At 42.5% G+C, this 254,275-nt stretch overlaps 3 protein-coding genes across 7 annotated transcripts in view; all 3 read left to right on the top strand.

The window, feature by feature from the left end:
- Positions 1-63,282, top strand: part of KLHL14 (kelch like family member 14) — a 64,951-nt gene extending 1,669 nt beyond the window's left edge. Inside the window, exons 2-9 of the mRNA XM_074576919.1 lie at positions 244-1,226; positions 16,928-17,049; positions 45,725-45,814; positions 50,315-50,393; positions 56,624-56,814; positions 56,981-57,139; positions 59,894-60,051; positions 60,547-63,282. Of these exons, the coding sequence (XP_074433020.1) occupies positions 289-1,226; positions 16,928-17,049; positions 45,725-45,814; positions 50,315-50,393; positions 56,624-56,814; positions 56,981-57,139; positions 59,894-60,051; positions 60,547-60,687 (1,878 nt within the window). The 5' untranslated portion in view covers positions 244-288 and the 3' untranslated portion in view covers positions 60,688-63,282. The remainder of the gene's footprint in view (positions 1-243; positions 1,227-16,927; positions 17,050-45,724; positions 45,815-50,314; positions 50,394-56,623; positions 56,815-56,980; positions 57,140-59,893; positions 60,052-60,546) is intronic.
- Positions 63,283-94,156: 30,874 nt separating this feature from the next.
- On the top strand, positions 94,157-125,586 carry LOC141739515 (ras-related protein Rab-10-like). Of its 2 annotated transcripts, XM_074576917.1 has the most exons (6): positions 94,157-94,510; positions 100,792-100,852; positions 101,918-102,056; positions 110,614-110,703; positions 115,194-115,295; positions 124,376-125,586. In XM_074576917.1, the coding sequence occupies exons 1-6, from the start codon at positions 94,342-94,344 to the stop codon at positions 124,448-124,450; spliced, it is 636 nt and encodes a 211-aa protein (XP_074433018.1). In that variant the 5' UTR covers positions 94,157-94,341; the 3' UTR covers positions 124,451-125,586. The 2 variants fall into 2 exon arrangements, with proteins under 2 accessions (XP_074433018.1, XP_074433019.1); XM_074576918.1 differs by lacking the exon at positions 110,614-110,703 and having other exon boundaries at positions 94,225-94,510; positions 124,376-125,580.
- Positions 125,587-130,990: 5,404 nt separating this feature from the next.
- On the top strand, positions 130,991-238,213 carry GAREM1 (GRB2 associated regulator of MAPK1 subtype 1). Of its 4 annotated transcripts, XM_074576927.1 has the most exons (8): positions 135,601-135,676; positions 136,050-136,411; positions 139,471-139,666; positions 156,033-156,173; positions 210,657-210,787; positions 221,485-222,663; positions 227,996-228,162; positions 231,840-238,213. In XM_074576927.1, exons 5-8 carry the CDS (start codon positions 210,761-210,763, stop codon positions 232,750-232,752), a joined length of 2,286 nt encoding a protein of 761 aa, XP_074433028.1. In that variant the 5' UTR covers positions 135,601-135,676; positions 136,050-136,411; positions 139,471-139,666; positions 156,033-156,173; positions 210,657-210,760; the 3' UTR covers positions 232,753-238,213. The 4 variants fall into 4 exon arrangements, with proteins under 4 accessions (XP_074433027.1, XP_074433030.1, XP_074433028.1 ...); XM_074576926.1 differs by lacking the exons at positions 135,601-135,676; positions 136,050-136,411; positions 139,471-139,666 and adding an exon at positions 130,991-131,425; XM_074576928.1 differs by lacking the exons at positions 135,601-135,676; positions 136,050-136,411; positions 139,471-139,666 and adding an exon at positions 155,519-155,591.
- Positions 238,214-254,275: the final 16,062 nt, after the last annotated feature.

Genomic DNA, 254,275 nt, shown 5'->3' with positions numbered 1-254,275 from the left:
ATATCTCTTCCATCCCTCCCAAGTTGCGGCCCCTCCGAGCGAGCCCGCCCGGGGGGGAACGGGGGCGGGGCGGCTCGGCGGGCAAGGGGGAGACGGTCCCCCGGCTGCCCCCCACCCCCGGCCCGCCACACGGCCGGGATGCGCCCTCCGGGGCCTCTAAAAGCTCTGTGTTTATTGTTGTGTCGTCCCGTGTGTGTGTGTCCCCCCACCCCACCCCGCTCTCCTCCCCACCCCTCTGCCCAGGTTGGAGGAGGGTTTAAAAGGCAGGTGTGTCGGCGGCCGCTCGCCATGTCCAGATCCGGGGACAGGACCTCCACCTTCGACCCCAGCCACAGCGACAACCTGCTGCACGGCCTCAACCTGCTGTGGAGGAAGCAGCTCTTCTGCGACGTGACCCTGACGGCCCAGGGCCAGCAGTTCCACTGCCACAAGGCCGTGCTGGCCTCCTGCTCCCAGTACTTCCGATCCCTCTTCTCCAGCGGCGGCGGGAGCGGCGGGCACCCCCACGCTCTGGGGCTGGGGCCCGGCGCCCAGGACGGGCTGGGGGGCCCGCCCAAGGAGCCGCCGCCGCCGCAGCCGCAGGAGGAGCCCGGCACCCCGTCCTCCTCCCCGGAGGACAAGCTGCTGGCCAGCCCGCGGGCCATCAACAACCTGGTGCTGCAGGGCTGCTCGTCCATCGGGCTGCGACTGGTGCTGGAGTACCTGTACACGGCCAACGTGACCCTCTCGCTGGACACGGTGGAGGAGGTGCTGTCGGTCAGCAAGATCCTGCACATCCCGCAGGTCACCAAGCTGTGCGTGCAGTTCCTCAACGACCAGATCTCGGTGCAGAACTACAAGCAGGTGTGCAAGATCGCCGCCCTGCACGGCCTGGAGGAGACCAAGAAGCTGGCCAACAAGTACCTGGTGGAGGACGTGCTGCTGCTCAACTTCGAGGAGATGCGCGCCCTGCTCGACTCGCTGCCCCCCCCCGTCGAGTCGGAGCTGGCCCTCTTCCAGATGTCCGTCCTCTGGCTGGAGCACGACCGGGAGACCCGCATGCAGTACGCCCCAGACCTGATGAAGCGCCTCCGCTTCGCCCTCATCCCGGCGCCGGAGCTGGTGGAGCGGGTGCAGTCGGTGGATTTCATGCGCACCGACCCCGTCTGCCAGAAGCTGCTGCTGGACGCCATGAACTACCACCTGATGCCCTTCAGGCAGCACTGCCGGCAGAGCCTGGCCAGCAGGTGAGGGGGGCGGCGAGGAGCTGGGGGGGCGGGGGGGGGACGACGGCACCTTCCCTCACAGGCGGCTCCTGGCCGCGGGAGGTTAGGGGGGGTCCCCGCGGGGCGCGGGGCCGAGCCGGCGGGGGCCGGGCAGGGAGCCGGCGGGGGCCGGGCCGGGCGCCTTCCGGCGGGGCAGGGGGTGGTGGCGGCGGCCGGGCCGGGCGGCGGGAGCCCGCCCGCCGCGGCGGCTGAAGGGCGGCGGCGGGGTCGGGTCGAGCTGCCCGCCCCCGGCACAGCCAAACTTTTCGTCCCCTCCCCTCGGCCCGGCGGGGCCGCGGCGTGGTGGGGGGGGGGGGGGGCGTGCGTGTGTGGCGGAGGCCGCGTCCGGGGGCGGGAGGCCTTCTCGGAGGCGGCCGGCGGGGCGAGCGGCCGCGGGGCCCTCGGCTGCCCCGGCCTGGTGGTGGCGGCGGCGGCAGCTCCCTCAGCCGTCGTGGCTGATCCGTCGGGCTGGCGAGTGAATGTGGGGCTTCAGCGTGCCTGCGGGGAGCCCGCGGCTTGGGAACCTGTTGTAATTCATTTATTACAGGCCATATTTATTTATTACACACACCCCACCCCCCAGTGTTACTCCTTAAGAAGGAGTTGTGTCTTCGGGGCGTTTTAAGCTGTGATACCCAAGTCCTAAATCTAATTAATTATCTTCATAAATAACCGCGTTACTGGTGCGCACCCTGGTATTTGCTGGTGTTCGGGCGATGTCCGTATTGTGCGTGGAAACTTGTGACTTCATAGTCCTTACATCCATGACATGTCAGTTATTTTCATTTAATAAGGTAATGAATCATGATGTCAAAGACTGACAATATGAGGTTGGTGTTAGGGACTGAAAGCACAGGATGTAGTTTAATGAGCAGTAAATATACCTGAAATGAAGGGGATATTTATTTTTCTCCTTTTATATACTTCATTTTGTTCAAAAATGGAAAGATAATACCGTCTTCCAAGTATAGTGGCACGGTAGCGCAGAAATCAAAGCACACTTTGTATTATTCAGCTTTTTAACTAATAGGTGGATATTATTAATGACTTAACAGCAGCAAGGAAAACTAGTACATTATTAAATATTTTAGATAATATGCTCTCTTAGCATTAATACAGAGGATTCTTTATATCTTCATGTAATGGGTACCCTGATGATTTAACTTTGGAAATGCTGTGCCTTCTTTTATTATCTTTGGTTAGCTTGCTCTGTTAGTGTTTTGTCGTGCTTATCACCTTGCTGTCTAACCTATTCTCACTCCAAAAATCCTACAGTAAAAAACGAACACCAGCATTTTGCAGTGTAAAGTATTTTTTGAGCTGCCGCCGTTGTAGCTGGCGCGTACCCTTTGCATTTCAATATTCAAAACTGTTGACTTTTTCAAAAATGCAAAAACCCACCACCACCTCCTCCGTTGAGATTCTGCACACCGCCGGGGGCATGCCGGGGCTCGTGTCCTGGTGGATTGCTGAGATACCAGCCGGCTTGGTTCAGTGAAGATACCTTCCAGCTTCACTGGTCCATGTCATTTGAAGGATATGTAGTGGTGTTCTGACCACTGAATGCTTACAAGTGTCATGGATGCTGCAAGAATCTGATACCCCTGGTGCTGGGAGCTGGCTTTGCCTGTAAGCGGGAACATACACAAAAGGATCGCACTTTAAGTAGACCTAGACTAGGCTCTGAGTCACGCTTACTTAATGATTTACAGGGGACTCCAAATAGCACAAATAGCATGTTTTTTATTTGTAATAGGTCTGCAGGTCTGTACAGACAGTGGTATTTCAGAGACCCTTAACCGTAGCGGGTGAAAACCTAGCATCACCTTCTCAACTTTAACGTGGGTTTAATGACAGCGTCGTAACTAGCTTCTCTTGGTTGAGTTCTTTGGGGGTGGTGAAATCAGAGCAAAAACATTTAGATTTATTTATAAGCTGACGCTAGAACTTACTCAAAATGTTAAAATGTTGGAGATGTTGAAATGCTCTGTGATACAGAATGCAATTGCTATATTTTCATTTTTGGTCTTGGATAATGTTCCTGGGAATTCACAAAGGTCACAAAGGCCCATCTTTGGATCTTAATCACTTTCAGATTTCATCAGGCTGTGTAAGTGTACAAATGCCTTCTTAAACATGAACGAAGAAACAAGAGAAACATACCCAAGCCTAGAGAGATTTCCAGACTTGTCCTTCCTGTTACTCATAGTTTCTCTAAAGTTGCAATTCTAACAGGTGAACACTCATTCAGTACAATTTTTTTTTTAAGGAAGAAAATCTACAAAGACTTCCTTAAGTTACTAATTTGCAGAAGGAAATCTTAAAAGTAACAAACAGTGAAGTACCTTGTGCAAATAGATAAATATTATTACACAGAGAAGGACTTTAAAACTTTGATTACCTTTTCTGTGAGCAGTGGTGACCTTGGTAGTTTGGAATTTGAAGTTTAATGAAAGGTCATTCACAAAAGATTCACAGGTCTTTAGAAAGAGATTAACTGTTCTTCTTGTGCACTGTAATATCTACTACACGGTACAGTATGGCTTGGTGAGAAATAAAAGCAGCAGAGTGCCATAGCCGCCTACTAACAGCCTGTTGAAGAAATTAGGAGAATCACACTCACAATTAGAACTTGCAAATAACTTTTCTGTGTTTTTGCAAAGAATAATTATTTTTTTTTTGTAACATGCTACTTTAAAAAAGTGTGTACGTACATATCCATATGCACAATACCACTTTGGAGTGCTTTGGAAATGGGGCTACTTAACGTTTCTTAAGCAAAACAAGTATAATAGGAAGCTCAAAATATGGTGATTCTCCTCTGAAATGTAACTGTAAAAAAAGCACTGGTTGTTTCTTTAAGCTTGTTCTTTATGTGGTAAATCACATGTGCTCACTTTTTGGCCAAACACAAGTTTTTGTTGTTGTCAGGGCTGGAGGAAGGCGGTTTTGGATCATAGTAGTCAGTCTGTGCACTGTGAGCAGGATCATTTATAAAGTTTGTGCTACAGGTACAGATCCTGCAGCCCAAGTGATGCTGGGGCTGGTAGGTACCTGGGTTGTGTTTTGTGCCGCAGTGAAAAAACTCTGTTTACCTGCAGGTAGAGCAAATTTTTATTTTTTTTTTCATGAAATTTCCTGAGGAAACACTTGAACACCCTGATGCATTTTTTGTAAAATAATTTTTCAAAGTCCGTCGACTAAACAATCATCGTTTAAAAAATTGAGGAATGATGTTCCTGATTTATGAACCTTGACGTGTACTCTGAGGCTTAGGACTTTCCCACGGTGGGGAGGGTGTTTTGGCTCTGATCTGGCGTTTAATCAGGTGCTCAACTCTAAGCAAAGTTAGTAATTCTGTTGACTTTGACTTCCCTTTTCCAGGTTCATGCTGGAGCTTTCTGGCCTCTGTGGTCCTCACCTACCATAGGGCCTCAGCACACAAGCCGTTATTAAAGGTTCTTGAGGCACAGTCTGTTTTGACATCAGTAGGAAAAATCCCAGTTGGTTTGAGCATGGAGTGGATTTGGCCCATCATGGTGACCGTGAACATTAGACTTAAATTGTGTTTGTCTGTCCCTGAGAGACACAGGTAGCTCTCTGCTGTGTCATGTTCTCTGTAGTTTTGTGAAGGAAATGCATTTAGATAGAGGAATGTTCATCTTCCTGTTATTTATCTGACTCTTGGGACTTCACTGGAGTATTGAGTTGATTAAAATGTCTCTGTGCTTTATTGTGTAACATAATATATTTTATATAACACATGGCATGTGTTTTCAATTTTTAAAAAGTTCTGGGTTAGAGCATTACCATGTTGCTGGAAAGAATTTCACTTTTAAAGATGAGTGAGCTAGTGAGAATTATTATTGCTTCCATGTTTACTTGCAACAATGAAAATGGTTAAAAACACATCACTGCTATGAAATGCCTGGCTTTTAACTTTAGTTTTGCTTGTGCTAATGCACAGTATAGCTGTAGACAGAGAACAGAGCAATACAGAAAAAGATATTTAAATTGTGGGGCTTATTATTAAATGTTTTACATAAATTTTTTTGCCTTTTTATAGACATTGCCATGATTTTATGGTTTCGCTCGCCTGTAACAATTTACGATGACTTCTGTCCCAGATAGGCATGAGAAGATATGCTGGGTGGGAAGAGGCAGCCCCTTACAGCCTGGGAGTTGTTTTGTCGGCTGCAGGACACACGTAGCTCCTTTCCACATCCATGGGCGTTTGGGCTGGCCTGCTCCTTCCAAGATTTGCAGGCAGAGCAGCAGTTAGATGTCTGTACAGCTGCATCCAGTACCTGAAGGCAGAGGGGAGTTGAGGAAAGTAAAGCTGTGAGAGAGGGGAAAATGCAGAAAAAGAAAGGAAAGGAATTGAGATACCCCAGGGGAGAAGCAGGACGTAAATAGCAGAAGCAAGGAAGTACAAATGAGGGAAAAGGGGAGAGAAGAACAGTTTTGAAGGGAGAAAAGTGAAAGAATAGGATTCCAAACAGGAAGGGAGACAAGCAAAACAAAAAAGACCCAGGCAGATAAAAAGAAAAGAGGGAATGAAACAAAAGGGGGGAAAAAAACCCCCACTAATTCTTGGCAGAAACAGCATCAGTTGTCGATAAGAACTGAGTATTTCAGTTTCTGGAAAAGCTATTTCAGATGTGGGGGAGGAAAAATGGCCAGGGATCAGGCAAGTGACCTGAGATGGGAAAAGTCGTAGGCAGGAAATATGGAATTAAAGAGTAAAAGAGAAAGGAGGGAAATAAAAAGACAAAGAGATAAGAAGGCTAAGCCTGACCGTGCTTTTTTCTGGGTTCAGCGATGTCCCAGCACGTTACAGACCCAGCTGTTTTTTCTGTACTTTTATTCCCTGGACTGCTAGACCTTGGGGAGATGAGAAGTGCAAATTCTGGTCCTGCTGAAGCTAACTGTATAGATTTTTATTTTTCTTTCATTTCAGTGGGGAGAGGGTGTCATCCAGACTGTTTGGTGTTAGGCAATATTAGTGAAAGTGACAGTAAATGAAACAGTGACAGGTGATGAAGATGATAAGACCAGTTTTCACTCAGTAGAAAGGTGGTAACTGTTGATGAAGAAGGAAAATGTAAAGCAATGAGCAGCATGAGACACTAGCATTTATGTGGAAGACACACATACCCAGTATGTTTTACTATCTACAGAGGAGATTAAAAATGTGAAGAAACTGGTTACATCCCTTGGCGATTAAATAATTTCCTTCGTGAATATACCACTTGTCTACAAATCTCACTGACTGTAGTTCAGTTTGACCTCTCTTTCTGCTAAGATTTTTTGTAGGATCCCAGTAGGGCGTTTGGTGGTTGATAAAAAAAAAATGTGCTTATTTTTTCACGGAAATACATTGTTGTGTGTTCTAGTAACAGCCACCTGCCTGTCTCTTTGTGATCCTGACACCAATATTTGAATTTTTAGCTAATATTCTTACTCATGGTTAATTGCAAGTGAGAAATATTTCAGACCCCAAATTAACATCCAGATAAAAAACATACCTTAAAATGCATGTGAATTATTAACATTTGCATTACGGTGTGGGTGAAGTGAATGTGAAGCTCCGGTTTATTTTACTGGGCTTTGGATCAGGTCCTACGTGCCTGAACTAATATCAGTAAATTGTGCCTGTGCCAGGACTCTCTCGGCTGAGCTGCGGAAGGGAGACTGACACATTAGAGGCTGCGGGGAAGTGAACCACAGACCTATAGTCAGTTTAATCCTAGTTAGTCTCACCTACTTGCCTTACTTGCCTTACGTGCATTCATTTGCCTTAGGAGCCAGGCTAGTGCTGAGGTGTGAGTGGAGAGATGTCGAGCATCCAAGAGGGAGGGAGGCAGGCCCGGAGCTCAGATTACTGTCAGGGGCAGCACCATTGTCCAAAAAGGAGTGCTGTGGGTCAGGGCAGTCCTTTGAAGACTACTTAAAATGTGTATGTCCTGGCTGGTAAAATCCTTGAAACCTGTGGTGGCATTGGTGATAGCCAGTTATAGTACTCATTAGGAGAAACATAATTTATAGAGAGTATTTAATGGTCTTTCTTATGGGCAACCGTCTTCCAACAGCTGTAGATGGAGAAAGGGTGCCAGGTGTCACATGTGGGTACTTTCCTTCCCCTGCCAGCAGGTGTCTTGGTCAGAGGTACTAGCTGGGGTAGTCTCCTTTGTGAACTGCCAGCCTCTCCTGATTTATGTCCTTAGGTGACATATAGTCCAAATACCTCCAGCTCCCTCTCTACCTCCTTCCCTCTTTTGCTCCAGAACATCAAAATCCCCCACTTCAAAGCCTTCAAAACCTTTTGAATGTCCAAACTATTTGTTTTCCCTTATCAGTCTGCCTCATAGGCTCCTCCTTGCTCCCAGGCCACTCTGACAGATAGGGCTCTTCCCCACATCTGTCCCACCCAAGCTTCACCTCCGCCTGCTCCTTCTTCGATCCTCTGCTGCCATGGCCCCTCGCTCCTCAGTGCCCCTTCCACCAGGCTCCCTACCTCACATGTACTGATGCTGACTGCTCCAGACCTCTCAGCTTGGATTTCCAGAGGCCGCTGCAGCTGGTTGGGCTGTGCTGCTCCTCGACTTTCCTGCCCTTTTTAGTACTTGAAGCAGCTTCCTCCCTCTCCAAGGCTGCTACAGCCAGCTAAGCTGGTCCTTCTCCGGCAGGAGTGACGCCTGCTTTTGCTTCTTGCAAAAGGATTGGGAATGCAGGCGCAGGCTGCATTTATTAAAATTCACCTGGCAGAATACTGATGGCGGAGTAATGCAAGATGTAAAACCTGGTATAGCTGGTGCTGGTGCACAGGGTGCCAGTGGGGTTGCTGTTTGCACCTTTCTCCCCTTCTATATTGCAGGCACACAGAGATGTATCTGCATCTCTGCTCTTTTTTGGAGAGGGGAAGTCTCACTGGATCTCAAGTCGCCTTGTTCTAGAGGGAAAATGAAGATAACAGAAAAAGTAATCTTGCTAAGCCACTCAAACCGAGGGCAAAGTGCCTGGGAAAATAGTAACTTCCTTCTCAAATGCTGTACTTCAGCAAAGGTGCCCCTTTCCACCACCTGCAACAGCCTGTGCAGCTCAGTTACAAATCTTGTGGGTTCCTAAAAGAGTGGATCTGTCTCGCATGAGGTCCTGTGCTGTTCTTACCTGTGCTTTGGCAGCACTGTCTGGGACTGTCCTGTCAGGGAGAACGTGAGTCACAGCTGGTGCAGAGCCTCCTGGAAAAGGAAATTCCCTCTGAAACAAAGTCCTGGTATGAATTACACTTAGGGTGTACCGTTTACAAATGGGGTGCTGTAGGATCATGGTGAACATCACACAGACCTGTCTGCCTACATGTCCTACATGAGGCTTTTGTGGTTCGCTCTTTGCCTGATGCTCATCCCCTTCGCATGGAGAGAGAAGATAGAGGAGAGGGTCTTTGAAGGCAAATGATGGCCTGGGGTCACTGTAGTTTTTTCCTTACAGCAGAAGAATACGGAGTCTGTAACTGCTGAGCAGTAAATGGAACAGAGCTGCGATGCTGTAATTGTTTGGATTTATACTCAAAGAAAAAGTACAGTGAGCCCTGGGGGCAAGGGGAGTGAGGAGAACAAACCTGGAACACAAAATCAACAGAAAATAATTTGCCAGGAAAAAAGCTTTGGTTCTGTTAAACTCACGTTATGGAAAAAATCCTCATAATCTGTAAAAACACCATTTTATCTTTTCAAACAACTCTGCTCTGAGTGTTTTGCAAAAAATCAGAGCAGTTTTGTAACTATCAGTTTGTTGTCATCCTTTGCAAAGAATGGCCAAAAAAGATTGAGCATGGAAGTTAATAGGAATCGTGGATGAAAGTTTTGAGCTGGACTCCACCACTCTGTAAACATCTCTCTGTTGTTGGTTTTGTTGAAGCAGATCATGATAAACCAGTATTACTGGTTTGCCAAAGGACCATCTAAAGAAATTACAGCATATGGGAAGTTGAAATCCATTAGTAGATACTTCCTGGCATCATTTTTCATATTTGATGCGTTCCTGAAATTTTCTTTTAAAGACTGTCATGCCGAGTACTTAGTAGTCAACACTTCTTGCTGTATTCTTGGAAAGCAGACAATAAACTTTGAGCAAATATTATCAGCTGCCAAGTTCAGTGGAAACAGGCGGTTTGCACTGGAGCTGGAAGTAAATAGAAGTTGGTGCCACAGCTGGTTCTTCCTGTCTTCCCTGACAGCCACCTCCTTTCAGAAAAAAAGAAGCAACACTGGAAAAGGTAACCAGTTTTAGCTTGGGTGAGGCAGCAGCAAGTTGTGTTTCTTCTCCTTGGCTTCCCAATGACAAGGAAGCTTAGCTGAGGAGAACACAGCCTTTGATGCCGAGACCTCCTGTCGTCATGGATGTCTGATACAGAATCAAATAAAAAAAGGAACTTTCTGACTTTTCACAGTCTGAAAGTCAAAAAGAAGCGTTGACTGAAATTTCCGAGGGAAAAAATGAGGGTTTGACCAACCTGAAGCATTCTATAAACATTTCCATTCTACCACCTCTGTCTAAAACTAGAAAAAAAAAAAAAAAAAAAAGGAGGAGGTGGGGAAAGGGAAAGCAAATTGAGAAGGCATCTAGCTTTGACATTTTATTCAGTTTTATTTTTAAAGATATTCAGGTTCAAGGGAATTTCTTTAAGATTTTTCAGAATTGCCAACAATATGGAAAATCAGGTTTTTTGCATAATTTTGCCAATAAGATTCATGACATGGGAGGTTTTGTGACTCATTTACCAATATAAACTTTGGTAGTAAAATGCCTTTGATTCAAATCCCTTGCAGTGGTTCAGATATATATGGCTAGTAAGGATGTCTTTAGCATTCAGATCTCCGTGGATTTAAAGACTTGTGTTCAAATGCTCTATTTGTGTAGGTATCATCTCTATAGAAGTACTATTCATGATCTCCCTAGGCAATGCATCTGTAAAACCTGTCTCAAGGTGTAAGAAACAATGGTGTTGTGTATGGATACAGCATCCTTGGCAGGACTCTGTATGGGAAAGCTACTGAACATCTTTCTGGGGAACTGTACCAGTCTCCTGTTAACACGAAGAATAAGCTGGTAATACAGGGAGACAAAAGATAAGAAGGATGTTCCTGTGTGCTCCTCCCAAAGGTGTGCTGATTATAGATGCCACGCTTCCAGGTTAGCTGTTTAACCCTAAGCTATCTTAGTTCAGGGGATCTTACCCCAAAAGGAAGGGGCATTCACTGTAAAAATCCTTCAGCTAGAAAAATACGCTAACTCTTCAAGATTTAGTTAGAGAACATTCTAAATAAGTAACAGCAGTGGGATTGGATTCATAAAGAAAATTTAGAGCTCCGAACACATTGTAAGTTATTTTAACACAGGGAATGGAAAATTACTTGGCACCTGTAGAAACAAAAGCATATAAAGGAAATTTTAACTTGTCAGATAACTTTGCAACAGTTAAGCGTGGCCTGTCAGACAAAAGATTCACTTACCCTTAGGCTTTGGCTTATTAGATAGAGGCAAAAAGGAAAGACTGTAGTTGGAGCAAACAGGGACTCTCCTTTTTTTTGCCTATGAATTTAAAAAAAAATAAAAATAAGGCATTGGACAAAAATAAACTTTTGAGTAGGTTCCTAAGACAAAAATGGCAATCAATGTCTGCAGCAAATAATTCCCAACTTAGTATTCATGTTATTAAACTTCAGTCTTTCGGTGGTCAGCAACATGTATTAAATGGGCAGGAGAGTGGATGTCTTTTAGGCATTGACAAACCTCTTCAGTGAACGTTGTGGTGAGCTCTGGTGCAATGAAAACTCATACTTGAGGCCGCCTGCTAAGCGTGCCCCCACTGAGAATGAAAAGAAGAAAACCAGAATCTTCATGTCACAAAAATGAACAATAAGACTGGTTTTCAGTTCCAGTATTAATAGGAGGGTTTTTTGCATTATTTCGGGTGTGCCTTGGGCAATAGGTGTGCTTTAGGAGAGTCAGAAAAATCCATTCATAAAGCAACATTCATATGTTTGGCATATTTTTGAACATATTTTGAACCTCAGAACTAAATCATTTCTTGGTCATAACTTACAAGTGACCTAGATAAGCCTCAGCATGCTTTAGGTTTTGACGGAACTGAAGTGGTGTTTTGGGTCTCTGCCCAGAAGGAGAAAGAGGTTCCTGTTTCCTTCAGAGTTCCAGCAGAAGTCTGGATCTGCAGGACTTGGTCTGGCGGCTGTGAGAGCTCAGGTCCTTCCCCTGGCAGTGCTAAAGGGTTTGGAAGGGATTCTGTATGCGTATTTACCTATAGGCTGTGATGATCAGTAATTTATTTTATGTGATAACAAAGGCTTGCAGAATTTCTCTGTCCAAAATAAATTTTACATTGCATCTTATGGCTTTCATCAAGTTCATAGTTAAACTCCTGGATAATGATATTTTCTCTCTATTAAACGTGTGTTGCTAATCACAGCTATCATTGCAGTCAACTGCAGAAGCCAAAATCCATTGAAATAAGCAGTTTTCTTATGCTGCTTTTGTTGTACTGAAGTGCCTATCCAGGAGCGTGGGAGGTAGTTGCCAAAGATCTCATCACACGTTTTGTGATGGCAGAACAGTTTCTTCAGTCATGGACAAATGGATGCCTGAGGCATCAGTTCAGATTTGCAGACCACAACTGGAGTCCCCGTTACATTTTTGTTGAACACAGCACTCCTTCAGATGCCTTTTTTGAAGAAAAAGGTTGCTAAGGACCATCCTGGTTTCTGAAGATTAAATTAAGTCTTTAATGTTAACAAACAAAAGGTCTGCAACTAAAGTGCTGATTGGGACAGTGTATTTGTCTCTTTGTCTGTTACCTTGAGGCTGGTATCTAAACCACGGGGCACTGTTTTGTTTCTGCCGCAGGTTAATACAGCTACTTTTTCTGAGATTCTTGCTACTTCTTGTTTTGATAGTATCACTGTGTGTCAACCTCCAGTTTCTCAAATCCTTTGATGTAATGAGGTTTGTGGATGTAAGTGAAATTCACCACCCATTCACCTGCTCTTGCTGGATTTGTGTTGGTCTTCTGGCAGTTTTTGTTTGTGCCTGCATTCAGTGAGCAAATACCTAAGGACTGATTTGGCTCTGCTGCGTTTAAGGTCAGCCCTCAAGCAGGAGCAAGGCATCCCGTGTGTGTGAGGTTCCTGGTCCAAAGAGCCACCTGGCTCGCTCCATGCTGAAAGCCTATATTAAAATAGCCTATATTAAAAGAGAACTAATGATCCAGGTTTTTGGTTTTTTTACAGCCCTGAGTTAAGGTGAAAGTATAGTTGAATAGTCTTCTTTTTTCCCATTTATTACCGTGATCATCTGTATGTCTAAGATGTAGTTTCCTTTCTGATGTGTAACACTACACCAAATGCATTAAGAACCACAGGATTGCCACTTCATCATTGTATTCTTTCTGTTTCTTTGCGTTTGCTAATGCAGAGAGGGGAGCCTGATTGCATTGTTTAGAAACTGGAAGAGGCTGGAGCAAACCTGTTGTTTGGTGGGGCTTGTTTTCTTGCCAGCCTTGGTAGAATGAACTTCTACTAACTGCCCAGATAAGGAAAACCCATCAGTGAAAGATTGATGGATATGCTAATAAAGAAAAACAATGTACAAGCAGAGTATTTCCCATCCATGCATTTTCCATTCGCATGAGGTTGCAAAAGAGCTTTGGGTGGGAGTGGTTGTCAGGAGTATTGAGGTCTGTTACTGTCTTTTCTACTGATTCCTTGTGAGTTGATAAACTCTCTTGGGCTCAGCATTTTGCCCTGTGTATTCATGGTTAGTTTAGACTATGGACTAGTGACCTGAGTTTTAGAGCTGGTGCGCATCCTGCTACCTTTGAAGTGAGCAGGATTTAGGTATGCTGATGGGTATTCAACGTCTCGGAGAACAAAGCCACTTATATGAGTTCTCAAATGCCTAGGTTGGTGAGCCTGAAGGAAACGATACAAATTTGAAAATGTTAACTTTAAAATATACTTTGGTTTCCACTCTTGTAAGAAGACAAAATAAATTTCACACCACATGGGATACCCAGGAACTTAATTAAGGTGAATTAAGGGGTTTAGAATCTTTGCAGAAGAGAAATTGCGAAGTATGTGCATGGTAACAATACTATTCATCAATGAGAACTAGAGTTTTTGATTCTAGGTATCAGAAATGCTTTCAGGATAAGATACGTGTAAGTTTATTTCAGCTTTTTGCCATGACATCAGCCTCCCTGGTCACGGTTAACATTATTTTAGCCTTCCCTGACCAGGACCCACTACTATTAATTGAACACAAGATGATCGTAATAGCCTTGCTAGGGACACTGTGAACCACAGTATGTAACTGAGTAGTATATTACACTGTGAAATAAGGACTATGAAAAGAGAGCGTTTCAGATATAATGCATAATGTTTCACATGGTAATATTGAGTTATCCAAATAGCAAACATGTAATAATGCAAGAAAAGGAGAAACTTTATCTTGCCAAGGTATTACATATATTTTTAAATCCTGCCTTCATTGTAGTGTTTCACTGAATTACATTTTTATTAATATTTGGAAGAGTCTTCTGCGTATAAGCGGTGATCATTTCCATGTCTTTCCTATTTTAGAATGTATTTCAAGATTTTAACAATACTGCTCAGTGCAATATGAAACACAAATATAATGTAATAAAGAAAAAAAAAAATTCAAAACCTAAAATGTAGCGATTCACACCAAAACTTAAAAAGCAGAATTGGCTGCAAGAAAACACATCTGTTTAAAACATGCATATCTTTAGTTATTGTATTATCTTTACTTGATTCACTGGAAGAGTTCTCAATACAGATGAATTAGATACTTTCGAGTAAAAGGACCCATCTCTTTTTTTGCCACGTGAGAGTTCCCTGATCTTTTGGTAGAGCCTGTGCTGGCTATTAAGTTCTTACTAAACTTTTGTTAAAGGGCTTCTGTTCATGCTACTTCCCATTTTAAACATGTGAAAATACTAAATCTTTCTTAAACATTCCCATATAGCCGTGCTACTCCATCTCAAGAAACAGTGGCTTCTCAGATTGTTTAGCTGAAAAAGTAATGTTAAGGATAGTTGCAGCTGCCAAAGTCTGGAAACTCAGAGTTACATCTGACATTTCATTCTTCACCTTAACTATCGAGCCTTGGCCATTCATTGGTTTTTCACAGTGCTTTGGAGTTAGAAGGGAGTTTTACAGATGAAAGATGAAAATCAAAATAAACTCCTTTATCAAGTAAACCTTGCAAGGGCATTGTGAATTTCACAATACACAGGGAGTTGATTGTGATATAACATACAACACAAGAGGGTTGGAATAAACTATTTATTCTCTATCGTTAGGGATGGCCATGCATAACTGACTTATGGCTCTGGTTTGCTCTGCCACTTGTTACATGTGCAGGCATCCCTAACTCATACCAAAACCAGTTTATCATACTCCTGCGTTGAATAGTTTTTATCAAATGTTCTCTCATTAAAAACTTTACTGGGGAGATCGAACATTTGAAGACACTACCAATGCTTAGGAAAGCTTTCCACAGAGGTTGATCTCACTGAGTGGAGTCAGTGCCGACAGCGACAATGAGACAGTTCCTGATACTCTACACAGATACAGCCTGGCGGGCAGGTAGCAGTCATCGTTTGGCAGTACGTAGCAGTATGGTGTAGAGGTTAAAGGCTGGCTTGTCAGAAAGCCTGAAGGATTGCAGGGGCTCCTCCCACATCAGGAGCAAAGCAGGGGGGATAGGACAGCATTGGACAGTGTCCCTGCCCCCATGATGTAGCTCCTTCCCCTGCAGCGAGGGTTTCGTTTCCTCTGGGTTTCGTTTCCTCTGCTGTCAATTCAGGACCTTCCCTGAGCCCTAAATCCATTTAAAAACAAACAAGGCCATCTGCCAGATAATTCCCTGGCCATCCTCGTGATAGATGTATCTGCAGTCTGTGGTTGTCTTTTGGTCAGCCATTTGAAAGGTTTTATTCATAAGCATGGTTTGGATCGAGCGTTCAGCTGGGTGCTCCCTCCCTGAAGAAGGTTCCTTTCGGGTAGTGCGAGTAGCACGACCTGGTTCATTTTACCCAGTTTTCTCAAGAGAGGATGCAGTCCTGCTACAAATGCAAATAGGTGGGTGCTCAAGATTCATTCTAGGTGGTAGTGGGAGCTAATCCAGTGATGTGTCTCAGTGGTGAAGCACCCGCTGCTGGAGTGCGCTGCTGAGATTGGAGCTCCTGGGTGGAGGTTTGACCCTGCCGTGTGCAGCCCTGTAGTGGTGGGCTTTGGTTCATGGCATTCTGTACTTTTCTTGGCCAGGAATGTTTGCTGCAGACTGACACACATATTGCTACAGTGATGTTGTCGTGCTTGGAAAAGTGTTGGTGTTTGGCAAGCGTGCTTTCCATCAAATGCATGGTCCCTCTGCACATGCATTTCTATCGATGCATTTTTTTCCAGGCTATGTCACCTTCCTACTTCGCAGGAACATTTTGAGCGTAGACTTTATTTCAGCGTTATCACACCCAAGCTTAGTATAACTGATGAAAGTTCAATTATATGCGAAGTGACTATTAAAGCATCAGGGCTCATCTGGGGGTCTGGGCCTCCCCTCCCCTTTTCACTTACAATTGTGCTAAATCCCTTAATGTTGCAAAGAAATTGTACATTCATCAGGTGGAGCGTTGGAGGCCAGGGTGCAGATAACCGCTTTTACTGCATATGAGACATTGCAGTCCTGTTCTTAAGAACTGCCAGGCAGATTGGGAATCACGGTCACGGTTAATAGCAGCGAATTGCCAGCTCTTGATGGGTGGGTAGTCACTCCTTTCAGTGGTTGCCCCCTGGGGGAGAAGGTAGAAAAACAGAGGGAGGGAATTAGAGTGACTTTGCACAGTTGAGCAGGTTCATGCCGCTGGATCAGTGGCAAGCATTGGCAGGGCTCCACTCTGGGGAGGCTCACAACAACATCACAGTCTCATTTTTACCAATTGGTGTTGCTATAGCCAGTGGTGCACAGGGGGAGAGCAAAGAGAAGGGGGGGAGCCGGGGGGGAGAGTGAAAGCAAGAGTCTGGACTAAATTAAACAAACAAAAGTGCTTGTAAGTAGCATTTAACCCATAACCATTAGCCCAGTGCTGCTAATTGTACTAAACTATATATCTGAAGTTCAGTGTGTGATTAAAGAGTTGGCTCACAAACTCTCTGCATAACCTTAATTTTTTCAAGGTTCTTTGAGTGTAGAATGGCTTATAATAATGATTTTGACTAATACGATTTTTGACATGCAACTTTAATGCTTAACCTTAGTACAACTCCAGAGCATTTCATGTGTATTCAGCTGTAAAGAGTGATGATTTAAAGGGATAATATAAGAAAAAGGTCGTTCTAGAATGAACCTCTAACAAATTGCATAAAGGAAGCTTATTATTCCGTGAGTAGAGAGATATGCAGCTTTTCTGATCATTTTTCTGCTTGGCTCAAAAAATTGTTGAGACATGATTGGGGAAAGAAACACAAAAAATGAAATAGAAAACTGCAAGCAGTGAACATTCTTTTGATGGTTATGATTTTGTTGCCACTAAAAATACTCCTCAGTAATGTGGTTGTTCATCTTTCCTCTTGTTTTGGGTGAAGAATTCGTTCCAATAAGAAAATGCTGTTATTGGTTGGAGGATTGCCTCCCGGACCTGACCGGCTACCCAGCAATTTGGTTCAGTATTATGATGATGAAAAGAAGACGTGGAAAATACTGACAAGTAAGTGGTTTATTTTTGTACAGTTGTCTTGATGAATTTAAAAACATGGTTAATCAAATTAGACACTTTATTGATTTGTTTCTCTTCAGAGATTTGTTTATGTATCACAAGGGGCTTCACAATGGAGCAATAAATTGAGATTGCAGAAGATGCTAATTTTATAATAGGATAGGCCTAAATTAACATTGGCTTAAAATCATTCCAGTAAGTTTTTTAAGTAAACTTGTAAGTCTTTCATACTGCGACATGAATACATGCATATTTATGTACATAGGAATAAAATGTGGTTTAGAAAAAAAAAAAAGGCAACGTTCAAGACAGTTTTCTCAGAGTCAGATCCCTGGTAAGGCATAGTACTAGAGCACACCTTTGATTCTCTTTTGCATTTTCATTTCTTTCTTCCAGCTTTATCTGTTGTCCACAATCATTAAAGAAAGGTTTCCTCTATACTGCTCTGTGTCCACTGCTCACAGAAGCATTGGTGGAATATATCAGCTACAATAAACAGTGCATGGAGGCTCCTATCACAAAATTCCTTCCCACCTTCTTTTAAAGGTTGATTGTGTTTTAGAGGAAGCATTTTGCCTCGAGCATCAAGATTTGGAACTTATTGTTATGTTGGTTGTGATTCCCAGTCTGACTTGGTCATGGAATCAAATCATAGCTTCTTGAGTGCAGCAGGCTGTGTGTGCATTAGTCCCCTTGTGGCTAAACTGGCTGCATTGGTCAATAAAACTAAATTTTAACTGTCAAAATTGCCCAAAGCAGTATAGATAAAATAATAAATGAGCAATTTTGATCCATAAATCAAAGCCATACTTCTAAAACTGGACAACTGGTAAAACCTGGATTTCCTAATAGAGCTGCTTTTTTTCCCCAGTAAATACCTTTTACAGAATTCTCTTCTTCCTCCCTTGTCCAAAGCCCTTTAATGGGGCACATCCACGTTAATATTTATATACACAGGTTAGGATGAAAAAGAATTAAAAAGACTGCTATGATGCAGGACTTGAAATTATGCTTTTGCAAATTGCTTTCTCCCATGGAAAATCAGGAGCCTTTCTCAGAGTGGTGCAACATAAAGACTGCCTAGGTATAGATGCCCTGGACTAATAGTTGAGGGTATTGTGTAAGGATGGCAATTAAAAAAGGTCATATGAACTGTACATTAGAAAATTTTGCTGCATCTGTACTAGGGAACATACTATGCTTCACATTTTTCAAAATAATGAGATTTGATACTTACCTCTGTATGCTACTTCTAAGAAAATTCTGAAGATGGTAAGTCGGTGAAAAATCAATGATATTGTGTAAGGTAGAAGCGTTCAGGTTTTTTGAATTCGTTGTGTCTAACCCAGTGGCTCACCAGGATAGGCAGGAGAAATGGATCTATTACTTCAAGGTCTGAACTCTCCACTAAATTAAAGTGAAAAAAAAACTTTATTCCCAATCTTACCTGTCTGTAGATGTGTCAGATTTTGTAAGCATGAAATTTATTCAGTTCTTGGTTACTTACGTTGTGATGCTGTCTCCAAGACTGTGGGAAACTGGAGCCAGAGGTTTGATACCTAAATGTTCTGGTTAAAAATCCGTCGCTAGTATCTGAATAGCACCACTGTCTACGATGGTATTGAGAGGTGTTTCTGAATAATTTTATGTAATTTTATCGAAAGAACATAGTCTTTTCTGTGTTACCTCTAACAAATAGTAGCAAATAGAAAACAAAAATTCTCTTTCCATTCTGGTTAATGCATGGAACCTTCTGTGCTGTGATTAAAAGATAATGCTTCTGTTACAATCCTAGCTACCTCATGTTGAAGCACTTGGTCCTCAGCACTGGAAGTCCTGAAGGTCCCAGAATCTGTCTCAGTGTTGGCTGAGCCAGTGGCTGTCAAATACGCAGCCCTCTCATGACATGAGTAATCCTTGTTCTTACCAAAACTGCTAGAAAAGGATGCCCACTTGGCCTGGACTACTGTTCGAGGATGTCTTTTCACGCTGAAAAAGGTTGTTAACAAGCATGATTTCTTAGAAAATATTATTACCACTCACCAAATGGTAGCAATTATTATTTTTTTTTAAAGTTTAAATAAGAGTTTCAAGTATCCCTTGCTTTATTTTCTAACTTAATGTAAGAGAGGATGGTAAGTGGAGACAAGTTGGAATAGAAGTTTTGTCCTGTCCTTGACACAAAACATTGAAGGACTCCACAGCATAGGAGTGCAGGGACTTGAAGAACTGTGACTGAGCAGTTTTAGGGAAGACCACAAACTAATCACATTATAACATGGCAATAGTTCAGTGCAGTCATGGTGTTGTATCAACATACTATGATATTTACAGTGTGTGGGTATTTAAGGACATTGTTCTATCTTTATTTTTCATGTACTTTTTGCAGTTTAGGAAGAAGTATTTTTATTTCCTTCCTTTACGCTTTTACCTCTCCGAGAGTCCTCAGTTTTGGAAAATAATTGGTCTGTTTATTTTTATCAGAGATGTACAATCAGCGCGAAGGAGGAAGGTTGGGTTTTTTTTCAGTTTCTTTTTCACTTGTTTAGACAGTGCTGTCAGTCCTGAGGTTGCAGTTCACCCTCAGCTCATCAGTGCAAATGAGGAGTTTGCTCCCTTGTGAACAGGGACAGAGTAAAAGCTGTGTCCTGCTCGCAAGGTTCTGTGATGGGAAGAATCTCAGACCTTGTAGTCCGGTATTTCGGGGTGTTCTGTCTTATTATTGCCTTAGGTGTACTTGGTTTCCTTCTGTACTAGCAAACATTTATGAAGTCTTTTCTTTAACCTTCTACCCTCCAATAGATTCCCCCATGCACCAACAAAACGCCAGGTTTCGCACTTAGGGCCTTACTGATCCAATGTAAATGTGCACAGAAATTCCCCTTTCCCTCCTCCAAACCTATCTACATTGCTCATTTTCTACACTCTGTGCCAGTGGCACTTGGGAGTAAGAAGGGTGTAAAAGAAGCTTGCAAACACTTAGTCCTGGGTGCAACGCTGGGCCATGGAGCAGGAGATGGGTGAGAGGAGACTGAATCTCCTCTTGTCACCCTCCACTGAGAGAAGCCCCAGAAGTTATTCAGCATGGCCTACAAACCCATTTCAGGGGGAACTGCTTGCGTGTTGCCTTTTTCCTTCTCCGTGTGGAGAGCAGCTGTTGAAAATGCTCAGTTGCTTAGGGCTCTGTGTCCTGCCTTGTGTGATGCGTAAGGAACAGGAGAAGATCAGCCATCAGAAACTACTGACTCCCTGTAAGCCGCGGTGCTGCAGTTGGAGCTGTGAAGACAGTTGCAGGTGGAACAGCACAAGCTCTCGAGTATGACAGCTCAGCAGAGTAGCAATCTCATTTTGTTCCCGCGACAAGACTAGATCTATTGGCAGGGGATACTGCCCACCTCTCTCTGCCTGGCTACCCAAAGCACCAAATGCATCAGTACTAATGGGAGTAATTCTAAAGGTATCAGGAAAACAACTTGCCTTGTTCATATATCCAGAAGAGGAGGGGAAGCATGCACCCATTTCCAATTTTTTAATGTCATCATCTATAGGCAAGAATGCTATGGCTCAAGGGATTGGTAGATTTTTCACAGCCTAGTATTACTGTGTATTTTTCCTGTCTGGTATTTCTCAGAGAATTATTTTTTCTGTGTTGCCAACAAAGAATAGAGACAGAATAAAGACAAAACCGGAGAAAGTAAGTGGCATTTTACAAACATTTTCTGCTACCTAATTTTACTTGATGTGGGCATAATCCTAATCTGAGATTGCGCGCGTTGCTGTATAATTTGGAACGTTTCCTACTGCCCAGTCATGCCTGAGCAAAGTAGAGGCTTTTATAGACTGTATGGCAAAATGCAGCGAACGGATCTTCACTGAGTGATTTCTTTTCAGGCTTACTTACACCTGCACCAGCATCACTTCATTTTTTAACTGGGTGCTACCTGTGTCACGTAGCAGCAGCAACAGGCTACCACTGCCAGTGGCACAAACTGAGCGGCCGATGGGTGTTGGACAGCCCTTGGCAACAGCAAAAGTTCTGCTCTATTAATGGGGTTTCATTATTCCGTAATGTTTCGCAGTTCTCATAGCTGCTTACTGGATGTGGGGCAGTGGGGGGGGTCGCCGCCGTGTCACCACCTCATGCCTCACTGCTCACAACCAGCCACTGCTGCTTCGGTTTTAATTACCAGCTATGGTCCTGCCAGGAGTCCTTGTTTAATCCTAGAACTCCTTTGGTTGTTTGTTTTAACTGCAACGTTTAACATTAATTAAACTTTAAGGAAGTGAAACAATGTTTTGTTTGTTAGAATTATTCCATAATAATTGCAAGTTTCAAAATCCGGAGCCTATAAAGATTTTTTGTGTTCAGAATTGCATAGCTCTCCCAAAAACCCTACTGCTAAGGCAATGATGTATTACTTTCACTTTCATTATATGTTTTTAATCAGAGCGTGACTTCACACTAGACAAAGCGATGCTTTATGCATGGTCTCCCTTGTTTTTTGCTAAAATCTTTTGACATGATTAATTTTACTTTAATGCTTTTGTCTTGTTGTAATGGTAAAGATGATGGGTATAAACCAGGGCAAAAAATACATGCTTTTCTGTCATAATGCCTCTAAGCATTTAAAAAATATATTAAATGAAAGAAAAAAATATCACAGGAGACTGATCCAACTGGAATTAAATTTCTTACTACGTGAACAGAGAATGCAAGAAATAAATAAAAATGATGCAGTCATTGTTTTAGTTTTATTTTTTTTTGGTATTTTTTCCATAGCAATGTATCCATCTGTCTGATTAGAAGCGATGAATAGGAGAGAAATTGTGTCTTACAGATTTCTAGGTGTACAATGAATCCTCCTTTCAATGCAAAATTCCTTTTTCTCTAAAGCACAAAAGGGTAAAATATTGGAAACGTTACTGAACTCTTAGACGGCAGGTTCCATCCATGTGAAGCTGCAGCTGCAGCAGATCTTTCTTTCATATCGGTACTTTGTTTTTCAGAAAGATGCTAATTGTAACATTCCTTAACCTCCCTAGCTAACCACATCATCTGCGTAAAGCACGGAAGGGATTCAATGACCATCAAAATAGTGGCAAATGCATGTATGGGCAGTAGTGCATTTATGCTTCATTATTGCACTAGGTTTGGATTTTAATCCAATGTGAAAGCCAATGTCATTGTCCAGTGAAAAATATAATACAGGTGATATATTTGGATAGGAAATACAGGGCAATGTCCAGAAGGTCACCAGACTGGAGACTTTAGTCAAGATGACCAGTGCCCCATTTCTGGTTACTTCTTTTCCTAGTTATTCCTTAGTCTTAGTTTAGTTATCTTTACCTTCCTACCCTTTGCTAGGTATATTTGCCTCTGCTGTGTTTGTTCCATGTGTAAGGACAAACAATGAATCAGGCACTTCGATTTCCTTCTCCATCTTTCTCCTTCATGCCAGCAGCAATTGCACAATATCAAGGAGTTGTCATTTATTTGTATTCCTCTGACTGGCTGATCATAACAAGCAGCTGGTAACCTTTTCATCCTCAGTGCTCTGACAAAGGTGGTCTGCTGCCTCCTTCCTTCCCCAGGTTGTCTGTGCTTTCTTTTTCACCGGAGGCAATCTCCACTGCCGGTAGGCTGGTCTGAGTACAACATCTTTTGATTTCTGTCACTCTGACTTTTTGAATTTCCCTTTAACACGTTCTGTGACAGTACAGGCTCCTCTACAGCAGTCCTCCATCTTCGGTAACAACAGTTTGAATGTCAGCCAGCACTGAGGCATACTGGTGGTTCTAGAAACCCTTCCAGCATCATTATTTATGCATTTAATCCACAGGGAAGTCAAGTAAGAGGAAGGTAGAATGGTTTGCTTCATGTCACAGTCGGCATCAGAGAACCTGGGTCACTCCACTCCCCAGCCTACGTTGTTTCTGCTGGAATAGGTTATATTTGTTTCTGTTTTCTTTGGCAATTCTGTGGTGCTCAGTTGTATCAGCCTTTCCTGTACAGAATGATACTTTGTCCTTCCTGGGCAAATTAATAACAAAAGTCCTCTGTTTTTTCTGAAGTGGCTTTGGAGTCACTGAGAGTTTCTTGGTCCTTCATATCTTGGAGAGCCTTATCCAGTTCTGTCTTTGGTTACTTAGAAGACAGACAATATGAATTACGTGCTCACATCAGAGATTCTGGGAGAAAATTTCAAAGACATGTGTAAGACATAATGTTTAAGTACTACTAGATGCCTATCATATATTGTGGCTTTGGAAATGTTACATCTTTTAAGTAAATAAATTCATCCACTGTAGAGCTTTTACTTTTTAGAAGAGTGATAGCATGTTAGAAGGAAAGCTTTCCTCCTTCAATTTACCCCTCACTAATTGGTAGCTGAATAAAAGAAGTGATGTTCGCAAAAAGTGAGTCGGGTCAGGTGGACAGGTTAAATCTCTTGACATGTGCCAGTTATAATTTCTTCCCTCTTTTTTGTCACTTGTGAGAATAGCACACACTTACGTTAATCAAAAATGTGTCCTGATGAACACTTCTTGGCAGCCCTGATAAATTTCATCTCTCTTACTCCATTTATCCAGCAGTCAGGGATGCTGCAGCTACTGCTTCAGTGCTGTGTCGAGGATGCTTTCAGCACTGCATTGAAAAGCTTGAGCAAGCATTAGCTTATTGCTAAGGCAGAAGTCTTGATATTATCCATAGACAGATTTAATAAATGTGGTAGACGTATGTAGAAGTTGTACATGTACACGTGTACATGCTCATATATATCCTTCTTAAATAGACACACTGATTGCATTAAAAGGTAATTTTAAACACAAATTCCACCTGTATTTTTCATTCTTATATTTAGCCCCTTTTAAAAGGTTCAAAACCAGGAAAACAGGCACAAAAGAAGAGAGATTCATATACAGAAAAGTTGACTGATCAGTACGACTATCCAACTTTAAGCCTGGATTTAGGAGATTTATTCAACGTGGTCAGACACATTGCCAATAAACCACACACTTTACAGATACCGGGAAGTGAGAGTATAGAAGTGAGAAACAGAAATATAGTGACAAGTATTTTTTTACGTGTGACGTACTAGAGGTTAGCCACAACTCCCATTCTGAGGATGATGCATGGGAATTCAACCATGCAAGTGCCATTAATGGTGCACGCCTGTGTATCTAAGAGCAAGGCAGAGCTCTAAGAACGAGTGAAAATGTAGCATGTTCTCACAATGAATGCTGGATTTGCGCCTTAAATACTGTTTTCTGCTGCACTACCATTCAAGATAACTTTCAAGGAATGTCAGCTCTCTTTCTGTGCATTTTTCTTTTTGATTACAATGTTGTGAGCTTCTGCTTTTACCTAGGTGTTATTTCACTGTGTGTGTCTTTTGTGATAACCTCTGCACTCTGTGCCTGGCTTGACCAAGCAACCTGTTCACTTCACCTCAGAGAATGAAGGGCTAGTGTAACTAAATTAACTTTTATTATTTATTAAAAAAATTAACTGTTTTTTTTATCATTTCAGTTGAGACTTTCTGCTTATTTATCGAGCAGATTGCTCTGCATATTCCCCTCTTATTTGTAAGTGTGGTGTATTGTAGATTCTGGGTAGCTTTCTCTTTCTGTATTCCCAGTCCCTTTATATCTTGCTATGCTGTGTCTTTGAAACAGCCAGTCTTATCATTGCATTCAGTCTGTTTGTGCTAAAGCCCTCAGTAGTCTTTCAGCTTCTCTTTCTGCCCTTTGTTATGGATCTGTGAACGCCCATCTCTCTGGAAACCAGGCTGTTCATTTTCTTCTGCATACACAAAGATGCCTGAATCTACTCACCTTCATCCTCAGAATCTCCACCAGCAAACAGTTACTTTCCAGTGGAGTCCAGAAGTGTTACCCGAATGTCCTGTTCTCTGCCTCTGGTCAGCCAGGAACGTTTGTGGTTAAAAACCTGAGTGAGACAAGGGAACAAGGCACAGCCTTGTTCCAAGACAGTGCAGAGCCGTGGGTGGCCCCAAGTAAGAAGGCAGCAGGTGTAAGACAGGTGAGTTACCAGATGATCTGTGCCATTTCCACAACAGATGCTGGTGTCAGGCTTCTGTAGAGACGTCTTACAAAAAAAGCTGCCGGTTCCTGGAGATGCCACTCCCTGCCATATCCTTGCAAGTACATCAGAACCTTTGACTCAAAACTTCCCTCCTGGATCACAGAGCTTACCTTTTCCTACCTCATCTTTCAGTTTGAGTTACGCATCTTTACAGATGGCTTGAGGATGACAGTTCCATTTTGCAGCAACTTCTACAGCTTTGTTCCAAGGCAAAATGAAAACAAATTCCGTCAAATGTTTTTGCAAAACCAGTGTTGTATCAGAATGTCCCTTCTCATCTCAACATCTCTCGTGGGTTGGTGAAAAGGCAGACAGTTGAGGTTCAAGTCCCAGCTTTGCAGTTTTTAACTTATGAATCTCTCCTGTGTCCCCAAGGGTATTTCACAGCCTCACCAAAAAAAGTTTTGTCCAGCTTTGCAAGGCTAACTGCAAACCAGCAAGTGCGTAGCTACAAATAACAAGTTGCCGCGACTTTACCGCTAAATCCAGGTGAGCAACAGAGCATAGGTGCTTGGACTTAACGCAGTCTTAAAGGATCTGCAACATTCCGAGTCATCTCAGTCTATGGGAATCATGTATCTGCTGTGAACACACGTATCCTGGTCCAGTAGGAACTGGGAGCTGCATTGTCCTGTCTTCTCTCCAAAGCAAGTGTCCCTACCTGGCTAGGTACAGATTTCAGTAAAGTCACTTAATTTCTAATGAAAGGAAGTATTGTCAAAACGGTTCTCACCAGATGTGTTTCTGTAGGTCCCTTAATACTATTTTGCCACTGTCTCTAAAAAATCAGCCATCTGGAATGAGTTCTGCGCAAAATTACATGGCATTGTGTGAATTTAGTGCTCACCGCAAACACGGCTTTCTGTTTCTTAGCTGATTTCGGGTAAAATTTATGTGTTTATTCTTATCTAGTTGCTCTGGGATTTATGTAGCATTAATAGGAGCTAGGCATGTATGGAGATGAAAATGAACTCTGGTGAGTTTCTAGTTGCTTACTTTAGAAAGCATTCCTTTTTTTCAGTATCTAATGTGACATATTATTTATGTACAGATGGGTTGCATACAGTATGGCAAAGCGCCGCTAGCTGGGCAAAATGTAATCATAAAACATTCTCATAGAAATCCTGACTTTTTTGAGAAATTGATACATGGTTTATAAATTTCCTCCTCTCAAATGTTCTTAAAACAAAGGGCAGTTTCCTTCCAAGAACACAATTATTTGTAACAGAGATTTCAGAAGCCTGCCTTAGCTTTCTCAGTTTTGTAAGTGCTATTAATGGCAAGAGGTACACATTTTGCATCCTCAACTTCATTTGCTGTTGCATGTCCTTATTGTGTTGTGGTGGCTCGTTGTTAGTAGGAAGTTGTTCTCTTTTCAATTTTCCTCTATTTTCTCACAGCTTGATTAAGTTCCTTTCTCCCTTTCCTTCCCCATCTTTTCACCCTTCCCTACCCGCCCCCTTACTCCTGTACCTTCCCTCTGTTTAAGGCAGAAATAAAATTTATTATGGACTTAAGAGGGTTTTTTTTCTAAGCTTTCTGTCTCATACCAGGTGTTGTATGAGCTACTGCTTTCTTTTAACTGAATGCTGGAGTAAGTATCTGCAGGAGCAGAATAATATGTCTTTATGGGGATGGGTTTTGGTATGTTGTTTTGTCATATTTATATATTGTGATTCTACTCCCAAATGGGGATTGCGCTACTATAGGGTATGCAACTGCAGAATGACTGTTCACACCGAGAAAAAAAGTGTTAACAAATTGAATAGTAATGAATTAACCTGCAGAAAAAGCATTTTGCCCTAGTACACAGAAACCCTGCATAACTAGAGCATATAATTTTAAATGAAGCAGGCTCTAGGAATGCCTCAATGGGTGTGATGTCGACAGTAGCTCATAATTCATGGATATGAATTATGGCTGAATATCAGGAAAAAACTTCCTGACATTGAGATCTATTAGGTTGTGGAATAATCTCCCATGGGAAATGGTGGAAATCCCATTGCTTAAGATCAGACTGAGCACTAGGAAAGGTACAAATTCTTGCCTGGCCTCAGTCTTTTAGGGCAAATGAATTAATTGCTTTAACATATGCCTTCCCGTCAAGCTAGACAAGTGATGTCCTCTAGTATTTGCCGGGCAGGAGCAACAAAGGCAGCTGTAGTACGAGCTACCCTGCCTTGCCCCGTGACCATGCCGCCTCTGCTTGTGAATAGATCACCCCCAGGGGTAAAAAAAAAGAAGGGGTGACTTCGAGCCCCCCAAGAGCTGCCCTGGAGAATCGCTGTGCTGGCTTTTTGGGGGCCATGGCTTGTTAGCTGGGGCTCCCTGCCCAGCCTGTGGCTCTGCTGCTGAGGGCTCACATCCACCCTCCCACCGAGGTGCAGGATGCCTCCAGTCCTCCGCCTGCGTCTCCTCCAGTGCTTCCCTAAGACTCCTTCTGCTCTTGTGAGATACCTGCAGGTAATGCACATGAAGGGGTGGGAGGTGCTGTCGCAGTCTCCCAAAGCAGTCTCTTCATAACAGGGTGTTGAATGCATTAAGTCATGTCACAAGAGTGTTTGAGGGTGCAAGGCCTAATTAGGTGCTATTGGTGGACTGGGGTGAGTGGCAGAAACTGATGTGGAGTGGTCTTGTCCGTAGCGTCTGTGGGGAGAGGTGTGTGAAATACACCGGGCTGTATTTTTGGCCTGGAGAGGGTGGCTGGTTTCCCGCTGAGGTGCCTCAAGCTAACCTCCATCCGTATGAACTGCCTGTGAGGGCTGAGGCATGGGAGCAAGCCCAGCACCCCGGCCGTTTGGCATGAGAGACCAGGATCCTTGAGAGTAGTGAGAGGGACCACGAAAGGGAATCGAGGTCTTTTCCACTGTGTAAACATATGTTTTCCATGATGTTTACCTGGGCGGGTAAACCTGCCCAGGCGCTCACTGAGCTCAGCAAACACCCAGCGCTTCCAGTGGCCGATGCAAGCCTGTCGTTTTCAGTAACAAATTATCTGTGACTGAACAATTTTTAAATTTCCCATTTTGTTACAAGTAGATAATGTATTTAATGCACACAATTTAGCTTTAATTTGGCGGGGGGAGGGGGAAGTCTTCAACTCTGGGATTAAATCATGCTTGTTTTGTTGTGAGTAAAAACAAAATAGATGTGAGTGGAATGACTGTTTTGAAGTGATGACAATAACCAGCACCTTAATGTATATGGGTAGGTCAATGCTTTGAGTTCTGATTATTGAAAAAGAAAAAGAGGAAAAAACAAAAAAGGGTTGACTCCAAAACTTGAAACTAGGAGATGGTAAATGCTCCCCCTGGGTTAAGTAGGAAAGAAAAAGAGAGAGAGGAGCACTTGCATTACTTTCAGGTGGGGGGAGGCTTGGCAAATTATGTTATTAGAAATCATGGAAATAGATTTAAATAGAATTAACATGATAAGTGATGTAAGAGCCGCATTTCTTCTCTTCCCTTCCCTCCCCCCAGTTTTACATGCAGAACAGACTGTATGGCTCCAATCTGTACTCACCAGCAGCTGCTTGCTTGCTGGTCAAGAATTACAGCTGCTGTATGCGCACAGCCTTAACAAACATATACACCGTATGTAAAAGATACTTTTTGGATTGAAATGACATGAAAGGAATGTCAAAGACCTGCCAGATCAGAAAGAACCAGATTTTCTTTTTTCCTAGATGAATCATTACAGACTAACAAAAAAGACGTTCAATTAAAGGTCATAGAGCAGTCTTCTGCCCTCATGCATGTGAAAGGCATTGTGCAGGCATAACTAAGGCAGAATTTGACTCCCAAATTAACTCATTTGCTGGATGCAAAACTGAAAGAAAATCCCTATGACCAGCTTATAAGTGTGTATAATGAAAAATTACAACAGCAGAAAAATGTATTCGTATCATATCTCTAATTCAGCAAAGTATTAATTACACTGATGTTCAGCAGTGTGTTTAAATACATGCTTAAGTACTTTATTAAGTACTTTACTAAGTACTGCCTGTAAACAACTCTGTATGACGGTGCATTAACATAGGACAGAGTTTATCTGTATAGTCTCTCCAGAGAACTACAATTATTTTAAGCACTGTGGCAGCCAGCAGCACAGAGCTGGGTCATCTGTGGTGTCCAAATCCCAGCCTTCTGGCTAGTCCCCATGCAGTCCTTGTCTCCCAGCTGCATTACCACTAATGTCTGCACAAGCTCGTTCAAACTTTGTTTTATTCAGCAGAATCACAACGGCTGGAATCAGCTGGGCGTTTACTGGCTCCCATTAACTTCAGCCCCAGGAAAGAAAGATACGTCCAGGGCAGAGGTGGCCGATGTAGGGGTTTATACAGGGCTCAAGCCTCCAACTTCAGTCTTGTTAATGTGCAGGGTGTGTCAGGGCCTTTCTGCACGGGGGCAGAAGGTTGGACCCACTGTCCTCCTGTCAGCTCTTGGGCGTTCTCCAGTGCAGCTCCAAGAAATGATCATTTCAGCGCTCAGAAGTTTTTTTTTTCTTAACAACAAAGATTTACTACAACAATAAAGCCCTGACACAGCAGCCCTTTTCCTAAAGTCATGATTTGGCTTCACCCCAGCTGCTCGATTTTAACAGCCTAACCTCCTCTCAAAAGAGGCAGGGCTGCCCTGGAAAGGGCTTTCCCTCCAGGTAAAACAGCACTGAAGCAGTTGCAGTCACTTGAGGGCTTTCACTTGAACCTTTCAATATTGGAAAAGAATTAATTGTCCTCAGAGAAAATAAGTGGTTCCTTAGAGGAGAAAGTCCTCTGGCTTTACACGGCACGAAACAGTAGTGTTCAACGGGAATGAAGATACATCTTTAAATAATAGAAGAATTTGTTTGAATAATGCTAAACTCCCTGTTTCAGGAGAAAATGTTTTTCATAGAGAAAACTTCTATCAATCTATCACCTTCTATTGATTTTGACCACAAAAAAATTCTTCCAGGGCTGGCCATTTAACCATACGATACCACAGTTATTTGCCTCTGCTTCTGAAGTCGCTAATTACCTTTTTGCAGTATGCAAAATGCATTCCTGAGAGGTCTGCGTTTCCCCTGACACTCTGAGGCTTTGTGGGGTGCTGGACCTGCCCTCGGGTGCACGGCCGGGGATGGACAGTCTCCTCCTCTTTGCAGAAGCAAGGCTGTAGAGGTAGCACCAAAGTACTGGAAGACTTAAAGATTGTGCACCAATTCTGTGTGTAAGGAACGCCATGGAGGGTGCAGGCATGGTGAAGTTCTGGTTTTTGGTTGGGTTCACTGGGCGTTGAGTAGTTGGGCAAGGAGGACAGATGCCAGAGCTCCCCGGTAGGTCTGCAACTGGAATTTGCCCTGGGTGGGCTCCAGACACTGGTGCAAAAATGTCACGTAAGCGTCACAGGAAAAAAAAAAACAAAACCATGAGCAAGGGAGAATCTGGGCTATTAGACATAAGAAAAGTGAACCGTGTGGACCAAATTCATACCACTCCATACAATCTATGCATGAAGTCTATTATGAACTTAATGTCTGTTCTACTTTAAAATGATTTGTGGCTGTCCACTGGAGCAACCCACAGACAGATACTAAAAATTTGGAAAGAAGTATTTGATTTATCCACTTGTTGATTCTTTTACATGCCTTTGTAACATGTTGTTTCTTGTCATCTTTGACCTTTAAAACAAAAGAGAACCTGAGAGTACACCAGTTGGGGCTAAGTCAGTAGCATGAAGTTAGTTCAGGTATCACTACAGCATACCATAACAATTCCAGTACTCGCAGTTTTACCGTGGGACTGTCCCTCAGAGCCCAACAATAATACCACCCTTGGTTGTGCCTCTAAATAAAGCCTGAGTACCTAATTCTGATTATTTCAAGGAAGTTGCTGCAGAGTTACATTAGCAGCATTGCCAACAATTTTATCTCTGATCTTGCACATTTAGTATATTAAGACAAAGTTTTGTGATTCGGCTGATTATTTTTTAAATGGGAGGTTTTGATCTTACGGTTGAAAATTAAAAGTAAATGGAAAGTAAATTGAAGAACGTAAATTGAAGGGACATCAAGCATATGTAGTGTCTTGGATTTAGTGGTCTGGATTGTAATTTTTGAAAATGTTTTGGGTTATCAGCACTTGTACTGTAGAATAGAGAGCAAATAACTACAGCCTAAATGACTAAATAAATAAGTAATGTGATTTGAAGACAAGATTTTTGCAAAAATGATTAGTATTCATGTTTATCAAAACTATGTTTATGTACCCTGGTACTGCAATAAGAATTAATGTATTTGTGAACCTCCAGTGACATTGATCTCAGCAAGTGTCCCAAAAAGGTTTTTGTAATTACTCAGAGGTTCTACCTAATGCAGAACGCCAAAAATTACTACTTTATGTCAGAAAACAAAATAAATCAAAGGGCTCATCATTTGAAAGTCTACATACAGCTGATCATATGGAGCCGTCTTGGCAGATTCAATGTCTAAAGCTCAGCTTTAAGGACTCTATGGCATTTTAACAAAGGTATTTCTCTAATACAAACGCCACACTACTTCTTGGGATATGTACAGTCAGTGTAAAACTTCAGGTTTTGAACTGTATAAATAACATACACTGGCACAAGGAGTAGGCTGATTTCACCAGCTCATTTTGCAGATAGTTGCTATTAGTGTTTGTTTGTTATCTGTGGAATTTGTTCTGAGCCTAAATCCTTTGCAATTTTGTTATGGTGAAAGGATTGCAAGAGATGCAGTTCATCTGCTTTTCTCCAAGTTAGGGCCCACTAGTTGAGCCACAATGCCTGCTAATGTTCATGTTCCTAGGTGCTTACAAATGTAAGGTAAAATGCGCTCTTTTAAACAATCTAATCAGTGGCATAAGCTAGTTTAAGCTAGTGGCTTCTTCTAATTGTAAGAAACTAGAAGTAATTACTGCAGCCCAGCTGACAAGTGGTGACTTCCACAAGCATGGTGCTAAACCAAAGCAATTGCGCTGATCATCTGTTCGTGCTCTGTAGTATGAATCAAAACTGTTTGTATCAGTAATAACCTAATTTGTGTAAAAACACATCTGTTTTAGCCAAATGTGGATCAGCAGTGTCCGTATGAATAGATATGAGCAAATGCACTGCATTTGGAATAATATTCTGTCTTTTTTAATATATAGGAAGACTGCAAACTCCTCAGACAGGATTGGTCTGTATTAATGTCCGCTAATGATGTACTGTGTATTTTGACAGTGTTTTTACGATGAATTAAAAAAATAGCTCCTCAAGTGCACTTTTTGGTTTTATTTCCTTTGTGTTTCTGTTTCTGCCACATGTTTTTCATCTGTTTCTCTTTGTGAAAATCCAGATTCATCAGGAGTGAAGGTCAAGTTGAGTTTTCACCTGCAGGGTACGTGACAGAACATACTGTTGGGCAGCACAAATCTGGCTGCCCATGCTCATCTCCCAGTTCAGAGCTGAGGTGTAACCCTGCCTAACCCCGTGCTGCATTGCCATTTGGGTGTATGCCCGTGTGCGGCTCTTTCACGACGGCTTTTGAGACACCAGCAGGGATACAGGCCTGTGCAGCACCAGCTGTGACAGGCTGCAAAATGCAATTTATCCCATTGCTGGGGTAAAGAGGAGAACTGAGGGTGTTCTTACCCTGTCAGTAGTGCTGCCATGTGTTAGGAGCATTCCCAACAGCTGCCCTCAGGTGGTCTTCCTCTGCTGAATGGAAGGAAGACTTTCTCTACCCATGCCAGACAAGGAAAAGACTGACTTCAAAATGATCTTGCCTTTTTGCTATCTTTCTCTTGGCCATGGAGAAGAAAAATAAGAGTCTGCAGGAGCTTGCAGGGCTGGGCCAGGTCATGAAAAGGTGCTGTATAGGGCATCTAGGATATCTGTGTTTTTGTGGAAGGCTGGAAGAGGCTGGAAGAGGACTGCTCGGTTGTATTTAATATACAGGTTTAATAATAAGTAGTGTTACTGGGATGGATGATGCCTTGAGAGGGACAGTTCTTCTTGTAAGCAGTTGGGAAAGAGTGAGAGAAAGTGTAATTTGGCAGCGGTGCGTACGCAGGTAAATACCAGTCCCTTCCCACATTCCTGATGGAATAGGCATGCTTCAGCTCCTCCGTGCCTTCCTCAAATAATCGTTCTTTAGGGAGACGAGAAGGGAGCTGTAATATGGCCACCTTTACGCCGACCAGTTTGGGATTAACCTTGAGTAAAGCACTGTCTTTCCATTGGAAGGGAGCGACTATTTTAGAAAGGAGTCTTTTCTTTTTTTTTCCCTGTAATTCTTTAGGTTATTCTTTTGTATCACAGTTTCCTCACGTCTTCTTTCCCCTTCCTTACCCCCGTAATGAGGAAGCACGCTCTTTGTCAAAAGCGAGCATGTTGTTTTAGCCAGCTTCCAGATCGTTATTAAGAGAGAGAGGGGGAGAGATTTGGCGGCGTATTGGTGGGGAAGGGAACTGTGCCTGCTCTATATTTCACTGGGACTGGCGCGCGGAGTCGGAAAGCAGATGTGTGTGGACTGCCAGCGAAACCGCTGACTGCTCCTCACGCAGTCTGGCTTCGGGGAGCTGAGACAAGAGAAGGCAGAGCAGGTATGACTGATAACCCTGCCAGAGCCTGAGCACCCGCCATGCCCATGGCAGGCAGCGGGAGCCGGCGGGGGCTCAGCATCCTCCAGGATTGATGCTCCGAGCGTTCGCTGGGGTTTGTGTACTCTGTTTGGTTTCATCCCTTTCACGCCGAACAGGAGGAACAAGCAGAAGTTAACTGCTTGGGAGGAAGCTGGCTATGGCTTTTTTTTTTTTTTTTATGCCGCGTTTCACCTCTTTTGTTTTTTTGGTTGGCTGCAAAACCTGAAGCCAAAAGATGATGGAAATGCCTCTCCCGGGGGAGGGGGGAGCCGAGCACTCCGCACCCCATCTAGTGGCTTAGCCTCAAACTGCCGGCGGGAAGGGAATGCGGCAGGAGGAGGAGGAGGAGGAGGAGGTGGAGAAAGAAGAGGAGTATAAGGAAGGCTCCTGCACCTCTGGCTGTGGGCTGGGTAGGCTTGGGACTCTGGGTGATCCAGAGATGCTGGAGCAGCTGCGGGGTGAGGAAGGCGTTAGCTGCCTCTCAGACACAGGGTGGATCACACACAAGGGACTTCCGCCAAGCTCGAAAAGAGCGTTAGACAGTGATATAGCAAGCCCTCCGGAGTTACGAAACGTGAGAATTGAGCTGCTTCTGCAGCCTTAATTTGGCCTCTGTTTGCATAAGCCTAAAGATGCGATCTGTAATGGTATCACATACTACTCTTTGTCACATGTCAGTGCACAGAAGGGACTGTGCTGAATTTCTCCTCACAGTATTTTATTTTCTCTGTTGTTCGGCAAGTAGGTCCCATCTGTCACAGGCTACTAAAATCTTGTGAAGAAATGATTTTTTCACAAGGTTTCCTTTGTAGTTTTCACAACAACAGGGGCCAGCTGCTTCATTGTCACATTACGGTATTTTTGCACCATCCTCATTGTGAGGAGCGTGGTCTGTCATTGTTCCCATTTCGCAGACAAGGAACAGAGATGCAAGGAGGTTCAAGGCAAAGGTATCCTTTATTTTGGGGTGTCCATTTCAAGACCCCTCAGACCTTGGCTTCCAGACTGTTTCTCCCACCTACCTCAGGTGCAGCAGTGAGCACAGAGAGCTCCTGCATATCAGACACAAGGATCAGAGCAGGCTCTCCAAAAATGAAGCACACGTAATTAGTGTTCTCAGAACAGGGGAAATGGGTCACTGTGGAAAAAATTAGCTTAAGGGACTTGACTAGCACCACAGTAAAATCATGTGACAAAGGCAGGAACAGGATCCCATCCTCCAGCTCACAGCACCTTAACTGTGAGAAATACTGTCTGCTCCTGCAGCCCCCAACATCTCCCTGCACACCTTCCAGAAGTGAAGCAACTTCTTGCAGTCAGAGGTCTTGTTCACTTTTACCAGCTTCATTCATAGGGAGCCTTCATCCCCTGCACTGAGGCTGTGGCCATGTGGTAGGTGAAGCTGTTGCTGTTGTTTCAAGTTCCTTTCCACCCAAACCCCATCCCATGGTCCTTTCTCCTTCTTTATTTCAGCACTGGAAGTCAACTTGACTCCTGGATGAGCCTGCTCAGGGCATTAAACCAAATTATTCTCTTGCTTTCTGGGTTATTTTTCCACCAGATTATTGCTTTGAAAGGGTTCACAGAGGGGTGCCGAGGAGAGACTGTTCAGGCACGAAGTGGGGCCTGGATTGCCTGGGCTGTGAGAGGGACAGGACCACAGCAACGCTGGGTTAGACCCATTTAAATGGTTTGGTATCGTGTGCTGAGGTTGTAGTTTCACAACTGCAATAAGCTGATGCAAGCTGGTGCTGCTGCTGGTACATCAGTCCTTCCCTTCTTCTCACGGCCTCACAGATTTGGGTTAAATTCAATGTACCTTAAAAAAAAATAATGTGCCTTCTTGCTTGTTTATTGCTTGACTGCATGCATGCATCAGCCATCACAAGGAGTGATAGGACCTGGGACAAGAAAGGGCAGAAATGTTTCTTGCAGGGGCAGCTTCTGCAGGTCTCTGGTGTTCATGGGGCTGAACCTTCAGCAAGATGGGCAGTTGGGAAGTATCATGGTTAGCTGTTTAAGGACCATGCCAGCATAAACACAGAGGTGCCAGAGGAGATGTGCACTGCAGCCTTTCAAAATGGCAGTCCATAACTTCTGAGTGCCCCACATCTCAGTATTTACATAGACTTGGAGGTGAAAATGCCTTGTCAAGGTATGCTGAGAAACAGTGCGTCATGTAGGCTGGCTTTGTAGATCTGGTGTACGCTTCTCTGCCTTTTGAATTTAGGCAGTTGCGGGTGTCAGCAGAGGCTATGTGTCCTGGGAACCAGGAGGTGCAAACAGCCCAAGTTTCCACCCAGATGTGTTGATAGCGGAGTGTGAAGTGTGCAGGACTTGGGGCTCTGGATCAGTATGTGCTGCTGTATTTGTGGATTTTGTCATCTTTTGCTCCAGTCCCAGTCCCTTCTGCCATGTCACCTCCAACCTGACCCGACCCATCCCTGTCTGTTCATTTCAGTTTCATTCCCATCTCTACCAGAACCTGGTCCAAGCCACAGTTGCCGGCACAGTGAGTCCCAGTTTCAGTCATGCAGACTCTGTGTCTCAGTCCTCACTTCCCTTCACCTAGCTAACTGAAAATGATACTTTCATGAACAGTACTGTTTGCAAAATTAACTTCTTCAACCAAAAATGCAAGCCAGTTGAGGATACTTAGTAATGTATATTTTAAGTATTTGGGATTGATCACAACGACTTTAATTTACTCTATTGTACATGTTGAATACTGCAGTCCCAGAATGGCCTGTGTTTTAAATTAACCTGACCTTTTATCCTGTTTGTCAGCAGTCCATGAGCATGCGCTAGTGTGTGATTTGTGAATTATTTGTGATTCTGTGTGAACGTGGTTCAGCCCATGAATTTTGACACCTCTTGATTTAAATAGCAGCTACTTGTGCTATGATATTCAGCTTGGTATTTAGTTTTAAGAAACATGGTTTTGCTTCTGTTGCTTGACTGGATGCTTTCTAAATCCACAAAAAGTTTTTTGAGGACACAGAACAAAATTTCTGGTATGAGTGCTCATATGGAGTGAATTTTTCTGATTGTTATGATTAGGCATCACAACACGTTTTTCATAGCAGTTTTCCTGAAAATATTAAATGGTACTATTATTATAGAAAGCAAAATAAAATTAACATAAATTTAGTTCAAATCAATTAATGGATATTTTTTTTTCAGATATACATTCCAATTTCATCTTCTGTGTGTAGATTTACAAAGTCAGTGATCTGTGCCAATTTTACATAAGTATGTAGTTTTGCTGCCCAGGTCAAATTTCCTTTCCTGAATTTGAAAACTGTCTGTGGGTCTTCCGTTTCCCTTCCTTGGGAGCTCATCTGTGGGGAATGGTTTAGAAGAGCAACATTTCTGCCCAGTTCCTGTTGGAGAAACCAGTCTTTGGTATTACCTAAGTTGTGTCGATTAACTCCTGTGTTTCTTTCTGTATTTGCTTGCCTAGTCATTAGTGCATTTTGGAGTGGGCTCTTACTGTCCATCCTAAGCAAAAGGAATATTATAAGTTATATTTAATTCTGTCCATCATGGAAAAAGTGTCAACAGTAAGACACTTGTTTTCTGGTACTCGAACAACTATTTTGATGGTGATGAGAACGTTAAGTTCTGGCAGGGCATCTCCAAGTGCCTGTTTTCTCAGGGTACTAGTAGGGACATGCAGAATCGAGGTAAAGTCTGGGCTGCAGTCCTTGCTCAGGCAGCAACATTCCCACCGATGGGTATGTGTCAGGGCATGGTGGGGCTGGTGGCTCCATGAGGACAGGCCTCAACATAGGTCCAAAGTCCATCCAGGAGACAAGGCCAAAGACTGGGATGGAGATGTGCTACAGCATACCTACATGGGGTCCATCCAGGCCTAAGCTGAAACGGGGCTCCTACACCCATGGGCAAGTGATGTTGGGGGAGACCCCAGGCTGGGCAGGGCCAGTCCTGTTGGTGCCCTCAGCACCCTGAGAGTATGTTGTTTGAGTGGCCTGTCCATTAAAGATGAACTCGGCCTTTTTGTGGTCCCTGGCAGGGACTCTTGAGCTTTCTTAGGCAGCCTAGGTATGTTAACGTAATGCTACATGGACATGTCTACTTCTGCATGCTGTGCTTGGGCATGCTGGAAGTTAGGCATGTTGGTGTTTCAGACTTTTCTTAAGATACCTTCAGGTACCCAGATGTCTTCTGGGAAAGAAGGCATTTTTTAAGCTTTTTTCCTGGTGGTAAGCATTGGACAGATCCTTCCACCCTCCACTGCTTTATGTCTGGTGCTGTAGGTATATGCTGGACTCTCTTGTAAACAAGCCCTTTTGTTTGTATTTAAAAAGAAAAGTCCAAAAATCCATAGCAGTGCAATTCTGAAGGTTTCAATTAATGTGTTATGACTGAGCTTAAGTGTATCAAAACCGCTGTTTTAATATGGTAAAATATGGGCACATCCTTCCTCCATGTAGAGTTTTCCAAATGGAAGATCACATTTTTCTTCTTCTCCTGGAATGACTTCAAGACTTAGTGGGAAGAAGAAAAACTTTTGGTTGCTCGAAAGTAGTATGTTAGTCAAGAGTGGAGAGCAGCATAGAAACTACTAAGACTGAGAGAGAAAATAGTGAAAGATTTGACTTTTGGGGCAGTGGAGTACGATCTTGCTGCATGTGATGAATTCTTTTAAAGACATAGGTCCCTGAGCAGCACCAACAGGATCTAGCCAGGAAAACACAAGGAGTGGTTGTGGTTGTCCTGAGCTTGGAGGATTACCTTCAGAGGAGACCAGGAGAACATGTGCATCTCAAGGTCAGGTAGAAATAGAGCCACGAATGGATGCAAATGGTTGCAAGCAGTTGGGCATTAACACACCACTCCTGGCTGGGGTCTTCCATCCTGTGGCACTGTTAGAAAAGGGAATGCATGTCCTTGAACTGATGTCTTGGAGGATCTGAAAGCCTCCAGTGGGACAAAATAGTATTTCTTGCTGGAGCTTTTTGGCAACTCTGCAGTGGCTTTCTCCCATCAGGGACTATTCATCATTTCCTCCATGAGGAGATTTTGTTGTGTGAAGTGTCACACATGAATGTTTCATCATGAGACTGTTACGATGTGACAAGATGTTGTTCCCCAGTAATGTACGTTGGGCTCTACTTTAGAGACCATAAATTCAGGCCTGAGTAGGTACACGGGCGTATTCTACTGGGGAGCAACCATCACTGAGGTAACATTGCGTAACTCACAGTGGTGGACAACAAGTGTCTCCTGATAAATGATCTGTAGGAATTGTTGGGGCATCTGGGTGGCCGGGGACAGCCGTCAGCAGGTTGGTGGGTGAGTAGGGGATAACAAAACAAGAGGAACTGTCGCTTTGAACCTCCCCACAGGACCAGGCATTGCATCCCCCTGCTCTGTGTCATGACAAGGAGTTTGGTGTATTCACTTCCATGGGCTTCTCAGGTGCCATATCAGCAGTTCGGCTGCACGAAGTCATTTCCATGGAGAAGGTGGCAGGGGGGCCCAGCAGAGAGTGCATAGGTCTTGCTATACACTGTGTGGGGAGGATTGGGTCAGGATTTTGGTACAGGAACATCAGTTTTTAAGGTGGAAATGCAGTATTTTCCTACTTTATCCAGTCACACTTGATCCAAGTAGGCAGCTTTATTTTATTCTTCAGATGAAATCCAAATGTGTGCTTGCAGCTTTGAAAATATATGGGTAAAATTTGTTCTTGCAAACAGCCAAATGTATGTGTTGCTGAAACGCCAGTAAAACTTTCTGTCATGGTGTGAGTTTCACCCATGGAAGTAGACATGTCTGTACTCGGAATTTGCATCCAAGTAGCTTGAAAAAAATTTATTTCAGGGGGAAGCTGATCACTCCAGCTATTCCTGATGTTATGTTTGCCTGATCTGATGCTTCAGCATGAATTTAAGTGTCTTATTTTAGATGCTCACAAATGAAAAATTTATCCCATTAAAACAATTAAACTGGGAACCCTGATGAACAGGCCTGGCTGGTGTTATTCCAGAGAATGTATCAAAATAATAACTCCTGACATTTAAATGAAAAACGTGATACTTTGATTAGTAAGAAATATCTTCATAATGTGAAATACCTTAATTAATATGAAATACCAGTCACCATGTTGTGAATGATTCCAAGGAGTTTCGTCTGCTCAGATAACTTTTTCGTAGTGCTTATGTTGTCTTGAATTGAGGGTAGGTTTGGGCTGGCATTTTACCTTTGCTTACTTGCAGCCTCAGGTAAGTAGGGGCTATGTCCTAGATGAACTCTGCTGGCCTGTGTCCGTCTTACCCGTGAGGGCTTGAATGGAGTTGCCACAAAACTGTCACGGCGATGAAGAGGTTGTGAAGTTTCTAGCTGAGCTGATGGAGTTCTCTGTGGTGCAGCTGGACCAGAGCTATACCAGTTAGTTATTCTCAAAGATGACTTTGAGGCACAGTGCTTCATCCTGATCATTTTAGGATTTTCTGCTTATGGTGACTGCTGTCCCAGGCTTCCCCCACTGCATTGAGCTCACACTCAGATTGGCCTTGGTGTGTTACTAGAAAACATACTTCCCACGTATTTGCTTGAATTTGAGGTGAGAGGGTGCAGTTAGTCCATAGGAATGTTGACAGAGGTATTTGCCATCTACTGTTGATTATTCTCCTTCTTTTACTTTGTTTCGTTATCTTTTGAGCAGAAAATACCAGTGGGTGAAAACCTGATGCCTTTAAAGTCAATGGCCAAACTCCCACCATGTTCACCGAGGCTAGAATTTCATACTTATTGTGGTCAGCTTTTCCCCACAGTTATTAAATAACAAACAATTGAAGTGAACAATACACAGAGGAATCCTAGCATTTATTTATATAACCTCCTTGGTGAGAAATAACAAGTAACATTCAGTAACAAATACATAAATTATGTATGAACCAAAGAAAGGTGGACGGTATCTGATATTCTGTTCTCAAGAAATATTTGGACCGCCTGTGGTCTGGCCAGCATTTTGGGGAGAGGGTTGGGAATGAAATTAATATCGTGCCTCTGCCACGAGCAATTCAGTCTCCTAAAGTGAGTTCATAGGTACCTTCTGTACTGGAAAGAGAACATCATCTCATGTTACTCTGCCCTCCAAAGAGCCATGGAAATAACCGGTTTTCAAGTAGCAGTAGTTGAATATTACGTAGCCAACAGGTTAGGCTGTTAATATTGTGGAAGGTCATTATTGACTCCATACATACTCTGGTAATGGCATCCTGGTTCTGGCAACACGCTCTTCTCTTGCGTCATCTTCACAGGTCATTAGAGATGATGAGTGTGACTTCTTAGTGTGTACTGAGTCTTCAAGGGACTATGCTCAAGCTGTGCAGTAGCTGAGAAAGAGATTTCTTGGATTTACTCACAGTACGGCCTGTATCCCAAGCAGCTGAACAGTTCAGGGCAGTGAAACATCTACAGATTTTTTTTTTTAAACTTTCAGTAGAAGAATCGAGTGCAGTTTCTGAAAGGAGTTTTTAGCAGAACAGGGGAATGGCTATGGGCTGTATCACAGCTTTCAGATCTCCTGGGACCAGAGCTCATCCCTCCATCTGTCTTGAGAAATGCCATTCCTGTTCCCTCTTCTTCCCTGCTAGTTAGTCTTGAAGTGACAATAGACAGGGGAAGGTGGGTTGTAAGGAGAAGGAGGAACTGATGACGCCTTGATTAATGTATGGAGAACAACCACATGCTGCTTCCTAAATGTGCAATTGTTGTGCAATTGTGAAACTAAGCAAAACTGGGTGAGACGAACAGCACACATTATTGTTTGTTAGGTGAGTGAAGTGTGCCACTGTCACCTCTGAACAAAAGTTGGAGGTGCCTTTGCAGCATCATTACATCTGGGTGACCTCGTAGGCATTATGGTTGAGAGCATTTGGTTTCATGAGCGTTTGGCTATAAGCTGTAGACTCTGTTTTTGAAAGTAGATCCCAGAACATTATATGGTGCATTTCATTAACTAGGGTTTGGCATATGTGAGGTGTTTTTGCCTGGGACAGCTATCCTGATGTGCAGAGTGCTGCTGTGTCTTTTCCATCTGCATCTGAAGAACGTCCATGAGTGTCACCTCCTGCACAACGTCCTTCATTTTTGTGTAGTGAAGTATTTCTTAGCAAACACCACTGCAGCCTTGGACTCCACTGCCTTCCAGATCATTCTCAAGTATAAATCACCCATTTGGTTTTGACCTTGAAAGCTCTGCATGTTACGTATCTGTACGTGAGCAATTGCCTCCCACCTTCCTGAGGGTCTGCTGCCCATCATACATAAATTGCACGGGAAGGGTGTTGTCTTCGGTAGGGCTGCTTGGACTCATTTGTGCTCTTGGTCCAGGAAAGCACAAATTTGCTAACCATGGGCTTCCCGAGCTTTAGGAAGTGTGTGTGAGGGGCAGGGGCTTGGAAGAGCTGGTTTCTGACCGCTCCGACTAATCTGTTTGTATCTGTCCGTCTCGTAATTCTCTGGCACCTATCGCCTCAGTAGCTAAGAGTGTTTCTCAGGTGACCATGGCTTTTTTTCTTCCTCTCCTCTTTTTAATAGTCTTTTCCCCTTCCTTTTAAATGGGTCTTTAATAAAGTTGAGAATTCTTGCACAGGGTTTTATAAACATGTGTTATTAAATTTTAAATCTGTTTTGAAAGTGCCTCTATCCTACTCCCTCCTAGTAAAGTGACCTTTTTAAATGGAGGGAAGTGGGTTTAGATGACAGTCATGATAAATGCGGTCATGTTCACTCAATAAAATAAGGCCCAGTGCATTTGAGGATAAATCAGTGAAATGTACAGCCCCACCTGTCTGTCTCCATCATTCATTTCCACTGTCACTTTCACAGTGGCTGATGGATCACAGTTGCTGTAAAATTAGACAGCCTTTAATCTCATTTCATCCTGATTAGCTTCTCCTTACCCTTTCCCTCTAACTCACTGACTGACACGCTAAAAACTCACACCGGGCTGTGTTTGAGCGTGGCGTACAAACTTCTCTTCAAATACCCTTTTTGCGGGGCAGGCAGGTGTTCCACTGAGTTGAAATCGAAAAAGGAGAAGATGGGATTTTTACATTATTAAAGCAAAACAGCAGACAAAGGCTTGTATAAAATTAATGAAAGCAGCACCCTGGCCAGACTATGTGGTGGGCCAAATTCTTCCTGTTACACCCTGGCAAGCCCAGTGAGTTTGAGAAGATTGTTCCTACAAGAGGCTGAATGTAGCATGCTCACTGCCATGTAATTTTGACTGTATCTATGAAAAGTTGTGTTCTATATGGGTGTGCGTTCACAAGGAATTACAGTTTACAGCACAAGTTTTCTGGTGCTTTCAAGGGGTGTTTTATAGTGGTAAAAAAAAAAATCATTCCCATAGTTTTGATTTCTGTGTATAACTCATGATTCTGAGGGACCTTGAAAATAGTCAGGGAGAAAGACTGCAGCGTTGGCGATTTCAAAATTTCAGTGCCAAAACTCCTTCCGTCTTGGATACCCACAGTATTCCTCCATCCTCCTTGTTTTCTCCAGCTCCGTGGGCAGATTCATGAGACTGAGAGCAGTTTTCCCCAAAGGTCTGTGAGAAACAAAGGTCATACTAAAGGTCTTCAGTGTTTTATTGCAGTCACCTTTCCTTTGCAGGCCCAAATTCTACAATTCTACCCTCCTTTCTAAGGCAAGCTTCCCTTTAGCTTTCCCATGAGTTACGGTTGGTAGTTTGGGTCATTTGGGCCCAATCCCTATCAGTGGGAATGTTGCCATCAAGTTAAGTAGGAGTCAGGATTAAGCCCTTAGTTTTCAAGGTTTAATTATCATCGTAAGTGTGGGAGTTTTACTGCATAGTTTATATGCATGGGAACAGCAGAAAAGCTTAAAATATAATTTTTTCCTCTACTGGCCCTGTTTTTGTCAATATGGAGGATAAATAAATGAAAGTGTTTGCAAAAATGGAAACATAACACAATGTGAAAAATATGCATGTATGCTGCCTGCAGGCAGTTCTTTTGATAAACGCTAGATCTCTCCAGTCTGACCAATGGAAGAGCCTGGTTGAGGGCACAACCACTGGCTTGGACCTGATTGGAAACCGTAACAGAGCATTGGATTAGGTAAGAACTGAAGCCCCTGCAGGCTGATCCTGGGGAGTCTCTTCCTGAGAGGAGGGGTCCCCAAAAGCCTTTAAGGAAGACAGCAAATTTCCCATGGGAGACCCAAATTCCTTCTGTAGCAGAAGCATCCACAACATCAAGGGAAGTACTGGGTTTTTGAGAGAGAACGTTTTAAAATGAGAAAATATCTGAGATTATAGAACGAGATAAATACGACATGGGGGGTAAAGGGATAGCAAAAATCTTTTTCATTCTTTCATCTCACTGTAGGAATCTATAGGTGGTATAAAATCTCATGCAGTGCCTAATATAGGATTACTTCCCAGTTACGTAAAGTATACTAGTAACAAATAACCTTAATTAATGAACTTACACTGTACCTGGCTGCCCAATTTAAGAATCGCTTCACTTACATGACTTGTAAGAGCACAGACTATGAAAATGATATTCGACCTTTACTAGAAACAAAAAATGTACCTTACTTATTCATCATTGCCTTGGCAAAAACTTCAGTAAGAAGCTTAAATGAGCCCACTTGATCTTTAAGAAAATGTGTCCTAAATAACAAAGCTGTGCGTATTTCTTCTTATTATTATTTGCATATGCTATACTGCACAACTGCATTCTGAGAAAAATAAAAGATAATAAAACAAATGAAATGAGAGATATATCACCCAAAATAATCCAAGTGTGAGATAGGCTGCCTCTTTTTTTTTTTTTTTTTTGGCATTGGCAAAAGAGCACAAAGTAAGAGCTGGCCCTGAGTCATATTGATTTCCCACTGCACTGGTTTCCTAAGTGCTCTGTTGATCCGTGTCAAGCAATAAGTTCCCTGCCTGTACATGCACATCACCTCCCCATTTGTCCTCACCTAGATTTAAGGTGCCCATATGATGAGCTGAACAAGGACATCATTTTTCCTACTGGTGTCACTGGGCCAAAACTACTCTATGTGGTATGATAACTAATGCTGTGTAAGTTTACATTTACTATATAATATCACAATAGTGCTGTATGGCACTCCACAATAATATGTACGTATTGTGTATATATATATAAGCCCTTATTTCTGTGTCCTAGTACTTGCAGTGGAAAATGTAAATTTAAAAAAATTGGTTATTGCGACTGTAGTTGGTCCACAGTAATTCCGACACCTCCAAAGAAAAGGGATATTGCAAACCTAATGCCACAGTTTTGATCTTTGTTAACAAAGGGCTTCCTGATTAGATGAATAGAAAATGCGTGGTTGTGCTGCTAATGACATTGTACAGGAAATTAAGCGTATACATTTGGAAAAGGCATTAAATCAGCAGGACCTTAATTTAAAAACTTAAAACTGTATGGAAATGCAGCTTGTTCATTGCTGTGTAATAGAAAGCTACTGAACACACTGACTCTTCTTGTGGAAACATTACCAGCAGAACAAAGCTGGGCTGAGGTTTTTTTAATGTTTCCTAGTGTACTAGGTTTCCTAGCATCTGCTTATTTTCAGGCAAATATCGAGCAACTTCATCCTTTTTTACAAGTTGTTTTTAGAGCAGCACATACAGCAGTTGGGCAGGTTGGGGGTGGGGGCACCAAGGGACAAGAATTACAGCTTTTTTTCTCAATTATTTTTGAGATTGAATAACATAAGATTGGTAATAAGTGGCTTTGTCTGCGGCTCGTTCAGTGGACATGCATGCTTGGGGTGATGCATTCCCCTATTATTTCATACAGATTTAATCCCAGTGTTACATTTTGTACCTTCGAAAATACTTGATGGAATCGGTGCCCTGAGCTGACAAAGAATTCTTGCTTTACTTCTAGTTATGCCATATAACAGCGCCCATCACTGTGTCGTGGAAGTGGAAAACTTCTTGTTTGTGCTGGGAGGAGAAGACCAATGGAACCCTAATGGTATGTATAGAATATTAAAAAGCACAGGCAGCATTTGCCTTCCTGTGTCTGTCCATCAGGTCAGCTGATGTAGTCAATAGCAAGGGATTTTGAGAACCCTCAGCCTAATTGTTGAACCTAGTAAAGGCTACTTTTAAATATTGATGTAATAAATATCTGTTACTTTAGCATTAGCATCTCTGTCATTCATCAGCTCCCACATCCCTTGAGAAATGCCACAGGCAGCAGAACAGACTCTTTCGAGTGCATGCACCAGGCAGCAGCTGTTAAGAATTTTAACCTTCATTTCCAGTCTCCTTCCAGTCATAATATAATAATGCAGTTGCAGTAGATGAATGCTTCTTTTCTATTGTCAAACCAGATACTCGCAGCTAAAGTTGTTAATGTGTTAATTATCTAGACTCTGAGATTCTTAAACTGGTCCTTTTTTTAGTCTTGTGCAAGAGCTTCTCATATAGATTATCTGCTGCTACCTTTTTGATTTGATTACTTCATAAATTTACCGCAAAGAGAAATTAAACAATTTAACAGGCTTCTGAGCAAAGCAAAAGGAGAATACCATGCCTTGCAAAATTCACAAAATTGTCAAGACATTGTTAAAAAGCTTGCACACGAAGAAAGGGTTGTAGTTGTAGCAGTCTGTGTAACAGAGATAATTATGACTGAGAAACCATAAAACAGCTTGCAGGTACACATTTTTACTTTAAAACACCAGAGGATCCAGCTGAAATTACATATACTGCATATATTTTATTGTGAATGCCCCATTTCAGCATCTGCACTAAACCAAATTATAGAAAATTGTTACATCTGTTCACTTCCTAAAACCTGAGACAAACAATCCAGTCCACCCTATAAGCGTATTTCCGGTGTAGTTAAAAATATCACTGAACGTCTTAGGAGAAGAACCCTTCAGTTCTATTGTCGAATCTCCTTTATATTAACCAGGAGATAGCGTCGTATCATTAATGACAGTTATGGTTAGGAACACCAGCCACATCCAACAACTGAGGGCCCCTGTTGTGCTTGGTGGTAGGCATATGGATAATAAGGGACAGACCTTGTTCCAGACAGTTGATAATTAAGTGGCCATGTCACATGAAGGATAAAGGAAAAGAAGTATAAATACCCACAATTTAAAGATGTGGAAACTGAGTCGCAAGGTGATGGAAAGATGTTAGAAGGGGTACATAGCCTGCATCTTTGGTAGGAGTCGGGCACAACTGTTCATGAGATGGGTAGTACCTTAGGTCTAAGGTCGCCTGGACCAACTGCCGAGCTGAAGATGTTGCTGAAGATGTCTAACAGCTTCCTTGTTCTGTGAATACCAGTGCTGTGATTTTTCTGTAGAGAAGATAGGAATAAAAGAGGTAGGAGTGTTGCTGATACTGATCTCTTTACGAAATTACCCTGAGAGAAATGGATCTTACTTCTCACAAAAAGTGGACCTGAAAATCATAAACTACATCCTGTGCTGTTGCTGGGCTAGTTCTTTCTTGGAATAGGTTCGCTCTAAATGTGCAGCTACATGGGAACTGCTTGCACGTACCTGCTTGAATTTATGTGAAGGCCTTTGTCTGCTATCCTCATAGCACAGAAGGGGCTTCAGATGGACGTAGCAGGAACTGTCTTGCCAGAGCATTACAAGGCTTCCAATTGGAATGAGAATGTGCCAGGTGTTTTTCCAGTGGACAGAATTATCCTTGAGATGGGGGCAATGGAAGGAGCACCATACATTTCTTTAGCCATTGGACTGGCAGATTCTTGAGAAGCTGGGTGGACCCGGAGGAGTGCCCATGCCTCCTCCGTGCTGCTCCTTGACTTCCTGACAACCTAGAGAGCATGGGAGACATTTTTTCTCACTTCTTCACATCCTCCTATGGCTGTGCCTTTCCAGTCACAAGGGATCCCTGCATGAGTAAACGCTGATGAGAGCACGTTGCAGAACACAGACATGGATTTAAGACCAGCCTTCATAAACTTCAGAGCCCTTCACCTTTTTGGCACGGCTGCAAAGACCTTCCTGTAGAGCGGAAATGCCCATTGTCCTGATTTGCTAAACCTGATTTCTGATGACTTGTCACATTTTCTGTGTTCTGACAGGTGCTTCCTAACATGTATAACCTCCTGACTGGAGGCAAAGGCAAAATAGTAGATAGAGTTCTCTTTGAAACTGAAGTCCAAAATTAAACTGGATTCAAACCAGTTACAGCAGGTAGCATAAGTGGGTCATCAAGTCCTTTTCCTACTGTCACAGGCACCATATCGTCCCATTTTGTAAATTTTCTAAGCTCCATTCGAAAAGCAGTTGGATTTTTAGCCCCTGCTATTCCTGTTGGAAAGCTGTTACAGAATCCAATTGCTCTAAATGACTAGGAGCCTTATTCTAATTTCCAGTAAAATGTATTCTTTGACTGTCTGAATCACCTTGTTCTCATGCCAAAGTTGGCCTTTAGCTTAATAGTTTTTCCCCTCCTGGAGATTTGTTCCTTTGATGTATTACAGATAGTGGTCCTATCCCTTTTCAGCTTTTGTTTTCCTAGGTGCAACAAGCCAAGTTCTTTGTCTCCTGCCATCAGGTAAACTTTCTGTTCCTCCATTCACCGTAGTAGCTCTTATTTGTGCCTGTTCTAGTTTGATTTCATCTCCCTTCCCATGAAGTGGCTACATTTGTAATCTGTATTCCCACTCTAGGCTCACTATACCCTTCTCTTTCTACCCTGCGCTACAGAATCTTCTACATACATGGTATTGGTAGTGAGTATGTGTATGACGTTATGTTAGGAGGCCAAGGTCCCTAAATCATAGCTTTGTGTGACAACAGTTAAAAAGCTGCTCTATAACCAGTGACCACTTAAGTCCCCAGTAACTCTGAAAGAGGTAGTGAACGCAGCAGCATTAAAACCTCCTGTTAGAAGTCCAAACTTATGATCAGTACTTCTATTGTTTCGAAATCCTGCTTTTTGAATTAGCAATATATTAATAAATGTCTTAAATAGTGAGACCTAGAGCTAGTCAGGTGCCTGCTGTTACTTGTTTACTGTTTATTGAATCTATAGTTCTCATGCCTCTTTTTCTAAACTGTCTGTATAGACTAAAGAAATTCAGATAGGGACCAAGAGCAAAGCCTCACTTCACTAAACCCAGTGGCAAAATGCCCAGTTGCCCTTCGTGTATGGGGATCTCACCCTAGGCCTTGAGATGTGTTTGAGTGGTGCTCAGCATAAAGGACTATGGTCCTCATTAGGCGCCACGCTGGAATTGAAGGGAAATGCTGCATTATTCATCAGCCTTCTGCTTTACCTTCTCATATAGAACAGGCTTATACATAGCGAGGGAATGAATTTGCTTCCAGTCAAAGTGGTCAACATGGTTTCTTTCTCTGTTTCCTTGTAGAACATGATCTTAGATTATTGCGAATATAAATTCTAGCTGTGTCATTATTCTTCTCTACAATCTTGATGGTTTATTTACACATGCTGAAGTAAGTGTGGAATGAAACAAGCAAAGCGAGCCAATCCTACAGAGGCTTTTCCGATGCAAAAATATGCACCTTGTAGAATACCCAGTGACCATTTATAGAACTGTGACCTACGCAGTTGGGTTATTCTGCTGGCCTGTGAAGCCTCTAATTCAATTTTTTAGTCACACATACATAAACAAAGGTTTCTGTTTCTGAGATCCTCATCTGTTGAAGTCTCAGGTGTTACAGGAAATTGCCATACAGTCTCTTGCTTCAGTTTTCTTGCTTTGATGTCAATCTGCATGTAAAATAAGGTGAAATCTTAATATCGTGAAGACATGAATACAGTTCTTGGGTTCAACAGCAGGGATAAGCTAGTTAGCTGGTGTATGTTGCTCATGTTTCATATTTTAGCTAACACACTTGGAATAAAACTCAAAGAGTGTATTCGCCCTTCGATGCACATGTGTAATTCCTTCTAACTTAACACTGAAAGTACATGGTAGAATAAACCATCTAGTGCAAACACTGCATACCCCATGCTGATGGCTTATGCAGCTCCTGGTTATTTGCACAAGGTTTTTTAACCGTGTTCCACATAGAGATGATATGAGGAAAAAGAAAAGCGTATGTTCTCCCTTTGATTTTTTTAGCTGACACAAAATATCTGTTCATAAAAATACCGTGGGGATGCCCTCTTTTAGGCAGTAGTTTTGTTTAGTGCTGTGATTTATTGTGGCTGTGAAAGTACCACAGCATCTATAAGTAAATTTAAATACACATTTTCAAGATCTTATTAGAGAGAGCAAGAATAATCTCTTACCTGCTTTTACTGCTAACAATTGCTAATTCAAACCTTGCAGTGCCCCATTTGTTGAATTATTACTGTACACATAGTGTAATCATACATTGCTGTAAAAGGGGGAACCCTTCATAAAAGCTGTCAATTTGTGAAGTATATGTAATATATATATTACAATCATGATGTTAAATACATGAAACAAACAGCTGAGTGTCAAAATAATCTATCTTTACAGGGAAACACAGTACAAACTTTGTTAGCCGATACGATCCCAGGTTTAACAGCTGGATACAACTTCCACCCATGCAAGAGAGGTAAAAACCTACTACTACATGTTGTTCAATATATGTTTTATCATCCTAGGAGCAGCTAAATTTTGTCGTAGTTCTGGGAGTAAGGAGGCCTACAGAAGCATTGAAAATACCGAGATAAAACTGCAGCATGCAGTTGCGTCCCATTTGTCTCCTGATTTTTTTAAATTTCCCAAATTCACAACTCCAGATGCCAAATCCCGCAGTGCTAACTCATGCAAAATAACCATGAATTTAGTGCAATTACTGGTTGCCTGAGTACAGTCTGAAGGATTTTTCTGAAGTCTTTGCAGTGTCCCGTCATGTTCCCTGACTGAAGCGTCATGATGAGTTTGCAGTAAATAAGCAGTATAGTCAGGTCTCTGATAGGGAACTGAAACCTTCACATGTTGGTCCCATCCTGTTTCACCACACCAGCCATGAAGACCTCTCCTCAACATGACTCACTTCGTCAGAGGACTCTTAATCCTAGGTGGTCTTTGAGTGAAGCTACTGTCAGCTAATGCGTATTAGAATAGCTTACATTTTAATCTTCACTGTGTACCGAAGAGCAGAGGTGCATGGAGACTTGAGCGATGACCGGTAAAGATGGTGTAAACTTCACTCTGTATCCCAGATTCTACCTTGGCAGGTAAAAAGTCCCCCAAACCTGAACTGAATGATGCATGTTTCCTAAGAAAAATCTCAAAGGCAGAAGATCTAACGTTATTATGTTGTTTTGTGAAAGAGCATTCAATGTCCATCCTTCAGTTCAACACGCAACTTCTCATAGATGTACAAGAGATCTCACACCACCTTCCTAAGATGCTTTCCTTATTCCATGTGCTGTTGGTATTACACCTCTTTTTCTGTTGGCTGCCCCCAGTGGTCGGGTGTCTGGCAGTCATAAACATATCGTACTCAGTGCAAACGTGCGATTCAAGGTGTGTATTATGAGATGCATGGAAATATGGCTGTCCTTTCAAATTTTCGGAGGTAAAATGTCAATCTGTAGAGTTTTTCAGTGGTCTTTGTTCAAGGTTCAGTGTGATTGACGCAAGTCCATACACAGACCCATGTGCGATGCTTGTCACCAAACAATACTGCATTGTACCACTGCATGAAAAGCACAAGTGGAACAGATCTGAGGAGGTTTGATGTTGGAGCTGAGTGAACTGATAAAATTAGCCATATAACTAGAGATAAGAAGAGATCACAATTCATCATAGTCTCTGGCTTCTCCCTTCTTCCTGCCAGCACTGTGGGGCAACCCCACAATTGGGTTATTTACCTTAAAACAGAGGGATGCCTTCCCCTCTGGTTCAGGTCCCCAGACTGAGTCACCACCAGCTCAGGTGTTGGTGTGGGGGCGACAGGAGGTGTGCATGAGATTGCCATGTAGGTAATCCTTAGTGAACCGGCAGGCCGACTAGTGTTTGTATGGAGCCTGAAGCTCTTCTGTAGAGCCCAATCTGTGTCCTCGTTAGGCCAGCAAAACTCTTGAGGGGTGTGTGTGGCAGCTTGAATGGTTGGGTTTATTTGGCTGAAAAACCTCAGAAGGCAGAAGTAGGTAGTTGGGGGTTGGAGAAAGCAGACAGTAGGAGTTTTTCCACCTCCACAGTGGCCAGTTGCGTTTCACTAGAAAATCAGTTCATAATCACAGGTGCCAAATATGACTTGCCTTGTGCTCTGGTGGAAGCTGCCGTCTTCAGCCAGGAGTTAGAAACTGCTGCGCATTGTGATTGCTTAGCAGCTGCCCAGTAATAAACTCTAATGCATTAGCATCTCAGCGCTTCACAGTGTTATTTAAATGTAATGGTCCACTCATACATAGTTCCTTCTGCAAGGGGCTGTACTATGACAGCGTTAATTGTCACCTCTTTTGTTCAGGATACAACCCGAACCATTCTGTGATTCTATGATAACTCAGAGGCTTGCCCATTATTTTTCTATCAAGGCTCCTAAGCATTGGGGCTGTTGTTGGAAAACAGGGATTTTCAAATGACTTTCTAAAATGTTTTTAATGGTTTATTTGCTCATTCCTAATGACTTCCTCAGAGTTGTTGCAGCCTTTAGAGGTAGGGTCTGGCCACGTTTTTAGAAGATCATACAAACAAGAGAGAGCTTTTATGCAGTCTCCTTTCCCAGCTCCTTTAGTCAGATAAAGTTCCCATTAAAGTCAACGGGCTGTTTTTTCCCCCCTAGGAGCACAGGGTCACGCCCTGTCTCTGCTGGCATAATGCAGGCACCATTGACAAGACAGACTGTTTAATGGGTTTTTCTGAGTCATTATGGTCCATCAAGTCAAAACCTACTTAGGAATTTTAGTCTGAGAATAATTGGCTGGATAGACTATAATAGCTCCTTTGAAATGACTGCCAGGTAAACGTGGGTCTCATTCACAGGCAGTATATTCTCAAGTTGAAAATCTGTATGAAATATTTGATGAGTAAACTTTTATCTCATATGCTAAAATCCATATCTGATTGATTTTACTGTGTGAGCTATAAAGAAAAGTCTAATCCCGTTATGGATTCAGAGCCGTCAGTGTATTTTCTTTAAAACCAAGTTTGGTTTCTTTTCATTTGAAGAACATCTCAAAAATACATGCTTTTGAAAAGTATGTACTATTTTCAGGCGTGCATTGTTTAGAGAAGCAGCAAATGACTCACCAGCTTTTGAAATACACGTCTGCCTGATGATGCAATGAGCATGGGATGCTTTTTGGAGAGCAGTTCAGTTAGACTAACGTGCCTACTGAAGGAGTGGTCTTTGTAGCAGATGTATCTGAACGTGTGGTCTGAGCCTCAGCTGGACACCTCAGTCAGTACTGTTGCATTTTGCCAGCTCAGCCCAGAGCTGGACAAGGTGTGTGGAACATAATAACATTTAAAAGATCTTTTGTTTAAAGACCAGCAAAACCCACAGCATTGTAGCAGGGCCTGAAGAAGCATAAGTGGAAGTGAGCAGCTTAGCATCCTCACTGGGTGAACTGAGAAAAGAAGCTGCAGAAAAAGAGATAAAATAATTTCACATTTTATTTGAGTCTTTGCCTTCAGTAATAGTAATGTTAACACTTATTAAGATGACTTCAGTTTTTAAAAAGCAAAGCATACACTCTAAAAGTGACTCTGAAATCAGGTCCAGATATTGTGATGATCAGTAGTAGCATTGGTAGTCTTAAAACTCAGACTGGTAGTTGTATTTCTGGTTTTGGGGCATAAATTCATCATCTGTGGAAATCAGGAAGAAACTCCTCACTTTTATGCATGTGTACTTACGAGAAAAAGTTAGTTGGGTTGATTATTAAGTGAAGGCACGTGAAGGAAAAGCATTTCAGAGACCAGTCATTGACTACTTGCGAGCCCTGAAGAAAAGCACAAAATAATTGTCTTATTGTCCATATTCAGATCCTGAGGTGCATTCCAGTTATCTGATTAGAATGGATAGCGTCTTCCCAGTTTTGTGGGGAAAGTTGTTGTTCAAAGATTGCTGTAGTACATTTTAATCTGAATCATGTTTTACAGCAGTTTAAAAAATCACTCAACAGCATGCCCCTTACTCACTGTGTCGTTGAAAAGTAAAAAAAAAAGCCAAAAAGCTTAAAATATTAATGACAGGAGCTACTGAGTGAATATTCACATCCAAGCAGAAGAGCGAAGCATGCTGATGCTTTCATTTTTGCTCCTTATAGTGACACTGTGTGGATGAAACCAGGAGTACACGTACAGAACAGTGTCAGTGCAAACCCAGTTAAAACAGTAATGCCTGCAAGTTGTAGCTACCTCTTTTTATTAAACCTGAGCTAAGAAAGCCACGGTGAGAGCAGTTCGTTAATGGGTTTGTCAGAGGAGGTGTGCGAGGACAGACGAGCTGATGCATGAGCACCCCAAGCACTGATGACAGGCGTCTTGTGGGTTTATGCCTTGCAGCTGCCAGAGACAAGAGGTTCGTAGAACATGTGCCCACCCGTGCAGGCTCTCTGATGTCTAAAAGGATGTCACCCTTGCAGCTTTTCCTACTTTTGGGGATGCTATGGGCTGTCTTGCCTCCGGCTTGTCACATACTCATAAGAAGCATGTAGGCACTTGATTGCCTCCAACACCTATACCCTCTGTCAAATCAGAGTGAAGTCAGCCAGCAGGTTTTTGTTGAGGAGACAACAGTCAGGCAGACATGGGTACACGTACAGTGTAATCAAATAAGCTTCGTTTCCGTAGAAAATCAGGCTAAAAACATAGATGCACAATTTGCTGCCCGACCATGCAGAGCAATATATGCCATCAGCTTCTATCTGCCCATTGACAGATAAATTAAATGGTCTTATTTAATTCGTCGGTTTGAGCTGGAGGCACTTAGCAGTATTCCTGTCCTCCTGTTTGCATCTGTGTTTTTTCAGTAGCCTCATCCCTGTGGTGGTGTTCCCACTCAACAAGGGGTGCTGTCCTGTACCTTCCCAAGTTGCCCATGTGCAGGCAAGGTGAAAGCAAAGAGGTAGACAGGAGGTGCTCAGTGCCCCTGGCTGGTGAGGAGTCCTCTCAGGTGGCACCAAGTCCAAAAAGTAAGGCCAGAAACAGGCAACATTGCCTCAGGTCTGCTCCCTGAATGCCCAGCCAGCCCTGCTGTTTCCATGGCTGTATCTTCGTGTCTGCCTGACCTCTCCTCCTGACTTATAAACCACCAGCCAGTCTCAGCCACATTTAACAGAGGGAAATGTCTTCAAAAAGTTAAAGCGTATTAAAAAAGTTGTGAAAATAGGCAGCTGGGTAAAGGAAAGAAACCATATTGGTGCCTTCACTGAAGGAGATGCTCCTGAACGCGTGCCGGGTTAGATGGCAGGTTAGAGACTTGGCGCACCAGGCTTTGCTAGCGCACCTGGTCATGGGATGACTATAGGGAAGCCTGGGGAGGAGTTGGGACATACCAGAGCTGTTAATTGCGGGGTGATTTGCTCTTTACATGGACCACCACTCATCCTGAACGCCTTGCAGTGGTCTGCAGGACCAGGCACTTCACGGTGCCGAGTGACCATCAAGCCCCCAGGATTCACCATGTGATTCAGGAGTGCAGTATGCGGCCGCTCCTGGATTCAAATTCAGGTGCCTGGGCAGGAACCGGAGTGCATTGTGTCAGCCACGGAGCGGGGTTTGGCAACCTGCAGCCGCACTCCAGCCTGCCTGCTTGGCCGGAGCTGTCGGAGCTAGACCTTTCCTTCTTGTCTCTGGGCTCACCTGCCACTCCGGTTTCTCCCAGGAGAAAATTTGAGGTTTGGGACTGCCAATTCTCGCCATTCAACGTTTTGTACAGGTCTTCATCCTGGCCTGGCTGTGCTCTTTTGCAGTTTTCTTTCTCATATCATTGCAGCTTAAAATTAAAAGCCTCTACCCTAGTAAACCTTCCTGCTGCTGAATAATCCAGCGAGCTTTCCCTGAAAATGGATTACACCAAACAGGGTCTCCCAAAATCGTCTGCTGCTCTATTTTTACTTCAGCAACAGACACTCGCCATTAATTTTGGAGGCACGAGGAAGGCGAACTACTATATGCCTAGCATCCCGACCAGAAAAAGTAATTATTTTCCTGCCTACCTGAGTTGCATGTGAAAGCGGACAAGGTGGCTCAAACTTTTCTCAGGGTTAGTTGGATGGAGACAGACATCTTTTGAGTTAAAGGGTGGAAACGTAATATTGTGCCTAGCGTAAGGAAAGTTGTTCTATTTGCAGTACTGCAGAAAGAAGAAAAAAATGATAATTGAAGAAAAATTTTGATGATGTGGTTCTCTTAGTAAATTGGGAACAATGACCCTTGAAGGACCATAAAGAAAGTGAATGTCAAGATAATTTATTATTGTTACATTATCTACCTCATTTTTCACTTTGTCTTACTGAGTTGTTACATCCCTTACAAGGTAATGCCCCAAACATTAATGAGCACCTTTTTATCTTTCACGGGTGTGAAAAAGCAACAAACAGCTTTGAAAAGGGGTATTTTCTGCCAGGTTTATGTGTGCTTAATTGTTTTGACACCAAAAATGAAGTGTTTATTTGACGTGGAGCACGTATTTGATTAGCGAAGCAGCCACAGTCTCTAGGATAGCTGTAAGCACGTGAAGCTCTGGGCACTTCTCTCTGAAGTAGCGTTTGAAGGAGCAGCTATCTTAGTTCAGGGAGTCAGCTGGAGAGGGAAAAAACATGGTTGACGTGGCTAATTGGTTTGTTGTTGGCTTGTTTTGTTTTGCTCTGCCCTGTCCTCCAGGAGAGCCAGTTTCTACGCCTGTCGCCTTGACAAGAACTTGTATGTAATCGGTGGAAGAAATGAAACTGGCTACTTGTCCAGCGTGGAGTGCTACAATCTGGAGACAAACGAGTGGCGTTACGTGTCTTCGTTACCGCAACCGTTGGCAGCCCACGCGGGAGCTGTTCACAACGGCAAGATATATATTTCAGGCCAGTGTCTTTTATAATTACTGCTATATAGAACAAAAAAAAACCAAAAAAACCCAAACAAAACAACAACAACAAAAACCCCAGAACCCAAAATCATAGAGCTAAATTCCTGCTGCAGCGCAGTGTCTTTATTGACATTAATTAACCGAGGTATATTTACTTGCAGGAGGTGTTCACAACGGAGAGTATGTCCCCTGGCTGTACTGCTATGACCCTGTGATGGACGTCTGGGCCCGAAAACAGGACATGAACACAAAGCGAGCAATCCACACTTTGGCTGTAATGAATGATCGACTGTACGCAATTGGAGGAAACCATTTGAAAGGTCACATTTTTAATAGCGAAAAAGCATTTCAGTGTCCCCTGCCTCCTGATAAAGAATATTTTTGTTAGACAGTCATTGTTAAATACATTAAAAACCAGGCAACACAATTTAACAGGACACTTGAGCCAGCAATTTTAAAAACATTTTATGCAAATTATTTTAAAATTATAACAGTACATTAAATATATGAGTAATGAATGCTTTAGATAATAAAAATGGGAGCTTCCATTACTCAAAGGCATGGACAATTTGTCATTACCAAGAATTCAATGAAACAAACATTATTCTTTGACCCGAAAGTACCAGCAATATTTTCCTCTGTAAATCATTTAACAAAATGTGGAGTTAGAGAGAGCCTTATTCAGAGCAACACACAAAAACAAGCTCCTGATTTAATGAAGAGAAAAAAAAACAACAGCCAACTCAAGCCATTAAATATTAGGACTAGGCTCTTTAGATCCCTTTTTAATATTAAATGTAGCTTGTTAATTATAATTCTTTTTAGAGGTCTCTTGTTTTCATCTTTTGAAAAGGTCTCATATTAAAATAACTACCGCTTAGGCATCTGGTATTTTTGTCTTAATACCTACATGCCGTTGTTATTACTGCTAAAGAGATTTTGCTTAATCCAGCCACTTAGAAAAAAAGCACAGCTCCTGCTCCTTTGTCCCTGACAATATTTGACAGTTTGTATTCCCTTTTTTTTTCTTTCTCCTTTCTCGCTTAAAAAAAAAACCCAAAAACAAGCCTCACAACAACAAAAGAGAAAATTGTAAAGAAAAAGAGAAAGTGACGTTAACTGCCAGTAACACCAGGCCAGGTGCCTGGATGACTCTGGCACCCGAGTCCCTGAGGCTCTGAAGCCACATGCTGAAGATCCGGGTGCCTGTGGAGCACATAGGGGACGAAGTCGCAGAAGTGAATTTTCGGGGGCAAATAGTACTGGGGCATAAACTCCTGGAGCCGGGTGCAGGGCTGCTGTGCCTCCACTCCCCAGCCCCAGTTGTGGTGGGTGTTCCTGGACTGGATTTTACCCCCTGGGGAAAAGGGGTCAAAGCTGCCCACGCATGTGCACCTGCAACTGTTGTAGAGGTTGCAGAGCTCCACAGCGTTGGCTCTTTCTCCTACTAAAGTAGAAGTCAACATGTCCCACCCCTCCTATAGCTAAAGCACGTGCTTTGGTTTGCGTAGGCTTGAATTGCTTCCATCCCGCCTTCTCCTTCTTTTTTTTCACACAGTTTCACCTACCATCCTCTGGGAAAGACGCAACTTCTAATAAACATTGCATTTTTGCCGCTACACCTGTTGCCCTAGGTGCCTTTGTTATCTATGAATTGGTTGACGTTGTGAGAGGTATTTAACACCCAGGCTTCTGGGAAGCTGCCGGCTCTCTGGTAGCAGGGCTTTTTGGAAAACTGCTTTATTCTGTACAGTGAAACAAAAGGAGGAACTGCAAGGAAAGGGAGAGGACTGGAGTGTGGATGAAATACTACAAATTCTCCAGCTGGGTGGGAATAGCAGGGCTCCATGGCAAAGCCCTCCGTTGTGAAGCTGGATCTGTATACTGCTGTCAGCAGTGCATTTACCGCATCGCAGCGAGCCGTGTGCTTACTGCAGTTCATTACGGAGCTTTTGACAGATTCTGGGCGTGCTGCGGTGGCCTTCCTATGGCCTCTTGAAAACTTTACAGCAACAAAAAATAATTTCATCGTAACGATTCGTTCCTTACATAAATAATACTCTTAAAAGCAGCATCATTGTGAAATACCAATATCACCAAGTGCCCTTTTCCAGAAAATTTAACTTCTGTTTTCTGTCATACCTTGATGGAGAAGACAGGATTGTCAAGTAAAGCATCCCAGCGTATTAAGAAAGCCATAATTGTACTGCAGTGCTCTGTTAGGGAAAGTAGTTTGAGATAGGGAAATGTCTAAATATTGGAGCAGGAACCAGGAGTCCTGGGTTCGATGCCTGTGTTCAGCTCCCTTGATTGGTACTAATTGATACAGCCTGAGAGTCTTGAGCTGAGACCCATCTGCCCTTTGGTGATTACAAAGCAGTAGCCGCATGGAGTCTTTTTTGGTCTGTCAGGGAAGGATGGGACCACCATTGTGGGGTTTTTTTATTACATTTTCTCTCACCTTAAAGACTTTGTCACATCACAGCTACTTGCTTAGAGTACATCTTAAATCAGCTTGAAAATTGAAGCTGGTCCCTAACATCACATCCGTCATGCTAAGCACCTTGTCCCGCTGAAACCAAGTGGTGTCAGTTGTCTAAGGTCTACCTTCACTTGTTAGGCATGGATTTCTGCATGAGATTTATCTGTTGACTTTTGAATAGATTAGATCTGCTGACCTTTGAGAAAGACTGCCAGGACACTCTTTTCGTACATGTTCAAACTTGCATTAGCACCGATGGATGAGGAGGAATGTTGCTTGAATCTGCTTTCATCATCGATAGGTTATTAATGAGTGTTAATTTCTGATCTGTTCAGATTTCATTCGTACTTGTAATTTGTAGAAGACTGTAGAACTAATGGTGAAAGCTTTCGGCAGATTTATTTGGACTGAAATAATAGGACATTAACATTACAGAAGATGGCTTAAATGTATATGACAATATTTTCTAGAAGAAAGTTTAACAGTGACACTATAATTGTAATAATTATAATTGTAGTAAATTTAACAATAAAACAAATAATAAAACAGTATGTCATAATGCACATTTTCCATTCTCAATGCCCTTATCCAGGTTTCTCCCATCTGGACGTAATGCTTGTGGAATGCTACGATCCAAAAGGCGACCAGTGGAATATTCTCCAGACTCCTATTTTGGAGGGTCGCAGTGGCCCTGGCTGCGCAGTCCTTGACGACAGTATTTACCTTGTCGGAGGCTACAGCTGGAGTATGGTGTGTACCTGCTTTCTACAGTGACCCTTCCGTTCCGTCTGAGCCCTTGCGGCCCGTCTGTATTTCACTCAAATGGGATTGAGAGGAGACAAGGGATGAAGTAGCTGCAGGGGCTGGTTTTGGTTTGGTTTTCAACTTGTGCAGAACATGGAGTATTTTTTCAGCTTTGTGCTTTTCTATTTAGATGAGTTATTATCAGATTGTGTTCATTGATATGGAGTAATACAAAAATCAGGTGTAATTTGGCAAAAGTGATTGATAGGATTGCCTGCCTATAGCTCTGCTTATAAGGTGCTTGTAAAGGAGCCTGATTTGCAGAGGCTGGGCGCTCAGCCCATATGAAAACCAAACCTCTTGAAGGGCTCCTAAATTAGGGCCCAAAATCATGAGTCACTTTTGAACTCCTGAAACGAAGTGGCTTTTGGTCTTTAAAGCTGATGTGTGACTTGGATTTAATTTAGGCCACATTTAATATGACTTTTTGTTTTATTACAGGGAGCTTACAAATCTTCTACTATTTGCTATAGCCCTGAGAAAGGGACTTGGACAGAACTAGAAGGAGATGTTGCTGAGCCACTTGCAGGACCTGCTTGTTCGACTGTCATATTGCCAGCCTGCGTACCATACAACAAATGATAGTCAAGGAGCACTGACACGAACACTGATTGCATTTGGGAAAATAATGACGGGTGACGTAAATATTTTATTAGGACAGGATTCCTGTTAAAGCAAAGCTACCATAATTGACCCCTTATTCCATATTTATGCTTTAGGAGCAAACTAAAAGAAAACAAAAACCAAGTGTTGTCCCATCTCAGATAGATGCCGGTGTCTTACGAAGCAAGCAGCTAAAACGCACCGAACGTTACATGCTGACAGACTGCCATTTCAGACTGATTTTAACTTTTTCCTGCTGCAGAGATATTCCTCACGTCAAATTTAACTTTAAAAAAAAATGAAGGCTAAATGTTCAAATACAGCCTGAAGAGGCAAGATCAGTATTGTGCATTGTATCTACCTGCATGTGATCCGTGTTGAAGTCATGAGGATGTTGTTTTCATGAATGCTTCAGAATTCAGATAGTGAAAAGCTCACACTGCATTGCAGAATTGTCTCCTCCTCTGTAATCCTAACCTACAGCTACTTCACATGCTCTGCAAGCAACACAGCATCAGAAGATTATAGAAGGTAAAGAAATATCATTCAGTTTTTGCACAGCTTGGCATCTAATACGCTCTGCCTTCAAAGTCCCCACGTGTAAGTGCAGCGGAAAGCAGACTACAATGAAAGCCATGCTTTACAGAGCACTTCTTGCAATAGCAGCTTAGGGATTAGGATCAAATTCTTCTAATCACGCTCGTGTAAAGTCAGAGTCATTTCACTGAAATCACATGGAATGACTGTTCTTACATGAGTATAACAGAAATTTGGTCCTACACCTTAAATTCTGGGTTCATAAAGTAAGTTATTTCGGCAGCCACTTCACGAAGCACCAGAACCCTTACTTACTTTTCACTAACCCGTTAGATAGGAGCATCCATGCTAGTTGCTTCCAAAGACAAGAAGTCTGCATTTAACTATAAATGTATTACTTTGGACTCTTAATATGCACAATTTTGGAGAGATGCTGGTTAGTAGTTAAAGTACTCCTATGCGGTTGATCTTAAAATGTAGTCTGAGAGGTGTTTACTATTGATCCAAAGTAATATGAGGCTAGACTTTCCACTGCCTTATAGCCTGTGTAATTATTTACACATTGCGAAGCGAGTTCAGAACGTTACCACATGGGACCAGCAGCATTTCGGACTCGCTTCATGAACTCATAGTTGCTTGCACAAATCAGGCTCTCCGTGTTTTAAGCTTACGTCTTTCTGTCCTGGCTTTGCAAAAGCAGTGACAAAATCTGAGCCTGGTTCCTCACCACCTTGCAGTTAACCTAATCATCTACACCTCAGACGAGTATATGCGTCGTTCTTCCATTGTGGTTTACTGGTGCTGCATCCATTACCCTCAGGACCGTCCTCTTCGCTGGTATAAACTGACGTCGCTCCATTCAAGCCAATGGATGCACTTTGGTTTATGTCAGCTAAGAATCTGGCCTTTAATTTGCCTAGTTGTAACTGGCTGCACCAGATCAAAGGCAAAGGAGACTCAGATCCTGCATTTTCAAGCCTGCCCATATCTTTTGCGATAGGACTTAATGTCAGTGCATTAAGCAAGGAGCAGGCAACTGCTGGAGGTTGGTTTCTGCTGCAGAGGCAATAGACGGGAGGAAGAATTCATTATTTGCTTTGCGAAATAGAAAGAGGGCGAATGTACACAGAAATTACACTGTATATTGAAGCTTGAGAGCAATATAAATAATGGAGAGCAAATACCATGGGACTGTTTCTCTCTGGCATCAGTCCAGTTTTATTGCAGTGCAACTCCCTTGCTTGCAGCAGAATTACACAGTTGTAAAATTGGAGTAATGCAGTAAAGACTGATACCATACAAATGCAATAACCCAATTGATGAGGTAGCTGCACGCCCGGAAAAGAATTGTTTAAGCAAAATAATTATCTGAAGATGCTAATATTTGAATGTGCCGTTGGGGAGTTTTCCAGTGAGCATCACTAAGGAACTCATAAAGGTGGAGTGTATATCCTGAAATCTCAATCCATTTCTACTATATAGTGCAATCTTAGTTGGTTTTGTATTTATTTATATTGTTCAGATCCAAGGGATCCCTTGTAAAATATATTTGGTGCAATCATGACTTTTTTTTTTCCTTTCCTGTTGAAAGTATATAAATATAAATATATATAAAAAGGAAACTGTTAAGATACTAAATGAGGAAGTCGTGAATGACATTTAAGATCAGGATAAGGTCTGCCATTAAACACCGACTGTCACCTGTCTCTACTAAAACGTACCATTTTTAAAGGATATTTGTTGTCCTTTTAAGTGGTTCTTTTTTTTTACCAAGATAATTTAAAGATTTATGAGGACTGTATGTAAATCTTTCTATCTTTCAGGAAGGCATGACCAAGGAAAGTGCTAACTGAATAAGACACACAAAGGATGTAAATTTTGTACAGTACTAGACTGTGTAAATGAAGCTTGCTTGTAGGGGGGAAACTTTAAATAAAACTTTATGTACTAATTCAACTGTCTGCCATATTCCTACTTATAAAATGTATGTATAAATAATATCTACATTAAATTCTTTGGAACTTTTTTTATCATGTAGATGCGTAAACTTCTTTTATTTTCTGGCTGTACATAACAGATTTATTGTTCTCCGAGTGTCATTACTCAGTGCTTGTAAACGGAGCGACGCAGTAAAATGCAGTGAGTCTTCCCCTGAGCTCACGTGCCTGGCCTGGGCTTCCAGCAGGGAAAATCCCCTCCTCTGCCTGCCTGCGGGCAGGGTCGGAGCTCAGAAGCCTACCGGAGCGATCCTACGCCTGTGAAATGCCTCTGCCTTGCCCCGCTCGGCCCGTCCCTCCCTCCTGTGGTAAGGTGAGCGAAAGGGACGCCGCCCAGCTAAATGCCATCTTTGGGGAATTTAATGCTAGTTGTGGCAATTTCTTCCCTCTTCAAAGTGTCCCTCCTGTGGTGACTGACCCTTCTAACTATTGGTATTTCTGTTCTTGGAGGGGAAGCCCGGACACAATGTTGTGGTTTTGGCTGAATTGGCCAGTGGCCGGCGACAGATGCTCTCCCCAAACCTCTCGCACAGGGAGAGGAGGAGGAGAAATACAGAGATTTACGAGTTTAGAAGAAACTAAACTACTTTAATGAAATATTAATAATAAAATAAAAAGGAAATAATAAAATAGATACAGTATATACAACACTGTATTAAGCTCCCAGGATGACGTCACCGGCAGGCACTGCGAAGTCCCAGACTGGATTCCACAGCTGGAGTCAGGAACCCATGGATCGTGATCAAAGGCAGATGAACAGACATGGTCCTCCTCAGACGTCGTCCATTGAAGAAAATGACTGACCCTTTGATCCCTCAGCTTTTATACTGAGCGTGATGCAGATGGGATGGAATACCCTGTTGGTCAGTTTTGGGTCACCTGTCCTGTCCGCTCCTCCCTGCAGGTGGGACCCCTCTGCGCTTTTCTGTTTCTGACCCTTCAATGGGGCAAATAATGAAATTAGCTGACCTTGGTTGTTATAGCAGTAAGTATAAGCAAGAGCCTCTCTGCGTACCACTCCTTGGCACTAATTGTAAACATTGGTTTTATCACTCTGAGAACAAACTGTTTTCGGCACAACATGCTGTTAATTTCAGAGAGTTAGAAGAGGCCTAGCTAAGAAGTAAAATTACTGAACAGAAAGTTGGTTCTGTTTTACCTCAAACCAGGACACACGGGTGAGCAGTGGAGGAGCTGGGACAAGACGTATTGCCAGGCTAAGAAGACAAGGTAAAGGCAGGGGTTTTACCGGGAAGCAGAATCGTTATCGACAGCAGTTACTGTACTACATCTATGATTTATTCATGCCTACCAACCTTTGTCATGGACCAGAACCTTCCTATGCAGACCAAGTGGGTGCACTGAGCAAGCAAAAAGGCACTCGTGGACCCCCGTGCTTCTAGCAAGCGTGAGCTGTGCTGAGAGCTCAACGAAAGAGCCTGGTCTAACGAGGGGGGATCAGTCCTCTTCAAATCTTTTAGGAGGAAGGGAAAAGCGAGCCAGCAGCAACTACAGTAAGACAGCACAATGACTAGGACTGTTTCATTAATGACTTTATTTCAGAAGAGAAAAGAAGGAAGAGAGATTTATGCATATTTTTTAAAGTAATGTGGGAGAAGAAGGAAGAGGAGAAGCTGTAAGCAGTGGGCAAAGAGACAATTTAGAAAGAAAGGGAATGAAGTGAGAAGGAAGAGGTAAGAACGAAAGGAAAAAAATAGAAAACTAGAGCCTTCAAGAGGAGAAAGTGGGAAGTTCTTGTGGATCGAGGGCACAGAGAAAGTAAGGTCTGGAGTAATGAGGAAGGCAAAGACAGTTTCTGAGAAGCACACATCAGACCAAGCCTGGAGAAAAATGGCAGGAGATGCAATACAAAAAGTGGAAGAGAAACATGAGAAAATGCAATAAAAGAGGACATGAAATAAACATGAAACTATATAAGCACTTGGTGATGGTACTGTTCCTATTTTCTTCATCATTTCCAGCGGTCTACCTGTCAAGCAGAAGGGTCAGATCAGCAGAGTACTTCGGTGTTGCAGTGTTCAAGCTTTCAATGCGCAGACTTCAGCACAACAGAAATCATGAGAAACCTCTCTGCGGTGCCTGGGCTGTGGCAAGCACCCAACTACAGCCAGCACCTGTGGCAAGAGAGGAGAGCTGCCGCCGGTGGTGAGGAGCAGAGGAAGAGCAGATGTGTAGATGTGCCGCAAGTCCCAGTCCCCACTGGACTTTTCCAATTCCAATTCACAGATGTCTTTGGGAGCCGGATGCCTGGACTGTTCCTCCCTTCTCCTTCTCTGCTGTCTTTCCTGCTAAATATTAATCTCTTTCTCCTTCTTCTCAGCATGACAAACTTGCCTAGGTACTTCTGTGGAGCTGGGCCTGGAAAACAACAGACGGGTGAATGGAGCTCTTCCCCTGTTCCTGAGCTGTGGTCCCATCCGCTGCCCGAGAAGCGTGAGCAGGCTGGGTTGCTGCTGACTTGCAACCCATATGCATGCCCTTAAGGAGGGCAAAGATGGCATTTCAGAAACAGGCTTGTCATTGATCTTAGCACTGTCTTGAAAGGTACTGGGCACCTACCTCCCAAAAGCTGGCATTGCTTTCCTTCACGTGTTTGTCCCCCTTCCCGCTTTTAGTACAATGATTTACTCTGCTAGCTGCATCTGTGAGGCAATTCCTGGGAAAAATCCATGCCAAACCTCATTATATGTAGTGGTTTGTATTGTATTATAATCACTCACCAATATACTACTGTAGTTCTCTTGCTTTTAAGGGACAGACCATGTTTCAATTTAAATGGAGCTTTCCGGGTACAGACAAAGGAGACAGAAATCCCAAACAGCGCTAAAGGGGCCAAGACAGTAATTGCCAACATACACACTCCCGAGCAATTTAAGATATACATTCTCATTTCTTTTGTTAGTGTGGCAGCGGAAAAGAGTCAGTGTTTCAGCCTCTCAGGTCCGGACCAAGAAAGCGGCGGCGGCAGCGCTGGAGGTCAGGGTGGTTGGCGGGAAGGGAAAGTACGCTAATGAATTCTGGAGGGCTTGTAATGCCATAAAGGATTCAGTTAATCTGCGGCATAGATGTTGATCAGCGAAACTGAACCTAACTCTCTGGACCTTGTCAGATGTATTCTGTGCATGTCAGTGTTCCACACCAATTACAGATTTTAGAAGATGCTCTCATGCAAAACTATGTGCCCTAATATATAAGCCAGCTCAGATGTAACTAAAATTAAAATCTGACTGTGGCAAATCTCTGTGATCCTGATATATGAAAATCCAAATAAATGATTTGTTCCCAGAAATGAAAAATAACTTCAGCAGGAAATTTCAAAATTACTTATGCAGGATTAATCCAGTTCAATGAATGCATCTTGTGTTGATTAATAAAGCATTCCTGAATTGCAAAGTAAAACGAGAGGAGACTTCTGGTGCTGATATATTTGTGTATTTCTGAAGCCAGAGAGAAATGTGCGCTTGCAAGAGATGTGGTCAACCAGTGTAAACAGAAATTGAATACAAATAGTGATTTTCTAATTGTCTATTTTCTCCGTTCAGCAGAAAACTACCTTTGTGTCATTGATCCTTTCTGGAAGAACACAGGTACTATGTTACCTGCCACAATATTGAATGAGAACAGGGCATCTAACACGATTGTACAATGACTCCAATTAGCATCCAGAGGACATCTGCAGCCTTATCTAGCAAAGAAATGCAAAACTTGAGCTACTTTCTGCTGATTTTCTTGCCACACAGAGTAGAAATTTGGGTCAAGTAGCATTAGCTTTTGTGATCTGCTGACCTTGAATTTAATTGGGCTTAGAGGTGAACAGATAGGGAACCTATTTAGAAAGAGAAAACTAGGGAAGGAGATTTAAACAAATGTAGCATTTTCCCAAATGTTTTTTCAGCATCCCCACATAAAAAAAAATCAATTGAATTTATTTAAAGTGGTCGCGTCACTTAATCTAAAAACCTGTTCTTCAGTTTGGAGAACGACCTGCAATCACGGCAGTGTTTTCAAAAGGAATATTTACTAACGGCTGAGGTATGGTTAAACCTTATGGTTTTACCTTTAAGAAATGGTTCCTCCTATCACCCTTAAACATCTTCCAGAAAACTACAATGGAATGATCGTATTTGTAAAGCTGGCTTAGCGTCTCGGTATCTTGCGTGGTATTCAGTTACTGATTCTTTGCAAACTCGCTTCCAGTTTTGTTTGCATTTGTGCGAAACAATTCCGTTTTCAAAAAGCTTTGGCTGATCAAGAATATTTTGTATGAATGGAGTAAGTGGACTTTAGACATTTCCCTGTGAATAGTGAATATCAAGACTGATGATCGGTTGCATAAACAGTAAAAGAAAAAATTGTTGCTTCCTTTCTATTTAGGGTTTTTGAGAAAGGTGTTTAAATATACACGTACACATTTGCACCTGAAAAATGCCAAGTTCATAGGCCATAGCAAGGACTGCCGTGACGTTGTTTTTGCTAAAACTGTAAACTCAGTAACAGCACAGAAACTTGGATGTTTTTCTTTAAAAACCACCTCTTTAGCTGCAAAGATGCCATTAGTCACAGCAGGGAACATAACCAGAAGGAGGATGTCTGTAACTATAGCAAGAGAGCACATTAAACCGTAGGTCAAAATCACGACTGACTGATTACCTTCAGGGTGAAAGTAAATCTTCAGACTTGCCGGAATGGTAGGGAACGGGACTGACTGGGGCTTGCCGAGGTCACCCCCTGCCTCCCCCATGCCACGGCGGGGCGGGCGATGCCCAGCGCCCTCCCAGCAGACGTTTGCTGACTCGCCTAACCTTCGTAGCAATGTGTGACGGGATGTAGTCACCGTCATCATTAGAAAATGCCTCCTAATGTCTAGCTTAAATGTCTCATTAGTTTAAAGAGACGATTCCAGGAAGAACCTAAAAGAGAAAACAAATATTTTCCAAAAATGTAAGTCCACAATTAAATAATCTAAAACTTTCACAAATGACAGAACCTTCGAAGCTGCTTTTCCTTCTCCTGCTCTCAGTGGATAAGGAGAACTGTTTATTCCCATTCTCTTTCCAGCAGCTTTTTTTTGCAGACCCAAAGACTACCAGTCTTCACTTTTCTCTAGGCTTGTGACTCAGTCTCTCCTCCCTGACTGTGGATTTCACATCTACCAGCAGCCTAATTTTTCCCTTTTTAGCTGATCTCTAGCTGGCTCGCATCTTCAGCTGCGCACTGACCAGTGCAGAGGAGACCAGAAGATTTCTGTCTGATTTGCAGGAATGCAGCCCAGGGTTGCAATGGACGGGAGCTTTGCAAGGAAAAAGCCTCATTAGTAAGCCTCCCTGTAACTTGCCCGGGCCAGAGATGGTCAGACGGATATTTTGGCACTATTCAAGATGAAACATCCTCTTTTTAACAGCACTTCCACTGAAGATGAGGGTGAAAGCCATAATCTGGCTGGGCAGGATTCAGGTACAGAGTCCAATGCAATAAGCTCTAGTGAATGGCGTTTACATACAGGACTGCATAAAGACTAATTAACCTGCTGTAGGAAAGTGTGGCACTTCTATCAGTGGCTGGGCACTCAGAAAAAAATACTGTTTTCTTTTAAGCTCTTTTGCTTAAAAGAGTACAATAAAATGAAAGACATTTGTGAAGAATTACGTCTGGCAGACCACCACCTCTTGCGAATTATTCTCCAAGCATTCACTTTTGCCATGATATATTCCACTGGTTTCAAGAGCTACTGAGCACTGCCAGTACATGAAATGAAAAGATACAAAATTTCTCCAACAGCGGTCTATTTTGAGTAGAACAAGGGTGTCGTGCTCTGGATTCCCTCCTCTTGCTTTTAGACGGTGGCTCGAGCGAGAACAATCTTCCTAGCTGTATGTATTCATGCTTCCGATCATAAAACCACCAGCTCTCCTGTTTGTCCTGTGAAAAAATGTTGTTAGACATCAACTTCAGTTGACTCCAGTGTGGTTGTTTATTCTGAGCGCATTTACCATCTCTGTGTCCACCCCTGGCCCTGTAGTTCAGAGTTTAACCAGAAAACCTTTTGTTGCAATCCTTAGCGACGCCGGATGTGGTTACTGGGTCTGTGCATTCAGGGTTGTAGTAACACTGGCCATTCCTCTTACAGTGGGAAAAAACAAAAATAAAATGGGTTGTAGCCTTGGCCTGCAAAGTGAATTGTGTATTAGACTCCACATCTAGTGCAGCCGAAGTGTCAGTGAGTGAAGGCTCAGACTAGCCTGCACCCTGGTCACTATAAACCTCGCATTTCTACGCTAGCCCATGGGGCAGGCCACGGGCTGTGTGGCTTCAGTCCCTCCTCTCTCCTTCATTCCCTGGAAATATGTGACAACTCGTCCAAATGTCCCTCCGGGTGCCCTCCCCCAGCAGGAGGTATTCCATGGGCTGTGCCCAGCCCTCGTCTTCCCAAAGGACCATCGCTCAGGGCTGGGCAGCAGCGCTGGCATGGGCCACGCGGCAGGGACTGTCACTGTGCCCCGGCCCTGACCCTGAGTCAAATGAAGCAATTAAACTATACTGTTTTAGGGAATGAACCGTGCAAACATTTTAGGACCCAGCTGCAGAACAGAATCGGCGCCCTTGTACTTCACCAGAGGACACTTATTGATAGCTATGGAGAGGACTCACAAAATCATTTTTCAGACCTGGAACAAAACTTAATAGATGAGAAAAAGAGTCTTCATTCTGTACTCATTGGTTCCAATTAGAGGATGAACTGTCCTCTATTTTCCAAAGCGTCTTTAATTTTGAATGGGTTTCTCATGGACGGTGGGCTACCATAGGCAAATCTCATTTTGACAAGTACTAATTATGGACAAGGCAGTGGCAGACTGTAATCTCTGTCATGAGAGCTATCAACAGGGATGCAGCGAAGGCTTTAACAGTGGGTGGCAGTACTCTGGGTCAAATTAATCACCACCATAATGACAATGAAATCAGTAGAGCTTTGGGATGTTAAGTTTGATAAAAGAAGCCATTCTGTTCTCTGTCTGGCTATTTACATTGCAGCCCGGCCTCAGCTTCAGCTAATCCTTTGTCACGGTGTTCAGGGCTGGCTTTTCTTGGCGCGGGGGACAGAGAACAAAGAGCAGCCCCCCTTGCAGAAGCGATGTTTTCATGTCCAGATCTGAGTTGCTGCAAGTGGGTTACCTAAGTGTGAAGCAGACAGCCCCAGATTTGCACAGGCTGCTCTTCTGAGGCACGTGAAAGGACTCAAAAATCTAAGTGGAATTTGGGGGGGATGCAACCTTGGAAGTGCTGATGTGCATGAAGTCAGCTCCGTTTGGCTTTGGCTTTTGTGAAAGAGCTTTAGGAAGGTCTGTTCTGCCTCCTTTCGCCTCCTTTCACCACGGCCACAGGGCTTGAGGTCTGAACAAGCACTCTGTTAGAGCCCGATACAGGCCAGATGAAGAGACATGCAGCGCGTGCAGACACAGCTAAAAAAAAAGAAGTTTCCAGCACTAACCAGGTGAGCCAATTCTGCATGTAATGATGCTACACTAAACATTTTAGCCCAAGTCAGCCTTGCCCTACAGCTATGTATGGGCTTGCTCACCAAGAGCGCTTCATACTGCTTTATTCTGCTTTAGATACATGTTTCATGCTCTGCTGCTAATGGCTGTTTCTGTAATACCGAGCCTTGGAACATTTCTCAGCACCCGCACCAACGCGCAAGCTTCCCTCTGGACCCCCTGAAAGGACACGGGCAGGGGACAGACAGAAGCTGCCGCCCTCACCCACAGCTCTTCAGGCTGCACAACCAGAGCAGGGGGGCCCGAGGCATCACCCAGTGCATCCCAACAGGCTCACGTGGACACAGACCCAGCGACAGGCCGGGCAGCTTGTGTACCGGTGTGGCACAACCATGAAACACCTCCTCGCTTTGCCATGCAGGCCTCCCCCATGCCCTGTCCTACCCCACTCAGGTTTATCTCCCCACGTCCTCTGCGTCTTCTGACAATTTATCAAATATTGCTTTGATGAGGGTGATGTAGCCCAGCTTTTTGACCAGGGCTACAATGCAGAATTCTCATTCTTACATCCACAGCCCCATATAATAGGCAGAATCAAATGTAAAACATTGTCTTTCCGTTCACCGGTTTAGTACCAGACTGGTCACAAAAATATGTAACTACCCTAAAATCCGAACAAACTGCCAATCACCCGTTTTGGATCCATTTTGTAACTATGCAGAATAATCTATTATTTTATTAGAGCGGTTAAAGGAGATTTAGAGGGAGGAAAGAGCATGGTGACTTCCAAGGGAAGAGTGAGTGATTCAGTGCAAAAAGGGTAAATTTCATCTGCACATTCTTAACTGCGAGGACATTCTGCACATCTCAGGAGTGCACTAAGTGGTGCAGTAAACCAGTAAATTAGAAGAATGTAAATTCTTTAGTAGGAATTGCACGCAAGGGAAAAATGCTTCCTCATGCTCATATTTGTTTTCATGAAAATAATGTACGCTCTTCCTAAAATCATACTGGTACAGAGCTGAGTAAGACATCAAAACCAGTAATAGATATTACACTGGACTAAGAAATGGCAATGACACAATTATCTTCCGTGTTTCTGATGATCGCTGCGATAAAGCGAGGAGCTGGCGTATTTAGAGCCTGGCACTGAGTAGGGAGCCCTGTAGCTCCCTTCCCCTCTCACTCTGTCTGTCTTATTTATCTCTCATTAAACTAAATTGTGTTCTTATTGGCTGACTGACCTCTGATATTGTTATTAATTGATTTATATAGTGCCTTTTGCAAGCCTCAAGGCGCTTCAGAGAATTGCAAATATATATAGGGATCACTTCACCAATCATCTAAGTGCAGCCACCTTTGGGGTGGAAACCGGTGGCCATTGCAGTGGCACTGGAAAGACTTGGGGTTAGAAAAGAAGGCAGACTAGAAGCAAAGCCAGCACTTCTAGCAGTCCTATGGCCAAGCAGCTGCCTTGAAATCACAGAATCACAGAATGGCAGGCGTTGGAAGGGACCTCTGGAGATCATCTAGTCCAACCCCCCTGCCAGAGCAGGGTCACCTAGAGCAGGTTGCACCAGAACGCGTCCAGGCTGGTTTTGAACATCTCCAGAGAAGGAGACTCCACAGCCTGTCTGGGCGGCCTGTTCCAGTGCTCTGCCACCTCAAAGCAATGAAGTTTTTACTCATGTTGAGAAGGAATTTCCTGTGTTCCAGTTTGTGCCCATTGCCCCTTGTCCTGTCACTGGGCACCACTGAAAAGAGCCTGGCCCCATCCTCCTGCCACCCACCCTTTTGATATTTATAAGCACTGATGAGATCCCCTCTCAGTCTTCTCTCCTCCAGGCTAAACAGATCCAGGTCTTTCAGCCTTTCCTCGTAAGAGAGGTGCTCCATTCCTTTGATCATCTTTGTAGCCCTCTGCTGGACTCTCTCCAGAGTCGGACTGGAAGGGTCAGAAATCTTTAAGAAAAAATACTAGTTCTGGCAAATGATGAGTTGACAGAGCATGTTCAAAAACAAGCGTGAAGCAGAATATTTTCATGGTGAATTCAGTGCCCAACAGTAGTTATGGTACGGTCTGTATTTTTTCATGAGGTCCTGATGACCACAGGGCATTGTTCCCCCAGAGCTTCTGCCCAGCGCTAGCCCTCCTGGCAGCACTGCCTGACCTCCCCACTGGCTTGCACGCCCACAGAGATGTGGCCTTTGTCCCCAGCAGCGTGTGTCTGCAAGTCCCATGGTGGCCAAAGGACCGCTGGAGGTGCTGACACAAGCAAACACCACGTACAGGCGTGATCATTGAACGGCTACAGGGAGCCAGGCTCCGTGCTTCCTCCTCTCGCCACATCAGACGCTTGGAAAGCTGACACGGATTTCAGGCCGGAGCCTGGGGCCGCCTGGCTGTCTGAGCTGTGTTTAGCTCAGGAGCCAAAGCATCCCGGCCAGGGTGCAATGGCTGCTAGCACCACTTCTGCTCTTCCTTGATGCCTACACCGTTATGTGTGACAAAGAGAAAAGGTTAAGATAGGCTAACATGCTCTTGGTGGCCACCAAGAAAGGAAAGGATTGCTCACAACAAAAACTGGTGCAGATCTTCTCCACAGAAGGGCACCTAGCCCTCCTTTCCTTACCCTTGGTGGTGACTCCCAGCACCACAGCAGGACCACATCTGTGGTCCCTGTGAGCATCAACGACAACTTCTCAAATGCGAGGAGACTGTAGTTTTTCAGTATGAGAGCTTGAGCATTCACAATAAACATTTTTAATACTTTCCCATCAATTATAGATGAGAGGGCTTTGTGTTTTTCCAGAATATTATAGTTTTGTCTTCATTTGAAACATCTGAATGCCTCTAATTAAAAAAAAAAAAAAAGTCTTTCCAAAGGTGCAAACCTAACAGAGAATATCAGAAATATCTTTGTTATGTTAGGTCATTAAAACTACTTAGACCTGAGTGAAATGCATTGTATAGATCTGAAGGTTTTGATCCCTTCCCCATTAAAACGAACCCGGAATATGAAAAAGTGCACCCCTTTCCAAAGCAGAATTAATTTCACTGGCTCCATTAACAAGCAGGTCTGCTCTCGTCTTATCTTTCAAGAATTCTATGCCTGATTGCATTTATGTTCTCATTTAGCATCTCAAAATGGGCACTTTCTTTCACGAAGGGTTAGTGCATGACTCACCCGCTTAGTTAATCTGACTAATTAGCATACTGTCACCCATTAACAGCATTAGAACAACAACTGTAGCTCTCACTACCTTGCTGTCTGCAAAACAGACCTCTTCTAGTTTGCAAGGACATCAGTTGCTCCCCATCTTTTGGTAACCGTGGGGTTATTTATCACACTAGCGCAGGATTTGCAGATAGCTCTGGAAGGGGTGATATAATTCTTAATATCCTGCAAAAACCCTCAGCCCGTAATCTTCCCTGGTGACTTATTGGAAATTATTCTAAAATTAAGTCCTTAACTCTGCAAGAAACCTCTCTGGCATCTGAGCTGCTCCCGTGCACCTCTTCCAACTTGACTGAAAGAAACTGATGGTGGAAATTAAAGAAGTTTCTCTTACGTATGATAAGTCACAAAAAGGGTATCGATTTTAAATTTTTCGTACTTCAAACAGCCACAGCAGTCTTGGAATTATTTCCCACAGCTATTCTAGGTGTATCAAGCCATGCTTAGACAGAAGTAAGATTTGTGGGTCCTTAGAAGCGTAATTTTCCGGGAAGCATGCCTTGCTAACCAGGAACATTTTTATTCATGGAGGTGACGCTGGGAACAGCAGGTTAAAACACAGAACTAGGGAGGCCAAGCCAGCGACTGCCAGAGCTCCTTAAGACAACTGCAAAGTGCCCAAGGTGCTCAAGGAGATTTACACACCTAATTTCAGCCTGCCCCAAATCGGCTGAAAAGCTGTAGGACCCAGATAGGTGTGAATTTCTATTATTTATCTCAAAGAGCTGTTCACGGGAAGCCTAATTATGGTCACTTAAATGCCAGGACAGTTAATCTTTTCTCTTCTGCTCACCGTACCAGAAATCCCTATCATCTAACAGGCTTCCTCTGTGTTACCAGCATGCCGGTGAAGCCCACCTGTATCACACGCCTTCACTCCACACTCCCAAGGAATGAACCTGCGGCCTGCGGAGGCCACCGCTGCCTGCACAGCCCTCGGATGGTCCTCAAAGCATGACAGGAAGAATTTCATCTCCCTTGCTGTTAGCATGGAGCTGTTGGGTGCTGGTGTTTGGCTGGGTTATTCAAGTGATGCTGGCTTTGTTGGGTGCCTCGGAGCCAGCGCTAGCACCTGCAGGGTGTGCAGGTAGGTACTGGAAGGCTGCTATAAGGTCTCCCCAGAGTCTTCTCTTCTCCAGGCTGAACAGCCCCAACTGTCTCAGCCTGTCCTCATAGCAGAGGTGCTCCAGCCCTCTGATCATCTTCGTGGCCCTCCGCTGGACCCATTCCAACAGGTCCATGTCCCTCTTGTGCTGAGGACTCCAGAGCTGGACACAGTACTCCAGGTGGGGTCTCACCAGAACGGAGTAGAGGGGCAAAATCATCTCCCTCGACCTGCTGGCCAAGCTTCTTTTGATGCAGCCCAGGATGCGGTTGGCTTTCTGGGCTGCAAGCGCACATTGCTGGCTCATGTTGAGCTTCTTGTCCACCAGCACCCCCAAGCCCTTCTCCTCAGAGCTGCTCTCAAGCCATTCTCCACCCAACCTGACAATATCACAATATTTTATTGTGATATTTTAGATATATTCACAATATTTTAGAACAATATCACAAGCTTTAGAAATCTGACATGTTTAGTGGACCTGCAGGTTTCACCTTTGAGGACAGAAAATCCATTCTCTAGGGAGGCTGACGGACAATGCCAGAGCTCATGCTGAGTGAAGTTTCCATCTGCTTTGAGCAAAAACTGAGCAACAGATCCCCTGACCGAAAATCCCTCACAGATCGCTGGTCCCTGCAGGAGGTGACGCTGCTCGCACACCCCTCCCGCTGCACAGTTGTGCCACCGCCACTCGTAATGACCATCCCTGCTACAGCTGAGGCTGAAAAGCAAGAGCGCCTAGCACAGATGGAACACCACCAACACGTCTCAGGAATCTGCGTCTTGGTTTCAAAATGCCCCTGATGGTACTGACAACAATTTTGTCCAACTCACATTAGCAGCTAAACTAGTTTCAGGACCAGTGGAGGGCAATATTGCTTTGGCTTCCTAGAATAAAGCGACCTAGGCACCAGCTAGGGCACTGAGCTGGTGTGTGCGAGGCAAAGCCCTTACTCTGGGCACAGGATGACTCTTTTTTGCTCCACAAAAAACACTCCCCAGGGTGTACAGCTACTGGTGCACCAGCACCACCTTGTGAAATGCCTCGCCCCCTCCCAAACACCAGCTTGCTGTAGAAATCAATGCTGTTGTACAGGCACCATGACCCCAGACCAGTGCACAGGGAAGGACAGAGGTGGAAGCAGCTCCGGGGTGAAACAGATTCTCTGTATGTGCCAGTCCTCTTACGACTTTTGTTATTTTCCTCATTATGAGCTTGACTCAGCACCTAAAAATTTCGCAGTTCTGCATTTAGCACAAGTTCAAGTCTAAGTAAATATATAAAGGTCAAAAAAGGGGTACTTAGTGGAAATGCAGTCTAGTTAATGCAGGACCTGAAGTACTTCTGGTCTTGAGCAAACTGTTCAGAAGTTGAAGTCCCAAGCCCGCGAAAGTAGCAGGTGACTTAAAACCTTTGCCCTTTTTTAAAATAGTTCCTTAGACTCCTTTTGTAATATTTAATCCCTTATTTTAACATTAAGAAGGAATGCTCATATTTTGTGTTTCCTCTCTGAGCAGTTTTGAACCGATCTTGCAGTGACGTGATTTATTCTCATATATATATATATATATAAAAAAAAAAATATATATATATATATTCCTCTCTCCTGTTTGAGACTTTGATTCATTAAGCTTTTCCCTGGAAAGAAGAGCTTTGAACTTGTGCTCAGTGAAGAGCCGTGGCGTTTCTCCTTTTTCATCTTTGGCATCTGTGGCCAGTGATGGCTGTTAATGGGTACCCCTGGAGCAGGGGGCTGCTGGGTGACCGCTGCTGCTGGGGTGGCGAGTGGGCTTGCTGGAAAGACAGAAGAGCAATGGGGCTGAAGGCTGGTCACATAGAGATGGCAGGGATGTTGTTCGAACTAAGGGCAAAGCTGGGGTGCCTGAGGGCTGAGGGGAAATTAAAGCCTAGTGGGGGTTGCAGCGTAGAGGTGGGCTTTGTGAGGAAAAAGGTGAGGTTTTTCCCTTCCTCACCCACTCACCTCCTGCTGCCACATTCCTGCCTTGTCCCGCTTCTGCTGTGTCTGGGGGACCACAGCCCCCATGGCGGCTCCCACAGCAGGTGCTGGCGCAGCCCCGGCACGCACCACCAGCAAGCACTGACAAGTCCTGCCATCCAGGCTGCCATGGGGCAAATCTGTCAGGAGAGGTGGTATCTTTGGTTAGACCTGCTGATTTGGCTGTAAAGACAAGCTTTCTAGCTTTTTCAATCTATTTGCAGAGAAATTTTGCCTCAAAACTTGGCTATTTTTCCAGCTATATCAGTTGCTCCAAGAAGAAAAAATAGGTATAATTTCCTCCTGCAGCCAGACATGTCATATCTGTAGACCATCACAGCTACAACATGATTAGGAATTTAGAACATGCCATTCAGTGTGGGCTGCAGATCTGTGCCCGCTGAAATGCTGTCCAAGAGCCAGAAGTGTGCACCTCAGACCATTTTTGAATTGCGATCTTTGTGTGTTCAACCTTGCCTTTACAGGGAGCAGAATTTATTTACACAGCACAGAAAGTGATAGAAGATTGGAATTGAAGCCTGGAGAGCCTTAACTTGCTATTGGGGTTCCTTTTTTGCATGAGAGAAGCATCTATATTATTTATATATAATTATTAATGATAGGATAGCAGCAAAGATAAGTGACTCAGTGGAGGCCAAGTAATTTCTCAAAAGCCACGGATTGACAGAAAATATCTCCACTTCATCTTGAACATGTGACTGCAAAGAACAGGTTGGCAATGCAAAAATCATTCCTCTTATTGATCCATTATACATCCATCTTTCTGAGAGAGTCTTGATGTTAGAAATGTTATTGAAAGCTTTAGTGAAGACCTGAAATCTTTAATCACCATATATGTCCTTCAAAAACCTGAAATCAATTGGGCTTTGAACTTTTTGTCTTGTGATACAAGCAGGGGCCTGGTGGAACCACCAAGGTTTGGTTGCTTTTTTATCCCATGCTGCGATACTTCTGTCCCAAGGAGTCCCATATTATTGCATTACATGTACCACATTTCTGGTTCCAGAAGACAGGAGGGAACTCCTGTTGAAAAATTTCCACTTTTTATGATAAGAGGTGCTCGATGCTCAGTGACCCTAGACTTCAAGAAAGAAGTTTACTGTATTTACGAAGACTTGCACCCCTGCATATCCGCAACTCCAATCAAAATGAGGGAACAGAAAGAGACTGTAGGGTTATGTGACTGTTGGCACACCACACAGCATGAGAATGTGTTGGTCTTACTGTAATGAAACCAGTTAGTGCCTCTTGTAAATCCATGCCTGTCCATCTGCTTAAATTCACACACTTGCCAATAGCCCCGCTGAAGTCAGGCTCAGCATGCATTGCAGGGTTAGTCTAACTCGCCTGTGAAGAGCTGAGAAAGAAGACATTCTTCTCTTCTATTACATTTAGAGTTACATTACAAAAATATTGAATTAGAACTTTATTTGGATAGAATTATTAATTGTCACATGGATCTTTAGCTCATTATATCAGTGCATCCAATTATCTTCAATTCACAATCCAGCTGGCTTATAACACGTATCACAGGGAAGGACTTCATATATCCTCAAATTCTATTCAGAGATGTCTGTATTCCCCAGACAAAGGTGACTTTAGTGAAAGAATTGCTAAAATTTTGGCTGTTGAGACAGTCACAGAGTGAAAGTTTATTGGGAATGGTATCTCCGTCTTCTGCAAAGCTGCCACAGGCTTCTCATCAGGGAGAGCAACATACAAGCATATTTCTACTCCTGCCTGGGGAAAAACAAAAGGGAAGAAAAGGACAGTGCTGGATTGGAGCCAAGGTGTTGATACACGGAGGATAGAGGTGATGCTCCTGGGAAAGGCCCTTCACCCCAGCATGATCTCAGTCTGTCTACCTTGCCCTCCCCAGCCTGGCTTCCCGGGCTCTGGATTAAGCAGCACAGAGAGCAGGACCGTGCTGCTTTCTGGGCTCAGTAATCTGGTGGTTTAGCCAGATGCCTAGGCTGTCTGTGCAAAGGGTCGGTTCCCGCACCATTTTGCCCAGGACAGGAAATTACAACATTGATGTTCTGATACTGAAGTCCTAGTATCACATCCAGTGGCTGAAGACTGCTTTGAGTTTCTTTTATTATGCTGATATTTAATCCAACAGACACAGACAGACATCATAAACAGGAAGGGACTTGGAAAGACCATCTATCCACTCATCAGCTATGCCTAATCTTCCCTGAGCGATGTTTGCTAACTAGATCTTAACCCTAACAATGAAGATGCCAGCATCTGCCTAGATGACCCACAATAGTTCCCTCTTGTTGCTCTCAGACATTTCCTAATACCTAAACTAAATCTCTCCTGATGAAATGTAGACTCCTTACTGCTTGTTGACAGGTTATTGTTGCCCTCTTTGCGATTATTCCTGCCCTCTTCGCGATTTATGTTTTTGAAGATGGTTAATGTCTGCTTTAATTTCTCCCTTCTTCACATCAAACAAGCCCAGTTCCTTTAATCTTGCCAAAGAGTTCAGAGGACAATAAAGAAAATGGCTGGATCCACCTTTTACTTCACCTGCATCTTTCTGAAAGTGCTCAAAGTGTTCAAAACTGGACACCGTTCTCCAGCTGAACACCACACCTGCACCAAGGAGAGAAAGAAAACTTCACGTACGTTGCAAAGTGCCTTTTTTTAATATAGTCCAGTACAACATTTACCTTTTTTCCTATCATTAACTCATATTCACTACAACTTCCAGATCTTCTCCATGACTTTTATGCTGTTTCAGCTATTCCCAGTTTTGTGGCTTTTGGAGTGCAGATTTTCCTTGCTGACTATAGGGCTTTTCCTTATGAACTTGCACAATAGTTTGTTCTCATCGTCTTCTCCAAGATACTGGGTATAGTCTGGATCCTAATTCTGCCTTTCAACCTCTTTGCAGCTCTCTCAGCTTGGTGTCTTCTGCAAATTTAACAAATACACTCTATTTCATCAACAATGAAATTCACTCTGAATGAATATTCAACAGTCAGTATTACCAGGTCCATGACAGACCTCTGGGACATTCCCCCTCGAAACGTGCTCCAGTGTGACAGAGATCTACTAATTATTCCCTCTAGGTTTTGAAGTGGTTTTGGACTGACATATCAAGACTGTATTTCCCTTACTTGCTCAGGGGGATTCCACATTTAATCATGACAAAAGTCTCCCCAAAGTCATGATTTGCGGACTCTTATTCCTTCTTCCCTAATCCACAAGGCCTGTTACCCTGTCATAGAAGGAAATTAGACTGGTTTAATACAATTTGTACTTGACAAATCCAATTTGTCCTTGCAGCTAGTTTATTTTTTCCATGGGTCTCTGGCTCTTCCTTTCCCTGCTTTCTAAAGATAAGCATTAGGTTTATGATTTTCCAGGCTTATCCCATGTAACATATCTGCCACACACTTTCATTACTTCTTTTCATTTCTAGCTTCTTCTGAAGGTGAGATCTGGTCAACTTCACTGGTCATCAAGCAGCACCCTTTTAAGCTGACACACATCTATGCGCTTTGTAATGTGTGAGATCAGTGTCTCCAGAAGAGCTTTGGAGCACTCCCTCAATGCTAACTATTCTTATTTCAGAGAAAATATTGATGCCTACACTTGTGCATACACTACAGCCACAGTTGCCTCAGTTTCCACAACCACAGCACCACTGTCGACTTGTCAGCTCTGCTATGGTTAGCCACGGCCTGCAGCAGTCCAAGGTAATTCTATTCCTCAACTTGAACAACCACAAACTACAAATTTCAAAGAAAGTCATCTCTGAAGCAGGTCACTTCTCAGATTTTGATTTAATTTAAGAAAAGTCATGGTCGCAGCATAGCACAAATAACTGCAGTCTGTAAAGTTCAGAAAAGTCACGTTTCATAGTCTGCTTCAATTTTGTCTCCAACAACTCACTAGCCCCTTTGTGCCCCATCCTGGCTTCTCTCCTCCTATTACACCCATTATACCAGGTCCTACCAATGCCTCGTGAGGCACAATGTTGGAAAGATAAGCAAGGTGGAAATGCCAGGGTGTTGGAGATGATGGATGACGCATCTGTGAAAACAAGGTAAGCGGAGTTGTAGAGTAGCAGATGGGGAAGATGGGAGTTGTGCATGTGACCAGGCAGCACAACATCAGCTCCCTCAGCCATACTCCTTTAAAAAGTCCTAGCAGTGACTTCAAAATTTCTGGTGTACAAATAACCAGAGAAGGTTAACAAAAATAATATCGAGCAGAATAGCATTCCCTGAGAAATTGCCAGTTTCATACTGTTGGACTGTTCTGTGTCAATATGAAGCTTCCAGGCAAATTGGGAACAGACACATTTTAGAAATGCAAAATTAATTATTTGATTTCTGTTGGAAGAGGAAGCGAGTTTGTCATGCAGGTGTACAACCTGTGTGTCCCACTGCAGGAGTCTGTTTTGCTAAACAAGGCACGTGGGTCTTTCTCAACATTTTTTTACTGTCTCTCCAAATGACATTCAATTGCTTGATCAATATTTCAAATGATGTGCCCAATCGCTCTTTCACCTTTGTGTGTGTGCATGGACCTGGATGGAAGTTTGATTTGTTTTAACCGTAAATCAAAGAAAATGTTCTTGATTTAAAACAGAGCTGGTACTTAAGAGAGGCATGTCTTCAAGAGGATTAGGCTGAGTTAGAACTGAGCACTGATCATTTCATACGTCTGTGGCACAACTGCATCTTCTGCTACATCTCTCTTCAATAGGTACTAAACACTTATGTTCATATAGCTTCCCTCCCTTCCACATCTCCCCCTAGATTTCTTTATTATTTTTTTTTTAGCGGGGTAGGGAAAGACATCATCCGTGTTGCTTAGGAAGCTGTAGAGGCCAAAAGACAATTTATTTATTTATTCCTGCTTGTTCTGCAGCTACTGCTCTAATAGCTCATCAGAGGGTGTGAGCTACTTAATTACATTTCACCTTCACGAAGTGTTTTATTTCAAAGAACAGCATGAGAATACTAATCCCCAAAGTAAGGCTAACCATCTCGTGAATCAATGATGTCACCAAAAAATAAAACATGGGATAAATCATCAAATTTCCTCAGGTATATTCTACCCTAAAGGCACATTTCAGGCACTCTTGCTCCAGATTCCCATGGAGCTGTGACCACAGTGATGGCGGGTGTAAGACACTTTGTTATCAGTGGGCAGCCTGCTGGTGCTGGGCTCAGCCAGAGCTCGGCTGTGCTCCCCCTCCCCATCGTCCAAACCACTTGTTCAAACTCCCCTAGCTCATCTTAAACATCTTAACCTGCATCCAAATTATCTTGGAAAAACAATCAAAATGAAAATGTTTTCCGTGTATGCTCATGGGCAAAAATATTTTCTTTCACTGGGCCAAGATGGAAGCCATATACCGTCCCAGACTCCAGCACCAACGAACCTACAGCTGCTAAGTGGCAGCCAGCAGAAAAGATGCTGTGACCACAGTGACCCTCTCAGCCCTTACAGGAGCACCATATGGGCTCAGCAGCCTGTGACCGGACATGGGCCCCAAAGCCTTTGATCCTGACAGAAAGAAGTACTGATCCCAGAAACTACAAGCCTGTCAGCCTGACCTCGGTACCGGGAAAGATCATGGAGAGGATCATCCTGAGTGAGCTCTCAAGGCAAGTGCAGGGCAGCCAAGGGATCAGGGCCAGCCAGCATGGGTTTAGGAAAGGGAGGTCCTGCCTGACCAACTTGATCTCTTTCTATGACCATGTGACCCGCTTTCTTGATGAGGGGAAGGCTGTGGATGTTGTCTACCTGGACTTTGGTAAGGCCTTCGACACCGTCCCCCACGGCATTCTCCTCGAGAGACTGGAGAATCATGGCATAGACAAATGTACCCTCCGCTGGATAAAAAACTGGCTGGATGGCCGTGCCCAGCGAGTTGTGATTAATGGAGCAAAATCTGGTTGGCAGCCAGTCATCAGTGGTGTCCCTCAGGGCTCAGTTTTGGGGCCAGTCGTGTTCAATATCTTTATTGATGATCTAGACAAGGGGATTGAATGCACCCTCAGTAAGTTTGCGGATGACACCAAACCAGGGGGGAGTGTTGATCTGCTTGAGGGTAGGAAAGCTCTACAGAGGGATCTAGACAGGTTGGATTGATGGGCCAAGGCCAATGGGATGAGGTTTAATAAGGCCAAGTGCCGGGTCCTGCATTTTGGTCACAACAACCCCAGGCAACGCTACAGGCTTGGGGCTGAGTGGCTGGAAAGCTGCCCGGCAGAAAAGGACCTGGGAGTGTTAGTGGACAGCCGGCTTAACATGAGCCAGCAGTGTGCCCAGGTGGCCAAGAAGGCCAACAGCATCCTGGCTTGTATCAGGAATAGCATGGCCAGCAGGAGCAGGGAAGTCATCGTGCCTCTGTACTCGGCACTGGTGAGGCCTCACCTCGAGTACTGTGTTCAGTTCTGGGCCCCTCACTACAGGAAAGACATTGAAGTGCTGGAGCGTGTCCAGAGGAGAGCTACCAGGCTGGTGAGGGGTCTGGAGAACAAGTCCTATGAGGAGAGGCTGAGGGAACTGGGCATGTTTAGTTTGGAGAAGAGGAGGCTGAGGGGTGACCTCATTGCCCTCTACAACTACCTGAAAGGAAACTGTAGAGAGGCAGGGGTTGGCCTCTTCTCCCAAGGGAATAACGCCAGGACCAGAGGAAATGGTATAAAGCTGCGGCAAGGGAGATTTAGATTAGCTATTAGGAAGAATTACTTTACTGAAAGAGTGGTCAGGCACTGGAGCAGCCTGCCCAGGGAGGTGGTGGAGTCACCATCCCTGGAGGTATTTAAGAAACGTGTAGACATGGCTCTTCAGGGCATGCTCTAGTGCCCAAGATTATTGATTTGTGGTGGGGGGTTGTGTGTGGGGTTGTGGGTGTGGAGTTTAGTAGGTGGGTGCTTTTTTTTTTTTGTGTGTGGTTTTTTTTTTTTTTTTTATGTGGTTGGACTCGATGATCTCAGAGGTCCCTTCCAACCACTAAGATTCTGTGATTCTGTGATTCTGTAATCCCAATATGTCTTCTTTCCAGGGCTGCCTTCTGTAGCCAGTGCTTTTATGGGACTTAGATGAGTTTTTGGTGATTCATAGTACTTAAACTACCCAAGAGCACTTTTTCAATTGGAAAATTCACTTGAAGTAAATGCATCATCAGCATGATTGTCCATGCATGAAAGAACTACAAGCAAAACAATGAGCACCATTTTTTAAAACCTACACTTAAGCCAAGAAAAACTGTTATCATGAACTATTAAAAGACCTTATTTTTCAGTTTCCATGAATCTCTCATGGAAAACATGGGTTATCCTTGTCTCTGCATCTTTTATTCTGAGAATCCCAAATTGGAAATGAAAAAAAAAAATAATGTGCACATTGTTTTAGAGTCATTAACATGATACATAACAACATAAATTATATTATCTACACCAGATTAAGCTACTACTGATTTAGCTTTATTCTTGTATCAGTCTTTTCTAGGAAGAAGCCTATAAAATCTAGGCATTGAATATTCTTATTATTCTCTTTTGTGCTTTCAGAATGCTAAATATAAATAAAATGCTATTTAAATCTCCTAAGGATTAATGGAAGATGCTCTGGTATCTGCCAAGTGCACTGTGGATTTGAAGAATATGTCAGGTACTTAAATGAAAATGGACGTCTGCATTTTTGACATTTATCTGAAGGAAAAAAAAAAATCTTTCTGCGGGTTATGTGTGTGCATGTGCCTATATGGCATTTTCACAGATGATTTGATAGTGGTACTTCCAAAATATTTCTACTCCTAATAGCATCAATGCAATCTTTCACTCTTACTCCGTTGTGGCACTGTTTATTTATTTATTCACTTAAATAGATTTATATGATACATAAAAAAGGTCTATCCACAACTCTGCATGCTTTTGATATATAGGAAAATACAGTCAGACTGGTGAAAACAAGTATAAAACCTGCAACCTCCATTAAATCAGAAGACAGTCACTGAAAAATAAATTACAAACTATTCCCTGCTCCAGACAGTCAGACAACCTGCACTAACCAAGACCATGAGGGCAATTTGAGAAGGTGACTTCAAATTGTGAGAGCCTTTAAAAAGGGGCGCACCAAGCCCCCAGCTCTGAGTGCCCTGACCCAGCTTTGTGCCCCACGACTAATGGGGATGGGAGATGGGTCCAGCAGATCTGAAGGCCAGAGGAACCAGGTGATTTCACAGCTGAGTGGTACAGTCCAATGTGAGAGCTCCTCACCAGGAGCTCGCTGCTGGCATCACGAAAAACAAGAGGACGCATGCTCATGTTGCCCCTTGGGTAGGGTTTGGGGGGTGGCTGGGTGTTCTTGGGCATGGAAGAAGAGTCCTGCCCCGGAAAGCTGATTCTGGGGAGTTTGCTAATCAAGGCTCAGAGGATTAAACGCCACCACCAGCGAATACTGGAGTCTCTCCTCCCAAAATGATGCTCCACAGCAGGGAGCAGGGCTGTGGCTTTGACTCTGCCTGTTACAGCATGACAGCCACCTTGGGGCTGGAGTGGCAATTACAGATGTGGAAGAGGAGCATCTGGCGCAGGAGCTAGCAGGACAGGCCATGGCAGGACACATGGAGATGGGAGCAACCCAGTGAGTGACAGCCAGGGGAGGTGAGCTAATGCCTACAAGGTAGATGGAGCATCTTTGCCGGTTTACTCCTGCAGCAGCTTTGCCTGGTGAACTTGAATTGAAATATGGATATTTCTACTGAAGATGATTCAGATGTAGACTATGTGTTCTCAGGCTTATCTATAAGCAGACTGCTTGCATGGTTTCTTCTTTGTTTCCATTACTAGATAAAAAAGTAGTGTGAAGAGTACATAAAAGCTTTCTATCAAAACTGTCTGTCGTGGCCGCTTGGCCTTTGGTACGGGACCTCTCTAAGTCACATACTCCATTTTGATCTTCTAAAAGTGCTGTAGGAAATCATTCCCATAAACTGTGCCTACAGGCCCCTGTGACGATGAATTCAGTCCTTCACCTCTACATGTGCTCTAATTTTCTACTACCCATCCACCTGATTTGGAGATCAAACAGCCATCTCAGCTCCCGACACTACAGGTGCTAAGAAAAATCAGAATAAGCACGTGTACTTAGTCCTTACATCTTGATAATAACATATCTTTCCACCTTCTCTTCCTATTCCAGGGTTCTGTTTGTGATACTGTTTCTCAATTCTTTTTTTTTCCCAAATAATACAGATTCCTGTGGCAAAGTCTCATGTAGACCTGTTTTCCACAAGGAAAGAATAGCGTAGGCAATTAGATGGCTGCTGTTTCCAGGTGGATAAGTAAGGGCACTTTCAGATTTTGCTTCCCAGACATATCAGACATATGACATTTGGCTAAGAAAATGGGGAGCAGACTGGAAGGTAGGCAGGGATGCTGTTTACCAGGATGCCTGCGCTTCAGGAGATACGGAAGGTAAACGTGGGAGGTAACTTGCAACGTGCAAACCAAAAAAAAAGCATAATTTTAGCCCAAAATTCTCTTTTATCATACACACACATAAACTCTATTGGAAAATAAACTGAATTCTGCCATAGTTGTCCGAGTCCAAGGGCTTCCCATGGCTACAGATGACTCATACTATACCTTAAGCTAACTTTGCATTTTGAAATGTCCAAGAAGCCTAACTAGAGCCATCCGAGGCCATAAAAATCTCACTACAGAGATGAACATCATGATGAGTATAAAAAAAGTATGAAACTTCGACTTTTTTTCCTTTTTTTTTTTTCCTGTGTCTGCCAATGCTACAAATATACCTTTTTAACTCCTACGATGTAGCACCTTTACCTGGGCAGGAGAATCCAAGACAGGCAAAGAAGGAAAGATGAGAGGTAGGGAGGGAGGAGTGAAGACGACCAGAAAGTCACTGAAAAGGTGGGGTTGTGTGAATATTGTGTGCCTCTCCCTCTTGGGCATCAGCCTTCTCATACCCTCCGTATACCTGAGAAATAAGCAGATGTTATTTATTTCTCTGTAATGTATCAGAATCAATTCTTCCTAGTTGTCTTTGCAACTGAAATATTTCTCTCTGCCTCAATCGTCTTTCACTCTGGATACAGAAATCTTCCCATCTTTCACTTACCCATCTTGCTTCTCTTCAATCAGCTGAAACTGTGGTTCTGGTTACTGTGACCATCTTGCTGCCTCTTTTGAACATACTGAGAACTTGTTTTCCCTAGTTTATCAGCCTTGATTTCTTCACTTTGCCATGGAGAACTTGTTGGCTTCTCTCACCTGCCCTATTCTTGCAACCTTTCCCACTCCACCACTAAGCACTACTTTCTGCATAAAATATTCTCCCTTCTCCAGTTCGTTAAGCCACTGACCTACCAAATCTCTCCTAAATCTTTCCTGACCTGCACCGCTCTTCCGCATGTGCAGGGCACGTACTTGCAGCGGGATTGTCCCTCCTATATACCGTAGCCACACGTCTCTGGCTCTCAGCCCATCAGATATCTCAATCCCGAGAGGGGTTTACTTATTTTTTCTTCTCTAGCAGAGCACGTTCTCAACGCCAAGGAAATAATATCAATGTGCACTGCATGCCTTTTGCAAGGCCAGCCTGAATTCCCTGCATTGAACTGCTTTACCTACTCAGATTCATTTGCCTTCGAAATAAATTCTATTTTGTAAATTTTTGCAGCAGTGCTTTTGCTAGGAATATAGTGCCTCACCTTTCCCTAGCTTTAAGCCAATATAATTTATTTAACCATTTAATAAAATCAGTATAATAAAGCATCAGGACTACTCCCACACTTCTTCTGCTAAAACCTTAATCCCTTTTTTATCAATTTATCATGGTAACACAGTTTTATCAATATTAGTTAAATAATTTTCTTTCAGTTTTCTCCTATAGTAGGTTCCTCATTTGAATAATAATTTTCAAGATGAATATAATCCTGGAAATACACAAAAAAAACCCCTGCATCAAAAAAATCCTTTTAGCATTTTCCTCCGAAAAGATGTTTTCTCCCACCAAACACCCATGTAATTTTTAAGGTCTGGTTGTTTCAAATGAATCCTATTCTTATTTAAAAATGTTTCAAGTTTTGTTGCAGAGTGACAAAATGCTTATTTGGTAGTTCCTAACAAAACGCTTAATTTTTATTAAATTTAGAGAAGAGACTGCAGGCCATAGGAAGGACAACCTGACAAAGTTCCTGGAAACTCAGAAAAACCAGAAGCTGCTAACTTGCATCCTGCAGATGGGCAAAGCATATAGCTAAAAAAAGAGTGAAATTGCGAAATTATAGACAAGTGGCCCCATGTCAACGCCCAAAGACTGGGATTTATCAGTAAACACACAGAGGTGAAAACCTAGTCTTGATGACTCATATCAAACTTAATTTCCTTTTCTCACAAAGTAACTGTCTGCTTAGATGGGAGGCACCTTAGACTATGCTCTTGTCATTCTTTTTTTTTGTTTTATGTGCATTCTGATGGCTTTTGAAAGGCAAAAAATGCAAATGTAATATAAATAAGAGGTACAGGAGACACCTGAAACACTTCTGAGCGGTGCGGAAACTCCCAGGCGCGCAGCTGGAGGTGTTCACCCAGGCTGCGCAGCCTCTGCTGCAAGAGTTCACTCCCCATGGTCAGCAACCGCCTGCCCAGGGACATCACCTCATTGCTCCCCTCTGCAACCTAGCACATAGAATATCTCAAAAGTTTCTGTCTTATCAGACAAAATAGAGTAATCTTTATGAAATGTCTGGAGGGTAAATGCATCTTTTAAAGAATTAAGCTTCTAATATCTTATTTTCTAAAGCTATGTGTAAGCAACAAAATTAATTACTAAATTTCTGAGGGTCCATCAGTTTCCATTTAGCATTCGTGCAGCTAGATAACTTTTTTAAGTTCCTGTATATTAATTTAGAAAAGTAATACTGAATAACAATTTTTAAAATCTTGACCAGATAATTAAGCAGCGACCCAAAGAAAGCACAGTTCTGAGTAACGGGTAAGTCAAAGTGGCTCTGGGAGGAGTGTATGTATTTAAAGCTCATATTTCTCAGGCTGTTCAGTGAGCAAGGCTGACGGTGAGTGACTGACAGCAGTAGATCACTCAGATACTCGAACTGGTCAAAAGTCTGGTTTTCCAGAAATTTCAGGTTTAATTTGCAGAGTACTGGTATTTCAGTAATAGAGATGAGGCAAGCTCAAGCTAAGGGAAAAAGTAACATTTGTGATCCTGCCATAAATGTTGTGAATTTTTCTGAGTGAACTTCAGGTATGATCCGGATTTTATTAACTATAGAGATGGCAGTCAGTATGGTCTCTTAAAACAGCTATTTCTCCTGCTGCTCCAGATTCAGGAAAAAAATCATACTTTGCAAAAGGAGCTGCAGAAGAAAGACTACCTTTACTGATATGGGAACTCTAGTATTTTTGATTGTAAAAAAGTATTCTTAAAGTTGCTGAGTGACAATTTTACTCGCAAATTACTAAGTATTCGCAGCTAAAAACTTATGTGGCTCCAAGAGCAAAGATGTTGAAACAGGGCTGAGGGCAACACTTCCTTGGTCTCCCTGTTGGTCTCAATTTTAAGTTTTTGAAGAGGTCAGGACCCCTGACTAAAGGCTTGGATTACTTCAGTTTGTTCTGCTAATATTTGTCTTCCTTATCAGTAGGTCAGAAATGTGACTTTGAATCTGGCGGTATCAAAGGATACTCTAACTGAAGATAATAAGCTAACCCAGTAAGCAATGATGAGCTCTATTATTAAGGAAAATAAAATTAAAAGCCCCTACAACTCTGAACCAAGTCACGAGCAGCTATAAACAATGGGTACCTCATGACAATCACTCTTCAACAGAGCTTGCATCAGTAACGCCACATTTGAGTCATTCTGACTTGGAGAGGTGCCCTGTTCTCTGATGAAATCTTAAAAATTATATTCCAGTTTAACAGTGAATCCTGTCTCTTAAATAACTAAAATACTTTACAGTTGGCCCAGAAATTTCATTTAAAGATTAGTGAACCCTGATTTGCCTATCATGAGTGATTTACCTCACTTTTGGCCACTCAGAAGTGGTTTTATCTTAACACTAATGAAAGCAAAGAGTTTCACTTCGGTCACTTAACAGAATCTATTCAATGAGTAATCTTGACACGAGTAGTGACTTAGTACTGAGGATTTTAAATCCAAATTAAACCTCTCTCTTTCTTCTCATTACCATTTTTAGCTTATACCTTCAGCTCAGGAAAACTTGCATGAATTTGCCGCTAATATTTGTAATTGCATTAGTATTCTAATATTCCATCAAAATAATTTCAGATGGAAATACATTGAAGCTCTTTGTGATATTTTGTAAGCTTTATTTCATTAAGGAGGCTGTGGCATCTGTGACAGTACCGCTATGTTTCAGAAACAGGGCTGTACTTGAACGCTGCTGTTTCTTCATCCTTGGTTTATAGTTACGTTCGTCTCCTTAACTGTTGTTTTTTTTTATAATGGTTGCTTGCAAGAATGTTCGAAGCAGACTTAGTGACAAGATTATGCTGGATGTTTTGCATGAAATACACTGCTGAAGAATCTCTCTGCCTCCTTCCTACATTCAGAGCACTTTCTGTAACTGTAGTGAAACTGTAGATGAACTGTTAGCCCATCTTTTGCAGGGGTTTGGCTATATGAAAAATCAGATGCTGTAAAAATTCATTGACTCATCAGGAGACACAGGGGTAATATGCCACACTAAAGCAACCTAAGACACAAATCCCCAAACTTATGTAAGCATTTTGAGAATTAAAAAATACAGCATTATCTTGTTTGCTCAAAGTCCTCCAGTAGTCTGAGAGTAAACTGAGCAGTTGTTCCTAAACCGAACATTTCCACTAAGAAGCAAAAATGTATCATATCTGTAAAAGTAACACTAATAATTTACAAGTATTCATTAAATTCTAATAATTCTAGTCATTTTTCTGTGTGAAAATGAAAACGTCTCCCATCAAAATGCTATTAAAAATTATGCCGTTATTATTATTACTATTTATCACATTACTGGAAAGACAGAATCAAAGAAATGAAAGTGAGCAATCAAAAAAGCTGAATGAGAGGCAAAGACACCCTGTTCCAAAGACATCTCAGGGAACATCATGGAAACTTTGTTTTGTGCTTTGCACTGATTGTCTTGTAGCCACACTGTCATTATTTTCAAGTGATTAGCTTCATTAAACTAACTTTACTTATGATTAGCTCTATAAATACAGTAACAACGTACAGTTTACAAAGATCCAGAACTTTTCTATAAAGCACGAAACATGTATTTTATAGAACAATTAAATTTCAGTCATCGAATGGTAGCTTTTCAAGGAGCTACCTTTTAAATGGTTTTAGTCGGTGGTAAGAGATGGAAAGACTGTCCCCTTGTGGATAGGAATACAAGGAAAGTGATACTGTAACTCCCTGATAGCAGCGGTAGCCCTGGGCATTTGGACTTTGGTTAAGAAATTACCTAGAATCCTGCCTTGCACATTGCTCATAAATCAACACTTGAATGTAAAAAATACTACGCAGAGCCTTTCAGTTTAAATTGGTTGGCCTGACAGACAACAGAGGGTAAAGACAGATGATGTAGCATCATTGCTAACACCATCTAACCGCTGTCGGCCCTGGCAGTGTTGCCCTCATTTGAAGAAAGCTGTTCTGTGAAGAACAGCTTCAGAGCAGAGAACGGGAGAAGGCTCCACAATAAGGACAAAGCCTTATGGTATATCTATAAACCATCCATGCGCTGCCCACATGCATGCTTCTGCCAAACCCATGCTAAAGCATCCATACAAGGTGGAGCGCCAGCCTTGCCCTCGCTCCTGCAGCCGCAATGACGGAAGGACCGGAGCAGGATTGATTCGCAGCTGGCTGGAGACACCCGTCCATTGCTGTAGATGTTAGATTAGCTGTAGTTGTTACAGATTCCCCATACACATTGTCAACTCTGATCCATAAGAACTACCAGAAGGTGCTGGCACCCCACCATCACTCAGATCTGCGATAATCAACAGTAGCTTCAAATTTCTGCAGGAGGAAGCAGAACTTCATGGTGCTGCTGAGATAGCAGGGGATGTTTCTCATAGGAAGTGTTCTGGTTTATGAAGTCCTTCCCTATTCGTCCTTCCCTATTGCAGGTGGTTACAGCCTCCCTAACAAATTAATCTTGCTCTGCCTTTATTAAGACTTTTTCTCCCGATTATCTCAATTGCAAGAACTTTCTGAAATATGATTAGAAACCTCACAATTTTACCTCAGCCATATTCGTGGTCAGTGCATATCTATTCACCCTATTATCCTTTTCTTTAAGCAGCTTTTTTCACCTCCTTATTGTTTAATCCTTGATAATCATATTCCCTCCTAGACTTTGTCAAACTAAGCAAGCCACACACTTGCAGCTTTACTGTACAGGAAGGGCTCCACAAATGCTTTCATAATGGCATTGTGTCAGCTGAAAGTGTCCCGAAGGGTCAACTTTTTCCACCAACCGTTGTTCAAGAATGCATTCAGTCTCATCAATACACAGCCCTTCTCTGTCCCTAATGGAAACACTTTGACTGATGCCTTCTTTGGTAGTATTTGCTTTTTTACAGCCACATATCACAGACGACTCCCAAAACAACCAGCTAACTCAGCTGATTTTATCAGTCATTTTCCACTGATTATTTCCCAACTTGTAGCAGAAATTCTCATTCTTCCAGGAACTGAGGAAACCACACTGATCAAGAAACAAGCTGTTGCCACCCTTTGAAGATCTCCTACCACAAAGCCCTACAGGTTTGTGGCTAACCAGTTCAATACTGGGAAGCTGCAGTGCAGGTTAGTGTGTGGTTCAGAGTGGGGAGATAGGGAAATAAGCCTGAAATACTACTTGGCCTTTGGCAAGAGGATGTCCCGAATTCTGCTAAGCGGAACTCACTGAGTTCTGTAAGTTTCAGTAAGTTTCATAAATTGTCCTTCACAAAAAGTGAGTTTCTTACATCTACTGCACTGTGATACACGAATCGATTGAGGAGTTGCTTGAAGATAAAAATGTCAAAAGCTGTGGGGAGTCATCACAGACTGAAATAGACACAAGTGCTTGTAAATATCTATCAGCATTTCTAATTCAAAGTGTATCCCATTCCTAAATTTCTGCCACAAGATGAATTCAGCGTGCACATCGGCAAATGGCCAAGGGCCTTGTAACTCGGACAATGTGAGATTCTGGTAAAAACATCCAGACACACATGCAGCAAGTCTACGCTGTAGATACACCTTTTTTTGTACACTACAGGTCTCTTTGACTGTCAGACGACAGCAAATCAAAAGTGAAAAAGAGGAAATTCTTAAAACCTATTTCCTCTGTCTCTGTCTTAAACGCTAGGAAGTAACGAGAAACCAGACTGTTTATTTCTGTACTTCACGGGGGAAGCGTTATGGGGGGTTGTGAAAGTTCCCTCTTTACTCCCCAGTGATGAAACTTCATGAAAGAAAAAAAAAAAGCATACCTTTGCATTATTTCACAGCCCTGATTCAGGGCAGTGGATGAAGCGCACAGACCTGTAGCAGGCCTAATGCGGACCCTGCTGCGGCGGCGATGGACGCTGCGCGCAAGCGGCTGTCACCTGAAGTGGCTGTCACCTGAAGTGGCTGTCACCTGAAGCAGCAGCTGTCACCTGAAGCCGCTGTCAAGTCACCCAAAGGCACCCGGTGGCACCTAAGGGAGAGGGACGGCAAATCTCTGAGCCGGGGGGGGCGACCTCGGCCCGGCCGCCTTAGCCCAGCGGGCGCCGCCGGGGTGGCAGCTCTGGCCCACAGCATGGCCTCACAGCACGGCATTACCTCACGCCAACCCTTTTGGTCTCAGTTTCTACCTTTTCAGCAATCGCAGTGTTTAAATAATTTAGGGCTCGACCTTGCTTTCTTCTTCAAAACCGCTATAGAAACAGCCGACTCACGCTCGGCTACCCCGCCCCACCAGCGCTCCGGGACAGCATCCGGGGCTTCCCGCGGCCCGCCCCACCTGTGCGGGGCGGGGGGGTGGCAGGCCCCGCAGTCGCCGGCGGAGATGGCGCTCGGCCCCGCCGCCGCCGGTCCCCCTCAGACACCGGGGGCGGGGGCGGTGCCCGCTCCCTCTCAGCGGGGCGGCCCGAGGCGCTGCGGCCCCCGCCTCCTACCCGCCCCATCCCGGCCCGGTCCGGCCGGCACTCGGCGCCCGCCATGGCGGGGCTGAGGCTGGGGCAGGGCGGTGTGGGGAAACCGCCGCTGCTGGTGAAAATCGTGATGGCCGGGGAGACCTGCGTGGGGAAGACCTCTATCGTGCGGAGGTACACGGAGCCCGGCTCGCCGCCCGGCGGGGCTCCCACCTCCTCCTACCTGGCCACCATCGGTGAGTGACCGCGGGCCGGGGGCTGCCCCCGCCGGCCCGCCGCCCCTCATCGCCCGCCCCCCGCAACCCCCGGTGGGTTCCCAGCCGCCCGCCGCCCAGCGGGGCCCGGCGGTGTGGGCAGGGCAAGGCCGCCCTCGCCGCCCGCACTAAGGGACTGGCCTGTGTCCCGGTGGGCGCCTGGGAGCCCCCTTGGCTCCCTCTCCTCGTCCTCCCCTCCCCGGGCGCGCCTCAGGGACAGGCCGCCGGTGCCCTTTTCAGGCACGGCCTTCCCGGCGGCGCTGGCAGCTCGGCACCGGCTGGCTTGGAGATGTCCAGTCTCCCTCCGTGTGTCCAGCCGCCTCTGGCAACTAAAACCTTTCGCAGAGGTTTGCCAGGGTGTCGGGAAACATGTCACCCTGGCTCCATGACCTCTCTGTGCCAGCTGTTGCACTGTCCCTGCTGTTTGTCATTTGGAACCTACTTTTTTTTTAAAACTTATAAAGACAACCTCTTTCTTACAGCCCACAACTCTAGATGGGGCCTCATTGCTCTACACCCCTGTGGGTGCAGAAAACATGGTGTCTACCTCAAAGAGTTGTCAGACATCAACAAAATGCCCAGTTCCTCCATCTTTCATACTAGAAAGGGGTTTGACTTCACGCTTTCACTTTTAACGGTATAAAGTCAAGATGATCTTCTACTGAAGGAGGGTAGATTTAGTTTGGATATTAGGAAGAAATTCTTTACTGTGGGGGTGGTGAGGCACTGGAACAGGTTGCCCAGGGAGGCTGTGGATGCCCCATCCCTGAAAGTGTTCAAGGCCAGGCTGGATGGGGCTTTGAGCAGCCTGGTCTAGTGGGAGGTGTCCCTGCCCATGGCAGGGGGGTTGGAACTGTATGATCTTTAAGGTCCCTTCCAACCCGAACCCTTCTGTGATTCATTCTACTGTAGGTAGCCCCATGTGTGATTATTAAAGCAGAGCCATTGCTGCGATGGAAGTAATTAGCCCTGCTGGACTGAGGCGGTTTTATGCTGCCCTGCCGTGCTGCCTTCCCCGGCACCTCTGCAGATGGTGGGGGACTGATGGGGAGCTCCCCACCACCATGGTATGCTGTCCCCACGGCGCTGTCAGGGAGAGCATGTTGACCATCCACATGCAGAAAACCCAGGTCATCTGCATGAAAACGTGTAATGTGCATGGGTGGGGTGGTTCAATTTGCTGTGGAGATTTTTTTTGCCAATTTCTGATTGGGAAATTCTCATTTTTAAAAGTTTGTGTGTGTGTAGGAATTACCTTTTTTTTTTTTTTCAGTACTCTTGAAGGTAAAGTATGCACAAGAAATTTTTGGAATATGCGTGGCTCTTCTATATATTTTTCTGTGTGGGAGGAGGTGGCTTAACTGAATAAATAACAGATAGTAGCTGTGGTCCAGGGTGAGATGTATGTGAGTTGGGTTGACCTGCCCACGTGGGAATGGCTGAACTTAAAACACTTTTTATTTTCTTGCTCATTCTTGCAAAGCAGCTTCTGAAACCAACATGAACAAAAAGGGATGGACGCAACTAGTGGTAGAGTTGTGAAATTGATCCTTGTAACAGGGAACTTGTTAGCAAGAAGTCCCAAAGAATGGCTGCGAAAATAAACATCAGTTTTATTGATGAACTTTATATTGGAATATAGATTCCTGACCATGAGGTTATTATTTTGAGATGCAATTTCTTCTACTCTTAAAGCATTCCACTGCAGAGTCAAAAAATCTTGTATGGTGATGATATTAAGAACATATTTTCCAAGTTGTGAGTCAAAAGAGTTTAACGAATAGTTAAGATATGAGTTTATGAGTTTTCTGACAGTTATGGACTGAGATTAACTTCATTAGTTTTATTACTGTTCCTGAAACCTATTTTTGAGAGATGTAAAAACTTTTTAAACAGATGCTTATGTGAAATGTAAATGAATCATCCAGATGTGGTATTTGTTACCTGAATGTGATTTTTGAAGTTATTTCTGAAATACCATCTTCTGTTTAATTCCATTTTAGGAGGTGTATTAGAGTTTAGACTTTTAAAACAAGTGGGATTGTGAGTGATGGCTTCCAAAAGAGTAATGTTGGAAGTTTCTTTTTCATGAAGACAACCGAGAGCATGGCCTATAGGTCGTGGCCTCTAACGATGTAAAGGAAGAAGACAATGCAATGTTTTTTTCTGTTCATGATGTCTTCTTCCTCTTTGTTGTCACCATCAAAACAAATAACTGTTTTCATCCAGATGCCTGTTTCATACAAGCTCAGTTGAATGATCCCTCTCTGTCATGCAGCCTATTGAATGTTCATCTGAAGTTAATTGATTTTTCACCCTACCTGTCCAGCTGGAACTGTGACTTGAGTAGAGGGAAGATTGTGCAGGCTGTGCATTCTCTCAGCCATCCGAGTTCCCAGACAAAATCACGTGCCACCACCTTTGTCAGTGGCAAAGGGTCGTAGGCACAGAATTCAAAACATTGTTGAAAGTCTCATTTCTGTGTCATCATGAATCACAGGTTTGTGTTACTAGGAAAAATCCTAGTGTTACTGCAGGGGGGAGAAAAAAACCGAAACATTTTGTAATAGGCTCCAGTAGTAGTGAACTTTTCTAGAATTATGTATTTTATGGAGAAAAAAAATGCATACACAGTAAATTCTCATTGAAAGCTTTTTATGCAGCACTTAAACACTCAAGGCTGGGTGCCCTTCCTCCTCTTCAGTTACACAGTTTGGGTAAATTATAAGCGGTTATATTTTTCTAATTAAACTTATATGCATCATAAGGCAGATGCATTGTATTATGAATAGACTACAAAGAATAAATGTTTTTGTTTAAACAATGGCATTGCATATAAAGCCATAGAGAAAGTTTATGAACAAAAAAGCCCCTTGTATACAAGTGAACAGGATTGTGATCTAGCAGGCTGTGAGGTTGTTATTTTGCTGTAGTAGTGGCTGTGCTCCTACAGCACGCATTTGCTGTAAGAAACATTTCTGTAGAAGTGTGAGTCCTCCCAAATCTGGCATAGTTGAAAGTGGTGCGACTCCCACTTTAGAATTAAAAAAAAAAAAAGATAATTTTATTTTGACTTTTCCTCAAAAGGAAATTTTTTCTTTTTAATGTGTCATGTATTTTATAAAGAAAGAAGGTTTATTAAGAGTGAAGTTGCAAATTCAAGTGATTTATGCATTTGTTTCTAATGGACGATGAATAAGAGAGCCAGCTCTGCTGAAGTCTGTGTAGATTCCCTGATACTTACTTTAGAAGGAAATAGAGTTAATCGACAAAAATGAACTATATTGAAGAGAAACATGTCCTGTGTTAACAACACTAGTAGTAATCTGCATCTTAATTCTTTTTTTTTTTTTTTTGTCACTCTTACTTTCCTAACAAACCATCTTATCCCATGAGTTATTTTTCTTACCAAAACAGTAATTATCAGTACTTGGGACCCCTCAGATACCACTGCACTTCAGATACTCCTTGACATCTGCAGGAAAAGAGTCTGATTCAAGTTATGCACCAGCAGGTAGTAAGGGTAGGAGTAACACAGTGGAAATTCAATGCACAACATCTCACTGGGCGCTTGCCCAGCTTGGGCACAGGAGGTGATACCAACTGCTTCCCTGCTTCCAGAGTTGAAGACACTGTATGACGGCAAGTGGGCTAGGTAGAACCTGCACCTGGGCATGTACCACGTTCTCTCCCTGCTATCACTGGTGCATCCTGCTAAGCTGCTCAAACTCGCATTTTCTCTGCATAGACATTTTTTTTTTTTGAGCCTTTTATATCAGGAAATTCCCAGCTGTATTGAGGTGAAAAGCGTGGTGTAATTTTCTAGGCCATCTGCAAAAGACCTCTTTGAAGAGGACTTTTGCAGGTGGCAAAAGACTATTTTATAGATATTGAGGGAAGAAAGGGACAATTCACAGCTGAATTCCCCTGTGGCTGACAATTTTGATGCTTTTTAGACTTAGTTGTCATTAAGGTTCCTCAGTCCTAATTTGGGCATATTTATTATTTGGAACATAAAGAAATTAATCTCATGGCTATAAAACTTGGAAATAACAACTGGAATTTGAACTTGCACCCAGCATACCCCTTCTTGGTTTTATTTGACAGCTTAAGAGAAGCAAGTACAAGCTGTTGCATTCAAATAACATTTATCTTAAGAGTGGTAATCAATGATTGCTTTGTTATGTTGATCATGTTGTATAATACATGGGCCTAAAAGCATCTGAAATCTGTGAGCTGTCTTTGGCATTGTATTTCTCATTTTTCTTTTCGGTCTTTCCAATTTGCTAAGTTTGCTCAAAATTTCATATAAGGACATGAACAATTCATGCATGCAGAACATATTGACTTCTGTTTTTCACTAACATTCATTGACCTTTTAGGTCAATAAATTTCGAAGTTGACTTAAGAAGTCAATAAGCCTTATTTTAATTTAGATTAAGTTTTAGTCTGATTCAGCACTCTGCTTCCCTTTTTATAAATAAAAAGAAGCTTATAGCAATTTATTATTAAAATGTATGTCAACTAAGAATTGTTTCCTATAGGTCTGGGAGTCCCTGGCTGGATTATAATTTTTTGCTGTATTCCCAGTGCACCATATGAAAGTGATATTCCAGCCTCCCAGTGCGTACTCAGTCCCTCTCAACTGCTCTAACATCAATCGTAGAAAGTGATACAGATAATTAAACAAAAGCACGTGAATTTCAAGAGCAAATGTTTTCCATCACATTGGAATTTCACCTTACATGAGCAAATTTGACTTAAATTACATTTCCATCTGACATTATTAATTCCATCAAGGAAGCTTTGTGTAATATTAATTACAGATACCAATTATACTATTTCATCTTTCCTTTCCATTGGAGCTTCAATAAAAATTCATCAAGTGAAGGACATGATTATCATAAGAATTTTAAAAATCCGCCTAAACTGTTTTACCACATACACACAAAAATGTTAATAGCATTGGAATCACGCATGTGAGAGTACACTTGTCAAAGTTTTGTGCACAATACATCCATCAGTAAAAAGGAAGGGAGCATTTCCTCTGCTGCATTTTTGGTTTAGTGCCATGGATGCTTTCCTTTGATAAAGTAATTTGGCAGACAGGTTCTTACAGAAATCAGTGCAAAGGTATTAACTTAAATTTTTTGTGCTTTTTCAATCTTTTAGTTCTTTCAAATGACATTACCACTAGTGAAAAGCCACTCTGAAATCATATTGAGTAGCCATATTTTGACCTTACAGGATTTTGACCTTAATAGCTGTATTGTTTTTCAGTGGAAAAAAAAAAAAAATGAGCAGAGAAATTATCAAACAGTATTTCAAATTTCAGCAATAAAGTAAGTGGAAATAAAATTGTTAACTGTGAGGAAATGCGTTACTAAGATAGTAGCTGATAGCTGGCAGATTCTAATATTAAGATTGGAGCTTCAACAACACGTAAATCCAGGTATCATCTACCACATTTGGACTACTAACTTGGTAATATAATAAAGGAAAACACTATAAATTATAAGGAAATTATCTTTGAGGAAAGATCTGTAGTCTATGTAGAGACAACATTCTGCACTGATTTCAAGTGCTAATGCTTGATTTTGGCTTTAGCACTTTGGATCTAGGATACACAGTGATTAAAGCTGTAGAAACAATCCTCCTGTTCATTTTGAATGAAATCCAGTGTATGTTTGTCTTTGCATTTAACTAGTACAACTAATTCCTGTTCCTGTTCATGTAACCCTAGATTATTTTTTTTTTTTAGGGATGTGGAAGTAAGGACAGAAAAATGGTGTTGTGCATGTAACAGCTTTGTAAGCATTTCTACCTCCCCATTCATAGCTGCCACGCAGTTGGGATGAAACTGGGAACAACTGAAATCACCAGCATACTTGCCAAGTCTTGTTGTTCACAGGCCGTGAAACTGCGGTCATGTGGCTGTCATGTCACTTGCCTTTTTATGGAAATACCTACATGTAGTTTCAGAGTATCTGCACCTGCGCTTTGACCTGCCCCCCCATTGCTTTGTATTGGCATTGCCTTGCATCGTGTTTGTGGCACATTGGCACATAGTTGTTTTCACCATTCAGTAATTTCCTTTTACAACTTCCATTTTGAATGTATATGGTTGGCAAGTTATTCTTTGTTTGATATAGTTGCTTTTCACTTTCCTTTCAAAATTGCATGATAACTAAAGCTAAGAAACAATCTTCAAAGGGAATCCACGTTATTATGAGAAATGTTACAGATTTTCTTCTTTCTTCTAGGCATTGATTTTAAAGTAAAGCCAGTAACGTTTAATGATACAAGAGTGAAACTTCAAATATGGTAAGTTTTAATTTATGTCACAAATCAACTAAATTACATTACAGGATGAAAATCTCATTTGCTTTTAATTGTGTGTCTTCCTAAAGTGCAGTTGTTCCTCCTAGGTCATTTTAAAATTTGAATTTGGCCTAGGGGAGCGTATGTTTTGCAGCAACTAATGTAGGTTGCTGCTAGGTTGCTTTAACATAAAACTTGCAACTTACAAACAAAGCAGATCTACTATCTATATTGAGTATACATAATTGTATAGGAACATTGAGAGAAGTGACAAAGCAAGAAAATTTTACATTTTGTTACCGATCAAATGCACGTTCGAAAGGGTCACTGAGAGAAAGATAGTTGGGAACCTACACTCTGTATGTTGTTTTTGAAGTTTTTCTAAAGGTTATATAGGGCTACTGACGGCCATCTGTCCAGGCATCCAATACTGAAGGTTATCTATATTTACCAGTATTTAAATTTCTCAAGAAGTAACTCTGTATATGAATTATCTGACCAGTATTAGATCTGCAGTTATTCCATCACAGGTTTTAAAACAAAAGTCTTGGAGGCTTGTTTACAGCTTTCTTAAGGCATAATTATGTGTAGGAATCTCTGCATCCCTGTGTTTTATGGCTTTTTCCCAAAACCTACCTTCCATCTAAAAATCTTACTGTCTGTATCACGGTTTACAAAGGGCTTGTCAGGTTGTCATCTGACTCCTGCAGTGCTTGTACTCCAGATTTTTTTTTATCACCCAAATTGTACTGATCTTAATGATTATGCATATAAAGAAGCAGTGGTGGGCTTGAAGTTACACTCAGACTTCAGGCACTGGTTTAATTTCCCTAGTAGGGTTGTATCATTCAGAATAAATATCTGGTGTATTTCTTTCACTGCTGTATCTGGCACCCAGATTTCCTCTCATCCTTAACTTTTCTTGTTCCTTTCCTGTTAGTGTACACCATTCAAAATTTGGACAATACTGCTTAAAATAAAGTGATTTTTCTTGGGCGTTCTGCAGTTTGATCATAGGGTTTTTTTGTTTATGTGTGTGTGTGTGTGACTTCTTATAATTTCTTTCAGGGATACTGCTGGCCAGGAACGATTCCATACACTTAGCACTAGCTATTTTCGTGGCGCACAAGGCTTTGTTCTTGTATATGACATCACAAATCTGGACAGTTTTCAAAATATAACAAGCTGGATGAAAGACATACATGAGGTAAATATATCTAACAGTGGTTGATCTCTTAATGGAGGTAGTTAACGAGTTACTGCAGTTAATGTTTTAAATGACTGCGTGAGATTTGTTCTTGTTCCTCGAGCTGTTCGTTTCTAACCAGAATGTCTTACATTTAACTCAGCACACAGTAGAGTAGTAGGATTACTGCTGTCTGAATCTGGAATACATTGTAGATTATCCAGGACAAGCCCATGGTGATGCAGGAGTGTTCTCTGAGGTACTTTTAAAACAGAGCTTCCAGTCCAGTTTTGCCCAACATGCTGAGTTATGGAACTTTATTCACTGGTATGGCTATGCACAAACCAATCTCTGTGAGCTCATCCTGGGATTTTAATTGGCTTCCACATCAAAATTCCATATCACAGCCAGTGATTTCCCTTTCCTAATTTCATTGCTTTACTGTAGTTACCTCATCCCAAGAATCAAAAGAAACAAATCAAATTAAACATCCTCTTTGTCTTTACTGGGTATTCCTTTTGAGAGGATGGTTTCAAGAGGGAGGAACCCGGGGAGGAAAAGGAGAATCCCTTTTTGCTGGCAGTGAGCTGTTTGGTTAGCTCAGCTGCTTGTGGTATTACAGCCAGAAACACGTGCTTTCATGTGACATAGGAAGTGATTCAACAGCACATGGCTGCCAGACAGGGAGTGTGTTCCTACCTCCCTTCCTGCTCCTGAAAGTTGGCTCCGCTGTGCTGCTTCTGGAGCTTGTCAGAGCCTTCTGAGGTTCACTCTGACTTTCTAACATGATAGAAAACTAACACAGCAACACCAGTTGGATGGTTTTCTGCTCCATCAGTTTGTTTAAGAGGTTCATAGAAAGGTCTGACAGTTATTGGAGTTGGCGCAAGGTAAACAGGTAAGAGTAGGAAGGACAGGAGAAGAACCTGTGAGAACAGTGTGAGGGAGGAGTGGGCAAACCCTTAGACATCAGATCATTCAGCTGCCCATAACCCTGTGCCCTGAGTCTTTGTTGCTAGGTCTCTCTTAATGCATTCTGTATTAGGTAGAGGCAGGTCAGTTTTAGAATAGAATAGTTCAGTTGGAAGGGACCTACAACGATCATCTAGTCCAACTGCCTGACCACTTCAGGGCTGACCAAAAGCTAAGGCATGTTGTTAAGGGCATTGTCCAAATGCCTCTTAAACACTGACAGGCTTGGGGCGTCGACCACCTCTCCAGGAAGCCCATTCCAGTGTTTGACTACCCTCTCGGTAAAGAAATGCTTCTTAATGTCCAGTCTAAACCTCCCCTGGCACAGTTTTGAACCATTCCCACAAGTCAGATCGCTGGACATCAGGGAGAAAAGCTCAGCACCTCCCTTTCTACTTCCCCTCCTCAGGAAGCAGTAGAGAGCAATGAGATTGTCCTAAGCAATAGCATGGAAGTATGTAGTTAGAATGCTTGTTTAAGTTAGTATGCTTGTGTAAGAATCCAAGCAAGCTCATGCTCTTTGTTGATTGAAGTCAAGTAAACATTCAGGCAATTTTTGTAATACTCTGTGAATTGATAGGAATATGACAGGATGGATGGGAGAGTTCATCTTGGGAAAGCGGGCTCAAAATAAAACTATCAAGTGCATTTGTTTCGCTCCTCGCAGCTTCAGTATATGGATGACTTAATGAACTGCACATGGTCATATATCCAATAATATATAAATAGGATATTTTATACTCCTAGTAAAACATTACATTTAAATTACCTCCATATTAAGAACATTACTATGGTGACCTAGAATGTCATTATCCTTGACCTTAGAGCCATCTTAAAAGTCTTAGTGGCAACAGAGCCTAACTTCAGTAATGTATTACAAGGGAGATTTGATGATACAATATTCTCACTGCCTTGTCTGCACACACTTCAAACTAACACGTGTGTTATCACTTCATTAAGAAAAGCGTGTGCCCTTCTGTGAGGCAAACCAACAAAAGTCACAGCTAGATAGGCCACTGGTTGTGCAGTTTCATGATTGGCTAAGATTTAACCCAGCACACAGTATAATAGTAGGTTTACTGTTATCTGAAGCTGAAAATGTAGATTATCCATATATATACATTTATATATATATCTCTGTATATGCATATATCTCTCTGATTGTGTGGATAAATTTATAAAACACTGATCTGTCTTGACACTGCCTGTTCATGACACTTAAAAACTTTTGTGTAAACATACTCAAGCTATTAGTATGTAGATTGTTTAATCTTAACCCCTGGAGGTACTTTGTTAGTTTAAAATTTAAAAAAATGGAAAAATACTCCATTTAAAACAATTTCTGGGAATGTAAATGGCATGATTGATTGTACCAATCTCAAAACTAGCAATTAGTGAGTATTGTAATAGAGCTAGATAATAATAAAAAATTTAATTTAGTCCTAGTGGGATATCAATTTCTGAAGTGTCTTGGTGAAAATATATGGGGCCATTCATTGCAAAAGAAGTGTTTTTAAGCAATAACTGTTAAAACACAGGGCATTTCATGAAAATTAATTACTTACTGGAGGTTGGTGACATTTCCTGAATTTGCTTTGGTCTGTGAATGCAAACCAGTATTTAATTCCCGACAAATGCCCAACATCAAAATGACTGTTACTACAGCACCCTTTAAAATATGCAAGCATAGAAAAAATAAATAGAATTTAAAACGGGAAACAGATACAGGTTTCATTAAACACCAGACTAATAGGTAATGGAAAGCTTGCACCTGAACAAAACAGGATTTTTTGAGATAATTCAGTTATTACATTATGCACTCATTTTTTGATTCTTTGTACATAGAGATTTTAAACAGAAAGTTTTTTAAAAATCTGTTCAGTGTGGTAAGCCATTTTTACAACAGTTGAAAATAACAATCTAAGCGATTTAGCATTCCTAAAAACTCCATTGATTTTATAAAAACTGGACAGTCAGTGCTATTACAATCAGATTACCAGTAATGTTCTCATTGTATTTCAATTATTTTAAGTGTGGTATACAGCAACTTTCCTATCAAAAATGAGTTACTGTTCAAGGAAGTTCAATACGCAAATATGCTGCCATATTTGTCTTGTAAAATTTGTATTCAGAGCTAGAGGAAACTAAGTAACATGACTGTACTTAAAAAGCTTGCTAGGAAAATATACTCACAGATTAATATCTTGGGACATTATTGGCAAATCCAATACAGGTATATCGGATTTGTAACGCACTCATTAGGAGCATGGTAATTGCAGGAAAATTACTTCAGAACCTGAAACGATTCTTGATTTGTAGGATTGGGGGCCATGTCCAATTTATTAAGGTGTTCCTCTTGTCTGCTGACATGGCTTTTAGCTATTGTATGTAGCTGTTCTGAAAGGCTGATTCTGTTTGGCCTTTAAAAATTAAATACACGTAACCGTGTACCAAATCCATTTGCAGAAAACAGTTCTTTCCAGGATGTTTTGAACAAGTTTCCAACTAAAATATTGGCAAAAAGGTCCTCACAATGAAGTGATCAAATGCTCAAACAGGTGCCCAGAGAGAATCTGGGGATACTTAAAACTCAATTCAACAGGACCTTGCGCAACCTGACCTGACTTTGAAGTTGGCTCATCTTCAAGCAGGGGGTTAGACCAGGTGGCTTCCAGACTTCCTTGCCTACCGAAACCAGTCCATGATTCACGCGGGGCATCTGGGTCTCCAAAACCTTTTGACATAGATGGTAGGTCCTAGTTTTCTTTTAAATACATTGGACTGGTTTTCATTGTGTTGATCTCCTGGTGTGGCCGTGAAGGTGGCATTACCAGTTCCTAAAGTTATCTCCGTGTTAGAAATTCTCTGCTAGCACAGAATTTTCTGCACTGGGAAGATAAATTCATTTTCTCATGCAGTAGCAAATCTTGGTGACATAGTGTTCTTTGAATACGTTAGCTTTCTATTCGTACTACCTGAAGAAGTGACCCCTCAACCAGGATATGAAATGTATGAGTGTGTTGGGTTACTGCCATTTTTGCATTGTGCCCTTTTCCGGTTCTGTTCATTTGGTGCATCTCAGAGTTGGGATACTGGACTCTTCCAGTGTTTCTGCATCATACTTAAATAAAAGCAGCTCAGCAAGCTGCTTTACAAATGTTAATTATTTCGTCTTCAAACTCTTTTCAGTTTTTCTTCCTCATATGGGAAAGCTTGATGTCAAAAGGATTGAATGGGTTTGTTGTTATGGCTCTGATTAGAACTGAAAATTCTTGTTCTTGTCGCTTTACTAAATTGTTTTATCTCTAATCCCAGATTGGTTTCAGGGTAAAATTGGTTTATATCTAGTCGTGTCTATCATTCTAGCCTTTGTTTATTTCCATCGAAGTCCTGGAAAGTAGGCATTTGTAACTGAGGTCGTAAGGTGGCCCTTAGGAAAATATATGGAAAGAGACATGTATGGGAATCATAATATGAACACTGCCCATGTGATGCTGTCAGGGAGACAATGAGGACAATGTGTTCCTAACAAATTAATCTTCATTAATACATTGGGTATGTTTCTAGTGAGTAGGAAGAAGAAACTTACCAGCTTTATAGCCTTCCCCAGCTCTGCCTTCGTCTTGCTCCATTACCATGTGTATCCTCTTCAGATCTGAAAAATTATATTAATGCTACATTTCTTCCTCAAATACAAACTAATTAAGTATTAACATAGTGTATTTATCAGGTATGGGTTCTCGATTTCATTGTTTGGACCTGCAAAGAAACTTCTGTTCCATTTTCAAACTGTAATCAATGAGTATCAAAATCATGAGGCCCTGCACAGCTACGCCCTGGAAATGTGAAGGGATGAGGTGCTGATTCTGTAGGATCTATAACTGGATTTATACAATAAGGAGTCTGGATGAGCTGGTAATCACGGTCAGTTTGCTGCAGGGGAGGCTGAGGCTGGGCATGCATGGTAGGGTCTGTGCTCACCATTTAAAAAGTGAAGGGATAGTGTCTTCCAGTAACCTGTAAGTACAAATGTGACGTAGTTCTCTTTCAATAAAGGTGTCTGTGCTACTTTTGGTACTCGCATGAATTCACAGCACTTCTGTGAAACAGTTTCCTGGCAAAATGAGAACAACTGCAGAAAAAAAGACCTAGCATTTGAAAAAAAAAAAAAGAAAACAAATTACATACAAAAGGGATGAGCAAGATATTTTCCCTTTTGTATTTTTGATTTCTGTTTATAGTCAAGCAGTGAGTTGGATGTTTATTTACCTGGTTGGGTGCACAGGCTAGGTGAAAGTTGAGCAGTACGGTAATTAGTGAAGGGCACTAATTAGCGAAGGGCACTGGCTCCTATCAGAGCAGGCTGCTGAAACGCACCATGGTACTATGGTGCAAGAGTCTAGTGTTCCTAGTCCGGTCCGTGGCACCGCTGCCTTTGAGGTTCTAGCACTGCTCCCTCCTGTGGCCACTGGTCACAGCAGCCTGGCTCCCGCTGCCGCTGGATCCAGCTGCTGGGGCTTCCAGCAGGGGAAAAACCCTTTTGCCAAAACCTGATGACTCCAAGCTCTGCCAAATGCTTCAAAAACTTGGTCAGTCTCAATATATCTCTCGGCTGTAGTGCTTGGAGAGAAATACAGCGCTGATATTTCCTTTTTGGAGGTTTTAAAAAATAATAAAAAAAAAGGCTAGGTTTTCTCCAAGTTCAGATTATTTTTATTTTAAGTTTCAGTAAAATGTGAACTTTGAAATGTTAAAACCAGAATAAAAACTGAAGAGAGTGAACGAAAAATCTGGACGTGTTTTTGAGATATCAAAGCAAAACACTTTTTTATACTTCTCAAAAAAATGTTTCTTTTTGCCTTGCTGAAATTAATGAAATTTTTAATAGTATTTTTCCATGACATGGGGAAAAAAATGTTTCCTGACTCTATTAGCTTAGTCAGTGCTGACTTGCATAATAGCATCTTAACAACTGTAAAATAACCATCCTCTTTTTAGCTCTAGATTTTGCATTTGTAATGCTTATTCCCGAGCTATAAATAAAAGAGGATGGAAGCACTGAAGAGCCATATTTTTGGCCGACTCAAATCAGTGTAGCGCTGCAGTTTTTATGCCAACTGAGCACATGGTCAAACTTCTGCCTAGTCATATTGACTTAATTTTTTAAGACTTCACCTACTTAGTCAGTTTTCAGGATTTGATATGGACATAATTTTGGTGTATGGTCTTTAGTTTTTTAAAAGCAAGAAACTGCAAGATACCATCTTTAATAAAGAAGTACTTTCAGTGGAGTCGAGGATCCAGTCAAAGTGAAAAATTCATTATATTGATGTAGAAATAAGTTATTTGCTGAAATAAATACTTAGTGATTGGTAATACTGATAAATATTTACTGAAAGGCCTGGTACCTCTAACCTCCTTTAAATTTTGTTACTATTTGAAGCTGTTTAGAAGGAACATTTCTATGCAAAAATTTGTGCTGTTTGTGCAGAAATACAGGATTAATTTCATGGTTTTGTACATACTAGGCCAATAGACCAGGCTGCTCAGAGCCCCATCCAGCCTGGCCTTGAACACTTCCAGGGATGGGGCATCCACAGCTTCCCTGGGCAACCTGTTCCAGTGCCTCACCACCCTCACAGTAAAGAATTTCTTCCTAATATCTAATCTAAATTTACTTTCTTCCAGTTTAAATCTGTTAACCCTTGTCCTATTGCTATGCTCCCTGATAAAGAGTCCCTCCCCATCTTTTCTTTAGGCCCCCTTTAGGTACTGGAAGGCCGCTATGAGGTCTCCCTGAAGCCTTCTCTTCTCCAGGCTGAACAACCCCAACTCTCTCAGCCTGTCCTCATAGGAGAGGTGCTCCAGCCCTCCAATCATCTTTGTGTCCCTCCTCTGGACTCTGCTTCAACATGTTCTTCTTATGTTGGGGACTCCAGAGCTGGACTTCTTCTGATGCAGCCCAGGATGCAGTTGGCTTTCTGCCTGCAAATGCACACTGCCAGCTCATGTTGAGCTTCTCATCAAACAACACCCCCAGTTCCTTCTCCTCAGGGCTGCTCTCAGTCCATTCTCCGCCCAGCCTGTATTTGTGCGTGGGATTTCCCCGACCCACATGCAGCACCTTGCACTTGGCCTGGTTGAACTTCATGAGGTTTGCACAGGCCCACCTCTCAAGCCTGTCCAGGTCCCTCTGGCTGGCATCCCTTTTCTCCAGCGTGTCGACTGCACCACACAGCTTGGTGTCATGGGCAAACTTGCTGGGGGTGCACTCAGTCCCGCTGTCCGTGTTGCCAACAAAGACGTTAAACAGCACCGGTCCCAGCACCGACCCCTGAGGAACACCACTTGTCATTGGAACATAGTGTTCCTTAACAATTGTGCCTACTGCTATACTCTTCTAATGAGACAACTTGTTTGTGAAAGTGCAAATTGACTAAAATTAATGATTCTATCATCCTTTAACAAATAGAGGTTTTTCCTTGGCATTTCTCTGAAGGGAGGGACATGTGTCCATGTGCGTGTGTGTGAGCTCTGAGGAAGAGCATTGTGCCTGATTTTGTCTTATGGCAAAGTTATAACAATTAAGAGTTAGACGGAGGTCAGAGATTTCATCAGCATCCTTGTAGAGAATTCTGCAGCCTGAGACCAGGCTTTTAGAGTCATCAGAGAAGCTGTGTGAGCATTTACTTTCAGAATGTAAGCCATGGGATCAGACCATGTTAGCTTTAATTGTCTCTAGATTGAGATCCTTAGCTTCCTCCATTTAAGCCACCAAAAGTGTTTTTAAATATTATGATTTTCACAACAAATGTCAGTTTTCAAATTCCACGTGCTGTTGCAGAACTGTTCCGTTTCCTTGTCATTATTCCGGTCATGTATAGTTACAATGGCTTATCTTAAAATAACACTGATGTAAAGCACCCAGTGCATTTCACAGTCATCATGTACGTAACTGGATTAGTGGAACGAAGGATGGAGACAAGGTCAAAAAGCTAGATATTTCTTCTTTTTGAAATCAATGAGGTTTTTAAATTTTACTTCATTAAAAATCTATTGCCTTCTTTGGAGTGTCTTGGAATAATCAAACTTTTATGTTGAGTTTGAACACTTTGAATGTAATTTTACTGTCTGTGTGCTAAAGTGAAGCACAGAGAGGTGCTCTTTCAGGTGCAGCAAATTCCTTCCTTTTGAGGTGTGAGTGCTGTACGTAGACCTGACTCATATGCTAATCCATGAACCCATTACTTTAGGGAGGGCAGTGTCTGTGAATTCAGGGCATTTCCAGTCACTTTAAAGCCTCAAGATGGAGCATTCATCAGAAGATGGTGCCCATGCATCATATATTTTATACTGTGTGAAACGGGTTGGAAATTATGCCCTGTACTTGTAACTGGCTTTTTTCTGCTCTTTGCAATCTTGCTGTTTTCCTCCAAATCCCAGTAACTGATGGAAAATATTTCCACATATGAGAAGGTCAGGACAGAATTTCGCCTTTACTTTCAAGGAAATAAAGTGTTGAAGGTTAGTGTGTGCTGAAGGTGAAGGGCTTTTGTTGTGTGCTTTTTTTCTTACTTGACACTTATTAATGCTGGTTCTCTTTTAGAAAGCAGGTGATGAAGTGGACGTAATACTGCTGGGCAACAAGTGTGATAAGGAGTCAGAACGTGTAGTTCCTAAACAGAAAGGAGAAAAGGTATCATTGGTACTTTCTTTGGCTTCTCCTGAGTATCTTTGTATGTGACTGTGAGCTGTTACATTGAAAATTATAAAAAGCTCCTGAATTCCAAAAATTCTATTAGGAATTGCTCCAGAAGAGTAATTGTGGAGTTCTGGAGTGTTGGGGGTTTTTTTTAACATATGAGCAGAAGTACATTAAGTAACTCCTAGATGATTTCTTTAGAATACTGATTTTTATTTTGAAAGTTAAAATGTACTTTAGAAGTTTTAGGCATTACGATAGAAATCTTTCTTTTGAATTAAACTAAAAATATTTTAGAGTCCCCATTTTCAGAGTACCGTTTTAATGTGGAATACTAAAATACCACGCACAATACATTCTGCATAATTTTTCTGGTACTACCCATCAATGATTTTTTTGCAACAGCCTGACTATGAAGAACTTATTCTGGCAGCCTGTGCACGGTGATCTGCAGTGTCTATGAATAGTCCTAAATAATACTGGGCAGATAGATTTAAGGAACATCCAGCTCCTCTAGATCTAGATCTAGATGTGGTGTACAACTGAGACTACAGTATAGTTTATACTTGCTGACCATGTGTAGAGGAAGAACTGCTGTGAAGTGGGGGAGTGCTGTTTTAGAGGCGGTGGCAAATTACTTTCACTGAGAGGAAGCGAGACAAGCCAGAAGCCGTGCTATGGCAGAAGAAATTGTGATAATGACTTAAATGTTTCCGGAGAGCTTGTCCTGTAAAACAGTAAATTTTGCAACTGCAAACTGTATGCATCTGTTGTCTGGAACTTGGAATGAGCCTTTCTATTATGCTTTTGGGCATGGTGAGTCAGGCAGGATGTCTTGTGTTTGAAGAAAAGAAACGCTGATAATTTCTTGCCAATTGTATAATCCCAGATTAGGGAGCTTTAAAAAAATAGCATCACCTTTTCAACAGCATTATGAATAGAAACTTTTGAAAGTCCATTGTTTGTATGCAAGACACTTTCAATGTTAATTACTATATCTGTGTCCAAGGAATAAGGTTGCTGAAAAATACATGTATACTCTCACTCAAAGAGTGCACTGTTAGAAATGTAAAGAGTCAGTGGATGCATGTGCACAAGAGGGCAGTAGTAGGGTTTTGCATATGGTATTAACCGTGACATTTTCTGACTTCTGTGTACTTAACCATGCAATCAAAATTTCTCTTAATGTAGTATTTTTTTCAGAAACAAAACATCACCTCCTCAGCAATGCGTCTGCTTTCTAGATTTCTGCTGTGTTTTGAGGCCAGGCAAATCTTCCATTTTACTGGTTATTTTTTTAATGTGATTTTTCAAATGCTAAAGAATCTGACTGAGACAGCTGGAGTAAGATTCGATAGATTTGATACTAACTCTGCCACATAATAATTTGTACTTACGTATTTCATATTACCCTGTGTGTATGAGCTGTAAGTGTCATTCTGTTCAGAGTCTTGCAGAGAAGACCCCTAGATTCCCTGGGAATCTTACCATGTACGTTGGCATTTCTATAACAATCTGGCATAAGTGAGTGGCCGTCGTGTGCCACTTTATAGACTAATCTAATGCTGAGAAATATTTTTTTTGTTCTCTGTTTTAGTTTATGATTTTAATTGCTCAGAAATTGATATATTTAATTTTAACACTACGAAGTGTTTTCTTGTATTAATAGCTTTTTATTCACTTTAAGAAAAGTTTGAACTCAACCTTCTTGGGCTCATCTATTCTCCTTCCCTCTCCCCCCCAACATTATCTTTTCCTCTGAAAAATAAATAAAGATATTGAAGGTTATATGACTTGGTAGAATGTGGACAGTTTTCTATCATATCTTTCTAACAGAAAGAGCAAGTAAGTAGTCTTCCTTTTTTGCTTTTGCTGTCTTCATGTGCCTGACTTCAAAGCTGATTTTACAGGTACAATACAAACAAAAAAAAAATGTGCAGAGTTCTAGGAATATTTCAGACACATCTCTCTGATTCAATGCTAAGAAATCATAGCAATGCTTTTCTAGGAAATAGTACATTTTGAGTTAAAAGAAATAAACAATTGGAATTAAATTTCACCTTGGAAGAGATTACTTATTTTGTTATTGTAGGTAAGATATGAGCTTATTTCACTTAAGCTCTCCAAACTGTTCTCAAGGATAATATAAAATAACATTTCCCAGTAGCATCATTCCCATAGGTTCATTAATGTATTTAGGTATTTTGTTTATGGATCTATTCAAGATGCTCCCAAAGGCAAAAAAAAAAAGTAATTCTTTGAATGTGCCTTTCCAGTTTCTGTATGAGAGGGAGTGGCCAAAGCTGTGTTCATACTTTCAGCTGCTTTAACACAGGACTGTTGGGTTGTTTTCCATCTAGCTACATTTTTACAGTACTTGCGTGCCACAATACTTACCAGTATGGAAGGTGAATTGGAATAATATGTACATTAATCTTCTTTGACCAATATTGTGCACATACAGAGAAAATGTATGTGTCCAGCTTTGTATGTGTCCATACAAAGTGTCCAGTACACAAATGTATGTGTCCAGAAAAGTGTCCAGCTTTGGCTCCTCCATTTCAAGAAGGATGTTGAGAAACTGCGGGGGATCCAGCAGACAGCTACAAAGATGACTGGGGTCTAGTACCAGTAATCCATGAGGAGAACGGAGGGAGCTGGGTAAGGATGAGGCTAAGGAGCAGTTATTGGTCTACAGCAATTGAAGAGTAATTAGAGGAATGACAGAAATACTCTCCTCAGTAAGGGCAGACAATAAAGCAAGGGGCAGCAGACACAAGTCCTGGCTTTGGAGGTTCAGGTTGGAGATAAGGATAACCAATTGCGCTATAAGGGTGATGGAGGGGGCATCCCATAAAGATTATAGAATCTCCGTCATTGGCAGATTTCAAGACTCAGGTAGACAAAGCCATGGCTGACCCCACATTGTATGGGCAGTAGTCCCATTTCAAGTGTGGTTATATTTCCAAATTATTTCTGTGATTCCATGATTAAAATGGTTTGTGTTCATCAGAGTTTGTACATAGGTAGCCTCTAGGAATCTGTTACATGACACAAGAAAGAAAAAAGGAATATTTAATAGTAGATTCTGTGTACTTTATAAGCTGCAAACAAGCCTTCTCCACTTTATTAGCCCAGTATTTTTAATTGCCTGTATTTTTCTTTGTGCACCATTATGCATCATTACTTTGCATTGACACTTGACAATAATCAAATGATTTTATCTTTCCATAACAAGTTCCTGCAGTACCGAAAACAGTTCATAGCAGTCAGCTGGAGTTTTAGAATCCCTTATGAAGCAGTCTGTCTTAAGAAACAGATCTCGTCTTTATTTTCAAAATTACACTTTCTTATAGCATTTTGGAAAAGAAACCGTTTGGCTTATTTTCTTTTCTACCTTTAACATAATCTTTATTATTATATTTTGACTGAAACTAATAGAAGTCCAATTCTTGTACCTTCATGCCTGATTTTGGAATTTTTGTAAAGCATTGATTTGTTAGTGCTAGGTCTCATTGAAAGCAAACATAACTTCCAAAATTAAACTTTGTATCCTAATGGAGAGCCTTCCAAATAAATCATTAAGTGGTCAGTAATTATAGGTTTTTCTATACATTATAAGCAGTAGGGTTTTTTCTTTCCCTGGGATCGTCTTGTCCAGATGTGTACTGAGAAAGGATCCATTGCAGAGGGAGTAAATATGCTCTCCCACTGTGTTTTTCTGGCAGATATTATTCCTACCTTGGCCTCCTCTCTTGGGAGGCAACAATGCAACTGTTTTTCTCCATGTATTTAACTGTATAAATTAGAAAAAGTTTAGGACCTTAAAAAGGCATGAATTTGGTTGTTTTGTTTTTTTTTTTTCCTCATGCCAACATGTCTTAAAGCTATCTGTAAGGGAAGTACACTGGAAATAAGAGAACATGAGTAAATTAAATAAAATCAACCGATGTAAAGTCTATGCTGCCCTTTTCTTCTAAGTATTTTCTCTCTTTTACTGTTACCATAATATATTTTTGCAAACATATATGTTCTTTGCTTGCCTCTTATCTCTGTGCTTCTGCCTCTCTGGTAAAAAAGGAGCATTTCTTTTTATATTTCATCACGCCTCTTTTTCTAGAGTTTTTGTCACATTTTTATCTATATTTTGCTCTAAATAATTGCCTAGGAGACAGTTCATTTTCTAAATAAATCAAAACATTGAGAACAGACCCACTGGAGTTTATTCTTCTTACTTACAAGTAAAGACAAGTTAAAAAGCTGTTTTGAAAATGTAAAAATTTAAGAAGAATGTTTTAAGGGTTACTTGAAATTTATAAACTGAGGATAAATATAGAGTACTTTACTGAGCTGACATTTACTTAATCAGTGTTTAAATAGCGTGTTAGAAGCTGTCAGAACACCTCCATATCTCTCGCTACTAGTATTAGGAAGTGTTTCTTTCCTAAAGCCTGTTCATCCCATTGCCTACATTTGTTTTACAGCTTGCTTGGGAACATGGAATACCCTTTTTTGAAACCAGTGCTAAAGATAACGTGAACATTGAGGATGCGTTCTCAATCTTGACTAAGGAAATACTGGAGAAGGTAGGCTCCTTTTCTGAGTAGAAAGAAAATGAGAACTTTTTCTTGACAGGTTGGATAAACAAGGCTGTAAATACAGAAGAGGTTTGGCAAAGCACAGCCAGTGCTGGTTTTGCATTACGGAGTTAATATTTTTAGGGGGATCCTGTAGCTGTAGACATACAGAGGAGGAACGTGGAGGGGAAGAATTATTGGAGAAGAGAACAACGGAAGAGGGGAGCAGATAAAATACAGTTCAGAGAGAGGGTGAAAATTCAGGAAAACGGCATCTGTGGCTTTCCTTACCATGCTTTTCTTCAAGTGAGAGGTTAACAGCTCTAGAGTAGCTCCAGTTCTGTGCCAGGAAGATTCCTTTTTCCTGTAGGTTTCTGCAGAATATGCACACTGTGAAGATGCTGCGTGCTGATGGAATGAGCGGACCTTTTATGTTCAGCAATCAAATGTTTTATCCAAAGTTCATAGCTGTTTATTTGGATGATTTATGCTAGTACTTTTGAAGTTATCAGGACCTAAAGATTTGAGTTAATTAGTGGTAGAATCAATATTGTAGCTGTCAGAGTCAGCATCTCTAACTACCTAGAGTGTGTTGGTCCTTACTCCTCAGAGTTGCAATACTTTTGTAGGACTGAATTATTGTTAATTAGCTCTGAAAATGTTTTGCATCGTAATTTATTTTTAGACAGTAGAATATTATTTTAGACGTTAATGGATGTTCTTCATGCAATGCATTATCATTGCCATTCATCACCAATATTAGTTATACAAAACTAGCCTTCCATTCCGAATACTCTTGAAGTCATAATAAAGATAAATGAGCAAAATTACTGACAAAGTCACAAGTTGCAGTGTTTTGATTAAGTAGCCATAGGGGATGGTCAGAATAATAGCTCAGGCTTGGACTGCTTCTAAATCGAGGTCTTGTCATATTATACAATAACACAAGTTGGTTATTTTGAGGGAGAAAAAGAAAGAAAAGAAAAAAAAAAGCTTTTGATTCCTTTAGCCTGAATATGAAGCTTATCAACTCAACAGTCAAATATTGTTTAGAACATGAGGATAATGTCTGGTCCTTGAAGAGCTGGCAAAAAGCCTCAAGTAAGATAACTCTGATTTTCTTGTAAATGAAAAAGACATTGGCTACTGTAAATAGAGAATATATTTGTTAGTATGAAGCATGAAAACTACAAAACAATAGCTATGATCATAACTGCTACAATGACAAATATCTGTGACTCGAGCATTTCTGCACAGTGCATTTGGGTAAAAGCCAAGAGAATTGTTTGCAGCATGCAGAAATGATGTTTGGGTATTTCTTACTTTACGATTGCCTATACTTACTTTACTTTAAGTAATACTTTAGTATTCCTGCTCATCTTCATGAAAATTCATGGGTTTTTTAATGTGGACACACAAGCGAATTCAGGCCTTGTTGAAAATGCTACAATAGCATTGCAGGGCTGTAACTAGTACTGCTTGAGAATACAGTTGTACATTCTGCATCCATATATGTGTATTTGGAAAATATGTCCATGAGAATCTGTCAAGTTTGTCTGTAGTAACATTTCACCTTATCTAGAAATGCTCGCAAATCCCTGATGGGTGCCATTACTTTGGTGTATAATTTGCCATTTTTAGTGAAATTCATTTGTTGATTTAAACAAGCACTCCTATAGCCCAAGTGTTTTTGCCACTGGCCAGGTAAGAAAGAGTTCACAGTAAAAAAAAATATATCTATCATACAGTTTCACCATGGTTTTCAGGTTCGGCAAAATAATTTGCTTGTTCACAAAACTGTGAAATCTGAATGTAGTACTTGAATTTTAACTTCCTCTAACTGATGAAATTTTGGAGAAGGGAGAATGCAGTAGGAAGTGTGACTAGTAGCTGTGAAAAATGACATGGTAGATGCCAGTCTGAGATCATTTCAGTCCTACATCCACTCTGTGGTGCTAAAATACGTACTTGCTGATTGTGAAAAGGAGATACAGCTTTGCACGAGTGTTTTGGCCCAAGACACCTATGTCTGAGGTAGCAGGATATAGGGCCTCGCTTACTTCTGCAGTAGGAGCACCTCTGCCAGACTGATGACATGCTTCAGTGGAAGCATGTCATTGCTTCACCGCTCCCATACAGGAAACTCGTTTTGAGAAACTCCCTAGAAAAGTCTATTACGGCCATGCATTTTGGAAGTATGTGGAGGTCATTCAGAAGTAAGATAGATAGGCAGGCGGTAGACCATTTTCACATGCATTGCAGTATCTGAGGAAATCTAGGATTTTTTATATACACTCTCGTTCTCAATCTACTATGGGCATTTTATTAACTACATCTACATAAAACACTCCTGTAGATGGGGAAGATCAATGTCCAGAGTTACAGAGCTCATACAGAAGTAATGAGCTTCTTGATTCTCTTGAAATTTAGAACAAGTCGTGGTTCAGTGGAGGATTGGAAAAAAAGCACATGAAAATGTCAGACAAAAAAAAAAAAGGCAAGTTTGTATTGTCATTATTTTGTGCTGCATTTCCTGTCTCTTCTTTTGTGGCTTTACTTGTGGGCTTAGGGGAGAGAGAAGATTGCTGTATCCCAGCGATTCAGATAACTAAAGCGCTGCTTGACCTTTCAGGTATTTATCGTCTCAGCCATTCTATGTTCGGTCTCAATCCTACAGCTGTAATTTACATGAGTAGCCTCATTAAAACAATCAGGTGTTATTTGACAGCTTACATTGGTAACAGCTAAGGAGTCATGCTATATTTTTGAGAACTTGCGATTTTCAAACAAATCAGTTATTATTAACTGATTTGATTGTATTCGAAAGGCTGCAGTGGAAATGAAGGTTAATGACACGGCTTATTCCACAGGTTTGCTTAGACATGTTGACAAATAACAACAGTATTTTATTTATTCACAGTTCTTATGAGTCTCAGATATGCCTAAACCTGTTCATTAATAGATGGCAGCTGTTCTTTAACAATGCTTCTGGTTGCCAGTGAACTATTTGTACTTGTGAGTCAGCCCCCCAAAACCAACCAAAACCAAAAAAATACCACCCAGAATGCAGTTAGTATTTGCACTTTTGTGGTGTTTGGTTTCATGGCTGACAAGTAGTGCTCTTCTCAACTAGCTTTTTAAAAACGTATTACAAGCCTTTGTATTTCTGTCTTTGTGGGTGTGGTGGTTGGTATTTTTTAAACTAGGAGCAGAATGAGGGAAACTGTATTCAATAAAAAAGAAAATTATTTTCCTCTTTCTGAAGACTGCTATAAAACTAACCAAAACTTATGTTCTGCCTACCTCTCAAGAGTGATTGACCACTAAGATTGTTTTAAGATAATATTAAATAAATATGTATCTGCTGAGCAGAGAACAGTGAAAATCCATTTAAGAGCTTTCCCTGTGCTGTTGAGAGTAACATTTAATGTCTAACAGCTGGATATCCTTTGAAATGAACATTCATAAATAGCAGGCGTCAATTCCGTCCTTTCTTGATCTCTTTACCTTCCTCTCCTCTGGCAACAAGATTTTTGAGATTACACTGTGTGTCCAATTCCTTTGCCCCTAAAGTACCTTTGGAACTTGCTAGCTGATTTTAAACAAATTTGGCAGGTCAAACTAAAAGGTCATTAAGCTCCCGAGGAGTTCCTTGAAAAGAAGGTGCTGGGTGGAGGAGAGGCAAAGTACTCTGCAGAAGGAAAGTCTCCAGCATTAGTTCGTACAATATTAGACAGAGATGAGTACACAGAGGGACTGAAAAATGCCTCGACCAGCCACTCCAGCTGGAGCTTGCATTGGGGATATCCAGTTTAATTCACTGCAAGACCCAAATCCATAGAAAATCGGATTTCATTATTGCCAAGGTTCGTGGAATTGTTAGTTTGTCCAAAAGATCCCTGTCTCCAGCAGTGCACACTCAGTGTTTCTTTATTATCCTCAATCACACATGGAGCCGCAGGCTTTATTTGGCCTTTATTTATCTTGTACTGACCACAGAATATTAATTTCTCTGTAAGGTTTTTCATAATGCTTGGAATGCTGTATTTTAGATCTATTTTAGATTTTTATCTTTATAACCTTCTTAGTAACGTTAGGTAGTATATTCAGCATCGTACACATGAGAACCAAGGTACAGAAATTAAAACAGGATAAATGGTACCAGTTCAGTGCTTGTGCAATGTAGGGCATAATTTTACTACACTATCTTGTTTAATTAAAAAAAAAAAGTCTGTTCTGGACATGGAATGAGCCAGATATTCTTCTGGAAACGGTAGCATATAATTAGGTCATGTAAATCAAAACTTAATCATAACACTTGAGTATAGGGGATGAGATTAATCTTAGCGTGCATGCTAAGCCAGCACCGTAGCCAGCTAGAATTTACATGACTGGTCTGGTGTGGTTGGAGTCATCTCTATTCAATGAAGAGAGATGCATCTTTTTAGAATGAAATTGTGTTCTGGAGGTGCCTTTCTCTCTCCATTGATTATAGAGGACTCCGTATCTCAGCCTGTATGGTTTCATATGATTAAAGTTAGATAAATTTAACTCCAGGAGACCAAAAGAATGTTACACACTTGACTTACTTCTGGCATTTGCTGCTTCTGCAAGATCTTGACTTTGAAGCTGGATTGCTCTCTTAAATAGGATTTTTGAGGTGCAACTGTATTAATCCTTACATAGATGATCTGTAGGGTTGCGGAACCTTAGAGTAACAGCACAGCTGTCTTCCCAGGTTTGTGAAATAACTAATTGCAGTACAACATTGTTATAGTCTACGCAGTGTTAACAGAAGAGGGAGATAGAGACCCACACTTTGCCAGTGGGTTAGATGTTTTAGACATTGTGGAATAGCAGGCTTTGGGAGCAAGGACTTCATCCCCCTTTCTTGAGGAAAGTGTTCTGCAGCAGTTAGATCCTGCTCTGCCTGACTCCATATTCTCTCCTGGTCCTCTCGCTGCCCCCTGCAGTGATTGCTTTCCCTGCTAATATATCCATAGTTTTGTTTGGTATGGATTGTGTCCTGTCGTGCCCATTCCTGTTGCAAGAGGACTGTCTTGCATTTCAAACAAGTAATTTGAATTACACAATACAAGGAAAATACACGTCAAGAAAATGGCAGGACTGACCTTAATAACCGAGCTCTCTCTACTGGCAGTTCAGGCACAGAAGTCACGTCAACTTGGTTGCATGAAGCTCTCCGCCATGCCTTGCCAGTCTTTGTCAGCTATCACTGTTAAATATAAACAAAGTGATTGCTGTGATTAAGTGTCATCATGTTGTCATTAGAGAGAATATAAATCCCTGAAATTTAAAGAAGTTATAAATAATGGTAGCTTTAGTTACAGTCCCTTCTGCTTGTTTCTCTAAAGCTGTCAGTTTTCCAGCAAGCACGCCAGGTCTGACTTTGACTGTGGATGTTGAAATGGATAGCATAAAATCCTGTCATTCTTCCAAACCCATAGTGAACCCCACCTCCAAAATAACTAAAACACTATCAAAATACCTAGAACTGGTTCTAGAGTGAGTGAATCTGACTTGGTATAGCACTGCTAATCCAAGTGGTTTTTCGGCAAGGAATGGGCAGCTGATCTTAATGAAGATTTATAAATTCACTCCATTAGAAGCCTTCAAAGACTTTATTTTATTTTTTGGTGGTGCTTCCCTTTGTATACCAGCTTAGCTTTCTTTCCCTGATTAAAAAAAAAAAGAAAAAAGCCAAAACCGTTTGGGATCTGAGCCATCTCATCACAATTCCTGTGTCTAGAAGCCTGGAAGTTAGGTATCTATTGCTCTCCAGTGATACAAACTCTGCTTAGAGCTGGGGAGGAGAGACAGCCAGAAGCTTAAAACTGGCTTGAACAGATGCCTGCCTGTTAGGTAAGATGTGCCTGCTGTGCTATTTAACAGGAAAAACTAGTATTTGATAGCAGGAAGTTTCAACATCTTAATAAATCACTGCAGGGTAGAGCAGCATCTGTGTCTGCGGCGGTATTTTCAAAACCCCACTTTGCCTAGGATGGGTGCTGAAGTGGAAACACGAGCTTCTCGGTACCGTTTTGGTTCTTCTCACCTTTTCACAGTTTTCTGCTGTGTGTTGTCTGGCTTGTCAAGGCTGAGCTGAAATGTGAGCTGGAAGTGTTAGTGTTGAGGGAGCCCTGAAGAAGGAATGCTGCCTGCTTTGTTCTCGCAGGTGGGAGAGATTTGCATACCTCCCTGCTGGAATTCCAGGAGAGGAGGGTGCCCCACCTCTTCTGAGGCTCTGCTGAGGTTGAGCTCTACGTGGGATTGCCTGATTGTTGCTTCAGTGCTTCATGCAGGACTCATTGTATCTCTTCAGGTTATGAATGTGCACTTTTTAAATGTGCGTATAGCTCATTTGCTTAAATGAATCCTGGGCCCTTATTTGTTTGATGAAGATCCTGTGTGGAATAGTCTTATCAAACTGAAGTGATTCTTAAAGTCCTCAACTTTTAAATGGCTTTTAAATTAAACTATTACCTTTTTATTTGTGTAGAGGTGGTTCTTGTCTTTCTGTCCTGGCTGATTTGTTGATGAACTACTTTCAGATAATGATTTTACAGATTACATGAACAATTTCATTGTCAAATACTAAGGATCCTTGCTGTACTTATACAGGAACAGCTTTCTCGCCACCTAAAAGTACTATTAAATTGTAAAATATTTGCAAATAAGCATCTTCAGCTTATTTGCTAAGGAACATGCAAGTTTCTCCCCTCCAACTGAAAGCATGGAGTTAGATGGAACCTGCAACAATTACAAATTAGCTGTTTCCTCTAAAGTTAAATAAGTGAAACCTGAATTCTGAAATTGTTCAAAGAGGGATTTTTCTAGAACTCTTCTACTACTTAAACTGAATATTTTTCTCATGAAGAAAAAGCAGGGGTGAAACAAAACCTACTTAGTTTATGTTCACAATTATCAATGCTCAGTGTTATTTCTTGATCTCAGTAGAGTGAATTTAAATTTCTTACTGTACCATTATTTTCCAAAGCTTCTTTCCCTCACCTCAGAATCTTATCCCTAAACCAGAGTGCGGTGTCTTGGTCCTTGAGATGACAAGGTTATGCTTGTGTACTTTTGATTCTGCTTTGCTCCCTCTTTTAAAAAGGTGTTTGTACTTTACATTTACTGTCTACGCTTGAAGACTATCAAATACTGTCTCCACCTAGCACAAATCATAATGGCTAATGCCTGTACTCAAGCACCTTACACAGCTGTGTAAAAAAATTAAATCAGAAGTTATGAAGCTGCATGGTGGAATTTATGTGAACTCTCAAGGGTAATAAAAGTGTTAATGTCTGTTGGTACTTGTCAGTCAAACAAAAAACCAAGTAAAAGTGCACATGCTGTATTTCTTCACACATGATTTATATGTGACTAATGACAAGTAATTCCTCAAATCAGTAAGTCACAGTCTTCCTGTGCACTAGAGTCAAAACAATAAGTGTTAATAATGTTATTGATGGCAGCTTCTGCATCCATCCTGAGGTTTAGATGCTACGATACCTTTCCTGCCCTCTACTCCTGCCAATCACTTCTGAGCCCTTTCCAGGTGTTTCACCTTCTACCTCAGCAGCGTGCACTGTGGAAGCCTCCCTGGGTCCCTGCAGCTCGCGGGAGGAATGGGCTAAGCCACCCTCCTCTTGGGGATGTCCCTGGTGCAGGGCAGCCAGCACGCTGGAAGAGCTAAAACTATGGCTACAGAAGGGAAAAGGAAATAAATTTCATGTGTCTTCTCCAGAATTTTAGGTAGTGTTAAATATCCTCAGCCAAAGAGGCGTAAGGCTTGTTGTAACATGGAAGAACCTTTTGTTTTCCCCTCGTTTTGATTCATGTGAGTAATTTTAGGTGAACCTTTCTGCATGTAGTCAAAGTTCAACTACCCGTTGACATTGTATATCTTAAGTTCTTGATTCTGAATCATGATTGGCATTGTACTACATGATGCCTTTTTTTCCCTCTATTTTTTTTTCCTGTGCTTTGAATTTCATGAATTCCAGCTTAGATAGCTGTCCTCTCCGGAAGCTTCTCTTTATTGTCAGAAATGATTGTTTATGGCTTTTGGGTTTGGTTTGAGAGAGGAATGTGGTGAATCCAGTGGTTGTGCTTACTTCTCTGTGTATCATTACGTATTTAGTAAACCTGCCAAGAAGCAGGCGGGAAAATGGCAAGTAGGTAAGTTAGGGCATTTTTTTTCCTAGGCTTGTGACAATGTTCTCTACGTCTTTGTGCCTGAGTTCAGGGTTCAGTGTTCATAGTTCTGGAGTACAAGATTGCAACATGTACTGTATTGCACAACTGGGTTTGATTGTTTCTCTGGTCAGCGCTAATTATCTAGTTGAGTTTATTGCTGAAAGGAAGAGTCCTGGTTTTGCTGATTTTTTTTTTTTTTTTTAATCTACTTTTGCAATCAGTACATAAATGTTTTACAAGGGTGGAGTGCTATTTTGATAATTTATCTTGATAAAACCTGAGTTGTTTCCCTTTAGGGGTATTCATGGTTATTAAATAAAGGCAAGAAAATAGATAATTCTAGTGAATTTCACAAAACAAGTTAACGTCTTTTACAACAATTAATAGCCTGTGCATTTTTTAATGGGTACTGATGTTCTGTATTTCCTTATTCCTTTCAACTGGATTTTTGCACCCCATGCTCAATGCTTCAAAGATTAGTATACTTAACTGCAAATTAGTGAAAATTGATGAAGTCAGCAGAAGAACCTGTACATCTAGAACAATTCATGTGAGTAAAGATTTACAGGATCGGTTCATATGGTCTGTAGTGTCTCCTCAAAAGACACTTTCTATCATCTGTCACCTTCAGTTAGGAGAGGTGTTTGAGGCAGCTAAAGAATGTGAATCAACCAAGCTGGGACTTGCATGGGCATCAGTCTCCATGTAATTTATTAGAAACCTTCAATCTTTTAATTAAATATTCAAAGGAAAAATATATCCAGTGACCCCACCAAATCTTTACATATTAAAATATGTGAAAATTCAAGCTTTTTGACTGTTGTGTTCTAGTTATCTTAATTAAGTGTTTGCTTTTGTTTGCTTTACAGAAATCCTGTGTATTATATGACTTAGATGTTGTGGCTCTAAATGAAAGTAAGAAGAGAACCTGCTGTGCGTTCTGAAATACTGTTTCTTATTCTGTTTTCTCTTCAGAAAATATTAACTATTGCAAAGGAATATACAGGATTTTTAAAGTGAGCCTGTAATCCCAAAACACAGAATTTAGGCATCCTTTGTATTACACCAACTTTGTTGCCAAATGTTTTGATATGTTTATATTATATTTTCATAGTTTTAATGTGAAGTTAAAACAATTATCTGACTTTGGAATTATTAGATGCATCACAGGATGACTGCATTTGCATACAAATGTTTGCAGAAATGAAATCTAAGCGTACTAATTTTCTCTTATTAAAAAAAAAAAAAGTAATTTACCTTGACTTTTTTTTCTGTGTTATTTATACCAGATTTGTAATGCAATGAACATTGACATCATCACACAGGCAACCAACCTTCTGATATACGAAATCATTTATGGTGTCCCCCACATAACATCCCTTTAAGTAGCTGGTATTTACTGCAGTCCCCTAAGATAATTTCCTGGGAATTTTTGGCTTTGATTCTTTTATATCCATTTCTGAAAAATGTGTGTTACTTGAATACCCTTGAACAGGGAGACTGCAAAGGTGAGGGCTGAGAGAAAAGAATAAGCCATATACAAGATGATGAGTATGTTGCTGAACCTTCCTTGGAAGGAAGAAAACACGGAACAACAGAATGCACCCAGTAATAATTATCTTGCTCATATAAACTTTTATCGTTCTATAAAATAATTCATGCAGGTGTTAGCAGCATACCTGCATTTTCAAATGTTTCTTTTGTTGTAAATGATCACAATATTAAAAGGGTATGCGGTGCTTGTTTGATGTTATGAGGTATTTATATTATTTTCTTAAAAGTATAAATACATCAGGTATCTGATTCTGCTCATTTAGGTCTCTTTTATACTGGCATGTAAAATCTTTAATTTCAGTGGAGGATATCAGATTTTATTTAAATTTAAATGGGGGCAGAATCAGGATGCCAGTTTCTTTAATCAAAAGCAAAGGGAACAGAAATCAAACCTGCAGGACACGCACAAAGCAAACACAAGTTGTGAAGGTTGAAGAGTTGTGGTGATTATGTCTTTTTATTATTATTTTTTTTTGCCTGGGAGATGTGGTTCTTGCTGATTATTAAATTTAATTGTTTTATCACCATTTGTGAATGAATAATACTACTGTGCAAAATTGTGTTGTGAGCTATCCCAGCCCGTCCAGAATAACTACTAACTCCACTGGCTTATTGTTCTGGGATGTCACTACTCTCCTGAAATATGGCTGCTTCCTTTTTGAGGGCTGTTTACAGATTTTCGTAATATCAAATTATTATTAAATTGGGTACTGAGACAATGGGCTCCACTGGAAAATGCTTTCTGAAGCACATGGGACCTAATGTGCCTAAGCATCCTGCCAGGTTACTGTGCCACCAGGCCATTTAGTTGGCTAGCAGAAGGGGTGCCAAAGGATGGGAAGGGACACATGTTTACAGCTGCTCCTGAGAGTACTTGTCATGGCCAGTCACTTAAGCTGGCATTGAGAGCAAAATCTCAAAACAAGGAACAAAGGATAATCCCTGCCTTAATTACAACCACAGCAGAGGAAGAAGGAAAGGATTTGGAGAGGCTGGCTAGGTCCTCGTCGTATCTCAGCCTCAGATTGGCTGTCCCTGCTGTACTGCAGGAAGGTGTTTAGACACTTGCAATGATGGAGATTTCACGGCACTTTGGAGTGGCTGTACACTCCTTACTTGCCTGTTTGGCAAGCAGGAAGTTTCCTAATACCTAACCTAACTGCTACACATGGAAAGCAGGTTTTCCCTTTCCTCTTGACGTAAGTGAATGCCTCTGCCTGCCCTCTCTCTTCTCTTCAGGCCAGAAAACTCCTGTGCCTTCTACCTTCCCTTGTAGTTTGGGTTTTCAGAATCCTTTGCCATTTTTGTCTCTCTCCTCTTGATATTTTTGAGTTGGTTCTCAGCTATTCTGGAGTGTAGACCTGAAAACTGAGCAGACAATTCCAGTTTAAATAATAACAGCTGGATAGATTAAAAGGATTTCTTCATTGTCATATTTGTGATACTCCTATTTATGCATTCCAGTATCAGCACAATGCAAGATAGCCTAGCACTGCTCGTGATCCGTAATCTCTTTTCTGAAGAACTGCTTTTTTATCCTGGTACGTACTTGTGCAGTTGACTGTTCCTTTGTATGTGTAGAACCTTCTGTTTCTCCTTACTCGGTGGCATTTCAGTTTCTCCGATCTGCCAAGATCCTTCTGAATCGTAATGCTGTGCTCCAGCATAGTTGGAGCCTCTCCCTGTAGATATGGTCCCCAAATGAGAATAAGTGTACTCTGTTCAGTCATCAAAGATGTTGAAACTACTGAACAGTTCTGGATCCAAGACAGATCTCAGTGAAATCCTGGTCAATGTATCCTTTCAGCTTGGGGGTAATAATTATTTCCAAATAATTTTGCACTTATATACTTTATGTACTTGTCTAGACCATATTTTTTTTCAGTTAAGAGCCCATTACATGAAACCCTGTGATCCTCGTTCTTTCTACCCTGTCCTCAAAGCCTGTTTACCATCTGATAGAAGTAGATTAGATTGATCCAGTATTATTTGTTACTGGCAAACCCATGCTGTTACTTCTTGTATCTTTACTTTCTAGATTCTTGCAAATGGTTGGATTACCTGTTGAAATCTTTTTCTTTTTGAGTAGAAATTCAGCTAGCCGGTTTGTAGAGCTCTTTCCTTCCACCTTTTGAGAAAGATGCAATCTATTTTGAGTTTTCTGGAACCACACTTGTTCTCTGTTGATTCTTGGAGATGATCAGTTGCAGCTCTAGCATCGCTTGAACCCTAAGGGAGTTTCATCAGGTCCAGTCTATCCAAAAATCTTTAACTTATCTAAGTATTTTGGAGTCTTAATTCTTCATTTTTCTAGTCTAAGCTCTTAGACTTTTGTCAGTGGTGCTAGTAGTGAAATCACATCTGCCTTCTTAAATTGAAGACTGAAGTTAAAAAAGACATTAAGGATACTGGCGTCTCAGCATCACCAGTCTTTAGGTGAGGATTAAATAGATTCCCCCCTCTGTGGAATAACAGACTATTTTTTTCCTTGGTCTTCTCACTATGCACCTTTTGTGACATCCTTGCTATCATTTAAATCCAGTTTTCTAACATTTTGGGACCTTATTTTTCTGGTTTTGTCCATACATACTCCATGGTATTGCATGAATTCCCACAGATGGCATTTTTAGATATAAATAAAGGTTAAATAAGGGATTTCTGGAAAAAGCAGGACACCTCTTACCGTGAAATAGAAGACAAAAGGTGAACGTTCACACCAGACACTCAGATCTCTTTAGAATACCCTGCATGAGCAAAGGTTGCTTGGGTTTTGGCAGTAAGACAGGAATAGAGTTCTCTTTCAAAACGTGAGATGCACAGACGCCAACTCTACCAGATGCATCGTTCTCTTTCCCCTCTCCCCCTCGCCCCAGAGAAAGGTGGGTGTTCAGGATCCGGTTCTGGAACGATCACTGCATCTCCTGTTGTTTCCCATTGGACTTGTAAATATTTATTATGAAAATCAGGCCTTCGATATAAAGGCAAATCACATGGAGGAAGAAGGAATGCAAATCCATGGGGGTTTTTAAAGAAATGCTGATTATGATGGCTTCACATGAAACCTAACTGTGTAAGTTTCAGAGTTTTATTTGGTATATGTATACTACAGTGTAAAGCACATTACCAGATTCATACTACAACCAGTTTCTTCTGAACGGCTCTATTTCAAATGTTAGCATAGATATGAACTGATGATGATCTGAAATGCTTTAAAATATCATTTTATTGGCAATGGAATAAACATATACTAGAGATTTTACGGCCTGCTGCATAAATGTGTTGTGAAATCAACATGAAAGTCAATTCAAAATGCATTTAAGAATAATTTCAGGAATTACTCCGAGTCCTCCTCCTGCCACTGCTTACGGTTTTATGGCGACAATTTGCTGCTGATACATAAAGACTGTCTCTCAACGCCGCCTGAAAGGCACATACACAAAAACTGAGAAGATGTGTGACCGCGGCCTTGGTCCTGAGGTGGATCTGCTCACAGGGCTCCTCTCCAGGCCTGATGGCTTCCGTAGCATTTTGCCCCGGTTGGAGAGAGATCACACTAAAGGACTAAGGCGTTGCTAGACATCAGAGAAATTATTGTATCTAAAGTGTTAATTATACCTAAGGTGCTGTTAAAACAAGAAATCGCATGAGATTCGTATGTGCTGGTGATTTGAATACCGTGTAGGTAATATTAGAGTATATTTCAAGGATGTTGAGCTATAGTATGGTTAGGACAAGTAACAAAGTCACTCTAAGAGCTCCAGCGAGACATTTAAATACTAGTGAGCTTTATGATGTCTCTTTGCCTGGAAATAAGTGAATGAAATTTAGATAGTATCTCAAAGTTACATTGTTAAAAAATGCATCTTGTTCCAGTAGGACGGGTAAGAGCGGGCTGGGGTTGCGCTGGTTGGAGAGAACACAAAGTTATGTGAAGACAGACTTAAAAGCCGTAGGAGATCTAAAACCATCTGAAGAATGAAAAAGATCTTTAAAGAAAAATCAGCAGTAACTATTTCTGTGTGAAAGACGCATTTCTTCCCAGACAGCAGAAGTGCATGATGTCTGAGAGAAGCATACTCGGTGAGACAGCATCTATCCTGGAATTAATAGTGCCCAAGACAGTGTTTAAATACAATTCTTGACAGACTAGTGCTTCAAGTCCTGCTGAATCCCAGTCTGACCTGATCTGCTTTGCCTTATGCACTGCACCCAATAACCTCATCAAACCTGAATGAGTTAAAACTGTGCTTTTGCTTTCCCTATTTCAACAATAACGCTGCTCTTCGCTATTACATCACTTTGCACTTCAATAGCTTAATTCACTTACGTCCTTCAAAGCATGTGGTGAACTTTGTAGAAGGGAAGCTACTTTGAAAAAAATCCAGCGTCATATTTTTAAAGCTAACCGTTCCGGTAGGTGGGATGTAACAGGAGTGAGTGTAGAGGACGAAGGTTTTTCATAGCGCTGGGAAATCACAGTGCCAAACTGCGTAGCTAAAGCACGGACCCATGTCGGGATGAGGTTCAAACCGACCCAGACCCATTTAAAGCGAGACAACGTGGGTTTTTTGTAATCCTCTGTGCCGACTGGCTTCCACGGTCTTTGTTTCCTCTTGGAGGGGAGGGATCAAGTCCCGGCCTCTGTTTGCAGCAGAGCAGAACAAGAGGGTGTCTGTCTCAGCCCTCCTCGTGCCCGCGGTGCTGCTGGCACCAGCAGTTAGGGAGGCACGCAGCGAGGGAGGGCGAGCGGCAGGAGAGCTTTTGCCCGAACTCAGACCTCCCCAGCAGCCTCAGACGCCGCCGAAGATGGAGGAGAGCTCTTCGTGCGACAGCAGCTCTTCCCCGAGCTCGGCCATCCCCAGCAGCCTCAGATGCTGCCGAAGATACGGCGCCTGGAGAGACGCGTTAGCTGTGGATGTTTCCAGGCATTTTACACATCACTGCGAGGCAACTTTGTATGTTTCCAGTCGACAGTACAGCCTTAAATGTAGCCAAGTTGACAGCGATAAAATAAACAGTTTTGACACAGAAGTGAGTAAAATAAACTTAGGCACAGAACAGCGCAACCACCCAGGAGTTCGTTTTTCTGGTTTAATTTCCCAGAGTTTCTGCAGTCTAGCAGTCTGGAGATAAAAAATGGATAAAAAATGATAACAAAATATCTCACGAAGATCATAGAATAATTGCCTAGGTTGGAAGGGTCCTTTCAGATCATCTAGGCCAGCCATCAACCTAATCACATAAGCCACTTTGAAAAGAGAACTAGCAGTTGATTTTAAATTCTTCCCGTGGTCTGAAGACCCTCGAATACGCAATATATGTAATACTGGTATGTGAAGTAACAATGGTAGAAATAATATTTTTCCCTCCAACTTCTATGCACTACTCTTCATACTTTAAATAGCCATCCGTGGTTCACAGGTGAAAACTACAATAAAAGATATATAATCAAAGTTGCCGTCTAATTGAGGGGTTGTGGTTTGTTGTTTCTTTTTGAGGTAGGATGAATTTCCCAAAGTTCCTATGCTAAATTAAATAGCGAGAAGACGCGCCGCATCCTGCTCCCTCAAACATCGCTGCGAGAAACGATGTTAACGGCTGCAAACGCGAAGGCGGGGGGCAGGTGGGTCCCCGCCGCCTCTTTGCGGGGCGCCAGCACCTGTAAACCCCGCTCCTCCCTCCCCGCCCCGGGCAGAGACCCCAGAACCTCTCCCGTCCCCTCATCCCACCTCACCCCACCCGCGGCGGATCGCGGAGGGACACACCCCGGCGGGGCCGCCCGACGGCTCCCCCCGGCGGGGCCCTGCGCGGCGAGCGGGCGGGCGAGCTGCAGGGCGGGCGAGCGGTCGGAGGGTGGAGTGAGAGGGACGGGCTCGGCGGCGGCGGTCCCCGGCGGGCGGGCGGGCAGGGAGCCCGGCACTTTCCTTTTCGGCGCGGGGAGGAGCGGCAGCTGCGCAGGCGTTGCTCGCACCCTGTTGATTAGTCAGTGCTGGGATGGCGCTTCCTGGGCCAGGCGCGGCGGCGGGCGGCCCCAGCCGGTCCCGGGGGGCGGCGGGAGCAGCAGCAGCAGCAGCAGCCGCAGCAGCCCGGCGGGCCTCCCCTTCTGCCTAGCCCGGCATGTCCCGGGGCGGCCGGCGCTGAGCTGAGCCGGGCTCCTTCCCTCCGCCCCCCGCCCCCCACCTCCTCGCCGGCGCTGCCCGTCTGGCTCCCCTCCCTTCCCCTCTCCTTTCCCCGGGCCGGGAAGATGGACCCCGGCCCGCCGCTGGGCTGCAGCCTCAAGGACGTGAAGTGGAGCGCGGTGGCCGTTCCCTTGGACCTGCTCGTCAGCACCTACCGGCTCCCCCAGATCGCCCGGCTGGACAGCGGTGCGTGGGGCGGCGGGGGGCGGGCGGGGGGTGGCGGCTCGGAGCGGGGGGTGGCGGCTCCCGGACCCCCGCGGGGCACCCCCCTTTCCTCCGGCGCCTGGAGGGAGCCGCAGAGCCCCGCCGCCGCCCGCGGCACTTTGCGTGCGGTCCTTAACACCGGCATCTGCCCTTACCGGGTGTCGGTGCGAGGCTTCGGCTCTCATCGGGGTCCGTGCCTCGCTTGGCATCAAAATATCTGCTGTCCAGGGGGGGCTCGGTGAAGCCTGTTGGCCACCAGCCCCTGAGAAAGGTCCTCGCAGTCTCCAGTTAAATGCTGGAAGGGCATTTTCGGCGCTGGAGACCCGGCGCTGTGTGGTGTGGTGAGGTGATGCCGCACCAAGGGCCGAATAAGAAGGGATATTAAATAGCCAAGTGGGCTAAACCCCAAATGTTGCGCCGGGCTAAAAAAGCCACTGACCGTAAAAGGAGGAGGAAAGTAAGAAGCCTTTACAGCCTCCAGATAACTTTTTATTGCTGTTCGCTTGGGTGCTCACCTGCAGTTTCCAAGTTGGCAGCTTTCTGTTTACTCCAGGAAATAGGAAACGAGTCTATGGCTATGGCAGCAGCATTTTACCTTTCCTAGGTACGTGTCTTAGAAAGTAATGTGTCGGCACAGAGAACTGGGGAAATATGGGAAATTTTTTATAAAGGCTCAGACAGCTGCTTTATAATAGTGTGTGTGTGCATTGCGTGGTCGCTCCGTGAAAACTGTCCAAGTCCCCTGTCTCTAAGGGAATGCAGAGGGTTGAATCAGGAAACATCCTGAATCAGGAACATCCTGATTCGAGAGTCTCGAATCAGGAAAATTTTCTGGGCTTTTTAATTCCTTATTTTATGGAGTCAACTTGTACTTACAGGATGTAATAGAACAGTTCTCTTAGAAAGTTTTGTATTGATTTGAAAAGTTAAAAATGAGCATGGGCATCGCCCTCTGCTACTCCCCGGTGTGCAGGTCAAGACCAGGATTGGTTTATTACTTAACTGCAGTTCCCATAACCCAGTGATGATTCAAGCCGGGGCTTTTTTGACTTTGTCCCTTGATTATGCAGTATTTTTCCTATCCCTTTTAGGGCTTCCTTGGAGCTGGTGCTCGGGAGCAGGTTAAAGAAAAGCTTCTTTGCCTTTTTAACTGCAGCTGGCTGGTTTTCATAATGTCGAATGTATCTTGTCCTGTGAGAACGGCAAGGCTGGTACGTTAAAGAGTTCCTCATGGTAATACCTTCTGTCACTAGAACCAGCTAAGATGGCCTCCAGTCACTGCACTTAAGGCTGTCAATTTACTTGAGCTTCCTGGCAGTGATTCAGGCTTTAGCAGGATGTATGTATTGATGACTTTCTAATTTCCCTCTCTGCGTGTTATACTTCCCAATCTCCCTGCTCTTCTTCTCTAGCTTCATTGGAAGGGACCTGAAAGAGCTTTGTGGGTAGAGAAAGTTTATGGGGTTTGAGGCAAGCAATTTTTTTTATTTTTTTATTTTTTTTTGTGACAGACCTGGTGATGGGAATATCCTGTAATTGTTGGGGAGACGAAGATGTTGCCGATCTTGTGCAAAGGCTTTTTTGTTCCATGTTCCCCACTTAAAGCATTTGCTCAGGCAAGTGGATGTAAACAGACCCGAGTGCTTTTGCCTGTGCCCTGAGGTGGCCAGACAGGAGGCAGCTGTTGGTGTAGGTGTCCTGGGAGTAACGGTTCAACCCCATGCTGGACCCTGCTGGGAGGCAGGCTCACGTATAGCACTGTCCTGAGGGTTTTGGGCTGGAGCTGGGTGAGGTCTGGCCAGTTCAGTGTATGGGCAAAAGCTCCTTGGTCTGCTTTTACCTACTCTTATGGACATACCTTTTAACTTCTGGGACTACAGATGGCAGACAAATCAATATTTTATAAAGAACACAGATGCCATGTTCTTGGTGGTACAAAGAGAACACTTTTTCTATTTCCAAAGGAGTTTGTCTTGCAATAAGAGAAGGCAACGATGAATCAGCCTGTAGCGTCCTGAAGGAGGAAAGTGGGGAACATGCGATATTTGTGGAAGTTGGTGAGAGGTCTGGAGAGTAAGTCTTATGAGGAGCAGCTGAGGGACCTGGAGTTGTTTAGCCTTGAGAAGAGAAGGCTGAGGGGAGACCTTATCGCTCTCTACAACTACCTGAAAGGAGGTTGTAGAGAGATGGGGGTCGGTCTCTTCTCCCAAGTAACAGGCGATAGGACAAAAGGAAATGGCCTCAAGTTGTGCTGGGGGAGGTTTAGACTGGATATTAGGAAAAAAAATTTTACACTGAAAGGGTTATTAAGCATTGGAACAGGCTGCCCAGGGAAGTGGTTGAGGCACCATCCCTGGAGGTATTTAAAAGACGGGTAGACATAGTGCTTAGAGATATGGTTTAGTGATGGCTTTTGTCAGAGTTAGGTTGATGGTTGGACTAGATGATCTAAAAGGTCCCTTCCAACTTAGGCCATTCTATGATTCTGTGAAATGACAGGAGCACCTGCTGTCCCGGGGTGGTTGCTCTGCATCCCTGTCCTTCTCTTGCAAAGCTGACAAGTGGAGCCCTGTCAGAATTTCTTGATGCAGTACTAGAGAAAATAAATGCAGAGTCCAATCCAAATGTATGTCATCCAATGCTCAGGAAGTTTAAGGCTACCTCTGCTAACAAAGTTGTGTCAGTTCTATCAGGATGCAGATACTCATTGGTGGGTTGGGGTTCAGTTGCGCAGAAATGGCCTCGTCTCTTTTTCAGGTGCTGAATTCCTCTCCAGATCAGTGGAATCTGCATGTGTTTCGTGCTGTCGGAAATCAAACCACCTGTAGATGTCTGTCTTCAGTCACCTTTTGATTTCATGGTTGGCTTCTCTGTCTGTAGCAGTGAGTTGTTTCTAGGCTTGTTGTTTCCGTCATCGTGAGGTTTTTGTGAAAGCCAGAATTTCTTTCTTCTGGAGGACCAGGATGTAGAGAGGACTGAAAAGCTGGAGATGTATTTTCTTCAGCAGATGCCAGCCTTACTGTATTGTTTCTAGATTTCTTAATGGCATCTAGCACTCGGTGGATAATGTTCATATAATGTTCATAGATGATACGCACACAAGATCTCCAGGTTTTCACTGTTGCTTCACCTTCAGGCCTTTCAGTTTGAAGGGGGAGAATGGCTATGATGAATGCAGTTTTATTCTTCGAGTTTGGATGTGCAGCTCCTGGAAGAATGCCCTTAAGTAGTTCAGTTTGATTTCTTGACAAGATGAAGTTATGAAATATTTATGCACACCAAATTTGGTCCTCTGCTAAGCAGGGAGGGGTTTTCTTGATGGTATGAGATAAAGGAGGAATGGGAGGAAGTCATCTGTCGTTACATCAAGATATAGTTGGAAGTATTTAGGCAACTGTGCCTACCTTATCCATCTAGAAATGATAAATAAGTAATCTTCTGTTTTTTCAGATGAAATTTTAAGACTGTCTAGTTGTGTTCCAGGTTATGCTTTTGGACGCTGTTAAGTCATAAGTCAAGTTTTGTTTGTTGTAATCTGTTCACGTGTTTTAATATTTTGCTGGTGAATATTGTTATATTAATTGAACAAATAGACTGGAAAAAAAAAAACTCCCTCTTGAGAGAAATCGACTGGTTTTTTTCTATGTTTTTTTTTCCCAACATACGTAACAGCTTAAGTATTTCTAGAGGATAACTCAAATACAAAACTGCTAAAAGAGTGCTAAACATTATACCAAAGAAAATGAATGGACTGTATCTCACGCTGTGGAATTCACTGAGTGGGCTGTTTCAGATGAAAAGAAGCAAGACTCAAAGAGCAAGAGAGGAGTGAGCTTTGTGTGGTGTTTTTCTTGTCCTCTCCCCTTGCTGTCCTGATCTGCCTTGTCACAGCTGCATCCCACCCCAGTGATACCCAGAGGCTTGTGGGTGGTGTCCTGGTTTGAGGTGTATTTTAGTGGCCAGCCCAGCCCAAACCATGAGAGTTGGGTACAGTGGGGAAAAGGTTTGGCTCTGGGAACCCCGAGCAGAAAGAGATCTTATCAGAATGTGGTTGTTGCAACAGGGCAAAAGGTGAGCGTTGCCGGTCTCTGAGAAAACATGGATGCGCGTGAGGCTTGGGTTGCCTGTCTTCAGGTCATCACTAGAAAAGGCTAAAAGCGAAGCTGCGACTGTATTTTGTGGCTAATGCTGAAATGATGTTGTGCGTCACTATCTCAGGACTTGAAATTTCTGGTAATTACTTTTCTAAGGAAAATTTTGGAGAGTAAAGGAGAAATGATATCAAGATTGAGATCTAGAAAATACTATTTTGCATAGAGCTGACCTTCAGGCCGAGCTTTTCTTCATAAGCTTACTGCTCCCTTTGAACTCCAAGAGTCTGTTGTTCTTTTTCTTAGCAGGACTCCCTTTCCCCTAGCCGCTCTTGCTGTGTTTCCACAAGTAAAGAGCAGCCTTTGCTAGTATGTAATTTTCACCCACAGACTGGGTGTGAACAGGAAGAGTTCACAGAAATTCATAGCTTAGGTATAAAGGCTAAAGTTTCTGGGATTAAGAGGGCATGTAGTCCTCTGATTTTATTTCTTTTCTTTTTTTTTTTTTTTACAAGGGATAAACATATTTATACATGCTCCAAAAAAAAAAAGATAAAAAATATGTCATGGAAACTGGTGCTCTTGGAATCAAACATAGTGGCGCTTGTCCTCGACTCACAGAGAAGTGATTCCCGACTGTGCATGGTGAAGAAACCGTGCTGAACTTTTCTGGAAGGGAGACCATGGATTGCAATGAGCCACTTGGACTCCAAAGGAAATTCATCTCTATCCACTGTAAATGTGTGGTTGCTGTTAAGATGAAATGACACATTTAGTGGCTATAAAGGAAGGAAAAATCTATAAAATAGGTAGAAAATTTAAAGAGTGATTTCCTCTTTCTTACCCATGAGTGAACTCCTGTGAATATCAGCAGTGGGTGAGTATTGAGTTTGTGCTGCTGTTGCTCCTGGGGATGATGAGATTTTATTTACTTAAGTATTTTATTTCAGGTTCTCTTTCCTCTCCTATTTCAAAACTTTTCACGGTGACGTCTGTCTACCCTGGTCATGTTCGGGGGACTATTGTTCTCTGCAGCACATTACTGTAGGGCTTATTCTGGTTCCATATATCTGGAAACTGAGCACCCTCGCAGCTTGTCAAAGAACATCGTACTCAATAGAAGTGTGACTGTGTACATAATGAAAATTTCGTATTGCATCGCTCCACAAATGTAGGTTATCTGTGCAGCTGAACAGTACTTTGAAACTACAAAGACACTTATTCTTTTAAGGGCTGAATGCTGCTATCCGCTTTAATTGTCTTGAATGACCTCCTTCTTTCGAGAAGCTAGTGCAGCGTGTCTCAGTAGTCTGCTATTGAATAAATCTTTAAAAGGAATCATGTGGGGGTAGGGCAAAGCTTTCGAGCGGACCAAGAAAGAGGTTTCAGAAATGCTCAGACCCTGGGCAGTGGCCGTGATCTGATTCCCCGCTCTAGGTGCGGCCGGCTGTGTGCTGCGGTGTGGTAGGTGACAATTCTCATCTATTGGGCAGAAAGGCAAGTGTCTCTGATTCAAAGTCAAAAATCCTCAAGATACGCTGTATCCACGTGTCTTGGTTTCTTCCTTACATGCTGAACGGCTTTGAAACCCGAACTGTTTATACCGTGTGTTCTGCCATTAAAGTATAATCTCAGCAGCATCTCCTCCTTGCTTCCTCTTCTTTCCTCCTTTACCTTGTGGTCTGCTGTTTCCATCAAGACAATTGAATGAAAAAAAACAATTGACAGGTTGCCACTAACCACTGCTCCTGGGTTTTTGTTTTGGTTGGTTGTTTTTTTCTTTCTTTTCCCTTGGTGGCAGAGATGTGTTCCAGAGACATTTTAGTAAAAAAGCTTTTAATTCATTTAAAATCTGCAGCTGCTGAACGGTGTCTGTGAAGATTATAGTGCCCTCCTGGAGATGGAGGCCAGTAACTTGGCAACACCTATTCCCAGGAGTAGCACAGGCTTACAGTGAGGCAGAAGAAGAGTTCGGCAGCATACCTGTTTTACACCTAAAAATCCGTGATTACTATGAGGTGCTTTCATGTTTGGCAGTGATTTAATGTACAACAGTGTCTACTGCGTGTTCTTTAACCAGTATAACAGTTGCACTCCTCTGGACCCTTGGTAGTGTGGTAGGGCTGCTAAGACGCAGAATAGTTGTCTTGCTCTTATTTCCTACATACTTAATAAATGCTCATATTCTTTTCTGCCATGCAAGGTGTAAAACTTGTAGCTCTTTGTTTCGGTTTCTAAAGTTTTGACTCCGTTAGGTGAAACCTTTGTGTAGATACCTGGACACACTCCTCCTGGATAATTCTGTAGTTCGGGTATTGGAAGGTGAAACACCATTAGTCTTTTCTTAACTGGAATTCAAGTGTTCTAACTTTAAATACATGGATAAAGTCCTGGAGAAAACTTAGTGGCTTGGCTTTTTTCTTTTTTTTTTTTCTTTCCTCCATTTAAATTGCACCTAGCTTTCAGATAAGGCACAAGATATACATAAAATCAAAGGAATTAAGGTGTCCTGAACAGTTAGTAAAACCCTTAATCTTGAAACAAATGTGATGTGATGAATCACGTGCTGCTGTTGCAAGGTACGGTAGTAAGGAATGGTACAAGTCTAGCATAGGAAAGAAGGGTTTTGTTGTTTTATGCTTTGTCTGTAAGTACTGTTCTGGGACTAGGTGTTCCTGGCTTCGGTGATTACGTGAATTGGCGCTCCCTGTAATAGCCCTGCAAAGGAACTCCAGGGAGCATGCCAAGACAAAGTGCTGGAGGGTATTGGACAGCAGGGTCTGGTGCTCCAGCATTCGATGGAAGTTGTGGGAAGAACTACAGCATGTTCCAGTCATTCCAGTGGTGGTTTGTCAGCAGTGAAGGGCATGGGTGTTGCTGTATTTCCTTTTGGCATTAGGAGTAACAAGTTGGTTGGATTAGGGAAGCTTAAGTCTCTCCCCTATAGGAAAATATTCATCATCTTAATGTGGATTGCATATGACTCAAAACCAACCTTCATAAAACCCAGTGAGCCAATATTTCAAGTCTGAAATTTTTGCTTCCCTTTGGAACGAGTTTTACAAAGTAGCGTTTGCGGTCTGCGATTTTCATACCACTTACAGTATGAAAAGCTTGTGGCGCTAACTTCAGTGCACCTCCACCGGTAAGACAGATCTGCTGATCTGAGGCCCTAGCACAGAAATGTAAAATGGTGGTGTGTGAGCAGATTGAAGAGTGTGTCTTTGCTGAGGATCGGGGCCACGTCTGCTTTGCAGTCCCTGTGGCAGTGTGCATTTTGCCATAAAACTGCTAATATCGCAGCTTTGCTGGGCACCTGCACGCTTGGCTGGGGCATCAGCAACAATAGCTGTTCCGTCTCCATCTCCTCTGCTGCTGCTGCGTGGGGTATGGCCCTGTCAAGCTTGTTGCTGCATGCCGGGGGGGTAGAAACATCTTCCTGGCGGTGGGGAGGGTATGGAGTCCAGCATCCTTGTCCTAGTTTGCTTTGGCTTCCAGTTTGTGCAAAGGAATCATCAGAAACTTGGCCTTAAGAAAGAAGTCGGTGGAGTGTCTGTCAGGGAGGGAAGGGGGGAAAGAGGTAACTGCATTTAGCTCATACAAGCCATTAACACCAACAGCTGCCGCAGTGGCTGGCTATATGTGGGAGAAACGAGCATAGAGATGTTATAGAGGTTACAGATGAGCCTCTGGAGCTGTGGGTTCAGGGGGGCTTGGGGAGCCCCGTGCTGGGGGCCGCAGCGTGCCTGTGCCAGGGCAGGAGCTGGTGTGCTCTCAGCAGAGGAGGGGGTGGTGATTTTACCGTGAAAAGTAGCAAATCTGGTGGCAGGGAAGGTCTCTTCGAGCTTTCTGGAGGTGCAAACCTTTGGGAAATGCAAAATTGTTTGAAAGTACCCTTTTTGTTTGTTGGCTTTTTCTTTCCTGATGTTATAACAGATGCAGGTTGTAATCACAGACAACTCGGACTCGTGCGTGTTTCCTTGGCCTGTGAGGATGTTGCTGGGCTCCTGAGGAGAACCAAGGATAAAGATTTAAATACGGTCTCAGAGGCTAGAAGACGCCAGAGAACTCAACCTGATGAAGCAGATACTGGAATTGCCTCATGCCAGGGCTTAACCTTAGTGACTGAAATGTAAATATTATGTAAAACACAACACAGAATCATAGAATGGTTCAAGGTAGAAGGGACCTTGAAGATCATCTAGTTCAAACCCCCCTGCCATTGGCAGGGACACCTCCCACTAGACCAGGCTGCTCAAAGCCCCATCCAGCCTGGCCTTGAACACTTTCAGGGATGGGGCATAACATGCTGCAATCCTATTTGTGAAATGAGCAGGGGAACCTTTCGGCAAAGTGGTGGTGATGAGGAAGCTGGGGAGTTTCTCCTTACAGTCGGAGGAAGGTCCCTATGTGTACCCTAAGCAGTCATTTAAAAATTGTGCCCACTGTCCTTATCCTAGTGTCCCCCCCTTGTTGTGCTGCTGTGGCTGAAGCCAGCTGAGCTGCTGGACTGAAACAGCATGGTCGCAGCTGGGTTTGTAAGAGTCATACAGTCTAAATACTTATTTACCGAATTATTTCCAGGACCTATTTCAAAGTAATCCACAAATGCTCAGATACCCCCTCCCATGGGTTTGTTTTTCTGTTTGCAGTTTTTTTTGTTGGTGGTGTTGTTCCAACTGGCAATTTTACTTATTTGCCCCACTAAAAGCAAGCACTGACTATGCTTGTTCCTTCCTGGCACCTCACCATTTTGGACATGAAAGAGGGAAGACTGGGGTGGGAAGATGAAGGGAACTTTTTATCCTGGGGTGGGAGGGAAGGCACACGTGCATAGATCTTTTCTTCTTGCCCAGCTTTCCTGTTACATCTTTCAGTGGGTCCCTTCGGGGCATGGTTGGATTCAAGGGGCCCTTGGCTCCAGTCTGTGTCATTCAGTCCATCCCCCCAGCCTACTGCCCTGCACCTGTGGGCTTCCGGTAGGTGTTGCAAGTTATCTGCAATCATTTCCAAGGTCGCTGTAAGGTAAAAATACCCAGTACTGCCTAGCAGCAGCAGGACGGAACAGTGCAAGGAGCTTCTTTCTGTTACCCTTTCTTGCTTTCAGATAGGATAGTCATAGAATCATAGAATTGCTGAGGTTGGACGGGACCTTCAAGATCATCAAGTCCAACCTTTAACCTACCCTGACAAAAGCCACTTCTAAACCACGTCCCTAAGTACCATGTCTACCCTTTTTTTAAACACCTCCAGGGATGGTGAATCCACCACCTCCCTGGGCAGCCTATTCCAATGTTTAATAACCCTTTCAGTGAAAAAATGTTTCCTAATATCTAATCTAAACCTCCCCTGACGTAACTTGAACCTGTTTCCTCTCGTCCTATCACTTGTCACCAGGGAGAAGAGGTCAGCCCCCATCTCCCTACAACCTCCTTTCAGGTAGTTGTAGAGGGTGATAAGGTCTCCCCTCAGCCTTCTCTTCTCCAGGCTAAACAACCCCAGCTCCCTCAGTCGTTCTTCATAAGGTTTGTCCTCCAGACCCCTCACCAGCTTTGTAGCCCTTCTCTGGACACGCTTCAACACCTCAATGTCCCTCTTGAAGTGAGGGGCCCAAAACTGAACGCAGTACTCGAGGTGGGGCCTCACCAGTGCCGAGTACAGGGGGACGATCACTTCCCTAGTCCGGCTCACCACACTATTCCTGATACAGGACAGGATGCTGTTGGCCTTCTTGGCCACCTGGGCACACTGCTGGCTCATATTCAGCTGGCTGTCAACCAACACCCCCAGGTCCTTTTCTGCCGTGCTGCTTTCAAGCCACTCTGCCCCAATCCTGTAGCGCTGCATGGGGTTGTTGTGACCCAAGTGCAGGACCCGGCATTTGGCCTTGTTGAACCTCATACCATTGGTCTCAGCCCATCGGTCCAGCCTGTCCAGATTCCTCTGCAGAGCCAACCTACCCTCAAGCAGATCAACACGCCCGCCCAGTTTAGTGTCATCTGCGAACTTACTGAGGGTGCATTCGATCCCTTCATCCAGATCATTGATAAAGATATTAAAGAGAACTGGCCCCAGCACCGAGCCCTGGGGGACACCACTTGTGACTGGACACCAACTGGATTTAACTCCATTTACCACCACTCTCTGGGCACGGCCATCCAGCCAGTTTTTTACCCAGCGAAGAGTACACCTGTCCAGGCCATGAGCAGCCAGTTTCTCCAGGAGAATGCTGTGGGAAACAGTGTCAAAAGCTTTGCAAAAATCCAAGTAGATAACATCCACAGCTTTTCCCTCATCCACTAAGTGGGTCACCTTATCATAGAAGGATATAGGATACATATAGGATAGTCCTTCCTTTCACCTCTTCCAGCATTGCTGCTGCTCTGTTCTCATCCTGTCCTCCAGCTTCTTACAGCTCCTGTGCAAACTCTGACGAAATGTCCTCGTCTTTTCCCTCAACTTGAAAGAAATGGGTGTGTTTCTTGGGCCAGACAGCAGCATGGTGTTTGGCTGTGCGTGTACCAGGAGTGACAGCTTGTGTATGTGCTACCAGAGGTGAGCAAGCAAGTGGGGAAAGTTGTTCCAGACACTTCCCAGAGACTTTAAAGTTTCTGGTCACGGAGACCAGGAATTGGACCTGCAACTCCTTGCTGTTGGAAGGAGACAGGTGTTCTGAGGTTCGCCGCAGAGAGGTGGTTTATATCAGCGCAGATAACGTGGGATCTTCCTCTGTGGAGTCCTGCACTTCGCTGTTGACATGGTGTTTGGTTTAACTTCAGTACAAAGGGAGTTTTGCTGGCAGGACTCAAAGGTGAATTGGTAGGCTTTGCATGTAGTGCTTCCGTTTGTCAGCCAGCTCTGGCTGCTTGCTTGAGTTACAGAAAGTGGGTGGAGATGCTGTGTGTTTGTAAGAATAATAGCAATCCTTGTCCATTTGTTACACGACGTGACTAGCCAGCAGGAGAATCTTATGTGTGTATTCTTGTTGGAAGACTGGTTTTCAAAACCATTAAATTATTCCTGCTTCTTTCTTAACAGTTTTGTTCAGGCTTCTGTTTAGTGAAAGGTCAAAATGCCCCTTTCCCTCTTTGAAGGGGGCCATAACCACGCATATTGGGCAATATCTAAGATCTTATCTGAGTTGTATTTATGTAATTTCACTATGGTAGTAATTTTTTTCTGTCTTCACCTCCGAATGTGAAGCTACGTTATACTCGTAGCGGGAAAATATAGAAAGCATCAGTTCGTATGTGACTCAGAGAGGTGATGCAAATACAAAATGTGACTAGTTACACATGTGTGTTCCTGCAGTCAGCAAGCCCAGGATGTGGCTGTAGACAAAAACACAGCAGAGCTGCGACAGCACCGCAGCTGCGTATAGGGCAAGCTGGAGGAAAAGATCATTTCTTTTTGCCTGTTCTATGGGTTGCGTTGTCAAATATCATTTGGCTTCCTGTCAATATGTAACAAAATATCTGAAGGCCAAATGGCCTGTGGGCGAAGATAAATGTGCCCTCAAAGGGAGAGTGAGGCATGATGGGCTTTTCTTCACTCTGTGTTCTGCATGCTGCTCACCAAGAGTAGAAGCTTTCCTCTTCGCAGGAGGGGTTTTGTTTTCTTCCTTTTGTGCCTTGTTAAGATGATAAAAATATTATCAAAGGGATGTTATTCACTTATCCCTTATGTTTTATTAAAAACAAAGCCATTCTTCTTATACCTTGCAGTTTAAGTGTGGATTTCTCTGAAACAACGGAAATAAATTGCATTCAGGATTAGGACTGTTCTTGATTAGAAAATAATTAGGTGCAGGTTTGATTGCATTCCTCTTGTTAGTATTCCCATATTGCTCAGATACTCTCACTGTACCAGGAGGTAACCAAACCGGTGCCTAATTACAGTTGAACATCCAAAATTTCTGTGCGTGTATGCGGTCAGCCCGTGTTTGAAGAGGCATTACCCTCTTTTTAGTGATATTTGAATTTTTCCAGGTTGAGCAGGAGGGGTAGGATGGACATAGCTAAAATGCAAAGGCAATGGCAGCCCCAACAAGTGGGTGCTGTGTGTGCACGATTAATTAGTGCCTGCACGGTCTCCGGGAGCAGGGGGAAATGGGCCAGGCCACTGGGCAAGCAGCCAGGTGGCAACCCGACTTCAGAGCAGAGCTGAACTTTTGCTCGCTTCCAGCTGTTTTTATTCCATCCTTAACCCAGACTGCAAAAAAAAAAAAAAAAAAAAAAAAAGAAAAAAAAATCAGAGGCAAATTAAAGTGTAATGATGAGTTCTTTCAAAGCCAAAGAAAACTATGCTTGAGCATTTGGGCTCCTGCATTTGGGCTGCTTTATTTTTAATTGGGAGCTTGTCTGAGATGCCCCAAGTTCAACCAGGGATCACTGCTGTGCAACACAAAGCAGCATAGTCTCTCTTTAGGACTTGAGATATATAATGAGAGAACTGAGCATGTTTATTTGGATACTATTTCAAAATATCATCTAATTATAAATAACTATCAATGAGAGCTCCCCGGCTCTCATGCTGTGCCCAGGAAATGTCTGAATGAATAGGCTGCTTTTCTGTCTGCCAGGGCAATCTAGAATCAAATTCTATGTCTTAAATCCACAAGGTTGGTAGGGTTCAAGTTTTCTTCATTGGCATCCTGAATCTGGGGAGCTTTAGACAGACTTCCCTGACCAGACTCCCAACCATCGCACGTGGTGGGAGATGCCTTCTGCAGCAGCTAAGGTGTGCAGCTGCCTTCAGTTTTATCAATTAAAGCAACTGTTCTGTAGCTGTGCTTGGAAATAAATAGGAAGCTGGTAAAAGCATGAAGTGCAATGCTGAATGCTGATCTCCCACCTCTAAGTATTAAGCTTCTCCAATTAGGCACCTGATGTTAAACAGGCACTTGGAAGTGTATCCTCCAGTGGACCTCACAATGTTTATAGATGCATCTGAGCAGGAGCTTTCTAGCACGAGGAATGCTTGCCTCTAATGAAAGAAAACCTCATCTCTCTTAATGAAGTATTTAAAAGAGCTGATTTAGATGGCAGCAGGCTGCTGAGAAGTCTCATTACAGCTGTGCTTTTCTTTTGGTCAGGTAGTGCTGTCATTCTCCTTATTCATACCTATCAGACTGCTTATGAAAGCTATACTTTGGATTCCTCATTTCCAAACCCGGTGCCTTTATTGCAAAGGGCAAATAAATATTTTAAATATTCCCCACACACACACACTTTGGCCATGAGAATTCAAAATGGAAAATAAACTAAACGTGAGACTGACATTAAAAATTCCTTTCTTTCCCTATCTGTGGTAACACTAGCTAGGCTGGAACCTCTCTTGCATGCAATGAAAAGTTACGCAGCTTTCTCCTTCTCAGTATTTTTAACCTGCGATCACTTTTAGTGTAGTTAAACTTGGCATTCTTTACTCTTATTAATGCTTCAGATTTGTGATCTTATGTGACTTCAAAACTAGAAATCTTTCTTCCATAAGAATTTCAGTTAAATGAATGATTCTAAAATTATTTTTTTTTACTTTTTTTTTTCTTCAAATATAAGATACTATGATAAATAATTGGCACCATTCAACATGTTTCAGGGTATGGGAGTAGTTTAAAGAATTGCTGAGACTTTCTAGGGTGGTTTGTGAGTAACCATGGTGATTGACTGTTCTGTTGGATCAATCTTACAGCTAAATCCACCGTGAGGATACAGCAAATCTGCAGTTACATCTGCATTAATAAGAAGAGTAATTATGATAGCAGCAGAAAGTTACTGTGTTTTGGAATGCAAATGTTAAGATGTTGTTGTACTGAGTGGTTTTTTTCCCCCTTTGTGGGGGTGGAGAGCAGTCTGTGTTGAAAGATGTGTTTTGCCTTGTTTGGCTTGAGTTCATAAAAAGTAAGGTTTCTCATTCTGGGATGTTTGTTCTGAAGGCTTGAAACAAACACAAACAAAGCTCAATGAAATCTGTGTTGTTACTCTTCTTTCTTTTTTTTTTTTTAACTAGTTTTCTTATGAATGTAAAGAAAGCAAGATGCCAAGGTTCAAACTGTGAGATTGCTAAAGTCAGCAGAGCATTTACCATCAGTGGCAGTGGCACCAGAATTCCACTTAGTGTTTATTTAAAATATTTGTGCTCCTCTTCCCTGCAGTAGGTCAAACAGGTTTTTTTGAAGACTGGCTGAGATGCTGTCTCTGTGTATGTGCAGCTAGAGAAAAGCTTGTCTTGGAACAAACTGGATTTTTCAGTGGCTTAATCTGTCCCATAGCCTTGTAACAAGATTATGGTTTATGCTGATTTGTTGCAACAGTACTGGTATATCCAGTCATTCCAATAGCAAAATTCTAATCCTAAAGAAATAAATCTGTCTTCTTGCTGGCAGGCATAAAAAGAATAGGGGGATGGGAGTCTCTGCTCTCTTGTTAGGTATTGGTGGGTGATAGCTTGAGTTCAGCATCAGTTGGATTAAAGCAATTTGATTGTATCAGGCTTTTGCAGGGGGATTGGAAATGGCAGAAATAAAGCCTTATCTCCTTTCGCTTGGTTGTGAAATATGTAGTGGTCACCCAGAGCAAAGTTTGGTCACAGTGCTGTGAGGCTGCGGGATTACATCAATGCACAAAGTACCGCAAGTAGTGATGGTAGGGTTAGGGTCTGAGGGTGATGCCATCCCTGCCCCTTCCTCGCTAAGCAGGTAGGGTCAGTGAAGCAAACTGGATGTCCTGTTGTTCAGACAAGACTGAAAATTGCTGCAGTGTGGCCAACAACAGCTGTGTTTGATCCAAGGAGAAAGGGGTACAGTGGGGAGAGGCTTAATCCTGGTCAAATTATTTCTTGGGTAGCTGCATCTTGCTCAGCTCTTCCTGAAGCTGCAACAAGAATCAGTCCCTCTCCCTCTGCCATGCAAGACTGAGAAAAGTGTAATTGCTGGTAACGGATCTTGTTGCAGATGAGCAGTTTTGGGCAGCTGAGTGTCTCAGTCTGGGCTGGATGGGGTTGGGTCATTCTTCTGGGCATGTCCTGCATGGTCTCTGCAGCAAAGTACCAAAGAAGCCATCTGAAATTCTTGATAAGTTTGTGAGGCACAGCCTGAGCTGGCTTCGATGCCTGGGCTCTCCTGTGGCTCAAATAAAAATATACTTTTTTAAGAAAAAAAAAAAAGGCACTTTTTTTTTTTAAACTCTTTTGTAATGTAAAAAGCAACTCTGAAGACCAACTGGTTGAATCTTAATTTGAGAGGCAGCATACGAGATTTTCAACCACTTTTGCCTGATATTCCCTCCTTTAGATGCAATTCCTTCGCCTTTCCTTGCTTTTGGCAAAGGAAGGAAGCATGTAAGTCATCTGGAAAACAAAATGAGTATGAATCCTTATGCTGTCAGGGGAAGCCTTTCATCCACTGAAAGATGCGGAGTCTGTGCAGTTGATGGAAGGTCAAGTCAATATTACTTTGGATTTCTTTGGAGAGAGGGGTGTTCGATTGCAGTTTGAATCATGAAAGAAATACTGGCTGATCCGAATAATAGGAACCAGCACAAACAAATGTGCTGCAGGAATGGAACAATTAAATGGAAGTACGTATTTAAAACTACTCGGGAAATTGTTTGAGAAGGAAGAAGGGAAACTGAAAAGTGAGGTTGATTGTCAACAGTCCTAGATATAACTGCAATTTTCATTCCAGATCTTTGTGTTGCAAGCTCAAAAGGTTGTGTAGCTGGGGACAGAGCCCTCTGCTTTCATCTTTTCCACTATGTTCAGACACATAGACAGTCAGATGAGACCACTGTCAGGCTTTCCTAATGAATCTGCCCACTTTAAATTAAAAATTTAGTACGCTACATCTTACAGCCCTGAGATGTTTAAATTTTAACATGGGTTGGGTTTGTTTTGGTTGGGTTTTTTTTCCATCTCACTCCCAGAAACTACAATATTTGCTCCTAGAAATTGCAATATTTACCCTTTTAACTCACTGGCAGTCTGTATTTAGACTTTGCATGATACAGCCCCATGCAAATTGTTTTGCTTTTCTTTAAACAAATAAGTTTGTCTGATCAGCTAGATAATTTCTTTTAATCTACCTTTTTTGTGTCTGGAATGTGTATGGAATGACAAAGTGATAACATGGAGAGGCTTTCAAAGCAGGTTTTTCTTTGGTAGTAGTAGTATTTTCTACAACTACATGCTCTTTTTACATATCTCCCATTAGGCATTTTATGCAAGAGTAACTCTTCCAAACATCTGTTCAGTCATACTGATGAAAAAAAGATAAAATTTTCAATCCTTGTATATCCAATGTTCCTTATTGTTGCTACAAGTAGGGTTCTTCATGTAGCAAAATGTTTCTGGGGTTTTCTTTCCTTCCTTTTTTAAGAAACATTACAAGGATGTGATTTTTTTTTTCCATACAAATTCCTGTTGATACTTCAAACTGGAAAATTCAGATGTTGTTTTCCTCCTAATGAATTTTTTCCTCTGACCTACATCGTAGACTAGTGCAAATTTTATTTTTGCGCAAGAAATAGGATTGGCAGGCTGAACGGCTCATTGAGATTTGACTCGGTAACCAAGTGCCAAAGCTTAAGCAAGCACACCACCCTAATATTTATTAGTCCTTGACATTCATTGAGGTATGTCTCCATAGATAAATACCCAACAGATACTCTGGAGTATGATGCAGCATGCAGAAGACAAAAGGTTTGACTTCCTCCCTCCACCCTCCTTCGGAGTTCAGATAGAAGTTATTTGTCGTGAGGAGAGGTTGCATAACCTGCTAAATAACAATAAAAGAAACTTAATTGTCCTAATTTGAATGTTTGGACTTTAACGAGAACTTTGTGTTTCATCCCCCAAAACATAAATTCCAAGCTCAGCAGTATAAAACAAGAAAGGTATTAATGATCTGTAGGAGAAGAGGCACCTGTTCTGCCTGCGAGATGTTGCTGTGGTAATAAGGCTGAGCGTTGGAGGTGAAGGATCGCATGTTGTCATGTATGACAGCACTGCAGGTATTTCATTAACAAACAGAATATAGTAGATTCATCTTCTGCTGAGTTGTCACATACCCATGTCTTTTGTTTCTCCTCTGTTGCGTGTATTAAAACCAGAGAGTGTTATTTAGGAGCTCAGTCTGGTCCCCTAAGTGAAAGAATTCACACTGCTCTCTGAATTCAGACTCCAATAAAAGTAGATGCTAAGCCTCAGAGACAGTGGGAAATTGACTACTTGGAGTTCTCTTCCAGTAGCCTAATCACCATGCGGACTGTTTGGCTCTTTTGTGTATGTTTTTCAAAGAACTCATACTCTTACTAACATAAGAGCAACATACTCAGTGCAGTGCTTCATGAGTGTTAGTGATGCTTCCGTGTGTCCCTGCATCAAATGAGACCAAATTGAAATTAACAGGGAAGAATCTTTGTGATGCAGCCTGATGTATGCCTTGATCTTTTTTGGCTTACTTGTTTTGTATGGAACAAGGAGGTGCTGTCTGCTGTTTCTTGTGGGCGGTTACGCCTTGGTTTTTGTTGTCTTGTATTTCAAGAGATCAGAAGCCCAAACAACCAACTGGCTGAACCAAAACCAAAGTATCAGGAGCTGTTTGAAGACTGTGTAAAGGATGAGCCCACCAGTGAAAGGAAACACAGATTCCCAGATGAGAATAGCTCCAAGTTATGATTGATTTTAAAATTTACAGGTTTTTTTTTTCTAAAGGCAAAAGGGTGCTGTGGTGCCCAGCCTGGTTTTAACACCTAGCGAGACACCAAAGCCTGCCTTGGGAAGGCTGCAGGTGCCTGTGATGCTCTCGCAGACCCTCATTGCCAAGGAGGCTGAAGTTAGCGTGGGCACTGCCCGCAGTTCGTAGGCTGGGTGTGCACAGCTGGGTGTTTCTGACCTGTGTGTGGTCTCTTCAGGTGGGCCATCTCGCCAGTGCGAGGCCCTGGGCTCCCTGCTTTTAGATGGGGGGGACCCCTGAGCTTTTTGTGCCGAGAGGAGGCCTTGGCTTCGGCTTTTACCTGCTGTGAATCTTCCAATACGATGAAAAGAAATCAAATTCGTCTTAAGCTGTTACCTGTGTGGGAGCTATGTGACTAGCAAATGTTTGCAGAAACACAAGTTGGCCTTTCCAAAAACAAGGCAGCTTTTATTAGTTGACTAGTGTACGGTGTTGTAGAGTCCTTCTTTTGGAGTGGAACAGCAGTGCTGGCATTTGTATTTGTGCTAGCAGTGTGACCTCCCTCTGACCCGAAACATCTCTTTGCTCAGAGCCATGAAGTCCATAATACTGTCTTCTTTTTTTTTTGTCTTTTTTTTTTTTTAACAATAAATTATAACTTCATTTCATACTGGCTGGGGCTGTACTTTGTTTTTCATGATGCGGTAGGATAATGTTAAGGTGTATCTTAATGCATGGCTTGTTCGGCCCTCGGCCAGGGAAAGTCCAGTGGAGCTGCACGTCCAGTGAAGCAGACACCGTGTAAGTAAGGCTCCTCAGTGCGATGATAGCGCCATAAATAAGAGAGAACCTCACTTCTTTCTTCTTCCTGGCTTCTAATCATTCTGCTTTCTCTTAGCTTCCAGTTGTTGCAAAATAAACTTTGGTTGCTAGTCTTCCCTTGTAATACTAGCCACATGCTGACAGTATGTTGCTGTTCCACAAATTAACCCTTTATTCCCAGCAAGTGTTAGTGCAAGCTCAAGTGGGGATAAAGTTGAAGATATTAATTTGTGTGTTTTGTAGTACCTGGCTGAGCACCCACTGAAATGATTTTTTTTTTTTTAATGTTGCTGAGGTTTTCCTATGTAATGATATGTTATGTGATTGTGGAACATCAGGTGGAATAATTAAACTCACCGCCTACTTAACTGACCAAGGCAGGCTGGGTGATGCACTTGCTTGTACAGCAGCTGTTACCTGCATGCAGATGGTGTTCAGGCTTAATGAAACCACATGGCCCAAAGCCTTCATGAGTTTTCCCTGGAGTTTTGCAGGCATCTTCTTCACCAGCTATTTCACAAAATCCATCTTAAGTTTCTGGTGAGCTCCTAGCTCTTTTCTGTAAGCCTTTTTGTTCCAGGAAGAGCAAATTCTGCATGCTTGAACTGATGTGCAAGGGGCAGTGTTAAGCTCACTTTACAGTCTTCAGTGATGAATGAGATGGGAGGAATGTCTCCGTAACCATCTTCCTGGCAGGAGGAGATGGTATCTAGTTCATCTGGGTGTGTAAATGGTATCTGTTACGTTGCTGGAACCTTGCATGCGACTTCTTCTCTTTCTCTGAATTGCTTGTTACCTACTATTTTAATGTCTCCAGATGCAAAGCTTATGCTTTAAGGCAGTGATGCAAACTCTTAGCCAAGATGACAAAGTGTGTGGCATTATAAAGTGTTTATATTCCTGTAGATCGCTGCTTATTTTTAGCAGTGTAGTTTCTGTGAGTGAATGAGTCACGTTGGCCTGCACATTTTGCAGTGACTTGAATGTTAGTTTCTCTAAACTAGGAGGAGAACCTTAAAAGTTGGTGGTTTTGTTTTGTTTTTTTTTTTTCCATTTGTTTCATGATTTTTCTTTAGTGGCTGGTGTTGAAAAGTCATTGCTGTCTTTGGCTAACCAAAATACGTAGAACCTGCGTGAATTTTCTTTTACGGACTGTAATGGGCCAAGCTGTAATCGCTGATCTGGAAGGAAGCAAAGAGGAGGTGGGAGCGCTCAGACCCTTCAAAACTGGAGTGGTCTTCAGTTCTACTCCTGAGGCTTTACCCCGGACATTTGCAAATTGTGAAATGCTAAACTAAATAAAAGTGCGCGCCTTTAGAAAGTAAGTGGTGGTAACAACCTGCAGGGAGGTCAGTGCTTGCTTCAAAAGAAATGGGCTTCCTTTCTGTGCCGCGGCATTGCCGTATATAAACTTGGTCCCTGCGTGTAGCCAACCTCCGTTTTCTCACCTGGTTTTTAAAAACTGCAAGTGAGAACAGAAATTCGTCTCCGAACTTGTAGATCAAGGTATCCTGCTCCCAGTCTTGCTACAGTTGTTAACTGTTAATTGGAGATTGGAGTGTTTACAATGACAGAGCCAAGATTTGCCAAATGTGGATGATCCAGTTTTGGAACTGGAAAGAATTATTAAAGAAGTATTGGCATTTAATGTAGGTGGTATTTAATAAGCATGGGAATCTTGATTAAGCAATTACCTGTTTTTTTGACTATATCAACATGTGAACAATTTTCCTTTCAGGGTCAGAGCTCCCTCTGCAATTGGCTTTCAATAGGGGTGGGCTCTGCAATATTTGTAGTTTTTAGGAATTGTATGGAAATGGAATGTGTAATTAAAAATGGTAATACATCTTATTTGCGATGAACACATGAATAGCTGTTGCAGGGCTGCTTCGGTGATTCACGATGAAGCAGCCCAAGTACTGGTTGTGGTCAGAGCGCTTATAGGAGGACAGCTTGTGTATGAACATAACAGCTAACTTTTCGATTTGGAGGTGTGAGGCTTTTATTGTGAGGCAAGGATGGGCGTTAACTCTTTATTTAGGGTTTAGGCACTGTAAGCGAATCATGGGTTTCTTAGTCTTGGGCTTTATTATGAATAAACTTGACTCATAGTTTGGAAAGAGGTTGGTAACTTGGGGAGGGGTAGGGAATTGCATGTGATAATCCATTGCTTCTATGTTTTTTGTTTGGGGGAAAAAAACAACTCAAGTATTTGCCTGTAGATTCTTTGTAGTGGTTTAATTATGTTGCAGGCAGGTGGGGCGGGGAGGAGAGGGCGAGAAGATAGAGCTAATCCATATTTGATCATAAGAGACAGAACTGTTACTAAAGATGAGTGGCCTGTGTTCTCTGTTTTCTCATGGAGTCTGATTTTTGTGTAAGCAGCAGTGTGGGAGTATGTTGAATAGGTGAGAACCGAGTTGCGTAGCAGGTGGATGTGAGGACTGCCGAGTTCTCTCCCACATAGTTAAAATGTGATTAATGAAAGGCTTGCATAACTTCTGTTACTGAGGGGGGGCGGTAAAAATGAGATTGGGTATGTGTGGCTGTTTTGCAAGGTACAGTTGGCTGAGAAAAGCATAAAGGGCTAAGTCTGGTCGGTGCTTGGGCCAGGAGTTGAGCCGTGTAGCTAGGGTCAGAGGTGTCTCCTGCCTGAAAGGTCCTCCATCCCGGGAGTCAGTGAGCGAGTGTTATGGGAGGAGACAGACTAGAAAAGAATGGAAGAAGGAAGAGAGTACATATGGCCATGTCTTCTTGTCCTCAGTCACGTTTGACCCTTCCTTGTATTTTTCCCCCCATGGCATGGAGGCCATCGTCAGCCAGGTGATTTTGCAAGTCAATTAATCCCTTTGGTGACAAGGAGACTCTTCCTACAGAGCAGCCTCAGGAATTTGGTTTTACCATGGTTGGGAAAGGTCAGGATTTGGTGTGGATAGACCTGCCTGTTGTGAGGGAGCCGGGGAACTGTGACCTCCTCTTTGGATCCGCTCTACCTCCTCTCCTGGGCTCAAACTCCTGTGGCAAAGCACGACATTTGTTTCCAATGTGATTGGTTGGAGCAAATAATTAATGTAACAAGAATGGTTTCCAGGGTTCTGTTTAAAAAATACAGCTACTTCCAGCTGCAGACATAATTACATAGTCACTTTTGGGCCTGCCTTAGTAATCTCTTTTCACACTCGCCTGTCCCACCCAGTTTTAGTGGAGTAACCATTTAAACAGATCGTGGCATGTGAGCCATGACTGGAAGCACCTTTTCATCATGGGTGTCGTTATTTTCCTGAGAATATCTTTGTGAGAGTCTTCAAGGATGACCCATATTGTAATTATTTCCTTGCAATCCTGGATGTAGAATCCAGCCTTCCTTTAGGTAACATTCTGAAATCATAGTTACAAGCCATAAGGCAGAGAAAAAGCCTACCAGAGATGCCTTGTATTTTCTTCAACATTTGTTTACTACTGTCAGTGAAACTAGTAGAATACTAGTTCTTCCCTTAGGTGTCATTGGTTTTATTTTGTTGTGGGATGGAATAATTACTTGTTGCCATGGATTACAGAAAGCATGAGTGTAACTCTCTGAACTGAAACATGAGTTTCAAATAACACCATATATTATTATTATGGTGTTTTTTCCCAAAATTGTAACGCTCTGTTGACACAAGCTGAAGATATTTTTTTATACGTATTAGGAGTCGCTCTCTGAGTAGAAAGGAGGAGATGCTCAAGGTCAGATGACTTGGTAACATTTAGTGGGTGCATGACCCCTCTATCAAATGCATCTGAATTTCCTTCAAGATATGGTAGGGACTGAAGAGTTCTCCGGTGCTGCATGGCAGTTTTGCCTCTCTCCCCTAGGCTTTCTGAAGTCTCTTCTCCCAGCACGCTGTGGGTGGTGGGGGTGGTGCTTTCCAGGGGACAGGAGCTGGTGTCAAGCAGTCTGTCTGCCTGGCTGGGCTGCCAAGGACTATGCTCCAAGGAGCGCTTGGAATCACTTCTTGAAACATCCTGCTTACCTGGAAGCTACTTTCTGTGCTGTGAAAAAGAAGGAAACCTGGAGATGATACCTGCATAGGAGCAAGAATAACCAGTACTAAGGAGCTCTGTATACGTTTTGGTGTTGGGTTGGTTTTGGTTTTTTTTCTCCGTGTACATCCCCATAACAGCAGTTTATCCACAATTATAAGCTAAAGCCCCGAATGAGCAAAACAGGAACTTTTTTTTTAAGGTTTAACAGGCTGTGGGACAGCAGACCCAGGGAAGTCTACCTCTTGGACTCTGCAGGCAGGTTGGGAGGGGTCTCTCCCTTCTTTAGCCAAACCCAAGCTTCTGGAGGAAACGAGCAGAATCCTGTGGCCAGAGAGTGTCAGAGCAGGTGGCCGTAACGGTCTCTTCTGATTTTAAATCTAAGAATTCTCACACACACCAGTTGCCGCGTTTTGAATCGTGTAGGAGGGCGCTTTCTGATAGAATGGGAGCATGAAATCAGGCAGGAATGGGGTGTGTAGTAGCCACTGCCTATGCTGGAAAAGATTGCCTGGTGTGGGCAAAAAAATAAATGCTCAATGGGAAGTATCTCTCCTCTGCAGAGACTGAACAGGGGAAATGTCTGCTGCCCCAGGCTGAGGAAAGTCTCATTCTTCCACTGACTTTTAAGGATATTAGAGGACAGTGAAGGGAAAGTGCAGTTTGTTGTAGTAGCTGAAGGGGATGGGTTTTGTCCAAACTTGATTCCAGGGCTAAACTACTTGCTTTATTTTTGGCTGTAACTGCAGAGAGCTGGTGGGAGAGAAGGAAAATGGAATTTAAAGCTTCGTTATTCTTGGCCCATGTTTAGTGTCTGCTAAGTGTTCCTGGAAGTTCATGTGGCTGCATTAAAGACACCTTGAGAAAGGCTGTTTTCTGTGTGTTTAATGCAGAAGTGTACTGAGCAGGACTGCAGGTATGTAAGAGCGGTCTGCCGTGATACGCCCTGCTCTATGAAATTTTGTTCATATATCATGCTTGAGATGTATAGCCAGCACTTTGAGTAGTCTATACAATGTGGCTCTTGCAATTGCCAGAAAGCCAAGCAAAGCACTCTAGTCCTGATCGGGCACTGCAGCCGGTGGAGCAGGGGAGGGTACATGGTGGAAATGCAGAGGACTTGGTAGGGACAGGGGAAGAAAGGAGAGCTGGATCGCTGGCTGTGTTTTGGGATGGGTTGGGCAGACAGCACAGTACAACAAAGGGCACTGCAAAGATGAGCTGGGTATTGGGACACCTAAACATGAGGAGGAACCTCTTTACTTTGAGGGTGGCAGAGCACTGGCACAAGCTGCCCAGAGAGGTGGTGGAGTCTCCAACTCTGGAGACATTCAAAACCCGCCTGGACACGTTCCTGTGCAACGTGCTCTAGGTGACCCTGCTCTGGCAGGGGGGTTGGACTAGATGATCTCCAGAGGTCCCTTCCTATACCTTCACAGGTATATAAAGCAGTAACTGGCAAAGGGGTAGAGTGACAAAGCTGAAATCTGCAAGTGTGATACCCAGTTACTTCATAGCGATGAACAAGATTTGGCTTCAGGTACCTGTAGGGTAGTGTGATGCTTATCTTTCAAAATATGAAAAGGTACTTTTTTTTTCCTTTATTTAAAAATTAAAAGAGCTCTCAAGAATTCATATCAAGTGAGATAAGCGGACATAAACAGCGATACGAAAAGTCTGTTTATGCAGAAAGCTGAAAAAGGAGCCCCAGAGCCACTGCTGAGTAATCTGCATTACACCTCTGTGGTATTATATTCATACACTGAGTTGTTTTGCTTTATGTTGGTTTACTGTAAGATAAAGTGCTTGTGTTGCAAAAATGAATACCGTGTAGAATTGAAATTTAGTTAATTGGATTTTTAAATATAATAATGTCTGAAAAAATAAATAGCAATATGTATAAAATGCTTGTTGTGAAGTTTTCATAATTCTTCATGTGTGATTTTTTGGGTTTTTTTAATAAATTACATCTGTTTTGCAGGAGAAACTGTAGAAGGCCTTCGAGAGAGCGATTATCTTCTGATTCATTCATGTCGGCAGTGGACGACAATTACAGCTCACAGTCTGGAGGAGGGTCACTACGTCATAGGGCCAAAGATAGAAATCCCCGTACATTATGCAGGTAAAGCTATTGTTGAACTGAAATGCAAATTGAAAGAGTATGAATTGCCTACCACTTAAGCTGATCACTTTGGCAGAGAGAAGCTAAGCCTCTGATGCCGGTGCCTGTGACTTAACTTTTTAATAACGTTACAGGGTGCAAGAGATACTATTTTACACCCAGGGATACTAAATAGATGTATTTCATTGGGCAGCAGGTTGACAGAACAGGTAGCTACATAGATCTGTTTTCAATTTGAGTACAATGAATGGCTTCTCATCTGTGAACATGGTGACAAAAGTGTGAAAGTTTGAAAATGCCTTGAAATGCTGGGTCAAAGATGGAGTGGGTTTTACACTTCATTGCATACTCAAGCTGGAGGGGACTTTTTTTATTATTTCCATGTTAAAAGCCAGGGACCCTTTGTAATAATACTGCAGTTTTACACTAATGCTCCTTGGTAGCTCCTTGTCACTCTGCCTTTTTGGACGATGCGGTAATAATGTTCTTCCAAGTAGATATGGTGCAACTAATCCATATTTATTTTATGATTTCAAATTATTTTTAATTTCCTCAGAAATGATTTTTAATACTGTTTCCCACTGCTTAATGTCCTTATTTACAAGCGGAGTAGGGCAACACTGTATGAGTGGGAAGTGCTTATCTTACTGCAGTAAATACCAAAATTTAAAAAGCTGGAAAGTGTGACCTGAAAGATCCATGGCTACGAAGCAGAGATGTGGGATGAGTGTTTTACTTGGTCTTCTGTATAGACAGCTGTCAATTGAGTAATCTGCTCAAATCTCTTACGGTCTCCTTTAAAATGTTGGTGTGATGAGGCTGTGCTGAGTTGTACAAGAGCTGACTGAAATGTTTTGTTTCAGTCACACCAGTGCTGCGACTGCAGCGATGCAGCCTATTTCAGTGACGAACTTAACACCAGTTACCTCCTTACGTACTGTTTCTCCTTGGAGTTCACTTCTGGAAGGTTAATGTTTTTAAGACGTGTTTAAAAGCTTTGGTGTGATGGCATATAGTGCCGTAATATACGTGGCTTTAAAACTCTCTGAATTCAAACTTTCTTAGTATAAACAACTTCTAGTGCCTGTGCTTAGTAACATCGATTTATTTATTTATTTCACCTCCTGGCTGCTTAAGCTTCAGTGCCGTGGCCAGATAAACACTTCACTTCCTTCAAACTGAATGGTGCGTTTTAGAATCCTCACTGTGATTCCTGGAAGCAGGAGAACAGAAAATAAACTGGCTATTGGCATGAAAGAAGATTGGATTTTAAGGGTTTTACGAAAGCTTGAGTCTTAATTTTTAAAGAAATTGACAAAGATCTGCTAAGCAGGGTTTCCTGACTCTTCATACTTCCATTCATCCATAGCTTATATTTATATAGATACCAGCAAAATCGAAACCTGTCCCCTAAGGTATTGCAAAAGTATCCATGTGTTTTTCTTCCCAGCTTGTGTTAATGCAGGAAAAGAGTGTGTGTTTAGTTGGCAGAATATGTTTTGCTGTCAAACAATCTCCAGAAAGTTCCCTGCCACAAACCCCTCATTAATGAAATGAAAATACGGGAAAGTTCAGAAACTGACACGTAGCGAGGGCACTTACTGAATGTGTGATGGGCTGCAATGCTGCCAAAGGAACTTCACAAAAGTGATCAGTGCTCGCTTGCAGTACCAGAGCACGTCTGATGGACTTGCCTATAAGAAATGTGTCTAAGCGTGTGAAGGTTTAGTTGGCAAAGCACTGCGATCTGGTGCATCTAAATGGATATAGAAACGTCTTCCATACCCGAAAGATAAGCGTATGCAGCTGTGGATTACCATTCAGAAACCTATAAGCTAACCCTGCGTGTGCTTTCAGCGCTGCATTATGCCATGCCTCATGGCATCACTGCTTTTGGGATCCAAACCCTGCACTTGAAGAAATGAAGTTTAACGTAGTTGCCTAAGAAGACTTTTCTGGGCTGGGTACTGGCCTGACACAGCAATACTGCCAGCTCTGGAGATAGCTGGGGCATTGGCCTGCGAGAAACTTCCATCTTTGTGGAAAACACAACTAGAACTCAGGGGCTCAGACATCATGTTTTGTTTTCCGAGGAGGAGTTTTATGTCCTCATAGGCAAATGCTTGTAAACTGTATTGCTGTATAAATTTTGGATTACAGGACTGACCTTTTGCATGCTTTTAAATTTCTGTCAAGTAGGACATGTATTATGAACACACAACCGACATTACTGCTATACTGCCTACCGGCATGACCCTTAGACATTGAACAAAAGAGTTCATTAAAATGACTTTCCAGGTTTGTTTCTGCTTTCATGGAATAACTTCTTTCCTTTTTTCTCCTCCCTAGCGCAATTTTAATGTAGCGAATTGCAGCACTATTTTGGTTGCAACAGCTGAGCAGGAAGGGAAGTTGAAACTGATGTTATTCCCCTAAGATTATGGGCTTAAGTACCACGAAGTCATCATTCACCTACATAAATACAAGTATAAAGTAAATCTTATTTTGCTACTTGCTAAATCGGCTCTTGATACACTTATTAAACCTAAATACAATAAAGCCTTATTAAAGAAGGAAAATGTTGTATTTTACATTTAAGTGAAATCTCGTTAACAGAACCTGAGTTCTGCAGACCTCAGGATGCTCCTTTCCCTACTTGGGAAACTGCTACCCTGGTTGTTTCTGTTGGGGATGGCTGACATAGCTAATTTTTGCTGTTTCTGTCAGAACTGTCATATATGACAGCTGTTAGTCTAACCATTCCCTGTTGAATACTCTTTCCAGTCTGCTTCTCTTTAAAGTTAATGTAGCATCAAGTTCAATTTTCATGTAACTAAAACCAAATGGCTAATGTGTTTCTGGCTCCTAAAACAAAAGAAGTCTTTACGTGCATATAGAATAGAGAGCAGATTAAAATTACTGTCCTGATAGCGCCCTGTCTTGCTGTGAGAGAGTGGACTTCGCAAGATTCCAAGGTAAACCGTCACAACAGATGGACCTTGCTTTGGTGTCCTTTGGTTTCCTCAGGTACCTGTAATTCACACTTGATGCTTAGAGCAAGGTCCTACCAGCTTTCTGTCTGAACTAGTTTTATGTGTTCCTGGTACTATGATATCCTTACTACTAAATTTTTGCTCTAAAAGTGAGTGTGTATCATTCATACCCGCCAGCTGATGACAAATATTACCGCTAGTTTTGGCTTAGGCAGCACTGTAACCTTTACCTTGATAAATGTCTCTGTTAGTAGCCTCCAGGCAACAGTGTTTTATGATCTGAATTTGGAAGGTACAGAGCATGTTGGTATCTTGCAGAAGTAGCCTTCACTGTGCTGCTGCTTGTCAAGAGGTACGGCTATTGCTTCTCTGTGCAGAGGTAGCTGCATGGGACGATTTGTCCCAGGGGTGTTGATGACCACATCTCAAACGTATTCTGTGATAACTGAAAGCGATTGAAGCCGCCGTCTGGGGGTTTGAATGCTGTGGCCCTCGGGTGTGGTCTGACTCTTCTTGTGTTACCTTCCAGGTGTATATATAGGCCAAAACTATCAAAAGCATTTTTGAGGATCCATCAACTCAAGCTGCACCAATCTTCTACTCTGACTCTAAAGAGCCCAAGTTCAGTCTGTTGTAAGCACCTTTGCTACGTGGCTACAGTTCCTTATGTGTGGAGGTGACTGATGTGAAAGTTTTGTGGAGCTGGATGTGGTTGCTTAAAACTTCCCATATAAAAAAAGCAGCACAGAGGGCTGTGGAGTGACCCATGTGTGCATGCGTACCCTCACCTACGCAATGTAGTCTTTTCTTTCAAAGGCTGTGCTAGTATTGGTGGGGGTATGTAATGAACGAAAAATTGCTTTGGGGTGGGTTGGCAGCGTCTAGGTTATTTTGCCCCAAATACTCCCACATTTAATCAAATCATAACAGGACTCTCAGTGGTGGTTTAGGGCCTTATCTCTGTTGTTGCAACTGGTGGTTCGTTTGCTCTCCTGTTTTGCCCATTAAGAGTTTTTTTTCATTAGAGAGCAAAGATGTTGCCTTGAGATGATGTTTAAAAAAAAAAAGAAAGGAAAAAAAAAAAAGAAAAAATCCAAACTCCTGCCACTTATTTTTGTTTAAGCTTCTACTCTGCTTTGTCCAAGGTTTGGAGGGAATACTTCTTGCATCAGTGCTGCCATCTGTGTGCTCATAGGAGGCAACTGATGAAGAAAATACTTTTTTTAAGACGTTAGAAAGTAACACCCTATTGCAGGGTGTGCCTCACTGTAACACATCCGGGGTGTTGGAAATACTCTTCCTGTGAACCCACACCTCCCCACCACATAGTGAAGGTGTGCAGTTGCCAATACCGAGTAATCGCTGGTGCCCTGTCCTGTTGCTTACCTAAGTGTGCTGATAGCTTTCTTAATGTCTTTTAAATGAGGAAATATAAAACCATGTCATGTGAACCTTCCCCAGGTGGGGCAATGGGTGGGAATGAGTCAGAAGTCCCTTCTCTAGCGTTAGAACATGTGAACAGTGTTCAGTGTACAACAAATGTCCTACTGAAACCTGTTTCTACTGGTTTGATTTGTTAATCATGGAGCAGTGCCTGATGGGCCTGTTCCCCATTGTGTCCTGCTAACACGGAGGAAGATGCTCTCTGCAGGTCTTCTCAAGAGTGAACTTGCCTCTGCAGCAGTGGAGCAGGAGAGCTCCCTGAGATTTTGCAATGTGCAGCTGCCAAAGTTTCTCTCTAATGTCCAAAGGCGTGTCTGCCTCTAAGGCACAATTTTACAGTCCCACCAGGCCTGCTGCTGCCCACTCTGGGATAGTCAGACCTCGGACACTTGAGGGAGGAGACTGCTGAAGTATGGTGTGAGTTAGGCATCCCCTAGCTGTCTTGAGATGGTGACCGCAGCTGCTCGTGCTCAGTGCCTACCCTGAACCTGTTTCATCCAAGATCTGGAAGAGCTTGGATTTTTACTTTGGTGATACTGAGCCCTCTTAGATGTTAGGTCTCTGTAAGTGTGCTGTATGGCTCTCTTTGTGGCCCTAGAGAGAAAGAGCAAACATTATACTGCCAAACGTCCTTTGCTTGATGACTTTATGGTATCTGCTGCCAACTTGGATTACTTCGAGGACAGAGGGGTGCTTCCCTGTCTTACATTCAATTTAGTCTCTTCACTCCGTCAATCTGCTGGTCGGCAGATTGGTAGGAAGGCGGCATTGGACAAAGAGCCCTTTGTCCTGGGCTTTGCCTCCCTGGGAACAGTGTGTGGTGCCAGAGAGAGCTACGCCTGTTCTGTGTGAGTGGAGCAGTACAGCTCTGACGGGGTAATTTTTGAGTTCAAAGAGGTGGGTGAGATCTAAGACAGGGAGGGACACTGCTCTGGAGTAGGGAACTTACTTAGGTGAGTCCTTTCCAGCCAACAGGTACACCACTCCCTGATATGAAACGTGTTTTGCGTTTTAATTTGTGTTTTGCTTTGAACTTAACCTGGCACCCAACTATCACGTAGTTCTCCTGGGGCTTTTGTGCTGTATGACTGAGTGTAACTTCTAGAGAACAGGTCTCGAATGCATTGCTTCTGAGAGAGGTAGGCTGCCGTGTGTCTGAGGGCTGGTAAACGATTAATGAATGTATGTTCTGAGAAGAAAACCAAGAAAAAAAAACAACCCACATGCTTAACCCCCTGGTACCTGAGTATCGTTTTTTTTGTGTTGTTTTTTTTTTCTTGAACAAGGTTGCATGATCTGAAAAGCAGTTGGAGGTTTGAAAGCTTTTCTTCACAGGTACTGCTAATAAAAGCATTGCCACCAGCATCTAGTCTTCATGCCTCTAAAAGAGAAATAGAACTTCTGTAGCTCTGAATACTTGACTTTTCTCTCCATAAACAAATAGGAGAAAGTCTATTCGGTATTCATTTAAAAGTCTGATTGTAGAGTAGCGCCTGGATATCGCAGAGGGCACTCGTTTTTGTGAGCAGTGCATGTCTCTTCAGCTGTAAGTCTGAGATCAGTCATGTACAAAACACTTGTAATTGCCCATATAGCATCATTCCATGCTTTTCTATCAGGGAAATGATTATGCCTTAACATATATTTATCTACTTGTTTTTAGTTTAATTGTTACCTCTTCTTTCTATTCTACGCAATCATGGCTTTGTAGTCTGGAAACTGTCTCTTCCTATTCCTGGATTTTTCAAACCTGTCACCTTGAAATAATGGGTGTTCTTCCATACATGAGCAAATATCTTTTTTTGTTTCCCCACCCACCCCCAGAGTGTTACCTTCAACAAGTTTAGTTGCTGTCAGACTTCCCCATGGTCCTATATGTTTGTTGTTCCACTTTTCTGTGCCTATTTAAATTTTGGCAAATGCCTCTCTGTTGATCTACCATGCCGTATCAAATCACAGGATCAAAATGCAGCCACTGAAATTGCTGCCAAAAAACTGCTTATTTCTTTTGCACCTGTGGGTGCATGTGTTCTTCTGGTTCCTTTATTTCCCCCCGTTAGCCAGTCTGGCAAAGTAGCAGCTTTTTACCTAAGTTTAATGAAATATTCCCCTTTTGTCTGACCTGCAGTACAGGTGTACTGCAGAATCTCTTATACCTTGCATTTTGTTTTATACCTACTGAGGAATATATGCATATGTCTTCCAATTATTATTTTTTTCTGTTTGCTTGCTTGCTTATTTGATTTTTGATTGAGCCGTGTGTCCTGAGCCCAAGGAATTTGTTCTGAGCATATACGGTACTTGCTTTCTAGTATTGTGTGCTGGCAGCTTCCCAGAATGCAAGCTATGGATCAGAAATACCTTTTCAGTGTAGGGAGATGGTTCAAATTTAACTTCTAGTGAAACAGCGGTGTGCAATTCTTCATCAGGTTGCACTGCTGAGAATCTTTCACTCTCAACTTCATCTCTCTGGAGTCAGACAGACTCTTTTGCAGTGTCTAGTTTCCTTAACGTTCTCTTCCTCATAAATTAAAAGGAGTGGATCATGAGTCTGCTTCTCACTTCGTATGTATACGATCTCATGTCTGTGAGAGATTTCTGGAGCCACCTACAGAATTCATAGAATTTGCTTGACGTTCAGGTTGGCGTCTGGATATATCAAAGTTTGTGTTCAGCCTTCTGCTGAAACCCCATTCAACTCTGTTTTAGTTCCCATCCACCTTCCAGTTTAGCTGCCTGGCCCAGCTGAAAAGTCTGAAACGGATGTAGCTCTCAAAGCAGCAAGCTCTCGAACAGATGCTCTCAAAGGCTGCTGCTCTTTGATGTAATGAGAACAGTAGGGTTAGTTCGCAGGGTAGTATTATTCCAAGTAAGGGAGGAAGAGTCCGATTATGTCCCAGAAGTTCATGGAAAGAAAATACCTGCGTTTTCCCTCTTGCTGGAATAAGAGTTTGTTGCTTGTAGACACCAGTTTGTACTATAAAACTTGTTTGGTTTCATGAGGTTTGCTTGGTGCCTTAAAAGAAACAAAAGCTTGTTATGATAATGATACTTTTCAATACTGTCTCAGTGAGGTACTAGGTGGAAAGAGACGTATGCTTTTACATATAGCTGTCTTGCTCTCCCCTACTTGGACTTAAGCATGAGTATAATCTTACCCTCATTAAAAAAAAAAAAAAAAACACACACACAAAACTGAATTTGCCTCAGCATTGAACTTTCTGTGTTTTATTTGTGAGAAGGGAAAGGGAGTAGGAGGAAAGAGGGGAAACTTGCAGCTTTTACAACTGATGGTTTGAAGTATCACATGTTCCTCTCAGACTTCTACAGTTCTTGGCTGTTACTCTTAAGTCGGCAAACTTGCAACTTGCTGAAATTCAGCTGTGGACTTATTCACCGTAAGGTGGTGGTGGGGGGTTGTTTGTGTTGTTTGCTTGTTTCGTATCTCTGTGGGCAGCAAAGAAGCTGATTGGAGTTGCATCAATTAGGGGGGAAAAAAACTCTAGAGGCTTGTACAAAAGAAATTAACTGGGGAGGAATACTTTTTGAAAGATTGCAGTTGAGGGAAGGGTAGAATAGCAGTCAGGAAACTGGCTCCCAGAAGGCTGGGAGATGGGCTAAATCACACAGGATTTGCTTGGCATTGCTTGAATTACTTTGCCTTAGCTCTTGGATGGTACAGTGGAGCACTGGGCTCATTTGCATGACGATAGAAAGACTTAAGTGCTTGGGAGAAGGGTCTTAAAAGCTGCCTAACTTAACCACTAGGAAGCTGAGAGGAAAAGGCTGACCCCCACCGGGAATTCGAGGTGTATTTAGACTGCACTTGAGGTTCTGGTCCCATCCCACGTTTCCGACCACTTGAGGCTGCCCTAAGTACTAGCTACAAGGAAATTGGGAATGTGGCTCCTGAGTTCCCCAAGGAGAAGCTGTTTTCCTCTTTCATGAGGTGTAACTTAAGTATTTAAAAGGTAGGAGATGCATGAACACTACAGCCTACCCAGTTGGTAAGCTCCTGCCGGAGAGGTTGGGGTAGGGATGAGCTGTCTGTTTCTAGGCACTCAACATGCCATGAATTAAGCATGAAGCTGCTTCACCCTTTCCTACCCTTAAGTAGATGTTCAAGCATGTAGAAAACCATACAGTTAAAAAACTTTAAGGGTAGTCAGAAGGTCAAAGAGAGTTTGTTAGCCTATAGTCTGTAACCGCAAGTCTGGAACTTCACACCTGTTTTCCTAAAGTAGGAATATTGGAATTTTACAGACTTAACACCACCCCATCTGGCCTCGAAGTTGACCCTTGGTGGGAGAAGAGAATAAAGAGAAAGTAGTTGTAAAGGCCATGGTCACTGTTTAATCAGTAAAAAAATTCCCTTCTGTACCTTGAGGAAGAATTTTTATAAAAATCTGTTGGAGCTGAAAAGTGGTATGTTTTGAGTTGATAGTTCATATAGATAATGATGTCTTTTGTTAATCTCTTACTTAGCTCTGGTGCATGAAGTTGGGCTTTAGTTTTTCATATGAACCGAGTAGCAGGTACAGAAGAAAGCAAGCACGTGTCACTGCTAGGAAATCTTTACAAAGAATGATGCAGTCACCAATTTGACTATTCCATGATAGTCTTTCTTGGATTGCAGTACGTGTTGGTAACAGATAAAGATTTTTCCAGAGAAGTACAGCCCTTAATGCTTAGGGGATTTGGGTATGGTTTACTGCATACTTTTTCTTTTTTTTTTTTTAAACATTTGGCTGTCTCTTCTGCCTTTGGTTTCAGTTTGTCTCAAGTTCATCCCCTCTTTTTCCTTTGCCAATGTTCTGACTTGTTACATGGTCTAAATTTGCATGGGAATTTGAGAAGGAAGAAATTGCTATTAGCTTCCTATGATTAGTCTAAGAAATCTCTTTTAGACTGACTGTCCCTTTTGCTTCTCGGGGCTGGAGGGGGAACTATTACGACTGAGCTCACATGGCAAACAAGCAAGGCAAAAATTATGAATGTCTTTCCCTTCTGTAAATACACAACCCAGCTGGCAGGAATGTGGAGCCAGGGGGTTTGATAGGTCGTGTGTGTTTGGGGAGGGAGCTGCAGAGAAATCTGTCACACAGGATGATGTCAACTTGTGAATTTTTGGATGCCCAAACAGACTTTTTGTTGTGTTTTTGTTTGCTGGTTTTTTGGGTTTTGAGTTGGTTTTGTTTTGTTTTGTTTTTTTCCCTTGGAGCCGGTGTTTGCTGCTCAAAACAACCGATAGGAAGTGCGGTAGGAATTCTTCGGTCAGCATCCTCCCCATGGAAACCAGCACGCTTCACGTCTGGGAACGAGAGCCGGTCACGTCAGTGATGCCTATTAAAGCAACTGACATCACGGATGTCTTAAGCTTTGACTGCACTACTGTTCCAATTGGTGCCAATAGGAAAATAAAACCATGCTATTTAAGCCACGTATAACTGTTTATATGGAGAATGTAATTTGTATGTTTAATTTAGCCTGTGATCCAAGACAGTAATTCTGCTGTGTCAGGGAAAGGCACTTCTGTGAGCTTTGAAACTTCGAGGAGTGGAAAAACTGGCTTTTTTTTTTCCTCTGTTGTGAGCTGTTGTGCAGAGATTTTCTGTTCTCAGCTGGCAGAGATTAACTTGTTTCAGTGCGTGTGTGTGGGAAGCTATTAACAGTAATAGCAAAGGTGACCATTATTAACTGGATGGGAGAAACATGGGTATTTAACTTCTCATTCTGAAGGACCTACGTATTAGTGGGAAACTGAAGCCTGTACTTATTTTCCTCACAGCTTTATGTGCAGACGTGAAGCTCCATTTCTCCCACTCGTTCCCTTTACTGCAGGTGAGAGTCAGCTCCTCTTTTGAACCAGAGCATGCAGTTTGATCCCAAAGACAGACAGGGCAGAGGCAACGAAGGAAATACAGTGTACATGTGTATATTGTACGGGGGCTTTCAGGAGCGTCCTCAAACTAGGAACACCTGGCTGGTGAGCCACCTGTCACAAAACCTACAACGCTGACAGATGCTACTGTCATCTTGGATGGTTGATAGCCTATGTACAGTAAGACAGATCTTTTAAATCTAAATGCTAAGAAGGTTATGTTTTTCGTGTGAGTCACCTTCACAGCATGCTCTTGAAATATTTGTTACCAGTTCAACCTTTTCCGGTTCATCTCACATGAATTCTGTATTGCAGTAGACTGGGAATAGCCAGCCAAGGCTGGCTGGCTGCATTTGGGTGGCTTAAATAATTCAAGCTGGCTGCGTCTGTTCCTTGTTGCCTTGTTTCATGGTGCTCACCTGATCCCTCTTTTAGTGTGTGTGTGGACCGGCTCATCCTGTGAAAGGTCCTGTTTTTGCCACGATGGCTGCATACGTGCTTGAAAGAGGAAGGAAGGACATGCGATTAGGATGCATGATCGCATCTGAAGGTTTCTGAAGGTCTTCATCAAAATAGTGGGACATGCACTTGTTGTCTTCTGCCAGAAGAATAGGTTTGCTTATATTTATGTATTTACCATTAATAACCTTTTGAACATAGGCAAGTGTGAGATGTGTATCTACGGAGGAGAAAGAGCATTCAGAAGGAAGCACTGATTAGGGAAAGCTGTCTCTGATAAAGAGCTGCATAGGCCTCTACATTTCCAAACTCAAAAAATAAAGGCTGTGCAGGCCAAGTGGGACTCCTGTGAAGCTTGACAGGAAAAGTGAAACCTTGGTGAGGTGGATGGGCAGGGTGGCTTGCCTAATCCAGTTCTTTAGCTCCTCTGTCCCTGATTATTTAATGTCTAGGGTTCAAAGTGCGTGGGGGGAATTAAGACATTTGCTACATAAATGGCATCACCAAAAGAAAGAAGAAAAACAAAATAGTGCCAAGTTGAGAGATTCTTATGAGCGTGGCTTGGAAACCCAGAACCAGCTGCTGGGAAGGATGCATCCCTCAGTGTCTGTATAAGGGAAGAGCTACAGCATATCCTCGAGTGTGGGATGAGAAATACTCTGAGAAGGAATGAGAGTTGCAGTGGGATAGTAAATCAGCTTTAGCCTTCCCTAGATGTTATTGGGAAGCTGGATGGGGGAAATGGTCATTACTTCTAACTGTTTGTGGTATCAGTTTTTTCCTGTGAAGTGCTTTCAGATCCTTCATGAGGACAGTTGCTAGAGAATCATAACAAGTGAATTTAGACAAACTTGCTAATTAAAATTAATGGAGAACTTGAGTTTGACTTCAGACTGGTAGTGTCTTAAAACAGTATGTAAATAGAAGAGAGACTAACATTTATAAGAAGATCTAGCATGCATATGTTCCTATCTGAAAAACTGCTCTATCTGGTTTTAAAAAAGGGGCTGAGGGATGCACTTGAAATCCTATGGGGTTGGGGCTTGTTGGGTGATTGGTTGGTTTTTTTGCCAATTTGATTCCTGCTGACTGACCACTACCCCATTGGAGGAAGTCTGTGGAACCCTGTGCGGTACCTGTGTTTGTCTACTGGTGTGGGTAATACCCACGCCACTAAAGATACACAGTGTGGACCTGGCGGTCTGCAAGACCTGTTCTAGATATATGGTTGGGAGCAGATGTGCTTGTGCTGCCTTCCCAAGCTGGGAGCACAATGCACAGACTTCTCAATGGCAGACAAGCCCGGCTGGTCTTCTCCGCTTATACTCCTGTAGTCATCCTGCTGGGTGTGGGAATGAGTGGGGGAAGTGTTAGGGTGGTAGCTGGGAGGGAGAGGAATGAGGGGGAGATGGTGGTGGAGGGGGGAAGCAGGAGACAATAGCAGCAGCAGCCTGGGTGGCGGTGGAGGGCAGAAAGAGGTGGTGGGACTGGGGCTCCCCTATGGGAGGTTGGGAAATGCCAGCCTTGCAAGGATGAGGTGCTCTGCCAGTCCCGCTTCGGGATCAGGACTCTTGTTTCTAACTGGCAACTCACTCCAAGCACCGAGTGGTTCTCCATACTCTGATGCTTAGGAAAATTTCTGGTACCATTTTAACAAAAAGTTGCTTTGTTAATCTGCATTTCTGGTTAAAACTCTAATGACTGGAATTAGTCTGTCTAGAAGAAAGAGACATATGGCAAGCAAATGGCTCTTTTTAATGAGCCTCCCACTCAGCAGTTGGCTGCTCATCCAGTTTGTGTGTGGCACAGTCTTAGAGCAGCATCTTATTGCCAGAAAAAAAAAAAAAAATTCTGCAACCTTTTGGTGAGTTTTTTCTTGCAGGGAGAGGGAGAATGGATTATAATGTAAGTATTAGAGAAAGACAAAGCCTCACATTAGCTTCTTCAACAATTTGTTACCAAAACTATAAGAAAATGTTCCAGAACCTCTTTTAGAAAGCTGGAAAGTACCCAGTTCTTTACCTCTCAATGGTGGTTGGGTACCATAGGTACCTCTTTACAACATGTGGGGTTTTCTAATCATAAATAAAGTAACATAACTGAAAGCCACAGTAGTCCAAAAGGCCGCAGTAACTGATTGCAGCTGGTCTATAAAAACCTATTAAAATTAATTTCATTAAATACTTGATGGAAAATACTGTATTTGGTAGCCAGTAGTGGATCTGGAGGATTGATGGGACCATTGTTTCTAAACTCTATGTGCCACCAGTATGGGAGCATAAAAGTTATGATGACCAGTCTTTGCTGTTAGTAACAGCTGCGTGACTGATGTAAGAGAAATCCATCGCCGAGGTGTAGCTGTGTAAAGAGTCATGCAAGTAAAAACATTTTTACTTATTTATGTCCAACTACCTCATTCAACCTTATGACCTCAGATGAACTTGTCGCAAGGTCAGGCTGTCCTTCAACACTTAACCGAGCCTGCTGAAGAGTATTCTGTGCTATGACAGTGACTTTTAATGTTGGATCCAATGTTGATGTTTGTTCTCATATTGAAGTTAGTTTGTGTATAGCAAATGGAGCAAACCTTGTTCTCTGTCATCCTGCTACTGATCCCCCGTGAAGCTCTGCTTCGCCTGATGTGCAGAGGTGCCACTTTTCCTTCTAGCTGTGATTTCTAACACTTCTCCCTGCTGCTCAGTGATTGCTTTGAAAGTCCGAGGTCCTTTGCCACCCTCTGTGTGCAGTGGGGACCGCCCAGCCCACAGCTAAAGAGAGAGGGCTGCTCGTGGAGACTGCGTCTTTGGGCACAGCCACCACACGGTGGTTTAGTTGGATCCTTTGTCACTGTAAGAAAAAGGGCTGGCTAAGCACTTCTACAAGAAAGAGAACTGTATTTCAGACCTGTTTCAGTGGGACTGCCTGCAAGAAGAGTGGGAGGTACTGGAGTTCAGTGGGGTGGCTGCAGCAGCAGAGTCCACCCAACCCCTCACCTGCTGCTATTTACTCTGTCTTTAGTTGCCATGAATAAAATTCTTGTTGCTCTTTCAGAAGAGGAAGGGAAGCTATTAGCAGCAACGATTGTGCGCATCCAGCTCTTCTGATAAGATATGAACTAGTAATTGCAACTTAAAATAACTTCTCCCGGTCCATCTTGCTAGCTGCGCAGTTATCTAAGCAGCCTGGGAACTGGGCTGTGCCGCTAGTCTGGGACGCTACCAGGTCTAGCGTCTGACAAACTGGCTCGAAATCTGGGGACGAGCTTTTCAGCTGCCCAACACAGTCTGGGTGGGTTTTGGTGGGTTTTTTTTTTGTAGACTGTTAATCTGCAGTCTCACGGGCTTTCTTCCAACTGCGTGCATCTCGCAGCGACTCCTGTGAAGTTCTTCCTCCTCAGACCTTCCCTGGACCCTGGAGCCCCTACGTACAAACCACCTCTGTGTCAAATTGCTGGTGACCAATTATAGCAGTACAATATGGAAGGGAGGAGGGGGAAGGCATTTGCTCTCTGTATTTGCCAAGTCATATTATCATAGCAAGGTGTGAGTAACAGCCACTCTCTCTATATATATATACACACAAATGCCAGATCTCACTTTGATTTGATTCCCAAGGTATCTGTATGCCAGGAAGCACACTACTTCCACATTACCTTTTCTTTGTGTGTGAGCAGTAAAAACCATTCAGCGTGAGTGGGTTGAACTTTTTTTGGGGAAAAATGTAAATATATTTTAAGGAAGTTAAGCTCTTATGGGCAAATAACTAAAAAAAAAAAAGCAATGCAGCAAAATTGTCTACCTAATTTTACCAATGTCGCTCAGTTAAACTATGTTCTTTGCTGTTGGTATACGTGTAGAGGGATATTTAAACATTATTTTTTTTAAATCTAGTTTTTCCATTGTAAAGCGCATACACTTCTGTAGCATGATGAATTAAATCGGATCGATGAGGAGTCGGTAGGTCCTGCCAACTGTACAGTAAGTGGTAGAAAGTTTTTGCAGTGACTGCATTCCTATTTGGGAATAAACTAGTAAGGTAACTAGTTTATTTCCACTATCTTAAATTCATCTGAAAAAGGGTAGGGTAAATTTCATGCAACCCCAAAAGCAGGCTTTTAAATTTTCCATATCTCTGGTTACTCAAAAAACAGCTGAAGGAATTCTTTTTCATATGCAGTTTTCAACAAAACGACAGTGCTTTAGACACTTGAAGCTAAATGAAATACTGAAATACATGAATGTAACAAATTTTAAGAACATAGAATAAAATTAACTAGTGTGCTTGAGGGAGATGGCAAAAGAAGTCTGCGATGCTGTGAAATTTCTGTATGACAGATTGACACTGCCTGTATACATCTGAGTGGGTGTGCAAGGAAGCTGGTGTTTCCATTAGAAAGCTTCTGCAAAAGAAGGTTCCAGCCAGCCCTTTCCATTTTGAAAAAGCTCTAAAGGGAGTGGGGAAGGGGGTTGAGTCCTAGAATTAGAAACCTAATAAGTGTTTATGTCTTATGAAAATCAAATTTCTCTTCCTCAAATTTTGAAAACAAAACCACTGTATGAATGCTTCTGAGAGGATTGCTCTGCCCAAATCAATAACACAAAGTGTCTGCTGCCTTGTTTAGTAGCAGGCTACTTCTTTGGGGTAAGAACATTTTCAGCTTTAAACGCCTGTTGTGCTCATGAGCTGCTATGATGGATAGGAGCTGTATTGCGTATAAATAGGGACCCTCACTTTGGAGGGAACCGTACGTGTGCTTTATGTGCGTATTTCTAGTGTTTGTTGTTGTGTGTTGCGATGATGGGAACTGATTGATTTTCATAGTTTGTAGTTACTGATCCAGTCAAGGTGATCCTCAGATGCATTTCTAAAATAAAGGGGAGGAAAAAATAAGCATTACTGCCTGGGGCCTCACCTAGAGCAACAGTAAGTCTTGCTCTTCCCAATCTGAATCAAAAGTTTCAACTGTTGCGTTTTGAAAAGCAGCACTTGAGTAATACTTGATCACGTTCATAGTTTAGTTGGATCAGTTTAAAACAAGCTCTCTCTTTAAAGGCTGATTTAGTTGTTTGTAAAGCTCAAGACCTTGTGTGGATAGCTGTTTGGAAAACTAAAATGCGGGACCTGGTTGGTTAGCATTTGCCCTAGGCTTCAGTATCATTGACTTCAAAAGAAGTCAACAATAGAAATGACTTGGTCTGGTTTTGGCAGAGGCGGCTTTTTGTTTCTTCCTTTCCTTAGTTGGAGGGATGATCTTGGGAATGGAGACAGAATGCTCTGACTAGCATCGTTATAAATATTAGTCTCCCCTCCAGGAATTCTCTGTACTAAACAAATAAAAAACAAAACTGTTTTAAAAAAAAAAAAAAAAAAATCGTTCTTTTATGTGAGGAACCATTAAAACGAATACAAACACCCTCTTACCTATGTCCTCAAACAGTTTCCCTGAAATGGATTTAAAAATAACTTTGTACGTTATTTTCTTACCTTTGGGGTCTGTTTGTGGTATGCAGCTGCAACTCTGTATTGCTGCATGCTAGAACGTGTCATATTGTGGCTTCTTAGGCCAGATGAGCTGCACAAGTCAATTATGCTTAAAATTAACAAACGCTATAGCTCAGAAATTTGTCTTGAATTATCATTTTTGTAGTTCTGGGGCTTAGAACCCTCATCAGGTAATTCTTCACATTTAAAAAGCTCATAGGTCTTTCATCTTGGTGATTCCTCACTGAAGCAGAACATTCTTCTTTCTCTGCCGTAGGAGGAGAGTGGTTATGGCACGTGGGTGATGTCAGAACTTTTGGGTAACGTTTGGAATAAGTGAAAACAGAAATAGCATCAGGGAGGGATTAGATGAAGCTCTTAACTGATCTCTCAGGTCAGAGGAAAACTTTGTACTCTCTGTTACAAGTAGTTTTGCCAAAGTGCGTAACATTTCCTGAGTTGACCCATGGATTTTTTTGTTTTTCAAGAAAGTAATAAAAGCCCTGCTAATTTCAATGGGAGCAGAGCTAGATTACTGATAAGGGCTCTCGAGAAGAGCCTACTTCTGAGTATTTGAAAATACTTGTATTCCCTGGTATTCTGCTGATACTACCATAGTTCAAAAAGTGAGAAATACAAGGAAGCAATGTGGGTGACTTCTAGCTATTTGAACACAGTGTCCTGGATGAGAGGAGGTGGAGGCTACAAATGGCAATTTTTTCGAATCTTAATCAGAAACAACTGAGATCCAAAAGCATGTTGCCTTAAACTTTGAAGCTTAATCTGGCGGCTATAAAAGAATGTCCATCTATATCCATGTAGAAATGAATTATAGCCAAATCAGTTAATGTAGTTCAGATGTAATGGCAGCAACAACAAAATGTGTACCTACTAACTCAGGGCATGTAAGTACAATTATTCATTTTAAATGCAGTAAATTAGTCACTTCAAACCACCCACACCGATGGCTTTGAGTGTTGCATTCTGGAGCACCAAATCTTGGCTTCTTAGTTTTAGCTGCTATGGCTCAGAAACATTGTAGGAGGGAAGAACAGTATAAATGTGTTTTCCACTGAAAAGAGCAGGTGCAAGAGCATATACAAAGAACTTGTATTATTTAATAAGAGCACCTCTTCTTGTAAGGGTTGGGCTGCAGACTGTTTGAACCATATCCAATCAAATATTTGGAAACAGATGCACTTGACTGTTGTTTCTCCTCTCTTCCCTTCCAGTGGATACAATTGCACATATTAAAACTAGCTGATAAGGATTAATTCTGTATAATAACTTTTTAGTTAAAAAAAAAAAAGAAAAAACAAAACAAAAACCGAAAAAACCCTACGCCCAAACTGTTGCTTTCCATAAGTAGTCAAATCTACTTGTTTTCATGGCCATGTAAACTTAAAGAATTTTTCATTGTCAGTGGAACGTACATGATGCAGAAGTCAATAACAGAGTAAATGTAAAATCCCACAGTATTGTTTCTGTGGATGTCTTTCAGTCTGGTGGTAGATGTTTTGGTTGAGTTTTTTGTTGTATCTTTTCAATTTCTTTTGCAGACTTTTCTACATGGGAGTTATCACTTATGATTTGTGGAGACCTAATATGACAATGTTTGCCTATTCCAGAACATCCGACTAATAGAGATGACAAAATTTTGTCTGCAAATAGTTACAGATGCAAGAGTTTAGACCAACATGGAAATCAAACTTTGGGTGTCGACATCAGTATTCTTTTAAATAGTGTAAACAACCAGACGGATTATTCTTAGCAATGATTTACAAACCCACCAGAGATTTGATTGCGTCCAGATTATAATGCAACATTTCCCTCTGAGCTGCAAAGTCAGAGTTATTTTGTTAGTAGAGGTTGTTGGGTTGCCACTATGTTTTTTTGCTGTCATTTTGAGTCTGTGTGTGGTATCACCTTAATGTTTTTTGACTGCTCAACAATCTCATGTTAATTAACACTAAATTAAAGTAAACATGTGAAGAATAGCTGAGAGATTGCTAAACTCCTATAGACTAGATTTGGTAAATTCTCCCAAAAGAAGGAAAGGAAAAAAGCATTTCTTTTGTGCTTGGCAAATCCTTTTATTGGAATTTTTTCCCCTTATGCTATCAGACTGATTTATCTATTTATTTATTTACTACTTTTTTTTTTTCCCCTGCAGATGTATTGGCTTCAGGCATTGGCGACTGACCCGAGTTTTATTTGCGGAGTTGATGTCTGTATTGTATTGATTGTGCTATTCCTAAATATAGCAAAGTCACTTTTAGACTGTTTTCTCCCTCTTGTTTTGCAGTCGTTCAGAGATACATGTTCTTCTGTAAGCTGTTAAGCACCGCTGTCCTGCAAGTTTTGTCTTGCTGTCCTGCTGTCCCTTAGTGTTTAGGTTTTGATTCACATGGGCTTGTGTTACAGAGACCCCGAATTAAGGACAGTAACTAAACTAGCCTGATCCTGAACCAGAGACCAGCTTTAAAAGTCCTTGCTATCTGGCTAGAGAGTAGTATTTGTGGGATCAGTTGTAATTTGGCACTGAGTTGCAGTGTATTCATGAACACAGATGCAAAACTAGAAGAGCATCGTGTAGCTACGATGGAAAATGTCTGTCCAACCACTAACATCTCAAAAGCAGCAGCAGCTTTTGGTTACATAGCTCCCTTCGTGCACCCCAGCTGTGCCTCAGCTCTGTAGCTGTCCTGTGGGCTGGAGCATTGTCTCCACGGAGGTGTCCCACTGCTGGCATGTGGCTGGCAGTGGCCAAGTGGGGCACTGCTGCCTCTGAGCAAAATGGAACGCCTGTTACAAACTCTTCGCATGCTATTTCTGTTTGGTAAAGAGAATGTAAAGCACTAGAGGAAGTAGTAATGACAATAATTTATAGTCTTAAATTCATGATGTAATCAGGACGCTTACAAGAAGGAATTTTGTAACTGTCTTTCCTGTTTTATTAGTATTATCTTGTATTGCAAACCTCTTCCTATTACCGGATCTGTTTGTACGTGTGTTTATTCTTAGGGGCTGGGACTTTTCTTTCATCCCCAAATTGATCTGTTGACGTCTGGTATATTTACGTTACACCCATTTTGCCATTCTTGAAAGGTTCCAGTCTGCAATTTAATATTCTCCACTGACCATATAGTATTAGGACTGCTTTGAGTCTGATTTATATGACATTCTTCTTTCAACAGAACAACCAACCTGGATAGTCCATTTCCTCTACAACTGCTTAATCCCATACCCTTTTCCAGTCCTTTCTTCACCCTGCTGAAGCTAACTGGTAAAAATCCTTTTGTTAAAAGCCTTTGGTCGGTATGTTGACTGCTTGCACATAAATGTGGATTTGACATAGCAGTTAGTTGCAGCCTGCTTTATGTCTAACGTATTGACAAAGGTTTTAATCAGGACTGAAATCTAGCTAACAAGAGCTTAAATCATACAGCTAAACTATGTGAATGCAAATTTGTCGATTGTTGCAGCCGTAATATCTAAATGGTCCTTTAAAAAAATCAGTTGCTGATCTGTTGCCAAGTTTTTCTTGGGGAGATTTTGTTTCTATTTCTTTAACAGAGGTGGGAGAGGTACTTGGGCTGAATTTTTTTTTTCCCCCTCATCTTGGAACATAATACACCCAGAGGTACAAAAGTGTAATTCCAGCAACTTGTCTTCAAAAATGTAGTGTTTAAAAAAATTCTAACCTTGTGCTGCAGAACGCTACAGACACCCAGAAAAAAAAGGTTATGTAAGTTTAGAAACCTCTTACTCGAATTAAACTGCAACTGGTCTTAAGCCGTATTTAGCGGCTACTTCCAAATTAAAATCATACTTGTACAAACTGGGCAGAACACGGAGGTATGAAACTCCTTTTTATTACATGCCTAGTTTCTGCATGGCTGACACGATTGCAAGGAACCTGCTTCCACGTGTTTGTATGTGTGTATACGCACACGGTGATACCTGAGATCAGTCAGCAGGCTACAGCTCATTTTCTTACGTCTAATGCTTTTTAAAGAAAAGTGAGTATCTGTATCACGTTTAATTTCAAACCTGGTTTAACTAGTTAGAGAGCTTGACAATACTTTATTATTTGTCTTTGTAGAGCAGCTACGATATATTAAGCATCATTCAGAAACATAAGCAAATAGTCCTTGTGGTGGGAAACTTGCATCCTACTGAAGGCGAGCAAGAGAGGAGAGGGGAAGGGGAGATGGCAGCAGAGTATATACATTTAGGGCTCTCTTTAGAGCTGCACAGATCTTATTCAAATGTCTGTATGATTTTTTTTTTTATATATATATTTATTTTTTTTTAAGCTGGCAACCTCTTCCACAACTGAGTGATGTTTCCTGCCTCCCTTTCTTGGTCGGGAGCCTGCCTGTTCTGCCAGAAAGCAGCTGTCATTGACACAATCTGTTCTGTGCTCCGGCGTAGGCTGGCTGCTCAAAGGGGAGCTCTGTTGATTCTTACACATTAGGAGATTAGAGAGTGACTTCAACCTCCCTTGGTTATTAGGGCTTAAAGACCAGCTGCAGAATGAAATATTTGGAGCCTGTTTCACTAGCTTTCCGCAGTGAAGTGGGTCAGGGTAATGTGTTGAAGGAGCGTCTACAGATGCTTTAAGTGTATCGTGGTAGATGTGGAGAGGGGGAAATTGTGGGAAAAATTTTTTGTTTATGAAGTGGGATTTTTGGTGGTGTTTGTAAGGTCCCTATCTTTAAAATTGGTATGTATATATGTATTTTAGATGTGTATATGCATGTGCATACATAAAAATGTATATGCACACATATCTACCTATCTATATATAAAGCTATGATTACTAATTGCTGCCACCTCTTTTAGTGACTCTTAGTAATTCAGAGTTGTATGATGCTGCCGCTGAAGGCAAATTTCTTGTTACAGAGAACAGAAAAATAACAGGGTACTAATACCAAGCTTCCTTAACAGTAACAAGTGAAGGAAAAAAGTATTTCTGCAAAACAATTAAGCCTGTTTGGAGGGTAATGAGTACCAGAATCACATGCCAAGGCCTAGTTGCAAGGAGTTTCCGAGTTACAAGAGACCCTCATAAGTGAGCTTAATTCTCGAAAATAAGCCTTAATTAATAAATGGCAGCACAGTGAATTTTGCCATCTACTAAGTTGTCTGAGAGTCCTGTTTGAAATGTTTCCTCAGGACAACTTTGAGAGAGCTAGTAGTGAGATCCTGTTCATATGTATTTTACTTAATGTTCTGTTTCAGTGATTACTTTACAGCCAGTCTGATATGAAAGTAACACCTTTTGTGGTATATTAATCCAATTTAACTGAAAGGCAGCATAGCTGAGGCATGTAAGAAGAACTGGTTACCCTTTGTCATTTTTTTCCTGTTCCCAAAGCTGAATGAAGAAAGATTATTTCTGTGTAATGTTAAGGCATCCTTACGTTTGTGGTGTATATAGTCTTAAATTTAGAAGAATTTGTGATAAAGACATCTTTTGTACGCTTAACATTTATGTTTCTGTGCTGAGAGAGTGCAGTTTAACTCTACTAGTTAAACAACAGTGATCTGAGAGGGTAATGTGAAAAATCAAACTTTTGTGTATATTTAGGATTCTCCAGTGATCTTATAGGAAAGGTGATTGTGTAAAATTTGATGCATTTATTCTGTTAGAAAAGCTATTATAGACAATGCGCAAATGACTCCCGTCTTGGAAAAAGATGTAAAATTATCAAAGAATCCAAATGGCTCAACAAAAACCAAGTCATCTGTTTAATTACAGCCTCATGTTCAAACAACAAGCTGTGGCACTTTCTTGGTTTCTTAAAGGAGATGAAGACCACTTCTTTAAGCTGTGAAATTGAAGTTTGTCACAATAATTCAGAAATTCATGAGTTCCACAGACATTTTCTGCGAATGTTTAAGCTGTTCAACTTTGCTAGAGATCATGAGATCAAATCCTTCTTGCCTCTCTCCCACCCTCTTCCCTCTCTTCTGTCCGTAAGGACTGTTTTGTTTGCATAGTTTCTTGGAACAAAATCCACTGACAGCAGTCTGTGCCGTAGATTTATTAAGCAAATACAGTAGCTCCTTCTGTAGCTTCCTTTCCTGTATCATGCCTGTGACCCTTGGAGTTTTTCCAAGATAATGTCAGTCTTATGCATGGTAGTTGGATACATTAATTATGCTTATGTGGAACTGAGTGTCTTAGACTGCATTCATTCATTCTGCTCTTCACAAATCTTGCCGAGTTAACTAGTTCCTAGAGGTGTTTGGTTCCAAAGCAGAAGGTTTTTAATTATGGCCTGCAGGAGCACCTACTAGTTGGCCTTTGGAGAACTAGCAGGGTGGTGACGCTGTTCTGCTCCTTGTTTCCAACTTTTATCTAACGTTTGAAAGTTAGATACCCCGGAGGCTGTCTCAGTACAGCAAACTCATTACATCGGTGGACAGACTTGGGCAGTTGGAGACAGTCGTTGTAGCTTCACTGGAGTGGTTGGACCACTTTCTGCTGTTCAAGTTGCACAGGATTCTCCTTTCAGTGTTATGTCTTTGACCCATCTGAATATTTTTTTCAGTGCAGATCCTGATACTTCTATGGCCAGTGTAAGCATAATAACAAAAAAATCTTGCTTTTCGCAGTTGCATTAAATGTAGCTGATAGACCATTAAAAGCCATTGCTGCAGAGGGAACAAACTTGGAAGTCTTCCTTTTTCCCTCGAAAGTCTCTTGTGTACTGAACTGTGCGTACTCTTAACGAATCTTCTCTAAGCCCCTGCAGGAAAATAGAAGACAATTGGTAGAAAATGAAATGCAAAGCAAAAATTAAGGCTCACACCTCACTGATTAAATATACTTGAAACAAGTACTGTAAGTAATATGATGATCATCAGCACATCCTCAAGCCAATTCAAAGACATAGGTGTTGTACTTCTCACCCAGTTCTACTTTTGTAGGTATGAGCTGCTGGGTGGTAGATAGTCCTGAAAATCTTCCCCAAAGGTGTCCATTGGGTACGTTTTCACCTAGGGGCTGTATCGAAGTAAAAACTTAAATGAAAATAGAATTGCAATAGTGATAGAGGCGGAGCAAGCCTGGCAACACTAGATGTTGACACCTTTCACGTGATGGTGAGAATAGGAAGCATGGCAGAAGTAGGAGGATAGAACCAGGTTTCAGTTACTAAATGTGCTGATTGCTGTCAGTTCTCTGTTGGTCTGATTCTTCCCTAGTGGGTGAGTAGGACGTACAGGGTTTGTTCTTCTTTAGGTTATTTTATATATAAAACCAGTAGCTGCTGTGCGGGCTAAAGTGTACTTACGTCAAGCGAAGGACTATGCTGGTCTAACTTGGATGATGAAACTTCTGTTTATGAGGATTCTTGATTGCATATTGACTCAGTTATGCCTAGCTGATTGAAATGACATTGTACCGAATTAAAGTGTGTTAATTTGCATATTACTTCCGGACTAATCAAGAATAGCTATAACTACCAAGTACTTGATTTTGTCGTGTCATTACTCTGAAGCATAAACTTTCTGCAGTGTGTGTGTGTGTTACCTTTTACTTAGCAAGAGTGGAGAAGGGTACATTTCCTAGCTCAGTGTTTCTGGAAGCTTGATTTGAATGGAGTTTTTGCTTGAGGTGGTATTTGGGGCTAATGGATTGGCCTCATGATTTCTGAAAGTAGTAGATGACAAATCAGAGTCTGTGGTGGTTGTTGATTGCTACCAGTAAAATAAATTGTTGGGGAACTGCCAAAACATTTTTATCTAGCTTTTTCCAGGTGTGTTTTTGTTTGTGAATTCTCTTACTTTACTAAATGCCTCCTAAGGGCTTTCCTGGATATTCAGATGCTGTCTGTAATCTTACAAATCAGTTTATAGACATACTTAATTAAAATCTGTGTAAGGACCTAAGGTTTGTAGGTAATTACGACTGTCCTGCAGCAAAGGAGAAAGATGCCTGACAATATCATATGGGTGGATGAATGTAAGTCGACTTGTTAAAGCATCCAAAAGAAGCTTAAACTCACTGCTTGTCCTCTGTCTGAATTAAAACTCAAAGTTTATGGCTTATATGTGTTCCACCAGTTTACATTCTGAGTCTGGAAATCCTGCACAGATGACCCAAACTGAGGAATACATCCCATAGTGTGTATTAACAGGAAAACTAGCTTTTGATGGGTGGCCACTACCTCCTCGGATGAGGTGAGGCATTTTTGACCTTCTGTGATCACAAGAGAAACTCTAGCCCTGGGCATAGGGCTGAGACTTTCAGGTGAAAGCTGAGGAGAGAGTTCAGGATGAAAATCACATTGGAGTGAATCTTGCCTGGTAGTGGTCGTAGAGACCCTACTCAGAGCCACAGCTGGCCACCCGCCTCTTCTGAAGGGTGGTACAGGGTTTGCCCTGACCCGGGGGCCTGTGTGGCCAGGTGCGAAGCCAGTCTGGGTCTGAGGGAGGGTGCTCTCCTCCCTGGGAAGGGAAAGGATCACCTGGGAGAAGATGGGGACCTAGGCTTTTAAAATCTGGGTGCATAAACCTGAGCCACTTCCCTGCTGAGACGGCTGGCGAGCTACGTCTTCCAGTCGTGTCTATGGAAAGCAGAGGTTGGTAATGCTTTCTGATTAAATGAACCCTTTCGTAAAAAAATTGCTTTGGTCTTTCTATAAACTATAGGCTAGTCCTCCTTTGCTGGTCACAGCGAGGCCAGTGCACAATCCTGTGGTGCCCGTGTCCAAAATGAGACAAACAGTGGGGGCTGGTTATCCTGGAAATCTCGATGGACTACAGAACTGTTACTGTGATGGTCTGCGGTTGATCGAAAATGTGAACTTTGGCCCAGGTGACTCTTTCCAGTCCCATGTTTCTGTGGATGCTACATCTAGCTAGTGCCAAAATGCCAGGGTATGTTTGAGGTATCAGAGGGCAGAAGGCCTTTGGCTAGCAGTCTGAGCAGTTTCAGTCCTTTCTCTGTAAATCAAACGGCAGCTTTTTGGGTAGCAGTCGGAGTCCTGACTTTAAATCCTAGCTAAAGGTTTAAAACCCGGATACCCTGGAATGTCTTATTTTTTCTTTCTCTGTGGAAAAAGTGAGGAAGAAGGAAAAATGCAGGCAGAGAGGGATGGTAGCTGTAGTGTTTGTAGGTATGTTGTTTCTCTGTGACAACAAGTTACATAGGGAGACATAATATTTTTGTTAGACCAGCTGGAATTTCATAAGATACAGTTGGAAAAGGCAGGCAGACTTTGGGGCACATGGTCCTTAGGGAGGAACAGCTATTTTTGCACTGCACGGGAGGGATGAGACACACGGAGGCCTTGGCGGGAGGAAAAAAAAATGGAGGACGTGAGTATCTAAGTAGGAGGGCAAAGCACAGTTCAGTTTGACATACAGCAGAAAATGATCTCAGCCTCTGATCTTGGCCTTACAGGGTGAGACTTTGTTTTCTGTGTGACCAGGTGTTGTTACTTGATGGATAGCAGCATGGAAGGAGCCCAGTTGAGTGTTCTGTGGACACCATGTTGTTTTTGGAGTGGTGCCTTCAGCTAAGACACCTTCTGACTCTTGGTGCTTCAACACCTGGGAAATTTGTCTTCTGTGGGAAGCAGCAAGTGAGGAGAGGAGGTTTTCTTGTTACACAGGGGGGAGAAAAAGCCACGTTAGACATCTTCTTATAGAGTAGCCAGCAGTGTCACCTGAACATGAGTGATCTCCACTTCAGTCCCTAGTATAGCAGACTGGAAAGCTGGATCTCTTGTGTTGCAGGTGAGCCTGCTGACTGCCTTGTTTTTGAGGCATGGAAGAGAGATGCTACCTGTAGTCCCAAATCTAAGAAGTGAACCATGAGGAAGGGTGTTACAGGATCTGAAATCCAGTGGCTGTAGTGGAAAAATCCAGTGAAGATTGCTTAGAAGTAACCATTTTAATTTTTTTTGTTTATACAGTTAAAATAGATATTATTTTTAATGGATAGTATTTAAAAAAAAAAACAACACACAAAACAACTCCTGTATCTCTGTACTGTAATAGGTCACTGCCTAACTGGATGTACCTTCTTAACCTCTGATCTCAACCAGTTCTCCTTTAGAAAATTGAAGATGGCTGTTTACTATGTAATTTTACACTTACCTGATTGAGAATGGGTTAAAGAGGACTTCTGCTCTGCAAGTCCTTCTCAAAAGCATTCATTTACTAGCTACCAAAAGAAGGGTTCAGAGAGTGAGCTAGGTGCGTGATCTTACACTGCACGTGTTCACTATCTGCGATTAATCTGGATTAAAGAGGCCACACATGCAAGAACTTAATTTAGGCACTTTAACCATGTGAAAGACCCTATTGATGTCTTCTCATAGACCTGAACTCAAAGCTATTATAAGAAAATTTTTATTCTCTAATTAACATCATAGCACTTTTACTTCTGATGTAATTCAGATCCTAAACATTATAGTGACTATAAGCATCAGGGGGGCAGTAATAAAGGCAAATATGATATACTAGGCATGCAGTAGAAGATCAGTGTGTAAAAATACCTTACACACATATAGAGTTACTTAATCTGTCTATATAGTGAAAAGTACAGCAATGTGTCTGTGTAAGAAAGCAAGTGATTGCCCTTTCTAAATTTCTTTCATTAGTCTTTATTGGGAGTAGTAGGTTTAGTAGTATTTAAGCTTAGGTAGTGTCCTGAAAAATCAGATGAGCCAAGAGGTTCTTAAAGATGCTTATTGTTGTTGATGGTTAGGTGGCTGGGGTGTGCTAATCACTTGATTTAAAAGAATATTGGCTGGTCATCTAGAAATATTTCTAGGACTCAGAACACTTTCGTATGCTGTTACCAAACAAGACTGTTGTTGAAATTTATATAGTGGTTATCTTGGTATACTTAGTAAAATAATGTTGCTTCCATAAATGGTTTTGAAATCTTGCTAAAGTTAGGTTACTTTAATTCCACAGCTGAGAATGGGAGCACTGGAAAAATTACGTTTGTGGTACAAAACACTGTTTAGTAAAATGTGGAAAAATATGCTTGAAGGAAAGGATAAACTAGGTTCATTGACAGAAAATGCAATTCATGTCTGTTGGTCTCATGTAAGACAGTAGCATCTTTCATTATGAATGAGGATGGTTTTAATGATATTTACTCCAGTTTAAAAGTACTTCCCTCCCTGTGAGATTTGAATGTTGCTACCTCAATTAGCGATTCAGAAATCAGTCAGGCAGAACTGTTTCTTAAATTATGTCCCTTTCTAGAATCCAGAGGACTAGCACTATGTAACTGCTAATACTCGAAAGCAGCTTCCAAGATTCAAGCTACTTTAAGGGTAGCCTCTGCACTCAGTGTACAAAGTACAGGAGTTGGTTCACTTAAGCTCCTTCATGCTTCTCTGGTTTATGGCTTTTAAAAGAGAAATCCAGGGATTTTTATTTCTTTCCGGAAAGAAGGCTCTAGCCTGGCATACAGCAGCTTCCAGAACTTGTACAGATATATGAGGCAAGGAAAATATTAATCATTACTTGGGAGGCGTCGTTGAGATGTCACATTTTGTAGTTCTTAATTTTATGGCTCATTTCTGCCTTTTATGGTGTTACTTCACTGTTTATTTCTGTAAACTCTTACGTATTCTTAATGCTGCTTCTGACTTCTTCCTTAGGAGGGAAAAAAAATGTTTTCCCGACACCTTTCAGAAGGAGGGTATTCAACAGAAGCTTCTCTGTTTTCTTGGTTTCTTGAACTAATTTACATTGAGGAATTCAAAGCCCATGTCAGAATTTTTAAGCATATCTTAGGGAGTAACAAGTAAAGAAATTTAATTGCTTCAAGCAACAGATTATTTCATTCACTACCAGTCTGTGTGTCCAACAGCATTTAGAAAAGATAGGAATTTTTTTTTATTGTTAAAATTAAAACTTCTACATTTGTTTCATAGTGTTTGTTCATCTCCTTTCATTAGGACCTATTGGAACCTAAGACACTCGCACTTATATATGCGTAATATCACTCCTACCCATTACTTCACATAGTTAAAATGCTTCTTTTGACTCTTTCTCAACTCACTGCCCATCTTGCACTGCCCTCACTGCTCTTGCACATCAGCGTCCCATTTGGAAAACTATTGTAGTGGTATTCAATACAAACATCTACTCTATCAAATGTTCTAACTCAGTACAGTTTTGGAGTGCATATTATTTACAAGCATTTCTAAAACGTGGGGAGTGTATGAGTGTATGTGTGATGAAAACAATTGGGTTTCTATATAAGGAACAGAAGCTGTCAAAACTCAGGAATGTTTGAGAGGGTTGCAGCCTGAGTGCTCCCTTGCTGGCTTTTTATAGTCTACTTCTGTATTGCTACAAAGACAGAAATGCCTGTGTGCAGCTGAACACTTTGCTTGTTTATCTTGGTGATCATTGCAGGTACCTCTTTTTCCTACTTGTGGTCCAGTTCTCTAAGATGTTCCATCTCACTGAAACTTTAAAGAATAGGACAAATAAAGAACGTGTTTCTTTTCATGTTCCATGTGACACTTGAGTTGGTTTTTAAAATACTGTATTTGCCATCAGTAGTTCTTTTTCCCTGTTATTTGATAGTTGGGGGATTTTTTTATGATATATTTTCTTTTTCCTGAAGAACTAGCAAAGGTATTGACCATGCTGAGGGGGTATGTTGGAAGGTGGTTGGGGGTAATGAAAATGAAAGCATTCCCTTTCACCCGTACAGAGAACTGAGATTCAAGCAAGTAGTATTTATGGTCTGTATCTACTGCTCTGCTATGCTTTTATTTATTAAGAAAGCGGCCTTCTGATACGTCTGAAAATCAACCATCCAAGCTACTGATGGCTGCAGTTTGAAAATTGTTGACAGCTGAAAGGGAATCCACTTTAGAATGAGAGCATGAAAAAAAAGTTAAAAGGCAGGCGTCAAGCACACTGCTGGCAACAGACATCAAAGACCTTATTTTCAGCTGGATATTTAGATATGGAAAACAAATGTAGTAATAGTTTACTTCTGTTTATAAATCTGAACATGAGTCAACGGTGTCATGATGTTGCCTCAAGGAAAGGGGAGGGGTAAAGTGTCTGAGATGAAACTTCTAGTTTGTAGGATGATACGATTCTGCGCTGTCGGCGGTTGGTAAGGCATCAGCCAAGCAGCATGTTCACATTTTGAACGTCAAGAAAAATACAGACAACTGAAAGTCCCCATTACAGCAGCAAGAATAATCAAGATCTAGAAAACACAACCTCTGAAGGAAACAGCTCTAGCAAGGGAGAATTAAAGGAGTTATTCAAAGTATCACAAAAAACTTTTCTGAATGTGAGGCTTCTGTATATTGGCAGGAATTGCCTAGGCACTTTGAGAAACCTCTCATGTTGGAAGTTTTTACAAACAGGTCAGATATTTGCCAGAATTGATTTAGAGACAATAAATTCTGCACTGGAAGCAAGAGAAGGGAGGAAAGAGGGAACCTTTGAATGTCTGCTTTTATTTTCTGTAAATTAAGAACTGAGATTGTATAAAGCTGCGTTCATACCCATTGTTTCTCATCTGTGCGGTTTTTAGTATTTTTATTAATGAATTAAAGGACTGGGAAACAGAAGGTCAGACATAAGTAGTAACCAGGTTACATACTGATCTGTGTTAAAACTGTATTTATTTCTGTACAGACAGATATAAAAATTATATATGCAGGAGCAAAGGAATATAAGTTACAATTACAGGATAGTGGAACACTGATTTAAGAAGCACTATTTCTGAAAAGGACTTGGTCACGCACTGTGAGATTTTTGTCTGATTTACGTGGTAAAAGGCCAGATGTAATCAATGGGTATATAAAACAGGCATATACAAATCTCCTTCTCTCTTTGGGACTGATGTGACTGCAGCTGATACACAGTTTATGGCAGGTTTTCATAGTGGAAGAGGTACTGGGAGAAAAGCAGGGTTCCTAGAAGAGGGATAAACATGATAGGCCTGAAAAGAATATTGCTTGCAAACTCTGGGGGTTTGGAAAGGGCAGTTAGTTTTATTCAGCTGTAGTCTCCAAGAGTTTTCCCTTATCAAAGCAGTGAAATTAAGCTATGTAATTCTAAGGCTGAAAGAGCCTGCCAGTCCAAGTCACAGCAGAACTGGAACCGAAAGTAAACAAAATGGTAGCGGTGAGCATGAGGAAAAATATGAATTTGAGGGTAGAACTTCCTTCCCTGGAAACATTTCAATCAAGATTGATGGAGGAATCTTTTTCTCCCCTTTGGGAAAAGAAAAAAAACCCATAAGCCTTAACCCAAAAGAAATAATTCATTGCAGTCCTCTGGCTTGTGCTATCAAAGAGATAAGACTTAGATGATTACATTGGCTCCTTCTGGCTTCATAATTTATTTTGCGAAGTGGTGGGGAGGTTAAATGAGAGATTAGCAGCTCTCATGGGAATGGAGGGAGTGTTTTCCCATGACTGGCATTTTGTACTCTCAAAGTGTCTTTTTCAGTCTTTGTGCCTGCTCTTTTCAGGTCTTTAATATTTCTGTCGGTTTTGATGTCAGAGGAGCATCTTTTAGCGTTTTTTTTTACTTCTCTTAGCGGGGAGTGAACTGTTCAGTTACCATCAAGGGAATTCCTCTCAACTCTTGATTTTTGGTTTTTTGTTGTTTGGTGGTTTGGGTTTTTTTCCTTCAATAATTGTTTCGTTTGTTATTTTCTCTAACACCACAGTTTCTGGAGTCACATAATTACTGACATAAATTTCTTTCATTATTTAGTATAAAGAAAAGCCAGAAAATACTATACAAATGTATCCTGAAAGCTCCAAAATCTGAGGAAAAAGAGGAACCAAGCAGTTGGTGGTGTGGATATTTTTTGTGTCATATATATCATGAATTTATTTTGGGGTAGAGGAGGCTTGTCTTCCATTTCCAGTATATGTTAACTGTTTATAGATAGAATTATGAAACTACACACTTCATGTTGAAGGATATGGTAACAACATACTACACAAAGGGAAGTAGATGATGTCAAAGAAGAAAGGTTGCTGACTTCAAAATGATCTTGCTGGCAAGCTTATTTAGCCATAAAGAGCTCACTGCAAAATTTAGCGTGTCATCTGGAATTAGTAAGCAACAGCAAAAAGTCACTGGAATAGTTGGGGGCTGTAGCACGTGGTATATGGGGAAAGCTGGAGGAAGTTAGGCTTGTTCACCCTGGAGAAGAGAAACATGGGAGGGGGAGGGATGCACAGTCTTCCACCAGCCAGAGAGGGGTTGTAGAGAAGACAAGTCAGGCTCTTCTCAGAGGTGCACAATGAAAGGGCAATGTACACGATATCCAACAGGGAAAATTCCACTTAGATGTAAGGAAAAGCTTTGTCATCACGATTGGGGTTTAAAGGGATTGCCTAGAGGTGCTGTGGAGTCTCCAGCCTTGGACACCTTCATACCTTGATGGAATGGTTAGTCTGGGATTAGATGTCATGACCTCCAGAGGTCCCTTCCAAATTAAATGGTACGACTTGTTAAGGACATTACAGATTTGTCCTGTAAGGGTAGAAATCCCGTCCCATCCCTTTATTTCCTGCTTATTACTAAAAGCTAAAAACTGTAGTAGTGAAACCTTAGCTTAAAATGGACGATTTTATTCTGACATTTATCTCATTTTATGAGATGCTGTTAAGAATTGGGCAGTAAGATGAGGAAAGGAATGAACCTGTCTTTATCACCTGCAGTGCACTGGTGAAATTTCTTTTCCTTGGAAAGGAAGTTCTATGGGGTACTACAAGGAGTAGTGGTAAGGGCTATAGCCATCGAGTTTCTCTGGTTCCCTACCTTCTGAATTATAGTATGAAATTTGGAGCTGATGTTCAGATTCACTTTTTTTTTCCCTCCCCTTTCTGCTAGGAGCTGGGGATTTGTGTGGGAGGGTTTTTTTCTTCCCTCCCCCCCCCCCCCCCTTTCTTCCTTGTATCTCTCCAAAATAGTTCTTTCTAAACTTTACTAATATTGCCAGGAGAAAATTTGCCAAGTGTGTATAATTTAACTGTTAACTTAATCGACAAGAATATGCCTTCAAAAATACTAAAATATTCTCATTTTGCAGTTTGTAAAGTTTCTTTTGTATCTAATTTGTGACTAATTGGCCACAGCATATGATAATACTCTTGAAATAAGACACCTCATTTTTTTTTCATTTAAAGGAATTTTTATGCTTAGCTGTTGGTGTTTTCTGGACGCTTCTATTAATGTTTGAGCCTCGTAAGGGCAGGTCTTGAGTTCATAGCTGAGGTTCACTTAACAGATGGCCTTCCTTGGCTAACTTGCTGGTTCTCCTCCCCCTCTCTTCCTTTCTCTTGAGAGAGAAGGTCTCAGTGCTCATGGCTGTTAACTTGTGAAAACTGGATCCTACTGGTTTAAGTCCTTATGATTCCAAGTTGGGAATACTCAGGCTCATCTTAGTGGTTGCCCTGATGCACACAGTTTTCTTCCTTCTCCTTGTTTTCTTCCTTCCAGGATATTTTTCCCACCCCTCCAGGTTGCCTTTTGGGCTAGTCAAACACCCACACGGTTTCTGCTCGTACCTGTTCGCCTTTGAAAAACTAACTTTGCATTTTAGGATTAGTCTTTTTTTTTTTTTTTTTAAGAATAAGCAGCCTCTTGCCTATTTTTCATATCATCTCCCCAAAATTATCTGTGCACTCAAACTTTCTCGCCATCAGATGTCATGTCCCTAATAGACTTGAGCAACACTGTTTCCTTCTCTGTATATGCGGTTCCAGATTTCCCTTGAACCAGAGCATAAGTTAGTTCCTTGGAAGCTCTTCTTTGCGATCCGGTGGATTGGGGCTTCAGGCAGGAAAGGAAGGAGAGGGCTTAGTGGCTCTCTGGGATAGATGCCAAATAGCTTCCTCTGAATTCTCACCTCTCCTTTTCCCCCCATTCCTTGGGGTACAATAAATATACTGCCACTGTGCTAACTAGGGTAGAGTTTCCTTTTTGTAGCTAAAGGACCGTGATTTCTAAGCTTCATAATTTTATAATATTATAAGTGAATTTAGTTCCTTGCTAGATATAACCTTTTTTTTTTTCCTCCTTTTTTCTTTTATTTTTTTCTCTTTTCTATCTTCTGCGATTTCTTTGTTCCAGTGCTGGTAATGACACTTGCCAAAAATTGCTTATAAAAGATAAAATAAAATCCCTCTCAGTGCCCAATTTCCCACAAGAGTGAATGCTGAAGTTCTGACCCGTGTCGTGTGGCTCAGCATAGGTATCCTTAAAAGGCAGGTTAGTCATACGTTCTCCTCGGGGGGTGAGTACGTGAAGTGCCGATACTGTGCTCAGGCACATTCAGGTTCAGAAACATAAAGCTGACAAGTACCACTTTAAGATGACAAACTTCTTAAATGAAACCTCAGTGTTCTGGAGGCGTTTGCAGGATGTGCTTGCTTTAGCATGCTTGAACAACTCTTCCCTGCGTCACACCTGCTTCTCACACCAACGTCCAGCTTTGCAACAAATGGCAAAAATCTGACATCTTGAACTTTCTTATTGAGCAATAAATTCCATCCTTTTTAATGAAGTATGAACTGCTGATCATGGTTTTCTTTGCTTGAAATTAAGGGTGCTTTTCTGTTTATTGTACAATATTTAAAAGCAGTGTTATTTTAGTGAGCCAACAGTCTAACCTACTGTATCCTTAACAAGCCTGAAGTGCTCTGAACTATTTAATATTAAATTGAACCATTTTACCAAAAGTGCTATCTCAAAACAAATTCAAATACAGCTTTACTCAGGAAAGCCATGGAAACCCATTTATTTTTCTGTTCTTCAGCTGGAAACAAATGTTCTGTTCTCATACCACATGAAACTGGAATAGATTCAGGTCAGACAATACATGTTCATTCCTTGGGACTCCTTGACAGTTTTAACTACAGTCACTTCCCTCTCCAGCCCGCTCCTTTCACTTCTAACTATGAGAATGGGAATTCCTTCGTCTTTTGGAAATTACTCTTGCATTTCTGAACCTCCGTGGATAAAAATCTGTTAAAACTTTATCTAAGTGGAACACATTTAGTATATGAATTGTATTCTTGGGTGTTGCAATATGAAAACACTAACATTCACCAAAACTGGCTTTCAGTTGGGAATTTTTTTTTCTCGGTTATTGTGGGCACTTTTATACTTCTTTCTGCATTACTAAATTTATTCTGGGAAATATTAATCCATGTGAGTCATGGTAGATCGGCAATCCTTCCTTGGCTGTGATCTAACATGTCACTGATACAGCCTAAAACCTTTTCCTTAGACAAATGCAGCTATCCACTAGTCTACAGTGGATGCTAATTGGTCAAGTGCAATCAGACACTTAATGCTGTCTTCTCCAACTTTCACTGAACATCTGATTGGAAATCTGTTCAGTGTGTTTGCAGCTCTCTCTTTTCCTGGAAAGCCAAGAAATACCTATAGGGTGCATTTGTATAAACTACCAGGCGTGGAAAATATTACATAAAAGTTCTTACCAGCCCTTAGTAGGGATGTGGCATTACACCCAAAGGAGACTAAAATCAATTATTCATTTCAAAATTGTCCTTCTCTCGCCTGTGTACGACTTGAGGGTTCAAGTGGCAGTGTAAGAGTTGAGAAGGCTTTATTGTACTGCACAAAATGAGGGCTGTTCTCCAAAACCCTGTTCCCTGCTACATGGGGTCCATCTATACTGAAGGAAAAAGAATAAGTAACAACAGATTAGTTGTGCAGGGAACCACAAAATACATTGCCTATATTGAAGATTTAGACCTCCTCTCAACATTGAATTCATCTACTGCTGAAAAGGTCTCCCCTCCCCCCAGTGTTGTGTGAACCAACACCTTTTTTCTTTTTTTTTTTTTTTTTTCCCCCCCCCCCCCCTTCATAATGTCTGTTACAGAGGTTTCATGTGCTGGAGGTGGTTGGATACTTTTCTCATTAAAATTTATGTTTTGAGTAGTTGCCAGGTGAGCAAACTGGCTAAATAAAAAGAAGGAGGATTTAGCAGAGTCTGAGTCAGCCATTTACAAATGGCTCTTGGGGTCTCTAATCACTCACAAATCTAGCCATTGCTTTGATTTGAAGGGAGATCAAGGATTACGCATATTTTATAAATCTATTTTTAACTTCAGTGTCATTATATGAAAGTGAAGGATTTGGTGCTACTTTTTCACCCTTTCTTGCCTCCAGCAGCAACCTGGAATGATTTACTTGGATAGACTGAAAAACATTAAATGTTTCTACTCCGTCCATACCCAGTGCAGGAAAAAATTGTCAGTGGTGTAGCCAATAATGCATTGGTACAGAAGTACAGAAAATTTAGTATCACAAAAAGGGTTTGCCTGGTAAACTTTGATAGGTATTTTCAACTTTTGTGGCACTCTGTCTTAAAACAAGTCTGAATACTTGTGCACTGATTCCCACTGAGGAGAGAGTGGCCTCCATGGAATACTGCAACTCCTTGACACATCACTTCTGACTGGCTCTTGTATCTGGTGGGGAAACATCCCTTGCTGTGGTTTGCCACCATCCTCCTAGACACCATGGAGGAACCGTGGCCAGCAGATTGAGAGAGGTGATTCTCCCCCTCTACTCTGCTCTCATGAGACCCCACCTGGAGTACTGTGTCCAGCTCTGGAACCCTCAGCACAAGAAGGACATGGACCTGTTGAAGTGGGTCCAGAGGAGGGTCATGAAAATGATCAGAGGGCTGGAGCACCTCTGCTATGAGGACAAGCTAAGAGAGTTGGGGTTGTTCAACCTGGAGAAGAGAAGGCTCCAGGGAGACCTTAGAGCAGCCTTCCAGTACCTGAAGGGGGCCTACAGGAAAGCTGGGGAGGGGCTGTTTGCAAGGGCATGTAGCCATAGGACGAGGGGCAACGGTTTTAAACTAGCGCAGGGTAGGTTTAGATTAGACATTAGGATGAAGTTCTTTACAATGAGGGTGGTGAGACACTGGAACAGGTTGCCCAGAGAGGTGTTGGAGGCCCCATCCCTGGAGACATTCAAGGCCAGGCTGGATGAGGCTCTGAGCAACCTGATCTAGTTGAAGATGTCCCTGCTTACTGCAGGGGGGTTGGACTGGATGACCTTTGAAGGTCCCTTCCAACCCAACACATTCTATGACACAGGGCCTTCAAATGACAATGCAAGTAGCCGGAGTGAGTCTGTGTAGGAAGAATTAAGTGTTTGAATAGAAGGTGATGGACCTGCCTTCTTTTGCCTTTTTCAAACTTTGGGGTAGCCTGTTCCTGGCAGTGAGTAACTTGGCAAGAACTCTGCAAAACTCTGTCACAGAAAAGCCCTGTAGATGCACAAGCACCATCCTGTAGTTCCACAGTGCATTACACCTTGTCCTCCATTCCTCTCTTTGTCATCTGCACCAGTTGCTCAAACTATTTTGTTCTGCCAGGTAATTTTTATTCAGTCGCAAAGCAAAGTTGGTGGTGGGAAGGAGGACTCCCGTTTCTCTGAAACCTTCATAATTTGGTGCTTTTTAAATATTAAAAATAAAATCCTGAAATGATATGTAAATGTTAATGAAACTTAGCTGGGCTAAAAGCGTTGAGGTTTGCCTACAACTCCCATCTGGATATCTGTCAGCACGATGTTTGTTCTTTGTATTATTCTTTCAACCTGCTGTAAACAATTCCAATGGCTTCTGGATTTCCCCTCGATATACAAATAAATCTTCAGCGCTGATCCTCCCTTTGATTCCCTGTATTAGTTCTGACGCCAAATGAAAACAAACCTCCCTTCTGTGTAATAGCTAAGCTGCATCTCTGCTCCTGTGGGACTAGTCCTGACAGGGCAGGAAACACAGCCCAAACCCTCTCTTTACCACCAGCCTTCAGGAGCGTTTGTTGTCAAGTCAGAAGAGTGAAGAACGTCAAGGCGGAGACCTGATCCTTGAAACCTATCTCCAGTGCATCGGCTCTGGCACCCCGGGCAAGGAGAAAGAGCAGGGCGGAGGATGAATTGCAGCTTTGCCCCTTCCACTGCTTTGTGTAAAGCCTTTGAACCCTTGCCCTGAGGGGAGCCAGGGTGCCCCTGCAAGGCAGGGGGCTACTAACAATGCACCCCTTGTGCTGCCAGGCTTCTCCCAACGCGGCAGCATCTCGGATTATCCTGTAAATTGCCTGGTGAGAAGGAACCCCCTTCTGGTGTAAGAATGATTTCCTACGCTTGGTGATGGATGAAGCTGAAATAAAGCAGTTCAATTTTTAGAAAACTGTCGACCCTGAAAGGATTGAGCTATTATTTTAATTACCGTAATGAGCAAACACTACTTGGAAATCGTTAAAAGAACATATACACAGCTCTGTCTGATGTGTATTGATGAAACTTTTCTTGAACCAGAGGAATGCAGGTTGATTTTTTTCTGCTAAATTGACGGCAGCGTGGGCAAGACGTTTTGCTGTTGCTTTGTATCGCATTTCCGTCACCAGGAAATTTGCAGTCAAATACAGGCTATTAGTGTAAGTGTGGGTGAATGTTGTGAGCGAACATTCATAATGATCTCTTCATAGGGGTCTGAAATTAGTGTTGGCAGAATTAATTTTCAGCTATACCATTTTTCCTTGGGAACGCTGACCTGTTGGAACTATTGTAGGACCACGTTGAGTTCAATCTGAAGGGGTTTTGGTGGTGGTTTTTTTATTTTTATTTTTATTGAAAGGCTTCTCAGATTCACAATGAAAATAGAAAATTGTACCATACAGTAACTGGTGATTTAAAACTTCAGCATTTAACATAAGATCTGTATGTTCATGCATTTCCTGCCCTGCTGAATTTGAAGCAGTGACTTGAAATTTGCTTCCAAACCTTCACGGTTCCCTGACCATAAGGGTGGATAATCAGCTGCTTTGCCCCAAGGATTATATGTGGAGCAGTTCGGGTTTTTGTATATGCAGTTCTGACTGCAGCAGACAGATTGGTTTTTGTAGCAGGGATGTGAGAGGTTGGATTCAAAGCGCTAGCTCAAATGAAACAGAAGAGGGGTAGCGTGAACTGAAGTTGCTCACCAAGATGTAGGGTTGTCCAGCCCTGGTTGGTGGCACTGAGTGAGCGCACATGCAGGCATCCCTTCTGCGGGCACCAAAGCGCTGGGAAAGCGTCTCAGAATAATTCTGCTGCAGAAAAGAAAGAAATAGCTGTAAAACTTCAGATCTGTACGAGGGGCGGAAAAGTTTAACCAAGTTTCTGAATACAGAACTATTCTGTAAAGTTTTCTTAGACAGCTTAAGATCCTTTGGAAAGAGGCTGCTGAAAAAACGGGTCGCAAATTGCTAGCGTAAGATAGAATACAGATGGAATACGCAGGCTTGCATTCTTCCTTCAGAAAAGCACTTTTTATTGGTGTAACAGCTTTGTAAAACAACACTTACAGCAAGCATTTTTTGGGTTAAATCCCTACTCACATGTTTCTCCTTAGTATAGATGTCATTCAGCTGATAGGAGCTGGAGCACTGTGCATTGCCCAGATCCTCATGACGGGCAGGTTTCTAAAGCTCACCCTGCTTCACGTTGCAGTGACAGTAGGTGGCAGATGATGAAGATGGCAGATGAGCTGATTCAGCAGCAGCATTGTGTCATTTCTTTGTCTTTACGTTGCACGTGTGCAGTCCTTCTACATGGTTTTCTCAAGCAGACAGACAAAACTAGTGAGATAGCACTACAGTGTCAGAGAAGTTTAATGAGGAATGAGACCCTAATTGTGGACATGGAGGAAGAAACTGAAGAAAATTTAGGATATTTTTTCGGGGGAAAGAAATTCTGATTATACTCGCATTGCCCTATTGCCTTCGCCTGTAAAGGAAGAGTTGTCATATTCTAACATTTTTACTATTTAGAGGTTGAACTGTGTGATAAGGCCCAGTCAGATGACCCAACACTTGCTCATTTTCCCTCACCTCATTCCATCAAGACTGCTTGAGTTTGGCCATGGAGGTTGAATCAAATTTCATAAGAGAAACAAAAATCTCATTTTCAGACAGATGTTGCATATGAAAAGCAGAAACATATTAGAAGGTTTGGTCTGATGAGCTATGCACATGGTTTAATTTTTCAGTAGAAAGTATAATTAAATTGTCTGGCATTCCTGGATTAGCCCATAGTGCTTCGTGCTATAATCTTGCATGAAGATCTTAAGTGTGTGGTTTTGATATTTCTGGTACATGTAAGCTGCTAATATAGTAGCTTTTCTGTTGTGAAGGATTGGCGTCTGGCTCAATTTATTGACTAATTAACCTTCTTTTTTTTGCTGATCATTAGTGTGCTATATGGTCATAGATAAGCTCATCCTCTGTTATTACTCTGGGAAGAATGCTTTTTAACTTTAATTTCTCTCAATATTAATACTAACTCTAATGCTTTTTTTAATGGTAGAAGAAAATTATTTTGAGTAGCATAGATTTCTTTACTGTACATTTCATGTATTTATTAAGAAATTTGTGTCATACTGATTCACAGCTATACTACTTCCTACAAGAGAATCAAAGATATATTTTACGTGCTTTCTTTTCCTTTCTTCAGAGGGAAGTAATTCTGAGCGAGGGAGAGGGGGAGCAGGGAGGAACTGGCACACGTGATGTTTGCCAGGCAAGAAGCGAGTAAATAAAATATAAAGAGCCATGCTAAACTTTCAGCTCTGCATGAAGATGTGTGCAGGCTTCACAGATGAGCTGCCTGACGTGGCCTTAGGCTTTCCCCTTGGAAATCCTGGAAGTGAGGCACGTTGGGTCTGCACCATGGAGGTGTAAGATCACAGCGTGTCCTGGCTTGCCCGCTTTGCACCAGCAGGGAAGCAACAGCAGCCCAGCATGTGACAGCAACCAAGGTCTCGTGCCAGGACCTGGAAGACGTCCTGCGCTGCTGAGGACGAAACCTGGTGCTGCCCTATCTGCCCTACTGCTGTCAGACGTGCTGGTTCAAGGAAGCAGATGTGTGTGATAGCGTACGTGACACTTCATTCTGCTTAGACACACCACTCGTCTTCTCTACGGTGGAAAATGAAAAATAGCCACCTTTTTATCATATTGCAGATGTTTGTCGCTTCGTCGTGTTTGGCTATCACAAGGCTCATTTAATGTGAATCAGATGGAAAGCGTGCAGAGCGGTTTTCTGACTCCTGTCCAAGGAAAACCTTGGGTCAGCTGGCATACAGCTTTCTGAGAGCTGGCTCAGCTGAGTCTTGCCGGAGCTGGCAACTGAGCTGCCTGGTCAGCCATGTAGCAGGCAGGAGTGCAATGCTAGGGGATGGTGAAGAATAACCTCTAGGTAAGACATTAAGTAACTTTTAGAGGTATTTAGGCTCCCAGCCTCTTGGGCAATTCAGACTGAAGAGCAGCTGGGGAATTTTGCGTGTTGTGCTCAAAGAAAGCAGAGCGGTTGCTGGGAAGAAAGGTGAAGACCCTGGAATCGCCCACTTTGACATCCCTCAGAGAGCCCCCAGCACACAAAATGGCACAGATTGTAAACCAGGTTGTATCTGGCATGTCTTACCTAGTCCCAGTCTTTCCAGTGATTTAACTCAACATGTTTTATACTGATTTAGTTAAGCAGGCATTGAAACTGCGTGTAGATAAGCCTGTTAGCTGTGGTGCCGTATGTCCAGTCAGAGTAAGCCTTGCCTGTGGCTACTTTCAGTGAACCCAGCACGTACTGTTGGCCAAGTTTACTGGCGGTAAAGACCATCACTTGCAATGGCAGGGTTTTGGTGGGGTAGACGCTTGGTCCCCTCAAGGCAACCCAGCGTGGTAGAAGGAGGTGGCAGACTGCAGGGGTGAGAGAAGTCTTGGGGTGCTTCCTTGGAGCAGGTGACCCTTCTCCAAGTGATCTTCTGCAGCATGGTAATGGCCGTGCCCCTGTATGACTGTGGAGGCTCGGTGTGTGGGAGGCCATGTATGATGTTGCGTTTTGCTCTTGCTGGGTATGCAGTAGTGCAGTTGAGAAAGGAAGGAAAGGACTTTTTTGGGAAATTACTGCTTCAAGGTGGGCAATTCATGTCATTTCAAAGGCGGGGTTTCTTAACTGTGTCTTTGCCTTTCTGCTCCCTGTGTTCAGGAATCTCAACTGAAATAGAAATTTTCCTTAAAGGAACATTAAACTATTGGGAAACTTTTTCTGTGCTTTGTGATAACTCTAGCAAAGACTGATCTTTTGATGGTTTTTGGGTTTGAGTTGCATGTAGCTTGGGATGTTCCAGTTTTTCTGGTTTCTAACCATCATCTGTCTCTCTTTCTACGTATCTACACTAACCAGTTCTAAGTGTCTGAAACCATAATATCTTTTTCTTCTATTAATGGCATCTTCCCAACCTTAAATCTGGGTGCTAATACAAACTGTCAGTATTGATTTAGTTTCATTATTCAAGGAATAACTTTTTTTTTTTTTTTGGAACCAAAAATATTAAACATACTTCCCTTAATCCCAGAGGTAGATTTAAGATCACCTTGTTTTAAAGCTAAAGTTTTTTCACAGAAATTTAAAGCACAAAATTTCTCTGGAGCGTTTGCAGCTGCTAATGTTAGCTTGTGTACTTAGAAATCAGTATGTAATAACATATCTCATGATAATCTAGCAGCTGGGGAAGTCCACGTGCATTCAAAGACAAATAGGCGGCCAGCCACTCTGATAATTACCGCTTCACAGCCCTTTCTGTGAAAGGCTACAAAATGGAATTGGTGCAAAAACGGCCTTCAACCGGAGATGCCCCAAACCGATATTAGCAAGAAGGTTTCACTAGAAACACATATGGGATAAAATATTCAATAGCATTTCAGAAAGCATTAATAAGGCATAGTGCAACTCTTTAGATCATGAATTATCCTTTACCTCGAGAGAACAAAATCCCCTAAGTGGTCTTCTAGAAACACTTTGGAAATTAAACCACCCCATGTGTAGTCTGTAGCATTTCTTTTCTGTCGAGCTGTTTTAGGCTAGGTGGCCCCCACTAGCTGGTTTCGTTTGTCTCTCACCAACCTGGCAGACATCTTTTGAGAGGGAAAAATTGGCCGGGCATTCTTCTTCTTTATACCTTTTGGATCCAGCTGTGATCATTTGAACTGCCAGAGAGGGGTTTAGATGGTACCCACCTTATTTAAGGTAATGAAACAAAATGTGTGTGAAGGAATATGTTCAAGAGAGCTGAGGCAGATGCGTATCTTGCTTAGGTATGAATTTTAGATTTATCGTCTTTGTTGCCTTTTAGAGTAGCAATGAAAACTAAATGAAGTGGCAGTGCTGAAGCAGTGTGCTCTTACCTACCATCTCTATTCACCCACCTTTTCAGCTTATCTCCTCTATTCCTTTTTTTTCCCCCTTTTTTTTGTGAGACACTTTAGCACATGTTGAGAACATACGCCAAAATGCTTATTCTTAAAAGCTACCTTCATTCATCTTGAGCTGTTATTGAGAGCTTTGTCTGCTTCGTAGATAAGTTGCACAATGCTGAATCAATGTCCTCTTGTACTGGAAACCAGACAAACGATTCTGACAGAAACTCTGTTGCATTCCTACAGAGCGAGTGAAGAGATGGCTTACCTCAGGCAGAATACGGGGATCAAAACACCTTCTGCCTCTCAACTGAGGCGGTGATATAAATGTGGTTGCTGATCCTAAACGACAAAAATTAGAAATGTTTGCTTGCTGCAAGCTACTTTGCATGCTTGATAGATATTCCAGTGTTATGGATGACAATTTTTGGAGCATAAGCTACTACATGTATTTCATTAAGATGATTTTCAGGTCGTGTATTTTTTTGGCTCTACGCTTCTTTTAAATCCTCTTTAATATAGTTTTAGCTGTAGCGTAAATGTACTGAACACTCTCCTTGACAGGAGACTTTAGCTTTATAAACCAGATCTGTTGTGTAATTAAAGGAGTTTCTTTGGAAATTGGCTTCATTTCAGTTTTAAATATGTTGTCTAATTTGTTCCGGAAGTAAAGTGAACTTGTTTTTCAGAACTTGTTCATAATTGCTGGTGGTCAGAGCTATAATAAATAGAATTCCTTCCTAATTTAAGCACTTTGTAAATACGTAAACTGAGCTACAGTCTGCACCGGGCATTGACGATACAAAGTGATAGTATCTTTCCTAAGAAAATTGTCTTTTTAAGCACGTAGAAGAACGACCACCAACTCCTTTCTGTTGCTCATACCCAAATGTTGGGAATTATTTGAGCAACAGGTTCTCCAGTAATTTGAGTGCAATACTTCAGTAGATTTGAGAGAGAGAGAAGAGGAGGAAAAAGATACAGAGACACTGTTAGAGGTTGTAAACCACATGTATATTCAGCAAGTAGATGAGATATGAGCTTTGAAACAATAAGCCGCTCTATAATGCACAGACAGTCTTTCAGGCTACCAAGCCCAAGCTCTGAAGTCTCTCTACACATTGATAAAAATGTCTGACTCTGAATGAAATACGTTTATTCTGTCTCATGTAAAGCCCTGTAAGCTACTAAGAAGTGACTGAGCTGCTGACTCAGTCATTGTTCCTGGTTTTTACAACTCCTCCCATTCAGTTAATTAAAAAACCTGTTCCTGAACAGGAAACAAAAGCACTTTTTATACAGAATTGATCTATGTACATTTTCAAGATTTCTGCTCCGTGAATGCGCTTTTTCTTTAGCTTTGTTTACTGCAGCCCAAGTGCCTGCCAGAGGCAGGACTGTGGACATGACTGTCCTTCTTGGGTGGAATATTTCACGACACACCGTCCTACACTCGTGCCAGGGGCCTGTTGAGCATGGGACGGGGTCAGAACCTGAAAGGCACAAAAGGCCGCTCAGCGAGCATGAAAGCAATGAATGGCCCTAAAGTCAGGCCATGGAAATGGGGATACTCACGTGGGAGTAGCAGGAGGAAAAAGATCTGTCAGCAAAAGAGCAGAAAGCAGAAAGGGTGGTGGGTTTGCAATCAAAGAAAGTGTCTTTGCACTGTGGCAGAAACGCTAAGAGCTTGAGTTTTGGTGAGTGTTGACTTCGAAGATTTTGCAAAATAAATAAGTAAAAGCTGTTACTCAGTCAGGCAAAGTTAACGATTAAGCTCAGCAGTTGCTGCTGTTATTTTAGCAAAAGCTTCGACTTGCCAAGAAATAGAACGTGTATGAGTCGTTTGGAAAAAACACTTCCATTAAGTCAAGTTTATTTTTTAAGAGATGGCTACCAAATCCAAAAAGTTGTGTCTGGTCTAGATCCACAAGTCGCTCATGGTTAGAATCTCTGCAATCCAAGTTATGGCCAAAAATATGCATCTGCACATCTTAACTTCCCTCCTGTAATTGCAACTCTCTCCAATTTTTTAATCAACAAAATGAAGTAATACAATTCAGTGAAGGCCTGATACAGAGATTGGGACCTGGTGGTTTCTAAATTGCAAAAAGTTTGCTTTCTTCAATGCAAACAAATTTTTGTCCCCTAAAATGATTAACTCTCTTTCCAAACTCAGTTGTTCATCTGAGAAAGAAGCCTCTTTCATCTTTCAGTTTAAGGTTTCTCTGTTGCCACTGGTGGATGAGTTTTCTTTTTTGTGTGCTGTTTTTTATCTTAACTTTAAATAAATATCATTTACTTGGTAATCACTGGTAATGAGGAGATAAATTAAACTGTTCCCTGTAAGTACAGTCTGTGTTTAAAATACTTTAACTTTCCATCAGTGCCAAATTCTTCTTTACCTTTTTGAACAAATTTAGATACCAAAAGTAGAATAATTTTGTTCAACTGCAGCTGCACTGGTTTCCGGTTCTGAAATATTGCTGCCCTTAGAAGATATTCCAGTCTCTCATTGACTCTTCGGTTGCATAAGAAACTAAAGTTCACTCTTTAGCAACCAAAATGGGGAGAGTGAAAGGGAAGAAAGGTTTCTTCCGGTGTGGATTTCCCCTAAGGAGGCGCTCTCTGAAGCGGGGGAAGAATGGAGTTGGGTTTCTGTACTCATTCAGATTATAAATTACAAGTGCACCGTTCCTGGTGGGGGCATCAGCCCAAACGGAACAAATTTATGCTACTGTGTTTTCCTCACAGTAATGACTACAAATAAAAAAATGGTATTTTGCTCCTTCTGCATTACAGACTAAATCTGATGTTCTCACACATTCATAATTTCTACTGAAATTAGCGTTAATAAATTGGCGGAATCTATGGCGTAAAGACAGAAATTTTTGATTCAGCTGTGCTATAAAATCCCAGCACGCTTGGCTAACCTTTAACAGGTATTCTAACATAGCCTGTTTGAACCTGCTTGAACTAGTAATATTAATTTCAAACGTTAACTGGGAGTTTATTCTGTTACTCTCATCTCAACTTTCTTCTGTGCTTTAATTAAATGTTAATCTGTTGTAGACATCCCTGTTCTCTTGATGAATGTCTTGGGATGAATGTACACTGATGATTTGGGAGGAGATCACCTAGTTAAGAATAGGTCCAAAGGCAGATTAAGCCTGTGCTGCCTCTTAATTTTAAATGTATGTAATCTCTTTCTCTAAAACGGGAAAATCTGTTTGGGCAGAACAATGTAAGATGCTGTTAAGGTACTTGCACTTAAGTGCAAGTTTTGATCTCCAACTTGCCTTGGCTTATCCAGGCTGGGATTATCCACTCTTTAGGGACAGATTTTTAGCCCTGAATCAGTGTTAATGTATAAGTGAAAGCCATGTATTTGCTTAGTAAGACAAGTGATTCAAAGTGCAGTAAGAACTGTAACCATGTACATTTTCACCTTTGTTTCTACATCATTTTCTTTTCCGGTTGTTCATAGAGAGGACGACAGGTTTTGGTAGAGGTTTCTGTTAAGCAAGGGATAAACTGGCTTCACCTTTTATCAAATCATCCTCTCTTCCAGCAGACATTCTCATAAGGATCCTGGATGCCACTCTAGTTGGTTGGAGCCATAAGCTTTTAGTGACACTTGTCATTTTCGTAACTGAGGTCTAAGTGGGCCTTCACTCTGGTACCAAGGGAGCAGTGTCAGTAGTCACATAAGAAAAGCTTTTGTCATCAGGCAGCTGCTGTTAAGCGTAGTCATCGTCTTCACAACACTGTGTCATGCAAGCTCTGGTTGGTTTAGTTGGGCTTTCTGCAACTTTTCTCTCTTTCTCTTGATGGCTTTTTGTGCTGCGGCCTGGATGAGCTGTTATTCACCCAGAGAGCATGCCATCTTACTGTTCAATAGGAAACTAGCAACAACGTTTTGTTAATAGTAATTAAGAAAGTCAGACAGAGCAGTAGTCATCAGACTCCTCTGTGTGGTCACTTAAGCGTGTGAACTAACATGCTGCCTGTGGAATATTCTTGGTGTCTGTTGTCAGCACATGGGAAAGGAATAGAATGATGTTAATTACAAGTTAGATCAATGATAACTGAGTGAGTAAGTTAACTCTAGTTAACTTACAGTCCAGACACTCAAACATGTGACCCAGTAAAATGGAACATTTCATTGTGGTAATCTCTTATTTGTGATGATAATAACTCATGAAACAAAGGTTAGAGGTTCGGCTTGTTTTCCCTGTCTGTCTTTTTACATCATCTGTAACCTAAAATTCCCTCTCATGCGATATCTGTGAGTTAAATCTGCTTTAAGCTATCATCAGTCACCATTTGAACTGATTTTCCTTTGTTAAGCTGCCAACAGAATCAAATTATTTTTTTTTTTTGTTATGGTACTTAAAAGTCATAAAAGTAAGATAAGAGAAACGAGAAAACTAGGCTGTGCCATCCTCTTTGCTTTGCCAGCCAGGATTAGAGGTTTTGATTAGCCAGCATTGCGTTGCTGTGTGGGAAACGTGGTTGGATTCCCTGCCTTGATCTCTCCAACGGTGGGTTTGGGTACGCGCAGGCGATGTGTCAGCGTGCTGATGCTCTGCTTCGACACGTCTCGCCAGGTTGTGATGCCTGACTCATTCGCTCTGGGTTGAATGGGTATTTGTACCACAGAGAGGAATAAAAGCGTTTAAGGCCTCAAAATCTTCATAATACTTCCGAGAAGTTGAACTATTCATTCTGAAGGGCTCCTTCCCCATGAAATGTTGCACAATCTCTACTGACTGAATGTGCCTTTGTGTCCTGCCCTCTGCTTTGCAGTGCCATAAGTTTAGCTCCAGTACACTTGATGAATTCTAATTGCATTATGTTTACTTAGATATGTCTCTAGTTCATGTTTCATCTGGTTTTTTAAGGCATTCCCAAAACTCCCAGAAGATTGTGTGTAGGTGGGGACACGGGAGGTCATCTTCTTCACCCCTCTTCCTCCTCTCAAAAAAAAGGACTGACAGGCAGTTCTTAAAAAGCAAAGGCAGTATTTCAAAGTCTGTTTAATAGCTATTTCATGGTGATGATAATATAAGAATCAATCGTAGTTTTTCTAGTTTGTGGCCGAGTCATTTTCCTTTGGAAGCTGTGTACCTAAGACTCTCATGTATTTTGCTGGTGTATTTTCCACCCTTTTATAGTCTTCTGTATGGTTTCAGCAGGCTACAATATGAAAATAAACAAACAATTCTTAAAACTCGGAAAAGCTTCCTTCCTTCTCTGCCTTCCCAAACCATTTATTTTTTTTTATATAGCTCACAGAAGCTCTCGGCGTGGCAGATAAGGGTGAACCTGTACCTTTGGGTCATCTTGCTCTTTCTTTGGCTGAGGGGATGAACTTACCATAGGATTGCATCCATGTTAGTTTGCTGCCAGGTCCCACCCTGAGGTAGAGTCAGTAGCTCCTTCAATGGGGAACCCCGAGGTGACAGAGCAGATTATTAGCTTTCCTGTCCCCTCCTTGGGCAGTAGGGCTGTGAGCCTGTCTGCACTAATTCAGTTGCGGACTACTGTCTGCTCTCGCTGTTGAAAACCGTTCTGTAATTCCATTCATACGTGCAGTTTCTCTCTGCGATGAGTCTTTTCCCCCTGCACTGTCCCTTCTGCAGTGGTGACCCGGCAGCTCTGCTGCTCCAGAGGACCTGAGACTGTGGGCACTCTTCTCTCCTCTGGAGAACTCTGAACTAGGTTTCGAGCCAGCTGGAAGGTGACAAAAGTGAAGCAAGGCATTCATTTCCCACTCATCATTAGTTCAGCACGTCTGCCAAACATTTTCACATTTACTTGGTGCTAGGTCCCCGAAAGAGCTGCAATATTAACTTTTTACACCTTGATTCCAGTTAGTCACGTAATAGATGTATCAAAGATGTGATAGATTCTTTTTTGTTCCTCCTTTTTTCAGGTCTAGCCAGCTACAGCCACTGCCATGGCAACACCTCTTGCAACAGCAAAATGCCACGTGTAGGTTCTATGTAAAGATGTATTGGCGAATGTCGATTTAAATAAAAAAATGTTTTTTTAACAAAATTACATGTAGGCTGGAGTGTTAGGATTATGTGTTAATCTGTTATTTTAGAGTCTTTGGTTTGCCTTGTTTAAGGATTAGGTAGGGACGAAATAGCTCTACCATATGATCCAGCTGATGGGGTGACAAGTGAGACCATAAACTGAGATTTCCTTCCATCATCCCCCACTGAGACAAATTTACTTCTGCATCAGGCATTGAGGGCAGTTGTGTACGCTGTCAGCTGAAGATTATACAGGTCCATCTAAGAACCGGGCGTGCTGAAGTGTGCTTTCCAATTCATGCAACTGCATTCTCCCTGATATCTAGCAAGCCACCTCTATGTGCCCTTTGTTATTATGTCTTATTTATGCTTTAGGTTTACGCTCTTCAATTCTGCCCAGTTATATCAAGAATCGTTGTTTTGGGGGAGGAAAACAAAGTTATTTCCTATCAGATGGATGCACAGGAATGCAGCAAAATGTAGACAAAAATTATCTTTTTCCAAAATTATTGTATTCTGGCAGGTAGAGAGCCTTTTCTTTTTGAGTTAGCTCTGCTGTTCTTTGAAATACTTAAAAGCAGTCAGCAGTCAACAAATAATATGAAACACAAACCTCTGCAGTACTCTTGCTACCCTGCTGTGCCGTCTGCGCATTCTTGACAAGCGCTGGGCTTTGCACAGTCTCGCATAGAGAGATGTGAGACTTACTAAATAATCAAAGCTGCTGAAAGACAATACAACTCCTGCCTCCTTGGAGAAACATTTACCAGCAAACGCAGTTGAGCCGATGTTTTGGTGACCTTCCGTGTTTCCTACCGATGGCATGCAGTTACTTTTCTTTTCTTTTTTTTTTAACATAATTTCTTTTTTCAGATTTTCTTTTTGGTACGTCAGCATATACATGCTCTCACCCTTTTATATCCACGAAAACTTGGCTGCTTGTTCAGTCTGTGGACCCTTGCCATAGATAAGGGCTCCCTCGGTCTAGGCACAATACAGACAAAAAAAAAATGAGTGTTTCTGTCTTGGAAACGTTCCGAACACTTGGAAATGGCTGGACTATTTGGAGCTGAGCGGTAAGTTGCTGTGAAAAGCAGGGGATTTTATATTACAGAAATAACGTGTATGAGGTGGATTAGAGTTGCGAACGTGTGTAAGCCTGCAAGAACCAAAGCGGTGGAAGCAGCAGAAGCAACCCGAAGGCTGGGACGGAAAAGGCTGGTTAATGACCCTGCTCAAGATGTTGCAGGGCCAGCTTCTGGCAAGAAGGAAGATGGACTGATCTTCCTGCTCCTACTGGGTTTTAATAAATGCCTCCATAAACTGGAGGATAAACCCTGGTTTAGGTCTTTCCCCGCCTTTCTATCCTTCTGCGCTCATTTCCAGCAGTAGTGGATTTACTGTCTTTGCTGTAAGTACCTTCGCAGGGAAATAAGAATTCATAATCTGCAGAGATAATATATATTAGAATGAAACTGTTCCAATACTGTGCCTGCCAGAGGCCAGGCTGAAAGGTAAAGAGATATAAAGCTTGCAGTAGTCGTTCGTTACACCCTTGCATTTGGCTGGGAAGGAGTAACCACACCTGCTCGGTGGACCGTGTAGGTGTTACAAATCTTTGATCTTTCTGAACCTGCATTGATTTACTAGAGAAACATTCCATTATTCTTTTCGTGCTAGTAAGAGGGAAATGGGGGTAATTCTATAAAAGTATAGTTTTAGCTTTATATTTTCTTTACTTTTTTTTTTGGTTAAATTCCTAATTAACACAGAGTCAAATTGCCTTGTGATTTGTTTAAGGTTACTGGCAGTTTTGTAAAGTCTCCCGATGAAATCGTGCCTCTTGCAAAGTGTAATAAAATTCCACTTTAACTTGCAGTCAAGCCAGACTTATGTCCGTTTAACTCGTATTTCAGCCATGCTGTCTCTTTTATGGCAGCTTGAGTAGAGACCAGGGAGAAACATAATAAGAAATTGTCTCCTTCCTCCTTGTTAGTTAGTTACTTGACATCTGGCTCGAATGTGGATTGCAGGCCCCTCTTCAGCCCTTGTTGCTCTCCTTCCAATAAAAAAGTCTGCCTTTTTCAATGAGGAAATAAATTTAGAAAAACTGTCTATAGAAAACCTCAAGTTATAAACCATCTTTTCCAAAGAAGAGGCGTTTTAACTAACATCCAGCCCTGACAGCTTCCATGCACAGCATACTTCTTGATTTCGTAACAGGGGGAGATTAATGCTGCCCTTCTATTACATGCTTTGGGATCTGTGTGTACTCCTCTGTAGTCAACCTCCTCGTGAACTGCTGCTTATTAGCAGTGGAGGCACAGACGGCTTTGTGTTTGCGCGGCTCAGCTGAAGGAAGGGGAGGATGGCACAGATAGCGACGTAGATGGTTCTGAGCATCTCTTTGTACCGAAGCAACTCCAGCTGATTTTTCTTTTTTTTTTTTTTTTTTTTTTTCAGAAGCACGTGTAAGCCAGCAATAGGTATCAGACCCTGCTCCCAGTTGCAGAGAGCCTGAAGCGTTTGTTCTGTGCTGAGGAATTTGGGAAGTTTGGGTTGCAGTGGATAACTAGCCCTTTCCTGACGCCAGACTATCTATTGTTAAATACATAACAGTCATAGTAAAATAATATTATGATTCCAAACACAGTAATGAGAGAACCTAGAATTAAAGACCACCGTCTCATTCAAAGTGCTGGATGAGTATTTTTCATATAATGTATTATTATGCAATATGTTGTTTTCCTTCCTTGTTCATGTGAATTCATGCCTTGTTACTGTGCCCAACTCAATTCCTGCTCTGAAGTGAGCATTCTCAATTTCTTTCTGAACTAGCAAAATTTTATCACTTAGTATCTCACAGTTTCAAAAAAACTATGTAGCTTCCGTGCAGTATTGTATTGAACCCTGTGCTGTACATAAGGGGGGATTGTTAAATCAGGAGTAACCTCACTGGATTTTGGATTTGGATCTGTCTGAGGTTGCTGTGATTTGGGGGTATTTTCTTCAGGGAACAAATCAGACCCTTGGATCCCAAATCGGGCAATTAATTAGGGTTGCATCCAGGTGTCTCTGTCAGTTGTCGAAGAGGACAGCAATGCTTCCTGAGGAGGAATTCAGAAGTAAGTAGGAGAGAGCAGCAACAGCTTCAGATCAGCCCATGGAGAACGAACACTGTGTGATGACTTCTGTAAAATTTAAGAACATCTTGCCCTTAGTGACTCTCTGTGAAATACAGTCATTGGCTCTGCTCTAGAGTCGCAGTGTTTCTGTGCTATCAGGTGCTCCTTGGTGTAACTCACAGTCCCTGCTGCTGCCTGGTGTCCTGGCATGTCCTGACCCCATGTGGAATGAGGTCTGACTTCACTCAGTTCCCCCACACACCTGAATTTCCTTTGCAGGGAAGCGGGATGCCTGCAGGGAGAAGGACCTGCGGAGCTGGGGAACGCATCTTCCTCATGGTGTCTGACAGGGAAATCCTGATACCAGGACTTAAATGATCTCTATGGCAGACTGGGAATTAAAAAGCACAGTTCTCTCTTCATGTCTCCCTGGCTGCACCTCGGGCTTCAGTCACAACATGCGTTCCAGCTGTGGCTAACTGAGCCAAAGCTTGTTCTCCCTGCTTCTTGTTCCCTGCTTATTGTCCAGATTCCCTGAGCCCAGAGGTGCTGGCTGCCTGCCCCTTCTATTGCTTTGCACCGAAAGGGGCTCAGAGCAGACGGGTTGAGGAATTCAGCTTCAGGACACTGGCACATTTCTATTGAGTACTTGACGTGTTTTTCCAAATGCTGAAGAAGAGGTTGCCAGAGTTTTTCAAGATAGAGAGTACGTCTCCAATGAAGGTTTTAGAGAACCTTCAGTAAGCAATTAAACAAATTTACAGGGAAGAAAACCTCTGGAGCTACAAAGCCCAAAGATACTTTCCCCTGCTCTGGGCATCCTTGAGCCATGAGTTCCTCCTAGAGGAGCGGAGGAGACTCTGGGGGGTATTGCTAATTGTGCTTAAAGTCCTCCTTACACAGCTGTTGTGGAGGCTCCTGTGCCTCCTGTCTAATCCTGCACGAGGCAGATCTTTGGTGTGACCTGGAGAAGCCATTCCTGTAGTCAACTACATTGCTGTAATTTACTACACAAATGGCTTCTCCAGGTCAGACCAAAGGTCCTGCTGCTTCTACCCCAGTGTTGGTTGGTCTTTGAAGCACTTGAATTGCCTTGGCTGAACTTCAAATAGTAGTGTGTCCTAAAGCAGACAGTAAATTAGGAAAACTCCAAGGCAACTGATTTTTGAAGTGTGGTGAAGTTTATTGAACAGTTGCAAAATACAGTCTCGTGGTGGGCAGCATCAGCATCTTTAGTTACCTTGCTGATAATACTTCAAAGTTACTGTGGTCATTTTAGAAAGACAGAACGTATGGAAGGCAATAAAAGGAAGCCTTCTGACTTGTAAGTTGATATTTAGGCTTACAACCACTCGAGCATACCGACTAAATAGTGTGTGCCTCCATCAGCGGGATGCTGTGGTTGGGTGGAGGAGCTCAGCCTCTTGGTCTCGCGCTTCTCTTGGTGTGCATGTGCGTGTACACGTGTGTGCGCACACCTGGCAGGATGGTGGGATGGGTGGTTCTCACGGGGTGTCAGGACTTGCTGAGCTTGCGTTCGTTTCCTCCTCTGCTGCGAGGTGGCCTGAAATCATTCAGTGTGGGTGAATTCTCTTGAACGTGTCACAAAAGTCTCAAGTCTGATGGGATGTAGAGGGGCAGCGGGGCGTTGTGCGCAAAAATGCTGAAGGAATGAGAAAATATTTCTGTAGGTGGCTGACATCCTGATGTATTGGATGAATTTCAATGAAGTTGAGCACAGTTTGGGAACAATAATCCAGTGGCTGCATGCATTGCTAATGTTAAAATATGACTTACAGGAGATGCACTGACCATTGATTTTATGCAGCCTTTTACTCGTTTTCTTGAGTTGTTTCTTACATCGAGTCTTGCTGTGCTATTCTCTTGCTGAGACCAGCCTTTAACTTAGTAGTTAAAGTTTCTAAATTTGGGAAGATCACTGATTTTAAGTCTTAGTCATACCAACAGCAAATACGTCCATCTAAGCTTTTGTTATCGCTGTATTTATAAAAGAAAGCTTTTAAACTTTGTGTTTGTAGCGCACAGAGGTGATTGACGTCCCTGGCAGGTTTGCCCGGGACTTAGTTCTTCCCTTTTACAAGATTTAGAAAATAGCCAAGGTTTTCATGCTGGGGGGAGGTAAAATCAGCAAGAAACACTTCTTTCTAATGCTCTTCTAGAGGCGACCACCTTCAAAAGGGTTTTAAATGTGTATGGTTTAATTTCTTATGTTAGCTAAAGTTCTCAAAGGGCTTAGTTTATGATTAAGGAAAGTTAGGTGCTCTTCCACTCTTAGGAAAGGCTGGGGGGAAAAGGGCTTTAGCCCGGCATTTTTTAATAGCTGTTTGATGATGCTAAAAACAGAAACAAAACCCTTATGTTTATTGTTTTGGGGTTTTGTAGTAATGGCTGTGTTTTCTTTCTGTAAAGCTTTTGATATTAAGGGCCAAAAAATGCTATCTGTACAGATACTGTTACACCAAATTAAGTACACAAACACACATGCCTCCAGAGTTATTTACTATTTCTAGAGAGCATGTGATAAAAGGATCTTTTTTAATTTAACTTCAGCTCCCACACGTTCTTTTTTTTCCGACCTGGTGAGTCTGGGTGTCTCTCACAGCAGGTTCAGGAGACTCTCTGCAATCTTTCGTCTTCTTGTTTGGCTGCTAATAACCGGAAAAATTGACCAAGCGAAATGGTGAAGAAGTTGAGCCAGCAGTTGCCACAGTGACAGTTGTCCAATATAAATATCTTACAACTCTTCTGTTTATCATCTGTTTTCAGGGCAGTTTAAGCTGCTGGAACAAGACCGAGATATTAAGGAGCCAGTGCAGTATTTTAACAGTGTGGAGGAGGTGGCTAAAGCATTTCCTGAACGAGTTTACGTCATGGAGGAAATAACATTCAACGTTAAGGTAGTCCCTGAATAAATATTTATCCCTGTCTAAATGATTAACTGTTACAACCTTTATATACACGGCAAGTGAGCAACGGCACTGTGTGGGAAGTGTGATTTTTGAGACAAATGAGCCTTTAGTCTTCTGCATTCAGTGATGGTGCTCTTCGGGATTGTTTTTGCAGTCTTAAATCAACGTGTCCTCCAAGGGCTCTCCTGTCCTATGGCACTTTGGGGAGCAGTCCTGATGATCCATCCAATAATTCATCTAATTAGGATGCTTGTGCCAGATTTTAAACAAATGTTGTTTGTTGCCCCCTTTCCCCTCCCCCTCCATCAGTCTGAATTTTATTCTCTGCTAAGCAGCAGCTGCTCAAATCCCTGTCCAGAAAGACTTATTCTCAGAGAGCACGCAGGGTGAAATGATGGGCTTGCTTGTCTCAAAATTACTGCAGCTAAATAGCATTGTGAATAAAACAAAAAAAAAAAAGAAAACCAGAACAAAAGACACACTTGTTCTCTGCGTGTGTGTGTTCGTGTGCGTGTGCACGCCTCTTGGGCTCATCAGAGGGTCAGCGATCCCATGAGTGTAAGAGGGCTTGCTGACACCAAACACACTGCAGGGCAGTGGCATGACACAGTGAAGACAGAACTTGTTCTTCGTTGTCCTACCTATATGTCCTACCTATGTGTGTGACACTACACAAGGTAGGTCAGCTCTGCCAACAGAGCAGAGTGGTCTTTGGGTTCACCTGGTTTGCAACCACCCTGGTTGCTGGACTGGTTCCAGAGCATCCTAGAGCTTGGGATGCAATGGCACAGATCCACGTCATGTACCCTACAGGGGAAACTGGTTGATCCTGCTGGTGCAAAACCAATATAGAGTTTCCTGGTGCCATGTGTAGTGACATGGGGTTTTTATAACAGCCTTTTAATGGCTTATTTCTCTTTCTCGCACTGCTAGAGTTGAGGGTCACCAGCTAGTCTGCAATTTTTATAGGTGTGAGGCAAGATTGCTGAAGACTGCTGTAAGTGCCAGAGCTCATCAGTTAATTCATTTAGCGACACAGACTCATGCCTTTCAAGACAGTAGGTTATTTCCATTTCTGCTCTCCGTTAACCTAAACCCATAAAACAGAGCCTTTCATGAATGAAGGCTACATGAGAAAGTTGGAACACTTTTGTATGTTTAGAATGTAGTTGGGCAAATCAAGACAACAAGAAAATTCCATTTCTACCAGGGAATATCAGTATTCCCTTGGCACTGCTAGCCTTATCCAGTGCTGTGCTGTTATTTTTCAGTTGATCAATGACCAAATCAGGAAAGTGGCACAGGAAAATGTGCAGCTTTGATTTTATAGGGAGAAAAATATTTGTCTGCAGGCTTGTTTAAATGTAAAATGTTGTGTCTTGAGTTTAATATGAATGTTCGTGAAACTCTTTGTCATATTTAGCAAACTAAGAATTAAGCAGAGATTACTGTTAGATATCAAATTGATTTAAAAAAGATATTATAGTATACTCCTTAATGTAAATAACAGTAATAATAATCCAGGTTTAACCTAGTTACACAGTTATCTTGGCAGCATTTCTCTTGGCAGTTTTTCCAGTTTCATAGAAGTCTGTTCCAAGGTTATCATCTTCCAAAAAATAAATGAACTTAACAGGATTTATTAAAGTGTTTAATAACCCTTTACATGCAAGAGAATTATGTATGCTAAAATTTTAATACATGGGAGATCCTGTCAAACTGATTAGAGCAAAGGGAGGAAAACTAAGTATGGTTGATTTCTGTCCAATGTGGTGTGCCCCTTTAAATTCAGAAGGTAGCTAATCCGATATAAAAAGAAAAAAAATGCCTACAATATCTGATGAAGCATTTAAGATGAGGAGGAACTCTGGGAATTCTTTCTCGTCTCAAACACTCAGGTCTTTCATGGCTAATTTTTGGAGAAAGAGGCTGTAGAGTTACACCAGACGGTCACTGCGTGGTTTTGTCTGTGCTTATTGAGGTCTGCCTGCGTGTGCCGATATGCCACGGTTATGGTTCGACTTGGTGCGAACCTTCCTCCTCCATGTAAATCCTTTTGCTGCTGTGGCAGAATTTTACAGCTAGTGCTGCTGTTCAGAGAACTGCCTTCGGGCTGTGACGGGCCATGGGATCTTCTCCAAAGACGGGGGGGATTTACTTTATTTTTACTTTGTGTAAGGCGGGCTGTTAACACATGCCATCAAGCAGAGCTGGGAGTGGAAGGTGGAGTCACTTTTCACAGAGTAGCAAATAAAAATTTTAGATTAATCCAAATTTTCGTAATGGCTAAAACTGCTTCTGGTAATTTCTTTGGACATACGTGTGTGTCAGTACTGCGCTTGTGTACCCAGTCAATTGCCTCAGGTACCTCAGGTGGCCAGCAGCATTTACAGGCACAGCAATTTAGAAACTTCTGGAGATAAGCTATTTCACTCAGTAAAAAGGTATTTAATCGGTTCCTAACTGAAAATTAGAGGCGTTCTGTCTTTTCCTCACTGACCAAATAGGTGATAACCTTTTTTTGGTATTAATATTCAGCACACAATTGCAGAGAATTTTGCTTAGGTAACAGCATTACACTACAAAAATGAGGGTTTTTTTGATTCTCTATGCTAGGAAGAAAAATATTAAGGAAGTGGAGCTACCCCAGGGCCTAGCTTTTTGTTGGTTTTTTTTTGCTGAACCAAGAGCAGTAGGTTTCTGCAGTCGGATGCTCTGGTCCCATACAGATGACAGTCTGCACAAATACCCAGGAAGCTATTTGCATTAAGACTCAGAAACAAAACCAGGAACAGAAACCCCACAAAAAGTTCTCTTAAAAACCAACAATTTTATCTGAAAGATTGAGCATTGGACGAGCCATGAATTCCTGCACTCTAAAAAACAGCCCACTTAGTGTTGCACAACCCTTCAGATCTTCCGGGATGTCATTTTTGTCATGAAGATATCACTCTGTCGCCCTGGAGAGGCTGTGAAGCTGTTTGCCAAGCCTTTCCAGGGTGGAAAGGTGGGTTAGTTAATTAGCCCTATAAGGATTCTTTTCTTTCTTATCAAAGACATTGTTTGGCTGGTGTGAGCTTTTGATACCTGATTTTTTTATTTTTTTTTTTAACATAATCCTCTGTTCACAGTGGTTTAACTCTGTTGGCCCATACAGTGTGCATTTTGGCAGAAATAAATCTATTGTGAAAACTTTTCTCTTTTCTCCCTTCCCTTCCCTTCCCTTCCCTTCCCTTCCCTTCCCTTCCCTTCCCTTCCCTTCCCTTCCCTTCCCCTTCCCCTTCCCCTTCCCCTTCCCCTTCCCCTTCCCCTTCCCCTTCCCCTTCCCCTTCCCCTTCCCCTTCCCCTTCCCCTTCCCCTTCCCCTTCCCCTTCCCCTTCCCCTTCCCCTTCCCACAAATGTTAGTGCAGTACAGTGGATCAAAATTGATCTCCTGATTTCCTTGCAGTTCTGCTTGCAGTTCTGTTGGCTCTGGTAAACTTTCCGTGAGTTTCCAAAATGCACATATGTGGAAGGTTTTAACCAACACTGGCATTTTTAAATGTTGCGATAGCGACTTTCTTTAAATCAGTTCGTGTGTAGATTTTAGCTCCAAACTTGCAGGCAATTCACAGTACTTCACCTTGAAAATTAGTGCTTTAAGTCCTCTCGTTGCCTCATGCCTTGATGCCGGCCTTATAAGGCTGCAAGCCTCAGCTCCCAGAAGGTTTTTCTTCTTCTCTTCCCCATCTCTCCCCATTACACACAGGCTGTGGCACGTTGGTGTCTTGCCTTGGCAGCGCCGTGCTGTGGCTGCCCCTTTCCTCCAGCATCTGGTGCACAGCTCAAGCAAGAGAGAAGCTTAGACCTGCTGCGTCGTGCCTACATCCATGTGCCTGCTGGAATGTTTCTGCTCTGAAAGGAGCCTGGATAGCGAGCGCCATTGCCTCTCAGTGGCTTCATGACCTGGCCTTCCTGACGTCCCACGTAAAGAGATCATAGAATAGAATCATAGAATCATTTAGGTTGGAAAAGACCCTTGAGATCACCGAGTCCAACCATCAACCCCACTCTACAAAGTTCTCCCCTACACCATATCCCTTAACACCACATCTAAACGACTCTTAAACACATCCAGGGATGGTGACTCCACCACTTCCCTGGGCAGCCTATTCCAGTGTCTGACCACTCTTTCTGTGAAGAATTTTTTCCTAATGTCCAGCCTAAACCTACCCTGCTGCAGCCTGAAGCCATTCCCTCTTGTTCTATCGCTAATTACCTGTGAGAAGAGACCAGCACCAACCTCTCTACAATGTCCTTTCAAGTAGTTGTAGAGAGTGATGAGGTCTCCCCTCAGCCTCCTCTTCCTCAAACTAAACAGTCCCAGCTCCTTCAATCGCTCCTCATAAGATTTATTCTGCAGGCCCTTCACCAGCTTCGTTGCCCTCCTCTGCACTCGCTCCAGCACCTCGATATCTCTCTTGTATCGAGGTGCCCAAAACTGGACACAATACTCAAGGTGTGGCCTCACCAGTGCTGAGTACAGGGGGACAATCACCTCCCTCCTTCTGCTGGTCACACTATTTCTAATACAAGCCAGGATGCCATTGGCCCTCTTGGCCACCTGGGCACACTGCTGGCTCATGTTCAGCCGCTTGTCAATTAGAACGCCCAGGTCCTTTTCTGCCAGGCAGCTCTCCAGCCACACTTCCCCAAGCCTGTAGCGATGCATGGGGTTGTTGTGGCCCGAGTGCAGGACCTGGCGCTTGGCCTTGTTGAAGCTCCTACCGTTAACGTTGGCCCATTGGTCCAATCTATCCGAGTCTCTCTGTAGAGCCTCCCTATCCTCATGTAGATCAACACTCCCGCTTAGCTTGGTGTCATCTGCGAACTTGCTGATGATACACTCTATGTCCTTATCAAGGTCATCAATAAAAACGTTAAACAGAAATGGTCCCATGCTTTGTGTTAGAGCTCTCTGGTATTACCTGCCACGTTTTGGGTCATTTTTGGAATACTTTGATTTATTTGAGACATGCCTAAACAGCACTGAAGTCAGCTTTTAACGTAGCAATCAGGGCAAAGTCCCTCTCAGTTGAGAGGGAAATGAACATATAATAATATGAAGAGTTGTAGCTGCTGATACTTGGGAGATAGACCTTTATAAAAGAAAAATGGGATAGTGAAATGGTTCACTGAATTTAGTGTACTTCCTTGAAAAAGTTTGCTTATTTTTTCTGCTAATAGCTGGTCTGCAAACTCTTTGGTTTATACTTGAAAAAATCTTTATCCGTTTTTTCTGACCTGTAAAAAAAAATAATGTGTATAGGATATATTATATATATACGTAGTGCTGTGATTGGCCCCTTGGCTTTAATAGTAAAAACCATATGCAGTAACTATGAATCAGAGACCTCACAGTTGAGAAGAGCTCTACCAAAAAAAAATCCTAACTGTGTATTTTTAAAGTGAATGCAATGCTTGCGTTACTCTAATAAAATCTAGCAGGTATAACAAGCAATATAAAGCCACAAATCATTTTTATAAGGAGCTCACCTGTGTCCAAGTGATTAAAGACTTCTACGTCAAACTGTAACAAATTAGAACAATTGGAGTCCAAGATGGGATATTGACTCAGGTGTTATCAAAACCTATTTGTCTGAGTTAACCTTTCCTTAAGCAGAAGAAACAATGTACTTGAGCTTTCCCAAAAGAACATGTTTCCTAAATAATCATTCATCACTTTCCTGATGCCTGTCACCTGCAGTAGGTATAATTGGCTTCTGGATGTTATTGAATTGCAGGAGTCTTAAAATTTAAAACATTACAGTGACTTAGCCCACTGCTGTTCTGGGATGTGTCTGTAAGCCAGTAATCTTTGTGGTCAGCTTCCTGGCATCAATAGTGAGTGGTTAGTATGGATCAACATCTGGCAGTAGGGAGGTAGAGGGCAAGTACAGCATGGAGTAGGTTCTGGTGCTGTGGGTCCTCTGCGTTAGGAGTTGTTCAGTTTGAACATCTGCTAGTGATTTCTAGAAGGCTTTGGAGTATAGTGTGGCAAGCTCTTCCACAGAGCTAGAAGCACTGATTATTCTCACCAGAAAGTGAAAACTGGCTGGGAAAGGCAAAAGAGGGGCAAGAGGAAAGTAAAACTGCAGGAGTAATTGTTTTAATGCATAAAGCATCATTGTTATAATGTGTAAAACAGGGCAACCATGACGATAAATGTGTTTGGGGAAGGAGTTATTTCAGGATGCTCCCAAGGCTAATAGTTTAATAACTGGGGGAGACTTTGTGTTTATAAGGTAATGACAGCAACTGGAGGTATGGTGGTTACTGCTGCACGTTGTTGCACTAGAATTGTCCAGTGAAGAATTCCTTTTTTTAAATAGACGATGTGAGGGGGTGGTACACACAAAAAATGAAAACATGAGGGCACAGTCACACTGTGGAGATGTTTGAGGAAAATGTGATGTCCTACCTTCCTTCGCCCCATTCCTTCAGCTGGTCTCAGCTTCCTACCAGCAAGGTCTTCACACCTGAAGGTTCGAAACCAAACCTGGGAGAAGTCCCAAAGGAGGCAAGAGCATTGCTCGAGTGTGGACAAAACAGGAGGAGGGGAGTGAGCTGGAAGTGTGGGGCAGAGTGGAGCCGGACTGGGACCGGAGTCAGCCCTGCCCGGGAACATTACACAGCTGACTGAAGGCTTCTTAGGTGCTTTCAGCCTTCTGTAGCATTACCCAATTTCCAAAAACATGAGGACATTCTAACAGCTTGCCACAAAAATATATGGTTACACCTGGTCAGTCTGTGTTCTGGACCATCTTAACTCTGTCACTCGGAGACAGTGCGCTGCTGTCCTTTTCTTCGTCATAACCAGTGATATGCCGTGCCACATGCGTGGGCTGGGACATGCCACTAGCAGGTCCGAGTGTCTGAAATAGCGTAGGGCTCTGCTACACCCTACCAGTGACTGCGTAGCAGGAAGCAGAGGGTGCACGGGGCAAGCTCTCAGCAGGGGTGTGAAGGAACATAGGGGTGCCTGAAGGCGCAAATCCTGTTGGGTCAGTGCTGGAAGCTTAGAGGGTAGAGGGAGACAAGTCTAGCGTGGGTTATCTATTCTGCCTTTTAGGAATAATTTATGGTATGCACTTTCTCCTGGATCGTGTTGTCTTTAGGTGTATTATTTAGCATGAATGAAATCTGTTCTGGCGAGCTGCTGTGCTTGACTGATTTCCTGGGCCAGTGGGAGCCCTGTGAAGTTTACCAAAAGCACAGGCAAAGCCCAGCACCTGGGATGCAACACGCTGACGGGCTAGAAAGTGGCTCTGTTGAAAAAGTCTGAGGGTACCTGGTGAGACAGCAGCGGTGGTGTTGCAAAAGCGGCCAACAGCATATAGGGCTGTATAAGCAAGAGTGCAGCCAGCAGGTCGCAGTTGGTGATTATTCCCCATCATTCAGCACTCATGATGCTACAGCTGGAGTATTGCTTCCAGTTTGGGAAACAGCTTTTTTTCCAGTGGGAGCAATTCCAGTGTACCAAGATGGTCAGGGGGCTGTAGCAAATTATGTGTTAGGAGAGGCAGGGAGAACTGGGTTTATTCAGCGTTGAGAGGGCTGAGGGGAGATTTCTCTGCTGTGCATACCTATCTAATGGGAGGGTATAAAGAAGACCAACAGATTCATCTGAGGTGCCCAGTGGGAGGACAAGAGGCAACAGGCACAAGTTGGAACAGGAGAATTCTGCTTCAGTATAAGAAAAAAAAATATTCTAACATGAGGGTGGTCGAACAAAGAAAGAGGTTGCTCAGAGAAAGTGTGGATTCTCCGAATGTGGAAAAACTAAAAATTTAATTGGACATGGCCCTAGGCAGCCTGCCATAACTAGACCTGCTTTGAGGAGCAGGTTGCACTAGATGACTCTGGGGGTCCTGTCCAACCTGGAGGATTCTACAAGTCTCACCTGATGTCCTGTGCTAAAGTCCACGGTCCTTTGTTGATGTTTCTATAAGTTTTGTGACCATTGATTCTTGTTTGAGTGAACAAGATGGAGCAAGTTTGATTTTCATAGATTATTGCTACGAGAACAAAGTGAAGATCATTTAGCTATGTAATCTGAGAAACAAAAACTTAGAGATATCTGTGCATGAGTTTCTAGATGATTTTAGAGTGATTGCTATGTATGGTATGATATATATTGATATGATATGATATGTATGGTATGTATTTGTTGCTAATATCCTGGAACACATATTTACCTACCATCTATGCTTTACAGATGTTAACTAACACATGGTAATGAATGAATTAACCTAACACAAGAAGAGAGGAGTTAGCTTTCTTCACTTTCAGAACTTAAATTTTAAAATATGCACCAGCAGCCTTAACTTCACCATAGTAAGGTTTAGTGGGTAGGAATAAAGTTGTGCAGTCTTAGACTTTTCATTTCATTTTTTCAGTTTTTTATTACAATTTTGGACAGCAGATGATACCTTATATTTATGTTCAGAAGGAAGAGTGCAGAACAGTATTTTTCTCAGCGTGCCAAACTAGAACTGTGGCATGATTTTAATTCTGTTCCAGCACAGTAAGATTTAGCCTTATTTCACCTATTATTATCCTGTGACTATAAAAAAAATACTTCCAAATTTTTTAATTGAGAATAATTTTGCCTTTAAACGTGCCTGGGGAATATAAAAATCCATTTGCTATTTGGCTGGTGGAAATGGATGCCATTAATAAGCAGCTGCTTCATGAGACCTTTGTTGTGAAGCTCGGCCAGTTAGTTACCCCTGTGGTTTCACATCTGACCCACCGTTTCCTTCTACAGCGGCTTGTTTGTTTGCGAATCACCAGGGAACTGCGAGTTGGCCAAGAAGCAGCTCCCACAGCCGTAGGTGGTGACACCTCCCTCGCTCCGGCCGGTGTCCCCGCAGGAAGCAAGAAAAAGCTGTATCCATACTGTCTCAAGTTAAAATTTCTGGTAGCGTAGCTCATGTTGTCCAAAGAAGCCATTTGTGGGGACTTGTTGATGCTAGAAACCGATATTTTTACAGAACGTGCCCTTTCAAAAAGAGAAGGGGGAGACGTGCACCAGAGCCCTGTGTGTCCTCAGCTCCTGTCAGCTCCACCGAAGGCAGGGCTACGTGGCCACCCCCAGCTCTGCAGCAGTTTTGAGGAGAAACCAGCAAAGAACATCCCACCAGTGTTATCAGCAAAAAACCCGAGTGCTTTCCTTTCATGTTGCGGTGTTTCAAAAATGTTGTCTGGCCAGCGGTGTGAACTGTGAATGAGTATTACGTACCATAAAACCTAGCAGTTTCCTGGATTAGACCAATTAGTGTTTGTTTAGATAATTCAGGGCTTGAATGACTTCCTCTCCGGAAGCTCCAGGACTGAAGTGCAAAGGCGGCACACCTCGGCGGAGCTGCCTGTGCCTTTGCTCTGAAGGGCTTGCGGAAGATAATCACAGCTTTACAAATACGGGTGAGCTGCAGATCACGTCTTACAAGAGGAAGCATTATTCACAGCGCTTCTCAGTTATTAACTGATGGGAATTACAGCCTTGATTCCATGCAATGGCCATTCTGTGATGACACCCGAATTTGAAGCCCAGAATTTGAACTTCACACAGCTCCATGTTCAGGGATTGTGGGGTTTTAGGGGTTGTGGAGGTGAGGAAGGGATATACTATTTCAGTGTATGTTTTCCTTTGCATTTTTTTTAGTATATTCCATATTTCTGAATAAAATGGTCTATACATGTTAGTAGCATTTATCTGATGCACGATCCTTTATGATGAGGTATCTGATGATGATGATGAAGAGCTGAGTGGGTTCCGTTAGGTCCTTGGAAAGGGCTTTTCAAGTTAAACCATTCAAATACGAAACAGAGCAATCTTGTCTATAAAGAGTTATTCCAGTCTTAAGGAAATAACTTCAGGAACAAATGAGCTTTGGACATCTGTTTTGTCTTTTTTTTTTCTTTCCAGTACAATTTCCATACTAGAAAAGCACACACATGGCTGTGCATATGTTGTTTAATCTCTTAATTGCAATTATGATCAAAAAATGAGGAAGGAAGTCTATGACTAGGAGAGCAAGGCAGAGGGGGAGTTAGGCATATGGGATAGACCGATATTCTTGACTTCTCCTTAAGGGAATAGATGTCATCTGTCATTCCCCCTAGCCTGGAAGAGATTATATCAAAGGGATATGCTTCATCCATAATGATGAGATCACCTTTTCTGCTCCTCAGGGAGCTGAAGATGGTGAAAGAAGTTTGCTTCCCTCAAGAGCTTGGCAAATAAGTTCTAGCAAACAGCAAAAACAAAGGGGTGGGAAAGAGATACCCGAGGGAACCAGATATGCTCTGTCATTGCTGCATGACGCAGGTAGCTATTTGAATTGCTGGGATATGTGGATCTGTCCTTTCTTTAAGAACTGGTTATGTTTGTTCTCTTGCCTTCTTTGGCAATTTCAGGTGGCTGTTTCCTCTCACAGAAGATGCAGGAATGTGCAGAACAGTAACAAAGGTTACTTGGCCAACCTTCAGGTTACACACCTTGTACTTGACTACTCAGCTGTTCAAATAAAGTTAGTTTAGTTTCTCCCAGTGTATAGTCAGTTCAGTCTCAATAGACTTGATATGATTTGAAGTATTATCTCCAGTGGGCGAAACCCAAATTTTTTGTTATTATTTTGCAGGTGGCTTCAGGTGAATGCAATGAAGACACTGAGGTTTACAACATTACCCTTAGTACTGGGGATGAGCTCACTTTAATGGGGCAAGCAGAAATCCTTTATGCAAAATCTTCTAAGGAGAAGTCACGACTGAACACCATCTTCAAAAAAATTGGGAAACTTAATTCAATTAGTAAACTAGGCAGAGGCAAAATGCCCTGCCTCATCTGCATGAACCACAGGACCAACGAAAGCATCAGTCTCCCTTTCCAGTGTAAGGGCAAGTTTAGCACCCGCAGCCCGTTGGAGGTGCAGATGCAAGAAGGTGAGCACACGATTCGCAATATAGTAGAAAAAACCAGGCTGCCCGTTAACGTGACTGTGCCAAGTCCTACACCAAGAAACCCTTATGACCTGCATTTTATCCGTGAAGGGCACAGGTACAAGTTTGTCAACATTCAAACCAAGACTGTGGTGGTTTGTTGCGTGCTTCGTGGCAACAAAATTATTCCCATGCATTTTCCCTTGCACTTGACACTTCCGAAATTTATTCTACCTGACAGTCTGGTGAAGGGGGAGCTATGGCACGAATCCCTCATCCAGCACTGGTTTAATATATGCCAGGAACAGTTTGACATAGATGAGTATTCCCGTGCCGTGCGAGATGTGAAAGCTGACTGGAACGAAGACTGCAAGAGCCCGAAGAAGAGCCGATGCACGGGGCACAGCCACGTGCCGAACTCCCTCAGCTACGCACGGGACGAACTTACTCAGTCCTTCCACCGGCTTTCGGTGTGCGTCTATGGAAACAACTTGCATGGCAATAGTGAAGTGAACCTCCACGGCTGCAGGGACTTGTGTAACGAGTGGGCCCTGTTCTCTCATGATGCTCTTCAGTACCAGGAGTCTGGTGACAGCAGCAGCGATTACCTTTTTCCTGAAGTTAGCGAAGAATCGATGTTTCTGCCTACAAAACCCGAACTTCCTTACGAAGAGCTGTGGTTGGACCAAGGGTCTGGAAAGGCTGGTGACCAGCCTCTCACTCGCTCGCTAAGTGAGAAGAACAAATGTGACAACTACAGAGGGTCTTTCCGATCAAAGTGTGCTACCACATCTCTTCCTGTGCCTGCGGCTGTCGGAGCAACCACAAAGTCTTCAGATGTTTCCCTACCTCCACCTCCAGTGCCTCCCAAATCAGAAGCAGTAAGTGAGGGTTATTTATGTTGGTTTGTTTCTTTTTTCAGCTGGTGCAGAATTTGCTTGGGGATTTTTTTAAGGGAAGACTTGAGGGGGGCGCACACAGAGGGGAAGGAAACAGGGAGACTGTGAGATGTGCAACTTCAACTAGTTTCCTACCAAGTGTAAATCATATCCTAAGAATCACCGTAGTATATTTAATATATCTGATCTAGTAACTTAATCCTGATACTTTCAGGTGATATTATTGGGGGTTTTTGCTCCCACCAACAAGGTCTAAGAATTGCTAGGTCACTTCCTTCCCTTGCTTTCCCCATCATCTCTCCACGTGGCCTCCATGTTTTCTCATATTTTCTGTGGCTCTATTCTGTGGCGTGACTCCACTTGGAACTGCCTCGGATCACCTAAGTGTGTGCGTCTTCAACTGATAGGCCCTGATAATGAGGACAGCTAGGATTTTTATGGATTTTAAGTGTTTGTTAATGAGATATTTTCTTCTTGGTTATGAGTCTATGGCAGATTTTGAAGAATATTAAGTGTCATTGACCTTAAGGAAACTTTATCAAGCTAGACCTGAACTAATCGCTCTGTGCCGCTTATTGAAAGAAGACATGTTTAAATAGAAACTCTGCTGAGTTGACAAATGAGCTTTCTAGAGGTCTCAATTTTAAACAGAGCATGTTTCCTGTCCTAGGTTTTCTAATGAAAACTCATGGGAGAAATCACTTCTCCAAACCTGAAACGTCATGGAGACTTCAGAGGCAAAAATACAAGTATATTTTATCAACTGGAGCTTATGTGGACTGGGTGGAAAATCCAGCCATTACGTGGTCTCTTGACATAGTCCTAAACATTATTTTTTAAAAAACACAAAAGAAAAAAGAAAACTTCCCCCAGGAAAGAGTGCCTAGGAATCTTTAGCAAAATTTAAATGATACATACTTATGTCATGTGATTCTTGACAGATATTATGATTTAACAAATTAGTTTTGCAGAGTTTTTGCTGGAATTTAAATAAATAAAATACTGTTCCATTTGCAAGTCCAGTGATATTTTCAAGAGCGTGGCTGCACAGTAAGGTGAGACTAATCTAAGGCCAAACTGCAGCAAACCATGGTGATCCCGTCCCTTTCCTATTCCCCTTTTACAGTCCAGCAGTGTTGGCCGTAGCCTTTCCATCCTGTATTTATTGTTGCATTTATTTGTGCTGGGTTAGCCTGCAGTGGGTCGCTGTTCGGATCCCCCTGGCCTGGCTCTGCAGCTGCTGGGGAGGTGCGATGAGGAGAGGGGAGGACAATGCCAGTGCAGGCATGGAACACACAACGGCAGCCCTTGGACTATGCCGCCAAAACTTCCTCGAAAAGCAGCCGCAGCAAAGGCAGGAAAGTCAAGACATTACGTCTTCTTAGCAAAGAGTGTTTATGTGTAACGTCTAGGTGCAGGAACCCGAGAGCACTTCCTTGCCTCCGAGGTCAGGTACGCGCTGACACGTTGTCCAGACTCCCTTGGACAAGTGCCCAGCAGCACCGTATCGGGATGAGGTTCCCTGGCAGCCTATGCTGATGTAAACCCATGTGGGGCTGGTCCCTCCCTCCTCCTCCTCCTCCTCCTCCTCCTTTCCCAGCCACATGGTCCTGGCTCCTCTTTTGTGCTGGCTCTGGCACTCCTGCTCCTGGGCAGGCAGCCAGGTCTGGATCTGGAAAATGATTAGTTTCCTGCTGATTTCTGCAAGCTGAACTGCTTCAGCGCGGGGTCAAAGGAGTACCAGAGCCAGTGCCGGGGAGCGGGCGGGAGGGCAAAGTGGGGAGGCGGGGGAAGGCTGCCCCTGTGGCGGGGTGAGGGCAGCCGTCCTGGCAGGAGGTTGCTGGCCCCCACCCTGGGTCATGCCGGAGGCGTGGGTGTCTCATCTCACACCTGTGACATGGGTTTTGGGATGGTGGGAGAGCCATGGAGCACCTGCACAGCATTGGTGTGGACCCTCATGCTTGGGGATCCCTCGTGGCATAGCGACTCCCTTCTGGGGGTGGCAGGGCGGCCTTTGGGATACCTACATATGTTGCCTTTTAAGGTCACTTTGAAAAGTTGTCGATTTTGTCATGTGTGTCTTACGTTACTGAGGTAATGTGTGAGCGCTGTCAGCAATTTTGGTATTACTTTCTAGCCGTGCAGGAGAACTAATTTCTGCTAAAGATATTAGCTTGCATTTAGAGGCGGGCAGGGGGTGTAACCCCATAAGAAATAAAACAAAATAAAAAAACCCTGCGTCTCTGTAGATGATAATCATTTAGACTTGGTTTTGTGGCTTCCTGGAACAGCTTTGGAATGAGTATCAGTGATCTACCGAATTCATCAGTGGGCTGGGGCCAAGGCGATGTTTGCATGGTTTCCATGTAGGGTATTTATAGAATAAGTAGATCTCAGGAGCTGCTGATGAACATGCGGTTTAGTCATCACTCCCTCTAGAATGATATTCTGTAGCGTTTCTGCATAAAGGTTGGCTGGCAATTGTATTTTTGCATGCACTAAATTTAAAATGTGTGTACAGGAGCTGGTTGTAGGAGAGAGACAAGGACATTCGGGTGTTTCAGAAGCTGTTCTGGTTTTCTCCTCAGCAGGAGGAGGAAGCATTCAGATATATAATGCTTATTTTCTCAACAACCTTTCAGAAAATCAAAGTAGCATGAAGGCAGAAGGCAAGGGGGGGGGCGGGGTGACCTCTGAATTAAGGCCTGTAAATTTCAAATTGCTTCAGTCCCCAAACGCTAATTTGCATAAAATCAGAGGCTGTTTTCCTGATTGATTTAAAGCACATCCCCGATGGAGCGTGCCGGCAGTGCAGGCTCCGGTTGGCAAGGAGCGTTGAACCTTGCTTTATGCCCACGGTCATGCCGACGATGGGGGGGGTTTTACCCTGGTGGCCTCAGAAGTGGTCACTGCGATGGGCACCTGCGATGCCCAGATTTGTGAGTGATACCCCAGGGCACAGGGGGTGGTGGCAGGGCTTGGGCTGGCACCCAGGAAAAGGAGCAGAGCTCTATAAAATCCACCTCACGCCGTCGGAAAGGGGTCACCATCCCAGGTCACGGGAAGGAGTGCTGGAGCATGGGAAGGCTCCGACATGCACTTTGTCTGTATCTGGCAGCCGCTTGGCATCTAGTGCTTCTGGGCGAAAGAGTATTTCCTTGTAACAGCAGCAGCCATCACAGTCATTGTGTCGCACGGCAGCTGTTCCCCTCCTCTCCTGCGTGGATTTCGTTGCTCTTCGCTTGGACCTAACGAGGGTAGCTCTCCTCTGAAGCATTCCCTTGCTCTTGCAAGATCTCTCCTTTCTGTTCCTCTGCTGGGTTTCCCGAGGGCTGTGTCTGGCAGCTGTAATCGCGGTCTTGTGACGAGGGACCAACTGGGACTGCAAACCGGTATTATTTATGGCCTCGTTCTGATCTGCAATCTAGGTCAGCAAGGGAGCTTGGCATAGTTTGGTATGCCAGCACCTTTGAATGCCGGCAGTCTTCCCAGGAAAGAATTCCTTTTAACCCCTTGACCGTCTGCTGTGCTCCAAGAGCTCCCCTGAATGGTCTCTCTAACCCCATGAGTATATATTCAGTAGCATGCAGTATTAACTTTGCCTAATCTGACTTGGGGAAAAGAAGAAAATATAAAAATGAAGTCCTTAGGCATCCTTGGGGCACGGCACTAGAATGGTTGAAGAGTTTTATGCCTGAATTCAATAACAAACATGAATAAAATTGATTCTTTTTTTTTTTTCTTGAAAGAGCAAATAAGAACCCTTAGAGCAAGATTTATTTCAGTGTTTTATGCTGTCGGGCATTTCCTGTAATTTTGACTTGTTTTGAATTAGGGAAAAAATGTACTATAATGTCCTAGTCCCCAATTTTCCATTTCACAAAAGTACTAAATGGGTTGTTGCATTCTGAAAGCACTGAAGATTGCAAAAGGTTCCACATTTATTTTGTTTTTAAATAAATTAAATCACTTTAATTGCTAATTGTGTGTTGCAGAACTGCTAAGATAACTTTTAGTTCTGCAGTGTTGTTGAATTTAAAAATAAACTATAACTTTCAAACACAAAGAGAATTTCCCTTTTCTGCTGCATCTAAGACTGTTTCAGACAAGGAGAACATAGAGGTCTGCTCCTGCCCAGGGGGAGGTGGTGAGTCCTTAAAAATCCTGACTGGCAGCCTACTTCTCAGTAGCCTTGCTCACCTCTAGGCCTACTAAATAAAGTTGCTCTCCCAAATATAGGATCATAGAATGGATGGGGCTGGAAGGGACCTTAAAGACCATCTAGTTCCAACCACCCTGCCATGGGCAGGGACACCTCCCACTAGGCCAGGTTGCTCAAAGCCCCATCCTTGAACACTTCCAGGGACAGGGCATCCACAACCTCTCTGGGCAACCTGTTCCAGTGCCTCACCACCCTCAGAGTAAAGAATTTCCTCCTGATATCTAATCTAAATCTCTCCTCTTTCAGTTTAAAACTGTTAGCCCTTGTCCTGTCACTACATTCCCTGATAAAGACTCCCTCCCTGTATGTACTGATGAGATGAAGGTTTTAATTCCATCAGTTTTTCTGTGGGGAGTACAGTGCTATAGTTGGGTGTTTTAAGCTGCAAAGTTGGCTGGCTGCAAAAAGGTAGACCCATTGGCTGGGTGCGTTACTTGAACAGGGTCTTCTGCCCACACCTTTCAACTTGTACATTACGTAGTTAACCTTGTCCTGGGCTGCTTTGGCAGCTGCAGAAGGACTGAAGCTCCAGGTCTGAATACCAGCATCTGGTAAACACAGGATATATGTACTATCCCTGGGGGAGGAAGGCTGGGAATTATCCTAGAGCTGGACGGCTGAGTATCACTGGTGAAGTCAGGAAACATCAAAGTCTGTTGATATCTTTTCATTACGTAAGCCTGGTTCATTACATCTAAATAAACAACGCTAATGAAGTTTAAGCCTAATGAATTGCTCCTTACAAAATGTAAAATTTCTGGAACAGTCGGTCTGATTTCGTATGTTACTGGAAGGTTCTTTTACATTGTTTCATTGCTGCTCCTTTTTAAATGAGTGGATATCAAACTACTGAAAGGCACCCTAAAAAAGATTGCCAGTAGCTCTACTGGTAGCAAGGCATTCTTTTGGGCTTCTTTATGACAGCCGCATACTGTTGCAAATGTATATACTTAGGATCATTTTTCTCTTCTCCTCCCTTTTTAATTATTTCCTTTCACAGAATAAGGCAGAACCAGATGCGTTTCATCTGGCTAAGAGTGCTGTTGCCCAGATTTTCTCGCTGCTTACTTACATGTGCTTCTTTTTGTACAGGTAAAAGAGGAATGCAGGCTCCTGAATGCTCCCCCCGTCCCACCACGGAGTTCAAAGCCATCCTCCACCAGTCCTTCCATCCCTCCTCGTACAGTCAAACCGGCACGACAGCAGACCCGCTCTCCTAGCCCTACTCTGTCCTACTACTCTTCGGGACTCCACAACATGTACGTGTTCGAGCTGTCAGAGCCCTGTGCTAGCACTTTTTGAGAAAGTTAAATTTAGCAGTATTCTTTTTGAAGGCGCTTGTGTATAGAGGCGTGGTACTGTGTCGGAGTTGCTGACTTTTTGTGAAATGGGCTAATCTGTCAAGTTACTTTTAAAGAATCAAGGGGAAGCAAAGCTCCAGCAGAAACTATGTTTTAGTAGATAGGATGTAGCATTTTACATTAAATACCTGCACATATTGCTATAGGTAGTCTCACTGTAAAGTGGCACAGGCTGTCTAAATGGAAAATCCTGTACAGTTCTGTATAATTTTTGCAAGACTTGAATCTTCAAACCAGAACATCTCAAAGCTAGTTTTCGAGTGGGATTTCAGTGCTACATGCATGCAGTGCAGCCAGCTCTGATAAGTGGGGGCACAAAAGGGGTGTAGTAATCCAGAAATGTGTTGTGCCATCTATATGGGAACCAACGGGGTGGGCGTGATGGAGAACAGAGAGGCCAGCAGACACCACTGAGTGCAAAGTGAGGTGTAGCGGAAGGGGGCCAGACAGCTTCCAGATCAAACCCACTTCAGCACAAACCTAGCCCACAAACTGGAAAATCCACTCAGGTTAGTCAAAAGTAGATTTTGGATTATGTGGCTGCAAACCTTTTCGTAGCAATGCGGTGTTCTTCCTTTGGCTTTAGAAAGTGTATAGCTTTTGAAGTCTCACCTTCTTTTTGACTTTATTGTCTTGTTGCCATTATTTTTGGTATCTATTCAATGACAAGATACTACCTGTCTGGATATTACAAATTGATCTGAAATGCCACTGAAATCATTTCAGCCTAGATGCCATTGGTATAATAACTTATGCTGGAATTGCCTTTCTAAGCCATACTGCACATTTGCAGCTTAGTGTTGTGTATCTGGCAATGATCACTCTAGATCAAGGCTGTTCGTTTGTTTTTATGAAAGCCTGTTGGGTAGTTCTGTCAAGGTCTACTCCACAGGAGGCACCAGACCTCCCAGCATTTGAGGCCCACCAAATGCTGCTTTCTCTCTTTGTAGCTAAGAATACATCTGCCTCCCAAGAAACCAGGAAAACAATGAGAAGTGAAGTTTCTCAGGAATACAGGTGGTATTATTTGCCCTGAACTTCACAATATTTGCATGAAATTCATCTCCAGCTTGAGTCCAGGCCAGATATCTCCATCTTGGTAGAATTGACTGAGTGCTGCAGAGGATGCTGCTAAAAAAATGGCAATGTGTGGAGTAACCAGGTTGCTAGTGAGGTTGCTTTTCATGTCTTCCCATTTTTATCAATGATCTTATTTTCTGGATTGTAAAGGGTTGCAGCCAATATTTTAAACCCAAACAAAACCAATATGATTTGTCCTTATCTGCCTATAAAAATGTCTGATGTCTGACTTCAGCTGTATTTGAGGTTTCTCTTGCATCCTTTGGCACTGAGTCCCAGTGAGTTAATTTTGGTGGAGGATGAATAAGGAAGCACTTTGAAAATGTTACTTTATCAGTTTCCAGTAATTCCGTTAATCTTTTAAATCATTAAATGTTCCCATTTCTAATATTGAATTAGAGAACAGAAATACGATCAATCCCTTTAATTCCTCTGTATTGCTTACGACACCTCACTGACTGTCTTCTCTGAATTGAACAGCCCAATGGCTAGATTTGTGAAAAATGCTTTGCACTGTGTACGTTACAGCAGTTGGCCTTTAAACAGCCAGAAATGACCGCATGACGGTGTATTCTTGTTGAGGAGGGAAAAAAAATAATCATAGAATGGTTTAGATTGGAAGGGACCTTAAAGATTGTCTAGTTCCAACCCCCTGCCATGGCCAGCGACACCTTCCACTAGACCAGGTTTGCTCAAAGCCCCATCCAGCCTGGCCTTGAACACTTCCAGGGATGGGACATCCACAACTTCCCTGGACAGCCTGTTCCTGTGCCTCACCACCCTCATAGTGAAAAATTTCTTCCTTATATCTAATCTAAGTCTACCCTTTTCCAATTTGAAGCCATTACCCCTCGTCCTATCACTACATGCCCTTGTAAAAAGTCCCTCCCCAGCTTTCTTGTAGGCCCCCTTTAGGTGCTGGAAGGCTGCTGTGAGGTCTTCCCGGAGCCTTGTTTTCTTCAGGCTGAACAACCCCAATGCTTTCAGCCTTGTAAACTGCTGTTGTAAACATCCAGCTGCTTTAACTTGCAGACTTGTATTTGTGACGTAAACAGTAAAAAATAAAAGTTTGGAGGGCATGGAGTGGAGAGCGAGGGATGGTTAGACAGAGAGGGGAAACTGCATCTCTTAGGGCTGTTTTCTAACTTATAAAATTAGTTTTATAACTCACTTTCAGTCATATAGATTAGAGCTGCTTTTACGCATCTGCTCTTTGTGTTTGAGCTGGGCAAGTCCAGGTTGGCTGCCTCTCTGACTTACTGTAAGCACACAGGGGTCTATTTTTTGTGTCAATCCATTCAGAACTATGCTGGTTTTTTGAAAGCTGCTGCCCTCCTCAAGCGGTTCTCACTGAGCTGTCACAAAATGACTACCTAGTTTCTTTCTTGAGTTAGTTAGTTTCCAGAAGAGGGAGGTGAGTAATTAAAACAATTATTTCAACTGTTGGTTTCCCTCTGTTTTGTTAGATGAGGATTTTGTAAATCTGCTAATTGTTTTTCCAGTGTTCTGGCTTAATTGGCCAGAATTCCAGATTCTGTAATTCCCAGTCCTTCAGACTTTCTAAAAGAAAGTGGCGCAAAAGCAGCAAGCATTTGCTTTTGATAACAGATTACATGCTTTTGTTGGCGTCTCTGCCTCTCAGGAACACCTGGATATAAACCATCAGTTCCCTCAGACAGGCTGAGCTTAGTTTACCACCTGGAAGTAGGTCAGGGTGACTTTCTTTACGTGCCTTTGAAAAGCAAGCGTTTCTCATCATAGCTTTTGAAGGATATGGACGAAAAACTAAGTTACTGCGGGGTAAGCTTAAAACCTGATACTTCAGCACACGCAGCTAGGTCTGCTTACACTTCCAGGTAAAACTCTTCCTTTGGCAGTAAGCATTAACTTATTCTGTGTTATTATACTGTGCACTGGTGCAGTTTTTGCACCGGTGACTGGTGGGGAAGGATTGTGTGCACGTGCAAGTGCCGTAACAAATGAAAACGTTGGCTCCAAAAGAGCTTTAGGTCATCTCTTACGTCAGTCAAGCTTGGGTCTGGTGCAATGATGACCTGCTCCTGTTACGAGCTTTTGCATGCCATGACACATCTGCGGTATATAAATATAAAATACAGGATTAGAACATCTTCTAGTGTATGTGAGGCTGTTCCTTTTCCATGGTGGCGTCCCTCAGGAATTTGCCAGTGGAAAAACTGAGTGTTCAGGAGATGATACAGAATTGAATTGAGACATCTACTTTTTTACAAGCTTGAAAAACCAAGACGTGAGGCCTTTGGGTATATCAGCATCTTGTCAGGCTCGTAGAAGGAGTAAAAGAACTGTCAATGCATTATTCAGACGTGTTGTTAATTCAAATCTGAAAAGTTCTGCCAGAGGAAAGAAGATTCTTTCCTTGTGACAGCCACCCTCTGACTCTGTCAGATGATTTATTAATTTATTCAAATGCCACATTTTTTTGTACTAACAACATCCTTTCTGCTTTGTTCCTTAAGCAATGTCACAGAGAGCGACAACACCAACCCAACTGAGAGCACACCTGTTTCCTGCTACCCTTGTAACATGATGAAATCCGAGTCCAAAGAGCCCGAGAGCACGATGCCTTTGGGAAGCCCCTCAACTGAAGCCCTGCCTTCGAGGTTATCTTGGCCAAACCATTTTTCGGGGACTGCTGAAGGCCAGAATAGAAGTGATTTCCTGCTCGATCCAAGCAAGAGCTACAGTTACCCCAGACAGAAGACTCCAGGTACGCCAAAGAGAAACTGTCCAGCACCTTTGACTTTTGACTTCGATGGGTGTGAGCTCCCGGCGGGGTACTCCCCGCTGACCCCATCAGAGTTCACAAACACCATCTCTAACTGTCCAAAGTCGGCAAGTTACTCTCTAGACTGCACTGATGAGAAAACTCTGGGAGTCAGCAACACAAAGCAGAGCCATTCGTGTCCTGCCTTACCTCCTCGGGCACCGAAGTCAAGTGAAGAGAAAACAGTTACAGACACGTGTCCCTTGCCACTGAAAATAGATGGTGCCGAGGAGGAGTTGAAAACTGGTTCTCCAGACCTCTTGGAAGATCAGTATCTCGTTAAAAAGGGCATACAGGATACATTCTCTGTGTCTTATCCCTTCTCATCTCCCCTCCATCTCCAGTTAGCACCAAGATCTTGTGGGGATGGCTCTCCCTGGCAGCCACCTACGGACCTTTCTGGACTCTCCATAGAGGAAGTGTCTAAATCGCTGAGGTTTATTGGTCTGTCAGAAGACGTCATATCGTTTTTTGTTACAGAGAAGATTGACGGCAATTTACTGGTTCAGCTTACGGAAGAAATCCTGTCAGAAGACTTTAAGCTAAGCAAATTGCAGGTTAAGAAAATACTACAGTTCATTAATGGCTGGCGGCCCAAGATGTGATGCCGACTAGTTATTAGAGAAACTGTACGCGATGTGCTCGATGCACTTCAGCTAATACATCACTTCCTGTTTTTTGCACTAAAAGCCCTTCCTGTAAATAGTAGTAGAAAAATTCTTACTATGCAGATAAACGTTTTCGAGTGGTGGATGGATATTTTTTTTTTGTTTTGGTTTGTCAATAATAAAGGTAGAGAATCTGCAGAGGTGTGCCTTGTGCATCCCTGAACGTTCAACAGCTGCTAAAAACTGGACACTAAGGGAACTTTTACTTCGTAGTCTGTTAAGACTTAGTTGTATTTATTACTGAACAATTTGATGCTGAAAGACACACACCAATCCAGTTTACAGTTTTGTGTTAACTGCAAAAAAAAAATGTATTTCTTACGGGATTATTTCTGTTCAAATAATATTTGGCAACATGCTGTGACTTTCTTCCGTTTCTGTTAACAAGAAGCACGTTCAGATATACAAAAACATCATTTTGACACTACATCTGAAAATGTTAAGAGTTGCTGTGAAGTGCCACTAATACACTACTCTTGCAGCCTATTTTTACTAACAGTATCTTCCTGACTACCTGTAATGTGGATACACTTTCCGTGCGACTTTGGGCAAAAAGAGTTAAATGTTTTCAAAACAAGAGTCTTGCTCAGCTCATTGCCCAGAGGGGAGGGAGAAGGGGGATTTTCCTACTGAGCCACTCTGCCCTGGCCAATTAAAAGTTTATGACCTGTAGATTTCAAAAGTTGCTTTTGTAGTCGGATGGCTGGAGCAAGTAGCATGACTTCTGGTCGTGCAGCTTTCTCATGGGAAAAGCAGTTCAGCACACAGACTCTTCTCTCGGCAGATCCTGCTAGCGCAGCCCCTGCAATGGCCTTGCTCTGGCGAAAGGCAACCCCTCCTATTTCCTCTGCTGCTGTTACCATCCTCTGAAAATGCACTTGATGTGCTATCCTATTCCTGCGGTCGGATCTGTGTGGGAAGGTGATAGTACTCCTGTAGGATGCCTTTGAAATAAAGCATTAGCGAGGTGGGAGCAGAAACAGCGCCTTACATGCTGGTAAGAAGGGGCCAAGTGAGGGTTTGGGCCATGCCTTGGGAAGTGCTTGTGATGTTTGAGTTCACCTGTCCTGTTTGCAGTGGATGCAGGAGGATGCGTGTGTCAAAGTGGGAGGAACCGTAGCATCGTAAGATGTGCTAATTCAGTTGCCCAGCTGCAAAAACTCACTGCAATAGATGTCACATGGAGGCAGCAGTCAAAAGGGAGCACAGAAATGGGAAGGGGACATTAGGCTGCCCCTGGAGACCTTTCAAATTTAACTGTTTCGAAGGCTAGAAATAGGATTAACTTTTGTTAGTCCGTTAGCTGATGTCTTGTGCTTGGTAGAGCTCTCTGAATTATGTCTAAATAACCCCAGGATCCTCTGCTTTTGTAGTACTGATTGCAGGGGTTCAGGAAACAGTCTGTGGTGTCCATCCTCAGCAACCGTGCGTGCCCAGGATCCTCAGGTGGTCAGAGCCAGGGATGCTGGAGCAGCTTCACCTTCATCCGCTGCTGAGCAGAGCCCTGGACAGGGTGACACCATCACCTGCTTTTCTTACCTTTTTGAAGTACAAAAAATCTCACTTTTTCCATTGTAGAGCACGTAGTGGGAGCATCAGGAGGAAATACAGAGGAGGGACAAAATGAGAGGCTGCTGTTGCCTGTTCTCTCAACCATATTGACTCATTAAAAAGAATTTCCTGCAAATGGAGTTTTCTGTTGCCCGGGCAAATTTCATGTCATGTCTCCATGCGGAAGTCAAGATGCATCATTTGTCTTGCAATAATTCAAACCACCGGTTCCCAACCAGAGAGCAAAGCCCAATTGACGTGGGTACTAGAAAGCAGTGAGCCAAAAAACATCCCAATAGAAAAACCCCAAGAGTTCATAATCCTACTCTTTTTCTTAATGTATTGACTTTTAGCAACAGATCAATAGCTTTCTCCGGGTGCATTTTAATTAGCGTCCTAACATATTTTAGCTGCAAGTAAGACTAAATCAAATCCAAGTACTGTTCAGATGTGTATGCTTGTTGGTAGGCATGTGCAAGTTGAAGTCAACTGCATTTATCCCTCACTATGTCCAATGAGCATTCAGATTTGAAAGGGCCAAATTTTAAATGTCAGGTACTTCTGTTTGTTTTACTTGGCTTGTTAATTCCAGGTAAAGTAAGTAAAAAATTCCAGGTAAAATAAGTAAAATAGCTCTCTCTCTCAAAAAAAAAAAAAAAAAGGCAGTCTTGTAATATTAACATTAAATATTTCGGATGCCCCTGGGATATTAACATCCTCAAGAAAATAACGTTGTTTGACTGCGGATGGATACCTGTTCTGTTATCTCTGTTTACCTGCTTGGAATGTTTTTTCTGGCCATCACCCTGGTGGAATTTGCAAATTTGCATTCATGAGCGTGCTGCATTAAGATGGCGTATGCATAGACCAAAATAAAACTGGCCTGTTGAAAGGCCCAGAAATGTGCAATGATTTCAGAAGCAGATCCTGTGTGCAAAAGTACAGCTAAAGCCTCTAATTGCAAACTTGCTATTGATGTCCTTCCAGTTGTCTTGCTCTGGCTTGGCACTGCTTACTCATTTTTATGCATAATATGTTAGCATTTCACTTTTCTTTTGCCCTTAGCAGCTCATCATCTTAATTTTCCAAGCCATTTTTTGCAATTTAGGTGTTCCTAACCTTTGTGTTGTGTGAATTAGATGACTGTGGCGTCGAGCCAACTGCTGTGATGTCCAAGCTGAACTGAAGCATCTGCTCTGGTGAAATCAGGAGACGGAGTAGAATCATAGAATCATAGAATTGTTGAGGTTGGAAGGGACCTTTAAGATCATCAAGTCCAACCTTTAACCTACCCTGACAAAAGCCACTTCTAAACCATGTCCCTAAGTGCCCCATCTACGCTTTTTTTAAACACCTCCAGGGATGATGAATCCACCACCTCCCTGGGCAGCCTATTCCAATGTTTAATAACCCTTTCAGTGAAAAAATGTTTCCTAATATCCAATCTAAACCTCCCCTGACATAACTTGAACCTGTTTCCTCTCGTCCTATCACTTGTCACCAGGGAGAAGAGGTCAGCCCCCATCTGAGTATGGTGGCTCGGCCTCTCTGCCGCTGTGTAGGTAGCCAGGCTATGGCAACACTGATGCCCATGGGATCTAACTTATTTGCTTTCCTCTTGAGCTTTGTTGCCATGGTGTTCAGGGGGTCAGGACCATCCTCAGCGCTGTAGAAGGAAGGCTGAACAAGGCAGACCAATGTGAATGTGTCGATCTCATGGAAAGTCCCTGGCAATAAATGGATGTTGGCACCTTTGAAATGGGGCAGGAGCTAAGTCCTTCAGGCCTTAGCAGAGAACCACACAGTCCCTTTAGAAGGATGGGGTGTAAAACCTGGCAACTTTAATCTGTTAAATGTTACAAAATGCTGCATTGCTTATTGTACTTTGAGATGGAGGGTAACTTTAATGTTCCCACTGTGATTAGGAAGTATCTGAAAACTCTGGGGAATATCCCTGTGATATGAACTTTTTACCAGCTGATGTGAATAGGAGGAGACAGCACTCAGGGTTTGATAGGACTTGCAAACCGCCCTAGCAAACCGAGCAGCGCCGGGCACTCTCTTGTGGGAGTCCCTTGCTGCTGAGAAGCTGACATGAGGTCTTGCCTGATTTGGTGCAACCCAACCGGCCTGTGCAATGAGTGATCCTAGGCAGCTCCCAAGCACAGCTCGGAGGTTAGCAATGGGGAAAGCAGCCTGGTTTTGAAGAGGAGTTCACCCATGTTGATACGAGCTCTGTTGTTTGTCCTTGGGGCCTGAGAGAAGGCTCTGGCCCATTTTATCTGCTAACAGAGATGTAGCTATTGAGTTCAGACAGCACGTGTCATGCCAGAGTGGACCTAGAGTCTTCTACTTTTTCACGGCACTCTGCTAAAATAGCCCAACCCTAACCTTGGACTTCTTTCCTCAGATTAAATAAATGTAAGGCCTCTGGTGCTTATTTAGTGATCGATGTCTGAAGTTGTGTGTCATCCTTGGGGGTTTTGTTTGTCTGGGGGTTTTGGTAGCAAAAAAATCTGGTGTGTCATTCTGTATGGAGCCGTCTCTTTGTCCTGCACCAAGAAACACATCCTTTCTATGCAACAGTTGCATGGCAGCGCAAGGACTGATGCTGCCTTCAGCGGCGAAAGCTGGATTCTGACATGGGGGCTTTTCTGGAGGTGGACACGGAATCGACCAGGGGAGGAATGGGGAGGAAACTTGAGGGGAAATGCTGGTTTCCTTTAAATGCTCGTTGTGCCTAGGATTAAGACTCTTTGTGTTGCTGCCTGGCTGGCTAACCAAAGCTGTATTGAAATCAAGTGCATATTTGCGTTCTTATTCTTGCCGTTTTGTAAAAATTGCCTACGGCTAGAAATTTAGAGACAGAAAACATTTGGTCCATCCAAAATTGGAAGGAAAATGTATTTTGAAGTGTTCTTTGCAGCTAGAAGCAAGGGTTGAAGTAACTGCAAATTGCACAGTTTTTTCCAATACAACAATTTTACTTGCCACTTTAATTGACTTTATTCCACAACAACAGCTTCAAGAGAAACAGCGTGAATAGCGATGTTTGTCGCAAAAAAACACCATGTTTCAAATCTGTCTGTAAATACTTGAAATGTTTTCCCCTATCTTTTCTTCTTGAGTCAACTCCTTGATTGTCTCCCCGCTACATAAAGTGTGCTGGCACCAGTTCCTTGCGTGCTGCCGGGGGGGGTGCCTGCCTGCGGGCCAGGCGGGGGGTACACCACGCTACCTAAAAGCCAAACACCAGCCCTGTGTGAAAGGACAAGGGCTTCGCCCAGCTCTCCTGGCTCCTCTTTTTGATGCTGTGAAATTGCAGCTTTCCCGTGTATGAGCTAGAAGGTACGAATGAAATCCTAATAGAAGTGAGGGATTGTCCATTTTCTTCATGGTATTAGGGGTGGCAGGGCAGTAGGGAAACGCAGGCCCCTTGTTGAGACCTAGCAATAAATGACTCTTCATTTGTTACGTCTTAAACTCCTAATAGTCCAGGAGTTGTTCAGACTTTACCATTTCTGTGCGTAATAACCAAATTTTCAGCGTGCAAATCTGCAGAGTGATTCTCTTGACTTGGACAATCTTCTGAATTGTATTCAAAATATCTGTTAGTTCTTAGCTCTTTAGGTTCACTTTGGGTAGGTCAAAAAAGTACATTTCCGTTATAAAACGAAGCATGGGTTTTGTGGAATTCTGTGCTGTTTTGGGCTTTTGTGTAAAAGGCTGAAGGCAGATTATTATTTAAACCAGGTGCAAATAAATATCCCTGTAATGTATATGAACAAATTTAAACGGCGTATTGTAAGTATATAAACTGTATATTAAAGACACTATTTTCATGATATTTCAAACGTGTACAGAATTTGTTGTATGGAATTGGTTGGGTTGCTTGTATTATATAAAATGGTTTTTGTTCAGTAATTTCACTGACTTATCCTCTTGCTCATCTCGGTATAATTTGGAAGTAAGCACTTCTCAAATAGTGAATTCACAAAGTAAGATTGGGATAATCGAGAGGAGTGATCAGACTTTTGCATTTAACCTCTTAAGACACATTACTTTTCCCTGTCTTGTAATTTCACGTGGTCCCCTTCAGCAAGAGCATCGAACTGTGTGTTCCCCACAGAATTTGTTGCCAGATAGCTTTCCTGTCTCCAGGAGATATTCACCTAAAACACTATTTTCCCAGGCCCTCAGCCGATTATCTTTGTTTTAGAGAAATGCAGTCAATTATAATTTGGATATGCTTTCAAGTGCAAAGACCACGCGCAAGTATTTCTGCTTTGCAAAATGTCGCTGAAGCATTTATTGGGTGGGGAGAAAATAAGAGACAAAACAACGTTGTGCTCTGGATTGTCTGCTCACGTTCCCTCCAATATTGGCAACAGGGGGAAATGTCAGCTCTACAACCACCCACACGTCATGCAGGTAAGGTGCTGTTGTGCCAAATTCCCCTTGGGCTGAACCTTCTTTCGCTCATACTAGGCCAAAAGAAAGTTGTGGAGGGTTTTATGGAGGGACTGGTATGTTTATGAGAAATAAAGCAGGGCAGAATCTGCAATAATGGTTGCCATTGGATTTGAGACAGATGGGGTTTACTTGCCTCCAACACTCACATCTGGGAGAGGGGAGAAGCGTGTCTGGAGGCAGGATGTGCATTGTGTGGGTTGGGGAACAGAGAGAAGCAGAGTTGCTTTCACAAGTTAAGAAAAATCTCTTTCACCATGAGCAGGGCTGTCTAGGGCACATCTCTGCTCCGCTCTCCAAGGAGGGGAAAGGAAAATAATTAATTTTCTGAATGCTCTGGTCAGTTGGTTCCAGGTTAGGCAAAAGGGTCTACAGGAAAGCATTCAGTGCAGGAAGGGGAAGAGAAGGGCTATAGCCCAAGTCAAAATGTGGCCATCCCCCTATCAGGGAAGAGCTCTTCTAAGACAGGTGTTTTCTGTTTACGTGTGTGTGTTATAGTAGTCATCAAGCCTGACATAAATCTCCTGTCTGACTCTAATCACCATGGCTACCTGTAAATGTGAATAAGGAATGCAGGCAGGGGAGGGACCTGAAAACACAGCTCTCTTTGGGAAGTGCAAGCTTAACACTTGTGGACATGCTGCTCCTCTTGGTATCATAAATTTGCTAATTAGACCTCCCCTAGATCTGTTAGGTGTGAATGTACCCTGTTCTCGCTCTCGCTGGGGCTCCTGTCCTTGAGTCGAGTTGCTATGGGATTCAGGATATTGAGAGAGCCTGACGTCCTGTCTCATGTTGCCAGTGACTAATCACTGAAGTCCTTAGTTGCAGTAGACTGTGCTAGCTCAGGTCATCACTAGCTCGGGGCACTCTGCACCATGCTCTGTTGCCCAGATATAAACATGCTTTATGTCATCAGATGCACATGTCCTGTGCAACCACTTTCTCCTGTGCACAGGGTGACCAAAAGCTGCAAACCTGGGCGAAGTTCTCCTGTTCTCCCTTTGTTTCACGTCACGAGCAAATGGTGGGATTTGCCATTGAAGAATGAACAGAAAATCTGGGCTGCTTGGGCAGCTGCCCTCAGTGATTTTGCCCAGGCCCTCGATGCTGCTGGACCATCTCCGTAGCAGCCTTGCTCCCATGGCAGCAAGATTTTTAAGGGTTCCCTTGGCACCCGTTGCTAACCACTGCCTCTGCCTCTATGGGCAGCTGTTGGAATGGCAGCTCTGGGGGTTATGCAAAAACTCAAGATTAATTGTATTCTGTACATAGATTATTTTTTTTCTTCTCTTGCCTGTGGTTATCATGCTCAGTGAAGATCAACTTTTGTTGAAAGTTGATGGTATTTATATTTTTATTCAGTTGCCTGGATCCAGTGTTTCTCCTTTCCCAGGATAAAAGCATCGCTATTCATTTTCATTCGGCACAATGAAAAGCTGACACGAAGAGCGGCTTTGAGAAGAAGGTGTCTTCTCCCTGTTCTCACCATCAAATTCCAAAGGTGGGAAGCTCAAGATGGATAACAAGGCCGCCACAATGTGAGCATAGAAATATGACCCAATTCTTTCTTTATTGCTCAATGAGACCTCAAAATGCCCTTGACTCCTGGGCGGGACAAAAGGAATGTGTTGCCAAACACGCTTGGATTAAATGAAAACCATTCCTCACAGGGAGTCTGGGGTAGGAGGGAGAAGAATGAAAAGAAAGAAAACAGGGAGAAAGGAGACAGCATATTTGAGGTGCCAAGTCTAAGGACCTGGCAATGAAGCAGAGGGATGTGTCCTCTTGCTTTGTGTGGCGGTGGCTGCTGTAGTACTTGTACATGCCACACAGCGTCAGACTGGCACACGGCCGCCGACAGATGAAACCAGCTGGAGGGGCTGCAGAGGGTGATAGATGGGCTCATGGATCTCATTAGGACTCTCTGCCAATCCCATAAAAGCTCTGCCACAAGAAGGAGCTGCTTTAATTGCGCTGCTGCTATTCCATTATACAGTATCAACAATTATTCTTAATGAATATGGGGGTCAGTGAAGCAGGTCTCCAGGGCTGGGTTTCCGGTGGATTAGTGCAAACAGAAAGCAGGAGGAAGCTCTAATGGGTCGACGCTGTTCAGAACTGGCAGAGCCCTGAAGAACTGCATGTATCTTGGCTAATCTTATTTATTTAACTGCAGCTCTGGAAGTGGGAGAAATGTATGACAGCTAGAAACTATCCGAAATGCTAGTTCCAGATAGCCTTTGGTCCTGAATAATGAAGCACAGGCCATCCTGTAAGCAGTCCACCAGTTTCCTCCTGAAGACAATGTGTATTTTTATCCTTCAAAAAGAACCATAGAATGGTTTGGGTTGGAAGGGACCATTAAAGATCATCTAGTTCCAACTAGATCTGCCATGGGCAGGGACACCTCCCACTAGACCAGGCTGCTCAAAGCCCCATCCAACCTGGCCTTGAACATTTCCAATGACGGGGCATCCACAACTCCTCTGGGCAACCTGTACCTGTGTCCCCCCAGCCTCATCATAAAAAATGTCATCTTTATATCCAATCTAAATCTACCCTCTTAAGTTTAAAACCATTGTCTCTTGTCCTGTCACTACATGCCTTGGTAAAAAGCCTCTCTCCATCTTCCTTATGAGCCCCCTTTATATATTGAAAGGACGCTATAAGGTCCACAGCCTTCTCTTCTCCAGGCCTTACAACCCTAACTCTCTCAGCCTTTCTTCAAGGGAGAGGTGTTCCAGCCCTCTGACCATTTTCATGGCCCTGAAATTTCTCCTTTTACTAACAAATCAGTGAAACTGCAGTAGAGATGGGAATGGCCCTCTGTCTACATCTGTCCCACATAGGTCTGTGTAACCACAGACTCTTGCCATGTTACTCTTGCCTTACTATTAATTTCTCGAAAGTTTTTGTCTTCTGCTTCCTGTACTGAAAGGCAGTGGTAGTTAAACACTTCTCTCTCACCTATCTAGTAAGCTTTCCAATAACCCTTCCTTCCTGACTTCAAAAAAAAAAAAAAAGTAAGGGCACATATTGTTTCTTCTTTTTTTTTTTTGAGTCTTCTCTGCTGCAGCTGGTTTATTGAAACAAGGAAGTGTCATTTCACAGGGTCTCCGACGTTAACTTTGGCTTTTTTTTCTTGTGCAATGCTAAAAACTAGGACTTGGCAACTGAGCCTCCAGCGGGAGCGCAGCAGGCCAAGGATAAAAAGCCCACTAATTAAAGAAGTGACAAACAGAACAAATCCAGCTTTCCCAGCTTGACCTACAAACCCGAACCAGCATATCGTTTCATTTTGTCACCCTCCTCTGCTACCTTTTGGCCTACAGAGACTGACTGGGTGCCTCTTGTCACGGGTGACGGGGCGGTTGCAGCGGGTGGGTGGCTGTCTCTGCCTCTGGTCCCACACGGAGCCCTGCTAGTATGTCCAGGCAAAGCAGCCCATCCTTTTCCTGCCCTGCTCCTGCTGGCTGCATCCCTCTTGTGCTGAGAGCTTTAACCTCTGAGCTTCCATTGCAGACTATCTTGCTGTAGGGTGATATCCCCTTACAAAAGCACGTAACTAACGTTTACAAAATAACCCACAGCTGTTGAGCGCAGGGAACTGTTTTAAGGACCACAAAGCTTTCAGTTGACAGAGTTTCTTTCATTCTTCTTCCCTGGGGTCTTCATGTGTAAAATGAACCCGTCACCAAGCCCAGTGTATGGCACAATATTTCTGCTCCTACTGGCCTGAAAGCGGGTTGGTTACTTCCTCACCTTCCTGTGGAGGAATACATTCCTGAGTATTTCCGAGATACCTTCAGCTACTGTTTAGTTGCTTCCTAAGCATATATAATGTGACTGATATTTGATAACTAGCAGCTGGAATTTTATTTTTGTAGCTTATCCAAATGGCTTGTGTTCATATTTCCTTAACCCAGTGTTTTTACAAGAACATCAAAATACCTACCTAAAGCAAAACTATATAGATGATTCATGAAAATTGGTGCCATCTTATTCCTACTGATGGCTTTAAACAGAAAAAACAGAGAAGGGCAAAGCACAAGTAAAAGGAGTTATATTTAGGCTGCAGGTTCTTACTCTTAAAGTTGAAATCTCAGAGCTGACCGTGAACCTGCCTGGAGCCGTGAATTTCCATATACAAGATGCAGCTTTGAAATCTTTTTCAAAGTCTTACTTTTGAACTGTGGAAAACCAGAGATGAGAAGGCAGTTTCTAAAAGACAGAGGAGAGGCCTCTCTGACACACTGTGCCTTTCATCTCCAAACACAAAGGACCAACATAGAGACGAAGAGCCAGCGTAAGCTGAGCCGCAGTGGCTGAGCCTGAGGTTGCAGCTCGGTATCGCCCCCCTCACAGCAGCCCCAAGCAAAGAGCATGGCAAAGGAATGGGAACAGGACACACCGGGACATTTCTTGGGACTGCTTTCCCCGTCTCCAGGGATTTACATCTTAGGAGCTTTCAGGGACAGAAGTAGTATTTTGTATTTAAAAGTCACTGTCTTCACTAATGAATTTCAAAGTTTCATGCTAAAATGCAAAATTTTACCTGAAACTTATGTTGGGTTTTATTCAGAAGCACGAGGCAAAAATCAAGATTTTAGGAACAGAAGAATTTGAAGCCCCCTGAGCCACCACTAAAACAATATCAGCCCGTTGTGTTTGTAAACCATCTGTGACTCTGCTGCTGGTATTTTTGTTCTTGCATGCTTTTCCAAGGTGTTACAACTTTCTGTTGGTACTTACGGAGCTTGAGATTCATGCAATAACCTGTGGAGCACCTTGAATTAGGGGACACTTCTTTCTGACTGGGTTAAAAAAAAAAAAAGCCCTCCCAATTCTCAAGGGATGCAGTTTGCACCTGCTCATTCATGGGGATCTAAAGGAAACATGCCCAAATACCAAGGAACAAAGTAAATGTTGCCTTGGACCCTAAACCTTAGCATTTCTCAAGTTCTGTGTGAAACCAACCTTACTGCGTGGGCTTCTGCATTTATTTCTCAGACAAAATTCATCCTGAAATGAAATAATACGATTTTTAGAAGCCAGAGGGGATTTCAGCCAAGAAACTAAGACAACATTCATCAGCAAAATTTGACCCAAGGTGTTATTGAGCCACTTACGCCTATGTTATATATCAGAAAAATTCTTCCCAGAGAGCCATTCTCCATAAGAGCCACTGCGTATTGCTCTGCATTTTGCAATAAGCCAAGTTCATAAATGCATTTTTAATTGATGTAATGGAAGACTTGGAATTTTTTTGGGGAAAAAAAGGACTATAATTCCTTCAATTATACTGAAATATATCAGATCATTTTAAATGGGTGTCTTCTGGAAGGCTTTGCTGTTTCTTCATTTTTAATACTTACCATAAGCTATTTCAGATGGGAGCTCTTTAAAAGTGAGAGCATCAATAAAAGGTTGTTAAAAGCAGGCTAGCCTCTGATTAGCTCGGTCTTTTGCTAAAGCTGGGTTATATTACTGAATGCAGGTGCATGTATGCACCTGTGTGTCTGTGTATATATGCATGTAACTTACAAAAAAGGCATGAATAAAAAAATCGTCTGCTGCTTACTGTACAGCTTAAGTGCTTCTGTGATGCTGAAAACACGAATTTTTCCAGCATGTGAGAACAAGCAAGTGAACTTGCCTGACAGACAGGAAGCAAAATCTGTTTGTGAAGACAGACTGACGCTTCAAGTGCAGGGAAATGGGAAAAGGGTAATCCAGGCTCCCTTTTAAGTTCGCTTAATAATAAGGTTTTCTTCTCTGCTGAGAAAATCAAAGATTACATTCACACAGGTAAAGGGCTTTTTTAGTTTGATTGTTTTAGCTGAGTTTCTTTATGCAATTTTCCATTTGATTTAATTCTATTTAGTATGATAAATGCTGTTTAATCTGAAATTCTTTTTCTTCATTTTCAAGTATGAAAAACAGAGATGAAAGATTAGCTTCTAGTGACCTACATCAAAATATAATTTGGCTGGAAATGAAATGAATTTGGATTTAGTTGTATCTCTTGGATAGTTTTGCTGCAACAACAAATCTTCATAAAGTTAAGCTGCCTCTGCTCAAGGAATGGAAGAGGTGTGTTCAGCTGAGCTGTGAGAAGCTCCTGCGGTCTCTGCCCTGTCTGTGTGTGTCTGACTGGAGTCAATGCCATCAGATCCTCAAAATGTAAAGGAATTTAGGATTTTAAAGTAAGATTACTGCAGCAGCTTTTCATGGTTTAATTATTTTATATTGGAGGCTGCTGAATGATGCGTTCGGTGAGCTGATTGCTTTTCAGAGAGCATTAAAAGATTTAGTTGCTCCCTGTTTCAAACATTTGGAAATTTTCATGCTGGGATTGAAGGGAGCTGTGGAGCAAATCGTGTCTCTCCCCGGGTGCTGGCAGCTCGCTTCCTTGGTAGCTTGGGCTGTGTGGAAGGAATTGTGACAAAATGTAATTATTTTGGATTTAAGCTTTTTTGTAACTTGGTCTGTGTTTTGTCTCTCAGCTGTATAAAAGGCAATATGCACTGGTTGTTGGGTTTTCTTAATCGCTAAGTATTAATGGCAAGTATTAATACAGCATTTTTCCCCTGCTCTGCTGGTGGCACTGGTCTCGTTGGGTGCCCACTGCCTGTGCTGGTCCTGGGCGTGTGGCTGCGGTGGGGAGCTGGCACCTCTCGGTCAATGCAGAGCGAGCACCTCCAGGCAGACGTCTCTTCAGGTCTGGATGTCCTGATTTACCTCAAGGTGTTATCTGAATTATTTCAGCATAATTGAAGGAATTATAGTCCTTTTTTTCCCAAAAAAAATTCCAAGTCTTCCATTACATCAATTAAAAATGCATTTATGAACTTGGCTTATTGCAAAATGCAGAGCAATACGCAGTGGCTCTTATGGAGGATGGCTCTCTGGGAAGAATTTTTCTGATATATAACATAGGCGTAAGTGGCTCAATAACACCTTGGGTCAAATTTTGCTGATGAATGTTGTCTTAGTTTCTTGGCTGAAATCCCCTCTGGCTTCTAAAAATCATATTATTTCATTTCAGGATGAATTTTGTCTGAGAAATAAATGCAGAAGCCCATGCAGTAAGGTTGGTTTCACTTAAGGGCAGCTTATGTGCCATTGCGTGCTCCTTTCCTCACTGTACCATGGTGGGAGTGTTGCTGCTGGGGTTGCCATCCATCCTCCTCCTCAGTGGGGAAATACCCGAAAATTGCGTATCCCAAGAGCGAACAGTTCTGCTTACAACACTGCAAGTATCGCATGAAAGCTGTTTACAGAAAAATTAGTTTCTTTTGGACGGTGTGCAGGAGGAATAAGCGGTCATAAAAATCTCTTTGCACCAAGGTCCCTTTGCCCAGCACCCCCTCCCCAGGGGGCTGCCGGCCGGCCGCACGGTTGGGCACGGCGGCAATGGAGGCTGTCAGGGCTGGCTCGGAGTGAACGTGATATCAAATCGTAGGGATTGTTTTTTACCGTGAACAGTTTAAAACTTCTCGTCAGCATGGTTGCGCGTGCTATGAATTCTAATCGTAATTTTCTTCTGTACTGATTACAATAAAGATGCCGGTTTTTTAGAGCCAGAGTCAGGGCTCGCCTGTGGTGGCTGTGGCCTGCTGCTCCCCGTGGCCAGCGGGGACGCCTGTCGCATCGCCTGTGGAGCTGAGGACAACCATGTCCACCCATCCTCCTCTCCTCATTGCCAAATTTCCCCACTTTGTCTGGCCTGGCCTCGGACCCTGCCCCATGACAGCTGAACGTCCCCTGGGCTGTCTCCCTGCTCCTCCATGAGCCCTCGGCCTGGGCGGCTGTGGTGGATCCGCAGCTCAGCCCCGGCCTGGGCAGGGCCAGACCGGGCAGCTGGGAGAGCTCTGCCTGACTGCAATGGCTGAGGCAGGCTCAGCAAACACAGAAGCTTGTTGGGAGCCTATAGAGGCAGCCCGAGCTGGAATTGGATTCCTTTTTGATTTAGTTTCTGTTCGAGTCCTCTTACCTGGGAGACGCAGCCATGCCCTGGGGGGGTGCTCATGTTGCTCACGCGCAGATCTTGGGCTGCCTTCGCTCCTTTCTCTAGACGGTTTATATCAATTGCACTCTCCCCTCGCCAAAGCATTTTATCACGGCCCTTCTGAAGGGTCATCTGTCTCACCAGCACGTCCCTGCAAAGCCTGTAAACTTACAAAAGATCAATAGGTTCATAAAGTAGAAGTTAAGGTGATGTTGCCCTGCTTCCTGCTTTAAAATTTAGGTTTCTGAGATGATTGCTTTTTCTCACCCTGTGGGGTTTTCAAGGCTTGTCTGATCGGTGTTTAGGAGAAGCTCAAGTGTCTGACAAGCCTTTTGAAAACAAAGCAAAACCTGAGTTGTCCTCTTTCCTTCCTTCAAAGGAAGCCCTAACATCAGAGTATGTTCTTGGAGAAGATGTCCCCTGCTCCACGCCATACAGATAGCTCACCCATTATCACGGGGCAAGGAAGAAACAAAATCCCCGGTGCTATACAGCTGTACAACGTAGTTCTAGTTCTTTTGAATTCTCATGTTGGAAATTCTTTAAATCCTCTTTTGGTGTGGATTTCACTTGCTAAGCCATAATAAAATGGATAAATCTAATAATTTCTTCGAATTTGATTCCACTTGCACTTTCTCTTTCCTAAGCAGCTTTTTGTGTCATGAAAACAAGGGTCCAGTTTGTATTTAATAGTTCATCTGTTTAATAGTTAATCTCATGACATTTCTCTGCATCTGGAGGAAAATACCCGGGACAATAACGCTGGCTAATAATATCAAACTGATGAGCAAAGAAATAGCACCCACATTCTCAGCTGATGATGTGGCAAAGATCAAGAAATTCTGCAAAGCTCAAACTAAAGTAAGTTATAAATTGCACTAATACTGGCTAATGGATAATGAGATTCCATTCTAATGTTGGTAATGTGCAATGTAAGTGTTTGCTGTTTCTTAAATAGGATATCTTTGACCATTTAAGCAAGTCTTTAGCACCAAACGTTCATGGCCATGAGTATATTAAAAAAGCCATTTTGTGTATGCTACTGCGGGGTAATGAGAAAGTTCTCAACAATGGGACACGCATTAAAGGAGACATCAATATCTTATTATTAGGTAAGAGCATGTAGAGTTAATAGTGCATTGATAAGTTATTTTATTATCCCCCCTCCTATCATGCCAATGGAGTTCTGTTATACAATATTAGCAAGAAAATAAAAGCCAACTCAGTACAAAGACTCATTTCGTCTTATACAAGAATGTTTGTTAGTGTCTTAGGATCAATTTATTTTATCCTTGGGCACATTTTTACAATTATTTCTGTTTCGTCCCACACTTCCCTATTTACTTGACATCTGTTCTATGTTTCTGACTAGTGCCGGCATGATGAGCAATCGAGTCTAATCCTGCACTGCTCATTCGGGCGAGACACCCACTGATTTCACGAATGGGCTTCAGTTTATCGCTCAAGTTGATGGAACTATTCTACTTCTGTCACTTGTAGGCACGGTGGTTGTTCAGTTGTGACTTCATTTCTAGATGCTTTGTTTTCAGTACCCGTAATTAAGTTGCATTAGCCTGACAATGCTAACCTGCTACTTAACAGCTCCTGGCAGAGGTGTCAGCTTCCTTGCATAAATCAAGCTCTTTGTTTCTCTACAAAGCTTCAATCAAATATTTGATAACTTGCTTTAAAAATGGATTAACCTAAAACAATAATCCTATTCAAATCTTTCTGTTTGAGTATGTCCTTTCTCTCCTGAAGAGGGCAACTTGCGTGCTGAATTATTGGCACTATTGAAACCATGCTTCATCCACACCACACTCCTGGCATTTTAACCATGTCAGTACAGATGGGATCTGTTATCTGTTATCCAACAAACCCCTTGTCAAAAGTGCTTGCCCAGCACATGAATTACCTTGCTGTGTATCCAAATATAGTATATGTGAAGCCATGAAAATTCAAAGTATTTCTATAATGGCACTCAATGACATGTTAATGCATCTGCTGGGCTTTGCAATCCAAAGGACTGCCTACTAAAGCTTTAATAAAGCCAAAAGCTGGTCCCTTAATAAAATGTAAAGCTAGGTTGGACATAGGCATACTTCCTCGAAATTTGGAATGACATCTTAAATTAAAAAAAAGAAGAAAAGATTTATTCTGGGAGGATTCTGAAGCAAGAACTCTAAGAAAGAAAGTGTAGTTTGAGCAGTTCTATCTCATTAAAATGAAACAGCAAGATTTCTGAAGATGTTTTTGGTACCTACCTGTGTTGCAGTAATGTCTGGTGGGGTGTTACGTATGTGGTTTCTTTTTATATATATTTATATATTTATATATATATAGATACAAATTTATATTTATAAAAATTTACACACCTGACCTTAGAAATGCCAGCTTCTCTTTCTTTTTTTTCCAGTTTGAGGCTGAAATGAGAAACTGCAATTCTTCTTATACACCAATACTCTTGATGTAATCTTACAACTCTTAAAACTGTCTAAAGCAATTTAGAAGCTAATCAGTGGTGCAAGATTTCCAAGTTTGCTAAGACTCAGGAACATTCTGGAGGGGAAATGCTGGGAAAAAAAAAAACAAAACTAAAATCCTAAAACGTGGAGGATTTCTTACCAGAGTCCCTCAACTTTGTGAACTTGAAGGCTCAAGAACTTGTCTCTGTTATCACAGAACCACAGAATGATAGGGGTTGGAAAGGACCTCTGGACATCATCCAGTCCAACCCCCCTGACAAAGCAGGGTCACCTAGAGCAGGTTGCACAGGAACGCGTCCAGGCTGGTTTGAATATCTCCAGAGACAGAAACTCCACCACCTCTCTGGGCAGCCTGTTCCAGAGCTCTGCCACCCTCAAAGTAAAGAAGTTCCTCCTCATGTTTAGGTGGAACTTCCTATGCTCAAGTTTGTGCCCATTACCTCTTGTCCTGTCTCTGGGCACCACTGAAAAGAGCCTGGCCCCATCCTCCTGACACCCACCCTTTAAGTATTTATAAGCATTGATAAGATCCACCCTCAGCCGTCTTTTTTCCAGACTGAAGAGACCCAAGTCCCTCAACCTTTCTTCATAAGAGAGGTGTTCCAGTCCCCTAATCATCTCGGTAGCCTTTTGCTGTCCCCTCTCCAGCAGTTGCCTGTCCTTCTTGAACCGGGGAGCCCAGAACTGGACACAGTACTCCAGATGCAGCCTCACCAGGGCAGAGTAGAGGGGGAGGATGACCTCCCTCAACCTCCTTGCCACACTCTTCTTGATGCACCCCAGGATGCCATTGTCCTTCTTGTTCACAAGGGCACATTGCTGGCTCATGGTCATCCTGTTGTCCACCAGGACACCAGGACAATGCTTTGTCTTCTTTCAGTTGCCTGAACTTGTGGTTTTGGAGATGCTGGTGAAGCATGGCAGATTCATGTACCTGGAATAACTATAACTGTTGATTTGATTTGCTCACAATTTTTTCCTGTTAAACTGAAGTTGAACATTACACCTCATGACATTTATATGGAAGCTGTGTTTCTGAATGACAAATTAAACAAAAGGCTGCAAGGTTACAAAAAAACATGTACTGATGGTGTTTCAAGGTACTTACAAGATTTAAGTGAACGTTTTAAACTTTGGAAGCTTTGATCTTCGTTACTTGAAAAGAGGAAGCACTTTGCTACTTCTCAATAGCCATCTCAAGATACTCACAACATACTTGCGGCACTGTCAGAGGCATCTTCTGCATTTTACTGTGAAGGAGCTTAGAAACACTGAATAAAAAATACTTACTACGGAGATCAAGTGGTAGCTTGTAAAAGCTGGATGTAACCACCCTTCAGATGCCCGGCAAACTGTGTTTTTTGAGGCCACAGCCCCAGGCTCCCCTGGAGTTAGCAATAGCAGGGTTAGCATCCCCTGATCCATCAGTGAGGACTCTTGGCTCTCCAGCTCCCACCACCTTCATCCCAGCTATTGAGGGCTGTCTGCCAACAGTGATGAAGCCAATGGCTGACAGGTTTTGGGGGCCAAGGAGGAAGAAGTATCTTGGTGACGATTGTGGCCGCGGCAGACCAGCACTGCCAGAGGTCCTGGGTTTGCACCAACCGAGTGCTGTGTCCCTGCTTGTGGCTGCTGGACTAAACGGCACCATCGAGGCAGCAAAGCATCAGACCAACAAACAGGTACCATTGGGTTGCCTTTTCTCAATCTGATTTGGCAGCGATTTACTCTGTGCTCTTACTTAAGCCTCCTAATAGTCCCAATTTAACTGCCTTTCCAATAAATTGAGGAAACTGATTTCCCATTTCCCAGGAGTATTTGGTCAATTAATTGTAAAAATACACTGTAAGTGCAAGAACATTTATCTCATTCAAGTTCATTCCTGCCAAAGCTTGAAAGTACCAAGATTCAAGTTTACTGGAACAATTAGCCCCCAACATCATCAGCAAATATATAATGACTATCCCTAACACCCAGCTCAGAGGTCTGGGCCTGCATCCAGCAGTCCCTGGATCTGAAAGGCGTGACCGTGATGCTCCTCCTGCCCTCATTTCTTTTGCACATCCATGGAGAGGAGTTGGGTCTCTGACTGCTGGGACCCATGACATTTCCCCTTCCGTAAAAGTTTTGTACTGCACGCATCTGTATTTGCATGGGGTTGCCATGTTTTTAAACATAACTGAAGTTTGAGGTTTAATGACCAATAAGCCCAGCTGCAGCTGGGAAAAGACAAGGGTAATCCTGATAATGTGTGGCTCCATCTGAGATGATCCAGACCCTTAGAAGTGTGTGGCTATGTCTTACACAGTGACTCTTGGGTGGGATGTGCAAAAAATATTCTGACTTCACCGGTAGCTATTTAAATTTCAAATACTTTCATCACCCCTTGTGACAAAAGCCAAAAGTGGTGGGGAAGGAGAGGATGCTTACTGCACTCCTGTTTGATAAACTAAAGGAAGTCATGCTATCACGGATACTGTACAAGTTATTCAGCACAAATTAATCATTCATAAATATATACTGAACAAAATGGTAGTAAAGAAAGGTTAGGATTTCTCTACTGCTTATTAGGCTATTTAATTTTTTCCACTGCTCGAAAACCAGTCTGCAAAAGGCTTTGGCCCTACAGCTGAAAGATGGCAAAGTGCTCTGCTTTCCCCTTTAAGAGGTGATCTTCGTATTGCAAAATATTCCCTAAAGTGCTTCCACCATCAGCGGGGAGTCACCAGGAAGGCAGTTTGACAGCAGCTGTAACTGCTGATTAAGAAAATGATGCTCAGCCGTGCATTTCCAAAGATACCGAACTTCCCGTCTTTCGAGCTCTAAAACCCTCCTGTTGTGCAAGGGGCCCCGCGCGCCCGGCTGCACGCTGCGCACCTGTGTGCGCATCAGCCCACGTAATGGAGCTCCTGCACCCCAGCACCAGCCAAAAAATCCCAGGTTTTTTTGATAACAAAGTTTTGAAATCATCTTGATGCCACCTAATAAGAAATGGGAAAGTGTTTTGTGGAATGGACAAAAAACAAAATAAAAATCATCTTTCGCCCGCCCATTCCTATTCCACCAGATGATTGAGGTGCTGTGGGAAACAAGACAGAAAGAAAATATGTAAAGAAGCCCAACTACAGCCGATCTGAGGGTGATCTGAAACGCCTGCGAAGTAGTTTTGTGCAATAGGGGTATAAACCAAGGCAAGTGAAAGCCAAGATAACTTGCTCTTAGGAGAGCAAGTGGCACCGCTTAGTCGAGGCACTCAGGCATGATTATGGTGTAAATGAAAGCATTTCTGTGACTTTGCTAGCACAAAGGGCAAGGCGGCTTCCTCATTTGAACCCCAGGGGAAAAAAGGTAAACAAACTTGAGGGGGAAAAGGGGTAAATAAACCACTATTCCTCCTTTCCCCACATTTAATTTCAGAAATACCTCTGAGGTTGCTGGGACCGCATTCAAAATGAATGCATCTGTGGCTATTTGTATTTCTCAGAAATTCAAATTTGTTCCAACGCTTAAGATTCACTCTTCGGGGGAAGGCGGTTGCCAGCCAGGCAACTCTGCAGGTCTTTTTTGGACAGGGGTGTAGCCAGTGGGGATGTTTGATGTCAACCAAATGGCTACACAGTCACTCCCACTGTGTGACCGCTCGGGCACCTGGCCAGGAAAGCCAACATGAGGCAGAGCTCTGGGATGGGGCAGCCACAGCTTTTCCTGGCAAGGGGGATTGAGTGTGCGACAGACAATTCCCTCCCAAGGGAGGAGGGCAAATATTTATATCTGGTCTTCCGTGGCTCTGTGAAACAGAGCGTTGGTCTCCAACAGTTCCTCCAGCAAATCTTCCAAGGCAAGAACGACTCTTATTTATTGTCCCCAGCAGCAGGCTATGCAGGGATGACCTCTCCGTAGGGACAACAGAGACAGCACCACAGGGTACCACCACTGGCTTTGTCCCCAGCAGAGGCCATGGAAGGGGTTACACTTCCAAGTTTTTCTTCAGGGTTCCAGCTTCCAGCGACAAAGTTTGTTTTATGTGATCCCTGTGCCAGGGCAGCCTTCGCATCTCCCTGGCTGCCACTTTCTTAGACCTCCCCGAGGAGAGAGCTGCTGCGGCTGGGGCAGCGGGGGGTCTCATGGTGCTTGCAAGTGAGACGTGTGCATTGCTATAAGCTAATGGAAATAGGTTTAAAAAGAACGTAAGTAGTGGCAATTGATCTTGCTGTGAGGTGGGAACCTATGAAAAGCAGAGCAAACACATGGGCTGCTGAGCAGGAGGAATTGTTCAGGCTTCACGTCGCAAAAGAGCATCGATCTGCTTGGGAGACGTGGCCTGTGGACTATCATGCAGTGGCCCGTGGTGGGTTTTCACTATCTCAATTTAATTTTCTTTTTTTACCTTAGAGCTTTTTTTCCCTTAAGGAAATTAATATTTTCTTATCCCAGCAGCTTTTCTTTTTCCATTCCTCCCGATCACACACACTAACGCTTAAACATGATCACTATTCCTTTTGGCCAAGGCGAACCTGCAGTTGTCCTGAGTGCCTGCAGGGGATGTTCCTTAACCAGATGAGATGAGAGATACTTTCATTTTTTTTCTCTCCTTTCAGTTTACTCTGACAAATCTTTTCTGGTGACAAAGGCATGACACCAGCAGTCAGAATGAAACCTGACTCTTCTAAGAGGAAACAGAGACTCCTACCAAAGTTAAAAAACTGAAGTTTATTAAACAACTTAATAACTACCAAACTTAATAAACCAATAGCTTACTTAACAAACTCAACTGAAGTTGCAGCGTTATTTTATGCAATTCACAATGCTCTGTGCTGAACGAGTAAACATCATTTACATGAGTGAAAGCTGCCTCCAAACCCAAGTGTTCACAACATGATGAGAGGTATGAAAAAAAAAAGCAGCAATCCCAGATGAAGAGGGAGACGTGCTGCTGACA

Source organism: Larus michahellis, chromosome 2 (genome assembly GCF_964199755.1).
Source record: "Larus michahellis chromosome 2, bLarMic1.1, whole genome shotgun sequence".
NCBI lineage: Eukaryota > Metazoa > Chordata > Aves > Charadriiformes > Laridae > Larus > Larus michahellis.
Note: the sequence above shows the minus strand (reverse complement) of the source record. Positions and strands in the feature narration are given on the sequence as shown.

Bases quoted from the DNA above. Each gene is read 5' to 3' on its own strand.
- LOC141739515 (XM_074576917.1), top strand. From the start codon at position 94,342: ATGGCGGGGCTGAGGCTGGGGCAGGGCGGTGTGGGGAAACCGCCGCTG. The intron at 100,853-101,917 runs GTAAGTTTTAAT...AATTTCTTTCAG, and splicing joins AGAGTGAAACTTCAAATATG to GGATACTGCTGGCCAGGAAC. The intron at 115,296-124,375 runs GTAGGCTCCTTT...TTTGCTTTACAG, and splicing joins CTAAGGAAATACTGGAGAAG to AAATCCTGTGTATTATATGA.
- GAREM1 (XM_074576926.1), top strand. From the start codon at position 131,305: ATGGACCCCGGCCCGCCGCTGGGCTGCAGCCTCAAGGACGTGAAGTGG. The intron at 131,426-156,032 runs GTGCGTGGGGCG...TCTGTTTTGCAG, and splicing joins GATCGCCCGGCTGGACAGCG to GAGAAACTGTAGAAGGCCTT. The intron at 222,664-227,995 runs GTAAGTGAGGGT...CTTTTTGTACAG, and splicing joins TGCCTCCCAAATCAGAAGCA to GTAAAAGAGGAATGCAGGCT.